We start from the raw sequence: 238,170 nt of genomic DNA, 5'->3' as shown, positions 1-238,170 counted from the left end.
CAAGGAGGCCCGGGGTTTGAACCGCGGACTTCCCATGTGGTAGACGGATGCCCTAACCACTGGGCCAAGTCCACCACCTTAACATTTTTGAATACGCACTGTGGCCTGGTACTGTCCGAGACTCTCTGAGGGATGCAGAGATGGAGTTGGACAGAAGGACCAGGGAGTCTCCCAGAGGCTGCGCATCTCAGGTCTCAGCTCACACTTCCCTTTGCAGGGTCCACCGCAGCCTGGAGGCCCTCCCTCCTCAGGCCTTCCTGCCCCAGCCCTTTGCCAGGCTGACTGTTCCTCAAGCATCCCTTCCCCAAAGCAGCTCTGGTCCCTCCCCAGCTAGACCAGTCCCACCTCTTAAGTCTTCTCTGTGATCCTGCCTGTCTCCTGGAAAGCTCCTAACAGCTGTAAGTAACTGAAGATTCTTCAGTCTCTTGACTGAGAGTCACATGGATGCTCCAAGCCGGCTAGGGATGGCTTGCTTAGGAATCCTGCCAGGCCAGTAAACATGTGTGGGCGAATGAGGCGTGGGCTGAGAACCAGGCAGGGCCGTACTTAGAAGAATGACCAGTGCCTACCCCCTGGGGTTCTCTGCTCTTATCTGCACTGCCCACCCCCCAAGCACACACAAGTACACAAAACACAGCTCTCCTAGGCTGCTCTCCTTCATCTGCTTTGTCAGCCTGACCTCCTGCAAAAATGTCAGTTAATTCCAATCACATCTTTAAGCATTTTTTGTCTTTATTTATTTATTTTTAATGTTACATTAAAAAAATATGAGATCCCCATATACCCCTACCCCCCTCACCCCACTCCTCCCATAACAACAACCTCCTCCATCATCATGGGACACTCATTGCACTTGGTGAACACATCTCTGAGCACTGCTGTACCACATGGCCAGTGGGTCCACATTATAGTTTACACTCTCCCCCAGTCCACCCAGTGGGCCATGGGAGGACGTACAATGTCCAGTAACTGTCCCTGCAGTACCACCCAGGACAACTCCAAGTCCTGAAAATGTCCCATCACATCTCTTCTTCCCACTCCCTACCCTCGGCAGCTACCATGGCGTTTTCTCCACGTTAGTGCTACATTTACTTCCATTACTAATCACAATAGTTCCAGAATAGAATATCAGTAAGTCCACTCTAATCCATACTCTATTCCTCCGTTCTGTGGGCCCTGGGATGGCATTTATTGAACTCCAGCTGGCACTGGCCATTTAAAGTGTTAACCAGGTGCCCAACGTTCTATTACTCTATTAAAATAGAATTTCTTGCCTTTTCCTTATAACAATTCATCCTCATTGCAGAAGACACTCACAAATAAACCAAAATCACCCCTCACCCCTCACCCAGGGAAAACTGGTTTTTGCCCTTCTAATCTGATATGGCTGTGGATAGACAGTGTAGTACAGGGGTTCTTAACAAGGGTTCTGTGAGCTTGAATTGAAATAAAAAAAAAAATTCTTGTATGGACATGTTGCTGTGGGTGTGATATATTTATTAAATAATACATGGTATAGTGTGGACTTAGTAAGGGGTCTGTGCTTTTCACCTGACTGGCAAAGGAGTCTATGGAACAAAAAAAGCTTAAGAACCCCTGGTCTAGTAGATTGAATTATGTACCCCAGAGAAAAAAGCATGTTCTTAATGTGCATTTCTGTGGGTGTAAACCCATTTGAAATAGGACCGTTTGAAGATGTTTTTCCAGTTCACTTAGTTATCTAAATGAATCAGAATAGGGCTTCATCCCGTTACTGGAGTCCTTATAATTAAAAAGCTGTGAGGCAGAGCTGGAACCTGGAAGTCAGTGGAACCCCGAAGAGAAAGAAAAGGGCGCCGCCATGGACTGGAAAGCCAAGGAATCCGAGGACTGCTGGCCAGCCAGAAGGCCACCCACTGCAGGGGAAGCAAGCCTTCTGGCCTCTGAAACTGTGAGCCAGTAAATACCTGTTGTTAACCTCCTGTATTATGGTATTTGTTATAGTAGCCGGGAGCCTGAGACAGTGTGAGCGAGAAGTTAAACGAGGTTTGGTTACATGTCTTGAATAGCATTAAATCCTCTCAATGACCCTATGATGTGGCTACCGATATTATCCCATTTAACTGATGATAACATTGAGGAGCTACATGGCTTCCCCAAGACTGACCACTGCAAATCGACTGCCTGCCAAGCTGGCCAACCTAACCCAACACACATATTCACACACATACACACTCCAAGGACATAGACATGCGTGTTTTCCCCTTTCGGAGACCAGAAAGGAGATTATAGTATCCAGGCCCTGATATGGGAAGGACCTCACAGCCAGTGGTGTTGGAGCCGTTGCCCAAGACCAGGGACCAGGTATCTGCCTTGAGGGAGGGGAGTCAAAGCTGCAGGTCCCAAGCACAGCAGCGGGGTTCTGGAACTGGCCTTCGCATACAGCTGGCGCCAAAAAGGAACTGCCCTTTTGTGAAACTGGAGCAAACCACTACATCTATCAGACTGTGGGTAGAGAGACTATGGGGGGAGAGAGAGTCATCCCTAAGAAACTGGAATCCTTTATGAACTCCTGTCTTTCTTTCATTTTCTCCGTCTTATGTATTCTTGCTTTTTTTTTTTTTTAATACAGTGTATTTTCCAACTTCCCATCTTTACACTAAAATAAACTATTGACACAAGAAATCTCTTCCTGCTAAGATTTTTAGTTTGTTTCCAGGTTAGTCTTTTTGACCCGTGTGTAATTAGTTTTTCTCAACCCAAAGTAAGTCTGAGTCTCCTTGACATCCCTTGGTGCAGCCCAGCCCAGAGTGGTGTCGGCATCATGATTTCAGATCATGTATCAGTTTCTTTTTAAAATAGTTACATCTTTTCTATCTGTTCAGTTCTTTTTTATCTTGCTAAAGAAAAAGAGCGGTTGGGAACAAGATGGATTTAGGGGGAGTGGAGGTGGCTCAAAGGATTAGGTGCTTCACTCCCAAATCAGAGTTCCTGGGTTCGGTTCCTGGTGCCTCCTAAAATGAAGACCACCACACAACAGACACAGCAAATGCAAACGAGGGGGTGGGGAGAAATAAATAAAATAAATCTAAAAAAAAAAAAAAAGGATTTAGGACGTCCAGCTTGAATTGGTTTGTGTTTTTTTTTATGACAAATGTCCAGGCTGTGGCGCCAGACCTGGGTTGCCAGCGTCAAGGGATAGGTTGTCCTGGGCACTTGCATTTGTGCAGCATTTGCCTCTTTTTTCCCCTCCATATAATAAACATTACTTAAAGAGAAGTTTTGATTGCATAAAAGTTACATTAAAGTATGGGGAATTCCCATATACACCACCTCTTCCCCTTCCCACATTTGCCCCTATTAAAAACATCTTACGTTAGTGTGGTACATTTGTTACAGTTGATGAGCAAATATTGAAACATTGCTATTAACCGAGGTCTATAGTTTACATTATGGTTTTCACTTTTCACTATACAGTTTTATAATTTCGACAAAATATATAATAGACTGTATCCATCATTGCAATATCATGCAGAGCAATCCCAATGCCCTAAAAATCCCCATGTTCCACCTAGTCTTCCCTCTGCCTCCCCTCAGAACCTCTGGCAACCACTATCTTTAGATTAATGTTACATGTTCTTTTGTTACAACAATAATAATGTGTACTTTGGTCCATGGTTGCATTCCACCCCTTGTATTTGTCCATTCCTCAGTCTTGAGGATTTGGGGATGGTGATACCCACTCTGCTTCAGTTTAAGAGGTGTTTAGGTCTTTCGGGGCAGATGGAAGGAACTGTTTTGCCTGCAGTTGTAGATACCCTCTGTTTTTTGGAGGATGAGCGTTGTCCATCATCATGCTTTTGTTATTTGTCCTGGGCGAGTCCAATGAACTAGAGAATGGGTGTTGGCTGCAACTCTGCTGAGATCCAGGGCTTAACTGGCATATGAACAGACCGAGGATTTAAGTCTCTGGGACACATACTCAACGGGATATAGTGCTAATTGTAGGTTCAAATAAAAGGGGTAGAAGAATCATGCGTAAAGAAATTATGAGTGAGTCTAACTCTTGTTACCTTTGGTGAAATAGACGATCGTATATTCCAAGGTAGGGCCCACCGATATGGTGCTGATTTCATGGAGTTGTGTACCTGCCTACAGTGTCCAGATGTCTCTAGAGCCCTCGGGAGCACCCCTGTTTGGGTTTTGTTTACTGTGGCAGTCAGTGAGAACTGCCTGACATGCATAAGTGTAGCCTCTGAAACAACCGACTCACTTGGAAAGCTCTTAGCCATAAAAACTCATTTGTATTTAATGTTTCCCCCTTTTGGTCAAGGTCTTTTTCCAAATGCATTGTTGGTTGGGGGTTGATTAACCCCTTGGTGCCAGGGAGGGCTTTGCCTCTTGATCGTGGCTTCTGTTTGGTATTCCAGGGGGGAATTGTTGTTCTTGCTGATTCAGGCACACCCTGGGCCTGCCAACCTCCAGGTGTAGCTTGCTTTGGGTGACAGCTCCTGTCTGAGCTGGTAGGAGCAGAGATGTCTGGGACACCTAGGGGCAGGGCGGGCTCAAGAGCAGTTGCCCCGATGTCTAGAAGAGTCTGCTTGTGCTCTTATGGTTCGAGCAGAATTTGAATGATGTGAATTCTTTAGCGGCTTAATAAAGTGGCCTGTAGATATAATAGACTGTGAAGGCAAGTAGTTGCAATAAATCATCTGCACAAGCAGTAAGAGCTTTCTGTTTTGTTTTTTAAAGTTCATTACTGGTCAGCTAGACACACTTTGTACATATGTTAAAGAAACTGCTTTTTTAAAGCTTGAAGAGCTTGAGCAATTCTGTTATTGTCAAGTAGTGTCTTTCCTAGCTTCAGCACTGTGGGTTTTTGAGCTAGGTTTTAACTTGCCATTCTTAAAAGGAAAAGGTTAAAAATTTCCTGAGAGAGGGTATTCCAGCCTTGAGATGAGGGGACATGTTGAAACAAAAAACCCACATCCTTCTGTTAAATCAGTAAGAAGTTTTGCATGACATCCATTTTATTACAGAGAAAACATCCTAGAAATGTCATTAGTTAGTAGCAGACCAACCCGATCAGAAGTCTCTTGCCCTTCCCAATTCCTGTACATTGAGTGTGGCAATCACGCTGTCCTCAGGTTCTGGCCAGGTGAAAGACAATAGAGAAGGATGGGAACTGCAGAAACTACCAGAACTTGGCAGCTGCTACTCAGCTTTGTAGTAATGAGGTCAGGTGAGGCCAGTATTTTCCCCCTAAGGAAGCACAAAACCTGCCTTCTTTTTTTTTTTTAATTTCCTTTCAAACTTCCTTTCTTTTTTCCCCACTGTCTGCTCTCTGTGTCCATTTGCTGTGTGTTCTTCTGTATCCACTTGTTTTCTTGTCAGTGGCCCTGGAAATTTGTGTCTCTTTTTGTTGTGTCATCCTGCTGCGTCAGTTTTCTGTATGTGCAGTGCCTCTCCTGTGCAGTGCCCTTTTTTCACACGGGGTGGCTCTCCTTACGGGGCACACTCCTTGTGCAAGGGGCTCCCCTATGCGGGGGACACCCCTGCGTGGCACAGCACTCCTTGCGTGCATCAGCACTGCGCATGGGCCAGCTCACCACACGAGTCAGGAGGCCCTGGGTTTGACCCTGGACCTCCCATGTGGTAGGCAGGCACTCTATCAGTTGAGTCAAATCCACTTCCCAAAACTTGCCTCCTTCGTCATGTCACCTGGCAAGGAATTTCTATTTTTGAGGTTCGGAGGTCTGTCCTCTGACACTGGCTATAGATCTGCCCTAAGTTTAGTTGCTTTGTCTCTCATACTTCTACCCCAAATAATTTGATTCGCTTAGTGCCTGTTTTGATGGCTGGGGGTATAAAATGGCAAGTGGAAGACTAAATATGAAAAATTTATCTAGTACAAATTGGGAGCCAGTCTTCCACCAAAGCCAGTGATAGAGGGGGAAGATGCTTGGCCAAACATGAACCCCATAAGCCCTTTTAGTAACGCTACAGAAGCCAAACCTACTCGCAGCCAGACTATTATATCCAAAGATGTCTACAGCTCCAGGGAGTTCACAACCTGCAGAGCCATTTAGCCAGGGAAGGCCGGTTAGTCAGGGCAAAGGCTACTTCAGTCTAAGTAAGTCCTCAGTTCATTTAACTGGTAGCTTGTCCTCTGGTTGGCAGTCTTCTATTTAGAGTTGTAGAAGTTGCTGCTGCTGGTTTCTGGAAATCTTATTCCAACAAGTGGACCCCAGGCTGGGCACAGTGCAGCTTGCTACAGCGGTCATAGAGCAGCCTTCTGAAGTTTCCTTTTCCCCTGGCACCAGCTGGGTGGTAAGCAGAGGCTCATTCCACCACTGCTGCAGCTTGCTCACTGCCACCTCCAAAAGCTCCTCTTCACCTACTCCTCTAGCAAAGAGCTTCTTGTGACAGCTCTCTGGATCGCCTCCTGCTCTCCTGCATCAGTGCAGTTCTGCAACAAGACCAACAGTTGCCTCCTGTGATACTGAACCAGGCACCTCTGACGTGTTCTAATTGTACCTCCCCCGTGCAAGGTGTTGAAAAACAAGGCAAGCGGCGTCCTTTGTTTTCCAAGAATGTGATGAAGGGAAGCGCTGGCCACACAAGCTGCAGACTTCCGTCGGGCATGGTGTTAGCACTATTCCAGTGTAGGCGCTGAGGGAGCTCACTGCAAAGCCCACGAAGCAGGTGGCTTCATGAAAGTCCCGCATGGGGACGCTCAGCCAGGGTCGCTGGACTCCAGCTCGCACAGCTGTACCCGGGGTAGAACTGCACCTGGTGGCCTCGGCACGTGCCTGCGGGCCCCACGTGTAAACCAGATCACTTTTTCTTATATAATCTTTAAGGCATTTCTAAGTTATTTTAAAGTCCTTGTCTGCTTAATTCCAACACCTGAATCATCTAATTCTTTTCTGTTCTTTCCCTTAGTTTCTGGTCGATTAGTCCTATTTTTAAGCACACCTTATATCTATATATATGTTTTATAATTCTTTTTTTTAGGATTTATTTATTTATTTATGTATCCCCCCCCCACCTTCCCCTCCTCCCACCCTGCTGTTTTTGCTGTCTGTGTTGTCTTCTCTTCTCATTTTCTCTCCTCTAGGATTCACCAGAATTCAATCCTGGAGACCTCTGATGGGGAGAGAGGTTCCCTCTCAATTGTACCACCTCAGTTTCTGTTTCTGCTGCACTTCACCTTGACTCTCCCCTTGTCTCTCTTTTGATGTGTCATCATCTTGCTGCGTGACTCACCTGCACGGGGCACTGGCTCACCACACGGGCACTGGCTTGCCACACAGGCACGCTTTCTCTTCTTTTTTCACCAGGAGGCCCCAGGGAGTGAACCCAGGTCCTCTGTGGTAGGCAGAAGCTCTATCACTTGAGCCACATCCACTTCCTTATATTTTTTGTTAGATGCTAGACACTGGATGAAAATCTAGAGCATCTAGAAGATGTTCTTTTCCTCCAGAGAGGGCTACATTTTCTTTTGGCAGGTCGAGTGTCAGCAGGGCACCATGATCCTGTCCAGGGTTGATTTTCTGTATCCAAGGGCTGCTCTGGTTTAGTTTTGCACTTACTCCTAGGGCCTGGCTCTCCTGGGTTGTCAATAGAAAGACCCTCTACTGGGTTTGGGTTGGAAGTCTACACCTTAAGCCTCCCCTGTGTACTTTTCTACTAGATTTCATGGAGATCGCCCTGGACCTGTGTAGTTTAGGAATCAGCAAATGGTGTGAGGGAATTAGTATGCAGATTTTGGGGATCCCTCTTCTGTCCCTCCCTCTTATTTGGGATTTCCTGTCAATTTCCAGTTGCCTCTAATTGCAACCTGCCTCCCTAGTCTGGCAGGACTGCTCTTTTCTTCCTGGGCTTTAGTCCTCCAAAAGGGGAGCTCCCCAATGTGTCTCCATTCTTTCAAGGATCATATCCCTTCTAGTTTCTGTAAGCTATGCCTCCATGAACCAGAACTAGAAATTTCCATTGAGGTTTTAATTTCAAAAAGTTTTCTCTTTCCTAGATGGTCATTTTGTTTTTTAAAAAATCTTGTTTTGGGAAACGGACTTTGGCCCAGTGGTTAGGGCGTCCGTCTACCATATGGGAGGTCCGCGGTTCAAACCCCGGGCCTCCTTGACCCGTGTGGAGCTGGCCATGCGCAGCGCTGATGCGCGCAAGGAGTGCCGTGCCACGCAAGGGTGTCCCCCGCCTGGGGGAGCCCCACGCGCAAGGAGTGCGCCCGAGAGGAAAAGCTGCCCAGCGTGAAAAGAAAGAGCAGCCTGCCCAGGAATGGCACCGCCCACACTTCCCGTGCCGCTGACGACAACAGAAGCGGACAAAGAACCAAGATGCAGCAAATAGAAACCGAGAACAGACAACCAGGGGAGGGGGGGAAATTAAATAAAATAAATAAATCTTTAAAAAAAAAAAATCTTGTTTTATAATTTGATAATATTTTTAGTTATTTAATGTCACTTGAAATATATTACTTTCATGTACTTGATCCAGTAGTTCTCTTATCTGAGGTTCCTGGGGTTTGGGTTGATCCAGGGCTTATTTTCCCTCTGATCCATTCATCACCCTTTCCTTGCCCTGCTCTGTACATCAGCAGGACTGTCCCCAGCTGGTTGTATTTGCCAGGCCATCTTCCAGGTGTCAGCTGATTTCCCACTAGATTTGGCCAGTGGGGATCCCCGCGGGAGATTGGCCAGCAGGAGGAGTGAAAATCCAGGATTGTTCTCTCCCATTCTCTGTGTGTGTGGTGGGAAGAAGGCACATTTCCTCTATGCCTCCAGCTCGGCAGGTGGGCCTAGATGGTTCCAGCTTCGACCAGATAACCGAGCCTCTGAGCCTGGCAATACTATCTCCTTTCTTTTCCCCACCAGCGTAGGGATGATAGCAGTCATGTATTAACATATTTGACACCTGGAGTGGTTCATTTTTAAACATCCCTCCTCTATATGACAAAATATGTTCAGTAATCACAAAATGAAATGAATAACAATGGCCTGGAAAGACAGGTAAGGAGTGAACATTTTCTTTTATTGAGCTTTGAGTAGATAATCATGCCATTTAAAATATAATGAATAATACTATACAGAAAAAGAATAAAGCAATACATTAATGCTTAAATGGTATTAATGTATTTTTTCAAAAGAAGGAGAGGAGTGTGTATAGCTCAGTGGTTGAGTGCCTGCCTTGCATGCGTGACTTCTTGTACCTCCTTAAAAAAATGTGATCAAAAGAAGGGAAGAATCTTTTACCTACATATTGAGTCATCACAGTAATGAATAATAAAATTACAGTTTAATAATTAGTTAAATAACAATTTAAAAGAATCAATTTTAAGTTACTCCTCAAACTCAGTAAAACAGTTCATGTATAAACTAAAATTTACATCTTGTAACAGTTGACACTACGTTTTACATTTTAAACACAAATGAAAACCCCACTGGTCACACCGAATTGAGGTAACGATCTGTTCCTTCTTGCCCAAGCCCCGCTGGTGCAGCAGCCACCTCCAGACCCGCTGCACCTTGAAGGGCTGCTGGACACTCAGCGCCCTGGAAGCAGAGGCTGTCCTTCCCCAAAGCGGGGGAGCGGAAGTGGCCTCGCACCAACTACAGCTGCTGACTGGCAAATTTGGCAACCTGGATTCCAATCCTGAGCGCTGCTAGGTTTAAACCCGCCTCAGCCACAAAACGGCCGGCAGCATTTGTGCTGTCTCCACCCCTGGTAGGAGGCGAAGCAGGGGTGACTGTTTAACACCCGTCAGTGGGGTGAGGCTCAGATCCAGTGCACCCAATTTGGAAAGCCACTGCTTAGACCTCCCCCCCACCCAGCAGGTACAGTTTGAACGCTTTCTTGGGGCGAGCAGGCAGGTTCACCCTGGGCCCCAACACCCCCTGGATCCAGGAGGGGAAGCACGCACTCTCCCGGGCAGTGCGGCCAGATTCACCTTGCCCACCTCAAGGGCTGCTGCACACTGGGCTCCAAGGCACCCTGGACAGGGAGGAAGCTGCACTCCCTAGTGGGCAGACTCATCCACCCACCTTGAACAGCTGCTGCCTTCTCATCCCCAAGGTGCCCCAGGAAGGAGAGGAGTCGAGAGCCTTGTGATCACTCTCTCAAGACAGTGCACCTTGCCCACCTGGTTGGGAGGAGGCGGCGGGCAGCACAGGCCGCGGCAGTTGTTAGAGAACTCAGATCTCAGCGGCTGGGAGCTGTGCAACAGTTTCATCCCGGGTAGGCTGGCAACCTCAGCCTCAACCACGCCCCACCAGGCGCTAAGTCAGCTGACAATTAAAGGCACAGAATAACCTTAGGGCAGCAGGGAACAACTGGATGAAGAGTGCTACCTGCTGGATACTTTAGGAAAGCCCAGATTGGGGTAGATGTCAAAGAGAAGATTGGAGGCCTTTAGGGTCTCTTCTCCAGAGCACATTGGAATCAATCTACACTCCCTTCAAAGGTCCCCTAAGCCGAGGTCCGTGGTTCAAACCCCGGGCCTCCTTGACCCGTGTGGAGCTGGCCCATGCGCAATGCTGATGCATGCAAGCAGTGCCCTGCCACGCAGGGGTGTCTCCCGTGTAGGGGAGCCTCACGCACAAGGAGTGCGCCCCGTAAGGAGAGCCGCCCAGCACAAAAGAAAGTGCAGCCTGCCCAGGAATGGCGCCGCACACATGGAGAGCTGACACAACAAGATGACACAACAAAAAGAGACAGAGATTCCCGTGCCTCTGACAACAACAGAAGCGGATGAAGAAGACGCAGCAAATAGACACAGAGAACAGACAACTGGAGCAGGGGTTTGGGGGGGAAGGGGAGAGAAATAAATAAAATAAATCTTAAAAAAAAAGAACAAAAAACTTCCCAAAATTGAAAAGCCCAGGACCAGATGGCTTCACAGGTGAATTCTACCAATCATTTAAAGAAGAATTAATATCAATCTTAATCAAACTCTTCCAAAAAATAGAACAGAGGGAAGACTGCCAAACTCGTTCTATGAAACCATCACCTTACTACCAAAGCCAGAAAAAATAACTTGAAAAAAGAAAATTACAGACCATCTTCTCTAATGAATATAGATGCAAAAATCCTCAACAAAATACTTGCTAATTGAATTCAACAGCACATTAAAAGAATTATATATTGTGATAAAGTGGGTTTTATCACAGGTACGCAGGCGTGGTTCAACACAAGAAAATTACTGTAATACATCACACTACTAAAACTGAGAAAGAAAAATCACGTGATCATCTTGATTGACGTGGAAAAGGCATTTGACAAAGTCCAAATCCTTTCTTGTTGAAAACTCTTTGAAAGATAGGAATAGAAGGAAACTTTCTCAACATGGTAAAGTGCATATATGAAAAACCCACAAGGAAGCAGATGTGGCTCAAGTGACTGGGCTTCCATCTACCATATGGGAGAACTGGGGTTCAGTACGTGGGGGTCCCCTGGTAAACTCATGCCTGCAGCAAGATGATGATGCAACAAAAGAGAGACCCTGGTGAGAGTCAAGGTGAGACACAACAGAAACCAGGAACTGAGGGAACTTTTCTCACACATCTGAGGTCCCTAGGCTCAAATCCCAGTAAAGCCTAGAGGAGAAAATGAGAAGAGAAGACAAAAGAAACAGACACAGAAGATCACACAGCAAATGGACACAGCAAAATAGCAGGGTCGGGGTGGGGAGGAAAAAATACCCCACAGCTAGCATTGTACTCAGTGGAGAAGGACTGAAAGCTTTCCTGCTGAGATTGGGAACTAGACAAGGAGGCCCACTGTCACCACTGTCATTCAATATTGTGCTAGAAGTTCTAGCTAGAGCAATTAGGCAAGAAAGAGAAATAAAAGGCATCCAAATATGAAAGGAAGAAGTAAAACATTCACTATTTGCTGATGACATGATCCTACATCGAGAAATTCCGAAAAATCCACAACAAAGCTACTAGAACTAATAGATGAGTTCAGCAAAGTGGCAGGATCCAAAATTAATACACAAAAATCAGTAGCATTCCTTTATACTACTAATGAGCAATCTGAGGAGCAAGTCAGGGAAAAAATCACATTTATAATAGAGACTAAAAGAATCAAATATTTAGGAATAAAAATAACCAAGGACATAAAGGACTTGTAGTCAGAAAACTACAGAACAGTGCTAAAAGAAACCAAAGAATACTTAAATAAATGGAAGGGCATTTCATGTTCATGGATTGGAAGATTAAATATCATTAAGATATCAATTCTACCCAAATTTATCTACAGATTCAACACAATCCCAATAAAACTTCCAACAGCCTTTTTTAGAAAATTGAAAAGGCCAGTAATCAATTTTTAAAAAAGATTTATTTATTATTATTTTCCCTCTCCCTGCTGTTTTTGCTGTCTGTGTCCATTCATGTGTCCACTCACTGTGTGATCTTCTGTATCTGTTTCTCTTTTTTGTCTTCTCTTCTCATCTTTCTCCCCCAGAATTTGATCCTGGGGACCTCTGATGTGGAGAGAGGTTCCCTGTCAATTGTGCCACCTCAGTTCCTGGTCTCTGTGCATTTAGCTTTCTTTTTTTATCTCTCCCCTTCCCGCCCCGCCCCCGTCCCAGTTGTCTGTTCTCTGTGTCCATTTGCTGTGTGTTCTTCTTTTTGTCCGCTTCTGTTGTCAGTGGCACGGGAATCTGTGTCTCTTTTTGTTGTGTCATCTTGCTAAGTCAGCTCTCCATATGTGTGGCACCATTCTGGGCAGGCTGCATTTTCTTTTGCGCTGGGCGGCTCTCCTTCCGGGGTGCACTCCTTGCGCGTGGGGCTCCCCTACACGAGGGGCACCCCTGCGTGGCAGGGCACTCCTTGTGTGCATCAGCACTGTGTGTGGGCCAGCTCCACATGGGTCAGGGAGGCCTGGGGTTTGAACCACAGACCTCCCATGTGGTAGATGGACGTCCTATCCACTGGGCCAAGTCTGCTTCCCTGTTGCACTTAGCTTTGACTCTCTTCTTCTTCTCTTTTTCGTTGTGTCATCATCTTGCAGGATGACTCACTTGTGCAGGCACCGCTCACTGCGTGGGCACTGGCTCACCATGCGGGCACTCACATGGGCACTTGGCTCACCACGTGGGCACTGGCTCACCATGCGGGCACTCACATGGGCACTGGCTCACCACGCGGGCACTTGGCTCACCATGCGGGCACTCACATGGGCACTGGCTCACCATGCGGGCACTCACATGGGCACTGGCTCACCATGCGGGCACTCACATGGGCACTTGGCTCACCACGCGGGCACTGGCTCACCATGCGGGCACTCACATGGGCACTCGGCTCACCATGTGGGCACTCGGCTCACCACACGGGCACTGGCTCACCATGCGGGCACTCACATGGGCACTGGCTCACCACGCGGGCACTGGCTCACCATGCGGGCACTCACATGGGCACTGGCTCACCATGCGGGCACTCACATGGGCACTGGCTCACCATGCGGGCACTCACATGGGCACTTGGCTCACCACGCGGGCACTGGCTCACCATGTGGGCACTCACATGGGCACTGGCTCACCATGCGGGCACTCACATGGGCACTGGCTCACCACGCGGGCACTTGGCTCACCACGCGGGCACTCACATGGGCACTCGGCTCACCACGCGGGCACTGGCTCACCATGCGGGCACTCACACGGGCACTGGCTCACCATGCGGGCACTCACATGGGCACTTGGCTCACCATGCGGGCACTTGGCTCACCATGCGGGCACTCACATGGGCACTCGGCTCACCACGCGGGCACTGGCTCACCATGCGGGCACTCACATGGGCACTGGCTCACCATGCGGGCACTCACATGGGCACTGGCTCACCACGCGGGCACTGGCTCACCATGCGGGCACTGGCTCACCATGCGGGCACTCACATGGGCACTCGGCTCACCACGCGGGCACTGGCTCACCATGCGGGCACTCACATGGGCACTGGCTCACCATGCGGGCACTCACATGGGCACTTGGCTCACCACGCGGGCACTTGGCTCACCATGCGGGCACTCACATGGGCACTCGGCTCACCACGCGGGCACTGGCTCACCATGCGGGCACTCACATGGGCACTGGCTCACCACGCGGGCACTGGCTCACCATGCGGGCACTGGCTCACCATGCGGGCACTCACATGGGCACTCGGCTCACCATGCGGGCACTCACATGGGCACTCGGCTCACCACGCGGGCACTGGCTCACCATGCGGGCACTCACATGGGCACTCGGCTCACCACGCGGGCACTGGCTCATCACGCGGGCACTCACATGGGCACTCGGCTCACCACGTGGGCACTGGCTCACCATGCGGGCACTCACATGGGCACTCGGCTCACCACGCGGGCACTGGCTCACCATGCGGGCACTCACATGGGCACTCGGCTCACCACGCGGGCACTGGCTCACCATGCGGGCACTCACATGGGCACTCGGCTCACCACGCGGGCACTGGCTCACCATGTGGGCACTCACATGGGCACTGGCTCACCACGCGGGCACTCACATGGGCACTGGCTCACCACGCGGGCACTGGCTCACCATGCGGGCACTCACATGGGCACTCGGCTCACCACGCGGGCACTGGCTCACCATGCGGGCACTCACATGGGCACTTGGCTCACCATGCGGGCACTCACATGGGCACTCGGCTCACCACGCGGGCACTGGCTCACCATGCGGGCACTCACATGGGCACTCGGCTCACCACGCGGGCACTGGCTCACCATGCGGGCACTCACATGGGCACTCGGCTCACCACGCGGGCACTGGCTCACCATGCGGGCACTCACATGGGCACTTGGCTCACCACGCGGGCACTGGCTCACCCTGCGGGCACTCACATGGGCACTGGCTCACCATGCGGGCACTCACATGGGCACTCGGCTCACCACGCGGGCACTGGCTCACCATGCGGGCACTCACATGGGCACTCGGCTCACCACGCGGGCACTCACATGGGCACTTGGCTCACCACGTGGGCACTGGCTCACCATGCGGGCACTCACATGGGCACTTGGCTCACCATGCGGGCACTCACATGGGCACTTGGCTCACCACGTGGGCACTGGCTCACCATGCGGGCACTCACATGGGCACTGGCTCACCACGCGGGCACTGGCTCACCATGCGGGCACTCACATGGGCACTTGGCTCACCACGCGGGCACTGGCTCACCATGCGGGCACTCACATGGGCACTCGGCTCACCACGTGGGCACCGGCTCACCATGCGGGCACTCACATGGGCACTTGGCTCACCACGCGGGCACTGGCTCACCATGCGGGCACTCACATGGGCACTCGGCTCACCACGCGGGCACTGGCTCACCATGCGGGCACTCACATGGGCACTCGGCTCACCACGCGGGCACCGGCTCACCATGTGGGCACTCACATGGGCACTGGCTCACCACGCGGGCACTCACATGGGCACTGGCTCACCACGCGGGCACTGGCTCACCATGCGGGCACTCACATGGGCACTCGGCTCACCACGCGGGCACTGGCTCACCATGCGGGCACTCACATGGGCACTCGGCTCACCACGCGGGCACCGGCTCACCATGCGGGCACTCACATGGGCACTCGGCTCACCACGCGGGCACCGGCTCACCATGCGGGCACTCACATGGGCACTCGGCTCACCACGCGGGCACCGGCTCACCATGCGGGCACTCACATGGGCACTCGGCTCACCACGCGGGCACTGGCTCACCATGCGGGCACTCACATGGGCACTGGCTCACCACGCGGGCACTCACATGGGCACTTGGCTCACCACGCGGGCACTGGCTCACCATGCGGGCACTCACATGGGCACTGGCTCACCATGCGGGCACTCACATGGGCACTCGGCTCACCACGGGGGCACTGGCTCACCATGCGGGCACTTACATGGGCACTGGCTCACCATGCGGGCACTGGCTCACCACGCGGGCACCGGCTCACCATGCGGGCACTCACATGGGCACTCGGCTCACCACGCGGGCACTGGCTCACCATGCGGGCACTCACATGGGCACTCGGCTCACCACGCGGGCACTGGCTCACCACGCGGGCACTGGCTCACCATGCGGGCACTCACATGGGCACTCGGCTCACCACGCGGGCACCGGCTCACCATGTGGGCACTCACATGGGCACTGGCTCAACATGTGGGCACTCACATGGGCACTCGGCTCACCACGCGGGCACTGGCTCACCATGCGGGCACTCACATGGGCACTCGGCTCACCACGCGGGCACCGGCTCACCATGTGGGCACTCACATGGGCACTGGCTCACCACGCGGGCACTCACATGGGCACTGGCTCACCATGCGGGCACTCACATGGGCACTTGGCTCACCACGCGGGCACTGGCTCACCATGCGGGCACTCACATGGGCACTGGCTCACCACGCGGGCACCGGCTCACCATGTGGGCACTCACATGGGCACTGGCTCACCACGCGGGCACTCACATGGGCACTGGCTCACTGCGCAGGCATGCTTTCTCTTCTTTTTCACCAGGAAGTCCCAGGGATTGAACCTGGGTCCAATCATCTGGTAGGCAGAGGCCTTATCACTTGTGCCACATCCACTTCCTCCAGTAATCAAATCCATTTGGAAGGGTAAATAAGTCCCAAATAGCCCAAAATATCTTAATAAAGAAGAGCGAATTTGGAGGACTCTCACTTCTTGACTTTAAAGTTTATTATTTGGTGGCAGTGATAAAAACAGCTGATACTGGCATAAAGATAGATATGTTGGCCAATGGAATAGAATTGAGTGTTCAGAATAGACCTTCACATCTACAATCAAGCTGGGCCAGAACAGTCTATTCAACAAATGGTGCTGGGAGAACTGGATGTCCATATCCAAAAGAAAGAATGAGGACCCCTATCTCATGCTATATACAAAGTTAACTCAAAATGGATCAAAGACCTAACTATAAAAGTCACAACCATAAAACTCCTAGAAGAAAACTTAGGGAAACATCTTCAAGATCTTGAGGTAGGTGATGGTTCCTTAAACTTTACACCCAAATCAAGAGCAACAAAAGACAAAGTAGATAGATGGGACCTCTTCGAACTTAAACACTTTTCAGCTTAAGAGGACTTTGTCAAGAAAGTGCAAAGGCATCCTGCTCAATGGGAGAAAATATTTGGGAACCACATATTTGATAAGGGTTTGATATCCATGTTATATAAAGCGATCATACAACCCAACAATAAAAAGAAAATGACCCAATTAAAAAATGGGCCAAAGACATGAATAGATATTTCTCCAAAGAAGAAATACAAATGGCCAAAAAGTTCATGAAAAAATGTTCAAAATCATTACCTATTAGGAAAATGCAGATCAAAACTACACTGAGATCATTTCACATCTCATAGAATGGCCATTATTAAAAAACAGAAAACTCTAACTATTGGAGAGGATGTAGAGAAATAAGAACACTCCTTCACTGTTAGAGAAAACGTAGAATGGTACAGCCTTTGTGGAAGACAGTTTGGCAGTTCCTCAAAAAACTAAATATAGAAGTGCCATATGATCTAGCATTCCATTACTAGGAATATATTAAGAAGAACCGAAAGCAATGAATCAAACCGATATTTGCATACCAATGTTCATAGCAGCATTATTCACAATTGCTAAAATATGGAAACAACTCAAGTGTATGCAAAATGTGGTATATGCATGCAATGAAATACTATTCAGCTGTAAGAAGAAATGAAATCAGGATGCATATAACAACATGAATGAAACTTGAGGACATTATGTTGACTGAAATAAGTTAGACACAAAAGAACAAATATTATATGTCACTAATATGAACTAAAATGATGCATAAACTCACAGAGGTAAACTCTAGAGTATAGGTTACTAGGAAATTGAATATGGGTTGAGAATAGGATGATGCTTAATGTATGTAGAATTTTTAATAAGGTTTAGTTTAAATGTGGAAATCAATAGAGTTGATGGTTGTACATTACAGTGAGTATAACTAACACTACTGATTTATAAATGTGAATGTGGCTGAAAGGGGTAGTCTGTGGATGTAATAATATTTCAATTGAAAGGAAGCTAGAGAAAAAGATAGGGACTGTATAACAGTGATTTTGGTGGTGGATGAAGATTGTGGTTAATAAACATAAGAATTTTTCCCTTACAAAGTGTTAATTATATGGTGATACATGGGAAAATTTCAACTAATGCAATTTATGGATTATAGTTAATAGGAATATTGTAACATTTTTGCAGCAATGGCAAAGAAAATATTGTATCAATTTTAAGGCACAATAGGGGGGTATTGGGGGTATGGGATTTTTCCTTTTCGAGTAATGAAAATTTCTAAAATTGACTGAAGTGATGACAGCACAATTCTGTAATGAATATGAGAGCCACTGAGTGGACACTTTGAGTTGGTTGTACAAAGCTTGGGACTGTGTAACACAGTGAATCCTGTGGTGGAAGAGGGACTGTGGTTACCAGAACAAGCAGGAGAACATTCTCTCATGAACTACAATATGTAATACTAATACAGGATGTCATTACCTGGGTGGGTGGGGGGAATATACCAAATGGAAGAGATTGGCTATAGTTGGTAATGTTTTGACAATGCTCTTTCATAGTTCGTAACAATTGTTTCACAACCACACAAGGTGTTGGTAGTGAGAACCCTGTATGATGATGTGTATGCTTGTTTTGTAAGTTCACAACTTATACTATACACTTTATGGATGTTCATATATAAATGATAAACTTCAATTTGAAAAGTTTTTAAAAAGAGCTATTCCTTCATCTTTATAATCATTGTGCTATCGTTTATTTCAAATCTATTCTTTAAAGGCAGGATTACATATACTCCTGGAGATAAAGACATAAACTGTAAGCCTGAAGTGAACATGAAAGGTTCAGAAACATTACAAACATTACAAATTTACTTTCAAAGTGAAGGGATGCGCCTGAGGCTGAGTGTGTTGGCGGACCTATTGTTTAACTGGGAGTTCCCTAAATTAACCCGCTTAGAATAAAATGTCTACTAATAAAGTTACTTTGAAGCTTACATATATATTAAAAGTAAACAGGAATGGCAGCTATTGTTTAGAACGCAGACCGAAAAAAGCCTTTTTTCCGAGAGGACTATTTTATCACTGATGTGGTTAGAATTACTGGCACAAGGTGACGGAAAGCAGCCTGACTTTCCTCACTTTTACTGTTGTTTTCAAATTCTCTTCAGACAATGCATCCCTTGTTGCCTGCCCTGGGGTGGATGGTTCAGTTGATAATGTCTTCCAGCTCTTACTAAACTCTGGGTTATTTCCCCCTACTTTTGCCTCGCCTACCTCCTCTGAAACCAGCTGCCTGCACAAAGTTTCCTCTCTATTAAATATCCCATATCTGGGAAGCAGACTTGGTCCAGTGGTTAGGGCATCCGTCTACCATATGGGAGGTCCGCGGTTCAAACCCGGGGCCTCCTTGACCCGTGTGCAGCTGGCCCATGTGCAGTGCTGATGCGCGCAAGGAGTGCCCTGCCATGCAGGGGTGTCCCCGTGTAGGGGAGCCCCATGTGCAAGGAGTGCGCCTCATAAGGAGAGTGGCCCAGCACAAAAGAAAGTGCAGCCTGCCCAGGAATGGTGCCGCGCACACAGGGAGCTGGCACAAGATGATGCAACAAAAAGAGACACAGATTCCCGTGCCGCTGACAATGAAGGAAGCAGACAAAGAAGAACACGCAGCAAATGGATACAGAGAACAGACAACTGGGGGAGGGGAGAAGGGGAGAAGAATTAAAAAAAAAATACTCCATGTGGATTCTGTTTTCCTGGAAGGCCCCTAATTGGCCCAGTGTGAAATCTTGTTATTGAGTCTGTAGACTCTTGCTCACGGTGGATTGTTTCCCTGTGTGTTTTGCTATTTAGGGCTGTGAGCTCAACTTCAGTGGTGCTTTTCTGTGGGAATCTTTTTAGTTAGGCCCTACTAGAGTAGTTTTGTATTGCTTTGGCCAATCCCACAACTCTTTTTTGCTGCCACTTTTTTTCTGTGTGTGTGTCAATTTTTAGTCTAGGAGTTTCTGGATTAACTACATGGATAGGCTAAATTTGAACCCCATAATCACGTGAGGAATGAGCCTGTGCTTACAACTCCCAGGGACATTTTACTTCCACACTCAGAGTCTAGGTTGGGTCACCATCTCCTTGTCACTTCTATGAGCCATGGGCAGATTTTCTTCATCTCCCGTCCCCATATGGGCACCCAACACAAGCCCTACATCACTGAGACCAAGGACCCCATGGAGAACTGCCCCATTATTGGTGCAGTCAGTGTCCAGGTTCTTGGCTTCCTCACGAGAAAGAATCCAAGGATGTACCACCAGTTAATTACACAAGCAGAGAATATATTGAGGGGTAAAGCAAAGAAACAAAAATACACCCTCAGATATGAGGGTGGGCATTCTCAAGGGAGAGAAATGCAAATTCTGCCCTGGGGTCTCCTGTTTTATGAGGGATAGGGCTCTAGGGTCTGCGTAGTTGGCATATTTGAGACAAAGCAGGGAAACTCTCTTGGGTGATTTGATTCTCTTAGGGGTTTAGGGGTTGCTTTCCGGTGATAACCGGCTTCTAGCTGCTGTCCACGAGCTCTGTCTGTAGCCGTGGCCGGCGGTGATCTGCCTCTGGTCACTGTCCACTAGACGTGAGGTAACCTGGAAGTGGGTAGGGGGTGGTGGTGGAGCCCCTCCTGCCCCTTCCCTCTTTCCCGCCATGCCACGTTGCTGGCTGCCTGCTGGTAAAGTGGCCCTTGTGTGTGTGCTGTAAGCTGCCCCTTCCTAACTTGCCTGCGTGATCGAGCAGGCTGATGCTAGTCAGCAGGTCATCGCCTCAGTTTCCCTTACCAGGTGGTGTTTGTGTGGCTTATTAGGTTTTCTGTCCCTTCTCTTTAGGTCCCTGGTCTATCATATAGAATGGGAATATAGTTTATCTAGCATTTCTTTTTTTTTTTTTTAGATTTATTTTTATTTATTTAATTCCCCTCCCCTCCCCCGGTTGTCTGTTTTCTGTGTCTTTTTGCTGCGTCTTGTTTCTTTGTCCGCTTCTGTTGTCGTCAGCGGCACGGGAAGTGTGAGCGGCGCCATTCCTCGGCAGGCTGCTCCCTCCTTCGCGCTGGGCGGCTCTCCTTATGGGTGCACTCCTTGCGCGTGGGGCTCCCCTACGCGGGGGACACCCCTGTGTGGCAGGGCACTCCTTGCGCGCATCAGCACTGCACATGGGCCAGCTCCACACGGGTCAAGGAGGCCCGGGGCATGAACCGCGGGCCTCCCATGTGGTAGACGGATGCCCTAACCACTGGGCCAAAGTCTGTTTCCCTATCTAGCATTTCTATGGGTTTGTACTGAAATGTGATTCAGTCTTCCCAGTCTGACTAATTTCAGGTAATAGAAATTCCACAAACATTATTTACAAAACCAGGAGATTTCACATTATCATCTGCATTTCTGACTTCTCTTGAGAGGAAGAAGAAAGATGGGGTAACTAGGATCCCCCACAGTCCTTGTCAGTCCCAGTTACATCCAGCTTGTACTCTCCTGTTTGCCCCAGTCTGCACCACTCCTTATTGTCTCAGGGCTGGCCTGCTGACCCCTATGGGCATTTGAATTTTCTATCCTTGTCCTGCTCCACACCCAATTCCAGTTCAGCCAGAGGGCTACTTAAATATCTCAACCAAGAGCTTCCTTTTCACACAAAACTCCTCAGGGGAGACACCCTCCACAAGGTTGTGATCTGGAGTTGTGGCGTGCAGGCCCGAAATGAAGGGCCCGGGCCCGGAGAGGAAGGTGGCAGGCTCCGCAGAGCGCGCACCACCCGCGTGGGCCAGGCGGGCCCGGGTCGGCAGCGGCGCGGGGTCCCGGCCGCGGCACGTGAGGACGCAGGTTCGGGCCGAGCACCAGGGCGCGAGGAGAACCACCTGTTGACACAGCCGCGGGCAAACAAGGCGATCAATTATTAACCGGCGGCGCGGCCCGCACCAGGAAACCGGAGCCGGCGGCGAAAGCGGAGCCGGGCCCGACGGTGGCGGGCGGCGCGGGGCCGGCCCGGGAGGCGCCGCGCGGAGGCACGCCGCAGCCCCGCGCACCAGCCCCGCGCACCAGCCCCGCGCACCAGCCCCGCGCACCAGCCCCGCGCACCGGCCCGCGCACCGGCCCCGCGCATGGAGCCAGGTAAGGGCGGCGCTCGGGGCCGCACAGCCCGGGCCCCGGGGTCCGCGCGCGGCGGGGGCGGGCGGCAGGCGGGGCGCCCGAGCCGCTTTCTGCCTGCCTCCGCGGGGGCCCCGACGTGGCCCTGCCCTGCGCCCCCCTGCCCCCCCAGAGCTGGGGAGCCAGGAGGCTGCTCTGCAAAGTCCACGCAACTTTGCCTCCGCCACCCCCGCGCTCTATGGGCGCCTCTGGCGCAGAGCTGGGGACGGCGGCGCCGTAGAGGTGGACGAGGGGACCCCAGCAGCCCGGCCCGAGCCAGCCCTGCAGCGGGGGCAGCAGGTGTCCCGGGCAGCGGCAACTCTTCGCGCAGTTTCCATCCTCACCCCGCCCGCGTCCTTCCTCGCAGGGCTTTGTTCGCCTCCCCGCCCAGGCTGCAGGCCTGAGAGCAGGGGGATGGGGCGATCCGGGCAGGTGGGGCGGGCGGAGATGGAGCCCGGGAAGGGAGGGAGAGGAGAGAAGAGACGCCCCCCCCTCCCAGACTGAATCCCAGACTGGGGCGGCGAGAAGCCGGTGCTTCCGACCTGCTGGCCCGGGGGAAGCTGTGGAGCCCTGAGCGCGCCTCCGAGAGGCGGGGGACCCAGCTGCAAAGGCGGCCGGCAGGGGTGCGACAGGCTCACTCAGCTGACTCGACGGCCCCCACGGGGAGGCAGGCCCTGGGAGGGCGGGGTGGGGGACGATCAACCGAGGCCCAGTCCTTGTCCTCAGGCGTTCCCAGCCTGGCGGGGGTCCGCGCCTTGCTGCTCTCCAGAACCTGGGGGCGGGGCACCCAGCTCTCACCTGCGGGCGATGCTGCCTGACTCTACCACCCCTACCCTGGGCCTCCGAGAGCCCCTCCTACCTCCCAGAGCACCCGGCTCCCCTCCCCTCCGCGCCGGCGGCAGCGCGGGCCCCCTACCTGGCTGGAACTTGCAGCGAAGGCTCTGGTGTCGAGAACCCGAGAGCCCAGGGCCGCGGGCCGCCAGCAAATTTATTTACTCTGCGGCCCTATCGCTGCGCCATCGGGCCAGGTATTTGCCCTGGCAGCACCCAGGGAAGCTGTGGTTTTTGTTTTGATAACTGGGACAGGGGCTCGGCCGAGCCCATGGGGCACTCGTGTGTCAGCTCGTGGAAGGACTGGCTCCGGAGTGGGTCTGACTCACCGAGACCAGATTACCTCTTCTGAGTCCCTTTCCTCATCTGTCAAGTGAGGAATAGAAGAATAAAGGCATACCAGAGATGACTTTTCTATGACATTCTGGTCTTGTTCACAGTTAGTATTTTTAAATGATTATTACTTTTATTATTCTCTTTTTTACTGATGAGGAAAGGGAGAGGTTATCGCGGTTGTCGTGTGCCTCTAAAGTCACACAGCCAGAGTCTGGGGCCTGTTCCCCAGATTTCCTGGCTCTGTTAGGATTATTCAGTTCTTATCCATAAGGCTCCATTGACTCACCAGAACTTGCTGAAAAAATGTGGTACTTTTGTAGAGTTGGGGTATAGAATTGTATTTCTGAGCCTAGAACAATGCCTGGTCCAAAGTCAATGCTCAGTAAATACCTGTGTGATTGCATGGCGGCTGGCTAGGGCCTGTGCGCTGGGAGTCACATATGCAGAGGGAGATTTTCAGCTTTGTCCCAGATGGAGGGTCCTGGCTGAGAGCAGGTGGATAAGCCAGCCAGTGTCACTGGGGCTGAGAGAAAGGGCCTCTGGTTTAGGCAGCAAGCGCACCTCATTTCTTTCAGAGTCCTGTTTGGTTGCGGCCTCAACTATTTCAAACTTCCAGCCCTTCTCCAAGCAGGAGTGTGGTTGAGGAGCTGCCCTGGAGATCCTGAGAGCACTTAACAAGCCCTCTGCAGAGTTTGGGGCCTGGCTGGCCCTTCTCCTAGGATATTTAGGCCAGCCCCACCCCCTAGGCAGGACAGCAGCCCCCAAAATCTCCTGGCAGAGCCCCAGCTCTCAGGGTCAAACTTAAGAGTCACAAACTTCTCTGGGTTTAAGTGTGGACCTCAGGTTCCAATAGCTTTCGCTTTCCCCACTTCTCCCAGGTTTCCCAAACTGCGCAGGACTCCCTTCTGTTTTCTCATCTTCCAGTTTCTTCCTAACCTCAGATCCTGGTAGCTCATGGGAATTTGCCCCAAGCACTTTACAGGCGTAAATGCAAATAACTCCCACAACAATCCTGAGCTGTAACCTCCACTTTAAGGAAGGGGAAACCTGGGGGACTGGGAGGAGAAGCAGTCTGTCCCTGAGCTCCTGACTGTCACGTAGACACCCACCCCGGAGTCCCCAGCCCGGCCCGCCCTGGACAGTGAAGAGGGAGGCGAAAGAGCACTGAGCTGCCCTGCCCTGCCCTGCTTGCCCTGAAATCAGCCGTCACTCTTGACAACTCCTGCCCCTGCCCTGGCCACCCCAGCCCGCCAGGCCCAGGTGTAACTCGTCTGCGTAACCCTCAGCTCCTCGGGCTCCCTCCCGCTCAGGCCGTGCCATCCTCCCTTCATTTGGGAGCTGCCTCTTCTCACACTCTGTCCTCAAGCTGGTCGTCTCTGGTGTGCTCTGCACCAGCAGCCAGAGGACACTTTCCCCACCAGTCATCAGTTGGCTTTTGCCGCATAACAAACCACCCCCAAAACTCAGTGGCTTAAAACAAAAAGCATTTATTATTTTTCATGATTCCGTACGTCAACTGGGTGGTTCTGCCCAGTTGGGATGGAAGGTGTGGGGGTTCGCCAGCTGTCAGCCAGGGTCCCTCATTTTCCTGAAGGCCTGTCTAGCCGGCCAGCTCTGGCTTTTTTGCAGTGGTGGCAGGATTCCCAGCAGCAAGTGAGAACAAGCCCCAATGGGCTTTTAATTTTCTTAAATTGACTTTATTTGAGGCACAATTGAAATACACAAGAGCGGGCATATTTTAATTGTGCGTTTTGATCAGTTTTATTACACATCTGTCAAGCTATCACCACAGTCAAGGTAAACATTTCCATCATCCCCGAAAGTTTTTCTTGTGCCCTTTGTGATCCTTTCCTCCCTGCTGGTCTCAGACAAAAATTGATCTGCTTTCTGTCACTATAGGTTGCATTTTCTAGAATTTTATATAAATGAAATAATACATCAGGGCCTCTTTTTTTTTGCCTGGCTGCTGCTGCTTTTTTTTTCCTGTGCTCTTTCCTTCTTCCAAACTCAGTGTATAATCAATACCATGCAGTTGTCCCTTTCATTTTTGCATTTATTTTCTGCTTGCCTGTCTCTTCGCTGGGTATAAATTCTTGAGGTACACACAAGGCCTTTTGTTTGCCTGGCTTCTTTGACTTAGCTTAATGATTTTTGAGATTCATCCACATCGTGTGTATCTTTATGTTCCTTTTTAGTGCTAAGTGGTTGTATTAGTTATCTATTGCTGCATAACAAACAATTCTCAAAATTTAGTGGCTTAAAACAGCAAACATTTATTACCTCACAGTTTCTGAGGGTCAGGAATCTGGGTGTGACTTATCGGGGGCCTCTCACGAGGTTGCAGACAAGCTGTCAGCCAGGACTGTGGTGCTCTGAGACTAACCAGGGCCCAAAGATCTGCTTCCGCGCTCACTCGCCTGGTCGTTGGCAGGTTCCGCTCCTCATGGGTTGTTGGTCTTGGGGTCTCTGTTCCCCCACGGACTGTTGGGCTGAGCGAGGGTCTCAGCTCCATGCCACACCTCCTGGGCCTCCGCATAAAATCCCTGCTGCTTCCTGGAGCCTTCAGAGACACTGAGAGAGAACACCAAGAGGGAGCAGGAGGCAAGGTCTAAAGGCTTTGAAAGCCTCATCTCAGAAGCGACATCCTGTAACTTCTGCCGTCTTCTCTTCAATAGCGACCCGTGAAGTCCCCCACACATCGAGGGGAGGGGGTTCCGCGAGGGTGTCAAGGCCCGCGGGGGGGGGGGGCAGGGTTCATGCTCCCAGAGCGCTGCCTTCAGAGCGGCTTTCCGCTGGGTGGACGTGCTGCAGCTGACTTCCGAGGTTTGGGTGGTTTCCAGCTTGGGGCAGTTACCACGAAAGCTGCTGTACACATTTGTATGCAAATCTTTGTGTGGCCATGCTTTTATTTCTCTTGGGTAAATGCCTCTGAGTGGGATGGCAAGGTCATATGGTGGATGTATGTTTACCTTTTTAAAATACTGTAAAACTTTCCTGAAGGGGACGCACCTTTTTACTTTCCCATCAGCATTACATGAGAGTTTCAGTTCTTCTACATACTTGCCCACACTTGCAACAGTCAGTTTTATTTTCTTTTGTTTTTAGCAATTCTAATGGCTGTGTGGTGCTATCTCACTGTGGTTTTAGTTGGCATTTCCCTGATGATGATGTCATCGAGGACTCTTTTCGGATGTTTATTGGCCTTTCATACATCTTCTTTCGTAAAGTGCGAAAAACCAGATGATCATTTCAATAGCTGCAGAAAAAACATTTGGAAAAAAACTCCAGCATCCATTAATGATTGAAAAAACAAGAACAGGGAAGTGGTTGTGGCTCAAGCAATTGGGCTCCTGTCTACCACATAGGAAGTCCAGGGTTCGAAGCCCAGGGCTCCTGGGGAAGGCGAGCTGGCCCATGCGGCGAGCTGGTCCGTGCGGCGTGCTGGCCCGTGCGGCGAGCTGGCCCATGCAGTGAGCTGGCCCACAGAGTGCTGCCCCGCGCAGGAGTGCTGGCCAACATGGAGAGCTGGCGCAGCAAGACGACGCAACAAAAAGAGACACAGAGGAAAGACAGTAAAAGATGTAGCAGAACAGGGATCTGAGGTGGCACAAGAGAATGATCACCTCTCTCCCACTCTGGAAGGTCCCAGGATCAGTTTCCGGAGTTTCCTAATGAGAATACAAGCAAACACAGAAGAACACACAGTGAATGGATACAGAGAGCAGACAATGGAGGGAGGGGGGAGAAATAAATAAACCTTAAAAAAATAAAAAAAACAAATTAGCAAACCAAGAATAGTAGGGAACATATTCAAATTGATATAGTGCATCTGTGAAAACGCACAGCTAATCTCATGCTTAATAACAGATGACTGAATTATGTACCCCACCAATATCAGGAATAAGGTAGGGATCCCCACTTCCATTGCTTCTGTTCCACATTGACCAAATACACGTAGGTCTATTTCCATACTCTAATATTATGTTCATCTGACTTATGTGTCTGGCATTTTATCAATAATGACCTGTCTTTTTTATTTTTTAGACTTATTTTTTATTTATTCTCTCCCCTTCCCACACCGTCCCCCACCCCCGATTGTCTGCTCCCTGTATCCATTCGCTGTGTGTTCTTCTATGTCTTCTTCGTATTCTTGTCAGTGGCACCCAGAATCTGTGTGTCGTTTTTGTTGTGTCATGTTGCTGCGTCAGCTCTCCATGTGTGTGGCGCCATTCCTGGGCAGGCTGCACTTTTTTCATGCTGGGTGGTTCTCCTTATGGGGCGCACTCCTTGTGCATGGGGCTCCCCTGAGCAGGGGACACCCCTATGCAGGGGATACCCCTGCGTGGCACAGCACTCCTTGCGTGCATTAGCACTTCGTGTGGGCCAGCTCATCACATGGGTCAGGAGGCCCCGGGTTTGAACCTTGGACCTCCCATGTGGTAGGCAGACGCCCTAACCACTGGGCCAAATCTGCTTCCCGACCTGTCTTAATTATTGTAGATTTATAGTAAGCCTTGAAATCAAGTCCTCCAGTTTTTGTTCTTTTAAAGAATTGTTTTGGTTATTCTATGGACTTTGCATTTTTGTAAGCATTTTATAATTTGTTACCAATTTCTATATTTTAAAAAGCCTCCTGGAATTTTGATTGTGATTGAAATAAGTCCATAGATGAATTTGGGAAGAATTGCTATCTTAACAATATTGAGTGTTCCAATCCATGAATAAAGTGTATCTTTACATTTATTTGACACTTCTTTAATTTCTCTCAGCAATACTTCATAGTTTTCAGAATAGATGTCTTGGATTTCTTTGGTTAGATTTATATCCTATTCCTAGATATTTTACAGTTATTTTGATGCCACTGCAAAAAGGATTGTAGTCATATTTCACATTCCAATAGTTTGCTGCTGGTACGTATAAGAATACAATTGGAGTTTGCATATTAACCTTATAACTTGTGTTCTTACTAAATCCATTTATTAGTTCTAGGAGTTATAGATATCCAGGAATTTTTTTTACATAAACAATCATATCTTTGCAAACAAGAACAGTTTTACTCCTTTTCCAAAATTTATGACTTTTTCCCTTTTTTTCCCCCAATTACAATTGTTAAGAACACTAGAACAATCTTAAATAAAAGTGATGGAAGTGGGGATCCTTACCTTATTCCCCATCTCAGAGAGTGAACAATTCAGTCGTTTTCTACTAAGTATGTAGGTTTTCCATAGTTGCCCTTTATCAATTTGAGTATGTTCCTTACAATTTTAGTTCACTGTGATTTTTAAAAAATCTTTTTTTTTCAAGATTTATTTATTTCTCTTCCCTTCCCGCCTCCCACCCTCCCTGCCCTGGTTGTCTGTTCTCTGTATCTATTTGCTGCGTCGTCTTCTTTGTCCGTTTTTGTTGTTGTCAGTGGCACGGGAATCTGTGTTTCTTTTTGTTGCGTCATCTTGCTGTGTCAGCTCTCCGTGTGTGTGGCACCATTCCTGGGCAGGCTGCACTTTCTTTCGCACTGGGGGGCTCTCCTTCCGGGGCGCACTCCTTGCGCATGGGGCTCCCCTGCTCAGAGGACACCCCTGTGTGGCACAGCACTCCTTGCATGCATCAGCACTGCGCATGGGCCAGCTCCACGCGGGTCAAGGAGGCCCGGGGTTTGAACCACGGACCTCCATGTGGTAGACGGACACCCTAACCACTGGGCCAAGTCCGCTTCCCTAAAAAATCATTAATGGGTGTTGGGGTTTCTTCAAAAAAATGATTTTCTGCATCTATTGAAATGATCCTATGGTTTTTCTTCTTTATTTTATACATATGGCAAATACCTTGATTGATTTTCAAATGCTAAACTAACCTTGCCAACATCCTATCTGAATGTGATATATTGTCATTTTTATATATTATTGAATTTGATTTGCTAATACTTTATTAAGGGCTTTTTGTGTCTGTATTCATAGGGGATGTTGTTCTGTGATTTTCTTTTATTGTAACTGTGTTAGGAAGCCAAAGGGGTGCTAATGCAAAGTACCAGAAATCTGTTGGCTTTTATAAAGGGTATTTATTTGGGGTGAAAGCTTACAGTTACCAGGTCCTAAAGACTCCAGCTCAGAGTTGCTTCCTCACCAAACTCTGTTGCCACATATTGAAGCAAGATGGCGGGTAATGTCTGCAAGGGTTCAGCCTTCCTCTTTCCTCTTAAGGCTCTGTGGGCCCAGCTTCTTCTGATCTCAGCTGGAGGCTGGCAGAAGCTCCCTGGGGCTTGTTTTCTTTCCAGGCTAAGCTATCCTGCTCTCTTCACAAGGTCGGCTGTAGACTTTCAGGCTCATCTCTCTTCCTGAGGCCTCTGTCGTGTCTATGGTGCTCTCTTTCTTCCTCTGTGTATCTTCTCCATGTGTCTACTTCTGTGTTCCTGACTGAGCATCCATTGAGATAGCCTACCCAGGGGGGGTGGGGACTCAACCCTGAATGTCCTAATGATGTGCTTGAATCAAAGCCCTAACCTTAACATAATTTAATCAAAGCTATCTCAGCTGAATCTAATACAGTCAAAGGGTATCATGTGTCATGCCCAGAGAAAAAGACTGGTTTACAAACATAATCAAATATTTTCTTTGGAATTCATAAATAATATCAAATGCTACATAACTTTTAGAATTTTAGTATTAGGGTTATGTGGCTTCATAAAATGAGTTGTGTAATCATCCTAACTTCTGCTATTTCTTTTTTAAGTACATGTAATATCAGTGTTATTTTTCCTTTGAGTGCTTGATAGAATTTACCAGTGAAACTATCTGGACCTAGAGTTTTCTTTTTCAAAAGTTTTGATAAATTTAATTTCTTTAATAGATATAGGACTATTTAGATTTTCTGCTTCTTGTGCCAGTTTTGGAAAGCTGTGTTTTTTAAGAAATGTTTGTTTCATCTACATTGTCAAAGTTTTTGGCATAAAATTATTCATAGTATTCTCTTGTTCATGTTTGTAGGATATGTGACGATAACCTCTTTTTCATACCTGACATTGGTGATTTGTGTTTTCTCTATTTTCTTTTTTTTTTTAAGATTTATTTTTATTTATTTCTCTCGCCTTTCCCCCATTGTCTGCTCTTTGTGTCCTTTCGCTGTGTGTTCTGTGTCTGCTTGCACCCTCGGTGGCACTGGGAAACTGTGTCTCTTTTTTGTTGTGTCATCTTGCTGTGTCAGCAATTCATGTGTGCGGCACCATTACTGGGTGGGCTGCACTTTTTTCGCGCAGGGCAGCTCTCTTGCAGGGCACACTCCTTGTGCGAGGGGCACCCCCATGCAGGGGTGCCCCTGCATGGCACGGCACTCCTTGCACGTGGCAGCTCTGTGCATGAACCAGCTCACCACATGGGGCAGGAGGCCCTGGTTTTGAACCCTGGATCTCCCATGTGGTAGGCAGATGTTCTACCAGTTGAGCCATGTCCACTTCCCTTCTCTATTTTCTTGATGCCTAGCTAGAGGTTTGTCATTGTTGATATTTTCGAAGAACCATCTTTTAGAGTTAATTTTCTCTATTGTCTCTTTTCTGTTTCATTGATTTTTGTTTTTTTTTCTTTAACAATGTTTTATTTATTTTTTAATTTTTTTAATTCATTTTTTAAAAATATTACATTAAAAAAATATGAGGTCCCATTCAACCCCACCGCCCCCACCCCACCACTCCCCCCACAGCAACACTCTCTCCCATCATCATGACACATCCATTGCATTTGGTAAGTATATCTCTGGACATCGCTGCACCTCATGGTCAATGGTCCACATCATACCCATACTCTCCCACATTCCATCCAGTGGGCCCTGGGAGGATCTACAATGTCTGGTAATTGTTCCTGAAGCACCACCCAGGACAACTCCAAGTCCTGAAAACGCCTTCGCATCTCATCTCTTCCTCCCATTCCCCGCACCCAGCAGCCACCATGGCCACTTTTCCCACACCAATGCCACATTTCTCTGTGGACCTTGGATTGGTTGTGTCCATTGCACATCTATGTCAAGAGGAGGCTTAGGTTCCAGATTTTTGTTTTTAATCTTTATTATTTTCTTTAAAAAAAAAAAAAGATTTATTTATTTATTTACTCCCCCCCACCCCCCGGTTGTCTGTTCTCTGTGTCTATTTGCTGCGTCTTGTTTCTTTGTCTGCTTCTGTTGTCGTCACGGGAAGTGTGGGCGGCGCCATTCCTGGGCAGGCTGCACTTTCTTTCGCGCTGGGCGGCTCTCCTTACGGGGCACACTCCTTGCGCATGGGGCTCCCCTACGCGGGGGACACCCCTGCATGGCAGGGCACTCCTTGCGCGCATCAGCACTGCACGTGGGCCAGCTCCACACGGGTCAAGGAGGCCCGGGGTTTGAACCGCGGACCTTCCATGTGGTAGACAGACGCCCTAACCACTGGGCCAAGTCCGTTTCCCTATTATTTTCATCCTTCTTTTTACTTTTGGTTTATTTTGCTTTTTATTTCCTTTTTTTTTTTTTTTTTAGGGTGGAAAGTTAGGTCATAGGTTTTATTTTATTATTTTTTAAATGAGATGCTGGGGGAACTCTGGATCTCACACATGTAGAGGAGGCATTTAACTGCTGAGCTACACCTGTTCCTTGATCATTAATTTTAGATCTTTCTTCTTTACTTATTAATATAGGCATTTAAAGCTCTATATCTTGCCTTTGTGGAAGACGGCAGACTAGAAAGGCAGGAGACTCTCTTCTCTTCTAGAAAAATAGCTAGAGGACAGGCAGAAATGGCCTGGAAAAAAATCTCCTAGGGTTTAGGATACCAGGGGAAGTTTGGATACTGCCCAAAAGAGAGAGGGACAAAGGAAAAGAATCATGATGGCAAAACTGTGAGTTAAAAGTGGCAGCTACAACTGCTGGCTCCCTCCCCCAACCTATGGACACCTCAGAATTCTCAGGCTTGGCGGCCAGCAGCTACAGACAAAGGGGGACCCAGAAATTCCACCTTCCAGGAAAGGGGAGAGAGAGGGACACAGCCTAAGGCTGACTCAGCTTTTGACCCACCAGTTTGACTGGCTGTGTCCCAGGAGCCCTCCAGGCTGGGTGGGGCAACACCAGTGTTTGCCTTGGGAGCCCTGCGGGGGACTAAAGAGACCAGAACATCTCAGCCCTTGACGCCCCCCCCCCACACACACACAAAGTAGAGGCTTTTCTCGGCCTTTACAGCCTCCCTCCCCAAGGCCCTTTGAAGTAGGTCTGCCACCCATTACTGGATCCAGGACCCAGATTTGAGCTATTAACAGGGACAATCCTAAAAACACAGATCAGGTTAAACCAAAAATCAAAGAACAGCAGTAACACACAACCTCCCACCACTAAATCGCTACAAAAAAGAGAGAAATTGAACATCTGAGTAAACTACCATCCTAATCAGATGCCTAGACATCAGCAAAAAATTATAAGCCATACCAAGAAAATGGAAGAAATGGCCCAAGAAAAGGAGTGTATCAAAACCCCAGAAGAGACACAGGATTTGAGACAACTAATCAATGGGATGTACACAGATTTCCAAAATCAAATTAATGAGCTGAAAGATTAATGGCTACAGAGATAAAGGACATCAAGGGGAAGCGGATGTGGCTCAAGTGATTTGGCTCCCATCTACCATATGGGAGGTCCAGGGTTCGATTCCTGCGGCCTCCTGGTGAAGGCAAGCTGGCCTGTGTGGTGAGCTGGCCCAAGTGGAGAGCTGGCCCATGCAGGAGTGCTGGCCCATGCGGCAAGCTGGCTCATGTGGAGAGCTTGTGCAGTAAGATGACACAACAAAAAGAAACACGGAGGAAAGATAATAAGAGATGCTGCAGACCAGAGAGCTGAGGTGGGGCAAGAGATTGAGCACCTCTCTCCCATTCTGGAAGGTCCCAGGATCAGTTCCCAGTGCCACCTAAAAAGAAGACAAATAGACACAGAAGAAGGCACAGCAAATGGACACACAGAGCAGGCAACAAGATTGGGGGCAGGGGGGAGAAATAAATAAATCAGTAAATTAAAAAAAAACAACCACCAGTGAGCACAAAGAAGAATTTGAAAACCTGAATAGAAAATTAACAGAACTCATGAGAATGAAAGACATGATAGGTGAAATAAAAATTACATTAGAGGGAAGCAGACATGGCGCAACTGATAGAGCATCCTTCTACCATATGGAGAGTCCAGGGTTCGATCCGCAGGGCCTCCTGACCTATGTGGTGAGCCAGCCCACACCCAGTGCTGTCACGTGCAAGGAGTGCCGTGCCATGCAAGGGCGCCCCCACATAAGGGTGCCCCATGCACAAGGTGTGTGCCCCGCAAGGAGAGCCACCCCATATGAAAAAAGTGCAGCCTGCCCAGGAGTGGCGCGACACACATGGAGAGCTGATGCAGCAAGATGACGCAACAAAAAAGAGACAGAGTTTCCCAGTGCCTCCTGATAATGTAAGCAGACACAGAAGAACACACAGCGAATGGACACAGAGAGCAGACAGTGGGGGGGGGGGGGGGAGGGGGAGAAGGAGAGAGAAGTAAATAAAATAAATCTTTTAAAAATATATACATTAGAGGCATACAACATGATAGAAGAAAAAATAAGTGATACCAAGGACAGAACAGCTGAAACTGAAGACAGAAAAGAACAGAGAAAGAAAAGAGTGGAAACAACTGAGCAGGGGCTCAGGGAGCTGAATGACAACATGAAGCACAACAATGTATGTGTCATGGGAGCTCCAGAAGGAGAAGAGAAAGGAAAAGGTGCAGAAAGAGTGTTTAAGGAAATAATGGCTGAAAATCTCCCAACTCTTATGAAAGAAATGAACTTACATATCCAAGAAGTGCAGCGTACCCCAATCAGAATGAATGCAAATAGACTACTCCAAGACACATACTACTTAGAATGTCAAATGTGAAAGATGAAAAAAATTTAAGAGCAGCAAGGGAGAAGCAAACCTTGTATGTATCACATACAAGGGATGCTTAGTAGGACTTTGTGTGGATTTCTCATCAGAAACCATGGAGGGAAGCAGATTTGGCTCAACAGATAGGGTCTGCCTACCACATGGGAGGTCCACGGTTCAAACCCAGGGCCTCCTGACTCATGTGGTGAGCTGGCCCATGCGCAGTGCTGATGCACGCAAGGAGTGCCGTGCCATGCAGGGGTGTCCCCCGCATAGGGGAGCCCCACGCGCAAGGAGTGCACCCCGTAAGGAGAGCCGCCCAGCGCGAAAGAAAGTGCAGCCTGCCCAAGAATGGTGCTGCCCACACGGAGAGCTGACACAACAAGATGATGCAACAAAAAGAGACACAGATTCATGGTGCTGCTGACAAGAGTATAAGTAGACACAAAAGAACACACAGTGAATGGACACAGAGAGCAGACAACTGTGGGGGGAGGGCGGGGAAGGGGAGAGAAATAAAAAAAAAAAAAAAGAAACCATGGAGGCGAGAAGACAGTGGTATGATATGATTAGAATACTGAAAGAGAAAAACTGCCAGCTGAGAATTCTTTATCCAGCAACATTGCCTTCAAATATGATGGTGAGTATAAAATACTCACCAACAAACAGAACCTACAAGAATTTGCAAAAAAGAATCCACCTTTACAGGAAATATTAAAGGAAGTCTTAGAACCGGAAATAAAAAGACAGGAGAGAGAGGCTTCGAGGGAGTATAGAATAAAGAATAGCAGAAAGGGTAACCAAAAGAGTAAAAAGACAGACAAAAATATATGACATCTGAAAACCAAGTAATAAAATGGTGGTAGTAAATAATGCACTTACAGTAATTTCATTGAATGTGAATGGATTAAACTCCCGAGTCAAAAGATACAGGTTAACAGAATGGACATAAAAATATGAGCCTTCCATATGCTGCCTACAAGAGACTCACTTTACACCCAGGGATGCAAACTGGCTGAAAGTAAAAGGTTGGAAAAAGATACTCCACGCAAATAGTAATGAAAAAAGAGCAGGGGTAGCTGTACTAATATCAGACAAAACAGACTTTAAATGAAAAAAAGTTATGAGATACAGAAGGCCATTATGTGTTAATAAAAGGGATAATCCACCAGGAAGAAATAACAATCATATAAATATCTATATACTTAACTAGCGTATCCCAAAATACATGCGGCAAACAAACTCTGGTAAAAGGGAAGGGAGAAATAGACATCTCTACAATAATCGTTGAAGACTTAAACACACCACTCATATCATTAGATAGAACAACTAGACAGAAGATCAACAAGGAAACAGAGAACTTAAACAATATGATAAATGAGCTAGCCCTAACAGACATAAACATAGCATTGAACCCAAAGTCAGTGGGTTATACGTTTTTCTCAAGTGATTATGGATCTTTCTCCAGGACAGACCACACGTTAGGTCACAAGGAAAGTCTCAATAAATATAAAAAGATTGAAATTATGCAAAGCACCTTCTCAGATCAAAATGGAATAAAACTGGATATCAATAATGGGAAAAAATAAAATCACAACTGTATGGAGGCTGACAGCACACCCCTAAATAATCAGTGAGTCAAAGAAGAAATTGTACGTGAAATTAGTAAATACATTGAAACAAATGAAAATGAGAAGACAATTTATCAAAGCTTACGGGATACAGTGAAGGCAGTGCTGAAGGGGAAATTTATAGCCCTAAATGCCTATATCAAAAAAGAAGGAGCTAAAATCAAAGATCTAACCGAACAACTGGAGAAACTAGAAAAAGAACAGCAAAGCATTCCCAAAGCAAGCAGAGGGAAAGACATAATAAAGATTAGGACAGAAATAAATTAAATTGAGAACAAAAAACAATAGTGAAAAACAACAAAACCAAAAGCTGGTTCTTTGAGAAGATCAATAAAATCCACAAACCCTTAGCAAGGCTAACAAAGAGAAAAAGAGTAGACACAAAATCAGAAACAAAAGGGGGGAAGGACTGATCCCACAAGAATAAAAAGGATCATAAGAGAATATTATGTGAAATTGTAGGCCAACAAATGACAACCTAGATGAAATGGACAAATTCCTAGAAATGCACAACTTATACCAATACTACTAGAAATATTAATACAAGAACTTAACAAACCAATCACATTTAAAGAGATTGAATTAGTCTTTAAAAATCTCCCAACAAAGAACAGTCTAGGGTCAGATGGCTTAACAAATGAATTCTACCAAGCATTTCAAGAAGAGTTAACACCAATCCTGTTTAAACTCTTCCAAAAAATGGAAAAGGAAGGAAAATTATCCAATATATTTTATGAAGCCAACATCATCCTAATACCAAAACCAGATAAAGACACTACAAGAAAAGAAAATTACAGACAGACCAGTTTCTCTAATGAACATAGAAGCAAAAATTCTTAACAAAATTTTTGCAAATAGAATCCAATGACATATCAAAAGACTCATACACCATGACCAAAAGGAATTTATTCCTGGTATGCAAAGGTGTTTCAACATAAGAAAATCAATTAAGGTAGTACACCACATTAACAATTTGAAGGAAAAAAACGTACACGATCATCTCAATCAATACATAAGAGGGGGAAGTGGATTTGGCTCAACTAATAGAGTACAAGGTCCTGGGTTCAATCTCCAGTACCTCCTAAAAAATAAAAGGGTAAAAAGGCAGCCAACTCAGTGGGAGAAAAATCTTTGAAAACCACATATCTGATAAGGGTTTAATAGCCATGATATATAAAGAGATGCTACAACTCAACAATAAAAACACAAATGACGCTATTAAAAAAGGGGCAAAAGACTTGAATAGACATTTGTCCAAAGAAGAAATTCAAATGGCAAAAAAGACAAATGAAAAAATATTCAACATCACTAGTGATTAGGGAAATGCAAATCAAAGCTACATTGAAATATAATTTCACACCTATTAGAGTGGCCACTATTAAAAAGACAAAGACCTCACATATATATTTTTAATGTAATATTATTACAAAGTCAATAAAAAATAAAAAAATTAAAAAAAAAAAAGACAAAGAACTACAAGTGCTGGAGAGAAAGTAGAGAGATAAGAACACTTATTCACTGTTGGTGGGAATGCAGAATAGTACAGCTACTGTGGAGGACTGGCAGTTCCTAAAGAAGTTGAATATAGATTTGCCACATGACCTGGCAGTGCCACTATTGAGTATACACCCAGAAGAACTGAGAGCAGTGACACAAACAGACATCTGCACACCAATGTTCATAGTGGCATTATTCACGATTGCCAAAAGACGGAAACAATGCAACTGTCCATCAACAGATGAATGGATAGACTGTGGTGTATACACATGATGGAATATTATGGAGCTGTAAGAAGAAATGGAGTCGTAAAGCATATGACAACATGGATGAACTTGGAAGCCGTTATGTTGAGTCAAGCAAACCAGACACAAAAGGACAAATAGTGTATGACTGTGCTACTATAAACTAAATATATTGTGTAATCTCATAGAGTTAATTACTTGAATATGGGTCACCAGAAAATAGAATGAGGTTAAAGAATGGAAAGCTGAAGGTTAACTTCTGCAGAATTGGTGAAAAGGGATGTGTGTTAATCTTTGGAAATTAATAAAAAAGGTGAAAGCCCAATATAATGTTTCTAGCTAGCAGTACTATGGTATGGGTATGAGAGTGGTGTAAAGGGAAAATCTAAGGTTGTGTATATTATTAAAAGGAAAGCTATAAAATGTAACATGGGACCGTATAGCATAGTAAAACCACATGTGAAATATGAATATGGGTAAAATTGCATATATAAGACTGGTTTTCTTTGAAATGGAACTAAAGTGTGTTAATACAAGATGTTAATAGACCAAAAAAACCCAAACAAAACACCCCATTATGCTAAGTCAAAGAAACCAGAAACAGACTACTACATATTATATGATTCCGTTTATATAAAATATAAATATAAATCAATTTATAAAGGTGAAATTAGATTAGTGGTTACATGGGGCTGGGGAAGGATAGAGGGATTGAGAGGTGACTGCTAAGGGGTGTAGAGTTTTTCTTTTTGGGATAATGAAATTGTTCTAAAATAAATGTGCAAGAATTACCAGAAATAGCAGCTATGTATGCCACAGGAAGCGTAGCGAGAGTGAAAGGTGAAGAATTTTCTTGTTTGTCTGTTTTTTATTATTATTGAAAAAATGAAAATGCTCTAATAATGATTGAAGTGATGAATGCACAACTATATGATTATACCAAATACCATTGATTATACACTTTGGATGAATTGTATGCTTCATTAATATGTATCAATAAAAGTGATTTGTTTTTTAAAAATTTACATTACCCCCAAGGCAAGAAAAAAAAAAGGAAAAAAGGAATCAATCCAAATGTCCATCAACAGATGAATGGGTAAACAAAATGTGGTATTTACAATGCTGGTATATATATACTACAAAATGTGGTATATACAATGTTTAATTGCTACAGAGTTTTTTGGGGTGATAGAAAAGTTTTAGTAATGGATGGTGGTGATGGTAGCACATTATGAATATAATTAACACCACTGAATTGTATGTTTGAAAGTAGCTAAAATGGGTAATTTTAGTTTGTATATATGTCACTAGAATAAAAATGTAAAAATTCCAAACAAACTAACAAAAACCCTATGTCTTCCTTTAAGCACTGCTTTAGCTGCATCTCACAAATTTGGCATATTGTTTTTCACCGCAAGTTAAAAATATGTTCTCATTTGCCTTACGATTTCATTTTTGAGTCATGAATTCTTTAAAGGTGTGTTTTTAAATTTCCAGATATTTGGTATTCATAAATGTCTTGTTATTTATTTCTAATTTAATTCTGTTATGATCAGAGAATTTACTTTGTATGATTTCAATCCTTTTAAATTTATAGAAGGGAGTGGAGGTGGCTCAAGCAATTGGGCACCTCCCTCCCATGTGAGAGGTCCCAGGTTCCGTTCCTGGAGCCTCATTAAAAAAAAAAAATTATTGAGACTTATTTTATGGCTCTGTATATGGTCTACCTTAGTGAATGTACCCTGTGTCCTTTAAAAAAAATGTGTATTATTCTGCAGTTGTTGTGTGTAGTAGTCTATAAATATCAGTCAGATCAAGATGGTTGGTAGTATTGTTCAGATCTTCTATGTCCTTACTGTTTTTTCTTTCATTGTTCTATCAATTGTTGTAAGAGGGGTATAAAACATTCTACTCTGATTATGAATTTGTCTGTTGTCCCCTTTAATTTTGTCAGTTTTTGGTTCATGTATTTAAAGACTCTGCTATTAGTTACATATGCATTTATAATTGTTATGCCTTCCTGATGAATCATTATGGAATGTACCTCTATTTCTGGTGATAATCCTTGTCTTGAAGTCTTTGTTATCTGATACCAAAGTAATCACTCCAGCTTCTCTTTTATTTATTATTTGCATGGCTTATCTTTTTCTATACATGTATTTTTTTTTTTTAAGATTTATTTTTATTTATTTATCTCTCCTTCCCACCCCACCCCCCGCCCCAGTTGTCTATTCTCTGTCCATTTGCTGCGTGTTCTTTTGTCCACTTCTGTTGTTGTCAGTGGCATGGGAATCTGTGTTTCTTTTTGTTGCATCATCTTGCTGCGTCAGCTCTCCGTGTGTGCAGCGCCTTTCTTGGGCAGGCTGCACTTTCTTTCACACTGGGCGGCTCTCCTTAGGGGGCGCACTCCTTGCGCGTGGGGCTCCCCTATGCGGGGGACACCCCTGTGTGGCACGGCACTCCTTGCGCGCATCAGCACTGCACGTGGGCCAGCTCCACACGGGTCAAGGAGGCCCGGGGTTTGAACTATGGACCTCCCATGTGGTAGGCGGATGCCCTATCCATTGGGCCAAGTCTGCTTCCCTGTACATGTATTTTCAATCTACTTTTGTTTTTGTATTTAAAATGTGCCTATTGTAGGTAGCTTGTAGGCCTTGTTTTTCAGTCACTCTGTCAATCTTTGCCTTTTAATTGGAATGTTTAGATCATTAATATTTAATGCAATTATTGATATGGTTGGATTTAGGTTCATAATTTTATTATTGTTTTCTGTTTGTCCCCTCTGTGTTTTGTTCTCTGGTCTTCCTTCTCTGCCTCTTAAAAACATACAAATGTATTTTTATTTTTTATTTTTATTTTTATTTTTTTAAAGATTTATTTATTTATTTAATTTCCCCCCCCTCCCCTGGTTGTCTGTTCTTGGTGTCTATTTGTTGCGTCTTGTTTCTTTGTTTGCTTTTGTTTCTTTGTCCGCTTCTGTTGTTGTCAGCGGCACGGGGAGTGTGGGCGGCGCCATTCCTGGGCAGGCTGCTCTTTCTTTTCACGCTGGGCGGCGCGTGGGGGCTCCCCCACGCGGGGGACACCCTTGCGTGGCACGGCACTCCTTGCGCGCATCAGCACTGCGCATGGCCAGCTCCACACGGGTCGAGGAGGCCTGGGGTTTGAACCGCGGACCTCCCATATGGTAGACGGACGCCCTAACCACTGGGCCAAAGTCCGTTTCCCCAAATGTATTTTTAGTATTCCATTTTAATATATCTCTTGGTGTTTGGGCTATATATCTCCATATAATTTTTATAATGGTTGCTCTAGGGATTACAGTGCACACCTGAATTTTCACAGTGTACTTGAATTACTATTGTATGACTTTCAGTAAAATGTAGAAGCCTTGCAACCTTATAGGTCATCCCTCCCTCTACTCTCACTTCTCTTCCACTGTCCTTTATGATTTAGTTTTCATGTGATTACGTTTACATGCATTGAGAACTTCACCAGAAAGTGTGATGCATTTTGCTTTAATAATCATATATATATTAAAAACTTATGAGGAAAAGAATCATATTTTATATTTACTCCAGTAATTACAATATGGACTGTTCTTCTTTCATTCTTGAAGTTCCATGTCTCTCTCTGACGTCATTGCCTTTAAGCTCAAAGAGCTTCTTTTAGCATTTCTTTTACAGCTTGTCTTTTTATGGCAAGGGATTTTCTTGGTTTTCTTTCAACTGAGAATGCCTTTATTTTACCTTGTGGAAAGCAGAATTCTGAAGATGGTCTCTGTTTTAGTTTCCTGGACTGCTCAAGAAAATATCATGAGATGGGTTGGGTTAAACAATGGGAATCTATCCACTCATGGGTTTGAGGTTAGGAATAAGTCCAAAGCAAGGCGTCGTCAAGGCGATGCACGCGCCCCAAAGACTGCAGCGTTCTGGGTCTGGCTGCCAGTGCTCCCTGGACCTCGGCTAGCCACATGGCAGAACACGTGACGGTGTCTCCTGGTCTCTGTCTTCTCTTCTGGGTTCCACTGAGGTTCGGTTTCTGACTGCTCCCTCTGTGGCTTTCTCACTCTGAGTCTGAATTTCAATCTCTTCTAAAGGACTCCAGCAATAGAACTAAGACTTATCCTGATGGAGGTAGACCATACCTTAATTGAAAAGTTCTACTTACAATGGGTTCATGCCCACAGCAACGGATTAAGTTTAAGAACGTGATTTTCTAGGGTACAGGCTGCTCCAAACCACCACAGCCCCCAACCTAATCTGATTATTTAATCGAACACTAATCTAGATTCTACTGTGAAGAGATATTACAGGTGTAGTAAAAGTCCCAAGTCAGTTGACTTTAATACAGAGATCATATGGATAAGCCAGTCAGATGAGCCCTTTAAAAGCAGAGCACTGTCTCCAGCTGGTAGCAAAAAGGAAGGTCAGAGATTTAAAGCATAAGTGTTCATTGTGCCATTCCTGGCTTTGGCTTTGAAGATGGAGCGGCCTCATGGGAAGGGGTGGATGCAAGCAGCCTCTAGGGGCAGAAAGCAACCCACTCAGACCTACAGAACTGGATTTTTAAAAATTGTGATAACATATATACAAGGCAACCTTTCCCATTTTAACTACCTTCACACAGGCAATTCAGTGACATTAATGTTTTGCTAAAATAAAGACAGAAAAAGAAACAAAAACAAAAGAAAAATATTCTGCTACTGTAAACACCATGTTTTACCAAAAGCTTTGGTGTTGCCCCAAACCCAAACTCTGTACTCATTAAGCATTTTTTTAAAGATTTATTTTTATTTATTTCTCTTCCCTCCCACCTCCCATCTGCTCTCTGTGTCCATTCGCTGTCTGTTCTTTGTCCACTTGCATTCTTGTCAGCGGCACCTGGAATCTGCTGTCTCTTTTTGTTGTGTCATCCTGCTGTGTCAGCTCTCCGTGTGTGTGGTGCCACTCCTGGGCAGGCTGTGCTTTTTTCGCATGGGGCAGCTCTCCTTCAGGGGCACACTCCTTGTGCATGGGGCTCCCCTATGTGGGTGATACCGCTGAGTGGCATGGCACTCCTTGTGTGCATCAGCACTGTGTATGCGCCATCTCAGCACATGGGTCAGGAGGTCCTGGGTTTGAACTGTGGACCTCCTATGTGGTAGGTGGACCCTCTATCAGTTGAGCCAAATCCACTTCCTATACCCATTAAGCATTGACTTCTCATTTCCCCTCCACTCCCCTCACCTCTGGTCACCTGAAATCTACTTTCTGTCCTATGAATTAGCATGTACTAGTTATTCCATGTAAGGGGAATCATATAGTATGTATACTTTTGGGTTTGGCTTATTTCACTCACAAAGTTCATCTATGTTTTAGCATGTATCAGAACTTCATTCCTTTATATGAATGAATAATATTCCACTATACATGTATACCATATTTTGTTTATCCATTCCTCTGTTGATGGACACTTTGGTTGCTTCTACCTTTTCGCAATTATGAATAATGCTGCTATGAACAGTGGTATGCAAATATTACATCTGTCCATGTCTCTGCTTTTAATTATTTTGGGTGGCCATCAAGAAGTGGGAATGTTGTATCATGTGGTAATTCAGAACTGATTTTGGCAACAACCTGAATGGATTTGGAATTAGATTCTTCCCTGGGTTCCAGGTATGAATCCAGTCCAATTGACACTTCATTTCAGCCTTGTGAGACCCTGAGCAGAGAACCTAGTGGAGCCAATCTGGTTTTCTGACATACAGAACTGTGAGCTAATAAATGGTGCTGTCTTAAGCCACTAAGTTTGTGGTAATTTGTTATGAAACAGTAGAAAACTAATATATACCTTCATTCCTGAAAGATATTTTCTTTATATGTAAGTTTCTGGGATGACAGTTCTTTTAGTTCAGCTCTTTAATATATCATTCTTTTTTTTTTTTAAAGATTTATTTATTCATTTATCTCTCCCCTCCCCCCCACCCCCCAGGTTGTCTGCTCTCTGTGTCCATTCGCTGTGTTCTTCTGCGACCACGTCTATCCTTATCAGCGGCACCGGGAATCTGTGTTTCTTTTTGTTACATCTTCTTGTTGTGTCAGCTCTCCGTGTGGGCGGCACCATTCCTGGGCAGGCTGCACTTTCTTTTGCACTGGGTGGCTCTCCTTACGGGGTGCACTCCTTGCACGTGGGGCTCCCCTATGCGTGGCACGGCACTCCTTGTGCGCATCAGTACTGCGCATGGGCCAGCTCCACATGGGTCAAGGAGACCCAGGGTTTGAACCGCGGAACTCCTATGTGGTAGGTGGACGCCCTATCCACTGGGCCAAGTCCACTTCCCTAATATATCATCCTATCTTCTGGCCTCCATAGTTTCTGAGGAGAAATCTATGGATAATTCTAATTGTTTTTTTTTTTTAAAGATTTATTTATTTCTCTCCCCTTCCCCCTGCACCCTGGTTGTCTGTTCTCTGTGTCTATTTGCTATGTCTTCTTTGTACGCTTCTATAGTCAGCGGCACAGGAATCTGTGTTTCTTTTTGTTACGTCATCTTGTTGTGTCAGCTCCTCGTGTGTGTGGCGCCATTCTTGGGCAGGCTGCACTTTCTTTCACACTGGGTGGCTCTCCTTGTGCATGGGGCTCCCCTACGCAGGGGACTCCCTTGCGTGGCAGGGCACTCCTTGTGCGCATCAGCACTGCGCATGGGCCAGCTCCACACGGGTCAAGGAGGCCTGGGGTTTGAACCGCGGACCTCCCATGTGGTAGACGGACGCCCTAACCATTGGGTTAAGTCTGCTGCTGAATATTCTAATTGTTGTTCCCCTGTATATAACGTGTCATTTCTCTCTAGCTGTTTTCAAGATTTTGTTACTGTTTCAGTCTGCTAGGTTCTCAAAATGCAATATACCTGAAATGGGTTTGCTTTTACAGTGAGGATTTATGTACTTGCAAGCTTATAGTTCTGAGGCTGAGAAAAATGTCCAGTGCAAGGCAACTGCAGGCAATGCTTTCTTCCCAAAGCCCGGCTGCTGGCGATCCTGACTTGTCTGTCACAGGGCAAGTCACACGGAGGTACCCGCTGGTCTCTCCCTTCTCACCTGGGTCTCATTGCTTTCAGCTTCCTGCTTCCCTGGCTTTCTCTCTCTTCCTCTGAATTTTATTGTCCTATAAAGGATTCCAGTAAGAGGATTAAGACCCAGTCTGGGCCATGCCTGAAATAACGTAATCAAAAGGCCCTTAACTGAAGTAACCTAATCAAAAGGTCTTGCCCACAGCAGGTTTACACCCACAGGAATGGGTGTAACATAATCTTCTGTGGCCCATCCAGCTGCTCCGTCATGGGGCTCATGCTGAAGACAGAGCTGTGAGGGAATGAGAGGAAAAAGTGGGAAACCCACCCTTGTAGGGTTGCAGAGCTTCTGCTTGCAAGACATTTGTCAGTGCCCCGTTTGTCGAAGCAAGTCATGTGGCCAAAGTTGGAGAAACAGAGCCACCTCTTGATGGGAGGAGCTACAAAGTGACATTGCAAAGGGGCAAGCATAGAAGGATGGGAGGAACTTGTGCCCATTTTGCAATCTACGTACTTTCCAGCCCAAAAGGCTGACCATGCCATTCTTGCTTCAAACCCTTCCATGACTTGTCACTGTTCTCAGGGTAGGGTTTAACACTTTTCGTGATACTCGAGGTCCTCTTCTCATCCTGGTCCTTGCCCACTTGCTCCTCCCCACTCTCCGCATCCCACTCAGCTCCAGCCACATGGAACCACTCACAGTTCCCAGACTACGCTCTGCTCTTTCTGTTCTCCAAGCCTGACGCCCGCTGTTCCCGCTGCCCGGGCCCTTTCTATTCGCTCTGCCTACCTAACTCCTCAAACCTCGGGTCTCACCAGGACGGCCTTCCTGGCTCGCTGCATCTGCTTCCTCTGTGCTCCCTCATCTCCCGGGCACCTCCGTCACAGCCCTGACCTCTCTGGGCCAAGGCTGTTGCTTTTGGTACGTGTCTCTCTTGCTACTTTGTAAACAACCCGAGAAGGCCCACTCTCGATTGCTTTGTAGTCACTTCACTCCACAGCCTTTCACAGCAGAGTGAAAGAAGAAGGGAAGGGGAAGACAAGGCTGCCACAAAGCAGTCCCAGAAGAGCCCCACACACGCTGCTCTGCGAGGCTGGCGGAGGTCGGCGTGCCGTGGCGGCGGAGGGAACGGCGTCGGTGGAGGCGAGGGCCGCAGGTGCCCTGGCAGGCCCGCGCTGCGAGCAGCCCCCAGCGAGCCCCTGGCTGCTGGGAAGGGGGGGCGGCGCTCCGGGGCTCAGCACTCCTGCCACTGGGGATCCTCTTTCCTGGGGGTTCCTGGCCACGGACTCCACCCTCCAGCTCTTTTGGGGACCTATGCCTAGGGATTTCATAAGGCTCCTCCCACCCTCCCCGAGATGTCCTGGTTTTATCTGTTTGCTCATCCCTCTGCCTCACACGAGCCTTACGGCCACTTAGCAAACGCGCTGGCGCTCAGCTCTGGGCTGCCTAGCCCTGCTGGGGCCCACCCCAGCGCTCTCTTCCAGGGCTTTCCCTGGTACCTGCCTGAGGCCCAGAGGAGCGCAGCGGCCCAGGATGCTCGCAGGAGGTGCGGGGACGTGGAGCAGCTGCTGAGTCCTGCTCAGTGCCTGCAGAGTTTATGGCGTGGCTGCTGGGGGCCAGGCCCAGGGTGAGGGGCAGGTGGGCAACCGAGGTGACGTCTCTGCGCGCTGCCCTTCTCTGCTCCCGGGGTTCCTCTGCATACTCGGGTTTCTGTCCCTTCCATGTAGCCCTTGGTGGCCTTCTGGCGCCTCCAGGTAGCTCACCGGCCAGCCTGGGAGCTCCTGGGCACCCACCCCTCTCCCACAACCCCTAGTTCACACCCCCAAGCCAGAATCTGACTGGCCCAGCTCACCTCAGACCAGTCCCTCAGGGCCCGCAGCTGGGGCCAGCCTATCGAGGGTCGCTCTGGGGCGGGGCTGCTTCCCTGGGCCAGGCCTCTGTGGCCGCAGGACCACGGGCGGGCACTGCCTCAGTGGAGGGAGCCTGGACCGAGTGGGGTGAGCGGGTTCTCTGGTCATTGCACCACTGCGAGGCTTCTGCCAGGGCCTGGCCCAGAGCTGGCTGAGCACGTGGAACAGGGATGGACAAGATCAGCTTGTCACTGTGACTTTCTCCTCCGTGGGGCTGTGTTTTGGGGGTATGGGAGGAGGACTCCCACCTGGCCCGGATGTGTTTTGGGGTTCACGGCGCCTGCCATTTCTTCCTAGGACCGGACACAAGAGGGGGCAGTTGCCCCGCAGCCCCCGAGGACCGCCAGAGCCCGGAGCAGCACCCCGAGCTCCCGCAGCTCCCGCGCCGCCCGCAGCTCCTGGACGACGGCGGAGGGGCCGGCGAGGAAGGGGCCGCGGGGTCTGCGGAGGGGAGCCGCGCCCCCGGCCGTGCTGCGGGGGGCGAGCAGACCGCGGAGGAGCCGCCGACTGACCCCGAGGCCTCGGCCGCGCCCCCCGCCCAGGCCGAGGCCCCCGCCGCGCCCCAGGCTGCCGGCGAGGCCAGGCCGGGACCCAAGCTGGCGACCGGGGGGGTCCCCAACATCGGCTTCGTGGGCGAGCCCCCGCCCTACGCCCCGCCCGACCCCAAGGCCGTGCACCTGCTGTACCCGCCCTTCCCTCAGGTGCCCGTCCTGTACCAGCCGGGGCCCTCGCCGCAGGCGCTGTACCCGCCGCCGCCCGCAGGGCCGCCCCTGTACCCCGCGGGCCCCTCCCCGCCGCCGCTCTACGCGCAGGGCGCGTCGCCGCAGCCGCTCTTCCCGCAGGCCGCGGCCGCAGGAGGCGCCTTCCCCTTCCCCGTGGTGAGTGGGCCCAGCCCGGGGCGGGAGGCGGCCGCAGGGGCCACCCCGTTCCTGCCGGCGCGCCCCCCTGGGCGCTCTGCACCTGGCAGCAGGCGGAGGCCCAGCCGCCCAGGGAGGGGTGCAGTCTGGAGGAGGAGGTCGGGACACTGACGATTAGAGGCCGTGGCAGTCCTGCCTAAGGGATTTCTGTGCACAGGGGAGGGAAGGGCTACCTAGGCCTGGGAGGTGGGCACATGGGGAGCCTTCCCAGAGGTGGGGGCATTTGGGCGGGGTCCTGAAGGATGAGCAGGAGTGTTCAGGCAGGGAAGAGTGCGAATGGCACTCTGGGTCAAGCCTGGTGTGTTCTAGGAATGCTGGCGGTTTGCTCTGGCTGGCGGGGAGGAGCAAGGGAAGAAGGTGGGATCCGCTGTGAAGGGCCAGCGGCTTTGGGTGGGAGGTGAGGATGAGATTTCTATAAAAAGCAAGCCAACAGGCCACCCTGGGTCCCCTGTGGGGGAGAGATTGGGAGCTCCCCCCCAGCAGCAGGGAGCCCAGTGAGGACAGTGAAGACACAATGGTGGCCGTACCCTGGGCGCGGGAAACTTGTAGAAGGCAGACCTGAGCGACCGGCCAGGGTGCAGGAGGGGGAGGGAGGCAGGGAGCCGAGACCCAGCCCTGCAGTGACTGTGGCCACTCCTGATGGGGGTGGGAGGTGGGCCTTCCCCGGGCCCTGGCTGGCCAGGCCCTCCGTGGCCCTCACCTACCTCTGAGCCTCCGCTGCCTCGTGCCCGGTGCCTGGCGGTCGGGGCCGGCCCCCTCACTGTGCTGTGGCCTCTGCCCCTGCAGTATAACAGCCCTGTGGCCGGCGTGCCAGGTCCTGCCCCAGGCGAACACAGGCCCCTGCCCAAGGACTTCATGATGGAGTCGGTGCTCGTGACCCTCTTCTGCTGCCTGCTCACCGGGCTCATTGCCATCGTCTACTCCCACGAGGTAGGTGGGGTGGAGGGGAGCAGGCCCCGGGCAGAGCCCCCCCAGCACGCAGCCACCAGTGCCCCAGACGGGGCCCCCGAGTCTGCCTCCCAACAACCGATCCTGGCATCTCTGATTCAAGAGGCCGGTGGGAGTCAGGAAGTCCATGTCTGGTTGTTCGTGGGTCCTTGCCCTTCTGTGATAGGTACCTCCTCTGTTCTTCTCTCATGTCTGCCACACACAATTTGTTCTGGAAAGTTCTGTTAAAACTATTCACAGTAGAAGTGTGAGTCCTAAGGCCCAAGATGCTGACCAGTCGGGTGGAGGCTTGTATTTTATCAGGGGGTAGAGCGTCTGCCCATCCATCCATCCATCACTTCGTCCATCCATCCACCTCCATCTACTTATCTAGCTACCCATCCACTGACCCACTCACGACCCACTTATCCATCTAATTACCATGCATCTATCTATCCATCCACACACCATTGTATCCATCCATCTACCTATTCCCTCACCTGTCTCCTTGCCCACCCACCCATCATTATGCATCTATCCATCCCCCCACTATCTCCCTAAACTCCGCCATTCGTCCATCCGTTCTGACGTTATTGAGCACTGGCCATGTACCAGGCCCTGGGCCTTCAGTGACGCCAGTGTGATGGTGTTCTAATAGGAACTGAAGTAGGCCAGTCACTGGAGGCCTCTGCTCAAGGCCAACCTGGCAGGGTTCCCTCTGACAGCCACGCTCCCTGGTCATAAGCAATCCAGGACTGTAGGGAGAAGACAGCTGTCAGGGCAGCTCAGCGGTCAGGGGTGGGACCCTGGGACAGCCCGCCTGCCTGGGAATCGCGGCTCCACCCTGAGGTGGAGCACCATGCAGGCCACTCGACCCCCTCATCCTTTGTTTCCTCAACTGCAGAGTGGGGCCCACAAAGGATCCCAACCTCACAGTTGTGGCGAGGGCTGTAGGAGATGAGGCTGAGGCTCTAAATCACTGCCTCGTCTATGGCAAGTGCCCACCGGAGGGCGGGTAGCTGTCACCTCCATCCTACCACTTGATGGCTGTGTGGCCCGGGCAGATCCCCGAACTTCTCAGAGGGTCGGTTTTCCAGTCAGTGAAATGGGGCTCGCCCTCCTCCAGGTGGGGGCCTGGCCTGGCGGGGTCACAGCCTGAGGGCGTGGGGGCTCCGGGTCCCCCCAGCCCCTCGTCCCGCCCTGTCTCGTTGCAGACCCGCGCAGCCCTGAGCAGGGGCGACCTGGCCCAGGCCGAGGAGGCCTCGCGGAAGGCCCGCTCCCTCGTGCTCTTCAGCCTGCTCTTCGGGGTCTTCGTGTCCACCAGCTGGGTCATCTACGTGGTGGTGGCACTCTACCTCCCCTGAGGGCTGGCACCCCTGCCAGGACGCGGGATGCCCAGGGTTTCTGTAAACTCCGACCTCTGCTGGCGACCAGCTCTTGCCTACAGAGGGGGCCCCGGGGCCAGGCGAGGGGGGCCCCGCAGCCTTCAGCAGACAGCCGCCACAGGTGGCCCCGGAGCCCCTTTCCCTGGGTGCCCCCTCCTGAGGGATTCCTGGGGCCATGCTGCAGGGCCCCAGCACACTTGCCTTCACCTTTACCCCTGGGGGATCAGCAGAGGAGGGACCACAGCCCCCACTGTCCTCAGAGCCACCTGAGCAGGACACGGGAACCTCCGACCTGCCCCACTGGCAGCCAGCTCTGGATGCCCAGGGCAGAGTGGGCAGCACTTACTTTTCCCTGTGGGAGAGTTGAGAGGAGCTGCATCTCTCAGACCCAGGCCTTCTGCGGCTGCCTCTTCCTCCTGTCTCCTGGTAGCCCCACCTCTGGCCCATCCCAGGAGACAGGGTCTCTCACACTGCCCCCGTGTCCGGAAACCGAGGCCATTATGTCAATAAACAAAACCTGACACCCTGTGTGCAGCTTCACGTTGCTACTTCTTGTTTCACGTCCAGAGGGAGTGGAAAGCCCTGCCCACGGCTGGGCCTCCCAGGTTCCCCCGCGGCCCTTGTCTGCGATGCTGTGAGGACACGGGCGGTCCTAGCAAGGGCTCGCGCTATGCAGTTCCACTAAGAGGCGGCTTGCTTCTCCCTGGGCCCTCTTTTCTCGGGGCTGCTTTACTAGGAACTCTCCTTTCCGTCCTGCCCTTCGAGTCTGCTTACTACCGCCCTCTGCAGGTCTTTCCGCTTCGGCTCCACCCCACCAGCTCACTCTTGCAGACCCTAACTCTCTTGCCCAAAGATGGAGGGTCCACTGGGTCTGCATTTCGCGACGGCCATCCCCGTTGGGGAGCACTCACCCTGGGTCACCCCAACGTTGCTGGGCAGTCTAGAGAGATGTATATTGGTGCCCTTGCATCAAATACCGGGTACTGGCCTAGTCAGTGGTGGTCCTGAGAACAGCTCTACCTGTTAACAAGATTAAAGACCACCCGCATCCATAGCCGACCGACTGCGGATGGGCACTTGCAGTGTGCAGCAGCTTCCCGGCAAACTTGGCTGGAAACGTTTCTGTCTTGTCCAGCTTTGTCCCATTCAGGGAGTTTCCAGTTTCCGGATTGTAAAATGGGGCAGTGATACAACCTGCCCCCCCCTGGCCACACCTGGAATTGCAGGCGGACTCGGCGCCCTCGTGAGTGTTGAGTGTGCTGCCTGGCTTGTGGGAGCACAGCCGGAGCTGCCGGCGCTGGTGGCGGAGGTTTCCGTAGAGTCGACCTTGGCCCAAAATTGAGAGCAGGGAGGAGAAGTCTTACCTGGGCTCCAAGACAGTCTAGAAGCTCGCAGTGGTCAGAGAGGGGACTCAGATGCTAACAGTGATAGGCATTTTCCTGGGGAGGAGCCAGAGCATTCAGCCGGGTCTCAAGGGAGTCTGTGCCTCCGGCTCCGCATGGAGGGAGAAGCATGGCGGGGCTGGAAAGGAGGCAGCTGGAGCTGGAAGGGATACTGCTGCCGTGGATTTCCCCGGCGGACAGGCCAGCGTGGGAGGCGGGCCTTTGTCAGTGTAGGTGTGCGAAAGTTCAATGAAAGGAAGAAACCTGGGGGCAAATCTGAAATGTAGAGTGTAATTGAGAAAATAGGCTGGGATTATACAATGGTTCATCCTGATTTCAGAATGTTAAAATGTGAAAATATGTGTCTTTCATTCACTGTAAAGTGGCGTAGAGGTGTTTGACCTGAGAAAGCAGGGAAGGAAGGCTTTCTTGAGGAAGTGATGTTTGAGCTGAGGTTGTGAGTATATTAACATTAAGACCCAGTGAACTTTCTCTCCCCCAACTCAGAGGTCAGGGAGGACACCAGACATACCTGGTGGTCAGGTTTGAGACTGACACACCTGCTTGCCCAGGCTTGAGACTGCTGCGAGTGTTGTCACTGTGCCCCACCCTGCCTTCCACCCGGAGCCTTAGGGCCAGGCAGAGGAGAACAATTCCCAATAACTACTGCATGTGTAACCATTGGTGCAGTAACTACCCTGGTGCCTCAGTTTCCTCATCTGTGAGATGCTTTGGGAGGTCAAGGAGCAGGGGCGAGAGCACACGGCACATATGCTTTTTAAACATTTTCTACAGAGACCACTTTAGAAAGAAGTATATTTCCTCCAGTCAGTTTTTTTTTTGTTTGTTTTTTTTTTAAGGTACTGGGGGCTGGGGATTGAACCCAGGACCTCGTATGTCACATCGGCTCCCCTGAGTTGGTTTTTTTATTTGTTTTGCTTGTTGCTTTTTTGTGTCTTCGGGAGGCTTCGGGAACCGATCCCAGGACCTCTCATGTGGGAGGCAGATGCTCAACTGCTTGAGCCACCTCCACTCCCTCCAGTCAGCTTCCTCTTTTTCTATCTGGTTGCATCACCATCTTTTTGGTGCGCCGCTTTGCCGCACCGGGACCTTGTGCCTCCCCGTGTCGGTGTGGGGCATGTTTTTTCTTTTTTTACCAGGAGGTCCCAGGGATCAAACCTGGGTCGTCCATATGGTCGTCCATATGGAAGCTCAGCTGCTTAGGCTGCAGCCACTACCCCTTCCAGCTGGTTTTAATGAATCACATGCTAACTACCAGTTCAGGGTAAGAATTTCCTAATAAATCTTTTCTGATACTAAAAAAACAAAAAACAATGAGATGCTGCCAAGCTGTTCCAAAGTGGTTGCACCATTTTGCAGTCCCAACCCCTAGTATTGGTCAGTCTTTAAAGTTTTTTTTTTAAAAAGATTTATTTCTCTCCCCTCCCCCCCACCCGGTTGTCTGTTCTCTGTGTCTATTCGCTGCCTCTTGTTTCTTTGTCCTCTTGTTTCTTAGTCTTTTAAATTTTAATGCTTTGATAAGTCTATAGTGTTATTTCATTGTGATTTTAATTAGCACTTCTATGATCACTAATGGTGTTGAGCCTTTGTTATATGTTTATCAGCTACTTGGATATCTCCTTTTATGATGTGCTTATTTAAGTCTTGTGCCCATTTTTATGCCAGATTGTCTTTTTCTTATTGATTTAAGGCTTTTTTAAAAAAATATATATATTCTCAATATGAACTCTCACAGATGTAAGAATTTGCAAATAAATTTTCCCACTTTGTAGCTTTCCCTTTACATTCTCTGAATGGTGTCATCTGATGAAGTTCTTAATTTTAATGTAGTCAAATTTATCTTTTCCTTTAAGGGTAGTGCTCTTTGTGACTTGTTAAAGAAATCTTTTCCTACTGCTAAATCATGAAGATAATCTCCTATATAATCTTCTGGTTCTAGAAGGTTTATCGTGCATTGCATTGTAGGGGTCTGTTTTTCTATCCTTGCACTATCTCACTTCTTTAATTGCTGTAGCTTGATAGTAAGTTTTGATATTGGGTGGCTCAAGCCCTCCCACTGTCTTTAAGAGCTTTGGCCATTTTAAATCATTTGTATGTAGAATGAATTTTAGTATTAACTTGTCAATTTTCACAGAAAAAATGTAGGGATTTTGATTGTGATTGATTTAAATCCATGGATTAATTTGGGGGCAGTTGACATATTTACAATATTAAATCTTCTAATACATAGACATGGTGAATCGAGTTTAAAAAGTTCCCCTCAATATATTTTTTGGTTTTCTGTGTAGAAATTTTCCACATCTTATGTTAATGCCTTTGTGTGTTTTTTTTTTTTTGATGCTATTATAAATATAATTTTTAATTTTCACTTTTGTTAACTAGTTGTATTAATTAGGGATCTCCAGGAGAACACAAGTGACAGGATATTTATTTGTGTGTGTATGTATATGTATGTGTGTGTGTATATAAATATGAGATTTGTAGGAATTGCCTTACATGTAGGAATGGCAAGTCTGAATTCCATATGGCAGACCATAAGTTCTGAACTTCAATGAAGGGTTCCATGAATTCCCCTGGAGAAGCTGGCCATCCAAAGTAGAGATAGAAATTCTTTTTGACTGCTGAAATAATCAGTTCTCCCTTTAAGGCCTTCAACTGATTGGATGAGACTCCTCTCATTGCTAAATGCAATTTCCTTTGTTGATTGTAGATGTAATCAGCCACAGATGCAATCAACTGACTAATGATTTAAATCCACAAAATACCCTCATAATAACATTCAGGCTAGTGTTTGCTTGATCAAACAACTGGACACTATAACCTAGACAAGTTGACACATGAATTTAACCATCACAGTAATATACAGAAATAAAATTGACTCTAAATTATTGACTTTGTATCCAGCAATCTTTCTAAATTCACTTATTAATTGATAATTTATTTGTAGATTCTATTGGCTTTTCTATTCACACAATCTTGTACCTATATAATGACAGTTTTTGTTGTTCTTTCAAATCTATGCCTTTTATGAGTTTTTCTTGCCTTCTTCCACTGGCTGGGGCCTTCAGAACTTGTAGAAGGGCTGATAGTGGGCAACCCTGTTTTTTCCTCCAATTTCAGAAGGAAAATTTTTCAACATTTCACCTTGTTTTTATTGTTGTTATTGTTGTGTACATAAACACTATCAGATTAAGGAGCTTCCCTTCTATTCCTAGTTTGAGGTTTTTTAAAAAATCATGAATGGATATTGAATTTTATCAAAATTTTTCATGCATCTATTGAGAAGACTGTGTGATTTATTCTGTTAATGTGACTAAAATAGATTTTCAAATGTTAAAATAACGTTTCATTCCTGGAATAAACTCACCTTGATAATGATGTATTATTCTTTTTGTCAATCATTAGATTTAGTTTGCTAATAATTGTTTAGGATTTTTAAACTGTGTTCATGAATGAAACTGGCCTGTAATTTTCATTCTTGTTTTGGTATTAGGGTTATGCTGCCCTCTTCAAGCAAATTGGGAGTGTTTCTCATTTTATTTTCTTTTGGAAAATCTGTGTAAGATTAATTTTTTCTTTAAATGCTTCTGAGAGAGGTGGGTTAAAACTTTCCCCTAGGATCATAAATTTGTCCATTTCTTTTTGTAGTTTTATTAACTTTTGCTTTATATATTATATATATATATTTTAAAAAGATTTATTTCTCCCACCCCTTGTTTGTACTTGCTGTCTGCTCTGTTATGTGCGTGACTTTTTTTTTTTAAGGAGGCACTGGAAACCAAACCCTGGACCTCTCAGGGGAAGGGAGTTACCCAGTGGCTTGAGCCACCTCTGCTCCCACCTGTTGTGCCTCTCATTGTATCTCTTTATTGCATCATCTCGCTGTGTCAGCCCATTATGTGAGCTTGCTGTCTTGCTCATCTTCTTTAGGCGGCACCAGGAACTGAACCTGGACCTCCCATGTTGTAGGCAGGCACCCAACTTCTGGGGCCATATCTGCTTTCCTGCTTTATATATTTTGAGGTTATGTAATTAGATGCTTATAACCGCAGAAACTGTTAAAATATTTCTGTTGAGTGTACTTTCTGTCATTACAAAATATCCCTTTGGATCTCTAGTAATACTTTTTGCATTAAAGTCTACTTTTTTTTGATATTATTATAGCTACACTTTTTGTTGTGCTGTCTTTGCAGATTATATCTTTTTCCATATTTTTACTTTCAATTTCTTACTTTTAGATGTGTCTCTTGTTAATAACATACACATTTTTAAAACATGCAGTAGGACAATTTGTCTCACCTGGAGAATTGATTCTACTTATTGAATATATATTTATGTAGTGGGATTTAAATGTTTTTTAAAAATATGTATTTGGGTTTAAATCCACCATCTTACTATTTGCTTTCTCCTGTTCCTCCTAGTGTTATTTCTTTCCTTCTCCTTCCTTGCCTTCTTTTAGATTATTTTTTTTTCCATTTTTCCCTCAATTAGCTCAGCAGTTACACACTTTCACTATATTTTTAGTGGTTCTCTAGAGGTTACATCTTGCATTCTTGACTTCTCAAAATTTTTTTTAGCCTTTTTATCTTCTTTCTGGACAATTCAAGACCAATTCAAGAATCACTCCATTTATCCTTTCCCTGGGATACATGCCGTCATTATGTATTTTAATTCTTTCTAAGATGTTAGGCTCCACAAGACATTATTTTATACAGTTAATGCTTATTTAGGTTTATCCACGTTTGCTGTTTTTGTTGCTTTTTGTAATTTTCTGCATGTCTGACGTCCATTTATTATTTTCCTTCATCCTGAAAAGTTTAGTATTTTCTTCAGTGTGGGTCTGCTGGTGATGAATTCTATCAGTTTTTGTTTGTCCGACATCTTGATTTTACCTTCATGCTTGAAAGATATTTTCAGTGTTCTTTTCTTTCAGCACTGAAGGTATCATTCCATTGTCTTATGGCCTCATTTACTTCTGTTGAGATTTTTGCTCTTTTGAAGGCAATGTGTCTTTCTGACCGTTTAAAGATTTGTCTTTGGTTTTCAGAAGTTTAATTATGTTGTGCTGAGGTGTATATATATATATATATATATATATATATATTTATTTATTTATTGGCTCCCCTGTCTGTTTTCTCCTTGTCTCTGCCCCTTGTCTCTGCTCGTTGTCTTTTTTTTCTTTAGGAGGCACCAGGAACTGAACCTGGGACCTCCTATGTGGGAGACAGGTGCTCAGTGCTTGAGCCACATCTACTGCCTGTATATTCCTTTTTGATTGCCCTGCTTTAGGTTTATATGTCATCTTGAATCAAGGGCTTTATATTTTTCATTAGAGTATCAGTCAAGGACCAATCAGGAGACATTAACTGTGCAGTAATTTGAACAAAGATTAATAAAAATAATTATTATAACAAAGGAGTAACTATGGTGATGTAAAGAGAACTCTAAGGAATACTCTAGGGCTGGAGGTGAGTACCCAAGGAAGGAAAAATTTAGAAGGGACCCAATCGTCAAAGCTGGGATGTAGAATTCACTGGAGAATGTGAGATGGCAGCCCATCAGATGGCAGAGAAGTTCACTGGGCCTGAGCTGGTGCATGGGAAAAAATCCTTCCAAGGTGCAGGGGGCCAAGGTTGGCAGGTATCTATACAGAGGAAATTGGGCTGTTGCAAAACTGCTTGTCAGCAGGGTGATGTTAAGGCCTGAGATATGCCAGTACCCAAGTCTAGAGGGCTACAGCAAGGGGGTCACCAAGCCAGGGCCAGGGCTGTAAGCTTGCCAAGAGACTGCGAACAGTGGGTGCGCAGTGGAGCAGAACAGCACTGGGTACGCCCATACACAGGCCTCCTGACAGCATGCACTTAGAGCAGAAAGGAAATAGACGCACTGGGAACAGAAGCCCTTTCTTCCTGCAGTTTTCCTCCAGTGTCCTCTACTGACAAAGTTAACACTGCTGGTTGGAGACGTAAAATGCTTATTTATTCAAGTAACCAAGGGTGGACTTGAACCTGAGAAACAATACATTGATAACTCGTACAATCAGTTTTGGAAAATTTCTTTAAAAAGAAAAATCTTTTTTGAGGTTTAATTGATATATCATAAAATTCATTTATTTCAATGATTTTAAAATAAATTTACAGTTGTGCGAACATCACCATGACAGTTTTTTTGTTTAATTTCTATCACCTCAAAAAGATCCCACATGCCCATTTACAGCCAATCTTTTTCCACCCCCAGCCAATCAGTAATCTTTCTGTATCTATAGATTTGCTTTCTCTGGACATTTCATATAAATGGGGTCATACAATATGTAGTCTTTTGTATCTGGCTTCTTTCACTTAGCATGATTTTTAGGTTTAGCAGTGTTGAACATGTCAGTAGTTCATTTCCTTTTATTGTTAAAGTGTTCCGTTGTATGGATATACCACATTTTGTTAATCCATTCATCAGCTGATGGACATTTGGATTGCTTCCATGTTTTGGCTCTTGTGAATAAGGCTGGTAAGGATATTTATGTACAAGTCAATCATTTATTGTTTCTGCTTTAATCTTTTTCCTTTTCTTCTGGCACTCCAATTATACTTATATTAACCTTAATCTCACTTATCATTCCTATATCTCCTCCTACCTTCTGTTTGCCCATCCTTTAATCTCTTTATGCTTCATTCCTTCCATATCTTCTAACCTACCTCTCCTTCACAAATGGTGCTGTTAAACATATGCATTGAAGTTTCTTTATTTTTTGCATTGAGTTTTTAATAGCAGTTACATTTTTTTGGTTCTAAAATTTCTATTTGTCCTGTTTTCTAATTATTTGCTAAAATGCTCAATCTCGTCTTACTCCTTGAACAGTGTTTTCAAGGCTACATATGATAACTACACAGTCTCATCCCTTGTGAGTCTGCTTCTACTGTCAATTGTTTAGTTGATTTCTGTCCATGTTTCATGTCTCCTTGTGTCCCTGGTTATTATTTATTGTATATGAAAATTTAAAGAAATAATTTGAGGTTTAAGATGATGTTATCCTTTTGGTGAGACTTTACAATTGCTTCTGGCCCTAGCAATCCAGGATCATCTTTTTGTTTTCTTTGAGGTACCGGGGCCAGGGATTGAACCCAGGACCTCATATGTGGGAAGCTGGCACTCAGTCACTGAGCCACACTGATTCCCAATCCAGGATCATCTTAATCCAATTTCAGATCTGGGCTTAGTACCTGTGAGTCAGTATAATGTAGTTCACCTTTATATCCAGAGTGTTCCCCCTTGGGATCAACTCAATGCACAGTGAGTTGTGGACTCCTTTTTCATTGATAACCCCTTTTGTCTGAAGTGCTGTGCAGCTTCTCAGCTGCTCTTTTGGAATTGACACATGCCTGTAAGGGAAATGTGACCTCATATGTCAGGTTTACTTCTCCAGAATCTTGGCTCAGTAATTCTTCATTCCTTTGCTAGCTCTCTGATGACTTCAGACAGAAATTTAATAATACTTTGTACAGCTTTCCTAGCAGAAAAGCTGGTCTGAATTATCTAGTCTGCCATTACCAGAAGTGGAAATTTTTATAAATATTAGAATAAATTTGTGAGGGATCATATAAAATTGTTGTAATTTTCTTTGGATAGTTTTGAATTTATATACTAATCTGGGGGAGAACTGACATCTTTAAGAAAATCTTCCTATCCATGAATAGGTATATCTCCCAATTCATTAGGTTATTCTTTATTCCTTTTAATAAAGTCTATTAATTTTTTCTATAAAGGTCTCACATATTTTGTTGGGTTTATTCCCAGTATCTGAAGACTTGAGATGCTATTATAAATGGTATTCTTTATGAACTATGTTTTGTGTAATTGCCTGTTTATATAGGAATGTGTTTAATTTTTAAAATCTCATTTTATAGCTAGCTAACTTCATATATTTTATTAATCTCGGGTGGTTTTTTTTTTGATTGTTGTTGGTTTGTTTTTGTTTTACAGCACTGGCTAGGAAACTCAAAATGACAATGAACAGACATGGTGATAGTGGGGTCCTCACCTTGTTTCTGATTTGAAAGGGAATGCTTTGAATAGTTTACCATTAAGTATAATATCTGAATAGGACTTTGGAAGAAAACCTTTATCTGATCAAGGAAGTTTTCTATTTCTAGATAACTGAGTGTTTCAAAAAAATTATAAAAATGGGTGTTGAATTTTAAAAATTGTTTTTATTAGAGAAGTAGGTTTACAGAAATATGCAGAATATACAGAGTTCCTAAATACACCCCCCCCACACACACACAACCATTTCCCCTATTAACACTTTGCATTACTGTGGTGACTTTATTACAATTGATAAAGCAATACTATACTATTAATTCTACTCCATAGTTTACAATAAGGTTCACTGTTTGTGTTGTACAGTCCTATTTTTTAAAAAAATTTTATTCTAGTAACATAAAATACAATCTAATATTTCCCTTTAACCACATTGTAATATATAATTCAGTGGAGTTAATTACATTCACATTGTTGTGCTACCATTACCATCATGTATTACGAAAACTTTTCCATCACACCAGAGAAATGCTGTCCCAATTAAATATTAATTTCCATTCTCTATTCCCTTCCCCAGCTCCTGATAACATGTATTCTAGTTTCTGACTCTGAAATTGCTTATTCTAATTATTTTTTATCAGTGAGATCATACAATATTTGCCTTTTGTGTTTGGCTTATTTCACTCAACGTATCTTCAAGGTTTATTCATGTTGTCATCTGTACCAGTTCATTTCTTTTTATGGCTGAATAATATTCCATTGTTGAATATACCACGTTTTGTTTGTTCATTCGTTGATGGGCACTTGGGTTGCTTCTGTCTTTTGGCCATTGTGAATAATGCCACTATGAACATCAGAGTGCAATATCTGTTCATGTCCCTGCTTTTGATTCTTTTGCATATATAACTAGAAGTGGGATTGCTAGGCCATATGGTAATTCTATACTTAAGTTTCTGAGGAACCACCACACTATTTTCCACAGAGACCACACTATTTTACGTCCTCACCAACAAAGAATGGGTGTTCCTATTTCTCTTTCAGCACTTTAAATGTCATCCTACTCCCTTTCGGCCTCCATGGTTTCCAATGAGAAATTAGCACTAAATCCTACTGAGGCAACCTTGTATATGACATGCTGCTTCTCTCTTGTGGCTTACAGAATTCTATCTTTGGCATTTGGCAGTTTGATTTTAATATGCTATGGCATGGGTCTATTTGGGTTTATCCTGCTTGGAATTCACTGAGCATCTTGGATGTGTATATTCATGTCTTTCATGAGATTTGGGAACTTGTCAGCCATTACTTCTTTGATAGATTTACATTGGTATGCTTGATAGTGTTTCAGATTCCTCAGGATCTGTTCACGTTTCTTTACTCATTCATTCTTTTTGCTTCTCTCTCACACAGGATGATTTCAATGGCCGTATTACCAAGTTCACTGATTCTGCCAGCTTCAATCTGCTATTGAATCCATCTAGGGTATTTTGTACATGGTCTTCAGCTCTGTTGGTTCCTTTTCATAATTTCCATCTCTTTCTTTCTTTCTTTTTTTTTTTAAAAGATTTATTTATTTATTTAATTTCCCCCCCTCCCCTGGTTGTCTGTTCTTGGTGTCTATTTGCTGCGTCTGTTGTCATCAGCGGCACGGGAAGTGTGGGCGGCGCCATTCCTGGGCAGGCTGCACTTTCTTTCACGCTGGGCGGCTCTCCTCACGGGCGCACTCCTTGCGCGTGGGGCTCCCCCACGCGGGGGACACCCTTGCGTGGCACGGCACTCCTTGCGCGCATCAGCACTGCGCATGGCCAGCTCCACACGGGTCAAGGAGGCCCGGGGTTTGAACCGCGGACCTCCCATATGGTAGACGGACGCCCTAACCACTGGGCCAAAGTCCGTTTCCCTTCATCTCTTTCTAATAGTCTCTGTTTGACTATTCTTTTCCTTATTTCCTTTAGTTCTTTGTCATTTTCCTTTAGCTCTTTGGGCATAATTAGGATCATGTTTTTTTAAAAGTCTTTGGTATATTCCAGGTCTGGTTTTCTCATGGATGGATTTTAGTACTTTAACTTTCTCCTTTGCCTGGGACATCACTTTGTTTCTTTGCATGTTTTTAATCTTTTGTTGAAGCCTGGACATTTTGCTATTTTTATGTTACCCCTGGAATTTAGACTCTGAGGCATCTGTTCCTTAAGCTTTTATCTAGTATAATGACAGCTGTCCTTGAATACCAGGAGCTAACAACAACAGAGAGGGTAGGAGAGAAAACCTTTCCCAGTCTTTGCAAGATAGACTTGGTGGCGTGCACTCTTTCAGGACCTATCCAGTCAGTTTGGAGGATACCTCCAAGCCAAAGCTTAAGGGCCTTCCTGATCCTTTTTTTTTTTAGGTACTATGGGCTGGGGATTGAACCTGGGTCCTCGTATGTGGGAAGCCGCACTCAACCACTGAGCCATGTTGGCTTCCCTGAGTTGGTTGTTTTCGTTTGTTTTGCTTACTTGTTCTTGTTTTTGTGTTTTCAGGAGCCACCGGGAACCAAACCCGGGACCTCCCATGTGGGAGGGCAGGTGCTCAACCACTCGAGCCACATTCACTCCCTTCCTGATCCCTTCTGAGTATGCTTTTTGTCTTGGGCATGCACATCTAGCACATGTTTAAAAGTGCCCCCTTTTATAGAGTTCCTAATGTCCTCATTCCCTGGGAAAGTTTCCTCACTGTCCTGAGCACTACACTGTATGTCCCACAGTTAGCAATCCCTTGTCCCAGGCAGTACTTAGCTGCTCTCCCATAGCACTGTGTAGCAGAGCTTCCTGAGCTGCCTTCTACATGCCAGGGTGTTATTCTGCTCCCTCCGGAACCAGGACCAGGTGTTCAAACTGGGGGAGTGGGCTGGCTCTGAGTCAAGTAGGTGAGGAGGAGGGGAGGGACCAGCAAGGGCTCCTAGGAGATCCTACCTCTTAAGTCTTTTTTCTTCATTTGGCACTTGTCCTTTTACTATAGTCCTTTAACTGTTTTCTGGACCTTTGAGAAAGATGTTTCTGCCATTTCTTGCCAGTTGTGCAAATCTTCTGTGGAGGGATGGAGCCCTGAAGCATTTTATTCTGCCATCCTACTGTTTTTAAAGTTGTGTTTTCTTGATTTGGCAGTCATCCAGTTACTGTAACCCTTTACCTGTTTTCTGGATTTTGGGGAAGATGGTTCTGCCAGTTTTTTGCTAGTTATCAAAAGATTCCATGGAGGAATGGTACCCTGGAGTGTCTTCTGCCGCCATCTTGGTCATGGGTGTTACATTTTTATAGGATTTTCTGTTGTCTATTGAGATGATTAATCTGTTACTATGGTGTTTTGGTAGAGGCTAGACTATGTTGTGAAAATAGATCCTGAAAATCAGTGGCTTAGTACAACAGTTCATTTTTCAGGCAAGAAAAGTCCACTGTGATGGGAAGTGGATGCAGTGGATGTGGTTGAGTGCCTGCTTCCCATGTGTGAGGTCCTGGATTCAATCCCTAGTACCTCCTAATATCAGTGGGGGTGGTCCCTGTTGGGGATCCCTCTACTTGGGATTCTGTGATATTGACACCTGGATTCCATGTGTCATGGTGATGAAGAGCAAATATGAGGTAGCACACCAGTTCTTCAGTCCCTAGCTAAAAGTGACACGTATCTTTGTCTGTCAGTTTCACTGGCCTGCCTTCACAGGGGAGTACAGGTAAGTGTGTTATATGGGGTAAATTACATTCATTGATTTACTACTACTGCTCCATCCTCACATTTGTGAAATAAAACTGACTTGGCCCAGAAGTATTGATTTTTATATACAGCTGGTTTGGGTTGCTAAAATTATTTTAGAAGATGTGTGTCACTATTGGTGAGATTGGTCTATAATTTTCTCAATTGTTTTCGATTTGGATATAAAGGTTATATTAGACTCATAAAACAGCTTGAAAAGTGTTTCTTGTTTTTCTGTTCTCAGCGGTAGTTTGTGTAAGATTAAAATTATCTGTATGTTCCTTGAATGTCTGGCATAAACTACCTGTCAAACCTGTCTGGACCTGGTACTTGTGGGTGGATTTCAATCAGGTTTAATTCCTCTAAAATTAAGTACCTCTTCTGGAGTACTTATCATGATTTTAATATTTCACTTGTGTGCTGTTTTGATTAAGATGACTGAAGGAGGTAAAGCAGTCTGCAGTGCTTATAAAATGAATATATACAATGAATAGTGGCGATAGCTCAACAGTCACTGTTCCAAGAATTAACTCATTTTATCTTCACAAAACCTTATGAGGTAAAAGCTATTATTCCCACTTACAGCTGGGAAAACTGAGGAGCAGAGCCTGGACCAAAGTCCTATAATTCTACTCTGAAGTCCCCTGCAAATGCAGGACTCAAAGGTCCAAGGCCCACCTCTCCTGGTTCCTAAATAAGGTACCCTAGAGTGTGGGTAAATGAATGAGCAATGGTCTGAATGAAGGCATGGAGCCTGCCTCTTATCCAGCTGGGAATACCATCACGTAGCCACTGCACCCCAGAAGCCCAGCCTTTCCAGGACTGCCGACCCTGAGATCCAAACTAGGTAGGCAGCTTGGAGTAAGTGCTTTCTCATGTGAGGGAAAGTTTCGGAACGGAGCTGATAAAACCTTTTCCTCTGCCAGAACTAACCCGACAGGGCAGGTCTGGGGACTAGGACCACTGATCTGTGGTGGAGGTGCTGGTGAGCCTGTCCTGCCGCTGCTTCCGCTCCTGGAGCCACTTCTTCTTTGGCTAGGAGCCCCGCCCACCTGAGGAGGTCATAGAAGAGAGGAGGCAGTTTGGACTGTCACTTTAATTGCACACACGTTGCATGAGGTGCAGGCACGGTCACCAAGTGGGGGGGGCTTTCATCTGTGTTTATTTTTTTCATATAAAAGTCACACATTTGAAATTGAAATGTCTGCAGGAAGATGCCACTATGGGATGGGTTAGTTGGGGGAATATATATTACAATGTAACACCAGGGAGGTTGTGGGACAGCTGGAAAGGGAGTTCGTTCCCAGAACTGGGGTACAGTTTTGACATGACATACTTCTCCCATTTTCCTGGCTTCACCCACATCTGTCAGATAAGAACTGACTTTCTAATCTTGATGGTTTCTTTCTATAAATGTTGACTCCTACAATCTCCTCATCCCAGCTTCCCAAGAAACAGGTCACAGCTGAGGCTGCAGCACTGAGCAAGAGAATTTGGCAACTCTCTTAATGAAGCACAGGGTGGGGAAGCTTGTCAGCCAATAGGTTGAACACACACTGCACCTCACCATCTTCACGTAGTGAGTCTCGGAGGAGCTGACGACCTGCCCCACCGGGTGTCTGGGCACTTGTGCTCAGACCATCACGACAAGCTCCTGGGAGCAGGTGGGCCCTGGTGGGCACTCTGCAGATAGACACATGATCTGTTCTGAATTAAGGTGTAGCGCTCCCCCCACCACTTCCCCCAGCTTATGACAGAGAACAAGGCAGCCTGGGGACATTTGCTGACTACAGACACAAATCTGCCTGCTGAACGAGTATGGCTGGGTTGTGTTTTTGAAGTTGAAACACAGCATTAGTATTTGCCGGTGCCACAGAGGGAGACTCCTAGGGGTTCTCAGAAATGTAGGAAGAAATTTAATTTGCACAACTCAAGGGCCCTGTGTGCATAGCGGCCCTTCACACACACACACGCAGGCAAATGCACACACAGCAGCATTCAACAGAGCAGGGCAAAGACGGGCAGCAAGATGAGAAGGAAGAGGGCAAGGCTGAAATGAAAGGACTTAAAAAAAAAAAAAAAAAAGGAAACAAACTAACATCCCCCTCCCCAATACTGTTAATAAACCAGCAACTCTACACACACACTCTTTAAATAATAAAGTGACATGTTCTGGCCCGCAGCTGGCAGCATTGCTGCCAGAGGGGGATTTAACTGACATTTCAGAGATTTTCTCCCCTCTATATACAGTAAAAACAAAAGAGGGAAAAAAAAAACAGCCCCAATTTTTTTCTTGATAAAAGCTGCTTGGAAATCCACAAAGGACTCAAAGTAAAAAAGTCAAAATAATCAACAGATGTTGCTTTCTGCTTTTGTTTGTTCTGTTTACACTGGGCTAAAGCACAGTTAGATCCTGGGTGGTTGCTTAACCAAGTCCCAAACCCAGGAGATGCAAACATTCCATGCAAAAAAAGGGCCTGGGGGACAGGCCGGGGAGAAACATGAGATCCAGTACACTTGGTTCTGACCAGCATGCCGGCTGGAGTGCCAGTCAGGTGCATGGAAGGCTCTAGCTGGGCATCTCTGTGCTGCTGGCCCAGGGGTCTCACCTGTGTTCTGGGATCCCACTTGTGAAACTTGTCTTAGATTGTCAATCTCAGCAGTGAGAGTGGTTTTTAACAACGAGGATGAAAAGAGCATCTGCTCTTTAAGATGTTTTTGCTAGAGGACAAAGAAACTCTGTGAAGCATGATGAGAGCCATAACCTGCCAGCCCCAGGAGGCACCTCTGCCTTTTCTGCACCCCAGGCCTCTGTTGGGGTCCCTCAGGGATGACTGTCCTGCCTGAGGGAGCTGACAGCACTGAGGAGCCAGTGGAGGAGCGATGCTGGCCTCACCAGGTGGGGGCAAAGGAGAAGGGAAGCCTCAGGACTGGGAGGGAACAGGACGGAGTTTAAGGCACACAGCAAGCAACAGAAGAGGGAGCTTCCCGACCTCTCCCCAGGACAGAATGCTCTTCCACTCTCCTCTCTGAATTAACTCACCCAAGAGTTGCTGCTCCCAGCTCAGAAAAGACTCCAGCAATAAGTGTTTCTTCCTGATGGTAAAGTCCTCTCTCACTCCAGTCTCTTCCCTTCCCAGCTCCCCCAAGTGCTTCTGCAAGTGGCTGATGGAGAATCATCAGGGGATTGAGGGGGGAGGAGAGGCCACCAGAATGGGGGTTGGGGGAGACTAAGGTGCAACGAGATGACAGACACTGCCGCCACTCACGGCCCAGTGAGGGGCGTGTGTGCAGCAGGATAGCTCTGGAAGCCAGTACCATGATGAGGAGTGCCAGCTCAGGGCTGCTGAGATGCCACCTGTCGTACCTTTCTGGGCCAAGTGAAAAGCTCACACCATCCATTTTAAAATGGACTGGAAAGTAAAAGGAGCTTCCCTTTCGATCTTCTCTGCTTTCTGCCTGCCCAACTGAATCTTCCCTCCATGCTAGTTCCTCTGGAGTGCAGCTTTCTCCAGAAGGCCCTTGAGCCTCCACTCCTTTGCCATTTCAGAAAATTCAGGGACCCTCAAGCTTAGGGATGGGGTAAGGATTTGTTCTGCAACTTGTTTTGCTGATGCTTTCTCTGCACTGCATCAGGGCTGGAGAAGAAGTTGGTGGGAGGGGAAAATAGGAAAGATATAAATGAAAGAAGGAAAAACAAATAAGAAACCACCAGTTCACAAATCAGTAATAAAACCTGCCTGCATGGGCTCCACTGGGAGCCACAGGGCTCCTGCGGGAGAAGCGAGGGCAGGGAGCTGCCGCAGGCTCCAGCTCCAGGCTCCCGCCCATCACACCAGAGGCCTGGCTGGGCCTTGTGGCTCCGAGGCCTGGACACTCGCAGCCTGCTCGGGGAGGGGGAGCTGCCGCTGTGTAACAGGTCCAAAGTCCCTTCTGGTCTCGGAGCTGCCCTGTGTGCCTCTCTTGAGTGTTCTCCTTGCTCATGGGCACCTGCTCCTAGGTTTTCTCTTCCCGGTCTGTTTTTCTCCTTGTTATATTCCTGGGTTTGATTTTCAGAGAGAGTTCCCATAGGGCCTCCTCAGCCAGGTGGTCGCTGAAGTCATTGAAGAAGTTTATGATGTCATCATTTCTCCGGATGTCATAATGCCTGGGGTGAGGGGAGGCAGTCAGTGAGAGCCCAGATGGACGAGGGGGTCAGAGACCCATGCTCCCACCCTGGCTCTGACACTTCCTGGCTGCAAGACCTCACCGTCTACTTTTAGAAAATAGGGTAACAGTTCCCACTTTGAATTTTTGCTGTGAAGATGGGGAAGAGAGCCAGAGCAGCACTTGGTGGAAGTCAGCTACCGCTGTGAATATGTCAAACTGGCTCAGGATCAAAGGGCTGTTGAGGGACTTCTGTGCTAGACATTGGCTAATCCCTGGCTTATGAGAGGCTCTCTCTGCTGTAACAAGAGTGCGTGGTGCCACTGATGAGCTGGTCTGGAACAGCCTATTTATGAAAAGTTCTTGGAGCATGGCCCCTGAGCTAGGCTGTGCTGAAAGCACTGATGTACCCTCTCAGCACACCGAATAGGCAAAGGAGGAAATCAGTACGCAGAGATGAGACCATTAGCCCACAGAGAGCAGCTGGACTCCAAAGCCAGTGCTCTCAACCGCCTGTCCACAGGCCTCCCTGTGCAGTGTCCTGCAGTGGGACTGCCTGATGGGCAAAGCTGCCTGCACAGCCAAAGTGCCTTCCACCTGTGGAAGATCGGGTCTGCAGAAGCCTGGCTCCCCTCTGCATAGGGCCACGGAGCCCACCCCTCCTCAGGTGCCAACGTCTGCCACAGCCCAACCCAAGTTGCAGATGAGAGCATGGGCCCAGGAGTCAGGGAGGTCAGGGTTTGGGAGCTGCCTCCTGACAAAGACTGGGCATCAGTTTCCTCATCTGTAAAATGGGGATGACAGAAATAGCTGCCATCATTGGACCTGGCTTTGTGCATGTTCTTGTATCATTCTGACAAACACTCCAAGGACCATGTATCATATCCCCATTTAACAGATGGAATCCCCTGGATCCTTTTTAACCTTCCATCTCTGCTCAGATGTCCCAGGAGCTGTCTCCAAGTGCACCTGAACAGAGGGTTCAGATGTAACCCCCCCCCCCCCCCCCCCGCACACTAGTCCCCTCTAAGGGCGGCAGCACTCACGCCTGCTGAAAACATCGCATGCTGTCGAGGATGTTGAACTGCTGCCACCGCTTGGAAAAATTCACTTTCCCATCAATATAGTCTGGGTTTCCAAGGTGAACAAAGGTGAGGTCCTGCAGGATCAGCCCCCTGGAGGGAGAAGAAGCCCAGTTACTGCTCTGGGGAGTGATTAGCAAGGCAGTATGTCCGCGGGTGAGCTGGCTGAGCTGCCAGTGTCTCACCTGCGACCACAGAGGCCCTTCAACGACTGTCCGAGCCTGTCAGTTCAACGTGGCTGCAGCACGAGTACCTAGTTGTGGGTTGCTAATGTAAAATCAATAAACGAACAACAACAAAAAAATAGAAAAACTCAAAAATCCTACTTTATTAGGTACAGTAACCTGCCATTTTTTAAAGAATAAAAATATTTTACTAAAATATAAGATAGAAGTTTCCAGACAAGCCGTACAAAATAGTCACAAGCTTTTTTTTGAAGGGAGGAGTCTACACTTGGCAGCAAAGTCACAATGTTATTAGTGAAGGGTGTGATGTTTTGGTTCAAACAGTCAATCTTGTCCATCTACAGTGTCTAAATAAAGTCAGACTTGGCCAGAGGGTATATTCTAAAGAGCAACTGGTTAGCTGCTTGTAACCAATGCATCTAATTAGATGACCATAAAAGAGGGGTAGGGAGGAGCTCATAAAATAAAACTACCTCCTTCCTCAAAAATAAAAATAAAATAAAAACGCCCATCCCCCTGCAGCTAACCCTGACAACTACTTTGATTCACAGTGCTTTTTTCCCCTATCTGGTTACATCATTGTCTTTTTGATGCATTGCTTCGCCACACAGGCACCACACAGGTCTGGGACACCTTTTTTCCTTTTTTTACCAAGAGGTCCCAGGGATTGAACCTGGGTCCTCCATATGGTAAACGGGAGCTCAATGGCTTGAGCCATGGCCCCTTTTCCAGTGCTTTTATCCTTACACCATGAGAGGGAAATGAATAAAAGCAGGAGAGGAGCCACTGCTTTTAAATGTTCCCAACAATCCAGACGATGCTTCTAGCTTCTGCTCATGCTTTACAACGGTGAATCAGGACAAGATGTAGATTTGCTAATGTGCATTTAATCACCAAAGGACTGAGGAAGACTGGGCTTTTATTCTGTAATATTTCTAAGACTGTGTCCATTAAATGCAAACAAAAAAGGAAAAAGTCTTGGCAGAAGAGGAGATGCACACTTGATCAGATCGACTTTAGTATTATTCATGGCATATGCTCTAGCTCTTTCTTTGGCTTGGGTCATAGAAATACAAAGGGCATGAGGTCAAATGAGTGAAAATGGGGGGAGCAGCTCACCCCAGGGAGAGCTCAGCCTGAGTTGCTTAGCTGACACATTCTCAGGACCTCAGCTATGGATCCCCTGATAGGAAAACACATTGGAGTTCTGTGAGGGCAAAAGGGCTAGGAAGCAAGGAAAGGGTCACTGGCTGCAAGAAGATCTGTGTCTCTAAGTAAGAAGGCCTCCAAGCTATCCCCAATCCATTAGTATGTTCCATCAGCCCTGAAATACTGTTGAGTCTTCTATCCCTATCTTGGCAATTCACAATCTCCCTTAGCATATTAAAAATTCTGATAAGCCCTGCAACAAAGAAACACATTTGGCTTAGATTATTCTCTTTCCTACGCTTATGTGACAATGGGATTCTTTTTCATGAAACAAAAGTATTTACTCCATTCCTTCACTAACAATTTGGGAAACATTCTCAATTTCTCTCTCAGGGGTTCTGGAAATGCTTGTGGGGTCCTCAGGTGGTTCTAATATACAGCCAAGTTTGAGAACCCTTGGAATATAGCAGCCATTTGTGGGGATAAAAAGAGAAGCTACACATCTGTACACATATATGCCTGAACATGCTTACTGGCAGATTACAGATGGAAATGGGAGGAGGATGGGGAACCGGGAAAAGATGGGGACTTTCACTTGATCCTTTCTTTTCAGTTTAAATTGTGTGGCAAGGAGAATGTTTTACTTTTAAAGAGTTAAAAATAAAATAGGTGAGAACACCTAAGGGTTTGTCTGAGGAGGCTGAATACATCTTCCTCAGAACAATAGGAAAATCCAGGTGGGGGTGAGGTGGAGTCGAGGGCAAGAAGTCTGCTACTCACAGGTAGGGGATGCATGGAGGCTCCACCTCTGAGAGGGCGGCCCGGTAGGCTCGGAAGGAGGACGAGCTGTCAATCAACGTGCAGTACTCAGCCAGGCCCTGGAGGAACAATGCTGGGTAGGACAGAACCCTGGCCCCTCCTCGCTGACCAATCATCAACCCCCTCTGCCCAGCGCTGACAGAGCCCACCTATGTGAACAAACAAGGCATCCCCTGGGTCTGCAGAAATTTGGGCTCTTTTAACTGTGTGTCAGCCAAACCTGCTGCTGCATGAAGTTCTCAGGCCCTTTTCTGGAGAAGCACTCCAAGGTACTCGTTGAGCTTGGTCAGAATTATCTTTGAGCAACAAGCACCCACTGTGTGTACAAGACACTGAAATACAGGGTTCCTCCCTGGTGAGGAAGTTACAATCCACCCTTCAAACTGTAGCCTGAGTGGGTTACCTAAAACACAAACTGAACCATGTCACCCCTGGCTCAAACCCTTTCTTTTGTTCCTCACTGCACTCAAGATAGACTCCAGACCCTTAAACTCAACCATAGACATCCATGGGTCCTGCAGCAGTGACCTCCCCCTTCAGCAGCACAGAAATGCTTCCCGCCTCCTGCATGTAGTGCAGTATTCCTTGCCAAGAGAATAAGCCAATCATGTACCCTACTGAGAACATCTCTTCACCTCCTTGACTCTCTCCCCCTGAAGTGTCAACAGCTCCAGGAAGCCTTCCCTGCTTCCTCAGGACCTCTTGTGTGTCCCTGTAGCACTAGATGTTTATTTCCCACTTTTCTGTATGGCACTATTGTATCACGGTCCTTTTATGTGTGCTCAAGGAGATGATCCCCCATTCAGCCTAGTGGACTTGGCCTCTCTTCTCAAGGAACATCTTGCCACACAAGGATAAAGGTCCAGCTTCCCCCTAGGCTCTGCAAGGCCCTCAGAGCAGGAGCTGGCCCTCCCACGGTAGTGGCACAGCCAAGCTGCCCTCCTTGCTGCATATTGAGGGTACCAAGCTCCCCTCTGGCTCTGTCCCGTGTATTCCTCTGTCCTCTTTAATGAGAATTCTCTTCCCTTCCCAGGAAACTCCTTCTCATCCTTAAGGTCTTGGTGTGAACAGCACTTCCTTGACCCCCCGGCTGGACTGCCTAGTCATATACTCTCTTAGCACTCATCCTTTTTCTTTCAGAACTTACTCCACAGAAACTTGCCCAACAGGATGTATGGCCTATTCACAGTACATCCCCAGTGCCCAACGTGGTGCCCAGCCCAAAGATGCCCCCTCAGAAGCACAGGCTGAAGGAAAGAAATGAATGAAGCTGATATCTAGGTACAGACTTGTAGCAGGAGGCACCAGGATGGCCTTGACATTAAAACTACAAAGCTGCTCAGAAACCTGATGATCAGACATGACTAGGGAGGAGGAAACTAAGAAGGAGGTAGGTAGGAAGGGGCTGTCCTAGCTACACAGCAGGCCAGTGGCAGTGCAAGGACCTTGGCCCAAATCTCTGTTCCAGTCCCAAGCACTTTCTGCCACAGCAGCCTGCCTGAGTGCCTGGCAGATCTCCCCACCTGACTGCTTCCTTCCCCACCCAGCAGATACACAGGGCCCAGCTCCAGCTCACCTCTGAGGTCTGCTTTTGCCACTCTAACCTGCGGATGGGCGCCGAGTCCAGTGCAGAGAGGATGGCCAGGTAGGAGTTGAAATTATTTAGTTTCCTTAAGTGCTGCAGAGAGAAGAGAGGCTTCTGTGAGGGGAGGTGGCAGGGACAGGCGGGGCATGAAAAGGTGGGCTCTGGGGGGAAGGCACAGCCAGGTTACCTTCATGATCTTGATGAACTTCAAAAGCAGCCGTTCCCTGTCCTGCGCCTTTTCCTGTAACATGATTATTGACCGGACCCTACATGGGCCAAGGGGGAAAAGAAGAGACAGCTAAGCTGACCAGGTCTCCCTTCAGTACCCCTGGTGGTTGCACTGGAAATGGAACCTGTGCACACTCTTGCACCAGCTGGCTCCAAGTCCATGCCTGCAACTGCCAGGGACGTGAAAGGCACCAAGAGCAGACTTAGTCCCTGTTCCTGAGGTGACTAAAGCATCCCTGAGACAGAGGCAAGACACCCTAAAGAAATTCAGTGTCTGATCCTAAACTAATGCAAACAGGGGGACTACCAATTCTGCAGACAGCAGGGAGGTGCTAGATGATCACCAACCTTTATTGACAAACTTATTCCCGAGAATCTCTGGGAAAAGGCACTTGTGTGTCCCAGGACTAGCACAGGGGAAACCAGAGGCACATGGGTTAAGAGGCCATTTTTGCAAGCCATGAGGGAGAGAATGGCTGTACTGGGGGTCTCTCAGGACAACAGTGGCAATCAGAGCAAAGAAGTTAAGTCTCTTTTGTGCGAAATGTGCAGCGAAGATTTTGTGGTGGTCCTGACTTCCTGTGGTTTCTACTAGAATCACCCAGAGGAAATGCCTCTCTACTTTGCTTCTTTGGCCCCGGAAAAGGACAGCTGGTCTGAAAGGACCAGGCCCACACCTCCTCCTAGCCAGCCCCACCCCAGCAGCATGTACCCGCTGAGCTTTCTTTACTCAACCAGGGGCCATGCGTGCAGCTTCAGTCTGCCCTAGAAACTACCACATCCTATTGAGCCAAACCCTGATCTGTATGTTGGCTTGCCTCTGCTGAGCAGATTCACGGAGGAGTGGAGTGCTTCCTATGATAGGGGGAAAAGCAAGCCAAGTGGGAGATGACTTCATTCCCTGCCCCCCAATTAACAGTACTTGGGGCATTCTAAAAATATCAGACTTTTCCCCTGGTGGCAGTGATGGGTTCTTGTGTAGGGCGGGTTGTGCTGAAGCTGCCACACCCAGACTGATCCTTTCCTTTAATACTGAGAGGCTACAGGCACTTTTGAGTCATATCTTAAAGAGCCAAGATTTCTGAGTAACAAACATACTGTTGGTCTTTAGTTCACCGTAAGAACTAATGGCTAAATAAAAGTATTCATAGAGCCCACACTTTCTGCCACCTGTTCTCTTTCAGGCAGATTCAGCCTAAAGATTAGCCGTAAGGGCTGCGGAGAGATTGGCAGTGACTAGAGTGGGATGGCTTTAGTAATGGACCAGGAACCCCTCTCTGTTGAGCCTAACTCCTCAACCAGCTCTCCAGGTGGCCACTTCCAACCCAGGGAACTAATGTGCAACACAAGCCTCATGCCTCTGTGCTCTCTGCTGCCTCTGCTCACAGTTAATACCCACAGGGCCTAGACTGGGGTTTGGAGAACAAGAAAGGCAATTCCTCCTTGCCATTCCAGCTCTCTGTGAAGGAAAACACAGAAACCCTTCCAGATGTCTGCAGCTCCTTCTTACCAGTAGGACATGTTGTTGAAGTGCTCAGTGAACTGGGTCAAATTGGGGCTCTTCTCTTCATTTTGCTCTTTTGCCCAAAGCAAAACTTCAGGAATCTGAGAAAGGAAATAGGTCAGAGAGAGTTGAAGCCCTCTGGTTTTCCTCTGACAGAGTGGTTTCTCTGCTTCAGTGACAGCCGCAGTGTCTGCACGAATGTTCTCCCAAAGCCCCCAGCCCCACTGAATGTCATACCTCTATTTTATAAAAGAGTTCAGCATCTAGCAGTGTCAGCTGCTCTGCTATTTCATGGCTATGAAAGTCATGCAAAGTCCCTGGCCTGAAAGAAAGAAGGCACAAGAGTGGTCAGGTGACAAGGGACAGCACTCATTGCAGATTTCAGACCTGAATGAGACCAGAGGGAGCAACTGTTCCCAGCCTCACTACAGAATTGGAGAGTGGGGAACTTTAAGGTTTGCTGGAGGTCATGAAGGAATTCAGTGGTGGAACAGACCAAGGTCCTTGGGTTTCCCTCCTAGCCACACATGCTTTTCCCAAGGACAATGCTGCCTGCGTTCCTGCTCCTCCCTCTGTTGTATGTGTTCTGTAGCTTCCAGAGTCAGGAATCGTCCCTTTTTTAAACACTTTTCTAAAAGATTTATTTTTCATTTCTCTCCCCTTCTCTCCCCACCCCCCACCCCCATTGTCTGCTCTCTTGTGTCCATTTGCTGTGTATTCTTCTGTGTCCATTTGCATTCTCATCAGGCGCAGGTGGCACCGGGAATCTGTCTTTCTTGTTGTGTCATTTTGCTGCGTCAGCTCTCCGTGTGTGCGGCGCCACTCCTGGGCGGGTTGTGCTTTTCTTGTGGGGTGGCTCTCCTTGCAGAGCACACTCCTTGTGTGTGGGGCACTCCTACGCGGGGGACATCCCTGCATGGCATGGCACTCCTTGCACGCATCAGTACTGTGCATGGACCAGCTCACCACATAGGTCAAGAGGCCCTGGCTTCAAACCCTGGACCTCCTATATGGTAGGCAGATGCTCTATCAGTTGAGCCACATCCGCTTCCCAGGAATTTTCCCTTTTGAGCACATGGACAGTTCGGTACTCAAGAACCCTTATAGCCGAATCCCACTCCTAGGGACCTGTGGCCATCAAGATGACCATGGGAATAGAGATGGTGCTGTAGAGATGAAGGCTAAAATAGTCAACACTAACAAGTTACTGAAAAACCAACAAACATTTACATCTATAATTAAAAGCTGCCTCTGGGGTAGGGTAGAGAGGGTGGCAGGTCTGAACCTCTCCACAGATTCTTAGAGATATACAGGATGGCACAGGGAGGCTGGGCTAGAATGAACAGTTGCCATCTTAGCGCCATGAAGATAATTAAGAGCAAACCACAGGCAGCCTGGAACTTATTAACCTGTTTCCTGTCCTACTAAACCCTACCACATGCCCTGCTACCCCATTTCCTGGTAACGAGATGACTCGTCACCCAAAGAAGCACCTCAGCCCACAGAGGAAACCCACGGGACTGCCCCTGAGGCACCTCGTCACAGGGTCTAGGGGGAACCAGGACATGAGGCCGTGGAAGGGAGATAGGGTAAAGGGAAGGAAGTAAAGTAGAAAGACGGGTACTGGGGGACAGCTCTTGCCAGAGGAGACAAGGGCCTAGGTCAGAACTCATGGATGTGCGGGTGGCTCCTCACCTGGCTGCTACTCCTCTGGCCGCCAAGGGCTGGTCAGAGTTGGCACACCTGAGCAACTTCTTCTGGTCTACCTTATCCAGGATGTTTTTCCGGAGCACGCGGGCCAGGCTGAGCTCCCCATTGCACACCAAACGGAAGACCAGTTCCATCAGCAGCTTCAAAATCTCTTCTGTCAACTCTACTAGGCTAAAGGGCCAAACGCCACAAGGTTAGGAGCAGAACACAAGACAGAGAAGAAGTATTGTTAGAATCCACCACAGGATATCAAGGGGCCACATGGCAGTAATCAGCAGAATTAGAAAAACTCACTGTGGAAAGAGAGCAAAAGAAAACAACTTGGGATGGCTGCTTGAATCCTCGGAAGTATGGGAGTGGTCTAACTTGTAATAGATAACCACCATACACTAAACAAATGTTTGCTGGCGCTGACACAAGTGGTACCAGGGATGCCAGGGACTGGGCTATACGGCTAAATTTCACAAAAATGTGGCCCCAAAGGAGCTCCTAGACTCACCAGGGCAATGAATGAAACACCATGAAGGCTTTCCAGCCCCGCAGACTAGACACCCTGAGCTGCTTCTACATAGCACTTACCACTCATAGCCCTGCTGTATAATCACTGCCTAAGGCCATCTCTTCTGCTAGAAGGTAAATACATGGAGGGCAGGGAACCAGTCTGGTGTGTCCACATTGACCCTCCAGACCTAGGAAAGGACTGGCTCCAGATACATTTGTTAAATGTTTGTTTGCACCACTGCAGACGTGCAAATAGACCACCAGCTCAAGAGGGAGACCAGGCTGCTTCCTCCACTCCAGCCTACACACCACTTAGCCTCTGACACTGCTGCTGGGTAATGGCACAGCCCACAGTGGACTAAATCCTAGTTACATGCAGGAGGGATGGCCCCAGTGCAAGTTTTATCCTAAGAACCCAGGATGCACCCCACAAGAAAATCCAGGGCCCAGCTGGGGTGGTAAAATTCCTCACCCTGCTCTAAAAGGGATGGTTTAGTCTCTCAAAGGGCAAAGAAGGGGTTTGAGTTAGTGTTAAACTAGGCAAGAGCCTGTCAGAGCCAGGCGGTGGGCAGTGAACTGTACTCTGCTGGCAGGTACCCCAGGGGAGGGGGCGGGACAGGGATGGGCTGTCCCATTCTCAGCAGGGAAGCCAGCCATCCCTCCAGGGAACTGGCTTGAGATGCCAAAGGCTTAAACAGCTCCTCTGGGCTTGAGCCTCCCCCACCTGGTTCCTCCACAGGATCCCTGCGGTTGAAAATACTAACCAGAGCTCATCCACCACTCGCACCAGCACAAAGAACGTGTTCTTGCTGACCCGCTTCTTGAATGTGTCAGCAAAGGGAGAGAACTTCTCATATGTGGAACATGAGTTAAAGAAACCGGCAGCTCTCACATGGGGGTGGGATGTGTGGGGGATTAACTTCCAGCCACTGAGGCCTCTGTGAGAACCTCCCTGGACTACGTAGCCTGCTTCTGCAGAGAAATTCTCCTAGGGAGTGCAAACCTCCTTAACGCTGGGACAGCTCTCGCTCCTCAGAGACAGTCAGAGTAGGTCAGCTCCACCCTTCCCTATAGATCTTTCAAACACCTGAAGAGCTCAGGTTCCTTCCTTGAGGGTGTGGTCTCTGGGCCCCCTCTTCTCTGCCTCCCTCCTGCCTGACGTTCCATGCTGTGGAGCTTGGGGGGGGGGGGGGGGGGCGGAGTGCAACGCACTGGGATGATGTAACTTGCCATGGCACAGAGGGCTTACTAGTTACTTGTGCCCAGGATCCAGATGGCACATTTCCACTAACCTGGTAAAGTGGAAGTCCAGGCAGAGGCTAAGAACTGGCACAGGGGGTCAGAGGGGTATGTGTCTGGCTTCTTTCTCACCAAGCAGCAGATAAGCTCTCTGAATCTCAGTTTCCTCAATTACATAATAGGAAATGATATGATGATACCAACATCATGTTGTTATGGCTGAGTCAGATTATGTGTACAAATGCTTGCCATCATGCCTGACAATAGTAAATCTCAATTAAGTGTGGGTTATTATTATTTGATGAGCCAGGCCTGTGAGCAACAGAACTTGCTGGGGAGAACTTGGGACTTCCTGCTCTAAAGTGACAGCAGTTGTCCAGCAGATGGCAGTGGTGAGGTATAATGCTGGGAGGCAGCCAAGCAGCAGAAGACCCAGGACATCAGCTCTCTGGAGAGGTAGCTCTTCTACTGCTGGGATTTTCATTTGCCTCTTGATTCCCTCAAGCCTCACACATTGGGGATGCAGCTCTGAGAAGCGTATCTACCTACTGGGGTAGGCATACACTGAACAAAGGTCTCTGTCTCTGGTTCATCTCTGCAGAGGCCTGCACACTCACTCTCTCTCCAGGATGTATTAATTCTTTTTCAGAATGATCACTGCCAGCAGGCAGCATATCCTATGTTCCAGGCACTTTATATAATTCAACATTTTTACAAGATGAGGACAGTGAGGTTCAGAGACGAAGCCCTTGCCCAAAGTGCCAAAGCTAGGACATGGCAAAGAAGGAATGCAAACCTTAGTCTGCTGGACTCCAGAGTCCCTACATCACACTGCTGTCCCACATTACCACTAGGCTCCCTTGCATGAGGCTGAGTGTGGTGGGGACGGGTAGGCAAGGTGGCCACCTCTGGCCCCTGGCTCCAGAAGGCTGTGTGTCATGAAAGGCTGAGGAGCCAGGGTTGGTGGTGGATGGGAAATGACGGCAATGAAAGCAAAGTCTACCTTGCCAGGCACATGCACCCCTTCCCAAAAGATGGCATTTATATCTTGCCAGTGTCCTCTGAGATAGGCTCACAAAAACCTTGCCCCAGATACAACCTGTCTGCTCCCTTCCATGGGTGGGCCAAAGCTCCTTGGCAAACTACCTGGCCCCACAAAACCATGTCTGCCAACCTGTGAAATAAAAATGTGAGTCCCAGGAGGCCCATTTTGGCAGTGCTGGGCTGGTCCTGGGGCAGAGGGCTGGGGCGCCAAGGGAGGGTGCCAGAAAGGATATCTGTACTGCAGCTTTTTGATGAGCTCCTCAGGGGTGATGAAAGTCCTGTAAGTCGTCAAGAAGGCTTCACAGTACAAAACCAAATCTACAGAGGAAGAACAAAAGGCATGATTAGTCAAGGTGCAAAGGGTGGGGGAGTAAGGGGGATTCGGGGACTGAAAAGCGCTAGGAAATACAAGAGGAAAAGTCCTTGATCTGAGAAAGGTAGGTGAGGCAGTGTGGGGGAGCGGAAAGAACAATGGACTGGAAGTTAGAAGCCAAGAGTTAGAGAATTCTGGTGCCCTCTGCCTGTGTGTCCCAGGGAAACCACCTGTCCTTTCTGGACCCAACTTCACATCTCTTAAATGAGAGTATATTTTGGAGTGAGGGAAAGCAAACAGATTTTGTCTTACAAGTACATTTTATTTGATCAATAGCAGCTGCCTTGGAAACAATGCTGCACTGGATTCTGAGGCCACGTCTGGTCCTAGTGGGAAAGAGAACTGCAATTGATTAGTGATGTCTGCCACTGGCAAGGGATAAAGACTGGCAGCATGTCTACTCCCAGTGTTTGCTATCCTGGATCAAATGGTTCTTGTCTGTTTTAAAAGTTGATAATTCAAAGGGTCTTAATCATCATAGATATAAAGAAAACAGTTCAAAATAGTTCAGTAGGATTTTGAAGCTAAACCATTGATAATACTTTAAGGCGATAGGGTCCAGAAATTAAAATTTTGGGGAAATTCTACTTATTACAAATTCTAAGAAAAGGTTTAAGAGTCATAGCTTCACATGCTGTTGGAAAGCACCAGTAGACACATCAGGTTCCATGCAGGTGCAAGGTCAATTGCTAGGAGCATGGTTCCAGAGTTTGAAGGATGGGAAAGAATGAGATAGCAAGCCACTGCATGGACTTGGGATGGCAGCTCCCATCTACCACTTTACTTTCTCTTTGGACAGGGCAGATTGAAGCCAGGAATTCCTGGCCTTTCTGCAATCATGACACGTCCTTGTTTATTTGCTGTTGTGACTCACCCTCCTAAACATGCTGTTTCTGACATTAAGAAATAAGTAATTCAGGGAAGTGGAGTTGGCCCAGTGGTTAGGGCATCCATCTACCACATGGGAGGTCTGCAGTTCAAACCCCAGGCCTCCTTGACCCGTGTGGAGCTGGTCCATGCGCAGTGCTGATGCGCGCAAGGAGTGCCGTGCCGTGCAGGGGTGTCCCCGTGTAGGGGAGCCCCATGTGCAAGAAGTGCGCCTCATAAGGAGAGCTGCCCAGCGCAAAAGAAAGTGCAGCTTGCCCAAGAATGGTGCTGCCTACACGGAGAGCTGACACAACAAGATGATGCAACAAAAAGAAACACAGATTCCCTGTGCTGCTGACAACAGAAGTGGACAAAGAAGAACATGCAGCAAATAGACCCAGAGAACAGACAACCGGGGTGGGGGGTGGGAAGGGGAGAGAAATAAATAAATAAATAAATCTTAAAAAAAAAAAAGTAATTCAGTAAACTATAGTCTATGTATGCTGTGTAGCAGTGCTCCAAATATATTCATTGAATGTAATGAATGTGCCACACTGATGAAAGAATTTGGTGATGTGGGAGGAGTGGGAGGAGTGTGGGGAGGTGGGAAGTAGGGTATATGGGATCCTCTTATTTTTTTAATGTAACATTTTGCATGATCTATGTATCTTAAAAAATTTTTACATTAAAAAAAAAAAAAAGAAAGAAGTAATAAAGTTATAAAATGGAAGGATACTCCCCGAGTCAAACAACCTGGCTAGCCGTGCTAATTTCACATGTGGTAGAGCTGCAATTCAAATCCAGATTTGACTCCAAAGTCTGTCTGTGCTCTTAATCATGAGGCTGGGCCCACAAATACTAAACTTTTTTGGGGGGGGGCAGGGGTGGGGTGTTACAGACCACCTTCTCCTATCTTCTCTCATTCATCTCTCAATTTTCTAGGTGTCTACTCCCTGCCAGACAGTGACAGGAATCTTGAGGAACCCTACTTTTCCAGCTAACCAGCACTGGTAAGGCATGCTTGCTCCCACTCCCAGATGGCTTCCTCACCCAGACAAAAGAGGAAAACCAACATCTGCTTTTGCATCTGAGAAGTCTGTGTGGTGCTGAGTGAAAGCAAATGGCTCTTAGTTTACAGGTTGGAATCACAGCAGGGTCCAATAGCATTGTGCTCTGGTTCATTCCTGGACTCCCAAATCTCACCTAGTTCTCAGTCGAATTTGTACTTTGTTGAAAGTGGGGCTGAGCACGGAAGCAGAGATGGAACCAGCACAAAAAAATATCTGCTTCTGGAAGAACAAATCTAAGTCTACAAGTCTTTCTGTTGTCATCATTGCCAGCTGCCATGGTGACCACTCACAGGATATGTCCCAAATTTGCAGGAAGCACTGGGCCACACTCTGTACATATACACACTCTGACTGCTCAGAGCAATCCCGTAAAGAGCAGGGATTATCGTTACCCCCACTGTAGAGAAGAACCTCAAGCACAGAGAAAGGGAGTAATTTGCCTGAGGCCACAAAAGTTGTAAGCAGTGGTATTAGGGTTCATGCCCAGGTCAGTCTGACTCCAAAGATTTGAATCATCTACTGTACCCTGGTTATAGCAAACAGGTTTCTGGTATGAACAGTGATGTGCCACTTCCTAATGTTTACACAGCTTTTCCAGAGCAATTACTTGGCTCACCTGATCTCTTTTTTTTTTTTTTTTCCTATCTGGTTGCATCATCTTTTTGGTGTATCAGTTTGCTGCGCAGGGGCCTGTGCCTTCTCCGTGCTGGTCTGGGATGGCTTTTTTTGTTTTTTTTTTTTAACCAGGAGGTCCCAGGGATCAAACCTGGGTCCTCCATATGGTAAACTGAAACTCAACTGCTTGAGCTACAGCTGCTTCCCTTACCTGATCTTGATGACAACTCTGGAAGGTAAGGTCTTATCATCCCCAGTAATCCTACTGAGGAAACAGAAGTTCAGGAGCATTGTATTATGCTTTGGCATACACAAGTTCAGGAGCATTGTGTTATGCTTTGGCATACACAGTTCACAAGGAATGGCGCTAGATCTGAAATGAGGTCTGATAAGGCTAAAACTAGTTTTACCCTCTACCATGCTGCTTCGCTGCCCAAGAGCAGAACTTTCCAGATGACAAAGCACCTCCCACCAACCATTTCTTGTCCAGGCTGAGCACTGCTCTGCCTTGTTTAGGTCCCTGGTGACTCTGAGTCATGGGGCCTCTCAGTAGTGAGTGTCACTGGTGTGGTCTCTGGTCAGCAGGAAGCACCTGCTGCAGGGTGCATCTACCCTTCCCGTCTAGCCCAGAGCATCTTGTCTCAAGGACAAGTACAAAAAACTTTGCTTCAGTGGAGCCTCCTCTCAGCTAGTAGGCCCTAGCACAAACTGAAAGGCTCTCAGGGCTGCTCTGCCCTTGGGGGCTCGACCACAGCTGGCTTCTTTTGGCAGGATGGCAGAGTTCATCCCTCAGAGCTGAGGTCTGGAGCCAGTTCCCATTTCAGCCCTTTACCTTTTGGACAAAAAAAAATAAAAAATAAAATAAAATAAAATAAAATAAAATAAAATAAAATAAAATAAAATAAAATAAAATAAATTTCTTAAGCCTGGCTGAGGACTGAGCTCTGATTTAGCAGACATGAGGTCGTCTTCACTGGAGAAAACTGGAGGAAGGAGTTGTTCTTAAAAGTGATAACATGTACATCCTGAGCACTTTCTATGGCCCAGTCACATTTCATGTTATCTCACCGACGCTTCACATCAGTTGTGAGATGGGTGTTATAAACCCCTTCAAAAAAGCTGTCTTCTGAGGGTGAGAAGGGAGAAGTGATTTGGCTGGTGGCCGCCTAAACCTATAAATGGCACAGCTGGATATGAATTAAAAAACTCTAGGACTGTGCTCTTCCCCAGAACCCATCCAGTGAAGAAACACTGGATGGCAAACTAGTGGGATGGTGAGTTTGTGAGAATCATTTCTTTTCTCTATTTTTGAAATTTTCTTCAATGTAAACATTTTTTTCATACTACTTTTATACTTCAAAAATCCCCAGAATCATTGGTACACTTACGGAAATATGCTATTAAAACATATGGTTAAGGGAAGTGGATGTGACTCAAGCAATTGGGTTCCTGTCTAACATATGGGAGGTCCAGGGCCCTATATGGTATCCAGGGTCTCCTGGTGAAGGCAAGCTGGTCCATGTGGTGAGCCAGCCCACATGGAGTGCTACCCAGCACAGGAATGCTGCCCCACCCAGGAGTGCTGGCCCACGTGCAGAGCTGATGCAACAAGATGATGCAACAAAAAGAGACAGGAGAGAAAATAAGAGATGCAACAGACCAGGAAGCTGAGATTGTGCAAGAGAACGATTGCCTCTCTCCCACTCCGGAAGGCCCCAGGATTGGTTCCCGGAGCTGCCTAATGAGAATACAAACAGAGAAAAACACACAGCAAATGGACACAGCAGACAATGGAGGGAGCGGGGAGAAATAAATAAATAAATCTTTAAACAAAAAAAAAAAGTATGGTTAAGGTGGTTTATAAAAATGAAATTAGTTGGGTTAGGGCTTCAAGATAAGGGTGTTTTTATTCCCTCCAAAATTTACTTTGTCTTTTAATCATTTTTAAAATGTAAAAAGAAAATGAGTCTGGGGAGTGGCTCAACCTAGTTGGAGAAAAGTCCGTGCCCTGTAGCCCCTGAGAACACACTGGCATTTCCTTCCCACCTGTTCTGCTCAGAGCCTCCTCTTCTGTCTCTCCCTTCCAGAGTAGGACTTGGAATGGAAGCTATTTTGCCAGCAGAGTCTATCCAACAGGGCCTAAGGGACATCCCCCTGCTTTTCCAAACTATTTTTCAACTATTAGGATCTAAGTGGAACAGTAGGCAGGGGACAATTCTATGTCAGGAATCTTTTCCTGTGAAAAGGAATGCCATTGCTATCAAATCAAAGGTTCCTGGAAAGAACAAACTTTCTTCCAGGAACTTCCTAATGGTATATGCAAATTAAATCCAATCTAGTAGGTGTGGAATAATATAAAGGATCAAAAATTAGGAAAAATAGTCACCTACTCGTTATTCTAGTTTCATTATTATTATTCACTATGCTGCCATTCAAGCATCCATTTATTGAACACTTACTATGTGCCGAGTTCTGTAGCTGACACGCACCCTCCTGACAATCCTGTGGGGTATGTACCCTAGTACCAGGGGGATCATCACTACCCTTCACTAATAGAAAGCCAGCTGGTATGCTTTGAGCACAGGTCAGCCTGTTGCTTACAGTGGGCTCTCCCCACTCTGCCAGAGCAGGAACAGGATTGCATTCAGAACCATCAGGGGTTGGCTGCTGGGAGAGAAGAGGAGGCCACAGTGGGGCTGGGCAATGTCTTGACTTCAGCAGTGTCCAGCACCGACCCAGCAAGTGCTCTTGACCACAGACAACGTTGTGAGTCGCCATACCTTTCCTGTCTGTCTCAGTAGCATGGACCAGTAAGATATCTCCAGATCCTCCTCGGACATCTGGCCCATCATCACCCTGCAATGAAAGCAGAAAAAGAGGGCATGAGGCAGAACATCACCTGAAAGCCAGTTTTGGAAGAACAAGCATGGATGAAAGAATAAAGACACTGCTTTGCAGAGGCTACGAATCCCCTTTCCCTCTGGCTCCCCCTCAACTCAGGAGCACAGTGATTGTGCTACAGATGTGAGGAATGCCTTTGTAGCCCATCTCCTGCTCTGTGGTCAGCAGATAGGAACAAATTAGAACCTAATCTGGTGAAGTGGATGACTCTGAGATCTGCCCAGACAATAGGGGCACTGGGCACAAATCATGCTTTTGAGGACACAATTGGGTCAGGCATAAATGGTACCAGTCAACCGTCCCCTGCTCATTAACACATGGGAAGAGAGGCGAGATGGGAAGTTCTCAGAAAGTGGGAATGGTGAAATCCCACAAGGCAGGTAGGACCATCACCAGCCTCTCCCAGAAGGACAGTGGAGTAGCACTGTCTCTTTCCATGAATACTCATGCTCCTAAAACTGCAGCAAGCTGCCCTATATCTTTTTTTTTGCCCCCTCCCCCCCCCGCCCCCCACCAAGTTGTCTGTTCTCTGTATCCATTTGCTGTGTGTTCTTGTTTTTGTCTGCTTCTGTTGTTGTCAGCGGCATGGGAATCTGTGTTTCTTTTTGTTGCGTCATCTTGTGTCATTCCTGCAGGCTGCACTTTCTTTCGCGCTGGGCGGCTCTCCTTACAGGGTGCACTCCTTGTGCGTGGGGCTCCCCTACGCGGGGCACACCCCTGCGTGGCAGGGCACTCCTTGCATGTATCAGCACTGTGCATGGGCCAGCTCCACATGGGTCAAGGAGGCCCAGGGTTTGAACTGCGGACCTCCCATGTGGTAGATGGACACTTCTAACCACTGGGCCAAGTCAGCTTCCCTACCCCTATATCTAAATCCTTGTTTTCCTAGGTGGAAGGAGAAGTCAGGTTCTTCCAGGGATCCCTTTATTGCAAGGGTATAAAATGTTACAGAGATGTTCAATTATACCTGACATTCTTTAGTGACCACTAACAACCCCCTGCCTATCAAGTAAGGAGCAATTATTATTTTCAATGTGGGAAAACAAAGGAATTAACCCATAAACTGGGCCTGGAGCCAAAAAGATTTGCCATCAGGGTTAGAAATGATATCCTAGGCCTCACACTACCAGGCCTGGTTCCTGGGTCCCAACATCCACTTGCTATGCAATTTTGAGGCAAATGTAATCAAATACCCTGCTTTTCTCCTTGTGCTTGCAATATATACACTCAGAGTTGTGTGTGCCTCTTTAGACTTTTTCCCCCTGAATCCAGAGTCCTCAAAGCGTCTGGGATCCTTTCAGAGGGTAAGAATGGTTATGCCCATGACCTGATTTTTTAGAAGAAATTTTTAGCAAGACTTATAAAAGCTCATTTTTCTCTGTAGAGAAGTCTAGCACCCCCGTCAAGGCTAGCTAGTAACAGTTAGCCCTTCCTGACAGGCTCCTCCAATACCTTCCGTGTGTGACAGTCTGCCACAGCCATGGGTAGTTCAGTCTGGCCCAGCAATGTGCAAATGGGGCACTATCTACCTATCTGTCCATGTTCTATATGTACGACTGCCATCAAATTGGAGCCAGAAACACAATCACTGCCTCAGGGCTGCATTAAGGCTATTTTATGAAACTATTCCTTTGTGTTTCTAGAATCACATGGCAAAGGGAGACCAAAATAAACTCTCTTTCAGGATAGTCTCATTTTTTATTGTGACAGGTTCGGGGATTGTTTTTACCAACAAGGCTTTCTTGAGAAGGCACAGGATGGACAAGTTGTAGTGTACAGGCCTGAACTTTCTTAATCAGCTTTGTGTCTCCTAGGCAGAAATACAGTGGGGTTATTTTATTTAAAACAACACAAAGATGTCTTACATTTAATAAGGGCTTACCATGTATAAGCTCAGAGCGGACTACTTTACATGGATTTCATCCTCACAACAACCTCAAGAGTTTGCAGCTTAGAGACGCTAAGTTAACTTATCATTTGCTAGAAGTGCCAAGAGAAGGGGACAGGATAGTTTCTTCCAGAATTCATCCATTTTCACAATATCTTTTAGTACCTACAATGTCCCAGAATTGGGCCAGGATAAACAAGATGCACAGAATCCCACTTCCAGGAGCACAAAGCCTGGGAGTGCCTCCTGGGAGCACTAAGAGACTCCAGCCATTAATACTTAGCTTGGGTCTTTTCTATTTGAGACACCTCAAGGTTACAATCTCCTCAAAGCTCCCTCACTCTCTTTATGGGGCCAGATTCTGTAAAATTAAAGTCTGTGAAGAAGAACTGAGAGCAGTGACATGAACAGACATCTGCACACTCATGTTCATAGTGGTGTCATTCACAATTGCCAAAAGATAGAAACCACCCAGGTGTTCGTCAACCAATGAATGGATAAGCAAACTGAGGTGTGTATACCCGATGGGGTATTATGCAGCTGTAAGAAAAAAGGAAATCATGAAGTACATGACAACAGGGATGAACCTAGAAGACATTATGTTGAGTGAAGCAAGCCAGATGCAAAAGGAAAAATATGAATGATGGCACTATTACATAAATAAATATATTATGTAAACTCATGGAGTTAATAATTGAACATGGGTCATCAGAAAATAGAATGAGGGTAGAAATGGAAAGCTGAGGGTTATTCTGTGCAAAACTGGCAAAAAGGCTTGTAAATCCTTGGAAATGAATAGAAACAGTGAAAGCAAATTGTAATGTTTTTAACTAGTAGCGCTATTCTATGGTATGACAGTGGTTGAAAGGGAAAGTCAGGAAGTGGATGTGACTCAAGTGATAGAGCTTCCTTCTACGATATGGGAGGACCTGGGATCGATCCCTGGGGTCTCCTGGTGAAAAAGAAGAAGAGAAAGTGTGCCCGTGCAGCAAGCCAGTGCCCACGTGAGTGCTTACATGGTGAGCCAGTGCCTGTGTGAGTGCCTGCATGAGTGCCCATGTGGTGAGCCAGTGCCCTGCAAGTGAGTCACACAACAAGATGATGATGCAACAAAAGAGAGACAAGGGGAGAGTCAAGGTGAAGTGCAGCAGAGACCAGGAACTGAGAGGGCGCAATTGACAAGGAACCTCTCTCCCCATCAGAGGTCTCCAGGATTGAATCCCGGTGAATCCTAGGAGAGAAATGAGAAGAGAAGACAACACAGACAGTAAAAACAGCAGGATGGGAGGAGGGCAAGGGGGGGAAATAAATAAATAAATAAATAAATCTTAAAAAAAAAAAAAAAAAAAAAGGGAAAGTCTAAGGACATGTATATTACTGAAGGAAAGCTAAAAAATGTAACATGGGACTATATAACATGGTGAAGTGTCATATGAAATATGAATATGGGTAATACTGCATATATGACTGTTTTTACAAAATATAAATACAAATAAACTAGAGAGATGTAAATAGAAGAGCATTATGTATGGCAGAGGAAGCACAGAGAGATTGAGAGGTGATAAGTTTATTTTAATTATTATTGGAATAGTGAAAATGCTCTAATAATGATTGAAGTGATGAATTCACAATTATGTGATTATACTAAGTACCACTCATTGTACACTTTTAGATGGAGTTATCTTTTATTAATATGTATCAATAAAATTTACTCGTTTAAAACAAAAACTCTGTTAAGTACTTACCTCTTGCTTAAGTGTTAATCTGGCCATAATTTCACTATGGTCGATCAAGGACAGCTCGTCTACTTCTTCGTCTGACTGAGCTGACTCCAGAGTATCTGGTGACTTTGGTGTCCTAGAAGGAGAAGTGGTTTGTGTTGCAAGTGCCAAACAGGGCCCCTGGACTCCACAAATTTCTGAAAGCAGAGGCAGTGCTGACCCTATACAGGGGAATGTGTCAAGAACTATGGAGAGTTCTGGTTCCCCTGACAAGTCTGCTTGGAAATGCAACCAAAATGTGAAGCCTAGACGTGCTTCTTACTCTTAGAACAGGAGCACTGAGCAATGGATGAGAGCCAGGGCTTGGAATGGATTTCCACGTGTGATGCTGGGATATTTCCTACTCTTGTCTGGATGCCCCATCTGTACCCAAAAGGGATTAAACTATGAGATTAAGAAGTTGCCACTGAGCTATTTTAAAAAGTTATGGTTTCTTTGTGAAGGTCTGGTATATATATAATAAGCATTTAAGGAAAGGAATAGCAAATAGGCAACTGGGATGGGGGGAAAGTGGGAGCTAAACTACCACCATTTTCTTTTAGGAGGTACTAGGGATTGAATCCAGGACCTTGTATATGGGAAGCAGGCGCTCAACCACTGAGCTACATCTGCTCCCCAGCACCAATCTTAATGTGATTTCATAAGTCTCTTCCAAGTGCCTATGCTCATTAGACCTTTTGTACTGAGAAGCAGCACTGGATAAAGCAGATATGGCCCCTTGTTCTTAGGGCACTCAGTTTAGCAGAAGAGATAGACATCAATCAAGTAGTTATAGAGTGATGAAAGAGGAAGTACAGAATGCTATAAGGAACCCAAGCAGGGGGATCCTGCCTGGTCTAAAGGGTGAGGGAAGGCTCCCCCTGATGCTAGGACAAATAAGCTGAGACTTGAAGCACTGAATAGGAGTTTGCCAAGAAAAGAAGGAAGAGAACAATCCCAACAGAGGGAACATGTGTGAAGGTTGGGAAGTATCTAAGACAAGTCTTTGAGCTTAGATCCTACTAGAGAGGAGATAGAAGTTTTGTCTGCAGATGCCTTGCTTTCCTTCTCATATTTTCCCTTTTTTTTCCTTATGATTCTGTGAAGTACTGATCAGCCTTGTGGTCACAGGCCAAATTTTTAATTCCAAGTATTTGGGACATAAGAATATGTGCCTTTCATAAGGGAACGTGGATGGACCAGTGTAAAACCATCCCTAGTCCTAGGAAGAGCTACTATGCTGCATGTCTTGTTTCAGGTTTCATAGAAAGAAGACAATAACCTAGTCAGTGCTTTTGTCCTTCTGTTTGTTTCATAAGGACCATCTGGAACTCTGAAAATGACACTCTGGGTCCAATGAAGCTGGAGACAGAATAGTTGCTCTTGCTTGGTACATAAACTCTTTGCCACTAGGCAGTTAACATAGAAAGCCACATCATTCCTTGCTTAACCTTAGCCCAGGGGAGATGAAGGCAGACAGATTCAACATGGACAGCACCAAAGAGTGGTAATGAGGCAGGATGGCTGGGCGGCACTCTGTCAAATAATTATTTTATTATTTTATTTTTTTTAACATTTTTTAGGCATTTTTATTTTATTGGGCAAGTTTTAGACTTAGAGAAAATTCATGCAGAAAATGTAATTCCTATATACCCCTGTCACAGTTTTCCCTATTATCAACACTTTGTATTAGTGTAGCACCATTGTTAACAATTGATAAAACAATATCATAATTATACTAACTACAGTCCAGCTGTCTACATGAGTGTACATTAGTGCTGTACAGTCCAATGTTTCTTAAAAATTTTTTTCCAATAAGATATATGCAACATAAAATTTCCCCTTTTAACCATATTCAAATATATAATTCAGTGGAGATAATTATATTCCCAATGTTGTGCAACCATTAATACTATCCATTACCAAAACTTTCCCATCACCCCAAACAGAAACTCTATACCAATTAAGCGTTAACTCCTCATCTAATTTTTCTTTTCCTTGCTACTTTTTATTCCCTCTTTATTCATGCTTAGGCCTGACAATGACAAAGAGCATAGCACAGCTCTACCGGGAGCACCCAGGATTATAGCGATAGCTGAACCTTAGCATAAAGAAGGGAGGAAAAACTTGAACATGTGGTACATTTCACAACTAAGTTCATGTGAAGTCAATATGAAGTGGCAGGCAGTGGTGCCAATTTGCATATTATATTTTTAAAGTGTATTCTGGAGAAAATTACTACATATTTCTAAATCTGGTAAAGCTAGACTTGTGTAAATATTGGAAAATATTACAAGAGACTAAAGAAACATAACAACTAACTGCAATGCATGACTCTTGATTGATATTAGCTCCAGGGAAAGGAAAAAAAGAAAAAAGCTATACAAGACATTTTGGGGGAGATGGGGAACCAGAATACTGGTTGCATATGATACAAGGGAATTCATTGTTAATTTTCCTAGGTATGTTAAAGGTATTGTAATTAAGTAGGATTTTTACATCATTTAAAAAGAGGCATGCTGAATAGGGGCAAAATAACACATCTATAGCTTTACTTTCAAAGGACTCAGCAACAAAACACACACACACATACACATATCTAAAAATGTTCACAATAAATAGATGTTTGTGTTGGGTGGAGACTTTTGCACTCACTGAACTTCAACTTGCAAGAGACTGGAAGTTTGGCTTAGAATTTGCAGGAAAAGAAAAGAAAAGAAAGATTTGAGTAGATAATTTGTAAGGTAGGTAATATATATAAGAATAATTAAGAAGTAATGGCAAACATTAAGAATGAAGGATTTTAAGTGGTGGGATTATGTGAGTTTCCTGTTTTCTTGCAGTTTTCTGTGCTTTCTACATTTTTTACCCTGAAAATGTATTGTTTTCAGAACCAGAAAAAGAAAGAAAAAGAATCTAAATAAAAAACACACACAAGTGGGCTTGGTATACTGGGTGGCAAAGGGCAGTGTAGGCGGTTCTCACTGAGCTGCCCTGCTGCTTTTAAAGGCATGGTGGAACGGGAGGTGCCGGAGGGCTGTGGCTCCCCTGGTTCATTTCCTACCTTTCACCACCTTCTCTGTTTTCCTTCCCAGGTACACTGCCAAGTGACAAGGAATCTTTGGGATGTCCATCTTTCACAGCTGGTGATTCCTGAAAAGAGAAGTGTTTGGTTTTTGACAGGTGTCTTCCCAGTATTCCTGCCTGCAAGTGGCTTTTGAATGCAAATTCCTATAGAGCAATTTGAGACGTGAACAAGTTAACAATAAAGGTGGTTAATTATATAGGAAACACAAGGACCTCATCAAACTAGCATCTTGCCTTTGGAGAGAGTGAAAGGGTGCCACTATTTATAACATCTGTCAGCTGCCAACCTAGATGAAGCCATTAAATCACCTCCTGGAAGAAAAAGCACCGTCACAGGAGCTACTCCTCATACAGAGCTCGGCCAGGAACTGGGCAAAGGGCTTTGCACATATCTTCTCATTTGTCTCTTACAAAGATCCTGTAAGTTAGCTAGCATCATCATCCCCACTTCACACACAAGTAAACAGAGACTAGGAAAAGTCGAGGGACTTGCCAAGACCACAAAGCTAGTTGGTGGCAGAACCTGGGTGTGAACCCAGGGTTGTCTTTCTCTAAAGCTGTGCCCTTACCCACTGTGCCCTGCTGTTGCATAGGAAAATTTTACTGACTTTCTAGATAAAGAAAGTTGTTGGTACGGTAGGGCTAAACCAAAGTACTCAGGTTTCTCCTTCAGTTACCCCTCAGTTCCAGTTCCGGAAGGTCTAGCAGCTCCAGCACAAGAGTGTAAATTCCCTCTTCTCCTCCAGGAGCCTCACTTCCTCTCAGGCCTCTGGCCTCACCCTGCCCAGTGACGATCTGACCCACCAACATCTCTGGACTGTCACCGAGGCAATGATGGAGAACTGGGGCAGCATGACTACATGGAACATTGTTAGAAAGCACTTCAAGGTGAAGAAAAAGTCAGCACTGAAATGAGTCATTTGTCAGGGGGGAACAATGAGAAGTGAGCCTGAGATGGAGGCTATCGCGCTGAGGCTGAGCTGGATGATAACAGGGGTTCAGGTCACCAGAGTGGACAGGTGATGTGGGAACAGCAGGAAATAAATATCCTCATGGCGGCTCGCCTTCAAGAACCAGTCCATTTAGGCTGGTGGTGGAGAGTTATTTTGGAAGTTTTGAACTGGTTCATGTTTTCCTGCAGCAAACCCTACAGCTCACTGCTCAATGGAACTGTAGTATCTTGACCATCACGAGCTGAGAGAGCACTATAACGAGGAGGAGAATGTGAAATAATTCTTCACTCTCTCACGAGGGACTTATGCATAAACACAGAGAGCTACCTTGCCAGACTCACCCAGCTCCGTTGGAAGCAACTGCATGTGAGTGATGGAGGATGCTAGGAAGGACAAGGAGATGAGGGTTTGAAAAGTCTTAGTGTGACAGAGAAGAGTCCCTCACTTTGGGTGAAGGTCTGAAGATGGAGCTGAACTCTAGAAGATGGGCAGGAGGAATCCCACTGAGAGCAATTAGTTACATGGCTAGGGCCAACACCAAGGCCGCTCCCTGTTGATTTCCAGAAGACCCAGTCTACCAGGCTCTGAGGAGCGTGCCACACGCACTGAAGCAGAAGCAAAGGGAAGAGCACCACCAGAAAGCCACGTTCTCTTCCCCATGGAGCTGAGCTGGCTTCCTACAAGGCTGTGGGAAGCCCCAGTCTGCTAGTGACTAGGTGCAGCCAAACAGAAGCACGGTGCAAGAGAAGCGGCCCCAGGAGAACAGGGGCCCAACCCACGGCCAGGCCACATGCATAAGACAGCCATCACCAAGACTGCAACCTCCTGCCGAGGGTTACTTACTCCTCGAGAGTGAGGGAGCTCCTCGCTGCTCTGGCCAGAGGAATACAGATTGACATATTCACCCTCACCAGCTTCCTCACTGGCGTTTTCACTCTAGTGGAGACAGGATGAGAGGAAATACACATGTGACAGGCCCTCTAGTCAGCCCTCAAGGTTCAGAGAGGGTAGCCAACAGGGCTGGCCTGACCATGATGCTCCTTTTATGAGAAAGAAAAGCCAGTGATAGCGTACACTCGGCTCTACTTAGGAAGTGCTTCCTCAGGATCAGAGAATGAAGTTCCTTTTGCCACCTCTTGCCTCTTTGTTGGAGGGGGTCCAAGCCTCCTGCTGGCTCTTCTCCAAAGACGTCAAGCACTATTCAGAGTGTCCTGGGAAGGCTTACACAGTCCTAGTGGGGACTTTCTGAGAGTGTCAAAGGAGACAATTACCAAGGCATGGGAAAGAAGAAACACATCAAGACAACTCAATACACTGGGAAGTTAGTCTCCACTTGCCTGCATTTTCTCTGGCACCACCTACTTGTTCACTTCAACCTGCAATTTAACATTTCTCTGCACCCAGATGAAGTACTGCAGGCAATACAACAAGACAGGAAACTAGGCCCTTTATCCTCAACACCACATGCAACTGAACATACAATTGGTTTGATCTTTGTCACTTCCACGTTTTCAAAAGTATTTGAACATTTCTCTAAAAACAAAACCAGCAGCATTTTCTATCTTATGTTTATGATAACTGACTGCCTCTAAATGGTCCATTTGTGGGAAATGAGTTTACTAGTTTGATGGGAATTTGGTCTAGAAGGTTCAATTTCTGTTCTGAGAACAGATGGGCTACTATTTTACCTTGCAACCTTGCATAGATATCAAATCGGGCTATAAATTTGCACATGCCAGCAACAGACTTGACTGCTAGTGAAGGGAAGAGGAGGAATGTCTTTCAAGGACAGTGTACTGCTTTCTAAAAAAAATGTGCAGCCCAACGTGAAGGTGTGTTTGTTCTTTGAGTTCTCACCGAAGGCGTCTGCAGCGAGTCAGTGAAAGAGGTTTCGGAAGGAAGGCAGACAGTGTTCCCGTGAAAGTTGCTCTCCTGAGAAGATGAAAGAGGCCCATCCATGGTGCTGGAAGGCGGACTGGCTACAGTTGGCACCGCTAAGTCAGAGCTCTGAGACTGGTGGACAGGTGGGAAATGTGGAGAGGAAGAGGAGGTAGACGGAAGGAAAGGTTGAACGGAAGCTTGGTTGTGAGGCACGAAATCCTGGGAGTAGGACCTAAACACAGACTTATACTACAGAATCAAAGTGGAAAACAAACAAAAACAAGAAGGGAAGAAGAAAAAAGACAGACAAAGAAAAAGTAATTAGATTAACTGTAGCTGAGCAGTGATAGAATGTTCACAGTAATTTCTAACAAGGGACCACTAATCATGCCAAACAAACCCCTGCTGGCCACACCCTGATACTTTTTCCCTTGACAGAAGGGTTGTAATTCTAACCAGTACTGCCTCAGAGTACCTAAGTGGCAGGATGGGGAGAATGATTCCTTGATGTCCTCAAAGGAAATTAAATCTCATAAATTGTACCAGTGAACACATACATTGCTTTGTCAGAAAATTAAACCTACACAACTCAGTCTACTGCTTTTTTTTTTTAAAGCTTTTAAATTTATTTATATATCCCCCTTCTTGTCCCCGTTGTCTGTTCTCTGTGTCCATTCGCTGTGTTCTTCTGTGACTGTTTCTATCCTTATCAGCGGCACTGGGAATCTGTTTCTTTTTGTTGCGTCATCTTGTGTCAGCTCTCCGTGTGTGCGGTGCCATTCCTAGGCAGGTTGACTGTCTTTTGCGCTGGGCAGCTCTCCTTATGGGGCGCACTCCTTGCACGTGGGGCTCCCCTACGCGGGGGACACCCCTACATGGTAGGGCACTCCTTGCGCACATCCGTACTGTGTGTGGGCCAGCTCCACACCAGTCAAGGAGGCCTGGAGTTAGAACCAGGGACCTCCCATGTGGTAGGTGGATGCCCTATCCATTGGGCCAAGTCCGCTTCCCTCAGTCTATTGCCTTTTTGCCCCTTTAGGAATCTTATGGCAAAATCCAAAGTGTGTAGTCAGATACCTGGTAATAGCTACTCATTTTGAATCTTTAGTATGAATCTCTTTGGGTTTATCTCTTAGAAACCAGCATTGCAGTTTTTTAAATATTGCAATTTGCCTCAAATCCTTTTAGAAGGGAAGGGCATATACCTTAAAAATGGTTGGAAGAACTGTGTTAGCAAACACTAATGCTGATACTTAATATATGTAGTATTATTAATAAGGTTAATTGTAAAAGCATGGAAATGAATAGAGTTGAGAGTAACACATTATAGTAAGTATAACTAACACTGTTGATTTATAAGTATAACTGTGGCTGTAAGGGGTAGTTTGTGGACATAAATGTTAATTGAAAGGAAACAAGAGAATAAGCTAGGGAATGTATAACAGAGTGATTTCAGTGGTGGATGAAGACTGAGGTTAATAGTATTAATATAAGAATGGTCTTCTTTTACAGTGCTAAGAATATGGTAATATACGGGAAAATTACAACTAATGCTACATGCTGGGGACCAACTAACACTCAATACTTTGAAACCGACTAGAAACAAAAATACTGTATCCATGCTTTTTTCTAGAAACACTCAGTGAACAGATCCTTCATCTCAGCACTCTAACACCCCAAGCTTGCTGCAGCTCATGACTGATGGCCACGTGGAGCCTGAGTAGTCAGCAGTGCCCCCACCTGCTAGGCTCCACATTTCATTTTAACCTTTAAGAGCAACTATAAACACAGTCATCAGGCCTGCAAGAAGGAAGAATGGGTGGGAAACTCACTCTGGGCCAGCCTGCGGATGGCAGTGGGTGAAGTACTTGGCTTTGGGTGTTCTCTATTTCATCTCTGGAGGATGCTCACCCCATAGTGAGGCTTCCTCATTATCTAGGAAGATCCTCAGAGAAGATGAGTGGCATGGTCCTAGGAACCCCCCACATCATCCATTTCAGGCAGTGCTTTCAGTCTCATGCAGGTCCCCAGATCCCCCAACTCCCAGGCTCTGCCATGGAACTGGCTAAGAGATGCCTCTGCCCTTGCCACAAATCTACCTACTCACTGCCACCTAAGTTTAAGATTCCCTTTCAGTGCAAAATCTTTCTGGAGTCCTGGATCGATCTTCATTAACGTCCACCCACCCCTGCCCCCCATCATGTAAGCTCACATAGCACTTAGAGATGTCCTGCAATAATTATACCTTATTTGTATATACAGAGATGGGTTTTGTGTAATTATAAACTCTATCAAAGTTTGAGGGTTATCATCCTAACTGATCATATGGAATGTTAAACAGATTTTGATTTGACAAGTTCAGAGGAGTTAAGTCAGATAGACATGGGCTCAGATTCTGCACTATTTCTTTCTATCCATATGACCTTTGGCAATCACTTAAGTTCATGAGCCTCAGTGTCTTCCTCTTTAAAATGGGGATGAAAATAACAGCAATTCGAAAGCGGATTTGGCTCAACGGATAGAGGGTCCGCCTACCACGTGGGAGGTCTAGGGTTCAAACCCAGGGCCTCCTGACCCATGTGGTGAGCTGGCCCACGCACAGTTCTGCTGTGTGCAAGGAGTGCTGTGCCATGTAGGGGTGTCCCCCGCATAGGGAAACCCCACACAAAAGGAGTGCACCCCTCAAGGACAGTAGCCCTGAGTGAAAAAAGCACAGCCTGCCCAGGAGTGGCACCATATACTCAGAGAGCTGATGCAGCAAGATGATGCAACAAAAAGAGACACAGATTCCCAGTGCTGCTGACAAGAACGTAAGTGGAGGGAAATGATTTTGGCCCAGTGGTTAGGGCGTCCGTCTACCACATGGGAGGTCTGCAGTTCAAGCCCCGGGCCTCCTTGACCCGTGTGGAGCTGGCCCATGCGCACTGCTGATGCGCGCGAGGAGTGCCCTGCCACGCAGGGGTGTCCCCCGCGTAGGGGAGCCCCACGCGCAAGGAGTGCACCTATGAGAGCTGCCCAGCGCGAAGGAGGGAGCAGCCTGCCCAGGAATGGCGACGCCCACACTTCCCGAGCCGCTGATGACAACAGAAGCGGACAAAGAAACAAGACGCAGCAAATAGACACAGAGAACAGACAACCGGGGGAGGGGAGGGGAATTAAATAAATAAAAAAAAAAATCTTAAAAAAAAAAAAAAGAATGTAAGTGGACAAAGAAGAACACACAGCGAATGGACACAGAGAGCAGACAATGGGGGCGGGGAGGAAGGGGAGACAAATAAATAAATAAATAAATAAAAGAACCAAAAAAAAAAAAAAACAGCAATTATCTCATAGGGTCTCTGTGTGGACCAATGGGATAACCTCTTCAAATTCCTTAGGACAGTGCTGGTATGTACCAAGCACTCAATCAATGTCAATTGTACTCTCTTGTCCTCCAAAATACCAATGTAGGAACTACTCTGAAAACCAGAGCCAAGGCATTTGATAGAGGCCTAACACATATTTGTTGAATGAATGCTTAAGAATTGATTCTGTTGTTGTTATTGTTAAGTAAAGAGCCCAGAATGTTGCCTGGAACACAGCCACATCTTAATTAATGAGCGTGGAAGGGTAAGAGACAATCTTCATCCTTTCCCCCGGTTCAGATCCACAATGTAAGACTAAGGAAAGTGGCTCAGAGATGCCACCAGGGGTTTAAACTGCTGAGGAGAGGGGCAGCCACTAAGGAGAAAGGAAGGTATTCTTGATATCACATCTCCTGGACAAAGGGTTACGGCCTGTTCCAGGCCTGTCCCATCCTACCCTTTTCCTGTCTCTCCCTCAGCAGCTCCTTGCCTGGGAGCAGCTCTGGTATTCAAGCTATGCAGTCAAGCTGGGACAAGAGCCAAGCCTGAAAAGTACCTTTAAGGGGGCAGGGAGGTGGAAGAGAATGTTCTCTAATGCATCTGATGCCTTCTCAAGCTGAGCTGCAACAGAGCTCATTATCATACCATTTTCAACAAGGCCTAGTCTCTGTTGATTCCCCAAAGAATTATTTCCAGGCCCTTTAAGATCATATTTATTCATATGGGCAGGGAGAAAGGCAGGGCTGGCTATTCAACAGAAACACCACTTAACCACAGCCTGAAGTTTATTTTAGGATCTGGCTAGTACCCGGCTTTGCTTCTGATGAGCTGCTGTGCTCTCTGCAGCAGGAATTTTTATTTATAGCCATAGTAAGACTGTTCAGGCTGAGGATTTTATAACATGAGGACTGCCTGTCTGAAGAACTGCAAATTTCTGCAAAAGTTCTGGGACTGTCAGAGCAACTTCTGGAGAAAGAGAACAGTGGGGAGGAAGGGGGTACCTGGCTCCTAATGTTAACCTGGTCCATGTAATCAATCAAAATGCCAAAAGGACTGCATGCTGACAATGACATTGAATGCTTACTGCTGGTCACATGAGGGGCTGTTATGCTCATTACAACAATGAAGAAGTGGCATTGGGATGTCCTATATCACATGCAGTACATTTTCTTAAAGAATGACAAGTATCCTGGGAATGTGACAGACTCTAACTGCAGATCCCATAATTCTGTAGGATATAGCCCTACTAAGGCTGCTCAGGGATCATGCAAGGGGCAGTTGAGATAAGGCTTGATGGATAATCCAGGGATGCAGAGAACAGTGTATTAACCGGGGTGTTCCAGGGACAGGCAGGGAAAGACTTGATCTTGTAAGAGATGCTGGAACCAGCAACCTGCTCTTTTGGAAACATCCTGGAAAGAACCCCCAAGAGTTTTCAGACTCTTAAAAGGTGATGGAGCTAATGATCGTTTGTGTGTTAGTGTGTGGCTATTTAGTAAAAAGCAAAACCACTAGAAGCTGGCCAGGCATCACCAATTTTCAGTGGCTCTTTCTCTCCACGATAGCTCTGGCATTAAAAATGATTGGGAATGGGGCCTGTACTGTGTTGGCAAGAAAGCAAAAGAGCAGATTTTTAAAGGAAAAATTCTGCTATCTCAATATTTTAGGCATTCTATTTCATTCTTATGATTATCAGGAAGACTGGGGATGCCAGAGAAGGCAGCCTGATGACTAGCAGCTGAGGGCTAGAGCTGCAGGTTAAAGGATCTTGACCCAAATGACTATTTAGTAGTAGCTTGAGCTTCAAACATTGGAGAACTTTCAACACTGTGAATCACAGGGAAATGTGATCATTTAAATGAATGGACTCACTGTCGTAGTGAGGTATTTGGGAAGTATGAAGTTGCCAGAGATTGGTCATTACTGCATAATCTTGGCTCAAGTCATGGCTATGACTTCATGTTTTTGGACACTACTTAGCAAAACAGATAAGTTAGTAGACAGCTGGTTTAGGGGCTTACATTTTTATCCATCATTTGTGAGAAAACATACTCGAAGGAAACTACTTTTCTAGTGTAGTTTTAGGCTTTCTTCCTCTAAGGAGAATCACTGGGAACCCACAACTCCACATTGGTCTTATGCTCAGAGCATGCGTCCTTCAACCAGGCACTGATAGTGTCAAGATAATATTGCTCCTAATTTATTTATTTTGGAAGGAATTCAAGCTCATAGCCACAACACAACAGCCCACACAATTTCCTGGGGAAGACTTGCCTGAAGAGAAGCATGTCTGATTTGGTTCTTACAGAGATGGAACATGATCATTGCTAAGTCACCAAGAAGGATCCTTGATAATATTCTTTGTTACTCGATTTGGCAAACTGGAGGGAAGACTTTTTATGGCTTTGCCTTCACTCTCTTTCCTGGTTCCAATTAACTATTTGTTTTTGGAAGCGATTCTTTTGTCACCCAGAGGCTATGACCTTCTTTGACATTCTTGTGTTCATTTATAACAACACAGTTTACATAATGAAAAAAGATAAGTTCCAAGCTAAGTGGTAAATTCTGAGATTGATGCTGGGGAGCATCTGCACTTGAAATCTCTCACTGGCTATTTTCTCACTGCTACTGGCGAGGAGAGACACTCGCTGGTTATACTTTGTGAATGATGAGATACCACTAATCTTAGCCAATAAGTGCAACATTAGCATTATGTCAGTCCCCCAAAAAATACCCTCTCCTTTAAAAAATAAACTTCATCAAGAAGTTTATTTTTTAAAACCAATTGAAAATACTAAGAACAAAGGATGTAAAAGAAAAAAATGCTTTGTTTGGGACAATTTTAGCTAGTAAGATAGTGAATGGAGAAACGTATTACGTTTCTTCTCATGTGCCATATTTTTGTACCCTGAATCACAAGACCCTCTTTGAAAATACTACATTTGTGGTCCATGGCTTCAAGGTTAATTAGGGCGGCGGACAAACCCCGGGCCTCCTTGACCCGTGTGCAGCTGGCCCATGCACAGTACTGATACGTGCAAGGAGTGTCCTGCCACGCAGGGGTGTCCCCCGTGTAGGGGAGTCCCATGCGCAAGGAGTGCGCTCCGTAAAGAGAGCCGCCCAGTGCGAAAGAAAATGCAGCCTGCCCAGGAATAGCGCCACACACACGGAGAGCTGACACAACAAAATGACACAACAAAAAGAAACACAGATTCCCGTAATGCTGACAACGAAAGCGGACAAAAGAAGACGCAGCAAATAGACACAGAGAACAGACAACCAGGGTTGGGGGGGGGGTGGGGAGGGGAGAGAAATAAATAAATAAATCTTTAAAAAAAAAAAAGATTATAGTCTTGCAAAACCTCCCACACATTTTAAGGTGCTCTGTATAGTCACTAAGCAATGACCTTAATAGCATCAACTCTTTATAGAAAGAGATTTAGTACACATCAAAAATGATTCAAATTCAGTTCCAGAAATCTGACTGATTTCTATTTTTACTCAGTTCAGATTTAAACAGCATGATGGAGGCTCTAATTTATACTTATTCTTAGAACTCTATTTAGAGCCTGTAGCTATACTCTATAATACTTCATAATACAAAGGACCAAAACATGCCTCTCAATGTCTAGCCTACGGACTTCTTATCCAGCCTTACCAGTTCCCAATATTTATGTGGTAATTAAGCAGTTCATAAGTGTTGATGTAACACTATATTTTTCATAGTGGGGATCTGAATTCTAATCTTGTCTCTAGCTTAAGACTATGGATAAATAGCTTAGCTTCTCTATTCTGGTTTTTCCATCTCTAGAATAGGGAATAAAACATTCAACCACAGAGTAGTAAGGAAGGTCCCTTGGCAAGCAGACAAGCACTTGAAAACATGAAAGTTAAAGGCAATGGTTGATGTGCGTCAAACAGTGCCTTTAGGGTTCCTGTCAAATGACCTAAGACGGAACAGAGGGGTCCTTTTCGCACTTGCCCACTTAAAACTGTCATAGATAGAGTCAGAAGTACACCTGCAGCAAGGTGGTACCATGAAATTCAGAGAACAATGACCATTCAAAACACTGAACAAAAAAAGAATTAGCAATCAGGAAGCCTTTAGAAGCCAGGGGTGGGAATGGTGTTCCTTCTGAGTCAGAGCTATTGCTTTTGAGAGTCTTCAAAGAAAGGATCTCCAAGTGCTCTTCCCATTGTTGGGGCTCTGACGAGTCCTGCTTTCCTTGCATGCTTCCTTCCTGTTTTCAGCACGGCCAGGCATACTCATTCCTGAGCTCCCGTGGTAACCTCCAATGCTGGGGTCTACACAAAGGAGTGCCCGACAGCCTCCTCTTGAGAATCTGCAAGACTGCTGGTCAGAATGTATCTCTTTCAACAAGGCTGCCTCAGTGCAGCCTTCAGCTGTGCCTCAGGACTTCAGCACTTAAGAGACAGAGTTGCTGCACAAGTACCCTGGATCTTTCTGGAAGGGCAGAAAAGTACAGGGTGAACATACTGCAAGAATTAAGCCATATTTCAAGGTCCCATCAGACAGGAACTATGTATGAAACTCCCCAACCAGACAGCAGCCAGAGCCATTTAGGTCAGCAGTGGAGAGAAATGAGGAAGAAAATGACCACAGCATGGAACTAAGGTATCATGTTTTGGCATTAAGTGGTTCTGATGAAAATGTTGGGAAAGCAGAGGAAAATGGATATGATGGCAGAGACTGAGAGAGAAAGTGGGGAAAAACCTTTAGTTGCTAGGCCTCCCTGCTTTTGGGTGAATCAAAATTCCCAGTCAGTTCAGAGTACACACTGTGAGCACCTCCCACTTGGTCACTAGGCCCTGAGCTATCCATCAAAGAGGCAAGTTCATAAAAAGCCCAGTCCCTATTCTCAGAGTACTTGTAATCTTGAGGGAAAAAACCTAAACATTACAAAAGAAAAAAAATAAACAACCTGACCTAATGTAATAATATTTTAATATCTATCTTTTTACTAAATGCTGATTTTATGTGGTCCCTAAATTAAATGCTTTATGAGTTTTTCCTTTAATTGTCACAACCATCTCATTCTTCCATTGGACAGATGATGAACTGGAGGGTTAGAGTTGGGGTGCCATGTTCAGGTTCACGCAGCAAGTAAGGAGAAAACAGCATGGGGAAGGAGAAACGGAAAGTCTGAGAAAAGCTGGGGGCAGAAGTGAGAAGTATGTAAGGGGAGTGATGAGTATGTGTAAGGAAAAAGTGGGAGTTAAGGCTGAGGAGGAAGGTACACAAGTAATGGGAAGGTGGCTGGGTTGGTGGAATCAGCCTACAAGGGCCTTGAAAGCCTGAGAAAAATGTTGGACCTGGTTCTGCAGTGATGTGGTGAGACTTGATTTTGGCTGTAGTGCTGAGAAAAGGACTGAGGGTATCTGACAGTGGAGGCAGGCAGGTCAGTTAAGGAGGCCACAGGGCCATACAGGTGAGAGGCTGGGGGCTTGGGCCAAGCCCTGTGGCAACAGGGCTGGAGAGAAGGAGACCAGTTCAAGGCAAATTAACGAGGATGAAGCAGCAGGACTTGGTGACTGTGCATATATATTTATGTGTCTACCTGAAGTGGGAGGAAGCACTCAAGATTGACGCCTCCATTTCTTGCTTAGGCAACTCAGTGAATGATGAAACATTCTCAGAAATAGCAGAGATGGAGAGATGAGTGGCTTGGCAGGGCAAGATTTAATGAACATTGATTGAAGCATGGGTTAGGCATGTGGGGATATAACTCCTAATCTCAGGGAACCCAAAGTCTAGTGAGGAGATACAAATAGCTACAAAACCCATCAAGGGTTAAGACTTCTATTTGTAGTACTTGTAGGCTAAGACCCCAAGAATGGAGACGAGTCTAGGAGTAGGCTTTGAGTAATATGAAACATCCACATAATACATGAGTTATACCGGGCCAATGACTGTGGGATGACATTGGGATAGAAAGGTCCTGGAGAGGTTTTTCAAGAGGGGGTGATCACAGCATAGTCCTCCATTTCTCCCCAAAGAGAAACAACTCTAATGCTGACAATGCAAGGGAACCACTCTGAAAGAAACTCAGGAAAGTCAGGGAAGGATGCTGCTCTGAGAAATATTTCCCCTGCTCCTGGGCTGCCACTTCTGCCCTCAGACACTCTGCTCCCTTTCATCTCTCAACGTGATTAGCTCTAGCCAAGACAAGAAGTCACCTTTCTGAGTCAAGCAGCCCAAGAACCCCACACAGAACTCACTTCCGATTCTCTCATCAGCCATTCTCTTTTCTTTCTCTATTCCACTCTCCCTCCTTCATTTTTTCCCTTTCCTGTTTAGCCTTTAGACAAGTCAGTGTGCCTACTATCTTTGTGATGGCTGCTGGGTTATTCTTTGCCAGGAGATTGGGACAAGGGAGGGGAAAGAAAGAGAGCAGAGGAGTGAGAGAAAAACAGATGCATTAGTGGAACTTAAGGAGCCTATCTCGTGTCTCAAGGAGATGGGGCTCTTACTGTTTCATAGTGAGGGGATGAGCACAGCACAGAAACCAAAAGTTTTCATGAAGCCAGACCTTCTATTAAGAGCATAGGGGCTGATGCATGAAAACCTGGCTCCACCATCTCAGAAAACTATTATTTTGCCCAGAATGGGACACCAACTGCTCTACAGATATATTTTTTTAATTGAAGTCCTCAAGAAGATTATACATACACATGATTTTCTTACCCCAAAGATTTCTTTTTAAACAAACGACAGCTGTTACAGGTATTTCAATGTAACTTCTTCCTCAAATCTGGGTCCATTAGCAGTTATTTTATCTAGAAGTCATTCTGGAAGCCAAGTGGCAAAGAAATACTTCAACACAAACCTAGCATACAAATAGACCTTTTGGTGATGGTAAATATCCTTAACTTGCAGTTGGCAAAGAAAGGATGAAACGGGGTTCATCTGTTTAACCCTTTCATCCTGAGAGTTAAAAAGTTTGGGGGTTGGAGGAAGGTAATTTTTCTAATGCCAACATTGTACTTCCTAAAGGGCACTAGCAACCCTAATGGTTACGGAGATTCTCAATATTTTGGGCAAGGGCAAAATGAATATGGATCTACTTTAAAACTTTCAAGATTCACAGTACCAGAGTTTAGAACCTGAGAAAATACATGCCATTGAAGGGATATGAAAAGGGAATGGCACATGGGAATTCATGTGTTGAGAGCAGAAAGGGCTGAAAGCTTTCTGAGGGACCAGAGGTAGAGAAGAGGAAGGAGGTGGGCAGCCAACATGGAATGGGTAGGGCTCCTGCTGGGCAGCAATGGGAACATGGTAGGTAGTTCATGGGGTTCCAGAGCCCAGAAAGCAACTGAGGGAAAGTCCAGGGACAGAAAGAGGGACACCACCACCAGATCAGAAAGCTCAGACGCCACTGTGTTCCCAGGGATAAAGAGTCAATTATTCTAACACTTATCAGCAACTCTATATGCTAAGCACATTGCTAGGCACTATGGAATCAAAAAGAAAGGAACCAGCCTCTTGGGCCTCGGCAAAGGCTATACCTACCTCTCAATAGCTTTCCTGTCTCATAGTCACTCAGTCATCTTCCCTAAAGACCTTTCTTTTACCAAACTGGTCTTAATGTCCCAGAGACCAAATGTCAGGGTTTGGTTGCTTGTCTGTATAGATGTTCAAATCTCCCAGGACTATGGCACATGGTGGGAAAGAAAGGATGTCTATGGACCAGGAGGTATACTTTCATCGAATGGGAATCAAGCAGAACTAGCTGAAGACTGCTAAGGGAAGGGTGGGAAGGGAAAGCTGAAGGATGACATGCACTACCCAAGAATAGATTGGGAATATGCCACTTGCAGGATGTGGGAAGTACTGGAAAGGATTCACTGATGTGGGATACTCAGGATACAACTGGTTTCAGTGAAGGTGGTGTAGGGGAGACTGATTACAGAGTGGGAGGTCCTGAGGAGACACAGTGGAAGGGCTACCACTGTCATTACCCTTCAGATGTCTCTCCTATGACCTCAACCCTTGAGTGCTGTGACAGTTTGAATTCAGTGAATCCCAAAAAGAGAAAGATTATGTTTTTGAATTAATCCATTCCTGTGGGGGTGAGATGCTTTTGACTGGACTTTATCAGTGAGGTGTGAGCCAGCTTGGGTTTCCATCCTCTTGCTCGATCTGATATAAAGGGAGATACAAAGAGAGAGAGACATAGAGGAAAAGGGAGCTCTGACATTTTTTTTCCCTCTCCCCTTCCCCGCCGTCTCCCCCCCCTCCCCCCGCAGTTGTCTGCTCTCTGTGTCCATTTGCTGAGTGTTCTTCTGTGTCCACTTAATATTCTTGTCAGCGGCACTGGGAATCTGTGTCTTTTTTTGTCGCGTCATCTTGCTGCGTCAGCATTCCGTGTGTGCGGCACCACTCCTGGGCAGGTTGCACTTTTTTTGCACTGGGTGGCTCTCCTTACAGGGCGCACTCTTTGCATGTGGGGCTGCCCTACACGGGGGACACTCCTGAATGGCATGGCACTCCTTGCACACATCAGCACTGCGCATGGGCCAGCTCATCACACAGGTCAGGAAGTCCTGGGTTCGAACCTTGGACCTCCCATGTGGTAAGAGGACACCCTATCTGTTGGGCAAAATCTGCTTCCCAGCCCTGACATTTTGACCTAGCCATGTGAGAAAGAGGACTCCAGGTTCCCCTGTAGTTGAAGAAAGGCAGAGCAGCACTGAAACTGAAAGAGGAGATCTGGAAACAGATAAGCCCTACATCTGGTTGCCCACAGCTGAGTTCCAGGAGACGGTAAATTCTGGAGGAGAAGGCAGAGACCTCAGAAGAGATTGCTTGCCATCTTGCTTACCATGTGGCAACACGCCAGGATCAACAGTAGCTGACTTTGGTGAGAAAGCATCCCTGATGGTACCCTGATTTGGACACTTCACAGCCTCAGAACTGTAAGCTGTTACCCTAAATAAAATTCCTATTATAAAAGCTAACCCATTTTTTGGTACTTTGCATTGGCAAGGCTTTGGCAAACTAAGACATGTGCTGACATTCAAGACAACCTTTCAGAATATATGCTGGGCTTTCTAGCGTCTATCATTCAGGCAATTCTCTCTGTTTAGAATATCTTTGACCTATTTTTCCTTTATTTCCTTATTGAAATCCTAAATGTCCTTTAAGACACAGCTCAAGTTCCACTTCCTCCATGAAACTCTGCTTGACTTCCACCCCACTCCACCACACATGGGTTTCTACTGACTTTGTAATTTTCATGCCCTTACTTATAAAGTGAATCATGTGCCTTAATGTGAGTCTCCTTTATGATTGTCTGATTCTGCCTAGTGAATTTTAAGTGCTTCTTGGGGCATGGGGCTATGCATCCTTATCCCTGGATTATCCCTCTTATAACCCAATAACCCAACCCATACACAGGAGAAGCCCTATGCTTGTTGAATTAAACTGATCCCTTGGGTGCTAAGAAAAGTGAACAAGAATACTTTTTTTAGCACTCACTTCAATTTAAATAGTTCGATATAGGTTTGCTGCTTTACAAATTCCATTAGCAAGAGGCTCTCAATGGTTAGAATATTTAGGCAGAAGTAAAAGGCTACTGTGCCAAGAACTGTACAAGGGTGTCTTCAGATTTGATAAATGATGTATTCCTAAGAGTGACACTTTTTTGGAATTCTATTCTGGACTGATGACATAGGCCCAGTGGGGCAGTTTGAAATTATTTTATGAATCCCCAAAAGAGGAAGATTATGTTTATAGGCTGGTCCTCTCCTGTAGGTATGAGACCTTTTTCGATTGAACAACGTCAGTGAGGTGTGACTCAGGCTGAGTCTCTGCCCTCTTGTTGGGTCTGATAAAAAACAGGGACACACAGGAAGAGAGAGCTCTGCTATCTCTGATCCTGTCATGTGAAAGAAAGGAGAGACTCAGGAGATGAGACTTATGCCTGATAGTTTGGAGCTGAAATTTGGAAGTAAGTGGAGCAGCTGAGCCTGAGCAAGGAAGCCTGGAAGGGAAGGGAAGGCAGAGACCAGGCAGAGAACACCTGCCATCTTGCTTCAATATGAGGCACTGACTTTGGTGGGAAAACCTCTTATGGTGCCCTGAGCTGGATTTTTCATGGCCTTGGAAATGGGGCACACAGTGAATGGGCAGAGAGAGTGGACAACAGGGGGAGGGGGAGAGAAATAAATAAAAATAAATCTTAAAAAAAAAGGCCAATACATTTCTGGTACTTTGCATTGGCTCCCCTTTTGGCAAACTAAAACATCCAGACAATGGAATGAAGAAGTTTAGGAATAAAGGCTTGCTTTGATAGCAATTCAAAGCTCTCTGTCTGGTACTCAACTTTAAAAAAAATTTAAGCAGAGACTATGTGATGAATATGATTATGTTGGCATTACATTAAATAACTTTCCTGGAATTTCAACATATCATATATCAAATGTTCTAAACATTTAAGCCATTACTAAAAGTTCTTGAGACCTGTGGGTGCACTCTGCTTTTAATGAAATAAAGTACTTTTATTAGTGCATCCTTCTGGGCCCCTTCATAGAGTTAGTGCTTAGAATGCCGTATTTTAGATATAAGATGCCTTAAGACTCCTCTATATGGATGAATACTATGATGTACTCATACCCAAACTTAATTGAAATGCCCTCAACTTTTCTTTAATCTTGTAGCAAACAGTTCAGTTCATTCACAATTCTTTAACTACAAAGTACTCAAAAGAGATATTGTAGAAGTTCTTACTTACACTCTGTTCAGTGAGAAGGAGGGATATGGTCAAGATCTAGGATTATATAAAAGCTGAGTTTTGAAAGATTTGTGAAGGGAGCTTGCCAGAGGTACTTTCTTAGGAAATAGGCCATCTGTGCAACCCGAATGGAGGAATGGGTTGTTCAGCCTTTCTATAGCACTCACAGGCTTGCTGAGGGCTCTAAAAAGTTGAGCCTTAGAATCCAATGAAAGACTGTATTCCAAGGTCCTCATTTCAGGCAGGACTTTCTTAGCCCTGGGCATTGAATAAGTTGCCAAAGATGGAAATCGGACAAACCCAAACAGGGAACCTGAGTTTGGATAAGACGTTAAAAGTCACTTGGTTCAACTTCATCATTTATAGAGGGAGAAAAGAACAGCCCAAACAGATTATGCTATGTGCCCAAGCTTCCTTGTATCGAATTATTAAAAGCAGAGCCAAGATTAAAATCTAGTTTCTAAGTTTCTAAGCTTACTGTATATGCTGAGCAGGTCCATATTATTTCACTTAATCCTCTCAATCACCCTATGAGGCAGGTAAAAGTACTTTTGAAGGGAAGAAACTGAGGCCCAAGAGGACAAATGAATTACCCAAAGTCATATGGATTTTAAGTGGGATCTGAAATTGGCTCCTTTCCAAAGTTCTTTCCACTGCTGCTCAGAGTTTCACTTTAAAAAACTGAAAGAATGCTGGCTGTTTAGGTTTTTGAGATGTGGGTTCCAGTGAAAGATAAAAGAATAGCACCGTGCCTCCTTAAGTGTTACTATCCTCTAGACCTTCATTTACAAGGCTTGAAAAAAAAAATAGCCTCAACTATTCTCCCCTTTCTGTATCCAGCTGCCTTTAGCAGTAATTCTCATCAAGAGGAGGAGTTCATGTCCCCTTTCCCTGATTCTGAGTAGGCCCTGTGATTTTCTTAAGAGAATGCAATTGAAATGACATTGTGCCAATTTTGAATCTAGGCCTTAAAATATCTTGCACACTTCTGTTCATTTTCTTGGAACCCTGCCAGATGCCACATGAACAAGCCCAGACCAGTCTGATGAAGGCTGACAGACCATATGGAACGCAGCCAATTCAGCTTAATTGTCCCAGCTGAGGTCCCAGAGATGTGAGCAAGTCTGGTCAAAATCAGCCATGCTTAGGCCAGATCAGTAAAACTACCCTACTAACCTGTATCCTGAGCAATGCTCGATGGTTACTGTTATTTTAAGCTACTAAGTTTTGGGATAGTTTGTTATGTAGTAAATTTAACTGATATGGCCCTCAAACTCAGACTCTGCCATGTACTTGGTAAGCCCTTGGCATTGCTTCCTATGTGAGGAATAGTACTTTTTTTTTTTTTTTTTTTTTAACATAGAACACTTACAGGACTGAGCCAAGGCCCAATGTGGGATCAGGATAAAAGACCAAAACTTCCCTGCCAGTTTATACCAGAGTGATAATGCTCCAAGTGGGGCTGCTAATTTTCCCCCATCCCTTTCCACAGCCACCCAGATAATTCACATAGTCTTTAAGGGCACAGAGAACCAGCCATGCCCTTTCCCTTCCCTTTTATGTGCAGGGATCCTGCAGAAGGACAGAATCAGTGATGGGCAGCACATACCACCAGGAGGTATAGGCTACAAATGAATGATCATGTAAGCATGTTTCCAAGTAAAGAATGGCAGGTGGCAACTCACCGAGGGCACAGGTAAATTGCCATGCCGGCTGAGAAAGGAATTAGAGACGGACACACTGATGCCCTGAGTGGCACTGCTGTCCTCGGGGGTGAAGGCCACTTTAGTTTGCTGGACACAGTAGGAGACAGAGTAGGAAGAAGCAGCATAGGAGGCCTGCTGGACAGAGGAGACAAAAGAGAAGACAGAGAAGAAGGGAGAAAAGCAGAGAACAATCAGGCATAGATCTGTAAATATAAAGACTAAGTAGTCTCGCTACCTAATTCAGCTTAGGGATATTTTGTAGAGCGATAACTTCTGGGATCAAAATTAGGGATCAAACATACCTGCCAAAGGCTACCTGAGTGAAAGAACATCCTCCTTCTCTTCCTTATAACAGATTTTAAAGTTAATATTCATATAGATTGTTCCCACAGGAAGCAGGACGTAGGGTGGAAGGAGGGCAAGCATGCTTAGAGCCCAGAGACCTGAGGTTGAATCCTTGCTCTGCCACTTATTTAGGGCTCTTAACTCCTCCTCTGTGGGGAGAAGACTTGTATAGTTAGTTATTCATGCTACATCAAAGCACAAAATGGGAGTTAGGCTGCCTGAGTGTGAATCTGGGCTCTGCCATTTACAAGCCATTTGGCCTTAGCATTACTTAAAGCATTCTGTGCCTCAGCATTTTTCTGTAGTAAAATGGGATAAAATGGCGCCTTCTGTGTAGGGAGGATTAAATAAAATATTTGCGAAGCTCTTGGAACTGTGCCTACCATAGTCAATAAATTTGAGTAATCGTCATTACTTTTTAAATCTGTCAAATAGGAATAACACCTCCTGATCTGCAGGTCAAGCAGCAGCACAATACATGTCCTGCAGTATGTCTGGGGTTCAGGCAGAGTTGGGCTTAGGTCCCAAATCTTCCACTTCTGGCTGTACACTTTGAATAAGTCTCTCAGGCTCTCTAACCCTATGTTTAAGTGGGAGCGACAGGAGGAGTGCTGAGGATTGTGTGAAACCATCTGAAAGCTGTGGTGCTTGCGCAAGGGAGGTGTTCCAAAGGTTAGTGCCTGCTCCTCCCTTGTTTGCTCAACTCCCTGGGGCTGTCTGGTCCCCTCGCAGTATTTTTTCTGTTAGTTTGGTGTAAAGGTCTACTGTGTGCCCTCAGGAACAAGTTAATTCCAAGCATACTCATAAAGGATCTGTTTCCAAATACCTAGAAGCCTGTGGAATTCCAGGGTACAGAGACGATCCCAAAGGACATCCAATGTGCACTGTGGAGACTGGTAGGAAGGTCCAAGAAAATTTCAAAACTCAATGAAATCTGGCTCCACAATGTCTTTAAGTTCTTTTGTGCAGAGCTAAATATATTAGGTTAGGGGTTCTGAGGGCAGGCATTTATGTTTCCATGGTGAAGATCCCTTTTTGAAACATTTTCAGAACTATTTAGATTCACATTCGAGCATATTCACATGTTCACAGCATGAGCAGGGCGAATAGCATCAGACTCATTTTTCAGATGAAGCACTGAGATCCCAGTACACAGTGCATGGGACACAGCTAGCTAGTAGCAGAACTGGAATCCAGGGCTCCCAAACCCAGGCTCAGCCTTTTCTTTACTAGACTAAGCTGCCTCAGAAGAGGCTCATTCTGATTCTTGAAATGAAACAAGACTGACTGGTCAGTACCATGACATGGACACTTCTGAGCCCGCTGAATATAGAAAGGCTCAGGAACTCCTGGAACTAGGCACGGGTGAGATGCCTGATTGTACGACTGTGGAGCCCAAACCCACACTCTGGATGGTTACAAGGACATTTGTGTTCCAGTTAGCATTTGCCTCCAAGAAAAGTCAGGGCAGCATCTTCATGTCCTCTCACACCGGATGAAAGACAGCCCAGCTAGCCGCACCTGCCCCTCTTGTTAAAAAAAAAAAAAACTACCAGATTGGTCAGCATACAAGCACGACAGCACATTTAGCTCTGAAAAAGTCTAGAATTCCCTTCTGGGATGTATTTTTCCTTAAAAGCATGACCGGATGATATGCTTTGGTTCTAAAAATTGACTTGAGCCCACTAGATTAGTTGACTGGTAGCAAAGAGAAAAGGTTTAGAGGCATGCAACAGGCAAACCCAATGTGCCTGGCCTGCCTGATCCCTGCACTAATTCCTATAATCTTACAGCTTGGCCATGAACACAGGCTGTCTTCTGTGCTGTCTTACTTCATTACTTATATGAAAGTCCTTAATGCAGGAGATGCTTTTTTAAAGGAGTAAGGGTGCTATGTCTGAAACACAAAGTGGCTCTGTTTAAAGCCACCCTATTTTCAATAGAGCTTGTTTTAAGTGGGCCATTTCTGGTCAGAGCTGGAATATAAGTCACTCTATATAGTTCGGCCCCATTATGTAAATCAAGTCCACAGATGGCCTGTATATAGATGATGCCTTGTGCTTTGATTAAGTTCCTCCTTTCTGGGAGGTCTATGTTAGAGCCAAAGAGGAGAGAAAAAAATACAAGAGACTGTCAGCAGAGAAAGCAAACAAACATTCTGAGTACAAGCCAGTCCCAACCACATCAGGCTGCTTTGGAAAAGAAAGGCACGACCCGCCACCAGGGAGGGGAGATGGTGGAGTGCGAGACAGGCTGCCAGGAGCTTATTGTGAGGAAGTGAAAGCACCCAAGTGGGATACAGCAAATTCAACACACATGTCCAGGGCCCTGACATGGAAGAAAAGAGAGTTAAATCTTCCCCCGAGGAGGGTCATTTTAGTTTCTAGAAATCTATTAGAATTGGCAGTCTTTGGCAGTGCAAACAAGATGAGGACTGTGAGGGTTGCTGCTTACCAGCTGCCGTTGCTTGGGGGGGAGGGCAGGCGGTGGGGCCAGCTCCTGTGTGGAGTCCCCACTGCTGAAGGAGTCATTGAAGCCATACACCTCCATGAGGTGCTTGTTCTTCTGCTGGTAGATGTGCTCATTCTGCGGTGTCTGGTAGAACATGGAGGGCTGGGGCTCTGAGTAGTCCTCGAGCAGCTGCATGTAGGCCAGCACTACAAAAGAGAAAGTGGGAGTTGGATAGGCAGCCCCTCGCATTCTTCACTGAAGAGCAGAACTAAAATGGGTTGGGGGGTGCCATGTTAAGAGAATCTACCTTCTCACAGTAATCAGGGTAATTTCCACAAAGAGCATATTGGACACTTCACTCCCTTGCTTAAAACACTTGGGTGGTTTCCAGTGACACTCAGGGTGATACCCCAATTCTGTATCAGGGCTTAGGCAAGGAGGCTGTGCACAACTGGTACAATCCCATCTTGCACTGCTCTCTGTTCCTTTACTCAGCTCTACTTACATTATCTTCTTTCAGTTATTGGAACATTCTAAGGGATTTTTGCATATGCTGTTCCCACTGCTCCAAATGCTCTTCCTCAACCCTTCTGAGGCCAACTCTTTCTCATACTTACTGCTCAGTTTAACTGTAACTTTTCCTGAGATGCTCATCACAAGTAGCCCCTTCCCATTAGTTTCCCTTTCGGCCCCTCATTTGTTTCCTTCTTAGCATTTGCAGTTTTTAATTAGTAAACGGGTTTTCTTCATTCATCCAGTTTTATTGAGCACCTACTATACATTTGGCATCTACAGGTGCTGGGATGACACAGGCCAGTAAAATGAACCCTCTGACTTGTTCAGAGGCTTATTATGAGGAAGTAAAAGCACTCAAGTGGGATACAGCAAATTCAGCACACACTTCCAGGGCCCCGACGTGTGTACATTCTCCTCAGAGAGACAGAGAATAGGCAAATATATGGTGTGATGTCAGGGAGAAATGAATTCCATGGAAAATAGGTGGCGATGGGGGAAGAAACTTCCACACAAAGCTATGGCGATGTAAATGCCCAAGGCTGGGAAGAGGTCTGGGTAGGCAGAACACGATGGGCAAGGGGAGAGTGACAGAAGGCAAGGCTTGATCATCAGGCAGGGGCCAGCTCACATGGAGCTATGTTAGCAGAGCAAGGAAGCTCATGGTGGAGCTGCCTGCACCAATGCAGTCTGCCTAGTAGGCAGGCCTCATTCTCCTACACAAGGTGGCATCAACGACAAAGAGACTAATGCAGCAAATAATGGCAGGGACCTCTCCCACCTGGGGAGATGTGAAGTCAGCAGAACAAAAAGCTCAGCTGTCTCATCTCAGCTATCTCATCCTCTGCAGGCACCTTTTCACTTAAGCAAGTGTGGAGCCCTCAGCCCTCACAAGTGGTAGGGAGAGGGAGGAGATCAGTGCACACTTCACCTTCACTCATGACTTATTCTGGGTTAATGATTAATCTGAGTGCCAGTACCTACACAGCCAGGCTCTCCTGAGGACTCGACCCTGGAGTTCAGAGGGTTCTGGGAGGAGCAATACTTGGAGCTCCTATACATAACTGTTCTGGCATCTTTTATGAAGCTGTGAGTGCTGCCTTAAGCAGAAGCCTTTTCTCCAACCCCCCATCCACAAATATAGACTGGATCATACACTTGACATTCCCCACAGGAGAGTCAAGGTCAAGGCAGCCACACAATGAATTTTTTCCTGAAACTATGTGCCGTCTTTGCCCTTCTCCAGGTAGTAGAGGAAGCTACTAGATATTAGGCTATTCTCTATACACACAGTATGTGCCAATCTTTGGAGGGAAAGGTACTGTTATATCCCCCTGATATGTGGGCTAAGAATGAAGAGCAAATAATTTACTTACAGAGTTGGTATACAGGCACTAAGAGGGATCTAAAGTGACAATGAGAGCTGGAAAGAAAAAAAGCCCCCAGGTTTGGAAGCAAAGGAATTTAAGTCTGTGTGGAGAGCACAAGGGAAGAAAGCACTATAAGTCACTGTCCTGAGCAAGTACTTTTCCTCTGGATCATTTTACAAAGAGCCATGGCACCTGTTAGGTAGAGCTGAAATACCAAGGAAAAGTAGCAAGGACAGTTTTGTAGTACTGAATTTTGTATTTTTAAATAACTGTAAAGTCAGGGACTTAACTGGAGACCTGAACTAGTCAGAAAATTTAAAAAGGGAAGAGATATTTAGCTGAGGAAGACAGTCACAAAGGTAAGGAGTTTGTCCTTTTTCTTCTCAGCATTTCATTTTGGGTCCACAGAAAACGGTCTTTTTCTGGCATCCTTCACTGAAGGAGGTGGTTCAAAGTTACCTTCTTTATGTAAAATAATAAATAAAGATTTCTAATACGCTCCAGTAAGAGCTGAGTGGAACTGGACTGAGACATGTGCAGGAGTACAACAGGGTTCCACCATAAGGACAGCTGCCCGCACTGATAAAGCGTACAGTCCCCTTTGATCCCCACAATACTTTTTTGGTAATATTGCACAACAAATACCACTAAGTTCTAGAAGATGCAAGCCTGTGATGGTGACCCCAAAATGTGTACCAAAAATGCTCCCTAAAAAGACTAACCACAACCACCTTCTGTCCAATTAAAACAGGAAGTTTTGGTAAAACTGCAATCTTTTCAGAAGTTCTCTCCTGATAGTTGAGGTCCTTTCAGAGCACAGAGAAACAGCAGTGATATTCCACAATATTTCAAAAAGGAGGATCAGTCCATTTCAAAATCAGCCCAGCACAATGGCTCATTAACTAGAGCAGCTGACATTCTTGGGATAGCACAACAGGCCTGTACTCTAGTGGGCACCCAGAACTTTGGGGGACCTTTTGGTAGACAGACAGGAATTACGAAACTTGACACTTGTCCAGTACAAGGGGCTCATGGGCCTGCCCTCAGCAGGAGGACCCAGGGAAACTTGTAACTTCAGAGCATCTCTCAAGAATGACAATGCTCTTATGATGCTGAGATTACATGCATATGAGGTTTATCCAGTGTTAGCCATATGTAAGGGATGATTGTTATCTCATTTTTTCCCTCAAAGCAACCTTTTGAAGCGTTTTGCATGGGGAATTTTGGAGTCACAGACTGCAATTCTCCATGGGTTTCTCCAGACTCAAAACAAGAATCCAAGTCTCTAGAGGTCTCAAGTTTAGGTTTCTTTCACAGGGGACAGAAAAGACTGTCCCACTGTATGGGGGTCACTATTGAAAATTGGAAAAAGACTCAAAGGAGGTAGTATAACATAATGGTTAAAATAAGAGTTTGGGGATTACAGAGGCCCGGGACTGCCACCACTTGCTTTTCTTGGGAAAGTTGCTTAACTCCTCTAAACTTCAGTGTCTTCATTTATAAAATGGGAGACAATAACATCTACCTTACCAGGTTGTTGTAAGAATTAAATAAGACAGTGTGTAAAGGTTTAGGTCAGTGTATGCCACAATTTAAGTTATTATTAATTTTTAAAAGGTTTGCAGGATGGGATAAAGCATCAAAATGAATGCCTAAATTAACAGAAAATATTTTCAGTCATTTAAGACTGGAGGCTATTCAAAGGAAATAATGGATCCCACCTTTCTTTCTCCTCTTTATAGACCTCTTACATGAGGACTGCTGCACTACACTTGTTCTAAACAGATGGAAGGGTGAGAACTTGCCTGGCATCACAGCCAGCCAGCACTGTGCATTTATCACAGTTAGCATTAAATATAATCCTGCTCTGCAATTTGAGTTCAGAGGAATCCTAGAAAAGGAAAAGGGGTAAAGGTGGGTGGAAGAGAGAGGACAACAGCTCTTTAAACACTTCCACTTACAGAGTGAGAGGCAAAGAAGAGACATTCTTGACATTGCTGTTTGAAGCCCCTCTACTTAGTACCCTGGTTTCTAGAGAGTGAATTTAAAAAACAACAGATGGAAATGACATCATTAGCCCTACAGAGCCAATGCTTCCCTCTAGTCAGGGAGACCACACCACTGACCATTATGTAAGCTGCCCAACACCGAGAGAAGCTGGGGAATATATTACATCATCAGCTGCATGGTTCTACTGCTTTCCTTATACAGATGGCCCAACTAACTTAAGGATAAATGCTGCTGGGTCTAACTGACCCAGGTGAGTCTTCTCTTTTGAGAATGGCCAATCAGATGTTCTCATTTGGGAATTTGGAATGGAGATTCAGTTTATAGTTCCCAGGATTTGTCTGCTGGATACTTCAGTTGAGGTTAGGGAATCCTGTGACCGAGGGGCTGATGTGGCCACATACACATCACCATGTTGACAGGTAGTTTGCCAAAGAAGAATGAAGCAGAACTGTTTGTGAAGTGGGGGGAGAGAATGGGGAACAGAAAAAGACACAGGCAACTCTCTACCACATGAAGTAGTTAGGGGAGCCAGGAGAAACTGAAATTTCCAATAGAATTCTGATTAGGAATTTTATGAAAAATAGAGATTTGGAAAATAACACAAAATATAAATATTCAAAATACCAGCTCTACCCCTGGGCCCTAATCCAATCAGATATTAAAATATCTGGTTCAAAAAGTGTTCTCAGCTACTTCTGCCAAGAAACATCCAAGTCAAGTCATTAATTAAGACTACAACTTTCAGTGTCGGCAAATACAAGTCAGACCTAGCACCCAGGTATGTTTCTCTGAACAGTCACCTCGCATACTTTTAGGGATTCTCAGAAAATTACTCTGTGAGTGTTAGGTAAATTCAATTTCCCACCTTGCTTTAACTTCCTCTCAAATAGGAGAAGTGCTCTGGCTTTGTGGAAAGCATGCTTAAGTTTTTATAGAGACTACAAAGGAGAGGTCACCTTTATAAGTCTTTTAAAAAGTTTTGTTTTTAAAAACCATCATGAGTATTAATAAAACAAGGGTCCTAGAAGTGTCTAAATACTTGTGGTTCTATCTTTATGAAACAATGAGGTCACTGATTTGCTTCTGGTCTAGCGCTTAAATAAAATAAACCACCACTTTATGTCACACAATGTGCTTCCTTGGAATGGCTCAACAAAAGCTTACTGTGTTTGTTTTTCTTCTCTGGTAGAGGAGGTGGTTTTTCTGAGTCGCTTATTGATTCAGTGAAATCACCCACAAATTCGACAGGGGCTGAGGAACCTCCTTGCTGAAAGGGGATAACAGCAGCAAAGGGTGTGAAGGGGATGGAGTGGAGGGAAGCTGGGTTCTGCAGGTCGTCCTCTGAGATGTTGTCGTACTGTGAGGGATGCCGTTCATAGGACACCCTGCAGCCAGAACTGTCCGTGGTCTGGGAGGCTGCACTTCGGCGCTTTTTCTCAGGGAGAGCAGGCGGCATGTCTGTCTGCTGCCCCAGGGCCAAGGGACCCTCTGGCTGGGGACAGCTGCCAAGAGGCAGCTGGAAAGGATGGCCAAGAAATGGAGACCCAGACTCCCCCAAGGACTCTGGCAACGGGCTAAGGTTACAGGCCACTTGTTGAGGTATCTGGTCTGCATTAGAGAGGTCTTGCTGGAGGAATTCATAGTCCGGATCATAGTGATCTGCATCCACAACAGGGAAGAAAAATACCTGTTAGCCACAAGGACCTGCAGAAAGAAACAGTCCCACCCTTCTTCCTTTACCCAACCTCATTCATTACAGCATAACAACAAAACATGGCTTCAGTCTTATCTATATGGAGCTCTCATTCTATTTTATATTTTTTATTCTTCTCCTACGGGTGGGAATATGGCTGTTTGCTATACTACTTTTTGCACTTTAATATAGTTTTCTAATTGCTTACTTAAAAAATGAAAAATACATGACCACTGTAGAAATTATGGGAAATAAACTACATCAAGAAAATGAAAGTCAGCCATAATTCCATAATCTAACTACAACCACTATTTATTACACATTTTATTTCCCTAGAGTTTTTTCTTTCTTTCTTTCTTAAAAAACCACACAGAAAACACAAAGCCACACAGAGAACATAAAGCCTTGGTCTTTTTCTATTTATCAATATAGCATAAATGATTTTTAATAGTTACATATTATTCTACCAAAAGAATGTATAATTCATCTAATTTTATACCAGTATTTAGATTGTTTCCAATTTATTACTAATAATGTTAAAATTAATGCCTTTAGTTACTGAAATCTTGCTATAAATCTCTGATTATGTTCTTCAATAAATACTTAGAAGTGAAATACCTAGTTCATGAGACATGAACTGCTTAAATCTCTTTTCACTTATTGCCAAACTGCCTTTCAGACTTCTACCCGGCCCAAAGTAGCATAAATTCAGCAACTTCTGTCAAATGCTGCCAGGGACTCTTCCCCTTTCATTTATAGCTGAGCACAGATGGTCTTTAATTTTGGCAAAGAGAGTCAAACCACACATTGATAGATTAACATAAACAATAGCTACAATTTGAGTATCTTTTATGTGGTTTGACATCATTATTTCATTTAAACTTTCAACCTCCTTGAGAGGTAGATATTATCCTTATTTTGCAGATAACTAAACTGAGGCTTGGATTTTAAATGACTTGACCAATGTCACCCAGCCAGTTATTGGCACAGCTGGGATCTAAACCTAGGAATATAAAGAAACCATTGAGAAATGATGACACAATGAGGAAGTCTAAGCAGAGTGGTACAAAGTTGTCCACAGCTCACCTAGTGTTTCACAGCTTGTATTCCGGGAGCACTGCCCACTGTCCCTGTCCAGAGAGGACAGCTGCTCATCGGATTTGCTGAGCTTGCCTATGCTGCTGCAGGGGGAAAGGCGGGGGGACTCTCCGCCATATGAGTGGCTGCCTCCTGACAGTCGTCTCTGTGCGTAACAGTCAATGTCAAAATCCTCATATGGAAAAAAAAACAAAAAACCCAAGTCACTTCTGAGAAATGGTGGCAGAGAACAGGGAAGAGAGAATCGGTACGTTTACTTAGAGAAGGAAATACTGCCAAGGCCAAAAACCAGTTGGAAAAGCCTATCTTTGATGTAAGCAATAAAATATGTCTGTGAATTAAGAGAAAGAATCCCTTAGGAGTTCTCCGGAGTGTGTGGCAAGGGAGGGCCTTTGGGCTGGGCTCATATGTCATCATCACCCCACCCCCACCCCAATACCCATATGGGAACTTCTACCATGTCTTAGAAAGAGGACAGATGCTGGACGATGTATGTCCTGCCATGGCCCACTGGGTGGAATGGAGGAGACAGTAAACTACAATGTAAAGCATTATCCATGTGGTGCAGCAATGCTCCAAAATGTATTCACGAAATGCAATGAATGTCCCACGATGATGAAAGAGATTGTTGTTGTGGGAGGAGTGGAGTGAGGGGGGTGGGGAGTATATGGGGACCTCATATTTTTTTAATGTAACATTTAAAAAAAAATAGAGAAAAATAAAAAAAGAAGACTTCTACCCTTTGAGAGAGATCCTCTCATTGAAAGCAACACCAGAGACTAAGATCTCACCGTTTTTTTCAGCTTCAGGAGGCAAACCCAAAACCCAAAACCTTCCTCAGCCTTTCAAAATGGGACTGCCTTACCTGTTTATTAATTCCAACAGGCAAACTGGAGCCACTGGTGGCTCGACTCATCGGGGCCACTACAGCCACTCGGGTAGGGGATGGAGCCGACTGTCTTTTCTTGGGTGGCAATGCTGGTGGAGGACTGAAATAGACCAAAAAAATCAAATCAAATGAAATCCAAACAAAAATTCTTTAGAAAGGTATTAGAGAATAGAATGTGGGCTTTTTTCACTATTAAATTCCTCATACCCAGTTTTCACACTTTTAATTCCTATCCCACTCCCTTTCTGCCAAAGTAAAACCGATAAAGACCAAAACAAATCTAAAATCAGAAAAATCCTTTCTTTTCCTTTAATAATAAATTGTACCAATTGTTACTAGGCTAAGGATAAAAGGCAAAGAAAAGAATATTTAAGGTCAAACTTCCAAAAAGTTGAGGATTAAGATCTAAGTCCTTATTCTAACTACACCATCTTCTTTTTTGCCCACGTTACCCATCCATTCATCAAATTATGTCATAAATAGAGGGTGGCTTCAGGAAAATAGAAAGATAATTACCTATTATCAACCACTCGGATGCCAGGTAAAGGGGGCTTGGGAGGTGCGACCTCTTCATCAGTGGAGTCTGGGAGTAACTCAGTTGACTGAGACATACCAGTTTTGTTTAGAATCTCCCTCTCTCGATCTGTCAGGGGGAGCTCAGACTGGCTGGAGAATTTAAAAGAACTTGGGGTTACAGAAGACTCCAAGTGAACACAGCAGATGTAGCTCCTGAGAGAATTAGAACATGACCCAGGCAAGGAAATGATGGGGTGGGGGTGGGGGCTGTGAAAAGCAGGAGCACTCGACACAAGAGGACTGGACTCCAAGTAAGAGATGTGGTTTAAAGTCTGGTTTGATCACCAACAAATAGCAGGAGCATGGCTGGGTCCCTTCCACTCTCTGCATCTCAGTTTCCTCATTGTAAAAGAAATCTTTACACAGGATGATGGAAGGCTCCCTGAAATGCTCCAAATTTGTTTTACATTTTTAACTAGGGACATGTAGTAGAAAATGTTGCAGGGCATTAAATTGTTCATGTTGCCCTCAGTTTACTTTTTCAAAAAAGCTAACAACAACAACAATAATAATTTAAAAAAATGTTCTCAAGCAAAATCCCCAAAACCCTAGAAAGTTCTAATTATGAAAAAAAGCTGGTCAGGAAAAGCACTGGGATAAACTATACATACTCGCACTGGAAATATTTACATTGAATATTTAAAGCCAAGGCCAGGCAAAACGTCAAAATTTGTGCAAATTATACACATTTTAAAATAACACAAGTACTCATCTAGAACCTTCTTTGAAAGAGAAATGTAAGTCCCAAGCACCCTATAAAAATGAGCTGCCTGATTTGGTTTCCATTCTTTCTTTCTCAAGTACAGACTCTGCAACCAACTATGAAAATAGTGACTAGAGGGTTTAATCAGCACTCACCCATCTGGTTTGCAGGCTGGGGCACTGGGTTTCACTGGGCTTGTTGGAGATGGATGCCCCTGCTTTTCAATGGTAAGTCTGACCAGCTCCTGCACTCCACACAAGAGAAAGCAATAAGGCACAAGGAAAACTGCCTTTCACTGCTGATTTTTCACAAGGTAGGTCAGTTGTCTGTCCTCCACTGCTGAGTCATGTTTTGTGCTTCAGGTTTCCCACATACATAAACTCAAGTATTATTTGACTTAAGTAACCTGCAAGAAATGTCCCCTACACTTCATAACAGGCAAATAAGTTTCAAACGCAAAAAAGTACTTATAAGAGGGAAACAACAAGTTCTCCTGTCTCAAAATGTCATTCAGCCCAATGATTAAGTTTATCACAAAAATGAAATTCCCCAGTAGAACAGATTTCCAATCACTCTCTCTGTGGGGGAAGAACTACTTTTTTAGTACAAGTAATTACGTTATGCACTTGACAATGTTCACTAATGGTGAAATCTGTGACTTTGGGAAGGGGTGGTTTTCCAAAGTAAGGTGGCCCATGGGTGTGGTAGCAGTTGGCTCTCACAGATGAACTAGTTGAAGATCTTTGTCAAAGGATAGGAAGTTAGGGCAATTTACCAGCAGGGAAATACCTCTAGAACCACTAAAATAGGAAAGAAAGGGGAAAAAAAAAGTAAAGAAGTAAAATACCACCCCCTCAAAAGCAGGGCGGGGGAGTATTTTCAAATCGCAGGAAAAAAAAAAATGAAGAGAGCAAGGCCTATTTTTTTCAGTTAGAATCGTTTCTCTCTAATTTGAGTTTTGATAATTGCATATACCCGTGTAACCACTAATCAAAAAAACATTTCCATTACCCCTTCCAGTCAGTCTGTTCTAACCTTAACCGTTTTCTCTTGTCTTACTTTTTCTGTTCAAAAACTTCATATAAATGGAATCATACAGTATGTACTCTTTCGTATTCATCTTTTAAAAAACAATTATTGAGCTATAAGTCACATATCATAAAGTACACCCATTTAAAGCACACCATACAGTGCAATAATTTTTTTTGTATAATCACAGGTTTATATAACTATTAATACAATCAATTTTAAAACATTTTTGTCTCCCCCAAAAGAAACCTATTCTACTACTAACAGTCACCCCTTATTCGCCTCCAAACCTTCCAGGCCTAGGCAACCACTAATCTACTTTGTCTTTATAAATTTGCCTAATCCGAGTATCTTCTTTTGCTTAGCATAACATTTTTGAGATTCATCCATAGTTTTCTGTGTGTGAGTAGCTTACTACCTTTTTTTAAAGATTTTTTAAAAAATTTATCTCTCTCCCCTCCCCCACCCCATTGTCTGCTCTCTGTGTCCCCGTGCCTTCTTGTCAGCAGCCCCAGGAATCAGTGTCTCTTTTTGTTGTGTCATCTTGCTGTATCAGCTCTCTGTGCCGCACCACTCTTGGGCAGGCTGTTCTTTTTTCGCATGGGGCGGCTCTCCTTATGGGGTGCACTCCTTGAACATGGGGCTCCCCTACGTGGGGGACACCTCTGCATGTGCACATCAGCACTGCGCATGGGCCAGCTCACCACATAGGCTAGGAGTCCCTGGATTTGAACCCTGTACCTCCCATGTGGTAGGCGGATGCTCTATCAGTTGAGCCAATTCTGCTTCCCAAGTAGCTTACTACCTTTTATTGCTGAGTAGTATTCCAGTGCAAGGATACATCTACAATTTATTTATCCATTCTCCTGTCGATTGACATCCTGGATAGGATCTACTTGTATTTAATGACGGGTTTCAGGCTTTCACATTGAAACCTATTTCTAAAGTTACAGAGGAGTTAGCAATGGATGCAAGTAGGTAATATAGCAATGTGTTGCTGTATCAGAGACTGCAAAGCCTCTCCAAACTAAAAAATGCACAAAAATGGCAACACATGTGATTAGGCAGAGTCAATATCCTTTCTAGTGGAAGGGCTTTAAAAAAAAAAAAAAAGCAAAAGCTAGAAAAAAGCTGAGCTAACTGAAAGAAATATCAAAGAAGAAATCCATAAACATAAATCCAATGCTCAAAAAGCATAAAAGATTCTCCAGCTTTGATGGTAAAAAGACAGAAACTTCCAGACACCATGAGTGAGAGTAACATTTTGGACAGCTTTTCCAGAGAATGATTGTCAATACAGATCGAAAGCATTAATTATTTGCATTCTACTTAAAAGAACTTTTGCCCAAGGAAATCTCATGAGTGTGTGCAAACATTAAGCCACAAAGGATAGTCATCACCATATTATTTATAACAGAAAATATCAGAGTATTTGAGGTTTTTGATGCTGGCATCTTGAGCTGTAGGCCCGGGAAGTAAGCACACAAAGGAGCTTGGTTGTGAGGAAAGAGAAGCAAGCCCCAGGAAGAGAGGAACCAAGGAAGCCTGAACCCTGGCAGACGTCAGCAGCCATATTGCTCCAACATGTGGCAAAAGAGTTTGGTAAGGGAGTAACTTATGTTTTATGGCCTAGTAACGGTATGGTCCTACCCTAAATAAATACCATTTATAAAAGGCAAAAAAAAAAAAAAAAAAAAAAGAGTATTTGATATCCAATAAACTAAATATTTGGTAGGGACTGAAATATAAAAATTATGATAGAATCAAACATGACATTACTCTGCCACTAAAAACAGTTATGGGGAGTGGGTGTGGCTCAAGCAGTTGACTACCTTGCTTCCCACTTGGGAGGTCCCAGGTTCGGTTCCTAGTGCCTCCTAAAAACAAAAAAAACAACAACAAGCAAACAAATAAAAAAAACAAAAACAAAAAAAACTCAAGGAAGTCAATGTGCTCAGTGGTTGAGCATCAGCTTTCCATATATGAGGTCCCAGGTTCAATCCTGGCCCTGATACCAAAAAAAATAAAATAAAATGAATAAAATAAATAAATAAATAAAAACTAAATTATAATAAGAATATGTAATAACATGGAAAGATGCCATAACCCTATGTTAAATGGAGTAATAACCTCGGGTGATACATTGCATATATATATATATATATATACAGTAAGAATCTGTTTTTGGAAACAAAACAAAATAAAACAAAACTGAGAATACATGTATAGAAACAAGCATGTCTATAAAACACTCATCTTCTTGTTATCAATGTTTTCTAAATTTTCTATAACAAACATGTATTACTTCTGAAACACTAAAAAACAAACAATAACAAAAGCATATTTCACATAACCAGATGTGACATCCCATTTTGTAATATTTAATGCATATTCTTGGAGAAATGTGGGGAAGTGAGATCTCTAAGGGTCAAGTACCAGAAGAAAGAAGAATATAATATTTTACTGTCATGACAACTTATAACTTGTACACATAAAACCTTACAAATAGAATTGGATGTGGCTCAAGCAACTGGGCTCCTGTCTACCATATGGGGGGTCCAGGATTTGATTCCTAGGGCCTCCTGGTGAAGACAAGATGGCCTGCACAGCAAGCTGGCCAGAGGAGAGAGCTGGGCTGCACAGGAGTGCTGGCGTACACGGAGTGCTGGCCCATGTAGAGAGCTGGTGCAGCAAGATGATGCAACAAAAAGAAAGAAAGGAGAGATAATAAGAGATGCAGCAGACCAGGCAGCTGAGGTGGCTCAAGAAATTAAGTGCCTCTCTCCTACTCTGGAAGGTCCCAGGATCAGTTCCCAGTGTTACCTATAGAAGACAAGCAGACAAAGAAGAACGCACAGCAAATGGACATAGAAAGCAGACAGTGAATACAAAACAATGAGGGGGTGGGGATAAATAAATAAATAAATTTTAATAAAACAAAACAAACCTTACAAATATTTAAGGAATAGGTACCTAAGCTGGTGATTACAGACAAGGCAAGGATGGAGAGGGAAGAGACTATGTCAATTAGGACAGCAGTTAGTACAGATGTGGCCCCTTTGTACCTCATAACCTGGAGGAGTGTGGGAGAAGCAGCTCTTTCTAAAAAGTACATTGCCAGGTCACACAGAAGAGCATTACAGAATCAACTGGTGGGAAAGAGTGCCTGGCCAAAGTGACTTCAGGTTCACGCTTCAAGCAGGGCAAAAGGAACAAAGAAAAGCCTGCACATTTATATCTGTTGACATTAGGAAAAAAATTCCACTAATTCTTCATAGATTTGTGAGCAATTATAATTGTGGAAAGTTGTCATCTTTCCAGAGAAGCAGCTGTGTGAACTCAATTAATGAATGACGGCAAAGAAATCGTAGAATGACAGGCATACATGTGGAAGCATGCACCCAAATTCCAAGACAATGTCATGATTGCTGTGACTCTTCCTTCCACCAGTTCACTAGCCTAGGCTTGAAAAGAGGGCAGGCAGCTTATTTATATTCACCAATCTTCCAACCAAACAGACCAGCCAGAAGATCTTTAGTCTCAATTCGCTTTATCTATCACAGACAGAATTCTTAAAATATCCATGTATCTAGCTACTGTACTAACACCCTAATCTCATTCAGAGGTGACTCTAACTTGGCAAGAGACCAACTCCTCCTTCAGAAAAGGTCTCAGCCTTCACTTGAGGGAAAGAACATGGTGGTACCTTTAGGATTTGTGCCTCGTGGCAGATGGCAGAAACTAGGGTTGGCTGACCTTTGCTGAGGAATGTCTGTCTTGGCCACTGCTATATCCCAAGTGCCTAGGACAGCACACAGCAGGTTCTCAGTAAATAGTTCAAAGAGAACAATTTCATTATGGCTCATCTGTTTAAAGTCATTTTGAGCATGGGTACAGAAAAGAGCCCACTTGTGGCAGTTTGAAGCTTTTGTGGACTCCAGAAAATTCTGGTTCTTAAAGCAAATCAATTCCTGTGCAAGTGAACCTATTGTAGTTGGAACGTTTTGATTAAATTACTTCAGTCAAGGGTTTCTGACTAGATTGCGTGACCCAGGGTGGGTCTTAATCCTCTTACTGGATTCCTTTATAAACAGAGAAATAGAAAACTGCAGACACAGAAAAAAGCTGCAGAGACTGAGAAAAAAACTAGAAGATGAGAGAGGAAACCAGAAGCTAAAGCAATTAGACCTAGAGAAAGCCAGAAGCTGAAGCTGAAAGGAATGGAACTTGAAGGAGAAGGCAGTCTGCAGAGACTGGCATTGTGCCCTGCCATGTGCCTCATCACCCACAGCTGCAGCTCAGTGAGAGAGCATGTCTGATGATGCCTTGATCTGGACACTTTCACAGCCTCAGAACTGTAAGCTTTTAACCTAATAAATCTCCAATGCAAAAGTCAACCCATTTCTGACACTGCTTTTGGCAGACTAAAACACTGCTTCAATTTGTGTCTAGAGTACACCTAGGTAAATTGTCTAATGATGCCCAATTAGAGATTCTTAACAGGGAGGCAGGCATAGCATCAGGGGGCTTATCAGACTTTGCAGAGAGGCAAGCTCAATTCATTGTATCTGGATTAGGAAAAAAAAACCTCATTTGTTTTCAAAATACAGAAAATAAAGCACCACAAAATTTTATTGATTGGGGATATGCAAAGATGGCAGTAATTCTTTTTTTTTTTTTTATATTCACATTCCATACAATCTATCCAAGCCAGTGATTTTTTTAAAAAATTCCTTTTTTTTTTTTAAAGATACACAGATCACATAAAATGTTACACTGAAAAATATGAGGTTTCCATAGACCCCATTTCCCACACCCCCCACTCCTTCCACATCAACAACTTCTTTCATTAGTGTGGTACATTCATTGCATTTGATGAATACATTTTGGAGCAGTGCTACACAGCATGAATTATAGGTTACATTGTAGTTTACACTCTCTTACAATTCATTCAGTGGGTTATGGCAGGGACAGTGATTCTTAAAGAGAAGATTTATCAGAATTTCCCAGAGAGATGGCAGAGTTTTGTATCATCTTTAGGTACTCATTAAAGACTTCAAAAGGCTGTATCAGACCATATGTCTATAATCAAAAACTACAAACTAGATCATACTATTAGTTCATGGGACATCATTTTCAAAAATCAAAAAGGGTACTTGGAAAAGTATCTTTCTAAATACATTATACTTTATTTCCATGTTCATTTTTTCATATTGGAAATGATCAGAAATGGAAGGGCTTAATGACCTTTCACAAGTCAAAATATAGCACTGATGCTACAGTAAGGGAGAAACATAATTCCATGCATTATCATATTTTCTCCTTGGCACTAAGACAAAGACCCTGGCTGGTAGAGAACACAGACTGCACAATGAAAGTGCTCCTGACAAGGTGATCACTGGCAACACCAACTTCCTAAAATTCACTGCCATGCTGTCCTCCCCCATAAATCCACAAGGACACAACATTAAGGCTAATGTCCTCTAGGTTCACACTGGAGGGAAAACAGACAACCGAAAAGCACACCATTCTGCAACCTGTGGCCTTCCACTCCTATTCATGTCCTATTCTGTTCTGTCTCTTTATCCTCTGTCACCTTCTGGGCGTTGTGAATCTCTTGGGTTTGGGACTAGAGCCCAGGAAGACATGTATTTATGGACCATGACATAACCCCTCTACTAGTTAGTTCTAAGACAAGTTCTTAAATACCTTGGACTGAGTCTGGGTCACCAGACTGAATACAGGCCAATTGGGAGTTTCCTGGAACTGAAGCTGTGCAACAAAATCATTCCTTTTCATATGCAATCAAAAAAAGGCAGAGCACTAAGCAATCAGGATGCTGAAGGGGACCCGGGTTATAATTAATTCATATAATCAGCTGAACAGTGGTTTACCTTCCTTAAACAGCTTAAAAACTAGGCAGCCAAAAGCAACCTCAAATTACACTACAGCAAGTAGGATGATGATGCGACCTACCAAGAAGCAGTGCTGGTTGGGGTCTGTATTGGGCAAGGGCGGCCCAAACAATTTTCAGATTGGGGCACCTTTGTATCCAATATCATAAAATTATATAGTGGAAGTAAGAAGTTATAACTCAAACAATAAAAACTTTTGGGAAGCGGACTTGGCCCAGTGGTTAGGGCGCCCATCTACCACATGGGAGGTCTGCAGTTCAAACCTGGGGCCTCCTTGACCTGTGTGGAGCTGGCCCATGCGCAGTGCTGATGCGTGCAAGGAGTGCCGTGCCACGCGGGGACACCCCTGCGTGGAGCCCCATGCGCAAGGAGTGCGCCCCGTAAGGAGAGCCTCTCAGCGTGAAAGAAAGTGCAGCCTGCCCAGGAATGGTGCTGCACACACGGAGAGCTGACACAACAAGATGACACAGCAAAAAGAAACACAGATTCCTGTGCCGCTCACAACAACAGAAGCGGACAAAGAAGACGCAGCAAACAGACACAGAGAACAGACAGCCGGGGTTGGGCGGGGGAAGGGGAGAGAAATAAATAAATAAATCTTTAAAAAACAAAAACAAGTATTTGGTGAAAATGTAGAGATACTGGAGCCTTAATACACTGCTGCTGGGAATGTAAAATAGTGCAGGAAACAACAAAAATTAAATACAGAGTTACTGTAACACTCAGTAATACCACACCTAGGTATTTACCTAAGAGAAATTAAAAACATATGTCTGCATAAAAGTTTGTAAATGAGTGTTTAGATAACATTACTAATAAAAGCCAAAAAGTGGAAACAACCCAAATATCCAAATGCCCATGAATAAAAAGTTAATATATCCACATAATGAAATATTTTACCATAAAAAGAAATGTACTGATACATGCTACAACATGTATGAACCTTGAATATATTTCACTAAATCAAAGAAGCCAGCCACAAAAGACAACATATTGTATGATTCCATTGATACAAAATGTTTAGAATAGGCAAACCTATAAGACAGAAAACAGGTTAGTAGTTACTTGGGGCTGCAGGGGATAAGAAGAAATGCTGGGTGGTTGGTTAAGGGTATAAGGTTTCTTTTGGAGATGATAAGTTCTAAAATTAATTTTGGTGATAGTTACACAATTCTGAGAATATACTAAAAATCAATGAATTATATACTTTAAATGTGTGAATTGTATGATATGGGAATTATATCTCAATGAAGCTATTACTAAAAAAAAGGACAAGATGAGGCTGGAATATGTTGTCATACCAAAAAAGTGAGAAAACTATGAAAGACTTCTAGGGTCACATCAAAAAAGACTCAGAAAACAATTTGATATATGTAAATCAATCAGAAATAGTCCTAAACAGTATGTGAAACCTGCAAAATGAAACCCACTTTGGGGAGATGGAGCCTTTATAGGCACCTGACCTCTTCTATTTTTGTGGTCCAGTATCCTCAATAGGACCAAATATCCTCAAAATTCTAATTAAACTTATTTCTTCCAGAGTCGACATCTTGTTAGTCATACGGGAAGTCCATCCAGCTTCACCCAGGATGTCAGATCCATCTTCTTCGAACTGCAATAGAATACCAGGAGGGTTTTGCACCTTATCAGGTAGAGCCTACTGTCCCTAACCAGCAGAAAGTAATTATAGAAGAATGACCACCCCTCAGCACTCCCTTAAGAATAAAGGTGTAAACTCTCTGAGGAGGGAGATGAAGCAGGCTAGATAGGGAATCAATAGATGGATCTGGAACCTGGCAATAAGTCCATGTGGACATCGATACCCCCAAGATGGCTACTGGAAGACTCTCAGGAGAACTCCCATTTGGAATGAGATCTCCTCTGAAAACTAGGCTCTCCTGGGGACTGATGGGTGGGGTAATCAATGAAAACAGCGAACAGCTGGAACCCCTTCCATGCCATTAACAAAGGGGCAGAATAATTAATGGTTTAAAAGGCAGTGGGAAAGCAAACCAGCCCTGTCTCTGTGCCTGTTCCTGCCTTCTGTGCTCTGTTCTCGCCATTTTTTTCCATGCCATGATGAACATGCAAGTAAAACCTGGGCATTTATAATCTATAATGAGGAACGGTAGTCTGTAAACCAGCCCACTTTATCACTCGTCAGCCTCTTCCTCTCTACCTCAGATCCGTGATCTGTTATTTTCTCCAATTTCTCTTCCCTCCCTTCCTTAATATATTATTGGCCTAAAACAAACAAACAAAAAAAGAAAGCAATTTGAAGAGGTTTCACTGGCCAAAGATGGGACTTGAGCATCATTACTGCAAATGACTGAAACATATCAAATATACTTAAATTCTTGAGTTCATAATATTTTAAAAAACTCAATTCATTGATCATGTTAGAGGATGGCAGGAAACACTCATTATTTTGAGAATTGGTAAATAAAGGGAAGGAATCAAGCATTGATTTGGCTTTTCCTCTGAGAATTATATTTCATAAAACCACAAAGTTGACACGGAGAAAGTAATGATGAAGAAAATGACAGAAAGAACTAGATTATCATCATTTTACAACCCTAATTAATGGATCTAGGCAATAAACATAAATGGCTACTAACATAAAAAAAGGAAAGAGCCTCTTGATAGAAATACACAGTATCATCTAGGAATTATTTTTTCAAATATAAAAAGCCTGAGTATGATTAAGCCTCTAGTTTTACAGGAAATTCAAGGGCAGAGGAACATGTTAAAAACAACAACAACACCACAACACAACACAAAACAAAACACTGCATTGGTACAATTAACAAAATCCAGAATGTGGGAAACTTTCAGGACAATAACCCTTGTTTTAGAAAAAAAAAATCCAAGGAGAAAAAGAGAAAGAGGGGAGACTTTAGACTTTTGAAACATACTAATGAATTACAGTATGTGGACTTTATTTGGATCTTGTTTGGAAAAACAAACTTAAAAAAAGTATATGAACCAATTAGAGAAATTTAAACACCAGCAGTCTGATAATAGTAAGAAATGACTATTGATTTCTTAGACTGTGATAATGGCATTGTTGTGAACATGTGTTTTTTTAAGGGTCCTTATCTTCTAGCGCAGGGGTCAGCAAACTACACTGGCAGGTCAAATCCAGCCAGTTTTAGTACAGCCCAGTAAGTGGTTTGTAAAAAAATAAATAAATAATAAGAAAATGAAAAAGAATATGTTACAAAGACTGTTTTGGCCTGAGAGATCAAAAATATTTACTATCTGGCCCTTTACTGAAAATGTTTGCCTTGTTCTAGAGATATACTAAAGTATTTATAGATTAAAGAATATTATGTCTGGGATTTGTTTTCAAATAATCTGGGGGAGTAGGAAATGTGTATAGAAGGAACAAGACTGGCCACGAGGTGACATCTGTGGAGGTTGTGTGATAAAGGGTTCATTTTATTCTTCTCTTTTTTGTAAATGTTTGAAAATATCCAGAATAAAAAATTTTAAAAATAGGTTGAAAAAAAAAAATTTAAAAAGATGGTTCATTTGAAACGTCAGTGTGGTAGAGAGAGCTATTTGGCCTACAATATTCTGTTCTTCCTTCTTATTAATAGATTTTTTTTTTTTTTTTTTACTGGCAATGTTCTGGCCAATAAAATGTAAGCGGAAGATTTGTGAGGCCTTCTAGAAAATGTCCTTAAAGGAAGGAGGCACACCCTTTCTCTTCTCTCTTCATCCTCCTTGCTGGCTGGAATGTAGTCCCGATGGCTAAGGCCTGAGAAGCCATCTGATCCCTGAGAGACTACATATGCTGAGGACAGCAGAAAAGCAAGATGGGAGAAAACTACATCCCTGACCGTTTTGTGAAAATGTACTATTATCCCTGGACTTCTTATACTTATAATATCTCTGGGCTTATACAAGGTTCCAATTTCTTCACATGCTCACCAACACTTATTATCTGTCTTTTTGAGAAGAGCCACCCTAGTGGGTATAAAGTATATCTCATTGTGGTTTTGATTTGCACTTCCCATATGTAAGAGAGAAATACTTTTATCTTTTTTTAAAGCCACTGTTATTTTAGGCTTTCTTGCAGTCAAACCTAGTTTTAACTGATAAAGTGAGAAAAGTATTACTTTCAAAATATGCCTACTATACATGTTGAATCTGGTACATAAGTCTGGTTTTAGGTGGTGAAGGTTAAATGACAGCTGCAGGCATTCTGCAAAGTTTTGCCCCAAGTTTATCAATGCAAGTAAGGTGTTTTTTTTTGTTTTTTTTTTTTAAATGAAAAAAATTTGGCATTTTTGTGTGGTTGGAAAAGAGTAAAGGGAAAGAGTATCTAGGTGAGACTGGAGATACGCAAGAAAGTTTTGACATCCCTAGAAGGTCTAGAAAAAGGGCAAACCAGAACCTAAGGAGTTGAGTAAAGATTTGAAGATACTAAAAAAGAGGAAAAGCTAAAATGTAATTGGTAAAGTTAGTGGGAAGAATTGGGATGCTGGTTTCAAAAGGATAAACTGGACTCTCTGTTTAACCTTGATGGGCTTAGTCCCCCAATAGACAAGTCCTAGGCTGGGTGTGGATCCTAGAGAAATGGAAAAATTAGGACCTTTAAAATTCTCAGAGGCTTTGTTCTCCTGAAAGTCACTATCATCTCTGAGCTTCAGGCTCCCATTAGTAAAGGAGTCACCTGGGTCTGAAGTTTAAATGACTACATGGCAAAGGGCCACAATCACTGTCAATGACTGGTAAAAGTAAGCAGTTCCAGGAATTAACATTTCTAGAGCTAACAGTACTTACAACCCATATACTGGGCATCTACTTTATGCCACACAAAGTACCTGGCACTTAATATATATTATCTTAAACTTTCTTCAAACCTTCTGGGTAAATATTTTTTAAACTGTTTGAAACTCAGAGAATTAACTTGCCCAAGGTTACACAGCTAACGAGCTGGCATTTACTGGACGGGGGTGGGGTGGGGGGGAGTGGGGGTGTTAAGTAATAAATTACACTACCCACTCGGACAAAAACAAAGCAATCCTGTTTTAAAACACTTTTTCAACCTCTTCAAAAAAAAACAAAACAGATTCTAATTAACAACTGAATGAGTTACTTGAAAGATGGTGAGTCAGTTTAAGGAACATGCCAACATTTCTCCTCCAAGTGGAATGATGACATCCTCATAAATCTATTTTATTTCTGTATAGTCCTGGTCCCTACCAGCCAAGTGAGGCTCCATCACACCACCAGGAGATGGGCTTATAAGGTGTCCTAAGCCTGACTGGGATGGTGAGAGAAGCTGGAAGCAAGCTGGCTTGGAAGTAGATGCAAAGTGAATCCTTTGGGCTAAGTCTGAATCTCCCTATTTGTGGGAAGAAGCTGAGGATAATGGTAAGTGCACAGGGGCTGGGTGTTCAGCAGGCCTGGGGGTAAATCACGACCTTGCCACTTACTACCTGTCAGCATGAACCACAGGTTCCACATCTGAGAAAGGAGAGGATAATGCCTACCTTGGAGGGTTGTTGCAAGGATTAAATGGGACAATACATAAAAAGCACGCAATAAATGTTAGCTATCACACTATTAGACCTTAACAACAAATGACATCATAGTGTCTCAGTCATTCTCATTGCCTTGACAGCAGCTACTAGAAGCTTCCAATAATATAGACCGATTCCTACCCAACCTTCAGCCTTTGGTTTAACTGTCTCTTCTTTGGGGTAGCCCTATTTGATCATTCTGAAAAGCAAGTTAACCCAAATGCTCTAACAGTACCATGTACCATTTTTCCTTTGTAGCACTTATCCTAGCTATAATTATATAATTGTAAATTTTTGTTTGGCCTTTCTTTTCTCCCTTTGGATTGTAGGTTTCATAAGGTTACGGACTGTGCCAGTTTTGTTCATCACTATATTCCCAATGCTATCACACATCCAGGCATATAATAGGTTCTCACTAAATGCTTCATGAATAAATGAAACAAAAGTGTATTTACAGAGCTCCTCATTTAGAGAATCTCCATTCTGGCTAAAATATTTTTTTAAACAATTATGGGAAGTTATTGCTTTATGTCACTGATGGGTTCATAATCTGTAGGTTTCTCTCCCTCTCTCTCTTTTTCACCCCAGCCACTTTGGAAATCAGGGAAAATGTTATTTTAGACATGGCTTTCAAGTGATACAGTGGTGCTTTAATATATTGATTCTATAAATATTAGGGAATGTTATAGTGTTTTTTTTTTTAAATCAAAGCTCGACCTCTGCTATTTTGGACATTCTAACTTGTTTTGAGTATCTATCATAATTGATTTGATAGAGGGAAACTTTAACAATGTCAACTGAAAAATAACAATTTTCAACAATAGCATTTCCAGAAATCTGGACAGGATTAGTAAAGGTGGGTAAGCAGAACTACATGGATTTTGCTGTTGAAGAATGACCCAGGTCACATTTCACTTTACCCTGCTGATCTCAAAGAGCTACTGTGAAGATCAAACGGGATAATGTATCTGACTGCATTCTAAAATGTGAAAAGTGATATGAGGCATCATCACAATAGCCACCCTGGGCTACACCTTGGAGACTCACTGGCCCAAACAGATAATGGACAGTCAAATAACTTTATGGCATGAAGAGAATATGGGAGTTATCAGAGAGAAATTCTGACGTTATTTAGTTAACCATTCCTCTAAATGAACTCAACAAATTTGCTGGCAGACACATGCACCCTCTACTGAAATGGTGCTGGAGGTGGAGAACTATCAAGACTTCTCGAGCCAATACACTTCATTTTGGAGCAATTTGTATTGTTAATCAGTGATTTCTTAGCCTTCTTTCTCTCTGTAATTTTCATCTTTTGAGGGTATTAAATCTTTCTTTCATAGTTAACAGAGAATGTCAATCAAAGGAGGCAGCATGGCTGAATGAGAAAGGAATATTTTGACTGGGGTAAATATAACAGCTAAAATTTTGAATAGAAAAGTCTAAAAGGAAGAGGTCACAGTTTCTTTAAGCCAAGAGACCTGGTTGCAAACCAAGCAATTAGCACTGCATAATTAATAATAAACAGCAGCTGTCTGAGTGCTTACCATGTGCCAGGCATCATTCTAAGAGCTTTATGTATATTGACTGATTTAATCCTTCCTACACCTCTATGATAAAGGTACTATTATTATACCTATTCTGTAGAGGAGTTGAGTACATTGAAAGCAGTTTAGTAAAAATTGCCAAAGGTTACAGAGTAGTGAAAGGTGGACTTGGGATTCAAACCCAGCGGGACCCCAAGGTTAACCCTCTTTCCTCTGCATTACATGGCCTCACCTAACATCAAGGTCTTTACTTTCCCACTGTTTACCACCCTTGTTCTGACCCACAGGCCCTACATTCTACATTGCTCCTCATCTACCATAACTTACTTTCTCAATTAGGGCTTTACCTTGTCCCTTATATCCCAATTCTAGATCTTCTATAGACTTCGCTTTTCTCCTTAACTACAAGATGTTTTGGACTTCCCTTGGTAGACAAATACACAGACCACACCCTAGATATCAAGTAAATCTGAGAGTTTCATTTCTTTATTCATTTCAATCCTGCTTTTCTACCAAGAATCCCAGAAGTTCTTAATATATAAAAAATTAGCAGTTGACATCCTGGGAGTTTTGCTGAAAGTCAATGCAAATACATTTTATCTAGCTGGCAAGCATGAACAGTCAAAGCTGTAATATAAAGACTCACTGAAAATTTAATACAATACTCAGTGAAAGCTGATTGCTGCTGGCAGCTTTTCCAACCATTGGGATGAGTCTTCCAAAGGGTTGTCTTACTCTCAGAGCCATTTGTACCAGTCCTGAGAGAATTAAGTAGCTATTGCATAGAGCAGCACACCAGCACCAGAGAAGCTGAAAGTCACTCATTTCTAATGTATAAAGTTCAGGAACAAGTCCTTAACTGATAAATATTGAGCAGAGAGGCTGCTCTAAGTCTCTATTTAGGACTGGTTAGAGTCCATGCATGGTACCTTCACTCCATCCAGCACAGCTTTGATGACCCCCTTCACAGATGTCACCATCTCTTTATCTTCTGAGTTCACACCTTCTAGCATCACTTGGTCAGACCAACGAATGAGGTTGGCAAGGCTTTGGTATACTCGGCTATAGCAGGAAGAGAGGGCTGAGCTAGGGGAAAAAAGATTGTTAACAAGAATGTTAAAAAAAAATGACCATTTCTTTAAGATATCTGTTTAGTACATCGTTAGTTCTAAAAACTGTTTCTGAGTCAGTTTCTCAATCTTTTTTAAAATAATTATACTATTTAAAAAAATATTTTTTAACTTTATTTTGTACATTTAATAATTGAAAATATAAACAATTGAAAACTAAAAAGAAAACACAGTTGAATAAAAACATACATTTCTCAATTAGATGTACTGGATATATATAAATTTTATTTTTGAAACATACAATATGTTGCACAATATATTTGGTTCATAGTAACACAATCATACAGTATTTGTCCTTTTGTGCCTGGCTTGCTTCTCTCAACATAATGTCCCAGGTTCATTCATGTTGTCATATGCTTTACAATGTCATTTCTTCCTACAGCTGCATAATATTTCATTGTCCACACCTCCTTTTTTTTTTTTTTTTTTTATTAATTTTTTTATTTTTTATTGACTTTGTAATAATATTACATTAAAAATATATATGTGAGGTCCCATTCAACCCCACCCCCCCACCCCCCCTCTCCGCCCCCCCAACAACACTCGTTCCCATCATCATGACACATCCATTGGATTTGGTAAGTACATCTTTGGGCACCTCTGCACCTCATATACATTGGTTCACATCATGGCCCATACTCTCCTCTATTCCATCATGTAGGCCCTGTGAGGATTTACAATGTCCGGTGATTACCTCTGAAGCACCATCCAGGGCAGCTCCATGTCCCGAAGACGCCTCCACCTCTCATCTCTTCCTGCCTTTCCCCATACCCTTTGTCCATTATGTCCACTTTTCCCAATCCAATGCCACCTCTTCTATGTGGACACTGGATTGGTTGTGTCCATTGCACCTTTATGTCAAGAGGAGGCTCAGATTCCACCTGGATGCTGGATGCAATCCTCCCATTTTCAGTTGTAATCACTCTAGGCTCCATGGTGTGGTGGTTGTCCTTCTTCACCTCCATCTTAGCTGAGTCACACCTCCTTTAACAAGCATAAATTCCCTACCTCCAAATCCAACCAAGAAGATTGTGTGGAGCTTTATATTCCAGTCTGTGTTAAAAGTTATTTTTTCTTTCTAAATACAATTTATATATATACATATGGATTCCACTGCTATAGTTAATATACTTTTTCAAACTTCACATACCTCCCAAGACTCTGGAACATCTCTCAGGGAACGTCCCATCTTCTCTTTCTTATTGCGAATTACTGGACTAGTAAAAGCATTGTGCAATTGTTTAAATTAGACTAAAACTCATTTCAGATGTATCACAGGGAACCAATAGGTTTGTAGAATTTTAGCAGGCAGGATCCTTTTAAGGAACAGCTATGAGTTCAAACAGATCTGTCATTTATTAGAATTCTTCCTAACATGAGCTCATCTTTGTCATCTTCTATAATGTAACCACAGCTAAGAAGTCAGAGGAACACACTAATGAAGATGAATTAAAAAATAACAAACCAGCTTCTCCCTTTTGCAGCCATTGCTAAAGCAGCAGCAGCAAAAACGAAATTCAATCCCTTTGTAACTTCTGATCTGAGCAAGAACTGTAAAAGGCATTTCAATGCACCTTCCCACATTTGGAGGAAGATTATATCTTCCCCTCTTTCCAAGGCGCTGAGACAGAAATAAAACGTTTGATCCATGACTAACTGAAAGATGATGTTCAGGTTGTGCGAGGAGACTACAAAGGTTGGCAAATTGGCAGAGTAGTCCAGGTTTATAGGAAGAAATATGTCATCTATATCAAACAAGTACAGCGGGAGAAGGCTGATGGCACCACTCCAGCAAGGTGGTTATCACTAGGCTAAAACTGGATAAAAACAGCAAAAAGATCCTTGAATGTGAAGCCAAATCTCGCCAAGTAGTAAAGGAAAAGGGCAATTATAAGGAAGAAACAATTGAGAAGATGCAGGAACAAAAAAAAAAAAAAGGAAAAACAAACCGGAGGTGAGATGATTTGTGGTGGTGGTGGGGTTGTATAAGGTTGTATAAGGGTGAAGATGCTGGAGTATGGGGGTGGTACAAAGGAGCAGTATGTGGTAAGGTACCAGCTACACTGTGATACCAATACACACACAAAAGAAGCCTGAGTACTTTGGGGGTGACCCAATGACTGTAGAACAGCAGCCAAAACAAACAATTTTTGCCTCTTTCACATATTTTTAAATAACTAAAGATAATTTTCCCTTAGAAGTCTGGAAAGGATTGTTTTTCCATTTCAAACATTACGTACTACAAAAGAAGAGCAAAAATATATTTGTGTGCCCTCTTCCATTCCAAAGTTATCTCAAGAAAAAAAAAAGAACAAAAAAGAAAAGAGAACAAGGGAGATACTTAGGAGTGAAAGATACAATTTTGAGGGGAAAAAATATGAGAAGATATGGTTAAAACAGGCTCTAAGAATAAAGTAATTTAAAACAAAAACCTAAACCAAAGAACACTCCAATGAGAAGATCTTCAGAATCAGGTAAGGTAGGAAAAAATTTTCCAGGAGACTGAAAAACTTTTACAAATCGAGTCCCAAGAAAGCCAGAGTTTGGCTGCTTCAAGGGGTGACACAAATGAGAAGTATTGGGTGTTAGGCCTATTCTTCTAGGAAAGAAAGTGAAATAAGAACTCTGCAGTATTTGTTTTTTCCTAGGCATTAGATTATAGGAGACATCATCCTGATGTGATGTGCTTCTTGCAGCTATGCCTCTCTCTCTCTCCTTCTTGACAAGGCCAGGTACAGCCTCTTTAAATAAAGACTGCTCTGCCTTTCAATAATGTGCAGTAAGGGGGATTTTCCCAGAGCATCACCTTGTTAAACTATTAGCAATAATTAGATCAAAGGGAGAAAAGACCCCATATAATACTTAATTTCTACCTGCTTTGGATGGCAATAGTTCCCTGAAAGCATCTAAAGAACTAGGTAATTATGTCTACATTTTACATTAGCTTGGAGGCAGAAGAATATTCCTGTGTGCCAAAGTGCTAAGAAATTAAGAAAGGAAGGGTCTGTACTATGAAAATGCCATCTAGTGGACCACTTACTGGCCTATTTCTGAAATGAAGCAAAGCTGTCTATGTTCAAGGCAAGCACTGATCCTGCTCTCAAGCATGTCTCTGGATGTTCCAATGTAGGAGAAGAATCTTCCATTCACTACCTAACTGAACAGCCAGCTGCTTGTTCAAAGGCCAGTCTACAGCCATCTCAGGAACCTATATGAGGGTGGTGAAAAGCCTGCCTGCTATGAATTCACAGAAAAGGTTCTGTGCAGAGGGCAGGGAATATACTTCCCCAGCTTACAAACTGTACTTGGGGAAGGAAAGATGTACAAAGACTCTTAATGAGATAACTGAGGAAGTATTGTCAATCATCTCTGGGAAATCAATAAAAATATCACTGTTGGTTTTGGAAGAACTTCAGAAGGAAAAAAGTCCCTCAACTGGTATTAACCAAAGGACTATGAGAGAGAAAAAATTTCATTGTTCCTCATGGCCACATCCAGGGACTTCCCTCTTTAGGAAATGGCTATAGACACTGAATAACTTTTGCTAACTCTAATAAAACTTCCTCATAGACAAAAAATACCCCAAACTATCATATGACTTGGACAATTACTACCCAATGTCTGCATGTTTAGAAAGTAATTTCCCAAGCAGAGTTGTTGGCTAATATTCCAGGAAGCAACAAGCCTACTAGCAACACACTGTAGCACTGTCAGCTACGGGATTTAGCTAAGGTGACTCTATCCTGGACTCTGTCAGAGAGGCTTAACAGCTGAAGGTGGCTGGGCCGAAGTGATCCATCCTTATTTCCAATTACTCCCCCCTCTCCTCAATGCCCAGAACAGTCACACACTCTGCTCATATGACCACTGTAGTGTCCCTACAAACCATGACAGTTGGTTTCAGTTCCTTTGCTCTTCTTGTTTCCCAGCACCTACTGCCAATCCAATTCCTACCCTTCCTTCAAGTCTGGCTCCAGCTTCTCCTCCTCTAGAAGTTTAACTGGGACTATTCTAATATTTTTGTAACTCTCCTTGCATTCCAACAGAGCATCTACACTAAACTACAAAATTAGGACTTTATTTTACTGTGGAGGGGGTGGTGGTGGTGGGGATTGATTTGTTTCAACTGGATTTTAACTCTTCCATGGTAGGCACACCATCACACGAGAAGAAGTATTTTATAAAAAGCAATCTAAATATCCTAACCATATATACTGCCCACAGTTACTAGTGTAATGTTAGACACTTTTACTCAAGGGAAACCAGCAACTGATACAAGTTAAGGATTGGATTAAATAGCAGAATGATGTAGTACTTGATCTCAAGGCTTTCCGAAACCAGCACACAAGGCACTACATACACAGCAACTAAAGAGGGCACCAAAGCAACTCATTTCCTCAGTGGTTTTTCCTACAAAGGAGTAGCAAGGCTGGAAAAGTGAAGATAGTAGCAGGGCAAGGCCACATGGATGCTTTATCAAAAGCCTCCCACTAATTAGCTTCAGTGAACTCATAGCCAAAAGACAATTTCAGAGGTCAGCTGAAACTCCAGGATGAAGCTCCAGGGCAGACAGCTTCTTGAAAATAAAGACATTATTTGCTTTATCTTCCAGAAAAAAAAAAAAAATGCACTTCATTGCCAAATTCTGAAAGCAGTTCATAAAAGCTTAGACCTCCTGGGGGTATATGAACACTAAACCATCCTGAGGAACAGAAAGAAACAGAAATGTGTATATCCTGAACAGGTACCATGTAAGAAAAACAAAGGTCCCCCAGCAGGGACCTGACAGTGTCTTTTTTAAAAAATTAATTAATTAATTTCTGCCCCCTTGCAGCTTGCTTGCTGTCTGCTCTCTGTGTCCATTTGCTGCACGTTCTTCTGCTTGTCTTCCTTTGTTGCATCACCTTGCTGCGCCAGCTCTCTGCAGGTGCAGGCCAGCCTGCCTTCACAAGGAGGGCCTGGGATGTGAACCCAGAGCCTCCCATATGGTAGATGGGAGCCCAATTGATTGAGCCACAGCTGCTTCCCCTGACAGTGTCTTTTTTTTTTTTTTTTAGTGCTATTACCTCCAGTTTATTTTTTATTTTTTTTCTTTTTTTTTTTAATTGACTTTGTAATAATATTACATTAAAAATATATATGTGAGGTCCCATTCAACCCCACCCCCCCGCCCCCCCTCTCCCCCCCTCAACAACACTCCTTCCCATCATCATGACACATCCATTGGATTTGGTAAGTACATCTTTGGGCACCTCTGCACCTCATAGACAATGGTTCACATCATGGCCCATACTCTCCTCCATTCCATCCAGTGGGCCCTGTGAGGATTTACAATGTCCGGTGATTACCTCTGAAGCACCATCCAGGGCAGCTCCAAGTCCCAAAGACGCCTCCACCTCTCATCTCTTCCTGCCTTTCCCCATACCCATCGTCCACCATGTCCACTTTTCCCAATCCAGTGCCACCTCTTCTATGTGGACATTGGATTGGTTGTGTCCATTGCACCTCTATGTCAAGAGGAGGCTCAGATTCCACATGGATGCTGGATGCAATCCTCCCATTTTCAGTTGTAATCACTCTAGGCTCCATGGTGTGGTGGTTGTCCTTCTTCAACTCCATCTTAGCTGAGTGTGGTAAGTCCAATAGATCAGATTGTAGGTGCTGGAGTCTGTTGAGGCTCAGGACCTGGCTATCACATTGTCAGTCCAGAGATTCAAATCCCCTAAATATATCTTAAACCCCAACATTAACTACACCTCCAGCACATTAGCATGAAAGTCTTATGAAGGGAGATCCCATCTTAGTCCAGATTCATCACACATAAACACCATTTCCAAAGAGGGGCCATCTGCCCTGGTAGTTAACCCCATCGGCCATGACCATAACTCCCATGGGTCTCTTTAGCCCTCAAAGGAACCAATATCTGGTGGTTGTATCTGCTTTATCTGTCTCTCTGACTCTGCTCAGTTGTGCATGAGGGCAATCCTTCTGCCAGCCTCCAGACTCTTTTTTAGAAACTCGTAGCCATATAAACTCATTTCTCCTTTCCATTTCCCCCTTACTTTAGGTCAAACAGCATTTTAAAGTCATGGTATTTTATGTAGACATGGATATTCTGCTGATCCGCATTGAACCTTCCGTATAAGGTCATTTTCCAGTTGCATCATCAGTTGGTAGTAGATAGTGGTCCCTCGTTGCCAGGGAGGCTCATCCCCGGGTGTCATGTCCCACGCTGGGGGGAAGGCATTGCATTTACATGCTGAGTTTGGCTTCGAGACTGGCCACATTTGAGTAACATGAAGGCTGACAGGAGGAAATTCCCAGGCACAATGTTGCTCTAGGCCTTGTTCTTATTTTAGGTTTGTCAGCTCAGAAGCATAGTCATTAGCATCAGGGGCTCACTGTTGAACCCTCACTCCCTCCCGGTCCCCGCCACTGTACCTGGGAGACTGTTGCTGCTCCCCTAGGGACCACGACAGAGCACCACTGGCCAGGAACCCAGTACCCCCCCTACTGTGGTTTTTAATTGTTGCCACTATGAGTATATCCAAACATTACCATGCACCCTGGACATATGTTCTGTACAGCTCCCTGTCAGCCATATATCACCTGTCATTGGTATCCCATACCAGTATCCCTCCATTGCCATTGTTGAAACACTCTGTGATCCAGAACTCCCCGAAATTTGAAGCCCAATATAATGTCATGGTCCCTTACTAGGGAATGGCATATAGCGATGGGTTTAAAGGATAGATAAAGAACTTGGATAAAGTTAGATAAAGAACTTAGATAAAGAATGTTGACTTGAAAAAATTTCCACATCCTATCTTTTTCTTTTTTTTTTTTTCCCCCCCCTAATTATTCAGCTTTTCTTCACAGGAGTCCTAGACCACAGCAATGTATATATATAATATATAGCACTCCCACACATCCACCAGAAAACCTTTTCCCTTCCACAGTGATACTCTTACGCCCTATTCATATCATATTTACTTAAAGTGATGTACAGAGTCTGAGACATTAGCTTTCTAACAAGGTGACATCTGTGCTTACATTATGGTGCATACTTTAGGATACACAGTTCTTTACATTTTTAGTTATCCTATGTTTTACATTATGGTTTACATTATCAGTCTGTCATCTCCTATATGTTATGGTGTAATATTACATGTTTTATATCCATCCTTGTGTACTCTCAAGAAACTCCTCTCTTACCCCCCATTTACTTTGGTTCCACACATTTAACGTCCATTTTCCCTTCCACCTTGGTGCCCACAGTGACAGCCAACCTCCGTTTCCTGAGGAGCCACTTCCAGAGATAGATGGAATAGTGTTCAGGGCCTAACTTGCTCAACTGCCCCAATGCCCTGGGAGCCACCCTTTCTCTCGAGGGATACAGTTCCCTCTATTTGATGGCATTAGTCCTCCCCAGGATGTGGGTCCACCCCCACTCTCACTACTTGGGTTTCTACCCCATGGTGTCACCCACTCGCCCTGACAGTGTCTTAAGGCACAGCTTCTCCTAGGCTTTCATTCAAGATTAGATTGATACTACTTTTCTCTCTGCACTTTACAATAAATGTAGGCACAAGCTGCTCTTCTAATCTTTAAGAGGAAAGTATACTCTAGCAATAAAAGCATTGCCTAACAAAAGCTTCCTGGGAGAAAGAACTGACACTACCCGTGATACCAGATTTCCAGTGAATCCAGGTGTTACATTTAGGAGGTTCTAGCTTGACAGTTAAATGTTTCACTAATCCATCCTCCAAGGGTTCTTCTCGGCTTCTTTTGACATAATTGTCTAAATAGTTAAAGACTACAGGCTACCTATCTGATTGGATTTACTGTCATAATAAATTATAGTTGACTATGTTAAATATGGTTTTAAATATGAGGGAACTAGGAAAAATGAGTCCCAATCAAATCAATTACTGCTAATGAGTTAATGCAAGGAAATAATCACAGACAGACTGTAGCTATATCCCTTGGGATGGTAAAGATCTTCGTTAGTATTGAGGCATCATGAATAAAACAACCTTGGAATTGCATCAAACGATAGCTGTTGGGGATTAGAGGGAGAATTCCTTTCCCTTCCAGCACTTCTCACTATTACTAGGATCTCTGAGCTTGAAGTGACCCAAAACCAAGATGTCTCTAGGCTTTCCATTACTCTGATACAGTGGAGGACTTCAGAGCAACTCACCTGTGTTGTATCCGAGGATCGCTCTGCACCAGGGGTAAGATGGCCTCTAACACCTTGCTGGCTGACCCTGGAAGCATCTCCAATACCTTCTTATCAATAGCCATTTTGTCCACAATGGTCTTAAAGTAGCGCAAGGCACTGACAACTTCTTTCTCTTTCTCTTCCAGCCAGCTCAGGTTCTGAAAGGAAATGTTAAGCACAAGGAAGGAGGAGAGCAATTAAAGGGAATTATTTTGAAAAAAATAAAATAAAATTTCCTGTAAACTAGCTTGAGATTGATGCAAATGGAAACCAAGTCAAATTATTTTTCTAAGGATTAAAATCAGGATACAGAGGCTAGACTTAAAGGAAGAAGGGGGCTTGGACCAAGAAAGGTCATTTATTAATAGATATTTCCAAATTCCCTTCCAGAATCTTAGAATGATCTGCCCTGAGGATTTGAAAATGACTTCTTCTCCTCTATTTCCTAAATGACCACATCAAGATATCATCACTAATCTCATAAGTGTAGTGAGGACTAATTTGCTGATGGCTATAAGTCACCTGGAAAACCAATAGTTAAGTCCCATGGTACATATTTATCCTGTAAATCAAATCAAGAAACCCAGGTTTTTCTATCTTTCAAAGATCAGAGGGAATGTGTAAGACTGGTCAGGGTTATTAGTCTTCAAAACCCAATCCCACAGGACTCCTCACGAGATTGCACATTGTTCAACCCAAAGATGCAACCCCATCTCAATGAAATGATATACTACTCCCAAAGGACCTGGAAACTTCAGGGTTGGAAGAGGTGGGATACTCTAGGGTGAAAAGGTAAAGAACCCAGAGCAGATGGTAATGATCCAGTCACTATTCAGACAGTGGTTGCTAATAGCACTCAGGGCCCTCTGCTCCTAAGGAAAGCTTTTTTGGGAGGAAAAGAAAATACAGAGCCTGACACTTTCCAGTAATAAATTTACTACCCCCAAATCTTTTCTTCCTGACTATGGGATATCTTAAAGCCACAGTCAGTGGATACACTAACCCCTTTTGTATATCTTTTTAGAACCTCCCCATATACTGGCCCTAATATCAATGATTCAGGTCCCAGCTGGCTGGCAGAGGAAGGGAAATCAAGAATAATCTATAAAATTGAGAAATCAAAAAATGAATACTCTAATCATTTAAATTAAATTTCCAGTGCAAATTAAGAGAGGGTATGTATTAGGAAAACTGCCGCCTGTGGGCTCTTTGTGGTCCAGAGAATGCAAATGAAAGCAAGCAAAGGAGATGATTTCTAGAAAAAGTTGATTTAAACAACAATCTATAAATACATAAATATATGATAGGAATGTAATGAAAAGTGACCATAATTCTGAAAACTAGCTCTTTGGTAGTGAATCTCATTTTAAATAAAAAAATTTCAAAAGTGATATTCATAAGAATGTCAAAAGAAATATATATAGGGGAGCAGAGGTGGCTCAAGCACATGGGAGGTCCTAGGTTTGGTTTCTGATGCCTCCTAAAGAAGACAAACAACATATAGACAAAGAGCAGACACTGAGCAAAAACAACAAGCAAAAATGAGCAGACTATGAGTAAACAGATGAGGGAGCCATCTCAGGGGGAGGGGGAATATATATATACATACATATGTATATAGGATCAAAAGGCAAATAGCCACTTTAATCAGACAATTTTTCAAAGACCCAAGTTAACACCTCTCAATGGATATTTTCCCAAAAAGTACTGAACAGTCTACTAAGTCCAACAAGATTCTCCAGGTGTGTAGGGGAAGAAGGAAGAAGAGAGAGGAGGGAGAAGCACACTCCCTCCCCATCTTCATCACTCTCTCTCCTTTACCCTGCTTTATTTTTTCCTCTTACTACTTGACATATTGGTTTATGTACTGTTTCCAAGAGGCCAAGGACTTGTTTCTCCACCTCATGGACAAGAGCTATCATTTACCCACTCAGGGCACTGGAGGAACCTAAGAATGAAGGAATCATGATGTTTACAGACATGTGGAAAGAGAAGGACCATGACAAAAATCGTGGAATTTTAGCATAATGAAAAGTATTAGAAGCCAGCAATTATGAAACTTGGCGAGGAAACAGGTAACATTTTAAGAAAATGTATCATCCATCAGGTTTGCTAGGGAGAAAGGGGCTAACCTGCGGTTGGAAGGTATTCAAGAGGGGCAAGACATTTCAGGGCAAAGATCATTTTTCTGTCATTTGCAGAGAGATCAAATCAGTTATATATGAGCCACAATGTCCAAGCCTTCTAATAAAGGAACCCACAACAACGTAGCAGAGTCAGGTTTCATCTATTAACTCTCCAGCTAACTCCACTCCCAAAATGAAAGGCTTCTAAGTGAGGGTTGTGCTTTCCCCTAACCCTTCAGATGTTAAACTGTGGCTCCTTGCAAAATGTAGTCAGCTGTCAAATGAGATACCTATACTGAGCACTGAGAACTCACTGCCATAGTTTTACTAAAGTTGCCTACCCTGAGAGGCAGATGAGTTCTTCCACATCCCTCTCCTGCCATGGGGGGTGAGGTGCCACCACTGGAGCAAGACTGGAAACTAAACGAGGCTGTCTGTACCTAATGGAGGGCCTAGATCTGAGGCTAAGCTCTGGGTATGGGACCAGTGAACTTCAGGTTCCCCATCTATAAAATGGAGAGAAGAATATCTGCCCTGTGTAACCAAAGAGCTTAATGTGGGACTGAACAAGAATGTATATACAAGGATTTTATAAAATTTAACAGACACTACACCAATGGAAGATTTACACCTGCTAATAATAAAGCAAAGAAAGAAGAAAAAAGGATGTAAAAATTAGAAAGGGATTTTGTATGATCTATGCATCTTAAAAAAAATTTAAAATATAAAATAAATAAATAAAAAGCAAAAAAAAAAAAAAAATCAGAAAGGGAAAGGGGAAGAAGCCAGATCACAGCTCTTAGTAATTGTGCACTTCAAGTCACCCATTGTGCTAAGTATTTTGCATGCATTATTTAAGGGTTATGGGTTACAACCATTTCATGAAGTAGATACTATTATCACCACTTCATTTACAGATGAAGAAACTGAAGCATGCAGAGAGTAGGAGGCAAAGCAATTCACCAAAGTCACAAAGTAATAAGTGATGAGGTGCAATTTGAACTTGGTCTGTTGAATTTCAGAGCCTGGGGAATGGGGAAGGAAAAAGAAAAGATTTACAAAAAATGTACTGGAAGAAGTAAAGAAATTTACTAGAGAGCATTTATAAATGAGTAAAACATAGTCTGGATGGCACAGACAGACAGAAATCTTAAAATAAGGTTTCCTGCCTCCTGGTGCTGTACTCATTTCACGACAGAGGCTGCTGCTTAGCTGTTATATTACTCTATATATGATAGGCTCAGGATGAGAAGGAGGAAGTGAGAGAAAAATTTGCCCTAGTCTTCAGAGATTTCCCTCCTCCATAGCAGAACAGCATCCAAGATGTTCCCAAATTGAGCCTTCATGTCCAACTCACCATCTGCATCTCTAATACCTCTCCTCTCCTCAGTAATTCAAGTCTTATTTACAACACTGTAAGACAGTATATGAACCATTCAAATTTGGCCTAAGTCTGGGAGGGGGCCAATTAAAATGACTATAATAAAAAACTTTAATCATAATATCGTTTTTAACATTATTCCTTTCCATTGGACCAAAACAGTGAGGCCTAGTCTGAAAACTTGTTTAATACACAAAGGTCAGTTACAATTAGCACATCACAGCATCTCCCAAGCAACCAGGCTCTCCTGCAGTAGCATTTCCCTCGTTACGTTTCACTTTAAGATCTTGAGAGTTGAAAGGAAAATGCTTTCCTGAATCCACTCAACCACAGCCCTAGGCTCCAACCTCTGTCTTGTTGCTCTCAGAGATGGAGAACTCAAACCTCCCAGGCCACCCTGGCCATTTTTGGACAGTGCTAATCATAATATTATACTGGGACATCTTTTGATGATCAGTCTGTGGCTCTTTTTCTCTGCTACTTTAATACTCTCTATAGTACACTGCAAGTCTTTTTAAAAAAATTGCAAGAGAACTTATAAATTCATTGCAGAATACACAGAATTTTCAAATTCAAGTAAGAAGATGGAAGAGGCTAACAAACATATCTACGTGAAACCAGTCTAGAAAACACTCTGGTAAAAACAGAGATTTTGATTAAGAAAACATGGGCCAGAGCCAAAACTCTCTGTATTTTGGGAAGAAAATAAGTTTCTCCCAAGGTTATACAGTGAGGATTAAAAAAGACAGATCTGTGAAACCATCTAGGACAGGGCCTGGGCAAAGAGCAGACCCTTAATAAGTGGTAAGCTGAAGCTGAACCTTTATCTACCAGAGTTTCAGTTTTTCATGTATTTAAGCAGGGATGGCCATGTATATAAACCAGGATAAAATGAGAATGTATATGCAAATACTCCATAAATGATGAGAGTTACAGACTTGCTAGTAAATAGTAAATAATTAATAGTGATAGCAAATGAAAGATATACTCCCCAACATTTCCAGTTCTGTCTTTGGGCCTCTACTAAGCAACACTCACTTTGTCTCATGCAGGTGACCTGGGGCAGAACATAGTAATTCAGTCCTTCTTATAGCACCTATAGCTGTTCTTGCTACAGAATATGGTTTCTCAATCTTGGCACTATTAACTTTTTTGATCGGATAATTCTTTGTTGTGGGTGGCCATCCTGTGTACTGTAGTATGTTCACCAGCATGCCTGGCCTCTAACTACTAGATGCCAGTAGCACCTGCTTCATCCTCTAAGTTGCAAAATCAAAAATGTCTCCAGACAATGTCAAATGTACCCCAGAGTTTGCAGGAACCCCCACTGAGTGAAGGGTACACCAGCATTGAGTCTTCCTCTACTAACTCTCTTGGGGTAATGAAGAAAGAGGAGGAAAAAAATAAAAGAAATTGAGTGGTTGAAACAGTTTCACATCAGAGTTCAGTAACAGAACACAGCCATTAGTAAATCATTTTAATCTGGACTGCCTGGACAAGTGTTATATGACAATTTATCCTCTTCTTAGAGTTTAATATTAAACTCAGCTCTAAGAGATTGCTAAACAGATTGTAATAAATAATTGCGGCACAGATCAAATCTTCCATATTACTCCTCTTTAATCTGGAATTTAGATCAATCTGGTCAACACTGAATATTTCACTCTTGCTCTGCATTCTCCTTTGCTAACAGATGAGGCAGGAAAAACAATTATTCAATTAAAGACTTTAAGAATTAAAACCTTTATATCCTCCATTTTAAACTAGAGTTTTAAGGTATTCTACTGATGAATATAAAAAACCAAAAATAAATGCACTGCCAATTCAAGAATTAAATGTTGATATAACAAGGCAGTGTTTGCCAGCAGCATTAAATCAATAGCCGTGACAATAGTTCTATTATGAATTATGCTGTGGATAATCACTAAAGGATTAAGGACCTATTTGTCTACAAAGTTTGTTTCTATCTTTTATTACTAAATTTAGTTTTATTTTTATGTACAGTTATGAGTTGGAGTTAATATCCAGGTTTGTAAGATATTCAAAAGTAAACTCTGGCTTTCATAAAGGGAAAATAAAGCATCACTTTATTTTCAGATTTTGATGTCAGGTGACCTATGTTTAAATCTTGGCTTCACCACTTTTTTGCTGTGTGACTTTGACCAGATATCTCTAATGCTTCAGTTTCCTTTCCTGCAAAGTAAGTTTCTACCTCCCAGGGTGGTTATGAAGATTAAGTAACAATACATATAAAGCAATTAGCATGGGGCTAAGAAAAGGCTCAATAAATGTTAGTGACAAAACAAAAGGTGTTCCAGTTCTGAATGCACTTGGTTATGTGGCAGCCTCACCAGGCTCCATGAATCTTGCTAGATATCTAAAGGGACACCTTGCACTCTGGAAGCCTTTCTCCATCTAAACTATTCAGATCATCTTAGCAATTCAAGCAAGAACAGCTGGTTTGGAGAACTGAGACTCACCCACTTCTTCGTCAAACCCACTGGAGCCAAACAGCACACCCAAACCAACCCTAGAAAGGATCCCCAAGCTTTATGGGGTTCTGAGCTCGTTTCAAAGACCACGGGGGCTTGGAGAAACTCTCACTTTTATCCAAGGCCTCTTGGTCTGTTTCCTGAACAATTAATATCCCACGGTCACCACCCAATTGAACACAACAGAGAATCAGCTCATAAAGATATTTCAATAGATTGTTTCCATCCCCCAAACCATGGAACTAGGATTCTGCAGTAGAAGGCAAGGCAAACCCAATTGTTCTTAATGTCACACTGACCTTCTGCCTTTGAGACCTGGAAGCCACAGCACTGGTGGACATAAATTCTACTGCCTGCTGCTCCAGATCCAAGGGAATAGGGTAGCCCTCTGGTAGAAATCTGTCTGTTGCCTCCTGGAAGAGAGGAAACCTGGATTCCTACAGAGCTTGAAATGGCCATTTTAGTCTGAAGGGAGGGGTTGATGAAAATCAACAGCTGTCTCAACATATCTGGCTTGACCTGCCCCATTGAGGTTACTAGTGCTTGAGGACATCTTTGGCTGGGTTTCAAGGGTTTTCTATATTTAAGAGAGCATGGGCCTTAAAGCCAAATGATAGATGATCTGGACATCACAAATTTCTCTATGTGTGTACGCCAGAGCAACTTGGGGATCTCTAAGGCAGGGAGGCAGCATCTTGGGGTGTGAACAAGACATGCTGAGCTGTTTTAAATGCCCAGAGGATGACACAGCTGAAAAATGAAAACTGTTTTTTACTCTGTTTGGACACTCACCATCCTAAAGGTTCATATTTCATGAGGGCACTGAACCATGGAAAGCTATGGAATAGGTGTTATGTACTGAAAGCTCAATTCCCAGGGAATGAACTTAAAAAGAGCACAAACTCATACTGCTGGAAGCAGGCAAAGGCCAGGAGAAAAAACTAGAGAGATGCAGCTTACTTTGTTCACAGGCTTCTCTGGAATCTTCACAGACACCTCAGCTGGTTTTCCCTTCTTTGATGGTGTTCTCTTGATTTTAGGTGAGTGGAATTTGTCCATCAGCTTCATGGTGAAGGAGGAGAGATGAGAACGCTGAGAGTCTGAAAACAAAGAGGGAATTGACTGTTAGAGGCTGCAGTGGGAAGAAGATGTGGTGCACTGACCTTTTGTGGAAACAAGCAATCTTCCCAAAGCAAATTTTCCCCCCAGTTATATTCAGGGTTTCAAAGGAAAGGAAATATGGATCCATTAAAACATTTCTGCTTATATGTCTCAATTTTTGCATCTTCCTTCTATGTTAGGTCATTCAGAGTTTTGAAAGTTGAAGACCGTCAAAATGGGTACGGAAAAGAACTTGCAAATATTTTCAGTTGTCCTTATAAAGTTTGGATGATGATCTAACAAATGTTCAACGGGACTGGCTAAGGAAAAAAAAACACCACAGGAGAATCACAGAAGCATAGGGTATAAGGACTAGAAAGGAAGGCCCTCATGAGTCAACCTCCTCATTTTTCAGTTGAGGGAACTGTAACAGGTAACAAATGCAAGGTCCTAGATTTGGAAGCAGAAATTCTATTGAGAAAGAACCAAGGTGTTCAAAATCCACTGGGCCATGGTAAAAAACTAAGCGATTTCCTGTTAAGATCAGGGACAAGACAAGTATGTCTGCTCTCACCACTGCTATTCAACATTGTACTGGAGGTTCTAGTCAGGACAGTAAGGAAAAAAAAAAAAAAAGAAATAAAAGATATTCAGATTGGAAAGGAGAAAGTTTAACTATTTGGAGATGAAAAGGCGAAAATGCCAAGCAATTCACTAAAAAATTATTAGAGGAAAGTGGATGTAGCTCAAATGATTGTGCTCCTACCTACCATGTGAGAGGTTCCGTGCGTGGTTCAATTCCTGATACCTCCTAAAGAAGACAGCAAACTGATGCAAAAGGCAGGCATGGCAAGCTGATACAACAAAATGATGCAACATGAGATGCAACAAGAAGAAAAACATAATGAGAGACACAACAAAACACAACAAAACATCCTGCTAAATAAATCTTTCTAAAGAGGATGAAGGATAGCAAGCTGGTGCAAAAGGCAGGCACTGTGAGCTGATAGGACAAGATGATGCAACAGAGACACAGGAAAAACAACAAATGACACAACAAAGCAGGGGACAGAGGTGGCTTAAGCGATTAGGCATCTCTCTTAAGCGATTAGGTGCCTCCCTCGCACCGTGGGAGGTCCTGGAAGAATCAGTGAAGATGAACAGACAAAGCAAGTGCAAAAAATGAGGGGGTGGAAAGACATAATAAAATAAATCTTAAAAAACACAAACTATTAGAATGAATAAACAAATTCAGTAAGGTTACAAGACTTTTGATTAATATACAAAAAATCAATTGTATTCCTCAATATAAGCAATGAACATTCTGAAAATGAAATAAGCAATTCCATTTACAATATTATCAAAACAAATAAAATAAACTTAAAGGAGATGCAAGAGTTGTACATTGAAAACTATCAAATATTGTTGAATGAAATTAAAGATGATCTTCTAAATAAATGGAAAAACATCTCATGTTCATGGATCGGAACTCTTCAAATTGTCAATGATAGCAATAGTTTCCAAACTGATCTATAGATTCAACGTAATACCACAAAATCCCACTTGCCTTTTTGTAGAAATTGGCCAAGTTGATCCTAAAAGCCATAGGAAAGTGAAAGGGACCCAGAAGAACCAAAAGAATCTTGCAAAAAGAACTAAACTGGAAGATTCATACTTCTAATTTTGAAACTTAATATAAAGTATTCAAGACAGCATGATACTTGCATAAGTATAGACATGTACATCAATGAAACAGAATTGAGAGTCCAGGAAAAAACACGTGTCTACAGCCAACTGATTTTTGACAAGGATGCCAAGACCATTCAATGGCAGGAAAAAACTTTTCAAAAGACAAGTATTGGTGAGGATACAGAGAAATTGGAATGCTTATCCACTGGTGTTAGGAATGTAAATGATGCAGCCCCTTAGGCAAATGGTCTAGTAGTTAGAGGAGGATTGTGGGAAGATGGTGGAGTAGGATGCTCCAGGAATCAGTTTTTCCACCAGAACAACTATTACACAGGCAGGAACTGTCTGAATCAACTATTTTGAAACATCAGAGTCCAGCAGCACACTGTAAAGCCTCCAGGGAAGGCTTAAAAATGTACAGAGTTTCTATTTTGGACGATGGAAAAGTTTTGGTAGTGGGTGGTAGTGATGGTAGCATAACATTATGAATGGAATTAACAGCACTGAATTATATATTATATGTTACTAACATAAACTTTTTTTTTTAACCAGTGGAACTGCACAACATAGTGAACCCTAAGTTAAACCATGATCTACAGTTAAAAGTACAATTATAAAAATGTGTTTTTATCAATTGTGACAAGTGTACCACACCAATGCAAGGTGTTAATAATAGGATGGTATATGGAAATCCTGTATTTTATGCATGATTGTTCTGTAAACTCATGACTTTTCTAATTAAAAAAAAAAAAAAGGTAGTTCCTTACAAGATTAAACATAGAATTACCATATGACCCAGCAATTCCTCTCTTAGGCATATACACAGGGAAATGAAAACATATGTTCACATGTCTTATACAGAGATATCATAGTAGCATTATTCATAATAGCCCCAAAGTGGAAACAACCCACAGGTCCGTCAACTGGTGAATGTGTACTCAAAATGCAGTATATTGGGAAGCGGACGTGGCTCTACTGATAGAGCGTCCAGCTACCATAGGAGGGTCCAGGGTTCAATTTCCAGTGCCTCCTGACCCGTGTGGTAAGCTGGCCCACGTGCAATGCTGTTGGTGCACAAGGAGTGCCCTTCCACACAGGGGCGCCCCCACAGAGGAATGCCCCACGCACAAGGAGCGCGCCCTGCAAGGAGAGCCACTCGGCGTGAAAAAAGCACAGCACACCCAGAAGTGGCACCACACACACACAGAGCTGTCACAGCAAGATGACGCAACAGAAAAAGAGACACCATTTTCCCAGTGCCACCCGATAATGCAAGCAGACACAGGAGAACACACAGTGAATGGACACAGAGAGCAGACAATGGGGGGGGGGAACAAGAAATAAAATAAATCTTTAAAACAAAAAAAATGCAGTATATTCATTTGATGGTATATTATTTAGCTGTAAAAAGGAATGAAGTACTGGTACATGCCACAACATGAATGAACCTTGAAAACATTATGCTAAGTGAAAGAAGCCAGTCACAAAAGACCACATATTATATGATTCCATTTATAGGAAATGTCCAGAATAGGAAAATCCACAGAAACAGAAAGTGGATTAGTGGTTGCCTAGGACTGGGGATAGGAGAGTTGGAGAATGATTAATAATGGGTGTGGCTTTTTTTAAAATTGCCCCCTTGTGGCTTTTTGCATGCTGTTGCTCTCTGTGTCCATTCGCTGTGTGTTCTGTATCTGTATTTTGGTGTTTTTTTTTTTCTTCATCTGTATTTCTTTTTATCTCCCCTCCCTCCTTGTGGCTTGCTTGCTGTCTGCTCTCTGCATCCATTCACTGAGCGCTCTTCTGTGTTTTTGCTTGTCTCCCTTTTTTTGTTGCGTTACCTTGCTGAGTCGGCTCTTGTGGTACCTACGGGCCAGGCGGCACTCCACAGCATGCAGGCTAGCCTGCCTTCACAAGGAGGCCCTGGGACATGAACCCAGGGTCTCCCGCATGGTAGATGGGAGTCCAACTGATTGAGCCACAGCCGCTTTCCTGGGTGTGGCATTTTGAAATTATTTTATGAATCCCAAAAACAGAAACATTATGTTTTGACCTAACCCATTCCTGTGGGTGTGAGACCCATTTGTCTGGATTATGCCAGTGGGGCATGATTCATGTTTAGTATCTGCTTTCTTGCTGGGTCTGATATAAAGAGAGACAGAGATTAAGAGGAAAAAAGGGAGGTGATGTATTTGATTCTTCAATATGAGAGAGAGGATTGCTTAAGCAAAAAGTCCCCAATAGGGTAGGCCCATGGAGCAGCTCAAGAGGAGATGAGTCTTAAGCCTGATGGTTTGCAGCTGAAATCAGGAAGAAAGTAGAATAGCTGAGCCTGAGAGAGTAAGCTGGGAGGGGAAGGCAGAGACCAGGCAGAGGTTGCCCGCCATCTTGTTTCAACATGTGGCAGCTTACTTGGGAGAGAAAGTACCTCTTACAGAGTCTTGAATTGCACTGTCCATGCCTTGGAGCTGTAAACATTTACCCCAAATAAACACCCTTTGTAAAAGCCAACACATTTCTGGTACTTTGCACTGGTAGCCCTTTGGCAAACTAATATAATGGGTATGTGGTTTCTTTTGGTGAAGGACAAAAGTATCCTAAAATTAGAATGTGGTAATGGTTGCACATATCTTTGAATATACTAAAAACATTGAATCGTAAACTTTAATTGGGTGAATTGCATGATATATGAATGTAGCAGTTTGATATGGTTATGAATTCCAAAAATAGATATTGGATTATGTTTGTAATCTGATCTGTACCTGGGTATGATTGAGTTATGATTAGGGCGTTGAGTCCCCACCCCTTGGTGGGTGAGAACTCACAGATAAAAGGCATGGCAAAGAAAAGAGTTGAGGGTTTCTGATGTTGCAGTTCTGATGTTGGAGTCTGATGCTGAAGACTTAAGCTGGAGCCCCGGGAAGTAAACTCAGAGAGGAAAGAGAAGCCAGCCCCAGGAAGAAAGGAATCTTGAACCCAGAGAAAAGCAAGCCTCAGGAACGTAGAACCCTCACAGATGTTGGCAGCCATCTTGCTCCAAATAGACTTTGGTGAGGGAATTAACTTATGCTTTATGGCCTGGTATCTGTAAGCTCCTACCCCAAATAAATACCTTTTATAAAAACCAACCAATTTCTAGTATTTTGCATCAGCACCCCTTTGGCTGACTAATACAATGAATTATAGCTCAATAAAGCTGTTTAAAAACAAAAAATAAAAAACATTGGGATATTCCTTCATCTCACATTTATCAAAGGACTTTCCAGAATCTGAAACCATCTTACTGATTGATTTATGTGTTTGTCTCCCTCACAAGAATGTAAGCACTCTGAAGACCATACCTCTCTTGCTCATACCTGTAACCCAAAGCTGACAATGGTATCTGGCCCATAGAAGATACTCGGTAAATGTTCATTCAAGGAATGAACAAATCAACTGACCAAAAAATATTTCCTCCCTCCAAAATAGTTTATTTTGGTAACATCAGAAATTCACAGAAAATACATGAAATTGATTGAAAACTAGAGAAGAAAACACTATCCTCTGCAATGGAAAGATACTTGTAGTTTTAAAAATAAAAGCACTTTAGTACTAAAATTTTAAAAAGCCCTCCAATAAATGCCATAGCACATTACAGTCCTGTCACTGGGTCTGCTATTGGTGAAGGTGCCTTAAGAGTGCCAAAGTTCAATTCCTATCTGTCCTTTGCAAATTATCTAGGAGCTGCCCATTGAACTCTGGACCAAAGGAAAAAGCCAAGTGTGATTATACTTCTTGAGATGGCTGATGTGATGTAGATTAAATGAGATACTGCACATGGAAGATGCAATAAAGTGCTTATGACAGCACCTGACACACAGTATATGCTCAATACAGAAGAGGGAATGTAACTATGATAAAGATGAAGAGCAAGGTTTATCAAAACTCTGAATTCTTTTCCCAATTGGCAATAGTTCATAATCAGGTTATGCTGCAGTACTAAACATTCAACTCACTATCCTGAGTACTGAGGACCTAACGAATAAAGACTCATTCTCCTCTTCCTTTCGAATTTAACTGAAAGTCTTAACTGGCTTTAAACCTGTTAATCTGCTTCCCTCTTTAGTTTAATTTGCCTCCTTCTGTATTGCTCTTATTGCTGTCCCCCATCTCACTCCTGAGGCTGCCCTCACAGTCCCTAAAAGACAGAGCATTCCTCACCAGACAGAGTTCCAAGACAGATGGAATATTAAAGCAATTTACCAAATGGTGTGACTTCTACAGGCAAAGGAAAGCAGACACAAAGAGGATGCCTACTGGAGGCAAGATGCAGTTTCTTTGGTTTGCTTTGGTGGTCAAAGTTTTCAGAGACAGGCTGGGTGAGCCAACTTCTTCTCCAACTGGCTGCTGCCCTGAATCAATGTACAAGTAGGCAAGGGGCTGAGGGGGCTGGCCAGATTCACAACTCCATGACCATGACTAGGACAAACTAGGGCAGGGGTTCTTAACCAAGGGTCCATGGAAAGATTTCAGGGGGTCCATGAGCTTGAATTGAAAATTTTTAAAAAAACATTATTCTAGTGGGAATGTTTTGGTGCAGGTGTGATATATTTACTAAATAATGCACAGTATAGTGTGGACTTAGTAAGGGGTCCATGGTTTTCACCTGACTGGCAAAGGAGTCCATGAAACAAAACAGATTAAGAACCCCTGAACTAGGGTAAGGCAAGTAATGTGCCACGGGTGCAGAATTTTTTTTTTTTAAGATTTATTTATTTATTTATTTAATTCCCCTCCCCTCCCCCGGTTGTCTGTTTTCTGTGTCTTTTTGCTGCGTCTTGTTTCTTTGTCCACTTCTGTTGTCGTCAGCGGCACGGGAAGTGTGGGCGGCGCCATTCCTCGGCAGGCTGCTCCCTCCTTCGCGCTGGGCGGCTCTCCTTATGGGTGCACTCCTTGCGCGTGGGGCTCCCCTACGCGGCGGATACCCCTGGGTGGCACGGCACTCCTTGCGCGCATCAGCACTGCGCATGGGCCAGCTCCACACGGGTCAAGGAGGCCCGGGGCTTGAACCGCGGGCCTCCCATGTGGTAGACGGACGCCCTAACCACTGGGCCAAAGTCCGTTTCCCACGGGTGCAGAATTTAAGGAGGCACCCACCCTTAGGTTTGTGCAAATGCAAGGCTGGCCCTGATCACGACCCAGGCATTGACCAAAGTTTCCACAGTCTGCGAGCAAACAGAGCCATGAGGTGTAATACAGCACTCGGTATCTACTTTGGCTCTGTCAGCCTTAGCCCAGGATTCTAGTCTGTCTTGGGACGCAGCTGGGAAACCACATAAGTATTCAAAGGCAGTGTCATGCCTATTAATAAATCTCTCTTCAGGGTATTTAACAGCCTTGGAATAGCCAGCTCTAGCACAAGACACAATAAATCAAACTGGAGAGAGAAGGTTCTTTGTAATGACAACCAACCTCCTCAAACTCTGGAAATTGAGGACTGCACTAACTAGGACATAGTTTGACTTGGGAAGCTGTTTGTCACCTTTTCCTTCAAACAATGGGTTAGTAATACAGGTTTCAGGTGATTCATGAGGTCACTCCTCTGATGCACAGTACTGAATGAAGCACTACAATGACCAATGGTAGCAGGGTGGAGATAAGTAACAGGTGGTATTTACATGAACGTTGTTAGGGTCATCTTGCCAGCAGCTCCCGACACACAAATTCCCCTTTCTTCCTTTTTTTATGTTCCCCACAAGTACCAATCATCTGGGGTAAAGTGCAAGACCAAAGAGAAGCTCCCACCCTACTGCCCAAATCTTAGATACCTTTTACTGACCAATCTCGTAGCATTCCCTGACTTCTCACACACAGGAAATTATACTTCAGGTTTTGTATATGAGTGTTTTTAGAGATTTTCTAGTACTAAAATTAAAACAAAATTTTGGAAGATTTCATGCATACATATATATAAAACTAAGAAAAATCAAATCAAATTCGTGTACCCACCAATCCCACAGAACATCCTTGCCCAAAAGCACTTTCTGTGGTGATGGAAATGTTTTCTGTCTTCACTGTCTAGCACAATAGCCACTTATGGCTTTTGAGCACTTGAAATGTGGCTAATGTGACTGAAGTACTGAATTTTCATTTAATTAATTTAAACTACCACATGTGGCTGGTGGCTACCATATTGGACAGCAAAGCTCTGTAAGTGGAACATTATCAATTCCATTTGGTGCCACCTAGTGTATCATATCTCTCACATCTCTCTTTTTCAATAATGGATAACCACTATTTTGATTTTTATGTTTTGTTATAGTTTACAGGCATTCACATATATGTATAGTTTAATCTATATTTGTAAACTTTAAATAAATGGCAGTATACTATAAGTATTCTTATGCTTTTGCTTTAATAATTCAATGGTAGGCATGGCATTTCACCACGCTGATACGTATATTAGTGCTTTCCTTTCTTGTGCTGTGGCATTTCATATATTCCATAATACCAGTTTCATTTATCCACTCTCTTGTGAGTGGATATTGGGTTGTTTCCAGCTTTTTGCTTTTATGAATAATGCTGCTGTGACCTCTCATACATGTCTCTTGGAATGCAAGCAGAAGAAATGCTAGATTATATGGTATATGCTCTATTTAATTTTATAGATATTGCCAAGTGATCCATCAAAGTGACTGTGCCATTTAATAGTCCCACTAGTAATGTAAGAGAGTTCCAGTTGCTCCACATCCTAACTGGCACCTAGGATTGTCAAACTTGTACTTTTTCATACAGCCATGCCTAACAAAAGGAAGCAAAAACTCTGAATATCCCTCACATGGAAATACCATAAGTTTGTGTATCTTATTGTGATCTATCAAATCTGTGAGCGCAATCTTAAAGGCCAATGATAACTTAAGAAAGAAAACAAAGCCAAGCTATTATTGCTCAGTATGGCATTTACGCCAAGAAAGTTCAGAAATCCCAATGACTAATCTAGTGGTCATTTCTTCAGAAGAAAGAGTAGCTTACATGGCCTCACAAAATTTTTCTATATAAATACCTGTGATGTTACTAACAGCAGGCACTTTCTTGGGCAACCAGCACAGGCTGCAGATCTGGCTATCAAATGAATGTCCTTCTCTACAGAGAGAGAAAAGGATGGGCTGGAGAAAGACACATGAAGCCTGCTCATGGAATCTTGTCTCGACAAAAACCAAAACAGAGCAAAAATACACCAAAGCCAAAAAAATTTATTTCAAAGAAGTGTGCGAGGGGCCAATATGTCATTCCTGAATTTTCACCTTATCCCACAGCCAGGCCTAACAATGGTTCCTGCCTATTACTGACAAACATAGGTATCAACGGGCCTTCTTTCAAACGTCACTTGTAGCAGCAGCTGGGATTGCGGAACGGTGGTTTCTGTCAGGGCTGAATTTCTCAGGAATGGGGAGTAAGGAATGGGGGTGAGGGGAAGAGAAAAACTAATCATCAACCATACAAGAGACCACAAAGTCAAGGTCATAGTAGAAAACACTTCAAAGTCAGTTCCAAAATTACTGCAGCCTATCTTGAGAAACATTGTGGCTATTCATTTCTCTTTACAGCATACTGGGCTCAGAATTTTAGCACTGTAAAGGACATAGTGATCACTTAAACTATATTGTAGGAATGAGTAAAAAGGACAACCAGAATGGAAAAGAGACTTGGGGACATTAGAGAGAAATTTTTAAAATCAAGGATTTATGATTTGTAAAAAGTTTTGTTTAATTCTCTAGGTTTTGTAGAATACAATACAAAGAGAATAAGGTAAGTGGGTCATGAGCACAATAGGTAAGCACATAGGCTTTGGAGCTGGTGGTCTGTGTTGGCCACTTGGATAAACTTTCACCTCTGAGCCTCATTTTCCTCACCTATAAAACAAGTGTAACTACGGGATCTACCTCCGAGGGTTCTTTCTGAGGATTAAGCATTATCCTATGTGTAAAGCATTTAGCTAAGGGCCCAATATACAGCAAATGCTAAGTCAATAGCAGCTATTATTTGTTATTTGATAACATCACCAGGCCTCTGCCAACACTTAATACGGCAAAAGCTAAAAATAATCCAAATCAGTAGAGTCTAAAGTAACCTGTTGTTTCATTTTCCCAACATTTTCCACATTAAAAAGAGCCTCTGTCTTAATATAGAACTATTCATGTTAAAACAAAGGAAAAACAATATTTGGAGGTTTGCAATACCAAAGGTTTTTGTGACATGAAAATCTGCTAATATTACCCATTTGTTCAGGAAGTCTGCTGATAATTACTACACCACTGATGAGGGTGCTGATGAGACTACTAGACATACCTTATTTTTCTTTTTCAGCAACGAAAGTAAAACAAGCTGATTATAAAAATCCAAGCACTGCAAAAGTATGTAACATAGAAACTGAAAACCCCTCATAATTCCACATATGGCAGGGCTGAAATAATTTTTTGTGATTTGCTTGTTTTTAAATTTACTACATTGTGGGCAGTTTTCCACGTGAGTACTGAATAATGTTCTGCTTAAAGGCAAACCACAATATACTTGACCAGGCAGGGGACTTGGCCCAGTGGTTAGGGCGTCCATCTACTACATGGGAGGTCCGCGGTTCAAACCCTGGGCCTCCTTGACCCGTGTGCAGCTGGCCCATGTGCAGTGCTGATGCGCGCAAGGAGTGCCGTGCCACGCAGGGGTGTCCCTGCGTAGGGGAGCCCTACACGAAAGGAGTGCGCACTGTAAGGAGAGCCGCCCAGCGCAAAAGAAGACTGCCCATTAATGGCCCCCCACACACGGAGAGCTGACACAACAAGATGACAAAACAAAAAGAAACGCAGATTCCCATGCCCGCTGACAACAACAGAAGCGGATAAAGAAGACAAAGCAGCAAACAGACACAGAGAACAGACAACCGGGGTGGGGTGGGGCGGGGTGAGGGGAGGAAGGGGAGAGAAATAAATAAATCTTTAAAAAACAAAACAACAATATACTTGACCAGTCTTCTAAATGAATGGTTTCTAACTTTTGCCATTCAAACAATGGCTATTGCTCATGCACGTAACTCCATGCATTTGCATAATGACACAGATTCCTAGAAATAAAATTGTTAGGTCAAAGGGTCTGAGCATCAAAAATATGATGACTGTCCAACTGTCCTTGTACTGAGCTGCTTGCAGGCTAACAGTGACTGTGCTACAGAGAGTGAGGCTTCTTTTGGTCAGAAGCAGGAAGAGATGTGGTACAGGGAAGAGGTGAAACCTGCTGTGCTCCTACTAACTGCTGAAGAAACCAAGCTTCACAGATTTGGGCTCAATTCTGACAACTGAGCCACTATTTTCATTTTACTTGTATAACAGGAGAAGATTAAAAGCAGCTCAGAAATGAACAGGTACTTCACAAAAAGTATCCAAATGGCCCATACACATATGTCAAAGTGCTCAATTTCGTTTGCCACCAGGACACAAGTAAAACCATAAAGAAATACCACTACACACACACCCGAATGGATACAATTTTTCAAAAGTGAACACTAAGTGTTGGCAAGAATGAAGAGCAAGCGGAACTCTCCATATGGTGCTGCTGTGAGTGTGAATTGGTACAATCACTTTGGAAATGTGACAGCTATTTATGAAAGCTGAATATGAGCTTATCTTATAGCCCAATAATTCCTCTTCTAGGTAATATACCCAAAAGAAATGTTTACATGTTTAAAAGACATGAAGCAAAATACTGAAAGGAGCATGTTGACAGCACACTGGATAAAATGCACCACATTCATCTAGTGGAATAGTATGCAGCAATGAGAATAAACAATCTATACCTACACACAACAATATGGATGAATATCACAACTGCAGAAAAAGTTGTAAATAAAAAAGTACATTTTGTACAATTTCATTTACATAAAATATACAAGCAGACAATAATGTATTTATCTATTCCTGATTTCAGAAATCAGAATAGCAGTTAAAGTTGGGGGTGAGCTTCTGGGGTGTAGTTATGTTCTGTTTCTTCATCTGGGAGTTAGTTACATTGTACAAATTCTGCAAACTGCACACTTACATATACTTTTCTGATATATGGTATATTTTAACAAAAAGTTGAAATAAATTAGACAGAAAGGTCTAAGGTTCTTCTAAAAAAGAGGCCACATAATTTTTACATGGGCCTGATGAATACAGTTCATTTATAACTTAAGAAACTCCCATTCCCTGAAAGAAACAAATGCACTTAATTCTGAATATTCCAGAATGAAAATCTTCCCAAAGAACTCTGCATTGAACATCTCAGGACGAGACTATGGATATCTCAAGAAATTTTTTACTTCAACTTTGTAAAAATAATAAAAGACAGAGCCTGCATAAATGTAAATATTCTTTATGATCTTAAGTCACCATCAAATAAATGTTTCTAATCTTCTCTCTCTTTTTGTATAGAAAATTCTAATAGCTTAATGTAAATACAATTGCATCCTATAATTTCTTGTATTTTAAACCAAGGATGAAACAGAATGTATTTTAGAAATTTTTTTCTATTATCTTTTTTTAAAAGATACATAGATCACACAAAATGTTACATTAAAAAATATAAGAGGTTCTCATATACCCTACTCCCCACCCCCCCACTCCTCCCACATCAACAACCTCTTACATCAGTGTGGCATATTCATTGCATTTGATGAATACATTTTGGAGCACTGCTATACTGCATGGATTATAGTTTATATTGTAGTCTACACTCTCTTCCAGTCCATTGGGTCCAGTGGGTTATGGCAGGATAAATAATTATCTGTCCTCACCTACTTCATCCCCTACTTATTATATGCCTGGGGAGACTCCCAAAACTCTGTACAATTGACTGTGTGATCCTGAGTTACTTAACCTCTATAAGCCTCAGGGAAAATGAAAATAATAACAATAATAGTACTTACTGTATGAGGTTGGTCTGAAAATTTAAAATATTCACTCAATAAATATTTGAGTACCTCATTTGTGCCAGGTCCTAACTGGTAGCGAGGGACCCTGAACAATTTTCTTCTCTCTCCTCCATCAACAGGTTTCCTTCTGCCTGAATCATTACACATCATCATATACATAAGGTATAATTCTCCCATCTTAAAAACCCAAGTCCTTTTAACGCCATGGTCTCCTCCAGCTACTCCCACATTTATGTTTCCCTAAATAGCAAAACTCACTGAAAGACTTGGTTATACTTTCTGTCTACAATTTCTTTCCTCTTATTCTTTATTTCCTCTCAACATTTTATTATGAAAAATTTCAAACCTATAGAAAAGTTGAAAGAATATTATTAAACATTCACATACCCTTCACCTAATTAGATTCACCAATTGTTAATATTCTGCCACATTTGCTTTCCTTCTCTCCTCTCTCTCATGAACAAACATTATTTTTCTTGATCAAACAATTTGAAAGTTAGGACATTATAAAACTACTTCTCTAAATACTACCACCTGCCTCTCCTAAGAACAAGGGCATTCTCTTACAAAAATAATTGCAATGTCATTATCACATACAATATATTTAACACTGACACAACATTTGTACCATAATCAAATTCCCCAATTGTCCCAAAAATGCTCTTTATAGCATTTGTGGATCCGAGATCCAATCAAGGATCATACGTGTCTCCCCAAATCTCCTTTAATCTAGTTTGGAGCAGGGGCTGGGGTGAGGGGTGGCAAAGAAATGTCTTTCAGACATTGACATATATTTGAAGAGTCCAGGCTAGCTGTTTTGTAGAATGCCACACAAATTGACTTTGTCTGATTGTTCTTCCATTATTAGATTCAAGTAAAACATGTTTGGTAAGAATAATACTTGGGTGATGATATGTCCTTTTCACTGTATTATATCAATTGATTCCATCATTAATAGGCTAATTTTGATCATTTGGTTAAGGTGCTATCCATACTATAATGATTACCTTTTTCCCTCTGTAATGAATAAGTAATCTGTAATGCAATTTGAGACTGTGTAAATATCCTGTTCCCTAACAAATTTTCATCTAATGGTTTTGGCATCTATTGATCACTGGTATTCCATACCTGCATCTTTCTTTATTGGTGGTTGCAAATTGGCGATTTTCTCATTCTACCATTCCTTCTACATTTATTGGTTGGCTTTTTTTTTTTTTTTAAGATTTATTTACCTTCCTCCTCCCTCACCCAGTGGTGCTCTCTACTGTCTGCTCATTGTTTGTTCACCTTCTGCAGGAGGCACTGGGCACCAAACCCAGGATATTCCACCTGGGAGGCAAGTGCCCAATCGCCTGGGCCACATCCACTCCCCTCGGCCTGCACTGTCTGCTGGCTTAGTGCATGTACTTGTTTAGGTATCTGTGGCATGTAGCTTGTTGCAGTGGGTGTGGTATCTATCTCTTTATGGTGGGTGCGGCATCAGTTTGTCGTCTTTAGGAGGCACCAGGACCCGAATCCGGGACCTCCCATATGGTAGGCTGGTGCCCAACTGGTTGAGCCACATCTGCTTCCTTGGCATTGTTTTATAGATAAGAACTCCCCTCCCCCAAACCCCACTTTAAAAAAAAAAATCACTGTGGACTTGGGTGTTCACATTTTATGCAATGTGTTATAATCCATTATCATCATTTCTTTTAATGTTCAAATTGTCCCAAACTTGGCCAGACTGAGCTCTTTCACACAAACCCCAGTATCCTCGACATATCCCCATCAGTCTTTGAGCACTCCCTTTTTTTATAGTATAAAAGATGCTCCAGAATCATCTGTACTTCCCCTACCCCATTTCTCCAAGGAAATTGGCCTGGAATCATCCTGGAATCAGCCATTTCTTTAATGAACTCTGGGAATGGTATTTGGAAACCAAGATCTGCACATTGATGTGCTCACTGCCATTGGGATGTCACTGTCTCCATACCCTTTCAGTGGACATAAATAAATTCATAAATTTTGTCTCTCTCTCTCTACATATATTTTAATCATAAGTTCATACTGATACTTCCCATTCCAACTCAACATCACAGGATTCTTCCTTTCATTGATTCACTATTTGTATTTCCCCTCTCCCACAGCGAGAACTCTGGTTCCCAAGAACATTAATACATCTTTACCTACTCATTTGCTTTATCCTACAATAAACACAAATACCACTATCAACAACAAACAAACAAAGTTAAACTCAAGATTTCTTAGCTGTTATTTTTTCCCTTAGAATATATGCCATAAAGAGTATAGTCCAAATACTGTGCTCAAAATTTATTGAAATTAACTTCTTAAAAATGTGGGTTATATTATTTTAAATATATTTAGGCTCAATTGTTTCTAATGATATTCAATTTCAGGAAATTTTTAAAAAGGGATTTTTGAATTTGTAAAACATTTATACAGTTCAAAAGTTCAAAAACTATAATTGTTTTTATTTGCCTTTCTTTCTGCAGAAATGACATATTCATCTTTTTTTACTCTTCTTTCTTATACATATGACATTTGACACCCAAAAGATTCTTTTTTTAAAAAGATTTATTTTTTTCTCTCCCCTCCCCCCTGCCCCAGCCCCAGTTGTCTGTTTTCTGTGTCCATTTGCTGTGTGTTCTTTGTCTGCTTCTGTTGTTGTCAGCGGCATGGGAATCTGTGTCTCTTTTGGTTGCGTCATCTTGCTGCATCAGCTCTCCATGTGTGTGGCACTATTCCTGGGCAGGCTGAACTTTCTTTTGCGTTGGGCGGCTCTCCTTACGGGGCACACTCCCATGCATGGGGCTCCCCTACATGGGGGGCACCCCTGCATGGCACGGCACTCCCTACGTGCATCAGCAGTGTGCATGGGCCAGCTCCACAAGGGTCAAGGAGGTCTGGGGTTTGAACCGTGGACCTCCCACGTGGTAGACAGACGCCCCATCCATTGGGCCCAGTTCACTTCCCCCAAAAGATTCTTAATTAAGCAATGAGATATAAGATTTCAGTGAAGGAGAAAGATGAAGGCTGAAGGTCTATATTTGGAGGTGGCAGGATATAGATGACACATAAAGCTGCGAGACTAGATGAGATTCCCTGGGGGAAATTTATTGCAGAGAGGCATCCTTCTACATGCATGCCCTTGGTTATGCCCTTGGATGTCTAATAGGCAGCTCAAACTCAACAAGTCCAAAACAATATTCTTGATATTCTCTCTCCTAGATCTGCTTCTACCATCATCTTTATCATTTTGGGTAAATAGAAAATGTCACCCTTCAAGTCACTCAGGTTGAAATTCTTGACTCCACTCTTTCTCCAATGTCCGTCATTCAATCCTGCAGCAAATTCTGTTAGTTCTACCCTAACAAAATATTCAGAATCTCACTACTTCTCATCATCTATACACTACTGCCCTGTCCCCAGCCATCATCATTTCTCACCTGGATCACTGAACAGCCTTCCAACTGGTTCCCTGCTCCTTGCCCTTGTATAGCCTATTTTCAACCTAGCAACTGGAATGATCCTTGTAAAAGGTAAGTCAGTTATGTCACCTTTAATCTAAAAAAACAATGGCTTTTCAACTCACTCAGAGTAAGAAGCAAAGTCCTTCAGTGTTCTACAACGTCCTACATGATTTTCACCCTGCTGTGTGCCACCTCTAACTTTCAGTGGCATTATTCACATAAAGTTTTGGAAGTAAATCTGTCCACAGGAAACCTGCTTTCTGATGTCTTCCCACATAAGAAGCCCTGACAAGTACAAAGTTGCTATTACTGGGTGGTTAATCTAATTCTGGGATTCAATATTAGGAAATTCATTTGGCAATTACAGCAAGCTTTGTCTTTCAAACAAGATTTTATCAGAAATAAAGGTAACATTTTGGTCCCTGTCTATCTTATTGTCTTTTTCAACTTACAAAATCCAGGGAGAGAAGAGTTGTTCTATTTATTGGCTCCTTGAAACTCCAACAAGGATCAAGTCTTGTTCATCTTCAAATCTGGCACTTAGCCCAATAACTGACACGCAATGTAAATAAGTAAATAAATAAATAAATGCTCGTTAGAGAACACACAGACAAAAGAATAAATGAATAAACTCTAACAACAACCTTTACATTCAACCTACATTGGAGGGCAATATCTGATTCAGAGATCTAGACAGGATGGTTTATAAAGATTTTTTGTATAGTACCCTAAGGAGTGCCAGCACTTGATGATTGGGAGGTGGCTCAATAAGAAACTTCTTTTGGTATGATGCTTCACTTTTGGTAACTTGGTTTAACAGATGGTTTGCTGTTCAAGCTGCTTCAGGAAAAAGGTAAGGGAAAACTGTACCATTCACTCTCCTCCTCTAGGTCTCTAGAGGACAGTGGACTCTCTGGGCTAGTCCTCTTCAATTGAAATATAATGTGAGACACATATATAATTTTAAAATATATTTAATTAACCCAATTTACCCAAAATGCTATCACTTCAATATGTAATTAATATAAAACTATTGTTTTACATTATTTTTCTTTCATACATTTTTTTCTTTTATACAAACTCTTCAAAATCTTATGTGTATTTTACACTTTCAGCACATCCCAACTGGACTTGCCACATTTCAAGTGACACTGTTCTTGACAGTGCAGTTCTAGATCCTAAGGATTGCTGGCTCTCACCCTTAGTGTGGAAGAAGGTTGAAACTGCCAATATCATTGCCTTTAGCTGAGTTTGATTTGACAGAGCCAAGGCTGTACCACTGATGTCTTTAAGTCTACTCACTTCACCCCAAGTCCTCATGTGTGGGGAGATGGACAATACAGGCAGGGCTACTCACTCTGAGAGTTCCAAGCTACGAAACCCACAACCACTTCCTACATAGAAGGACTAGATGATCTCATTCTAAACAATACCAGTTGCAGGGACAAAGAATGTCTGGCAATGGACTAAAGAAACTTCACTATGGAGGTGGAATGCAGAATAGAGGAGGCAATCTTTGTTTTGAGGAAAGAAATTTCTGATAATCATACCTTCTAACAATACAAATTTCTTTCTTTGGAGGCAACAACCATGGACATACATGATGGCATACTCTCCTGTCCTACTGCTATGACATATGGGCAAAAAAAGTAGTGACACTGATCTCCACACATGGCCTGAGACAATCCCATCCTACCTGCTACTGTGATATAAATGAAATCCCCTCAATGTATATAACTCCAGATATGTTAACCTCCCTGTGCCTCACTTTTCTCATCTGTAAAATGGGAATAATTATATTTACCTCACTGGGTTATTGTGAGGACTTGAAAAAATATTCAATGCAAAGCACACTTAGCACAGCTCTTGGTAAATATTCAGTAAAATTTATCTATTGCTATACAAATGTTTCTGAGATATACTCCTCTTTTTGATAAATGTTACCATTTTGAGTGGGCAGTCATTATTTTTAAAAATACAGTAGGATTTAAAAATAGAGGAAAATCTCAATAACTAAGGAATCTGAGAGGACTTAAAAGCCACAGCCTCCATAAATTCTCCCATTCTATTTAACATCAAGTAAACTTTTGAGGGTGAACAAAGCATGAAGATGATCTCCTGGGGAGCCACCCCATTCCATGCATTTGTCAGAGATGGCTCCGAATAAATTTGGATCAAGAGTTTTCCCAAGACTTACCCCTATTATAAAACAGTGATAAAATAACAAACATTCCCATTAAGGGATGAAATGAGACCCTCTGGGATTGATAGCCGATTCTCTCTTGGATCCCAATCAAATAGCTAACTCAGCAGCTATTGTTCTTAAACATGCCATTATAATGTTCCCCACATATTATCCCTAATCCTCACAGTAACACTAGAAACGAAGTATAATTATGACCATTTGACAGATAAGGAAACAAGACTCAGAGACGTCAAGTACCTTGACTATGGTAATAGTTTAAGCCTACCACCTGTTGCCGGAGGGCTCTGGGTTCTGGGCTGCTTCTAAGTCCTTGGCTATATCGCATGAAAGAATTTAAGGATATGCCATAGGGTAGGCAAGGGAGTAGAGTTTATTAAGAAACAAGAAAAGAGATAAGTACATAACCCGAGACATGGATTGTGGGCATACTACAGGATGAGTCACATGTGTGGGACCCCAGATTAGGCCTTTTTAAGAACTTTCCTCTCCCTCTTCCTAATACTGGGGAGCGACCCAGCCGTTTTCTGTTCTGATTGGTTGTCCCACCTGTTAACTCTCAAGGGGGCCAACAGTGAGAATTTTTGTCTGGAGTTATCCAGGGCTTCCCTTGATGCTGGAAAGAGTTCCAAATGGGAACTCATGGCCAGGGTCTAGGTAGGGTCTTTCCAGTTTTGTCCTTAATAACAGGGTTCCAGGAGGGGGCTCACAGTCATGTTCTCTGTGTCTTTGTATCTTCCCTTTTTCCTATCCTAATCTGCCTCATCCCCACAATTTTACAAAAAAGGTAACTGAAGCCCTAACAAGTAAAGTGAACCAATGTATTCCAAGGGTGGCCTACTCCCAAGGTAGCATTTCTTTTCCATTACTGTTTGGAATTGACCTAAAGATTCTTAAAACAACAGACACAGACTTCCAGAAATATGAGAGAGAGAGAAAGTGGCCAGGGCCAGAGCACATCAAATCTTTTAGAGTCTGGGAAGGATCCCTGATAAAACAGGAAGCAGAGTCTATGCTAACCTTTGTCCTTTAGGTGGAGTTGTTTGGAACAGCCTCTGTCCCTCAGAAGAACTTGTATATTAGGAGAGTTGCCAGGCCCAGGAGGGAAAGGTGGAAACAGCCGTCATTTTAGTATTCAAACAATGCTACTACAGAGTGGCAGGAGTTTATTCTTTAGTATCATGTCACCAGGAAAGGCAGCCCTTCTGGAGGCAGGAGGGCCTGTTTACTGTGGCCCAGGCCAGTGATGGAACACAAATGCATTCCCAGAGAGGTGGAGGCTTTGGCAGTGACTGTCCTGCCTCTGCTGGGACCCAGAGACCTCAGTGGGTCTTCCAAGGAAAAAGAACATTTTCATTTGTCTGTGAGCACATATTCATTTGTTTATTTCCCAGGCAAAAGGGGAAGGAGCTGGGAGTCACAATCACCAGCCTCTTGGGACACTTCAGAAAAAGTTCACTGGGGAGAGAAAGAACCAAGTGGGAGGGACAGGGGTCACTTATGAAGGCCCCTCCCTTCTCAATCACCTCAGAGAAACAGACTGCATCAAATAATATAGGGAAGACCTGCAATGTGTCCTCACTATTCGTCCATTCATTCTTTCATTCCATAAATAGTTATGTGTCAAGTACTTGCAAAGTGTTAGAATGAGAGAGTTGAGCAAGCAAGAAATCTGATCAGGGAGACTATCAGGAAAGTCCTCAGTACAATACAGAGTAAGTAGTCTTGGGATTGAGACGTGCCCAGTGAATGCAGAGGATTTTCAGTCCTCATAGTCCCTGCTCAGAAGAAAGATAGTTCCCAGGCAAGAAAGCAGCACCAATGAAAGTGCTTCAGGATCCCTGAAGGAAAACCCAGGCTGCCCCTCAGAGCAGCTCCAGGCTTTGAACATTTCATAGGGGATAGATGAAAGGCCTCAGAGTGATCTAATAGGAACCGGCTTGGTAAAGGCTTCAGAAATATATGAGGAAACCAAGAGATGTGAAAATGACCACTTCTCCAAAGGAACATTTCTGGCTCCCTGACTTGGGAGTGAAAGAGAGACAGCCCTTATCTTTACCCACCTGGAAAGAAAACAAAACAAAACATTCTGCTTTACATTCAAAATCAAATGATCATCAATCCTGGTCTCTCCATGGTTATACTGTGGTTTATCTGCTCTATGAGAGACTCTGCCCTGGTCCAGTTGCCAAGTGAGCAGTGAGGCTCTCAGTTTCCTATTGGGTTAGAGCATGAAAAGATCTCTGAGTCTAGTTAAAAATGAAACTGAGACCCTAGGAACTGATTTACCCCCAGCCTAGGACTTGGGCCTATTGAGCAAAACTAGCCCAAAGCTCCTTCCTCAATAAGTGACTGAAAAAAACATCAACCAGTCTCCCACAATAATTTTCTTCTCCTCATGAGACAACTCCAACATAGTAAGCAAAAGTGCATGTTGGGCCAAAATAAAAGAAAGCCAGATCTGGTGCTGGTGCCATCTACCTACCATCTGCTTGCAAATTACTTACAGCCACAGATGGTATAACCACCCACCAGAGAGAGACTCCCAAAGTCTCTCAGAATTCTAGGACTAAAATCTGAAGTCATGCTGGTTTAGACTAACTCAGAATTTCACTGGCTTATAGCTCCACATTCAAAATTCAATCTAATTCACCAAGTTAGATGTATTGGTGGCGTCACTGTTGTCAATCCCCGCCCCTCGGCCAAGGCATGGTATTAAGGCACTGAGTAACACACAGCCCTGCCCTTATGGAGTTGCGGGAAGTAGCAACAACAATACAGTAATAACTAAGACTATTTCTTGCACAGTAAGTGCCACCACCTCCCAGGCACTTTACAGGTCTTATTTTACTGAATCCTCATGACCCTAAAGGCAGGTATCAACATCTTCACTTTACAGATGAGAAAACTGAGGCTGACAAGTGACAGACCCTGTTCTGCTTCACACACAAGCCATGCAGCTTCCCAAGTTAGTAGTGGGGAGAGTGAACAAGTACCCTAAAGATGGCTCAAATACAGCAGAATAGTTCAGAGGAGGGAGGACTTGTGCCGTCCTATTTTGTCCTTAGAGGAATTTTCTTATTTCCTTTGGGTCAGTGTTTGGTGCCACTTCAGAAGACACTTTACATCAAGCTAGCTTCTTCTAAGTCCAGGGCATTGTGTTCAGCTCTGACCCTTTCCCTGTGCTGGCTTTTTGACTCAGACTGCACATATTGATGTAGGCCTCCTCTTCCTCTTTTTAAAACCAAAGCATAGCAAATATGCCATTTATTAGATGCATTTACAACTTTGTTCATTAGGGAAGCAAGTCACCACAAGAGTAGAAGAAAAGACGTTCAGGCCAGTACTGCATGTAAGTGATTCACACCCTTTTGGGAAAGTCTAAGACCAAGATGGCTCTTAGACTTTCAATGCTGTAAATGATGGCTCATTTACAGCAACAGCATGTCAAAGACATACTGTGTCCTTGCTGTGCTAGCATCTGGTGCTATTCTTAATGGTGAAATTTTAGGGAAAGTCTCTTGGCCTAAGGGGGAGATGTCAAAGTTATACACTGGCTCTCTCACTTGGGAGGTGGGATAAGGATCGAACCAAGATGCCATTTTTAAACAACCCAAAGAGCAAAGGATTGGTGAAGAATACATATTTCCGTGAAGGCTGGAGTTGTCAAAGTTTGGCTAGAAAGCAGGGAGGGGGATCTTGCAAAGTCAGAAATGCCTTTCTGTTCTCTTTCAACTTATATCTTTATAGACTGTTATGAAAAACTATATGGTCTCACGAAACTGATTAAAAAGGCTCATCTCTGATGTGTTTTTAAAAGATAGTACTTCAGTGGCAGCAATCCACTTTCCTGCATCTTGGACTCAGTGAGATAACATTCCTCTCACTCCAAATTATCTTTCTCCTTTAGAACTCTTCAAAAACCCATCCCCATTAGGGGCGTGCCTTTCGGAAAAATCCAGAGAGCAATCCAACTGGAACAATTTAGTTGCTTCATTCTAGAATCCTCAGATCAGGAAACTGCTTTTTTTTTTTGAGAAAGAACCTCATTTTCCATTGTTCTCCCCCAGCAACTGTATCCTTTATGTTTTCTAGACTTGAAATTCCCTTTTAAAAGACAAAATCTTCCCATAGTAGGCAGCCTCCTGATGTTTGTCTGAAGACCCACTTCTCAGCACACGAGGAGGTAGAATAAGCAGACTGCGCACTGGAGAAGTGAAGGCTGAGACTTGTCTTCTAAAAGTCCTTTGGAATCAGAAAGCACTTTCCCATTGAAACAATGTTAAAAACTGAGTTCATGACCTAGGCCAGCTCAAACAATTGAGCAGACGTTGCCTGAGTACCTTTTTATTGGCCAGATGATGGACATTTGGTGCTACAAAGGTTGAACACAAATTTACGTACTGCCCTCAAGTGGTTTATGAGCTAACACAGAGCAAGAATACACAGCAGAGCAAGTTAAATGCTGAACACAAAGGGTTTACTTTTTGAGAGATCCAGGAAAATCTCATGAAGGAAACATTTAAGCTGGGCCTACTGGCCCTGTAGGACCTGACTGAAAAACGAGATGGGAGGGGGTTGATTTGAGTGAAAAAAAAATTGCATCCCTGAGAGAACAGAGTGAGTGAGCCATTCCCATTCCTAACATTTCCTAAAGGTCACAACCCTTTAGATCTCAAAATCAACATCGTGGATTAAAACATGAAACAGAATGGAAATATCAGAGCACATCATGTGTAGTATGGCTAACCACTGTTTCACAAAACTTATTTCAGTTACAGTCAACTTGAAACCCTGAAGATCCTTCTCCCTGGGGAGAAGTGTGGGCTGGAGAAACTCTCTTGCTGGGACAGTGAGGAGCAACTATAGGTAAAGTGTCATGTAGGGTCAGTCAAGACAGCAAATTTAGTCTTTAAGGAAAAGTCACAGGACACTGGCTGAGCTTCCTGGCCTGGGTCTGGAGGCTAAGGCTCGTGCACAGGTGGCAAAGGCAACATGTAAGATATTTCTGAGAGGAAGAATTAGCTAACCTACACATTTGTGGCTTTCAACTTTTGACTGAAAATCACAGTAAAAAATGTATTTTACATTGAAACCAATTAAGCAAAGTATATTAAAAAAATGAAGAGATTTTAAACTCTTCATTTTTCAATCCATTGAACTGATTTTTATCACCAAATACTGTCTTAATACTACCCTCAATTGAGGGTGAAGAGAAGGGGAAGGTGCTGTATCGTAAGAGGACAGCATCACCTGGGAGCTGATGAGAACGGGAGTTCTCCAGCTCCATTCCAGACCTAGTAAAAAGGGGTCTCTGGGGAAGTAGCCCAGGAACTTGGGTTTTAATAAGTCTTCCAGATGACTTGGCAGCATGCTCAAGTTTGAGAATCGCTGCTTTAGAAGATAAAAATCGAGAGGAAAGCAGTAAAGCTGTTAAGGAATCACAAATCTCGGGATAAAGACAGGGATGAGCTGATTGCAAACCAAGCAGAACCAATGGTGCACATATAAGTGACATACTGGTGGGATCCCTTGACTTTGACAGCAGGGGAAGTTCTAATCTCATCTCAGATTGAAACAGTCCTCAGGATAAGCCCCTCCTGATGGAGAAACAGACTTGTAAATGCAATGCCTCAGAACAGGAAACACTAAAATGACTCCTTAGTTAGTGCCAGTATTAGCACAGACATGGAGCTGTGGGGGAAGGGGATGGCTGCTTTCTCAGGGGCGGAATCCCAACTAACCAGTACCCAAGCAAAGAAATTAGGCTGAACTAGGTGTCTTCTAGTACAGGAACTGATGAAACAAGTGACTGTCAATCATTTTCTCTTCATTCTGCCTAATGACTTTTTTGTCTATATTCAGCTGTAGCTGGCACCTTTGTGCCAGAACAAAATGTGGTTTTTGTTCTTGAGTAACTGCTGTAAGGCAGTGATTATAGAAAGGCAGGTCAGAATAACAGGGTGTCTAGGATGAAAAGGCATATACAAAACAACTGTACACATTCATATTTGCAATCAGAAGCAAACACAATTTTTTTTTTTTTTTTGCCTCCTGAGAATACACAGAAGACAATGATTCTCAAACAGTATTTTTGAAGGGAAGGGAATGAGGTGTATACAAAATTTGGGTTGGGTGAAAAGCCATCAAGTCACTTGGCTTCAGGGGCTGGTTCTACTGCCAGCAGGCACAGAGACCTGAAAGGCCAGAGGCTAGAGGTCAGTCCAATCTTTATTCTTCCTCTGACCTCAGCCAGTGAATTAATTTTGGTTCCTCAATGAAAAGCAAAGTATCTTTAAAGTCCTCTCAGCACATTCTAAAATGACAACATTTTACATTTAAGATGGAAAACCCTGAATTTTCTAAACAGGAACTTGCTAAGGGCCCAGTACACCCAAGTGTGGGTCCCTTTCCAGATCTCACCACAGAGTAGAACATTCCTTTCAACTCAGGAATCCCACCACCCTGTGTTGGGACTTTTATTTATTTATTTATTTATTATTTATTTCTCTCCCCTTCCCCCCATCCCGGTAGGCTACACTTTTTTCACACAGGGCAGCTCTCCTTATGAGGCACACTCCTTGCGCATGGGGCTCCCCTACGCGGGGGCACCCCATCGTGGCAGGGCACTCCTTGTGCGCACCAGCACTGCGCATGGGCCAGCTCCACACGGGTCAAGGAGGCCCCGGGTTTGAACCGCGGACCTCCCATGTGGTAGACCCACGCCCTAACCACTGGGCCAAGTCAGTTTCCCTGGGCTGGAACTTTAAAAGTCCCTTCCTTAGGAAAGGAAAGGAGATGGGAGGGGAAATCTGATGATATTCAACCAAAAATTTCGAAAAGCCACCAAGGGACCATAAAGAAAAACATGTCACTTCATTTTATTTCCAGGAAGCCTGGGCCCGCCATGGCTTAAATCTCGGAAAAGATAGTTTTGTTTCACAACCGCTGCCTGCCAGCCACCATATCCTCGGAATAATAGAAACACACAACTTTCAAAGATCTAGCTGATATGCTTCAAAGTGCATGAAATTTAGTGGATTGAATCTGTAAATGGATCTATGTGCTTTTTAAAAAGGAGTACTGGGGGACAGAAAGTTATGTATATTTTTTTAATGCCACTTTTAAAGCATTTTTGGTTCCAACCTCTTTACAAATTAAAGTGTCACCACAGACCAGTGATTGAAATATATTTAGTTTCTTTATAATAATATTTTTGTATTCTTTGTGGTGGGGGTGAGAATAGTGTTTTAAAAGTTTTCATCAAAACAAAAATATTAGCACAGAACTGTGTCCTGAAGCTTGGTTAAAGTCTGAGTTGTTTCACACAGGCTTCCCACTTTATCTTCAACATTCATTTCTGAGGGCGACAAACCAAAACCAACTATGGAAAGGCCAGTTCTACAATGCTGAAATAAGCAGCCTCTCCTATCTGAGCTAAGAGAGGTTTGTCTGGCTTTAAAATGTTCTGATCTCTTACCCAAAGAAGTCAAGCTGACATAAAAGTGAGTTCAAACTTCTGTTATACAGGTGGAACTAGGCCAACTCCCCAAAGCTTGAGAGACACCACTGGGGTCCCTTTTCCTAGGTACAAAGAAATCTAAAGTGCCATGCTTTGTTTTAGGGAAAAACTTTCTCCTGCATAATTTTCCTCTTCCAGTGCTCTTCAAGCGGCACTGTCTTAAATATCTGAAGGCTTGTGCTTGGCAAGAGCTTGGGGAGATGTGAATTGTTTGGCAAAATTCAGTTTAGTGACTGTCCGGCTGACATTGCTCACACCTGTTTGGGTTAAAATGGCCTTCTGAAGGTTCTCTCTATGAGGAAAGTTCAATCTGAGCTGTTAAAGGAAGACCCACATTCCCTCACTTCTCTTCAAGGAAAAAAAACCAGTAGAATGGAGCAGATGTGGCTCAAGCGCTTGAGTGCCTGCCTCTCACATGAGATCCCAGTTGGGTTTGGTTCCTGGGACCTCCTAAAGAGAAATAAAAAACCCACAAACAAAAAGCAAACAAAGGAAAAAACCACTCAAGGGAGTCGATATGGCTCTGTGGCTCAGTGGTTGAGCTCCAGCCTCCTACATATGAGGTCTGGGTTCAATCCCTGGTCCTGGTACCTAATGGGAGAAGGGTGATTGTATGAGGTAATACGGTACACAGTAATTTCAAGCACCAAGCAGTGAGTTAAAAAAGAGAGGGCACTAATATGAATATTATAAGGAACAGGAAAAAAAGACTTGAAACAAATCACTGTAAGAGTGATTACCACAACAAATGAGGGGCCTGAGACAAGGGTTCAAGGGCCAGCAGTTTACTTGGGAGGTGCAGGGAACACTGCAGGCAGAGATGTGGAGAAGGGAAGGGAGCCACGAAAAGGTGTGCTATCTGCCACAGCAGGCAACTGGTGCTTACCATCATGAGGAAACTCTGGTTTAAACTGAAATTTGAAAGATTCACTGCAGTTGGCTAGATTTTCACTTTATTTCTGGTGGGGGTTGGGGAGTGGCCTCAGGGGTGAAGAAGGAGCTAGGCTAGCAAAGTAGAGGCTAATCAGAAGACCTGACTGAAGGCCAGTATGGTGGACCAGGAGGAGTTGCGAGAGTATGCAGGGCCAGATGAGGCTGGGGAGGTAGGTCCTGAAGGATCAGGGAGGCCCTGACAGCCTTCTTGAGGACAAAATGGGAAGTACTGATTACTGTGGGCTGTGATGTAGTGCAAAGCTCTACATCAGACTTTTTTCACTTGCTATGAGAAAGGGTTAATTCAGAAATCTAAACATGGCACCCAACAGTATGAAAAGCCAACCAACCTGAATCCATCTTCCTTTTATTTTTTTAAAATAACACTTTTTTTAAATTAAAGTTAATAGATCACATAGAATATTACATTAAAAAAACATAAGAGGTTCCCATATACCAACTTCCTTTTAACTAAGAGATTGATTACAAATTTACTGGTGGTCCTTATGTTTAGACAAAATGAATTTCTCCAACTTTGTCTTAAAACAAATTGCCTTAAGGCAAAATCTAAAGAGGGTAGGGTGGGACATATGGGAATCTTCTGTATTTTTAATGTAATATTTATGTAATCTAAAGCTTCCTTAAAATTAAAAAAATATTTTATTAAAAATAAATAAATAGGGAAACAGACTTGGCCCAGTGGATAGGGTGGTCCGTCTACCACATGGGAGGTCCGCGGTTCAAATCCTGGGCCTCCCTGACCCGTGTGGAGCTGGCCCATGCGCAGTGCTGATGCGCGCAAGGAGTGCCGTGCCACGCAGGGGTGTCCCCGCGTAGGGGAGCTCCACGCGCAAGGAATGCGCCCCGTAAGGAGAGCCGCCCAGCGCGAAAGAAAGTGCAGCCTGCCCAGGAATGGTGCCGCACACACGGAGAGCTGACACAACAAGATGATGCAACAAAAAGAAAAAGATTCCCGTGCCGCTGACAATAACAAGCGAACAAAGAAGACGCAGCAAACAGACACAGAGAACAGACAACTGGGGCAAGGGGGGAAGGGGAGAGAAATAAATAAATCTTTAAAAAATAAAATAAAGTGCACACACAAGGTTGCCCCACCCCTATAATGACAGGCACCACAGGAAGTGAGGGTAAAGAAGAGGAACGTTTAAGGCAAACGTTTAAAGTCATATATTGCCTATATCCCAACCTGTTCTGTACCTCATTCTCCTAAAAACAGACCATAATTTGTTGAGCAGTTACTATGCCAGTCCTGACAGGCAGACATTTTAATTTCCATTTTACCGATGAAGAAACCAAATTTCAGAGAAAATAACGAGACCCCAATTTATACAATGATTGAAAAACAGCCTGAACCCAGATTCTGCTCAGTTTAACTACAAGCCCATACTCTAAATTATGGCACCAAATTGCCTTCCTTAAAAGTAACCAGCGACCATGTCTTTTAGAGTAGGGAGGTGATGGGGAGGTGGAGGTAGTGGTGATAATGGGTGCTGATCGTATAATGGATGGAAAATAAAAGAAAACCGTGAACTGAAAATGGCCACAATAATCCACTTCTGCCCTAATTGAACAGCTTCTGCTCTAAGCCTGATTTTCCATCAAGGGTTCTTCTCTTCTCAACCAGGTTTGAATGTAGTTCTGCCAGTAATTAGTTTTGTCAATTAGGAAAAACAATTTTTCTGAGCCTCTTTTCCTCATCTAGAAAATAAGGGCAATAATCCTAGATGAGTAGTTCTCAAAGTGTGGTCCCAGGACCAGTAGCAACTGGCCCCACCTAGGAACTTGTTAGAAATGCAAATTGTTGGGCCCCACTCAGACCTACAGAATCAGAAACTCTGGAGGTGGGGCCCAGCCATCCATTTTAACAAGCCCTCCAAATTATTCTGACACTGGCTCAATTGGAGACCCACTGGCCCATATGATCTCCCTTTTTACTTGACTGTTTTATAAAATCATTCATCTTCACCCTTTCCCTACCTGCCATGCTACTGGCTTCATTTACTTCACAAATATTTACAATGTGTCTACTGGGTGCTAGGCACTTATTCAGGGCACTAGGGATACCTGGAGAACAAGCCCAAGTCACCTACGTGTCAGGCACATGTTTAAGTTCTAATCATAACTGATGTACACACGGCTTGTTCACTGGGGAAGTAGCACAATTGTATTTTCCAACAAATTTTCTCTTCAACTATGACATTTTTCTAAAACTTGTTACACTTTTTAAAATAAGGTGCTTGGCATATAAGCAAAGCTGTAAGGGCCAGCAAATAAAATGGTACTGTAAATGTTATTATATTGCTATTGATGAAACAGATTACATATGTCCTATTAAAGAAGAAAGCACAGAAAATCAATTGGGAAAATTCTAGTAGGAAATAGAGAAAAGAGTAATAACACGGATGATATTTCTTTCTCCTAAAATTATTTTAGTGACTCAAACACTCACAAGTATTGAATGTTATTTTAGGCACAAAACAACAAACACCAAGCGACATTTTTAGCAGTCCATTTTGCTTCAGGAGGTATACACAGGAAATGCAAAAGCAAAAACAGACGCTAAAATGCTTGACCTTAAGAGGAAAGGTGCAACCAAACTACCATAATATTAAAAACAGGACTAAAATTAGCTTCCTCCCTTACGCCCAAAGATCCTGCTAAAAGCATCTGCCAAGAGTTTTTCTTCCTCTCTCCTCCATCCAAGCAGAAAGGGAGGGCAAATGAAACCCAAGCCAGAAGGCAAGCAAGCAGTCCAGCTTCTGCAGAGCTCACCATAAACACTTGCTACACAAGAAGAGAGTCATGGTCTGTACCAATTCCACAAGATTCATTTCAGGTCAAAACTAAATTCTCCTAATTCAAAATTACATCATTGGATTTAACTCCTTTTGATGCAGGTTAGTATAAGGAAAAGAGGGAAGACCCAGCAGACCTGGCAGAGAGCATGGCAATGGCCATGAGACCCTGCCTGGGTTGGCTGCTCTAAGGACAAACCCAGAAAGACCCTGCTTAGACCCTGACCACGAACGAGGTCTAATTTGGAACTCTTCCTGTTGTCAAGGGGAAGCCCCAGATACCTCCAGACAAAAGGCCTTCCTATTGGCCCCCTGAGAGCTAACAGGTAGGGTAACCAATCACAGCAACAAATAGCTGGGGCCCCTCCCCAACATTAGGAAAGAGGAGGAGGAAAGGTCTTAAAAGGCCTAACACAGGGCCCCATGTGTGCTACTCATCTGGTAGCATGTCCCCAATTCATATCTTGGACTGGTACTTATCTCTTTCCTTGTTTCTTAATAAACTCTTTACTCCCTTGCCTACCCCTATGGCATGTCCTTAAATTCTTTTATGTGACATAAGCCAAGAACCTAGAAGCCCAGAACCTAGAGCGGTCTGCTAACACTTTGAAGAGAAGCAGAAACCCAAGTTCTCACCAATAGCACAGGTCAACAAGCTCTTGTCTACATGAGTTAAAATAATGCACCAAAAAATCTACAACTTCTCTAATTAATGTTTAATAAATTTTTACTAATTAATAATGTAAAAAAAACTAATTAATGTCACCCTGTAATAGAAAGGAGAACAGTTACTATGTCAAAGATACATTTTTAAAAATCCAATAAAGTATCACTGGTTTGAAAAACAAAACAAAACAACAAAAATCTTTACCTCATAATGTAATACACACTCCTAACTACTTTTACCCAGAAGAAGGGTCAAAGCAAGCCACAGAGCTAATATGCAAGTTACAAAACTATTTTTTGACCTAATTGTAGGTATTATTCAGGCAACATAAATACATAAAGAAGATTTTTTGTATTTATTTTTTTGACCTAATTGTAGGTATTATTCAGGCAACATAAATACATAAAGAAGACAGTTAAAAAGAGAACAGGTTGGATTTCCACATGCAAAGAAACGAAGTTGGACCCTTCATACTATATACAAAAATTAACTCAAAATAGATCGAAACCTAAATATAAGAGCTAAAACCATAAAACTCTTACATAGGGGTAGGTCTTCTTGACCTCAGATTTGGCAATGGATTTTTAGATATGGCACCAAAAGCACAAGCAATAAAAAAAACAATAGAGGGAAACGGACTTTGGCCCAGTGGTTAGGGCGTCCGTCTACCACATGGGAGGTCCGCAGTTCAAGCCCCGGGCCTCCTTGACCCGTGTGGAGCTGGCCCATGCGCAGTGCTGATGCACGCAAGGAGTGCCGTGCCACACAGGGGTGTCCCCCGCGTAGGGGAGCCCCACGCGCAAGGAGTGCACCCATAAGGAGAGCCGCCCAGCGCGAAGGAGGGAGCAGCCTGCCGAGGAATGGCGCCGCCCACACTTCCTGTGCTGCTGCTGACAACAGAAGCGGACAAAGAAACAAGACACAGCAAAAAGACACAGAAACAGACAACCGGGGGAGGGGAGGGGAATTAAATAAATAAATAAATAAATCTTAAAAAAAAAAAAAAACAATAGATAAACTGGATGTCATCAAAACTAAAAACTTTCGTGCATCAAAGGAGAATATCAAGAAGGTAAGTAAAAAGATAAACTAGAATAGGAAAAAATCATATACCTGACAAGGGTTTAATATTCAGAATATATAAAGGAAGGACTCCTACAACAACAAAAAGCAAATGACCTACTTTAAATAGATAACAAGATGCTTGGTAATGTTAGCCATTAAGGAAATGCAAAATAAATAAATAAATGAGATACCACTTCACACCCACTAGGATGGCTAGCTATAATCAAAATGATAATAACAAGTATTGGTGAGGATGTGAAGAAATTAGAATTCTCATACACTGCTAGTGAGAATGTAAAATGGTGCAAACTGCCTAGGAAAAGTCTGTCAGTCCTCAAAAAGTTAAACATATAGTTGACAGGTGATCCAGGAATTCCATTCCTAGGCAATATCCAAGAGAAATGAAAACATATGTTATATGCAAAAACGTGCACATGAATGTTCATAACAGCATTATTCATAACAATCAAAAGGTAGAAATAACCCAAATGACCATCGACTGATAAATGGAAGAACTAAATATACTATGTTCATGCAAGACAATATTATTTAGCCATTAAAATGAAATACTGAAACATGCTACAGTATTAATGAACCTTAAAAACACTATGTTAAATTAAAGAAGGCAATCACAAAAGACCTCATATTATATAAGTTCATACATATGAAATGTCCAGAATAGGCAAATCTATAGAGACAGAAATTAGAGTAATGGGTGCCTAGAAATGCATCATTTGCATAACGTCTGCCTTTGTTCTTTTTCCATCAGCCCACCACAAATGAAGGATTAAAGAGAGAGAGAGAGAGAGAGAGAGAATCACTCTGTATTCAGTGAGTGAGCCCAGGTGAAAGTAAAATGGGAGAAGTGAAATGACTGTTTCCTCAGTTTCTTCATGCCTTCTGTGTTGTGAACATCTCACCTCAGTGATAATTCCACTATTTAAAGGTAAAGATTTTTTTGGGGGGTGGGGGGGAGCTGTCATAACACAACATGGGATCTAAATATTAACAATTCCCTCGTCTGATACTCTAAAGCAGGGGTTCTTAACCTTTTTTGTTCAACAGACCCCTTTGCCAGTCAGGTGAAAACCAAGGACCCCTTACTAAGCTCACACTATACTGTATATTATTTAATAAATATATCACACCAGCACCAACATGTACCCACAAGAATAATATTTTTTTTAATTTAAATTCAAGCTCATGGACCTCTTGTTAAGAACTCCTACTCTAAAGCAAGGATCAGCAAACATTTTCTGCAAAGGCCAAGACTGTAAATATTTTGGGTTTGTGGGCATACAGTCACTGTCTCAACTACTGAACTGTGCCACTGAAGTATAAAAGCAACCAGACAATATGTAAATGAATGGGCATGGCTGTGTTCCAATAATACTTTATTTGCAAAACAGGCAGTAAATCAAAGTGGCCTGTGTGCCCTAGTTAGCTAGCCAAACTGTGTTCTAAAGAAATATAACTGGCCTTGTTGGTTTCCAACAGAATTTTGAAAGGTAATTTTGACTATACATAATTGTCACCTTCTGTACTTGGTTATTCAAAACCAACTCTCCTAACTGTATAAGATGCAACTCCACTTTTCAACTAGGCATCAAGTCAAAGAGCTGTCAAAATCAGCCCTGAAATCAACGTGAAGTCCCCATCCAGAATATTCGTGGCCCCTTCTGTTTAAATAATGGATTTTTCTAACAGACCTTCCTTGACTTCCTAGATTAGTTAACCAGGTTAGAGGTTTTTTTTGCATAAAACTCATCCTTCTTTATTAAAGCTTATGGTTTATTGCCTCTCTTTCCCACTAGACAGTGGGAGAGGTATGTGAAAAGCATGGCTATGTCTATTTTGTTCCTTCCTTTAACCCCTTTACGTGTCCTAGCACACCATTAGACACATAGAATGTCCTCATAAATATTTGTTGAATGTATGAGTTGAAAGATTGGGTCCAGGAACATAGATGTGGCTCAAGTGATTGGGCTCCTGTCTACATATAGAATAGGTCCAGGGTTCAATTCCTGGGGCCTCCTAGTAAAGGCAAACTGGCCCATGCAGAGAGCTGGCCCACATGGAGTGCTGGCCTGTGCAGCATGCTGGTCCATGCAGAAAGCTGGTACAGCAAGATGACACACACAAAAAGAGACACAGAGGAGAGACAATAAGAAACTCAGCAGACCAGGGAGCTGAAGTGGTGCAAGAGATTAAACGCTTCTCTCCCACTCTGAAAGGTCCCAGGATTGGTTCCCGGTGCCACCCAAAGAGAAGACAAGCAGACACAGAAGAACACACAGCAAATGGACACAGCAGACAGCCTGTAAAAACAATGGGGGAGGGGGAATAAATAAATCTTAAAAAAAAAAAATATTGGGTCCTAATACATGCTTTCTCAGCCCCAGGTACTTCTCATTCATAATATTTAAGTGTTATTATATGGTCATACTATAGTTATTTAACTGAATTATAAATAGGGTTCTGGTGAAAAGGAAGACCTAAAATAAACTGAACATTTCAACTGCTGATAATAACATGCAAAAATAATAAAATTATCAGTAATATCAGTTATATTAAATCAAATTACTAATTTCTGGCTTCTCCACAATCCTAGAAATCTGGAAAAGGCAAGCCTGGATGACTGATTCAATTAATAATAATTTTTTGAGTGTCCAATCTAGTAAGTGCATAAGGAATTTTATTTGCTTTTCTCCCCAAGCCTGCTTCTTAACTATATGTTCTTTAGATTTTTTACTTGAATGAAATTGGAAGATGCAAAGGAAATACATGGAAGGATTTTAGAGCATTTGCACAACCAGATTGTGGTGACCCTCTTTAGAATTCAGAGCTTGCCCAGTTTAAACACAGTTGGCAAGTACTTAATGTTAAGTAGGAGACCCTATTTTCTCTGTCTGCATATATCCTTCCCAGGGTTCTTCACCTTCCACCCACCCAACCTTAAAAGGAATTTTCAGGGAAACGAATGTGGCTCAAGCAGTTGGGCTCCTGATTACCATATAGAAGGTCCAGGGTTTGATGCACAGGGTCTCCTGGTGAAGGCAAGCTGGCCCACGCGGTGAGCTGGCCCAAGTGGAGAGCTGGCCCATGCGGGACTGCTGCCCCATGCAGGAGTGTCCCACTGAGCAGGAGTGCTGTCCTGCTCAGGAGTGCCAGCCGATGCAGAGGGTTGGCGCAGCAAGATGGTGCAACAAGAGACACAGGGAAGAGACAATAAGAGATGTAGCAGAACAGGGAGCTGAGGTAGCACAAGAGAATGATCACCTCTCTCTCACTCGGGAAGGTCCCAGGATCGGTTCCTGGAGCCGCCTAATGAGAATACAAGCAGACACAGAAGAACACACAGTAAATGGACACAGAGAGCAGACAACAGGGGTGGGGTGGGGTGGGGTAGTAAATAAATAAATCTTTAAAAAAAAAAGTAATTTTCAGGGAGCTTATGTGGCTTAGTGGTTGAGTGCCAGGTTCCCACATATGAGGTCCCGGGTTCAATCTTCGGCCCCCATACGTGAAGGAAAAAAGGGTAATTTTCATATAAATAAAAAATGAACTTGTCAGTCTTGACACTCCATCATCACAAGGTTCTAAGAGCTTGACAGCAACACCCTTCTAGTAGTGCCTACTAGTATTTGACATGTAGTAGGTGCTTAAATGTTTGCTGAATGAAAAGGAAATGAACTCCCCAATGTTTCAATGTTTTAATTCCTTTCACTGTTTTGGGTTCCCTAAGGTTTCAATGCAAGCCAATAATATTTTCAATTTGAGAACCTCTTCTCATGGTCTCATTTGCATGAGGCAGTTTTAAAGCGCTCAGAGTTAAAAACAAATTTTGTAGGCAGAAACTACACACAGCACAATATACCATTCACAGCTCAGAAAATACAATGGGATCCTGCACACAATGTGAGGCAGGTTAGTTTAGGGAAATAGAAGAACTGGGTCACAGCTGAAGAACCAGCAGACAGACCACATGGTTGAGACCCTGCCCAGAAACCTCCTGAGAAGAAGGCTGCTGGAAAGACTCTGCGACATCCCAGACAGGAGAATCTAATTTGGAACGGGAGGGAAAGCCCCGGATATCCTCAAAAGGCCTCTCCATTGGCCCCCTGAGAAATGACAGGTCAGGCAACCAATCAGAACAGCAAACAGACTTTAAGAAGCCCTAGGGTCTGTGCCTGCAACTCACCTTGCAGTAGGCCCACCGTCCATGCCTCAGACAGCGTACTTTCCTCATTTTCTTATTTCTTAATAAACTCTTTACTCCCTTGCCTCCCCTATGATGTGCCCTTAAACTCTTTTATGAGACATAAACCAAGAACCTAGAAGCCCAGAATCCAGAGCCATCTGGTATCATATGCACAGACTTTGAAGGCAAAAAGATGTAGATGCCAATCTCAGCTAGGCTACTTGGTATAATTTTGAGCAAGTTATTTAACCTCTGAATCTGTTTCCTACCTGTGAAAGGGGATGGCACTACCATTTTAGCCACAGCTTTTGGTAGCAAGGAATAGGAAACTAATGAAACATGCTCAATTAAAAAGGAAGGTTTAGAGGAGCAGGTATAGCTCAGTGGTTGAGCATCTGCTTCCCATGTAAGAGGTCCCAGATTCAATCCCAGTACCACCAAAAAAAGAGCAAGGTTTGAGGTAATGACTAATATAAGAAGTCTCCTGGGCATCCAAGAAATGCAAAACATTCAGACCTTAGGCGGGCTAAGAGGGAAGAAGGCAGCCCTGAGAACCAATCATGCTCCTACCTCTCCCTGCTTTGCTGCCTCTCTGCACCCTGCTCCATTCTCTATGGAAGCTCATTCAATCTCACAGCTTTAGAAAAAAACTTTACACCAATACTCCCGAATTTTTCTCTCTAGTCTAGATCTTTATTCCTACACATTTACATATCTAAGTTAGAATTTCCACTTGGATATCTAATAGGCACTTCAAATTGAACATGATCGAGTTGACCTCCTGATCTACCTCCAGCCTTTTACAAGAATACTATGAGACTCTCAGAAGCTCTCCATAAGGGAAGCAGATCTGAGACCTGCCTTTTTAACTTTTGCCTCCTGTTTCCTTGCACAATGCTCTGGAATAAAAGTTCGTTCTCTCTTTGAAACCCCAGTGCCATAGACTGGCATTTGGGTACATCGGGAAGCGAACCAGGATAAGCAACTCTTCAACTCTGGCTCCCCTTTATTTTCAACACAAGAGTGATCCTTTTAAACCTAAGTCAGAATATTTCACTGCTCTGCTAAAAACTCTGCATGAGTATCCCTCTTTCATGATAAAAGCCAAAGCCCTTACAATGGTCCCTGAAGATCTGCCTGCTAATTTGTTCTACCCATTCCAGCTTGACCATTACTTGAAACACCTAGCTGATTCCCTCTACCTAGAATGCTCATCCCCCAACAGCTGCTTGGCCAACACCCTCACCTTTCCCAAGACTTTATTTAAATCTTACCTTTTCAATGAGGCCAACCCTGTCTAACCTATTTAATTTCCTCATCTATGGAACTATTGATGCCCCTTATCCTGCTTCCCACAAAAGCTATCATAGTCTATCATATTTTATAATTTACCAATTAATAATATTTGTTTATGGTCTACTTTCCCCTACTAGAAACACAAGTTCCATGAGCATGGAAAACTCTATAATCTAAATGCCTAAAAATCTTGTTTTGGACATTATAACATATAAAGACAGAATTTCTAACAAGTTGTATTAGTCAGCCAAAGGGATGCTGATGCAAAATATCAGAAATCTGTTGGTATTTATAAAGGGTATTTGGGGTAGAAGCTTACAGTTACCCGGCCATAAAGACTTAAGTTAAGTTGCTTCTCTCACCAACACCTGCTGCCACGTTGTTGGAGCAAGATGGCTGCTGTCTTCAAGGGTTGAGGCTTTCTCTTCCTCTTTACTCTGTGGTCCTAGCTTCTTCCAATATCAGCTGTATGCTGGGATAAGTCTTGTCTCTCTCCCAGGGCTTGTTTCTCTCTGGGCTCAGCTGCTCTGGTCTTTCCACAAGGTCAGCTGTATACTATCAGGCTCTCTCTCTTCCTGTGGCCTCTGTTGTCTATGGAGCCATCTCTATTCCTCTGTTCTTCTTTGTGTCTACTTCCCAGGGCTCCAGCATCAAAACTTCAACTTTCTTCTCTGTCTTGTGGTTTTCTCTGTGACTAACCCCCCACCAAGGGGGCAGAGACTCAACGTCCTACTGACACAGCCCAATCAAAGCCCTAATCATAATTGTCTTTTGAAATTTTTTTATTTAATTGCCTTTTTAAAAAAAGATACATAGATCACAAAAAATATTACATTAAAAAATACAGGAGGTTCCCATATACCCCATACCCCACCCACACCTACTCCTTCCACATCAATAACCTCTTTCATCATTGTGGCACATTGATTGCATTTGGTGAATACATTTTGGAGCACTGCTGCACCGTGTGGATTATAGTTTACATTGTAGTTTACACTCTCCCCCAGTACCTTCCGTGGGTTATGGCAGGATATATAATGTCCAGCATCTGTCCCTGCAATATCATTTAGGACAACTCCAAGTCCCAAAAATGCCCCCACATCACATCTCTTCTTCCCTCTTTCTGCCCTCAGCAACTACCGTGGCCACTCGAATCTCTGGAATGGCCATGTGCCAGGTGGGCCGTGAGCCTCAGCAATGTTGCAACTCCTACTCTCTGGTTCATTGGACTTACCTAGGTCAGCTAACAGGGAGGTGAAGATGGTCAACCACCACAACAGGGAACCGAGAGTGCCTACACTGCAAGCAGGAGAATCGCATCCATCAACCACGTGGGATCTAAGCCCCTCTCGATAAAGAGGTGGAGTGGACATCACCATCCCAGTGTCCACAGGATGGAGGAATAAAATATGGATTAGAGTGGAGTTATTGGTATTCTACTATAGAACTATTGTGACTCTAGCAATTGAAGAAATTATATCATTGATGTGAAGACAGTTGCCTAATCATAATTTAATCAAATGAAAGTGAAACCTCTTAAGTTAATACAATCTATTATGCCCAGAGGAACAGATCAGTTTACAAACACAATCCAGTATCTGCTTTGGAATTAATTCATAAACAATATCAAACTGCTACACAAGTATAACAAAAAGGTGAGGGAATGGAGGTGCAGAGGAACAGTGTATGTGTATGCTACTGAAGTTAAGTTGGTATCAAATCAAATGTGGCTGCTATAGATTTAAGATGTTAAATTTAAACTCTATGGTAACCACAAATAACTTTTCTGAAAATTATATACAGAAAAATGAAATGGGACACAAAATGGTACATTGTCAAAGATCAACAAAATATAAAAATTGCTAGCAACTTCTGGGAAGATGGCAGACTAGAAAGACATGGGACTCTCTTCTCTCTCAGAAAAATAGCTAGAGGACAGGCTGGAATGGCCTGGAAAAAGATCTTCTAGGGTTTACGTCACCAGGCAAAGGCTGGACAACGCCCAGAAGAGAGAGGGACAAAGGAAGAGAATCACGATAGCAAAACCGTAAGTTGAAACCAGTGGCTGCTACTGCTGGCACCCTCCCTCATATTAAAGATGCTGAGGAATTCTCAGGCCTCTGAGCCAGCTACAGGCATCGGCCTAGGAAAGGGGAGAGAGAGGGACACAGCATAAGGCTGACTCAGCTTCTGACCCACAAATCTGATCTGCTGAGTCCCAAGAGGCCCTCCAGGCTGGGTGGGGCTTGCCCTGGGAGCTGGCACAGGACTGGAGAGAGCTGACCCTCTCAATCTCCCTCCCTCTCTTCTAACTGGAACTGATTGTTGAGGACGTACCTCCCCAGGAAAGAGGAGAGAGAGGGTCAGAGCCTAAGGCTGACTCAGCTTTTGACTCACATATTTTGTCTGCTGTGTCCCATGAGCCCTTCCAGGACACATGTGGCCATGCCATTGTTTGCCTTGGGAGCCAGCAAAGGACTAAAAGATACAGGACTACACAGATCCAACCCTGCTACTCCCTCTCTACTAACCAGGACTGATAGTTGAGGACACAGATGGGAATGGAATTATTTCCTACCCAGGAAAAGGGAGGGGCTGCCGGAGAAGGCTGGAGAACTGTCTCTGAGAAAGTTTGAAATAGAAATCTCTTAGCCTCCAGGCAGGAGCCTCGACCACATTGATCCTGTCTGTGTTGCAGCAAACATACTACAACAGGGCACTGAATTGAGAGGGCTGCCAAAGAGTGCCATCTGTTGGCAGACTAATGAAGTGGACGTGAGAATATTAAAAATAAGTGAGATGGGCATTTTCCAGACTTTATAGCCTCCCTTCACAAGGCCCTTGGAAGCAGGTTTGCAACCCATTACTGGGTCCAGAGCCCAGTTTTGAGTAACTAATGGGCAATCCCAATGACCAGGTTGAACCAAGAATCAAACAGCAACAGTAACACACAGCCTACTACCACTAAATCCCTTTGAAAGAGAAAGAAAGTAGCATCTGAGTAAACTACCATCCAAATCATATGCCTAGACAACAGCAAAAAATTATGAGTCATACTACGAAAATGGAAGCTATGGCCCAAGAAAAGGAATATATCAAAGCCCCAGAAGAGACACAGGATTTGAGACATTAATGAGATGCACCCAAATTTCCAAAATCAAATTAATGAGTTGAAAGACAATACGGCTAAAGAGATAAATGACATCAAGAAAATACTGAGAAACCACAAAGAAGAATTTGAAATCCTGAAAAGTAATAGATCTCATGGGAATGAAAGACACAATAGGTGAGATAAAAAACACATTAGAGGGAAGCGGACTTGGTCTAATGAATAGGGCATCCGTCTACCACATGGGAGGTCTGCAGTTCAAACCCTGGGCCTCCTTGACCTGTGTGGAGCTGGCCCACGTGCACTGCTGATGTGCACAAGGAGTGCCCTGCCATGCACGGCTGTTCCCTGCGTAGGGGAGCCCCCCGCGCAAGGAATGCGCCCTGTAAGGAGAGCCGTCCAGAGCAAAAGAAAGTTCAGCCTGCCCGAGAATGGCGCTGCACACACGGAGAACTGACACGGCAAGATGACGCAACAAAAAGAGACACAGATTCCCGTGCCGCTGACAACAACAGAAGTGAACAAAGAAGAACATGCAGCAAATGGACACAGAGAACAGACAACTGGGGGGGGGGGGGAGAGAAATAAAAATCTTAAAAAAACACACACATACATTAGAGGCATACAACAGCAGACTCAAAATGATAGAAGAAAGAATAAGTGAATACCGAAGACAGAAAAGCTGAAATTGAAGCAAGAAAAGATTGGAAAAAAATTGAGCAGGGGCTCAGGGACTTGAATGATAACATGAAACACAACAACATGTGCATCAGGGGAGTTCCAGGAGAAGAGAAGGGAAAAGGAACAGAAAGAGTATTTGAGGAAATAATGGCTGAAAATTTCCCAACTCTAACAAAAGAAATGAACTTACATGTCCAAGAAGCACAGTGTACCCCAATCAGAAAAAATCCAAATAGACCTACTCTAAGACACAGAATACTCAGAATGTCAAATGTCAAAGATAAAGAGAAAATTCTGAGAGCAGCAAGAGAAAAGGAAACATAACACACAGGGATGCCCAGTAAAGTTAGTGTGAATTTTTCATTTGAAACCATGGAGGTGAGAAGACAGTGTATGATACAATTAGGAATACGCAAAGAAAAAAACTACCAGCTGAGAATTTTTATCCAGCAAAACTGTCCTTCAAATATGAAGATGAATATAAGATATTCACAAACAGAAGAAATACAAAAACACATGAAAAAATATTCAATATCAGTAATGATTAGGGAAATGCAAATCAAAAACTATGAGACATCATTTCACACATATCAGAATGGCCATTATTAAAAAGACAGAGAATTACAAGTGTTGGAGAGGATATGGAGAGATAGGAACACAGATTCACTCTTGGTGGAAATGCAGAATGATACAGCCACTGTGAAGTGTTTGGCAGTTCCTAAGGAAGGGGAACATAGATTTGCCTAAGGAAGGGGAATATACATGACCCTACAATATCACTACTGTGTATATACTCAGAAGAACTGAGAGCAGTGACATGAATAGACATTTGCACACCTTTGTTCATAGCAGTGTTATTCAAGATCGCCAAATGCTAGGAAACAACCCAGATGTCCATCAACAGATGAACAGATAAATTGCGGTTTATTCACAGAATGGACTATTATGCAGCTGTAAGAAGAAATGAAATTGTAAAGCATATGATAACATGGCTGAACCTAGAGAACGTTATGATGCATGAAGCAAGCCAGAAACAAAAGGACAAATACTGTATGACTGCATTAATATGAATTAAATATATTGTGTAACATATTGTATTACATTTATATAAAATGTAAACATAAAACAATTTATGAAGATGAAATTTGATTAGTGGTTATGTAGGGCTAGGGAAGGCTTGCTAAGGGGTGAGGAGTTTTTCTTTTCAGAGTAATGAAACAATTGTAAAATTTTTGTGATGATGAATGCACAATATTGTGATTAGTTCAAAAGTCACTGATTATACACTTTGGATAGATTTCATGGTATGTGACTATATCTCAATAAAACTGCTTACTGTATAAGCAAATAATTGTGCAAGAATAGTTAGAAACAGCAGCTATGTACAGCAGGGGAAAACAGGTAAAGAATTTTCATGTTTATTATTATTATTGAAATAACGAAAATGTTCTAATAATGACTGAAGTGTTGAATGCACAACTATGAGATTATACCAAATACCATTGATTGTATATTTTGGATAAACTGTATGCTTTATTAATATGTAGCCAAAAAATTGATTTGCTAAAAAAACAGGTAGCAATAGAAGAATTGAAGGACAAAAAGGTATAAGACCTCAAAGACTAAAGAGCAAACTGGTATAAGAAAGTCCTGTATTATTAGTAGTTAATTTTTTTTATTTAAGATTTTTTTTTTTTAATTTCTCTCCCCTCCCCACCCCCAGTTGTCTGCTCTCTGTGTCCATTCACTGTGTATTTTTCTGTGACTGCTTCTATCCTTATCAGCAGCACCGGGAATCTGTGTCTCTTTTTGTTGTGTCATCATGCTGCATCAGCTCTCCGTGTGTGCGGCACCATTCTTGGGCAGGCTGAACATTCTTTTGCTCTGGATGGCTCTCCTTACAGGGCGCACTCCTTGCGCAGGGGGCTCCCCTACGTGGGGGACAGTGCTGCATGGCACGGCACTCCTTGCACACATCAGCAGTGCACGTGGGCCAGCTCCACACGGGTCAAGGAGGCCCAGGGTTTGAACCGCAGACCTCCCATGTGGTAGACGGATGCCCTATTCATTAGGCCAAGTCCGCTTCCCTCTAATGTGTTTTTAATCTCACCTATTGTGTCTTTCATTCCCATGAGCTCTGTTACTTTTCTATTCAGGATTTCAAATTCTTCTTTGTGGTTTCTCAGTATTTTCTTAATGTCATTTATCTCTTTAGCCGTATTGTCTTTCAACTCATTAATTTGATTTTGGAAATTTAGGTGCATCTCGTTAATGTCTCAAATCCTGTGTCCTATCCATTGGGCCAAGTCCGCTTCCCTCAGTAGTTACTTTAAATGCAAATAGGTTAAACTCTCTTATCAAAAGGCAGAGAATGGCAGAATGGATTAAAAAGTATGACCCAACTATGTGCTATTTACCAGAGACTCACCTTAAATTCAAAGGAAATGTAGGTTGAAAGGCAAAGGATAAATAATATTGGGGAGCAGACGTGGTTCAAGTGGTTGAGTGCCTGCTTCCTACATGGGAGGTCCTAGGTATGGTTCCCTGTGCCTCCTAAGAACAAACAAACAAACAAGCAAAACAAATGAAAGGGCTGACTCAGAGGAGCTGATGTGGCTCCCACATACAAGGTCCGGGTTCAATCCTCAGTCCCCAGAACCTCAAAAAAAAAAAAAAAATACACACAAGCATACTGGGGAGCAGGTATAGCTCAGTAGTTGAGCACCTGCTTCCCATGTATGAAGTTCCAGGTTCAATCCCTGGTACTTTCTTTAAAAAAAAAAAAAAAAAGCATATATATATATATATATATATATATATATAATATATATATATATATATATATATAAAATGCAAATAGCAACCAAAAGAGAGCTGGGGTAGCTATACTAATATCAGACAAAATAAACTTGAAGTAAAAAAAAAACCTGCTATAAGGGAAAAGATGGTCACTATATACTGATAAAGGTCAATTCATTAAGAAGACATAAGAATTATAAATATATTCTGTCAGCTTTTATAAAGGAGATTTATTTGGGGTAAAAGCTTACAGTTACAAGGCCCTAAAGAGTCCAACTCAAGGACCTTAAGAGGTACTTTCTCATCAACTCTCTCTCTCTCCTGTGTCTTCTAGAGTGAGTGCCCGTTTATATCAGCCTACCAAGGGGCAGGGACTTAGTTTGATTTACACCCTACTGAATCAGCTCTAATCTTAACAATTAATCAAAGGCATCTCAGCTGAATCTAATACAATGAAAGGGTATCCTGCCCAGAGGAACAAAAAAGATAATCTTTTTTGGGGTTCTTAAATAACCTCAAATTGTTATACACCTACCTCATGACAGACTCCCCAAAATACACGAAGCAAGTATTATAACCTACATGAAATGGACAAATTCCTAGAAAAACACTAGCTATAGTGACTCAAGGGGAAATAGATCTCAGAAGACCAGTAACAAGAGATTGAATCAGTAAATTTTAAAAACCTTCCGACAAAGAAAAGTCCAGGACCAGATGGCTTCACTGGTGAATTTTACCAAACACTCCAAGAATTAATATCAATCCTGCTCAAACTCTTCAAAAAGTTGAAGAGAAGGGAATATTTCCTAACTCATTCTATGAGGCCAACATCACTCTAATACCCAAACCAGATAAAGAAAATTATAGACCAAAATCCTCTTTGAATAGAGATGCAAAAATCCTAGCAAACTGAATCTAACAACACATTAAAAGAATTATACACCATGATCAAGTAGGACTTATCCCAGGAAAGCAACCGTGGTTCAACATAAGAAAACTATCAATATAATATACCACATTAATAGAGTAAAAGAATAAAACCACATGATCATCACAATTGATGCAGAAAAGCTATTTGACAAAATCCAGCAGGCTTTCTTGATTAAAAAAAAAATTCCGAAAACTAGGACTAGAAGGGAACTTCCTCAAAATGATAAAAAGCAAAGCACAACCCACAGCTAACAACATATTTAATGGTGAAAACCTGAAAGCTTTCCCTCTGAGATTAGGAATAAGACAAGGATGCCCACTGTCACCACTGTTACTCAACATTGTACTGGAAGTTCTAGCCAGCGCAATTACATAAGAAAAATAAAGAAAAGCTATTCAATTAGGAAAGGAAGAATTATAACTTCTCCATTTGCAGATGACATGATCCTATATACATATATACAGAAAATCCTGAAAAAAAAACTACAAGAAATCTACTAGAGCTAATAAATGAATCCCACAAAGTGGTAAAGTACAAGATAAACATGCAAAACTCAGTAGTATTTCTCAACACTAGCCATGAACAATCTGAAAAGGAAATCAAGAAAACAACTCTATTTACAGTAACAATTAAAATAATTAAATATTTAGAAATAAATTTAACCAAAGATGGGAAGGACTTATACAGGGAAAACTGCAAAACATTGCCAGAAGAAATCAAAGAAGACCTAAATAAAACCGCAGTCCAGATATAGCTGGGGTTGCAGTCATATGATATTTGACTGGGACTGGAGGGCACTTCCAAGCTCATCCACATACTATTAGCAAGAGGCCTGGGTTTCTTGCTGACTGTTGGCCAGAAGCCTCAGTTCTTTGCCTCTGGGGCTCTCCTCACCACATGGCAGCTGGTCTTCCCCAAGAGAGACAGGAAGGCAAAAGTCATGTCTTTTATGGTCTAGCATCAGAAATGACATGTCATTACTTTTGTCTGTTGTATTGATCATAAAGATCAACTCTGATATAACCTGGGCATGAATACCAGGAGATGGGTGTTGTGATTTCGAATTACATGCTCCAGGAAAATATGTTCTTAATTGTAATCTATTCCTGTGGGTGTGAACCCATAGTAAACAGGACCTTTTAAAACATTACTTTAGTTAAGGTGTAGCCCAAGTCAAAAGGCATGAGTCTTAATCCTATTACTGGAGGCCTTATAAATTCCTATTAAGCTAACCTATTGTAAAGTATTTGTTTTAGTAGCCAGGAAACTAAAACAGCTGGGGTCACTGGGGGCCATCTTGAAGACAAACTACAAATACTAAATACTTACTAACTGGCCCTTTATTGAAAAAAGCTGCTGACCTCCTGATATCGACTGTATATTACAAGTGATTCAAGAGATTGTTCAAGGGTAATTCTGACTGTATACTACATTCTCTTATGCCTTGACTTTGGAATCTAACCCTTGAATAAGTGAAGCAGGTGCTTAGCAAATTGTAGCTCTGAATATTATAATGCCAATTAGAAATGAACAATTCATCATAATCTGAACAGAAGGAAAATAATCAATAGTAAATCTTGCCCATAAGTAGGTACTTGATAGAGTCAGTGAGTGAATGACTAAATAAATGGTAAGAAACACTATAAGGACACATCTTGAAAGTATGGAGCAATCATGTAAGTTTGAAAAGTCTTTAACCAAAGATTTACAATATAAACAAGACAGCAGACAGAAGTGCTGAACACCCCCCCCCCCAACTTGTGGCCCTAATACTTGTCCTCAAGGAAAGATTTTCCTCCCTCTCACTCAGGATGAGAGACTTTAAAAAGGAGGGCAAAGCTTCCAGTCTCCCTATGAGCAAGGTTATAGAGATCTGAAATGCTTGATTTAACCTAATTACTCACTGATCTACTCCCTTAACCAAAAGAGCTTTAAAAAAATATTTTCACTGTTGTCATTGCTTTCTAACCAAAAAGTATCTTTTCAAAGACTGTGGAATCACAACCTAGACCAATCATCTCTCAAGCTGCTTTCCTAATAAGCTAAGGGGACAGCAGCTGCTCTAGCCCTGGGGCCAAAAAGGTTTTGGCACCAAATGACTAGAGGGCATGGAGAATTCTGCAGGTTAGGCAGCAAATTGAAGGGCATTCATATACACACCAAGGTCAAGACACTTTGGTAGCTGCTGGACTTAAAATTGAGATTTAAGTCAAGGGTTTCCTATGTGGACATAAACAGAATTACTTTCCCTAAGTGACCTTTGAGATGGCTCTTCTCAGATTTCATGAACCTGAGGAGAAATAACTTGCCTAAGGCTATATAACCAGTGGCAGAACCAAAGTTCCCTGATACTTACTAATTAAAATTTTCCATCTTTTTGCACTTTCTCCTTGCAAAGCTTGATGTCCAGTTGGCTGAGGAGAAAGATGCTGTGAGAGTTTGAAGCTGTTATCTACTCCAGAAAAGTATGCTCTTAAAGTTAATCCATTCTTGTGTGTGTGTACCCATTGCAAATAGGATCTTCTGGTAAGCTAGATCTCAAGTTAAAATGTGACCCACCTCATTCAGGGTGGGTCTTAATCCTCTTCCTGGAATTCTTTATAAGATAATGAAATTTGGACAAAGAGAAAGGATGCCAGTGAAGCAAGAAGCTGAAAGCAACAAAACCTGGAAGAGAAGGGAGAGACGAGCAGACAACACCATGTGCCTTGCCATGGGGCAGAGTTGCCCAGGATCACTGGCAGCCAATCTTCAGAAGAAAGCATCACCTTGATTTGGACATTTTTCTCAGGCTTAAAAGTGTAAACTTGTAAGCTAGTAAATTCCCATTGTTAAAAGCCAACCCGTTTTATCGTATCTGCTTTGAGCAACTTCAGCAAACTAAAAGTTCTGGAGGGAGGAGGTCCTGGGCAGAAGGGGCTATTCTTGAACTAAAGGTAGGGTGTCACTACATTAGGGACAAAAAGAGGGAGGTGAAGATAAAGGCAGCTGTAGAAAGTCTGAAGAACTGGAGACACAATTTAGGGTACTATCAGTTGAGCCATTAACTTTTCTATGAAATAGGACTCAAGGTCAAATGAGAGGGGGACTGAACGGGGAACTTGTAGAGTGGTGATTAGACAGGCTGCTACAAGGAACAGAAGAATCAGTTGACCAAGGGTAATCCAAAAGACTGTCAAATGGCACTGAGGGTCCAGCTGAGAGTGGAGACATTAATTTGTATGAATAAAGACTATAATTAAACACACCACTATGATCTCAATCAGATTCTAATAAACGCAGTTGTCCAATTACCAAGCTGTAAAGATGCAAGCCTAACAAAATAATCACCTACCTTGGTCCATTTGGATTACAAGATGATAATCATCTACAAAAAAATTTTCTCATGGATAACAAGAAAAGAGAAGATGCAACACTATTCTGCTCTTATAAAAGGATGTTATTAGAAAGGTAGAAAAGAGAAGTGTCTACAAAATGGGCTTGGACATCAGATAGACCAAGGTTTGATTCCTAGCTCTGTCACTTACTAGCTGTATGACCTTGGGCAAATTACTGAACACTCACTGAACCCGTTTCCTCATCTATGAAATGAAAATAATTCTGTCACACAGAACTCTTGTGAGAATTAAATGCAACATATTCCTCATAGATGGCCACAAGTATGGCCCTCCTCTTTTCAAGGTTACTTTACAGCTCCTCCCAGCAAGAGGTGGGGTCTCTGCCTTCTCCATGAATCTGGTTTGGCCTTATGATCTGTTTTAACCAAAGAAATGAGGAGTAGGTGGCACTGTGCGAGGTTTGAACCTAGGCCTCAGGAGACCTTGCATACCTCTGAGCTCTCTTAGTAACCTACCACCTACCAGGTGAGCAAACCCAAGCTAGTCTGCTGGAAGCACAGAAATAAGTCGTCCTAGCAGCTGACTCAACAGGAGGAAACGCAGCCAAGACCAGAAGACCAGAATAAACTGCCAACTGCAGAATCATGAACTAAATAACCAGTTACTGTTGTAAGTCACTAAATACTGGCTGGTTTGTTCGCAATACCTAACTGATAGAGTAGTACCCAGTAAAAAGTAGCTCTTATAATTACGACTTCTATCTTGTCCAGCAACTCTTTAGGCATGTTTTTTTTTCCTGTCTACTGTATCATTCCCACTGGCATTCAATAATACTATTACCCTTTCCTTTTCAAAAAACTTGCCCTTCACTTCTCTACCTTCCAAAACTACCACCTTGTGTTTTTGCTTCTCCTTGCAGCAAAACTCCTCAAAAAGCTGTCTGTGCACTTTGTATTTAATCCCTCTCTTCCCATTCTCTTTTAAACCCTCTTTCTACCCCAGTTCTCCAGTGAAATTGTTCTTTCAAGGTTACCAATGACTTCCATTTTACTAAATCACATGGTCAAGTCTCAGTTCTCATTTCACTTGACCCAAATCAGCATCATTTATCAGCATTAGTTGTTCCCTCTCTCCCTCCTCCTCAAAAACAATTTCTGCGCTTGGCTTCTAGGACACCAGTCTCCTGCTTTCCTTCCTATCCTACTACGAGATCTTTCTTGGTCTCCTTTGCTGGCTCCTCTTCATCTTTTCTACCTTGACACCTCCATCTTCTCTAATTCACTTCCTCATTCAACTTAAAACTCTCAAGCTTGAAACACGATCTTTATGTCAAGGACTCTCAGAAAAGCCTAGACTTCTATTCCTAAACTCCAGATTCTTATACCCAAGTGTTTGAGGTCACTTCCTTATAGATAATAGGCATTTCAAACTCAATCTGTAACAACCTAACTCTGGATCTCCTCACCGCCCACCCCCCCACCTGCTCTCCTGACACTCTTCTCTTTTCTTTGTTTATATCTCCAAACTTCCAGATATTCAGGTCCAAAATCAGAGTCATCCTTGACTCTGCTTTTTCTCTCACACCCCATACCCAATCACTCAGCAAATCCTATTGACTATATCTTCAAAGTCCTTACAATCATGTAAAGGCCCTACATGATTTGCTACTCCCTCACCTCAGCTCCTATTACTTGCCTCTGAGTCTACTGGGCTCCAGGTACATTGGTCTCACACTGTTCCTCAAACAAGCAGGTTCACTCCCATCTCAGGACTTCTGCACCCAGCCATTCTTTCTATCTCCTTTCTCAGATATCTGCAGTACTTACTCTTTAATTCCTTATCACCCGGCATACCTCCCTTTCTATCCCTTATAAAATTAACAACCCCCTCCCCCAGCCCTGAACTTACTATCTCCTTCCCTGCCTTCTCTATATGACACCTAAAAGATATAAACTCATATTGTTCATTACTGGGTCCCCCTGTGCTTAGAACAGTGCCTGGCCCAGGATCTAGTCAATAAATCTTTGTTGAATGAATGGATAGCCATCAATGAATATATGAGTAGCCACAGAAACTGAATTTTTTAGTTCAGTATCCCACTTAACAGTAAAGGAAGATTATTTATCGAGTACCTCTACATTAAATTGTATTAGGTTCTTCGAACCTTCCATCATTTACTCTTTCATCATCTTGGTGAAGAAAAGGATCACCATGCTCCTTTTTTATTGATGATTAACTGAACATGTGTGTGCTGGATTAGAAACTAGAAGACTCAACTAGGTAATCTTAATTATAAAAACAAGTTCTCTTCTGGCCTGAATCTTCAAATATTCTTTGACTTTCAATAACTGATGAGTGACTTGCTTTGAGTCCCCATGAAACAGTGAAGGCAATGGTAGCCAAACCAAAAAGACCATGTAAACCAGGGACTGGCAAATGTCCGCTCACAAACCCCACCAGCCTGTTTATAGCCTGCAAGCAAAAAATGTTTTTCACATTTTATAACAATTTTATTTTAAATGAACCCACATAATGGCCTAGATTTTGCTTCGTGGCCCCATAAAATTTAAAATATTTACTAAGAACTTTACCCACCCCTTTGTAGATAAACTCTACTAGGATAAACTTCTTTGCTATAGGTCACAAGGTCCCCTGAAAACAGTCATCTGGGTATTTCAGCATAAAGTGACTTCTGAAACTAAGTACCTTATGAGCAATTGCTGAAAGGCAATTACATAGAAAGTGGCCACTGGCCAATGCTATTATCTTAAATAATGGTGACACCAGTCACTCTAACCATCACTCTATACAGCTGGAAAAGAAATAGCCAGAGGAAATGTATTTTACGCATGTTCCCAAGGTAACACATCTTAGAATCAATGGCTAGGGCTAGATATTGTTCTAAATTTGGAAATATCTGATGACAAAGTGAAATTTCCTTCCCTTTTCTTACCCACACCCAAAACAACATCCCATACTTCTCATGAGAAAAATTTTTAAAACTTATAGTTTCCATTTCCTATATCTGCTCTTTCACTTAATAATAAAAAAAAACTAAAAACAAAAACAAAAAAACTGATTTATGGTAGAATGAGCAGTCAAATGCTCAAAAACAGAAGATATAATATAGATCTTTTAGTTCTATGTCTGACACATAGAAAGCTATCAGCATTATTACTTATACCAACAGATTATATTATTATATCTATTATGTATATATGATAGGTACAATATACAAATGTATATATTTGGAAATATATTGAATATATTTTATAATGTATAAATAAATATAATATATATAGTTATAACATATATAATATGTTGTAATGTTTTATATAATTTCATCCCTGTTATTATCCTACCATAGCAAACTCTATGCCACAAACTAGCTATGGGACTTTTAGATAAGTTACCTCACTTCTCTAAGCCTCAAATTCTTCATTGGTATAATTCAGAAATCCTTTTAGTAAGATTTTTACCATTCCTTCTAGCTCAAGACATCTGTGATTCCATAAGCAAGTTAGGTAATCTTTTGCTTTTAAAACTTTTTCTCCTATCCTGAAATTTACTTATGATCAAATCCAAATGGTTTCAAACCTCACTAGTGAACAGAGAGACACAGCTGTCATCCATTTTGTTTACTTGAATACCCTCATGTTCTGCATTTGTTGTTTCAAACCACCCTCACAGCAAACAGTTTAACAGCAGTATATCTATTTTAATACTGAGTTGGTGCACTCATCTTATACAAGCAGTCTGGGAAAATGGTAATGAGTCAGCCCTCAACAGGAGCAGCTAAGAGGAAGAGTTGGTTCATTTAGTCCCATTAGGTCATTAGTCACACTAACAGTGTTAACAACATTGGTAACATATCTGGGCTCACTCTGACCCTTTCATGTGAGGAAATTAAAAGTAATAAGCATTGTTCTCTGGGAATCAGAAAACAAAAAGTTGTGATGGAGACCACACACACACAAATATATATATGTAATTTTGTTTTTTAATGTTGTGATAGTAAAGGGTATTTAAAAATAAAATCTCAAGTCTCTTTTCTCTGATACTCAGCATTTGAATGAGATTGAGTCAAGGCTAATGAAAAGGATTATGGGAAATTAGAATTTTGTTAATAAAAATGGGTCCTTGGCACTATTAATGGCTTTTAATAGGTTTTAATAGGATTTCCCATGCCTTTCCTCCATTCCGAGCCCCACTGCCATCAGATAATTCATCACTATGACATTAGTAAGTGCAGCTTAAGTTTTACAAGGGGAAAGGTTTAAAAATGATAATATCTAATACTAGCATGCTTATGGCTAACTGATACCTTTGTGCACCACTCATGAAATGTTAACTGATACCTCCCTTTTGGAAAACAACATGGCATGAGCCTTAAAGCTACTCTTATGTTCTTAGCTTAAGAACTTTACTTTGGGAGCTTATCCTCAAGAAAGTATCCAAAAGAAAAATTACAAAATGAAGCTACTGGTTGCTGCCTTACCTGTAATAGCAAAAAGGGGAAAGAACTGCAATATGCAGGTGAATACATCAATGTAATGGAATGTCATAGTTGTTACAATAGCTATAAAGACCCAGAGAAGAACCAAATCAAATAAAAAAAATTATCTGCACATGATTATATGAAGTACATGCATGCATGTGCATGAGCTCTGAAAAAGAATAACAAATGGTAACAGCTAAAACTTTTGCTCACTTAATTTTGGTCCAGGCTTCGATATTCAACTTATTTTCTTTTTTGGATTTTCTCAAAATTTTCTAATTCTTTCTTTAATAATATACCTTCTCAATGTAAATAAAAATTAATTTCTCTGTACTTAGGCTAAAATCATCATCATCACCACTTACTGGACACTTACTATGTGCCAGGCACTCATTCAAGCACTTTACATATACAAACTCCTTTATTCTCAGACAATTCAATGAGGCACTATTTGCAGATGAGGAAAGTGAGGTCCAGAAATTAAGTAAATTGCCCAAGGTCACCCAACTAGATAGAAAGGGGGAGAGCAAGGATTCAACCCTCACATCCCAGCTCCAGTGTTCATATTCTAACTATATAACAATGAAAAACAAAACAATGTTTCAACATTTTCTTTACCCATAAGAGGGAAAATGGGTTGTCCCTGTTAGTTTAATTTCTAATTAACTAAGAGTAACTCAATTATTTCTGGTCCTGCAATTGTCATTTTCTAAGAAATTCAACACAATAAAAAGCATTTATGACCACTGCATTCAGCTGACCCAATGCTTTCTCTAGGTACCGAACACTTCCACAGCTTACAGATATGAACAGCAGTGACCACTGCTGAGTGGAATCTTTAAGATCATCCTAAGTGTGATCCCTTCAAGTAAAAGGAGGAAATAGGTATAGAGTTACCCAAAATCACAGAGCTAGTTAGGACAGTAAGGCCTATACTCCAAATCCTCAAACTTGTGTACCTGGTAAATCCAGGGTTCTTTCTATTGCACAATTTTTGATAACAAGGATTACTATTGGGAAACGGACTTTGGCCCAGTGGTTAGGGCGTCCGTCTACCACATGGGAGGCCCGCGGTTCAAGCCCCGGGCCTCCTTGACCCGTGTGGAGCTGGCCCATGCGCAGTGCTGATGCGCGCAAGGAGTGCAGTGCCACACAGGGGTGTCCCCCGCGTAGGGAGCGTAGGGAGCCCCACGCAAGGAGTGCACCCATAAGAAGAGCCGCCCAGCGCGAAAGAGGGAGCAGCCTGCGGAGGAATGGCGCCGCCCACACTTCCCGTGCCGCTGACGACAACAGAAGCGGACAAAGAAACAAGACGCAGCAAAAAGACACAGAAAACAGACAACCGGGGGAGGGGAGGGGAATTAAATAAATAAAAATAAATCTTTAAAAAAAAAAAAAAGAATTACTATTAATCAAGAAATGTTTACCGTATGGTGAGGGCTATACCCCTCTTACTTGATTCACCTCATTTAATTCTCACAACAGTCCTTCGAGGTAGCTGCTATTATTAATCCCTTTTAGAGATCAGGAAACAGGCTTGGAAATGTGAAGTAATATGCCACTCTTACTTAGCTGGAAGGCACTAAGGACCCGCCCAGTCCTGAGAGTCTGACACTGGAAACCACTGCAAGCCCAAAACACTGCAATGAAGAACCTGAAACTGGATGCCGGGAGGAGGGTCCCCTTTAGTTTTGGCTAGAAAGCCATCACATTAATTACCAGGCTCACAGGCATACAGTTGCTCCAGATACTTCTTTGCTAGCTAGCTTGTAGAGGCAAGTCTAAACACCGTTGCTGGCTGGAATCCAAACAATCCTAAATTTGCCCCTATTGCAAAGGAACCAGAGAGCATGTGGAATCAATCCAAATCCCCAACCTGACCCCTCCCTAATCCCTAACCCCACTTCAGCCCAGCCAAACTCCTTCCAGTATAATAAACCCCCAAAATTGCCAGTTCCTGGGAAAGTAATTTTATAGTCAGCTCTTTCGCTGAGGGTGTTAATTTCAGTCACTCACACCCACACTGTGTACAAACATGCAAATCACTAACATTTGCATTTACCAGGCTGGTATAGCCCCTAGCTGCTGGGATTTTTGAAGGCTAATAATTCAATTCCCAATTACTGCTGCAATTTTTAACTCTTAAGGAGACTTCTACTCATGTTATACTCCCCAAGAGGTAAAATGAGTTCTGTAAGTAACCCTTCAGATTTTATTTCTGGGGAAAAGAACAGAAAGAAAAGAAAAGAAAGAAAAGAAAGGAAAGAAAAGAAAGGAAAGGAAAGGAAAGGAAAAAAGAAAAGAAAAGAAAAGAAAAGAAAAGAAAAGAAAAGAAAAGAAAAGAAAAGAAAAGAAAAGAAAAGAAAAGAAAAGAAAAGAAAAGAAAAGAAAAGAAAAGAAAAGAAAAAAGAAAAGACGTTCTGGTAGAGTAGAATTAGGGATCTATTATAGAGAAGTTAATTTTAGTTCTAAATGTCAAGGTTTCCTCAGTTGTCTGGTTCAATAAGCCAACAACTAAATGTTGACTTCAGAATTAAGAGTCTTTGGTGAAGCAATCTTTTGCAATCTGCAATAAATTTACTCTATAAATTCATAACTGCTATAAGATAGAGTATGGGGTACCTATTTTCATTTGGGCAGAGATAGGCAAAGAATGAACTTTTCCTAGCTCCATATAACCATATAACAGCCAGCATTTGGAGCTACCATTAATGGAGCACTTACAAAGGACCAGCCCTTTGTCTGCCTTACCCTGTTTAATACTCATAGTAAAAGTGCTAGCAAGGAAGCACTCACTCAACCAACCTCCCAGCACAGAGTACACCCAGGAGTGCACCAAATGCCACGCCCTGGGCTAGTGCTGAGAAGGGAACAATAGGCACTACAGACAAGACCTCATGCCCTCAGGCAGTTTACAATCAGGTGGCACAGTACACAGATTTTTTTTTTTTTTTTTTTTTTTAAGGTACAGGGGATATTGAACTCGAATTTGAACCTCAATCTCACATGTGGGAAGCCATGACTCACCCACTGAGCCATATCGGCTTCCCTGGGTTTTTCCATTTGTTTTGCTTATTGTTTGTTTTTGTTTTCAGGAGGCATTAGAACCAAACCCTGGACCTCCCATGTGGGAGGTGGGTATCCAACCTCTTGATCCACATCAGCTCACCATATAAATTTTTAAAAGTCTGCAGTAAGGGCTCTGAACAAAATAAATAACATGACAAAATACAGTCATTTGTAGATGGCCATTGAGGATAAAGACTGCAAGGGAATGAAGGAATCTGGGATTATAAAATTCACTTGTTTAAGGGCAGGAGGCAAATCAAGTCAGGGGCAGGGCTCCAGCTGAAATTCTCAGGATCCCACTGGAAGCCACAGTTTTATTCCACCTCCCATCCTATTGGTTTGCCTGGGGCCTGCTGGAACTCACCATAGTAATTCAAATGAGTCAAATTTATCAACCGTGAAAGCATCCGTTATGGGGGGGGCGGGGAGAAGAAACGGGGGTATTTTTTTTTCTTATGTTTTGAGTCCTGAGAGCAATAAGAAAGACAAGAGTAAAAAGCATTAGAGAGTATAATCTTGGTCCCATCTTGGAGTACATGTCCTGTGCTGGTTGAAATCATTACAGAAGTTTCTATACTGGGTGTAAAGTGCTCTTAAGACAACAGGCAGAGGTGGTGAGATTCATGTTTCTTGACTGGAGTCCTGTCAGTTCATTTTTCAGCTTTTCCAAGTACCTGACTTGGAAACAAAAACGAAAATAATCTAAAGGGCAGATAATGATTTCCTTAAAATTTGCCTTCAGAATGTATTCTGGGCTCAACCTTCCTAATAGTGACTGGTTCTGGCTCTGGCTAAAGACTATATTCTCCAGAGTACCTGCCAATGTAGGGCAACAGGCTGGGCAGAAATCAGGGGCAGCCTGGACTTTGCCCACTTGCTGTAGCAAATCCACAAGGACGTGCTCCAGTTTACTACTCACTTGCCCCTAAAACACACTGACACCACATTCCTTGCCATGGAGGCTTGTGCCATCATCAGTCTTCTATAGATTTCACAATATGGACTGTGGAAAATGCACTCAGATCAGGGTTGGGGTGGTGCCCAGGATCCATTAAATCCAGTTCCTAAATATTGTTCCATTCCTAAAAACATTCCCAAAACAAACAACCTTAAAGACAAAAACAAACAGATAAACTGTGAAGGACTACTTCACCTCCTTGTTATTGTGAGTCTTTAGCAGGGCTTCCAGCAAAATGAAAATGGCTTTAGTTCTGAGATGTACTTTGGATTGGGAAGACAAACTGCCATACCAAGATCTAACCTGCACAAACAAAAACCCTACAAATGCAACAACAAGCTCCTGGTCAGCAGGATCTGTGAAGACAGACATCATGGACCACAAGCTGCTGTTCTTTTTATCCCCAATTCACTGCAGATCCTGAAATCCCTGTCATCAACAGTGTCATCCTTATTATCAATTGTCATTTGAGCCAGCGGACAAAACAATAATATTAAACGTAAAATATTTAATTTTGTCTGTAAACCCAGCTGTTTCCTATGAAAAGTTTAAGAGGTTTTAACTTGTACATTTTTCTAAGGAGAATTGGTTAGTATATGTTAGCATACTAAAGATAGTAAATATGTTAAAATCGTGTTATAAATGTAAAAGTGGTGCTTTTGAGTAAAAGGATCAATATTGATTTTTTTTCTGAGTGGTTAGAGATACTAGCCCACACAGTGCTGAAGAAGAATGACACATCCCAACCCACTTCGGTAAATACTCATTTCTGCAAAGATTCATTCTCAATGACACTGTACTATAGTAAAAAATAGCAACTGTTCTTTTTTTGTTTTTTAAAAATTAATAATAAACTAAAATAATAAAAACACATTAAAGAAAGTATAAAGAATAGATCCATTATCTATAGTTTAACACTTGTTAAACATATGCTATTTTGCTTAGCTGCACGCTCCCCCTTTTTTTCTGAACCACTTTTAGAATAAATTGTAGACATCATGCCCTTCCACCCCTCAAGATTTCAGCATGCCTATCAAAAAAAGCATTCTCTCCTACATAATTCTCAGAACAATTATCACATGTAATAAAATTAATAGTTCCCCATTATCCTCTACTACTCAGTTCATATTTAAGTCTCCTGAGTTGTCCTCCAAATACCTTTTATAGCTATTTTGTTCAAACCAGGATCCAATAAAAGACTACTATGGTAACTTTTTCAAAGTAACATGTCAGAGAATGATAGAAAACCAGACGGGCTGATATCTGACAGTAAATTATCATCCCACCTATTTTTTCCACTTTTAAAAGAAAAAAATATTATCCATAACGTGACCACAAAAGATAACTACTATTAACATTTTCACTCATTTTTTCCACTTTGTTTATTCTGTGCATAAAGCTTGCAAGTACAGTTGATTGAACTGCCTTGCTACAGATCAAAGGCTTCTTGCAATTTTTTTGGCCAGTGGAGGTAGAGAAAGGAGACCTAATGAAGTCTCGCCTGTGCCATCCTTGGCATGCCTGCCAGGTCTGCCAACTTGCCCTGGGACATTATTAAAATGACATCCAGTTCCAGACACATCGCTGCATTGCTCTGTGACCCTGTTGGCTTCCTCCTCCTCAAAGCTAACACTAATAAAAACCCTTGAGAGACAGATGCTGCCACCTGGCATCATCGGTGTCTAAAATAGATAAATATGAGCTTGTCTGTTGTTTGTTTTTACAGTTTGAACTCCATGGAAGAAAGGTGGTATACAGTTAAAAGCTAATAACATTCTCTAAATCAAAAATATTACAAGACACTCAAACTCCTGGATATGGAATTTTTTTTTCAAACTGAAAATTTTTAATAAGCAGACACACATACTGCACCTGACTAAAACATCTCAAGCTGAACTAAATTCTGAGCCAAGCCAACCCAACATATTGAGATAGGAATTATTTTCATATTTTGATCTCTCTATTAATTTTCATTAAACTATGTTGAAAACTGCAACAGGTTTTTGGTTTGGAAAATATTTCCCTAAGCAGTTTCAGTTTTGGTTTTGAGTCAAAATCCCCCAATAGAATGCTACCTCCTTCCTTTATCCTGGAAACGAAGCCCAGGTTTTTCTTACCTTGCTTCCAAGGGCACAGATTGCTTCGTTTCACGGTCTTCTGTTTTTCAATAGCATTTCCCATTCTAAAGCCAGAGGATCACAGGGTCCTTCCAAAGCTAGGTGTCTTTGTTGACCAGCAAATAAGGACCCAGTTCCCAGCTGAAAGAGGTTTCATCTTTCAGACATCCCAAATCACCCAGCAGCAGAGCCCTGGAAATCCTTACAGGGAAAAATTGATTCTACTCTGAAAGGGACTTGCCTTTTGCCTTTCAAAGTCCCAGAGAGGAAATCAGAAGAAAAGGCGGGTTATCGCCCTACCGGTGAGTCTCAGTAATCCATCTATATTAAGAAGTTTGTTCCTCAGCCTTCCTTCCACACTTTGTTACTCTTCTGCATAGCAATAGTCCCAGAGAATGAGCTATATTTCCAAACACTTTCAATACTGCTTTTGCCTTGGGAAAATTTTGGGGTGCCAAGAGACACATATATTACACAGACCATATCATACCTCCTCAAGTTTCTTGTGCTCAGATCAATGTGGAGAAGCATCACATGACAAGTTCCATCAGAGAAAACAAGATGATTTCATTAATACTATGTTCCTGAAGGAGGGTGGGGGGTGCACATCAAAATACAAGCAACACCTCAGTTTCCAAAGAAGAAAAGATCACTGAGGACAAGCACAGCTAATAGTTTGTAACCTCTAGTTCCGAACTTCCACTCCATTTAGAGAACAATTTTGCTGGAGAAAGTGTTATGCCACCTGAACTTTGAACAAGTTTCGGGGTGAAGGGGGGGAGGCAATAAAAGTGCAAGGTTTCATTTTTTCAATCCCAGTGTGTGAAGTCAGAAAAGCTTTTAAAGACTCCCCTGTAGCACAGTGGGTCAGAACGGAGGTTCTGGAGCCCAACTGCTTGGGTTCAAATCCTAGTACTGCTAAGCACAGCAGCCTCAGTTTCTTCTTATGTTCAATGGACCTGAGTCCAGCCCCACCTCCTTAGCTGTAATGAGGATCAAAGGGAGAATGTTTGGGAAGTGCTCAGCATGCTGCCCACAGTCCTTTACTTTGGTAAAGTATTATCATTATTTATAAAAATGATCTTAGACTGTAAAATTCTATTAGCTCGGACTTCAGCCAACTGCACACAAAGTGAATTTCATCTTATGGGGTTGGATGGTACAATATAAGACCAAAGGATAGAACTGGAGTAAAATTTGGAGGACAAATTCTAAAACAGTCCCACAAAACCAAGAGACTGACTTTAAGGAACACTGAATGCCATTCTGGCTCCCACTGTTCAGTTTGCTCTCTTACACTCTGAGCTATCCTGTTATACAAGCCCCTACCTAGTCTGAGGAAGAGAAAATAATCTTGCCAATTTATGCAAAATGAATGAAGCCAAATTCAAAACTCTATAAAATCTTAAGGCTTCACATTTCGATCCATGAATAGAAAAATCATGTTTACAAGATCACAGCCAGAAATTCCGAACTAGCAAAAGCAAATACAAAGTATCAGTTTCACTCATCCAATAACACAGCAGGAAGAAAAGCAAATGTATGAAAGCCAATGCCAGATCCCCATTTCCTCACTATATCGCTGTGGACACAGAAGTAAACCAAAAACCAAAGTGCAACCACAAACTGAGAAAGAGCAAAGGTCCAGAACCATTCCACAGAGGGCTACTGAAACATAACATTTGGTAAAATATCCAACCTTTAAACTCAGTGTGTGCCTCCCTCTCATCAATAATCATCCCCTATCCTTTTAGTACGTTCTAAAGAGACTTCATTTCTTCTAAATACCACAACAATCTTTTTTTTTTTTAACATTTATTTTATTTATTTCTCTCCCCTTCCCCCCCACCCTGGTTGTCTGTTTTCTGTGTCTATTTGCTGAGTCTTCTTCGTTTATCCACTTCTGTTGTTAGTGGCACGGGAAACTGTTTCTTTTTATTGCGTCATCTTGTTGTGTCAGCTCTATGTGTGTGCGGCACCGTTCTTGGGCAGGCTGAACTTGCTTTCGCGCTGGGCGGCTCACCTTACGGGGCGCACTCCTTGCGCGTGGGGCTCCCCTATGCGGGGGACACCCCTGCGTGGCACAGCACTCCTTGCGCGCATCAGCACTGCGCATGGGCCAGCTCCACAGGGGTCAAGGAGGCCCAGTGTTTGAACCGTGGACCTCCCATGTGGTAGACGGACGCCCTAACCACTGGGCCAAGTCTGCCACCACAACAATCTTATTTAGCCAAGTTTTCAATGCCAGATCTGACCTCATTTCTTCCATAAGACATTAACACCACAATAAATTAAAAAGGCTCTAATTATGAACTGGCATTTTAACACCTCAATTCATCTAAAGAAAACTTTAACTTGTGAACATTTGGCAAACAACTTACTATTATAAATGCTCTATATACAATGCAGTCCAGCACTTACCAGATTGCTGTGCACACAGCAGATGCTTAATAATCTGTTTAACAAATGAATGGATCTAAAGATGAAGGAATAAACAAATGAACAAATAAGAATTCCGCATCCACTCACCCCTACCCCAATGCGGATTACCCTCTCTCCCTAGAATGTGGTAATCACTTTGTGATCCATAAATAAATGGTCTTATTCTTACAAGAGTCAGAGGACTTGGGCCTATCCAGAACATTGTTTCATCCACCTTCTCCCACCCCCTTGGCTTAGGCAGGGTTCCTGGACCTTAGAGTTTCACCTGTAACTTTGTAAGTTTCCCTATTGGTCTGTAAACACTTTAAAGTCAGGACCTTTGTACCAATTCCTCATATTGCCTATGAGACCTGGGTTCCAAGCTGATGCTATGCGGTTAGAGGACCAGGGATAAAGACTGCCTTTGCATTTCTTAGCTGGGGACTACTACATCTAAGAGAAAATGCATCTCAAATTCCAAGCGACTAATTTACTGATAAACTTTTCAAACAAATCTGGAAATTCTTGAGAGAAAAGTTATGAAATGAAGACCTTATGGTTCAACTGCTTCTCAGCTAATCATGGCCTCCCCAAAATGATTTAAATGTGAACTGCTTGGAGGGAAGGGGAGATAAATGGAATGGTTTATTTTGAAGAATCCTTCACTGATTCCCACCTTGAAAAAAATGTCTTTTGGAGTCATCCCCAGTGGTAAATGCACACACAATCCAAGATAGGCAATGACCCATCTCCAGGCCGCATCTTAGGAGGCAACATGAGATTCTGACAGACAGGACTAATATGCTTTGAGGATACTGTGAATGCATGAACTGTTTTCAATCAGGCCATACCTGACTACATGTTATCAAAGTTACTTCGTAGAGTATTAGTACTACAATCCCTAAATCACTGGCTCACAGAATGGTTGGGCCAAAAGAGACTTAAAAGATCTTCTACTCCAACAAGTCCCTCTTCCATTTTGTAGATAAAGGGTTTGTACCCCAAGGAGGGGAAGGCACCAAGACTACATACTTAGTGAGAAAGCCAGATCCAGGACCCAGAACTTTCATCCTTGGCTAGGAAATCTGCCACTCACTCCCTCATGATCAGGGAGATTAGCAGTGGGAAGGTGCTGACTTTGGTGGAGAGCTAGCCTAGTTTGAACCTCTGTGCTGGCACATCCGACCTGGGCATCTTTAGAACATAATTTAACCTTTCATTTCTTCTTGTATGTAAAGTGTGTGTAATTATGCCACCACTTCATGAGGTAGTTTCAAGGGTTAAATAAGATGTTTAACCCTTGGTTGCATAGCAGGCACGCATTAAAGAATAGCTACTGTTGCTGTTTTTATTTTATTACCTCTAAACCTCCTGCTTTTGATGTAATTTATTAAAGGAAAATTATTAACCCTTGTGAGGGATTTTTTTTTTTTCATATTGCAGTAAAATTCACAGCTGCATTAGGGTAAATAACTCATTCCCTTAGTGCAATTAAAATAAAATTTCACAAACATTTGTGCCATAATAATAATTTGATAATGAAAAGTGACAAACTAGGAAAGTATTTAATATTATGGCTCCTGAAGCCGTTTACAAAGAGGCTCCCTACCTGCAGGATACTACTGGATTCAGAAGAAATCTAAGTCACAGAGTTTCCTACATAGAGTTACTTACTTCTTGAGGGATTTTAATTAAAAAGTTAGAAAGCATAGAAAGCATGGCTCAAAAGGGAAAGGTCAGTGGATCCCTGTAATGTGCATATTCACCCACCCAGAGCCAAAGAATCAGACGCAGGATTCTCCAGTGGGTACCCAGTAGCTGACATGAAGCTTCGTGTATGGAATGTGTCTGCTGGGAGGAAAGTCTGCTGTTGGTCACTTCCCCTCTGGAGAAAAATACAACAATACAAGGAAGCGCCAAGCACTGTGGGAATGTTCCAAGTGGGAGTTCCAGCTAGGTCAAGAACATAAACAAAAGGGAATGACCAGCCTCGAGGTCAGGCCTGGCAGAGCACTGAGGCAGAATGTCTAGAAGCCAGTTTTCTGGGTGTGAGCTCCTATACACAGCCTCTGGACTCTGCTTTGAAGTGATTTCCCTGCCCAGCCCTTGAAGAAATCATCAAAGGCAAAAGGCACATTGCATGTCACAGGAATACAAGCTCAGGGATCCTCTTATGATGCACTCAGATACCCACAGATCAGTCTCAGACTGTCACGGCTGGAGGGGCCTTGGAGATTTATTCAACAAATACTGACACCACACAGAGCTAAGATCTGGCAGAGAATCAGACTAAAGCCAAATTAACATTCACAAGTAATGACTTCATTCTACAGTGATCGTCTCTGAATTCAGGGTAGGTAAATCTGTCTATTTAGTAGGGAGAACTAATCTAAACTGGGAGGTCAGGGAAGGGTAAGCCTTGAAGGATAAGCAGGTGTTGTCCAAGCAAGGTGGCAAGAACCAGCATGTGCAAAAGACCTGTGTAGCTAGAGGTACATGAATGGGGGGTAAAGTGGCAGGAGATAAGGTAGAGAGGCAGGTGGGGGGTCAACTGAGGAGCACATTTTAGGCTCAAGACTTCATCTCAGGGGCTTCAGGGAGTTCCTAATGTGTTGGCTAAACTGTGCATGTTCATTTTTCTGGGATGATAGGTCTATGGCTTTCTTCAAGTTCTCAAAGAGCTTCAAGACCCACCAATTCCCTCATCATGTAACGGGCAAGCTGAGGTTCAGAGAGGGAAAGACATTTCTCCAAGGTTTCATAGACAGTCAAGAGAACCCAAATCTCTGACTTCCAGGTTTGTGTTTTTCCACAGCCAGCCAGCTGCCTTACTTCTGGCATGGCCTGTGTCAACAACATCAAAATGTTACTCCTCAATGAATATAGATTTTGTATTCCCAACAAGGCTGCTTTGTTTCTCTATTTAGGCAGCCCTAAAAAGTGATACTCCACAGAAATGAACTATAAAGTCGCCCAACCCATTTTTCTTGGAGTCCAACCTAACCTGCAAAATTCATGGAGTCAGGATCTACCCCTTACCTCTGACTCCAAGGCCCCCACACAAGATGACTTCTGGATTTTCAAGGACCTCTGCAGAAAATGCTGTTCATTAAGGAAGGGACATCAGGGCAGAGCCCTCACTACTAAATAATGCCTTGGCCTTCTGAGGAAGCTATTTGTTGTTCTTTTCAAAATAAGAACTGGGCCAGGAACTAAATCTAGCCCACAGGAACATCAAAAAGAGAGAGAGTCCATGCCCCTCAGTTTTTTTATCTCAATCCCATCTGGTATTGAGAGAAAGACACTATGTTTTCAAAAGTGAATAAAAAATAGTCATTTTCTCTTCTGCCACTTACTTCATGACATTTAGAGTAATTGGAGAAAATTCTAAGTATGTTTGAAGAATACTTCTTGAACTCTTGGTGCTTCCTGGGATAACTAAAGAATGAAGTCTCAAGTGCGCAGATTGATATTTGAGGTCTTTTGGAGTCTGACTCCTAAAGACACCTTTATCGTCCATGTTCCCTATAAGGGGGGCCTTTACCACGTCCAAACACACTCCTGCCGGTCTGCCTTCACTGTATCATTCCTCCTTCATCTCCAGCTAATCAAATTAAACCTAATGGTGAATGTCCAACAGACTCTAAGACTCACTAAACTGGGAGTTGTTAATGGACTGGATCTGGGAAGCCAGTGAACCCTCTAGATATTGTGGGCATTTTCATGGGTTTCGTCAGATATTCAGTAAGGGTCCATAACCCCAGAAAATAAGTACACTGACTACAGTACCTGAAAAGCAAGGACCATGTCCTACTCCCTATCCCAACCCTTTCCAGCCTAGCTCAGTACATATCACTTAAGAAAGATTTTTTTAAAACTCTGAGCTGAACAGCTCTTCACCTTCTAGCTTGATTCCTGCCTTTTCCATGAAGATTTGATTAGCAATGTGAGAGCATTCCAGTAGATTTACAGTGCTTTCTCTGTCCCCAAACTTAAAGTCCTTTGAAACACTGTAACCCTTATACTTGTAGGAGAAAGCCCGGGTCATTTATTAGCTAGGGCCTTGGAAAACCCCTTCCCTGGCTTAGGCATCAATTTTACCATCTGAGAGGGTTGTACAACACTGTTCTTGGTAGTCTATATTTTATAAGTAAAACATGACATTACAAAAAGAAATACCATAAAAGAAACAGCTTTTTAAACCTACACAGAGTCACCCGGGCCTTATAAGCTGGGAACAGCTCACCAAACAGCATGATTGGCAAAGCTTCTCATTTAATTCAGTGGGCAACAACCATTAAAGTAGGGGTTCTTAACAAGGGGTTCATGAGCTTGAACTGAAAGTCCAAGAAACATTATTCTTGTGGAAACATGTTGGTGTGTGGTGTGATACATTTATTAAATAATACACAGTGTAGTGTGGACTTAACAAGGGGTCCATGGTTTTTCGCCTGACTGGCAAAGGGGTCCATAGAATAAAAAAGGTTAAGAACCCCTGCATTAAGGGGTCCCACAATCTCTGCTCTATTAGGATCAAGACAGTGTCAGAGGAAAAGTCCACCCTGGGGAAAGGCTCCCATCTCTCTTCACCCACACTCACTGAACTAAGTCTCCAGGCTCTGTCATCTCTTGCCCTTTCAACTCACTACTCCCAGAATCACTAAACTTAACTGATTCTATAGACCTTAACACTGAGTGGGACAAGTACAGAAGGGCCACTACAGTATGTACCCTAGTTACACTGTCCATCTAAGTTTTTTTAAAAGAATTTATTTATTATTTATTTATTTCTACCCCACCCCCACCCCCACCCCCACTGTCTGCTCTCTGTGTCCATTTGCTGTGTGTTCTTCTGCATCTGCTTGTATTCTCATTAGGCAGGTCGGGAAATCGATCCTGGGACCTTCCAGAGTGGGAGGGAGGCAACCATTCTCTTGCATCACCTCAGCTCCCTGATCTGCTGTGTCTCTTATTGTCTCTCTTCTGTGTCTCTTTGAGCAGATGTGGCACAAGCAATTGGGCTCCCATCTACCATACAGGAGATCCAGGGTTCAATGCCCAGGGCCTCCTGGTGAAGGCAAGCTGGCCTGTGTGGCAAGTTGGACCATGCAGAGTGCTGGCCTGCACGGAGTACTGCCCCAAGCAGGAGTGCTGGCCCACACAGAGAGCCGGTGCAGCAAGATGATTCAACAAAAAGAGACACAGAGGAGAGACAATAAGAGACACAGCAGACCAGGGAGCTGCGGTGGCACAAGAGAACAATCGCCTCTCTCTCACTCCAGAAGGTCCCAGGATTGCTTCCCAGAGCCACCTAAGGAGAATACAAGCAGACACAGAAGAGCACACAGTAAATGACCAGAGAGAGTAGACAATGGAGGGAGGGGGGAGAAATAAATAAATAAATCCTTAAAATAAACCTAGCTTGAATCTTGAATTAGTTTTGTCTTTAAGTTCTGGATGCTTACTTTTTCAATGTTTGGCTAATCACAATAACTAATGTATCAATCTAATTAATTAGGTAATATCCCAAGGTACAATATATATTTAGTGTGAGATTCATCAAAGTTTTCTTCATAATCTCCTAACCTTCTGGTTATCTTCTTGTCAGAACTAATTAGATCACTGCCTTTTTTTCCCTCATAAAACTGGTGAAAAAAGCCGATACTAGAAGTAGAAGCATCAACATTGTTATTTTCTTGTTCACTTCTGCTTACATTTATTTGAATTATTGTCGATCTGTGATGTCTTTGTAGGAATATTTTTTAAAGCCAATTTTCCATTTTATAAAGGTAAGTTTCATTAAAACTCAGTAATACAATACATAAATCTACTACCCAGACTAATTAAAACTGCAGCATATGGAAATTCATTAAAAGCAAACAGAGAGGGAAACAGATGTAGCTTAAGTGATTGGGCTCCTGTCTACCATAGGGGAGGCCACAGGTTTAATTTCTGGGGCCTCCTGGTAAAGGCAAGCTGGCCTGTGCCAATGGAGAGCAAAGAGCCCGTGCCATGGAGAGCTGATAGCCCATGCCACAGAGAGCTAGCACAGCAAGATGAGGCAACAAAAGGGAGACACAGAGAAGAGACAGTGAGAGATGCAGGAGACCAGGGGGATGAAGTGGCACAAGCAATTGAGTGACTCTCTCCCACACCAAAGGTCCCAGGATCAGTTCCTGATGCCTCCAAAAGAGAAGGACAAGAAGACAAAGAAAGACAAGCAGACACGGAAGAACACACAGCAAATGGACACAGAGAGCAGACAGTGAGCGCAAAAACAAGGGGGGAGGGAATAAAATAAAATAAAATTTCAAAAAGCCAATAGAAAGGTGAGGATATCACTATCACTTCTTCTGAACCCTCTCTGCCTTCCCTCAGGGAACCCAATTGTATCAGGGGACTGTGACTGCCTGGGTGAGGATACCAATGTCAATATGCATACTTAAAAAACAGCATGACTTAATTTCTTACCTGTTTTAAAAGATGAAAACAGTAAATATAAGCCAAAATTCCAATACTTTCTTCCTGAAGGTCAATGCACTATCTTGTATACCCACCCCTGCTGCTAGCTTTGAAAACCACTACACTACACAATGCTGGCAGAACAGGACAGTGGATTCGCTCTGGCTTTCCCATATGCCAGCTTGGCAAGGCACATAAACCATCCTGGGCCTCAGTTTTCTTGTCTGTAAAATGAGGCCACTACCTCCCTGTGGTTCAGAGGATTCAGTGTATGTAGCACAGCTCCTTTGCATGAGTGCACAGCAGTCATTTGCTATATCATTACTATTATTACTAATAACATACTAACAGCAACTTTTTCATTTTTTAGGTCAAATTCCCAGGACCCTTTCTATTTCTCTCCAAGTTTAACTTTGAGCAGTGGTTTCAAAGTCTGCCTCCCACCTACCCACTCCACAGGTAGCCTCAACATTACCTGGGAACTTGTTAGAAATGCAAATTCTTGGCCCAAACCCAGACCTACTGAATTAGAGCAACCTGTTTTTTAACAAGTACTCCAGGTGCCAAAAAGTTTGAAACCATAGAAGAAGGCAAGACAATATTTTGGGATACCCAACTTGCTGGTCCTCAGGACAGGGGCTGTCTGGCCCCATATGATCCTGTCATCAACACCTGCTTATATATTATGGGCTGCAAGTTACCAATTCGCCACAAACACAAAGTCTCCTACTTGTCTTCCTGGCTGTTTTCTTTAAGTGCCAAATATATAGGTTGCATAAAAATGAACTTACACAGTTCAATCCCCACATCACTAGTAACAAAGAAATTAAAAAAAAAAAAAAGCTCTGTCCAGCTTAACCCAGACTAGTGTTCCCACATAATTATTTTTCTGACTTTATCTATAAGACAAAAATGACAAAAAAAATCTAATATCCATTCCAATATGAATTTAAGGTCTAGTTAATTTAATTTTAAATCATTAAAAAACATTTTCTGGTTGTTTATGCCTATGTTTAATTTTTTTTAAAACCAAATTATACCAGACTTTGATGCTTCCATGAGTTCAGTTGTTGGAATATGCAAATGTCAGGTGCCCAAAGGGAGAATGGTACCAAAACCAAATTCACCTGGATTCTATGGAATTGATCTTGCATTGAAACAGGACTTATTTCTGAAAGTTCTCACCCTGCAAACCAAGACCCACTCCAATGAAAATGTGAGGACTCAGTAAGTTGTAAATGATTACTTAGTATTTTCCCATCCAAACCAAAACACTTTGAAGAGTGACAAGGAAGGTGCTATATAATTATGTCAGGGCAGCAGGTGTAAACTGGGATGTGTGATCGCCACGCCATTTGTTACAGCCTACGTGAGCAGTATAATCTTCAAAATAATTTTCTTTTGATGACCAGGTATCTAACTATGAGCTAGAATAGACGTACATTTATAAGCAAAAATTCAGAGTCTGACCCTGAAAGGCTAAGACTTGCTGGGAAGAGAAAGCCGGGACCCAGTCACAGTGTGCTACATGAGTGCAGGAAGCCTGACTTGTCTTATTCATTGCTGTGTCCCTAGCATCTACCACCATGAGTTGTGGGGTATAGGTGCCCAAGAAATCAATTGAATAAATCAATGCTTCATATTGTATTTCCTTGATTCTAAGATGTTCACTATTTCCAGTTTAACTTTTGAAATCAGAGTTTGTCATTTTATAATCCACCCTAATTATTCTTTTTCTTTTGTTCTTCAGAAGTGTTATTAAAGCAATGTTATGTCTTATGTGTGTTGATATCTTAGTATCACGAGAACAGAGTAATTGGTTATAACCCCAAGTTCATAAAGAGACATGTTAATAATATTCATGAGACCAGAGACACTATCAAGACATTCTTGAGATGGTAACTCCCAACTGAGGCACTAGTCCATCGAAAAGATCCCGCCCTGCTGGAGGATTCTTGGAGAAAGCCTTGATCTTGCCTTTGACTAAATCATTCTCCCCTTCCACCTACCCCAGGCCAGTGATACCTTCTCAAGAATGTGTCCAACAGCCTGGAACCCTGCCTAATGGTGCTATAGTAAATGTTTTCTGAGTTGTTAACTCACTGAGAATAAGATATCCAGATAAAGCCCTTAAATGGAAACCACTGAGAAGCTTGAGAGAGTCATTATTAATAGCTGCGATTTCATTAAGCACTAATAACTTGCTAGGATACAACACCCATCAGGTTCTTGGGTTCACAAGACTTCCACAGCTACTCTTGGCATTGACGTTCTTGGAAGGATACAGAACTAGGAGCCAAAGCTTGCCAGGTGGCATCTTGGACTCTTTAAGCATCCTTGAAGGAGTCCAGCAGAGCCCAGCAGCTCAGGTGCAAGGTAAAGAGATCCACATACAGTGGGTAGGGGATCCTTCCTGGCTTAGATGCTTCCTGTCCCATAGGAGCCAATATCTCTTCATAACTGCACAGAGCCCCCAAGGAACGCCCGATTTCAAGAACCATCACACCCAGGGAAGCCTAAAATATGATGCCCCCATCAGGTTTTTACATATAGTTCAGCTATAATTCTTCCCAGCCCAGATGTAATTTACTAATCAGGATCATTTTCTCCATACGTAACATTGCCTGGTAGCAGACTTTTCACAGGCCATCTTAATTTCCAGGAAACTGTTAACTAAGGTCAAATTCTCATGCAGATAGAACAAAAATTAAAAACAAAAACAGAACTGTGCAACACAGTGAACCCTATTTAAACTATGTACTATATCTCACAGTACATTATAATAATAAAGTGTTACCAAGTAATCACACTAATGCAAAATATTAAAAAAGGAGGCGAGTATATGGAAACTTTTGTGCACAATCTTTCTGTGAATCTACAACTTCTCTAAAAAAAAATAATGTAAGGGGAGCAGGTATAGCTCAGTGGTTTGACCACCTGCTTCCAATGTACAAGGTCCCAGGTTCAATACCCAGTACCTCGGATTAAAAAACAAAACCAACCAAACAACAACAAAAAAGTAAAAAAAAAAGATTCTCATATGGATAAACAGTGGTTTGTCCATACAATGGAATACTACTCAGCAATTAAAAGGAACAACTACTGATAAAAGCAACAACTTGATATATCTCAAAAGCAGTATGCTAAGTGAAAGAAACCAGGCTGGCTACAAATGGTAGCACGAGGGAATTTTTTTCTCTCGGTTCTGTATCCTTATTGTGGCAGCGGTTATACAAAAATCTATACATGTTAACATTCACAGAACTGAACACATATACATAAAAACCTATTCTACTGGTTATAAATTTAATTCTCATGTAGAAGGGGAGAAGGTTTTTCCCTTTTATCCACAGAGATATTATGTTAAGCTGTTTATAAGAGCCATCTCACAGAATCCTTAACATGTCATCCCCAACTCCCCCCCCCCAAAAAAAAACCAGAAATGAACAATCTTTGACTGTCACTTGAATCCAGGTTTGAATGAATGATGAGAAACTAAGTCCTGATTATTTCAAATACCTGAGATTCCATTCACTCTTATCAAGAACCAGGGAGTTTTGCTAATTATCATTTATAATAAAATATATTTATATATATTTACATATATAAATTTACAGTTATAGACCATGTTTGTACATCAATGAATCTTTCTTCCCAGGGTCAGAGTCCACAGAACTTCCATCAGGCCCTTGCAGAATCTATGACTGAAGCTCAAGGAGGGCTAGTGTTCTGCCTGAAGGACACAGCAAGCCTGTGGCAACAGTGGACTGGAAAGCAAGGCTCCAGACACTCAGTCCAGTACTCTCTCCACTGCCCAAAGATGCCACAGCTCCAAGAATTCCTAGTGACAGTGGCTAAGAAGTTCTCCATAGTGATTTTAGTCCTAAGTGATTTCCCTAGCAGGTTGGTGCATTTTACCTACCAACCTGGGACTAGGGAACTTTGGGATTCCTGAAACATGGGGTAGCCCAGGTCCCTAACCAAATTCTGATCTTGGTCAAATACAAAAACTTCAGTCAACAACCTTGCACATTTAGGATAATTAATAGAGACAGCTCCCCATTAACAGAAAAAAAAAAAAAAAAAAAAGGATAGATCATGCAGGAAAGCATGCTTTTGATCTGTGCCTTTGGTTTTTTGATGTGCTCAGAGAATTAATATTTGGAAAGCACTTCTGACAAGCTGAGACAGAAGCACAAATTAGTGATTATGCTAATTAAGAGAGAGGTTCTATACCTCCAGGACCAAATGATTAAAGAAAGTGAAAAGGCTTGACTGGGTTTTGCTCTCTGCAAAGGGCACTGTGCTTCATCCCAGCTGCACTAACAAACTTGCAAGGAGACCATACGTCTTTGTTTTCAGATATCAGAAAAGCCCAGGAGAGTACAAATAAAGGAAGACTCAAAATAATACACGAGGATTTCTGAATTTATCTTAACTGTGAAAATTAATCAAGAGGGAAAAATAAGGCTAATGAAATGACCCTGCTTGTAGCTGTTCAACGCAACATATTAGTGAATTGTTATATAAGGACAGTGAATAGTTTGTGGTATTTTAACTGTGATGAAACAAAAGCAATGCACTGTGTTCATTTCACCTCCAGTGTTAAACAAAGATGACTTAATTAATCCTGACAGTCACTCTTGGAAGGAGAAACTGAGGTGGGTGTCTCCTGAGACAGAGCAAAACTATAACTGTTGGTGATCAGGGCCGAGAAAGCTGCCTTCCTCAAGCACAGGCCCATTCCTTCTAGACAGACATTAAGAAATAGGTGAAAAGAAATGCCACCTACTCTTCCCACAAATGATCTCACTGGAGGTTTACTGCTTAGTTGTAAATGTCTATTCCCTGGAATTCAGCATTCTCAAAAAAAAAAAAAAAAAAAAAAAAGGTGAGTGGGAGAGATGGGACTGAAAGGAAATATCTCAATATTAACCAGAGACCTCCCCTTCCTCAGTGAGTGCTGAGATCTGGATTTCACTTACTATATTAACATTTTTAGAGAAATGATCTTTTCAGAGAAGGGGATCTCAGATAAGAAAAACAGCTAACAGTTACTGAGCACTTCTGAGGTGTCAAGACTCTGCTTTAAGTGCTTTTTCTCATTTAATCCTTTCCCCACACCAAGAGGCAGGTCCTGTTATTGCCTCCAGTCAGATAAGGAACTGAAGCTTCAACAGGTTCAGTGACTTGCTCCAAATCCTACAACTATTAAATGAAAGAGCTGGAAGTCAAAATCTTATCTACAGGATTCCAAATCTCATGCTATTTCTTACTGTTCAGTACAGACTCCATCCCTAATCTCTGAGATGAGAAGACAAAGGCCTCTCAAGGGGCACTGATTCAGTGAATTGGTGGTGGACCCAGGGGCCACAATGCAGGCCTTCTGACTCCCAGCCCAGGCTCTATGCTCCCCTCCAGCATGGATGAGTGCTAGGGAAAGTAAAAGCCAAGATCAAAAAGCCTTCTGAACCCAGCAGAGGTGATGGCCAAGGGCACAGGCTGCTGCCTCTGATCCCTCTTGGCACTCTCCACTGCCTTGACAGGCTGCTTGCCACTCAGTGAGTGCTCAGCCAATGTTGGCTGGATGGATGGATGGATGAGAGAGTAGGTACGTGGGTGAATGGATGGAGCTATTTTAACTCATAAGGCCCACTTCTCCTATTTCACCATCTGTGAAAGGTTTTTCCAAAGTAGATTCCTTTGCACTATTTTCAGCAAATTTCTTTTTCAGCTACTTATTGAGAAACCAGAAGCTGCTTTACAAATCTGCAGGCAGATGTGGAGCCACCTTAACAGTCTGGCAGAAGGTCTGGAAAGCCCCTGGGGAATCCTAGCACATTCCAACCAAAAGCAATGGATGCTGCCTCCCAGTTCCTCTGCAGTAGACTAGACCCTAGGATCCAGACAGCTGGAGGGGGTCAGGGCAACAGGCATGAGGAGGTGGGAAGAAGTGATAAGTGAAACCCCAGTTGCAGAACTGGCTCTAGCTCTCACTGAATACACAACTTTGGCAAGTCACTTCCCCTCTCGCTGCCTGTCTTTCCTCAATTGTCAAATAGGCACAATACCTGTCATTTCTTTCTCATAAGAAAAATAGAATTAATTAAAACATATATCTGAAGGGAAAGCACCTAGCACAGTACCTGGCACATAGGAAGTACTCAATAAGCATTGGCAGTCACCCTCCTCATCTGGGAAGAAATGCCATGTAACTCCCTTACCCTATGATTAAATGAACAAACAAATGTCTATGAAAATATTCTGAAAAACCATAAAGGATTATAAGTGCCTACAGAACATTTAATACTATCAACAAAACAATCCCAAATACATGATACATACTGGATTCTCAGAGAATCAGCATTAGAAAGAACTCTGAGATGTACTTGTTACCCCCATCAAATTACAACAGAGATCCAAGAGGCACAGAAAGAGTAAACAATTTGCCCACAGTTACTCAGCCTGGAGGACCGTCTTCTCATTCCCTCCAGTACTATCCAATGACCCTTTTAGTAGCAGAGTTGTGTAAGAGGGCCTGAGGCTAGTACAAGTAGGTGGCCTCAGGGGCAGCAGAGACCCTAGAAACGTGGAGGTTCATTTTACCAAAGTCACAACAAAGAGATTAACGTCAGAACTAATGAAAATCTGTATATTTTTTAATGTAATATTAAAAAAATAAAGACCAAAAAAAAATCTGTATAAATGGGAAGTAGTCTGACAGCCATTAACTTTGCCTCAATTTAGCAGATGACTATGGGCTAATTTCAACTTCTCTGTTTCTAAGGATCCCATGAATCAAAGAAAAGCTCTGTATCTCCATTTTCTCCTCTGTAGAATCAGAACAGTAATATAATACCTTCTTCCTATTTTGAGAATGAAATGAGACAGCACATAGAATACAATCTAGCACTGGCACTTGGTAAGTGCCTGGTGAATGTTAGCTATTACTACTATTTTTATTACAGAAAGGAAGGGAAGAAAGTAGTCAATTCCATGATCCCTTTGACTCTAGTCTCTTGAAGGAGATGACACGTGATTATCCATAACCAGCAAATAAATACAACCTTTGTTCCCAACCAAGGTATTTTGTTGTTGTTTGTTTTGTGTCAACTAAGTGATATTCGGCTCCATGACAGTCCATTGTTCTCTCTTCTCATTCCATGTCCACACCTCCCTTCTCACAAATAGTGCAAGCATCAGACTCTTGCTCCAAAGAGATAGGAGGGTTGGCTGTTATTTTTAACGGTATGATGTGGCTGGGAGTCACATCTGTCAAGTTACACCTACAGCATACATTTTAAAAAGCTATAAAGCAAATGCACAGTATCTGCCCCTTTGTCTACAGCCCAGAGAAGCACCACATACATCCTGTATTCAACAACTCTATTTCTATGTTTTAAAAGGAGGGCAGAGTTTCCTGACCACAAAAGTTAATTTGCTAAATAAAAAGCTAAAACTATAAAAATTTTTAGAAGAAAATATAGGGAACTATCTTAAAGCTTTTGTATTAGGTAATGGATTCTTAGACTTTACACCAAAAGCACGAACAAAAGAAAAAACAGATAAATGGGATTTCATCAGAATTAAAAACTTCTGTGGAAAGGACTTTATCATGAAAGTAAAAAGACATCCTACAGTGGTGGAAACTTGGACTGTGGTTAACAGTACAAATATGAGTGTTCTCTCATGAGCTATAACAAATGTACAATACTAATACATAGTGTTAATAACAGGGGTGCATGGAAAAAATATACTAAGTGTACAGTATGGACCATAGTTAGTGGTAATAGTCTGATCATCACGTTCTTTCATAATCTGTAACACATGTTCCACAACAATGTGAGGTGTTGATGGAGGGGTGATGTATAGGAATTCTTCATATTATGCATGATTGTTTTGTAAGCTTACAACTTCTCTAATAAAAAAATAAAAATAACCTACAGAACGTGAGAAAATATTTAGAAACCAGATATCCAATTAGAGTTTAATATCCAAACATAAAGGAACTCCTACAACTCAACAACAAAAAGACAAGCAAGACAATTTAAAAAAATAGGCAAAGGACTTGAATAGCCATTTCTCCAGGGAAGATATACAAATGGCCAAATAAGAACATGAAAAGAAGTTCAACATCATTAGGCATTAGGGAAATACAGATCAAAACCACAATGAAATACCACCTCACACCCATTAGAATGGCGCTCCCTGTCTGTATAAATACATATATTTTTTAATGGAAAATAACAAGTGTTAGGGAGGATGTGGAGAAATAGAAATCCCCCTACATTGTTGGTAGGAATGTAAAATGATGCAGTCACTGTTTGGCAGTTCCTCAAAAAGTTAAATATAGAACTATCATATGACCTGGCAATCCCACTTCTAGGTACATAACCAAAAGAACTGAAACCAACGACCAGAAGAGATATTTTTATACCAATGTTCACAGAAGTACTATTCACAATAGCTAAAAGGTGGAAGAAACCCTAGCATCCACTGATAGACGAATGGATAAATAAAATGGAGTACATGTATATACCCTGCAAGTATTTACAATGGAATATTACTCCACAGTAAAAAGAAATTAAATTCTGACACACACTACAACATAGATGAACCTTGAAAACAACATGTTGAGTGAAATAAGCCAGACACAAAAGGGCAGTTATTATATAATTCCACTTATATGTAATAACCAGAATATGGAAATTCATAGACAGAAAGTAAGAGTACAGATTACCAGGGCACGGGGTGGATGTGTGGGGGGAGAATGGGGAGGTAATTCATACGCGTGCAGGTCTCTGCTTAGGATGAAAGAAAAATTTCAGTAATGAACAGTGGTGCTGGTAGTTGTGAATGTGATTAAACCCACTGAATTATACGTTTGGGGTGGCTGAGATGGGAAACTTCATATTGTATATATGTTAGCACAATTTTTAAAAAAGAGGGAAGCAGACGTGGTTCAAGCAGTTGGGCTCCTGTCTACCATATAGGATGTCCAGGGTTTGATGCCCAGGGCTCCCTGGTGAAGGCAAGCTGGCCAGTGTGGTGAGTTGGCCCACGCGAAGTACTGTCCTACGCAGGAGTGCTGCCCCACTCAGGAGTGCTGCCCCACGCAGCAGTGCTGGCTCATGCAGAGAGCTGATGCAGCAACAAAAAGAGACACAGAGGAGAGACAGTAAGAGATGCAGCAGATCAGGGAGCTGAGGTGGTGCAAGAGAATAATTGCCTCTCTCCCACTCCGGAAGGTCCCAGGATTGGTTCCTGGAGCTGCCTAATGAGAAGACAAGCAGACACAGAACACACAGCTAATGGACACAGAGAGCAGACAGCAAGGAGGGGAGGGCAGGGAATAAATAAATAAATCTTTAAAAAAAGAGAGAGAGACTAAAGAGGCCATGACAATTAAATGCAATGCATGATCCTGGACTAGATCTAAGAGTGGAGGATAAATGTGTCCAAAAGCACATTTTTTAGACATTTAAAAAAATATGGACTGTATGCTTTATACCAATGTTAAATTTCTTGAACTTGATAATTGAATATTATTGTTCTTAGGAAATACACATGAAAGTATTAAGTGGTAAAGAAGCATGTCGTATGCAATCTACTCTCAAATGTTTAGAAAACAGGTAGGTAGATAGAATGATACCACAAATGTGGCAAAATATTAAAAGGTATACCTAGGTAGGGAGTATATTGGAGTTCTTTATATTATTTTGCAATTTTCCTCTAAGTTTGAAATTATTTCAATTCAAAATAAAAAGTAAACAGAACACAACCACTTAATTTGCAATGAAATGACTGTGTGACACAACAAGTCAGTGAAAGGGAAGGAAAAAGATCATCTTTAAGAGCCTAATGGGAGTGAAAGTTCTAATCCAATTTGGGGCAGTAACAAGCATTTTAGGAAGAAGTCTAGGCTGCAGGTAAGGACTCTGATTCAGTAAACTTAATTTGTCTTTCAAATCATGACTAGAAGAAAAAAAGGAGGAAGGAAGAGGAAGTGTGATGTGAAATGACAAATATCTAATCCACTTAGGTGTTTCCATTGCATTTTAGCTCACAAAGAGAAAGAAATGGCAAGAGGCTCCACTTAAGCCCTTTGACAAAAGACAGGAGACATACACACACACACACACATACACACACACAAAAGAGTCAAAAGAACATTTACAACCTAACTTCTCCAGCCTCTTAGGGAGAGCATATGCCATACAGGCATTCCATAAAGCTAATGGTACAAGGAGTGAGTCCTAAAAAAACTTCAAAGGCCAAGTGAAAAAAATATTAAGCAGAGCTCCTTCTATGGTACTTGTGATGAATGCCAGGCTGAGTAGAGTTCGCTATCCTCTGGTTTGTAAATTTAAGGCAAAACTCCAACTGCTCAATGCAAAATAAGCATTGCCAAAGAATACTTTGTTCCTGTGTATTAAAAGACCCAAGCACAGTCACTTGTCCACCACAGAAGCTCAAGGAATGTGTGTTGACTGAATGAATGATAAATGCACAAAATACCTGAGTTGAGTTGTGGCTCAGTTCCTCATGTTCTAGAGTTCTCTCAACAGAGTTAAGTTACTTTTAGCCTCATCATTCATTTTCAGAGGATTAAACTAAAAACAATGATCAGTGCATAGAACACAAAACTTCCAACTAGCTGCATACTTCTGTTCAGACAAAATATCAGTCCTGTATATTCATCATGAAATATAATAATTGACAATTCAAAAACCATAAGCTGCATTTAATCAGAACCTTAAGTTCATTCTGTGATATTAATTTTCGTAAGTATTTACTCAGAACCTATTATGTACTAGACACAGTAAAGGCAACCACTTGTGGAGCTTACAGTCTAAGACTATATATTTGTTGATTTTAAACTTGCAGGAAAAAAATTATGGCTTTGGTTTCTCAATGAGCTAAACCATATCAATCTATCCAGTTTTAATTTTGGCCTTCCCCATGGAATTTACTATCTGCTGGAGGGAAAAAAGGCGCAAAGAGCATCCAGAGGAAGTTGCTTTTGGTAAAGCAGGCTATGAGAGGATCCAGGAAGTAGGTTTTCGCACTGGGTTTGGTGGAGGGTCTGTGGAGGAGCCTCAGGGCCACAGCTAAGCAGGAAAGACTCACTGTACCTAAGGTCACTTCCCTGTTATTGGTCCTCTAATGGCCTTCTCATATATAAAAAGGGACCTGATGCTTTTTTTAAAAAATGAGGAAGCACTAATTTTAGAGTTCTAATCCTTCCTAACACAGATGGAGAAAATGAGATCCAGAAATGGGAAATAATCGCCCAAGGTCACGATGCCTGGTCTCAGATTCTTAGTCAAATGGTCTAAAGCAAATGACCAGAAACTAAAATGATAGGTCTTTTACATGACAAAGCCCTTAATAATTCGCAAACTGTGGGCTTTACTTATTTATAACACAGCCTTTGGTGCAAGATGGGTGGGTGACAAGTCAGAGGAACACCTGTCCCCAGCTGCAAGGCGTCCACGCTGGGTGCGGTAAGCGTGCAGCGTTGCCAGGCTTCTCTTTCCAGTGTGTCATCTTATTATGGCAACAGGCAACACATTCAGCTGGACTGAGGTAAGGCCCAGCCTGATGTTCAAGGCAGTTGCCAATCCAGGCTAATTTGGGAAATGACTTTTTTTCTGCAAGCTCATACATGACTCATCTTTATAGGTCTGATATCAGGTCTGTTGACTGCAAAGAATCTCATTCAAATCACCTTTGCCAACCACTGCTCAGGAGACCAGAAAAACATTTGGGGCTGCTGTGGCTGATTTTTAAAAAAGACAGTTATTCTGTGTTAGTGCTATCTTTTATCTCATTACAGTATTGCTAATGTTATTAGTATTATAGGCTGCTGAAAGTCATGTTGGGCCTAATCTGTTTATTTATTCATTTATTATTTATTTATTTATTGTTCCTATCCTAATTTAACTGGTGGATTTTTTTCAACATCAGAAAAGAAATTTAGAAGCATGAACAAGAGGTAAGACAGAAACCTACTATAGTTTGGGTGCTTTAAGCAATGCTCTGAAATGGCAGAAAGGGAGCTCAGCAAGGAGTCAGAGACTGGAATTAGTTCCTCACTTGCTAGGGCTGTGACCTTGGGCAAGAAACTAAATTTCTCTGTCCCTTAGCTGCCCACAAGTATAAAAGAGGAGTAGTCAGCCTGCCCTAGAAGTATCTAAATGATTCTGAAAACTACAGAGAAGTGCAGAAATGTTCAAGAACATTAACATTACCCCTGGACTGTGTCTTTGTGAGGGCATGAATCCTGCTTGCTCTGTATTAGGAAATGAGGAGGCACTCAGTAAATGTTAAAAGACTGAATGCACGAATTTAACAAGTGCCGTAAAAATTCTGTTATTTGCCTGAATATATTGTTACCACAAAAATTGCTAACTGTGGAAAAGAAAGCAAGTGCAAAATTTCAGAGTTAAAACTGATCAAAATACAGTGATTGCTGGTCTAAGTAAGAGGACTCTTTTCTAAGCCAAATATATGTACAGCCTCACTTGATAGTACTTTTACTTTTAGTATCTGTTCTGAGGGAAAACAATGACAAAAAGTTACTACAAATGCAATTGTAGCAAATTTTTTTTATTTATAATAAAAGCATCTGCATACATTTAAAAAAACAGTAGTGCATTGCATTTGAGACACCATATTTATGGTCTTCAGATAGTGTGCTTTGTGTGCCTGCTGCTGTCACTACACCAGCCCCTCACTGAACCACTCCAAGCCTGCTTAGGGAGTTGGCTCCCTCCAAGCAAGTAAGCTCCCTCCAAGGGAGCTTAGGGAGTTGGCCAGAGGGATCAATAAATGATGAAACTTCTGGACATACTGGTTTGCTGGGAGCACAGACAAGGAGGGAAGAAACTTTTAAAAGGAAAACATACTGCACCATTTATTTCTTTTTTATTTTTATTGTCTGCTTCCCCTCTTCCATTCCCAAGGTAAATCACTCTAGGCGGCCCTTACACAGCTGTTCAATAAACTATTTGGGGAAGTGCATGTGGCTCAAGCAACTGGGCTCCCATCTACGATATGGGAGGTCCAGGGTCGACACCCAGGGCCTTCTGGTCAAGGCAAGCTGGCCAATGCAGCAAGCTGGCCCACATGGTGAGCTGGTGCTGCCCCACGCAGGAGTGCTGGTCTATGTGGAGAGCTGGCACAGCAAGATGACGCAACAACAAAAAAGAGACACAGAGGAGAGACAGAGACGCAGGAGACCAAGGAGCTGAGGTGGCGCAAGAGAATGACTGCCTCTCTCCCACTCCAGAAGGTCCCAGGATTGGTTCCTGGAGCTGCCTAAGGAGAATAAAAGCAGACATAGAAGAACACATAGCAAACGGACACAGAGAGCAGACAATGGAGGGAGGGGGGAGAAATAAATAAATCTTTTAAAAATATAAAAAATGAAAAAACTATTTGAAGAAGGAACCCAGTGAATAGAAGAACCACCAAAGGGAAGCTCCCTTCCTCCCTCTTCCTCCAGAGCTCTCCCTTCCTCAGGGTCTTGGTCCTTTCTTCCCTTCTGCTGTATTCAGCTTACTCACTTTCCACATCTCACCTTAAATCTCAATTTCTCAAGAAAAATACTCCCCGACACTCCCCACCCATTAAATCTAATCCCTTCATAATATGTATTTTTTTTAAAGATTTATTTATTTATTTCTCTCCCCTCCCCCCCCACCCCCCACCCCCACCCCGGTTGTCTGTTCTCTGTGTCTCTGTGCTGCGTCTTCTTTTTTGTCTGCTTCTGTTGTTGACAGTGGCACGGGAATCTGTGTTTCTTTTTGTTGGGTCATCTTGTGTCAGCTCTCCGTGTGTGAGGCACCATTCCTGGGCAGGCTGCACTTTCTTTCGCGCTGGGCAGCTCTCCTTACGGGGTACACTCCTTGCGCGTGGAGCTCTCCTACATGGGGGACACCCCTGCGTGGCACAGCACTCCTTGCGCGCATCAGCACTGCGCATGGGCCAGCTCCATACGGGTCAAGGAGGCCCGGGTTTGAACCTCCCATGTGGTAGACAGACGCCCTAACCACTGGACCAAGTCCACTGCCTTCATAATATTTATTTAGCAGCACTCCCCACACTGCATAACCCAATGCCTATCTTTAGGGAGATGGGCATGACAGGCACTGAGTTCACTAACAAGAGCCCCCTACAATGCCTGGCAGAGCAGACAATCAATCGGTGCAGAATGAAGGAATCAAGGAATGAATGAACAAGGTATGAGGCCAAGATTTCAAATCATACTCCAGATAAAAAAGTAAACAAGGGGAGCAGATGTGGTTCAAGCAGTTGAGGATGTGCTTCCCACACAGGAGGTCCCGGGTTTGGTCCCCAGTGCCTCCTAAAAACAAGAAAACAAAACAAGAAGCAAACAAATTAAAGAAACAATTCAGAGGAACCAATGTGGCTCAGTGGTTGAGTGCTAGCTTCCTGCATGAGGTCCTCAGTACCTTAAAAAAAAAAAAGTGCCAATGAATAAAAATGGTCTCTCCAAAGAAGAGGATACAAACTCAAATGTCAACAGTCCATTTGGGAAACGGGAATTAGTGATGCGGCTGGCAGCAACAGTGGTGGGGACTCTGAAGGCAGCTGCCACTCAGCCCCTGCCTACAGCTGCCTTGGCTCAGGACTTCAGAGTTTCTCATTTTTCAAAAAAAAACCAGAAACCTGGGTTGTTTTTTTTAAAAGCAAGTCCCTGATTTTTAATTCCTGACCATCATTTTTTTTTTCTTTCAAGAACATGTGTGGATCAAATACAACCCATCTATGGACTGAATTCAGTCCAAGGTTATCAGTCTGTGACTTCCCCTAGCAATCAAGAAAAATGTTTAAACTTCAGAAATGTTACACCTTTCTTCACTTGAACTCTCTGCTGGAAATAAACATTAGGCAACTGAGCCACCATAACAGCTTATACAAGCAGAACCATGTGACTGGCTCCCCATTGCGACCTCTGGGCCACCTGTCAGTCTTTCCTCTAAGTTACCTAAAGAAGAGTCTCTCCTCCTCAGCAGGCCTGCCCATAAGCTCACCCCATGGAGCTCCCTGATCAACCTGGCTTCACTCTACCCTTCACCTCCTCATTACCTCTGGAAGACAGCAAGGAGTCTAGAAACTCAAAAAGTCTTCCTTTGTATCCCAACCTTCTAGCCTTCTTCCCAGCCCTCCAAATTCAACTCTCCTCCAACAAGCTTAACATGACACACCCCAACCAAGCCCAGCAAAAGTTATCCCTTTGCTGACCCCTGGAATCCAAACTGCCTTGAACCCCCAAGGGCCCCAGAGGGAACAGCCTGATCTGAGGTTTGCCTGCCAGTGTGCCCACGAAATCGTACGCCCTCTGAGGAGGGCAGTAGGTATGAACCATCCTATAGATTCCACCCACAGCCAGGAACTGCTGAATGAAGTAACATATTCAAGAGGAGCAATGACAGACTCAAAATGATCTCCTCCAGTGGTTAAAGAGAATGCTGCATAGCAAGGAGATAGCGGGGAAAGGTGGCGAGAAGACAGGATGGAGGACTGGGCAAGAATCTTGGTGCTGTAAAGGATGTTAAAAGGACTTTCTTTTTTACTTAAAAAGTCTGAATTCTGAAAACCCTGAGAAGTAAAAATTCTTATCTAGCATTAGAAAGAGACTGTGAACACATTTCAGCAACATTTCTGTTGCTTAAAGTGAACAGAAAATAGCAAAACCCCAATAACAATTGTTTACTGAAGGCCAGAGTCTGTAGTTTACCAGAGATTGTTCACTTGCTGTAAGAAGTCACTGTTTCACCTAAGGACCTTTCTTTTGAATGGTTTACCATCAGATTCACTTAGAAAACACCAACATAAATCTAACAGGAAATCTCTTTGAAATGCCAAGTGAAGTCCACATATAATGACCAGCAAAAGCCACCAGGAAGGGTACCCTTCACACCAGGGTATCCCAATCTGTGTATGGATTGGAGCAAAAGACTTTGTGCAATAAAGGACACGGTTTTAATCTCTAACTAGCACCACGTTTCTGATTCCCAATATAGTGAGGTGCCAACCCTAGTCTTGCTAACCTCTGAGAACTTTCTTGCTAATCCACCTCTCACCAAATCCATCTTCCATCCCTGCTTTCTGCAGCCCCTGGTCAGCCCCTTCTACTGTGTCCTCTTCTGCCCATCTCCATCTCCATCTCCATTCAGGGAAACTATGCTCTCTAGACCTTGGTACAAATACTGTCTCCTCTAGAGCCTTCCCGACCATCTCCCTCAGCTGGCGAGCCCCCTCCCTAACTTGTACCCACAGGACCTGACTCCTGCTATAGCGCAGTTTATGCTGCCTGATAGCCTAGGTATCACCATAGGTCCTGCTCTTTCATACTCAGACAGGCTTCCCTGTAGACAGGGACATCTTGGTTTTGCACCTACTACAGCAACGAGCAGAGTGCAGTGCCCAGAGAAGGCCTAAGGATAGTCTATGCAGAAACCATAAATAATAACAAATAAATGCCTTACTCCTCCTCAAATAAAGATTCATCTCATTCAGAGAATCTGAGCTACAGAACACAGTTTATAGGTTTAGAGATGCTTTCCACTTAGCTTGTTTTAATTTTCCATTATTTTCAAGTTTTGACAATGAACATATGCTAATAATCAAAGAAAACCCAACTATATTTAAAATAAATTATCTGACTTTCTCAACAGTGCCATTCTGATGAAACATTATGCAAGGAGCTCCTGAAAAATACTGCACAGATTAACCCAAGATATCTCTGGAATGGCATGTCTGCAGGAAAACGACTCACGGTCACTGAGCAAGGCCCTGGGTTTGAAGAACAGTGTGGAAAAACACCCAAGAAACTGCACCTGAAACTATCCACTCTTAAGGACAGCACCCAAGCTTCTGGCCAGAGTGCCAGGCATAAATGCCCACCATGCTGCCCTCTTCCTCGGTGGTCTCCAGAAAGTGCTTGAGCCTTTCTAAACCTATCACAGATTTAAGAAGCAAGGATTTAAGAAGCAATACATGTAAGGCTACTTGGCATAGAGCCGGGATACAGAGTAATCTCTCAATAAAGACTACTTCCCGGCCTGTGTTTAAACCACAGACTGCAGAGGTTACATTTACTTCTGAGTCGACTCCAGAGGTGCATGCCAGAAAAGTATCTCTCTTCAACCCGGGATACATATAAGCAACTTCCAAAATCAGTGCTAGCTACCCTTCTGGACAGCCTCTTAAAAAGCGGCCTTCCATAATTCAGCTTCCAAGCTAACCTCTGCCTATATTGACAACTAACCCTGTTCCCTGTCCAGGAGGCCTGGGACAGCTTGCCTACCTTAAACCTCAGGACCAACTTCACAAGGTGCTGCCGGGCTAATTAAGCCCTAGGCCCCATATGCACAACAGTAATTGAATCTTTGGAGACTCTATTCCCAGGGTAGGCAAAATACAACGGGTAATCAGAAAGCAACTCTCCAAGATTTCTAGGAACACACAAAGAGATGGGGTTTGCAACGAGATTTACAAGCTGCCCCTACCCAGCCGGCTCCCTACACGCCCTGCTTGCAGAGCTTAAACTGGATACCAGAGGAAAATCTGACTGAGCCCCAAGAAATGCCCAAACACATCCTCCCTGCTCACTGTGAAGCAACCGACGTGGATACTTGGAAGTTAAATTTAAACTAGAGGCTCATTAGAAACGACACATTTTATAGCTCAGTTCTATTCACTTTCTAAAAGACAACCCCAGAGTAAGCAGACACAGCTTCAGGGCCACTTTAAACATAGGTCCGGAGTTTCTCTTTCTCCTTCCGCAGGTTCAAGCCATTTTTCTCAAAGTTTATCACGAGAGCGAAGCAGCTCGCATAAAGAGACCCGAGCTGAAGGAGGAGCTTCCCACCTCCACCTCCTTCAAAATGCCTCCAAAAAAAAAGAGAAGTCACACCGGTTGTGTCCACTCTCGTGCTCCCCGTTACCCCGCGGCGGTCACTGCACACTGAGAATTGAGCAGAGCAGGAACCAGCCACCGGCTTTAAAAATGGCCTGCGAATGTGAAGTTGAAAAGCGCCCCAATTAGGCCTCGGCGGCAGTTTCACTTCTGCTCCCCAGGACAAAACCAGGGTCCGCGCGCAACCCGGTAAAAATCCAAATTCGGCTCCGGCTGCGGGCGAAGCCGCAGCGCTGCGGGGCCCACGCGGGCCGCCGAGCACGTCGGGTCCGCCTCGGCCCGGCTGGGCCCGCCGCGCGGGACAAACTGAGCCGGGTCCCCGCGCCGCCGAGGCAACGGCCGGAGCCCGGGACGCCCGGCCCGCCCGCGCCGCCGCCTCACCTGCTTTCTCGATCTTGCCAGACATTTCCGGGCTGCGCCGGAGGCCGAGGCCGCCGCTCATCGGGCCCGGGCCGGGCCGCTGCGGGGCGACAGGCCGGCACGGCCGCCGCTCGCCTCGGCCCTGGCTCGCCGCGCCTCAGACCCGCGCCGGCATGGCGGGCTCCGCGCGGCCGCGGCCTGTGCGCTCGGCGACCGCGCGCTCCTGCCCGCCCGGGGCCGCCGCCACCCCGCCTCCTGCCGTGCCGCCCCTGCTGCCGCCGTAGCCGCCGCCGCCGCCGCCGCCGCTATCTCGGGCCCGCGAGCCCGGCCGCAGCGCCGCGCCGCCGCCGCCTGCCGGGCCTCGCCCGCGGCCACAGCGCCACCTACCGGGCGCCCTCCGCGGCTCCGCGCCGGAAAGAGCCCAGCGCCCTCTGCCGGCTCGGAGCCTGGCCTGACCCTGCCTCCTGGGACACAGCGCCCCCTGCCTGCCCGGAGTCCCCGTGTCAAGACCAGGGACTGCCCCCTCCCCCAACCTGGAGCTCAGTGTCCCCTGAGGACAGAGAGCCGTTGCTGGACCCCCTTCGACCTGAGACTCAGTATCCCCTGCTCCCAGGAATTACTCTTGGGCTTGGGTCTGACCTTACCCCTACACACTGCTCAGCATCCCCTGAGGCCCAACTCTCCAGATCAAGGCCTGGGTCCAACCTCATCAGGGACACAGAGACCCCTGCTCCTTGGGCCTCTCTGAATGGGGAACAATGAGTCTTCCACCCTGGAGCTGAGACGTGGGCTTTTCTAGCATGGTGATGCATTCATTAAGAGTCATTAATTGGGGAAGCAGACTTGGCCCAGTGGTTAGGGCATCCCTCTACCACATGGGAGGTCTGCGGTTCAAACCCGGGGCCTCCTTGACCCGTGTGGAGCTGGCCCATGCACAGTGCTGATGCACGCAAGGAGTGCCATGCCACGCAGGGGTGTCCCCCACGTAGGGGAGCCCCATGCTCAAGGACTGTGCCCCGTAAGGAGAGCCGCCCAGCGCAAAGGAAAGTGCAGCCTGCCCAAGAATGGCGCTGCACACACGGAGAGCTGACACAACAAGAGACACAACAAAAAAACACAGATTCCTGGTGTCGCTGACAACA

At 43.4% G+C, this 238,170-nt stretch overlaps 2 protein-coding genes across 17 annotated transcripts; one reads left to right on the top strand and one right to left on the bottom strand.

The window, feature by feature from the left end:
• Nucleotides 1–22,091: 22,091 nt before the first annotated feature.
• PRRT1B (proline rich transmembrane protein 1B) lies at nt 22,092–49,965 on the top strand. Its single transcript, XM_058302159.2, has 4 exons — nt 22,092–22,212; nt 46,919–47,499; nt 48,325–48,468; nt 49,680–49,965. Exons 1-4 carry the CDS (start codon nt 22,203–22,205, stop codon nt 49,827–49,829), a joined length of 885 nt encoding a protein of 294 aa, XP_058158142.1. The 5' UTR covers nt 22,092–22,202; the 3' UTR covers nt 49,830–49,965.
• A 14,119-nt stretch (nt 49,966–64,084) lies between these two features.
• On the bottom strand, nt 64,085–237,218 carry RAPGEF1 (Rap guanine nucleotide exchange factor 1). Of its 16 annotated transcripts, none has more exons than XM_004468038.4 (27): nt 237,050–237,184; nt 151,388–151,527; nt 150,727–150,840; nt 144,408–144,586; nt 136,004–136,160; nt 121,205–121,293; nt 120,287–120,436; nt 119,747–119,870; nt 118,870–119,053; nt 117,255–117,749; nt 112,201–112,403; nt 109,381–109,536; nt 93,571–93,843; nt 92,557–92,649; nt 90,738–90,826; nt 87,659–87,770; nt 83,905–83,980; nt 78,433–78,517; nt 76,681–76,773; nt 75,401–75,586; nt 73,943–74,027; nt 73,712–73,806; nt 72,161–72,239; nt 71,965–72,066; nt 70,350–70,447; nt 68,200–68,328; nt 64,085–67,154 (listed from the first exon to the last, which is right to left on the bottom strand). In XM_004468038.4, exons 1-27 carry the CDS (start codon nt 237,108–237,110, stop codon nt 67,004–67,006), a joined length of 3,798 nt encoding a protein of 1,265 aa, XP_004468095.2. In that variant the 5' UTR covers nt 237,111–237,184; the 3' UTR covers nt 64,085–67,003. The 16 variants fall into 16 exon arrangements, with proteins under 16 accessions (XP_004468095.2, XP_058158138.1, XP_012384290.2 ...); XM_058302155.2 differs by having other exon boundaries at nt 109,381–109,533; XM_012528836.4 differs by lacking the exon at nt 237,050–237,184 and adding an exon at nt 209,833–210,085.
• Between the last annotated feature and the right edge of the window lie 952 nt (nt 237,219–238,170).

The sequence above is a fragment of the Dasypus novemcinctus genome, chromosome 8, assembly GCF_030445035.2.
Source record: "Dasypus novemcinctus isolate mDasNov1 chromosome 8, mDasNov1.1.hap2, whole genome shotgun sequence".
NCBI classification, from domain to species: Eukaryota; Metazoa; Chordata; class Mammalia; order Cingulata; family Dasypodidae; genus Dasypus; species Dasypus novemcinctus.
Note: the sequence above shows the minus strand (reverse complement) of the source record. Positions and strands in the feature narration are given on the sequence as shown.

Bases quoted from the DNA above. Each gene is read 5' to 3' on its own strand.
- RAPGEF1 (XM_012528836.4), bottom strand. From the start codon at position 209,896: ATGGGAAATGCTATTGAAAAACAGAAGACCGTGAAACGAAGCAATCTG. The intron at 117,750-118,869 runs GTGAGCTGTGGA...TTGTGGATGCAG, and splicing joins TACAAGCTGTGAAACACTAG to ATCACTATGATCCGGACTAT. The intron at 67,155-68,199 runs GTGAGTGCTGCC...CCCTCACCCCAG, and splicing joins ATGCGATGTTTTCAGCAGGC to GCATTATGACATCCGGAGAA.
- PRRT1B (XM_058302159.2), top strand. The intron at 47,500-48,324 runs GTGAGTGGGCCC...CTGCCCCTGCAG, and splicing joins GCGCCTTCCCCTTCCCCGTG to TATAACAGCCCTGTGGCCGG. The intron at 48,469-49,679 runs GTAGGTGGGGTG...GTCTCGTTGCAG, and splicing joins CCATCGTCTACTCCCACGAG to ACCCGCGCAGCCCTGAGCAG.